Consider the following 280,048-nt stretch of genomic DNA (forward strand, 5'->3'; position numbering starts at 1 on the left):
AGATGTAAATCATAACTTTCACTATTTTTTAAATTATAAGACCTACAGTCAGTCAGTCACTGAGAAGATCACCTAAGCGACAGATCCATTTTACTGGTGTACAAGGAAGCAAGCAGCCGACCAAACAGAAAGATAAGCTGATCTACTGCCAGCGTGAAAGGAGTCAACTGCCTTTTAGTGAGGTTAGCTGCAACACTAATATTGGAACATTAGACAGGTGGAGTTTAGAAATACGCTAGATGATGTTAAAATAATGCTGCCTCCTCAAACTAAATCCCTTGGTATGCAGCCCTATGTAAGTCATCACTTAAAGTCAAAATAATGTCTAAATCCAAATTATCATGCAATACAATCGTGGGCTAGATCATACCGAGTATCACGACAAACGTCTCATTCTTCTGTGCCTGCAGAGTTGAACACAATAAAGTCACAATAAAATCATGTGTTGGACTGAGTTGCAGCAAAGGGCATCTCACAAAATGAAAAAGTCAAAGCTTGGTCTGAAAACGCTCTGTTGACTGGTGCATGTTTAAAGCTGCAGAAATAGGTCAACAGCAATGACTGAATGTTCCTGTCTATCGGAGTAACAGTGCTGGACTCTTCTCTGAGGGCCTGCCTAGAGCACATGGAGGAGAGGTAGCCCACTCCTTCCATCTCTCTGCTGCAGCGAGAGAGAGAGAGAGAGAGAGAGAGAGCTATGGATTTTCCGTCTGACGCGGAGACACTGGCTGCTTGCTTTCATGGGATGAGCTTTTAATAAGTCCTGCCAAATAGCGAGCTATAGAGGATGCATTATAATGTGGTTATGCTGTGTTATTATGGTGTGAGTGCATCATGTTGCCTATCATTTATCACTGAATTTCAGCTGCTCTTAAGTGCTAAGCCCAAATTTAAAGTAGACAGTTTGGGAACTCACCAGTTGAGCGGATCTTGGCTGGCTGTGACATATTTCCAGTATGAGATTAAAGTCTGTTCCTCCCCTGCTCCACGTGCCTGTAAAAAGCAGCAGCGCCGTGTCCTAGTACATCAGGATAGTGGCCTCTTAGGGAAAAGCTGCAGTCCTGTTCTGCCCACAACTGCAAAGGGGAGATTTCACTTGCTAATGAGCCAAGCACCTATCTTCCAGCCATTCGTCAGTGTGAGCTGCCTGTGTATGAAGTGGAGCCCGTCCTCGCAACCCATTAAGGTTTATTCACACCACTTAAGTTACGAGCCTCTAAGTTACCTCTCCTGGGCAAAGATTAACATCTGGTCAGCTGAATGCAAGATTTGTTCATAAAAGTCTTGTGCCTGCCAAATACTGGGGTTTCTTCAAAGACTCAAGTGTCGCCCGCAGTGATAAAGTTAAATGAAGTAACCCCTTTAAAACAAACAGCAATAAAGGCATTTATGTCTTTTTACTTGCAGTTTATTTTCACCCTTGGCAGCAAACGTTGACTCTTTAATTTCAGCGACAGATTACACCCAGCATCAAACTGTCCTCGCGCCTCATTAGTAATCCAACCACCATTACCAGGAACGAAATCCACGCTTTCCCTTGCAAGCCCCCTGCTGACAGTGCATTATTACAATCCTCCTCGGCCTAAAAACAGACAAATAACAATCCCACTAGTCATCAGGCAGACATTGTAACAGGTTTATTGAACGTTGAGACATGAAGCTCAGCTGAATCAGCTCAAATCTTTGTAATGTGGTGGAACTGAGCTGAGAATCTGCTCAAACCAAGAACTAAAACTTTAAAAGGCAGTATTTGTAAAACGCACTGTTCTTAACAATACCTCAGCAAAATAAAAAGGATGAATGGACTAAAAGACAAATTAGGAACAACTTAGTATTTCTGCAGCACAGTTAGACACAATAAAATACAATTCTATGCTGTTCCATGTAACTACTGTGAAGCAGATGTTGTTTGTTGAAGTGTTTTCTCACACACACTCAGTAGTGTTGCTGCAAATCAGGAGTTTCCATTTCCTTGTCTTCCTGTTCTATATTTAATGAATCCTACCCAACCAAAATAGCATCTTAAGCTTGAAAGGTTTCTACACATCTTAAACCCTTTTATCTTTTTACTATTCTGAGAAACTGGAGCTCTTATCCACAAAATATGTACAACAGGATCACACAAAATGCAAAACAGTAATAACATGATAGTTACAGACAAAGTCAAGATGAAGGGAATTCCGTGAAAAATGGAGCAATCGAATGGTTAGTCTCTGTAGATGCTCAGTTTGTGGCCCCGGCATTAGCTTGATCCTTTTCCCCTCTGACCTCCTGCGATTCATGTGCCATCTTTTTGAAGTAGCGTTCAGAACGCAGTTCCTCAAAGCAGAATTCAGTGGCCCCGCTGAGCAGCAGCTCTTTACAGTACATGCTCTGCTCCTGTGGCTTTCCCGTCTCTGCCTCTCTCCGCTGCTGATGGTGCTCCTGGAGCCTCTTTAGAGGAGTTTCTTCTTTGCACGGCTTACGTGCTGATAAAACCGTGTTCACCACTGGATTGATCTTACACGGAGTCCTAAAGGAGGGAAGGAATTATGCACTTAAATAAAGGAATTATCTCAGAAACAAGCCACAAAGAGGGCTTAATACATGTTCCCACTACTGAATAATGAATTTATTATTCTTTTAAAGATTTATATAATTTTTAAAAAGGCAAAAATGACAAATTCAAAGCAATAACTTTGTTTAAACATCTGCCCTAAAATATCAGATTTGTATTTAACAGAGGAAAGCAGCAAATCATAACAATTAAGAGATTGTAACAGGAAGTAGCAGACTTAATTATCAAAATTGTTGATTTATTAATTTCAGTGTTAGAAATCCATATATCTATAAGTTGCTTCAAAATATACCAATAATTACCTTTGAATATTCTTTCACACGCATCATTTAAATATCTATTTTCTAGCATAATGTCCACAAGAGGGCAAACTGATACAATGAGGTTTATTTACTTCAGCATAAACATGTACATATCTTCACATTATGGGTGTGAGATGAGACATGGCTGTTTCGAGCTCTGAACATGAGGCCATGATCACTTGGGTGGATATTTTTAAGATTACCCAAGTCTTAAGTGAGCAAGATTGTAATCTACTGAACAAAATCCAAAGATTGTCCTCCGTAGGATTTTGTATATTGATGGTTGCAAACCACTGTCTCCACATTTAAGTTGAGTTGTTGTGAACCTTCTGGTGTTCACCTTTAACTACGTTTCGGATTTTAATCAATGGAAGTGACTTCTGTCCGTCAGAAAGTATATTTAATACTGTGCCATTTTGATTATATAATCGATTTTGAATATTTGCTGTTGTGCTTAGAAAAATAACCTGCATTTGTGACCTTAAAAAAAGATATAAATCAAAATGTTAGACTCTGGTTGTCACTCACATTGTTGGAGGCTGGTCTGACTCCTCCACAAAGGGTTGGAAGGTGGGTTTGGGAGGCGGTGGAGCCATAAGAGTGTGTCCATATTTTGATTTCTGGGGCATCTATGGTAGATAAAAACATTAAAGTAGTAAAACTCACAGGGATGAATTATACTTCACTAAAATAAGTAATATAAAATGTGCTTGTCTCATACCTTGACATCACACCATCTTTCTGGTCTCTGCTCATTTTCCTTTGCCTTTGAAGCGGGAGGAGCCATCCAGGACTCGTGTCTAGGCTCTGATGGACCAGCACTTTGAGTCTTATTTTCATCAAAGACAACCATGCGGCTGTTTGAAACTTTGCCCAAAACTGGGGCGCCATGTGACCGCAAGCCTCCAGAAATATCTTAAAAAAAAACAAAAAACCCCATCAAAGACTGAAATCAAACATCTTATCTAATAATATTAAAAGGTATAATTTAGATAAGTAGTCACTTACTTCTGATTGCAGCCCCAGTTCTGTTGATGGGGGCAGTGGCTTTTTTCTTCCCTCTATGTTTGAGGTCGACCAGAGAAACTCTCTCAGGTTCTCTTGGCTCATCATCACTTTCCCCCTTCTCAACATCCATCATCACCTGTCGGGACACACGGGCCTGCAGAGCCCTTTGATAAAAAGACAGTAAATTGTGATGTGAACTCTCACGACAAGGAACAAAAGTAAAATTTCAGGCCTAGACCTTTATCTATTTCAAATTGTATTGTATTGATCCATACTTGTGAAACTGTAGAAGCTTATCATGCGGCTCAGCACATTTCTTGAATCCCTCCTGGTAGACCAGATCTGCTTTGAGACAATTCCCTTGATTCTCATACTCCTCAGACCAAGCAATGTAAAAGGATGGCTGAGTCACTCCTATTCCCTGCACCTGCATGTAACTGTAAGTCTCCAGGGGTTCTGTGCAGTTCTCTGCCTAAAGACACACAATACACAAAAACATTTATTACTGACGCATTCGTTTGTCAGGTATAAGTAGCTAAACTAGCCAAGGGTTAAATGTTACTTACAAATTTGATCCAGAGGTCAACATATCGAGGGTCATTGTGATATTTATTTTCATCTGTGAATTTGGTCACTGCCCGTTCCAACAGTGTGGCGAGGTTGCTCTCCTTTCCTCCCTGATGGAAGGTTTGCTCTGTCCACTTTATATACCTGTTAAAGACAGAACATCAGTATAACAAATAGAACCTCTCAGATTTAAGAGCAAATCGTATGACTGCACTCTACTGTTTCCATATTTCGCTTACCGATCGTAAACATCAAGCGGATCATCTCCTTCATACATCCGCAGTTCCGCCTCAAAGGCCCTAGAGAGACAAAAAGTCACAAAATCTCTATGGATATGTGCAAACTGTTGAGAAAGAAGTATTCAGAAGAGGTTATGATCACCCAACCCAGTTGCAATATATTAAAGCTAATCCATACTGTCTCTGTTGGTTGATGGCCAAGCTGAGTCCATCCTGTTGTTGACTCAGGGCTTGGTGTAAGGCTGATATGGCTCTGCCACGCCGCAGGGGCTGGATGTTTTCTTTGCTCAGCTCCCACTCCACATCTCCTTCTGCCATCGTGGAAATGAAAACAAGATCTCTACAAAAAAGAAAACAAGTGCAACAGTTACTTTTGATAAGTGCCTTTCATAATAGCTATAGCAATTTAAACGAGACAATACAATTCTTTGGTCCCTGTTACTCCAGTATGGAGATTTGCAGTTTTTATATGATTTAAACGAAGCATTATCTACATTTCTGTGGTGGAGGGACCCACGAAGACATTACATCAAGTCTCCTTTCTTCTATTCACTGTTACTTCACTTATTCTTTAATTTCCATTAACTTGAAGCCTCTTTTAAAATGTCTAACTATGTACTTTGCACTGTGATGCATTTTCATGAATGATAAAAACAGTCTACTATAGACTCATTAACAGAGTCATTATTGTTATTATTCTGGGTTTAAACTGGTGCACGAGTCTGCAAACTGGACAGAAAACGGGTTTGGATTCACGACATAACAGGCTATATAATACTATATATAACTTACAGGGGGATAACAATGACAGAATCAAAACGGGACTTTAAATTAAATCCCAAGAGGTAAAATCATATTCTCTTACATGTCATAACATGCAGCACAGAAACAAAACAGTGCAGTCACAACAGAGACTGAGGGGGATGCTAACGATAGTGAGGCCATGACTTGGGGAGCTAACACACAAGCTAGCTAACGTGCTCTTCGCTCGATGGGTTTCATTGACGTTCTTAACATCAGCGTGATTTACCAGTCGAGGGTAAATAAATAAAAACAATTGCAGCATTAAGTCATATCTTTTCATACCGTTTACAAGCCTCTGTTGTCTCTTTTCCGGGTTCGACCACACGTACAAAGCTGCAGCGCGACTCGCTTTTGAACGGTCAGATCTTCTGTTTTGAACGGGGACCGCCAGAGACTTTGGAGAAAGCTGATTGGTCGACGGGGAAACCGGAAAACGGATATTGACGTGTCGCGACGCATCTTCCGGTTCAATTCCGGGTTTGATCGCAGCGACACTGACAGGTTGGAAACAGTTAGCTAGCTGCTTAACGATCGTACGTAGAGTGTGAGTCGCATATTTACCCACGACAGTAGTTACGGAAACATTCAAACCGCCTGTCACATGAGTCTCTCCACGTGTCGACATGGACAACCGCTGTTTCTGTTGTGCATCAAAGTTCAGCCTGTTCAAGAAGGAGGTAAGGGGGTTAGCTTCCATCAGTCACACACAGTGAAACGCTATGCAAGGGATGACACAGTGTGATTTACCTTGTGCTGTTCACCCAGCTGGGCTGTAAGAACTGCGGCCGCTCCTTCTGCTCCGGCTGTTTGACGTTCAACGCTGTGGTCCCTCGCTGTGGCAACACCCAGCAGAAGGTGTGTAAACAGTGCCATGGCAATCTGACAAGGTAAAGGTGAAACCATGCAGGATGACATAAGACGAGTGTGGTTTTCTGATGCTTAAAGTTTCCCGCTTGTCCACCGTCTCCTCTTTATTTAGTGGGGAGTCTCAGAACAGTGCTGGAAGATGGTCTCCTCCTGAGAATTACAAAAAGTCAGTGCATGAGATTCTGTTTATTTTTAAGAGACACTTTGTCAACACAGCAGTCTTGTGATTTTTAAGGATCATATTTCTTCCGTAGACGTGTCGCAGCGCTGGAGAGCAAACAGCAGGGTCAGTCGTCGCAGCCTCTTGCACATGGAGGCAGCAGACTCGGCAAAGCAGGTCAAATACCAACCAAAGGCCTGAGTAAAGAAGATCAGGCTATTGCTGACAGACTTCAGAAGCTCAAAGAAGACACTGCACCCAGTAAGAAAATCTGATCTTTAGCAGCTACTATTTAAATTTGAACACACAGTTGTAGAAATAATAATTTACCTTTTTTGCAGAAGTAACTTTTTTGCCTTTTTATGTTTTCCTCAGAGTCTGTCCCCTCTGAGAAGGAGATTGAGTCTCGCCTCGCTGCTCTGAAAGCTTCCAGCCGGCCAGTGCCTTCTGCAGAGGAGATGGAGGATCGTGTGGCAGCTCTGAGGGGTCGTCCTCCACCATCTCAAGCCCCTCCACCAGTGAGATCAACCCCTCAATACTTGTTTGTAACTTCATAGGCCTTTTGCAGCAAGGCTCAGTGTTAAATGCTAAATATGGCGTTCCTGCTGGGTCATTATCTGAATTTTAGTTCTTAAAAATTCCTAAACACATTCAATTTTTTCTGACGAGGTCTTTAGTGTGTTCAGGTAGTTCTTAATTATTTAAATATTCATTTAATGCTACTTCTTTCATGCTTTGAAATATTTTATTAGGATAAATGTTTTGTAGACATACTTTAAATGTATCTGTGTATTGTGGTTCTTTCTCAATGATACAGATATGAGCATGCTGTAATAAAAACTACGAACAAGAAAAACATGGAACTGATAACCAATAGCCGACATACATTTAATTTATCATGCTCTTAAATATACTTCAATTTAACCTTCTAAAACCTGCATAAACCCTGTAAATGTTTTGAATCAACCGTACTTGTGGGCTCATCTGCTCAGGTGCACCAGCCTCCAGATGGCAGGACTCAGACTGAACAAGCCAATGATCTGCTCAGTCAGATGACAGAGGAAGTGGCCATTGATGACCAGAACTCAAATCCAGAGGGCAGTAAGATCTTCCTCTTGCCACTGTATTTACACATATTCAGTTAATCATTTTACAGGCCTTATGCAATGACCACATCAATTTGTAATAATTTTGCGTTGTCAGTTGGTTGAATCAGGAAACTAATGTGACACTTTGCTCAGCTGCTCTGTAGATCTTCCAAATAGGCTAAGACCTTTATTTGTCCCTGCAGATGTGGATGGGCGTATGAACGATCTCAACAAGGGGGAGGGGGGAATACTGGATGAGAATTTGGAGGAGAACCAGGATGCGCAGCAGGATGCGAACAAGCAGCTGGAGGCTGAGAAGGCCCGTCTGCTGGAGGAGGCCATGGCGGAGCTGAGGACGGAGCAGCATTCCCAGGATCAGATCCTCCACATGGCCAAGAGACTGGCCCAGCTGAAGGGGCAGGACCCAGAAAAAGGTACATACTGCTCTCTTTACCATATCTCTTATTAATAGTAACTCAGTATGAGAATATACCATAAGAGCTTTAATCATTGTTGCATTGATTATAGTGTTAATGTGCTTGTGTATCAGAAACCTGTCAATGTTTATTTCCCACGTCATTTGTAGTTACTATGGAGGACTTCCAGCTTCCAGACAGTGAGGAGGAGACTGAGGAAGAATCTGTGAAGAGAGTTTTGAAACAGGTGTGGGGCTTAAGGCTAAATGAACTTGATATTTTAACATGATGATAATGAAACTAGCGCATGAATGTGTGTTACTAAGTACATATCACACCTTTTAAATATCATGGACAGCAAACTCAAATCAACCAGGACGACCACAAGGGGCTGCTATTTTGCCATTTTAATTACTTGTAATGTGAACTATGCACAATACTGATTTTTCAGATTTTCTTTTCCAGCTCTCAGAAGAAGCTGCATTGGATGAAGCCAGTGGCTACAACATTCCGTTAGAACAGTGTGGACCAAAGAACACAGAAAAGAAGAAGACATCAAAGAAACAGGTACTGAACAACAGCAAATTTCAATATATTCATACTATTAGACAGAATAACATTTAATCCCTGGTTGTCCTGGTGTGTTTTAAAAACACAGGCTCCACAACCAAAGAGTAGGATTCCGGCAGCGGCTGGAGCACATCAGCCATCAGACAGCGATGAGGAGGAACTTCCATGGTGCTGCATCTGTAACCAAGATGCCACGCTTCGCTGTCACACCTGTGACGGAGACATTTACTGCAACCGATGCTTCAGGTAAACTGATAAAAAAAAGCTCTGCAAAAGCTCTGGTTTTCCACTCAGCTTTGTATGGAAATCTTAACCTTGATGCCAAAGAAAAGACGCCTGTGTTTTGAAATGTGTACCAAGACCCAGATACATTGTCGGCAGCCTGCTGCCATACTGTTAAGCAGCATGACCATGAAGTATTTATTGTGATGAATTATCAATCTACACTCCCATTATCTCCCCAGGGAAGGCCATGATAAATATGACAGGATGGAGCATCGCACCACTAACTACACTGCGCCAAAGAAGAAGAGAAAGACATGATAGTTGGACTGTGTTGCAGATATTTTTGCCTTATCAGGCTCTTGTCAGTCATCATCCTTAGAGCTGTGCTTTAGCCTTAAGTGACCTATTATTGTAAAAAAAAAAAGATAGAAACACTACATGTTATCTAAAGCAGTGCAGAATGGCAAATTTTAAACTCTTAACGTATCTCATCTTATCTGTCCAACATGGTATAAATACAGGAAAGCAGCATTTGTCTTCTGTAGTTGCAAGCACTGATCTAGATTAATTGAGTAGGTAAAGACACAATGGATATATATGTGATATAAGATATATAATAAGTGGAAGATAGCTCTTATTTTTCTGTAATGTATAAGAATAGAGGTAATTAACCTTACAGATGCTGGTAGACAGTGTTTGTATTTTAGAAAAAAAAACTATTCAGCTTCTGCACACAGAAAAGTTCTCACCCTGTCCAACTTAATAAGAAGCTTTAGGTTTTTTTTCTGTCACTTGTGCCACTTCTTAAAAGCAACAAAGGCTCATCTAAGTCTCTCTTTGCACATTTTATCATAATTTTTTTGTAATTGACATCACAGAGAGAGGAGGTAGACACGTCATGAGCTCATCTGGAATGATGGACTGTCCCAGACCTACTGTCAGCTCTAGACTGAAGACGCATAGAGGAGTCGGTATAATAGGATTACTGAGGGCTTTGTTATCTTTTTGGCAGGCACTGCAGTCAGTCTTGTAATCTATGTTTGGCTGTGAGTCTGACATGAGTATCGCCCTTCTTGTCCTTTGTTTGTAATTTCATTAGGAGGGAAACACAAGTGTAGAGCGCTGTCATGCCTCGGAGGGGAAGCAGTTTTATTTTTAACATTGAAGCATCTTTTTGGGGATTAAAGTTATCATTACAAGACAAAAGCGTCTCCGTCTGGCAGGTCTTGTCGGACGTGTAGCATATTACAGTATGGAGGTCAGAGAAGCAAAAGTGGAAATGGGGGTCGGACATAGCAAATTACTATAATGGAGCCACTCGGCCAAGAGACCCTCTGTGTGTGTCAGGGAGATGGCCAGAGTGCAGTTTCATCACTATGCATTACTGTCTAGCTGAGGAGAAACCATAATTACACTCTCCTCTGGGGGCTTGTCTCCATTAAGGTTTGCAGCGAGGCCGTTACTGTTTTTGCCTTTTTTTTTTTTCTGGCCTTGTCATGCACGCTCCACAGACAGGAAATGGATGAGGAGGATAATGGACCCATACTTAATGGACCCTCCTGCTGCTGATTGCACTGTGTTTACTCCTGGACTTGACATGTCAACGTCCCCTTTGTCTCCATCACCGCTGAAAGCACAACACACCCATGTTTTCTGGGAACACCGTCTGAAAGTCAGGACTGTACGACATTATCCTCCTCTAAAGTGTTTTAGAGCAGTAACAGTATATTTCAATGTTTTTTAAACTGCTTGATGTTATGGACATGTCAATATTTATTTGTATAAGGAGGATGAATAATTTCTGATACCTGTTGGCCAGTCATATGATCGCCTGTGCTTGTGGAATCACACTTAACCCTCTTGACAATTCATCAACAGCCTTGTCTTGAAAATGATCAATTTTTATTTTAACTTACAACACTGTCATCAGAACAAAAATATTTATGTACATAAATAGGCAAATGAAAATGTACAGTCTTAAACAAAAAAAGCCCAGTCTGTCTGAGTAATAGGCATAACAGCTTTTTATCTCATGTGCATTATTGGTTAATGGGAAACAAAATGTTTTAGCAGTCCATACATGAAGGTGAAATAATAATAATAAAGACAATCTATTCAAAACCCAACTGCTCTTGTGTCAGACTGATACCGACCCGGGAAGAGATCCCACAACGTGAACTGCACGTACTGGCGTCCCAACAGTTAACCTCCTCGGTCGATGGGAAGATAAAGAAGCCACGCACTGTCTCAATAATTTATTTGACCTAAAATTATTTCTTCAAGGGACCTGACATTTTACGTAGACCCTTTATCCTGTAGAGCAGGCCATTGATAAATTCCTGTGAAGAGGACAAAGAAAATATATTTCTTTAGTTCAGTTGAATGATTATTTTTATTTCATATAAGTCGTGCATGTTTTTGGTCTCACCTCTTTTGGCTTCCCGCATTCCTGCAACAGCTCCTAACAAAACAAAAAGAACAAGCTCACACACAATGCTGGATACTGCTTTTTTCACTGCAAACATTGAAACATGGGATTCCAGCAAGGGTCAAGTGTTACGCTATTACCCCACATAGTGAATAGTCGGGTGTTCACCTAAGTGTCACAGAGGAACATGATGTTTAAATGAGCAACTTCTTTGGCCAGAATGTTTGACTCCTGGGTCTCAGGCAGTGGCACATCTAGGTCTTCTCTACATAAGGGACCATTAAAATTTACACAGAGGGGCCAATTATTTATTTATTATTTGTAAGGTGCACATTTAAGTCATTCCTTGTATATTGTGCCACACACCACTGAATATATTTAGAAAATTGCTCCTTGTTGTTCCTCCCTTGTTTTCTTCAAAACAGCTTACAAAACAATTTTTTTTAAATTGTATTATTGTTAGACAGTGACTAGTTAATAAAAGCAAGACTACTGACAAGACAGTGGCAAATCAGATTTCAGCTAGGGCATCTGCCCCAGCCCTGGATCCGCCCCTGGACTATGTCAGTTGTTTGCTGTTTTGCCGCCCAGTTCCATTAAGTAGCCTCGGTAGTAAATAACTATATAATATAATATAATATACTAAATAATATATAAATATGTTAGGGCAACTTGCCCTTGCACAGTCTTACCTGCAGCCGGGTTCTCTGGCCTTCATCTGTCAGCTCCAGGAGCTCATCTATGTCGATCTCTAACTCCGGGATCTCCTCCTCCTGTGAGAGCAGAGGTAAATATAAGAGAGAAATAAGTTCAACAGAATATTCCTCCATAATCCTCTTTAACTTGAATGTTCATGCCTGCCTTTATGCATGCGTCAAAAGCTCTTGCAAATTAGGCTGTATTAAGTGGGCCTCTTGGCATCCATTCACCCATGGTGGTAAGACCTACTGAGCAGAGTCACTGAGAAGGAAAAGAAAGTGAAAGAAGTGATCCGGGATGGGATGTGACATGACAGGGATTTCTCTGCTGCACAGCGGCATATAACCATTTGGGATGTCACATTTAAAAAGGGTCAAATCCTTACTTTTATCACCTCAGTGTGTGTTATTACTGAAGGTTGTATTGCAGGAATAAATGCAGTTTTCTTCCAGAAGAATTGCAAATACCAATGATTTGATTGATGATGATGAGTCAAGCTGAAGAGCGCTGAGGCGCGAAGGCAAAAGGAGACCGTGTTTGCCACATGCCACCATCACATTACATGGATGGTTTATCCTGCTGGCATTTACACTGTAGCTTGTACATCAGAGACAGTGTATTTCCTTTTCAAACGTTTTACGAAGAATATTTTAATCACAGATTGGTCGGGAAATAAAAAACAAACTCATGGACAGCATTGACTGGGATATAGTGATCTGGGTTTCTGTCTCAAAGATTGTGTAACCTTGTGTAAAGATTGTTAAAAATAAGAGGGCTCAGAGTCCCAAGTTATAAAAAGCTAATATAGCAAAGTAATCACTTCATGTCGCTCGCTCTTATCCACACCTATAAACTACATTTTCAGAGGGAATGAGGAGTGCTCACTGTACAAATCCTGAAGATATCGGGAGTCAGCACAAGCACACTCATATTTGTCAAGCGGTGCCACTTTTTAAGAGGAATATTATCCGGTTGGGGAGTTTTCATGGCTGCTGGGGATGGAGCAGGTTTCTGGATGAGGAGAGAACTAATCAATGTTGGAGTGCTGAGTGGCGGAATAAGATGGACCCACCTTCAGAGTCCCCTGTGTCCTCTCTAACTGATACACGCTGCCAGAGTGGACCCCATGTGATTCTGCTGATGTCTGTGGGATGCATACAGGGCTCTTTGTTTCTTTTTTCACTCCATGCTGTGCATTTCTGCTCTGTGTGGGTTTTGCTTTACCACCTCCGATTTGTTGGGCTGTGGTGAGATACAGCGCTATACTTGTATGGTTTTGTGTGCTTGATAAAGTGCAGAATATTCTAATCTACCCGCCTTTTTGCCAGTTGCAGCTACGATGCATTGCCTATGTAACATTTTAGCAGTAATGCCGTGATTTCTTAGTATAGAACATGCAGCTTGATTCAAGATTTACTACTTTATTGCCATATCTCCTGATCTGATTGGAATGTGTCTTGGTGAGCTCAATGAAACAATGACAAGAGAAAACACACACAACAAACACACAAAATACATAATAATAGAGTAAGACACAAGAAGTGTGACAAAAAATAGGATAATAAATAGAATAGAATAGAATAATAGAGTAGAAGAGAGCAGAATATCCTGAAACCATTTTTTTAAAAATAAATTAAACAAACCTATAGATATCTGAAAGCTATATATAAGACATTAGCATTTGTAGGATGATAATTGGCAGCCATATATACTTAGTTGGAAAAAACGCAGATTTATTTACAAAATATGTATTTTCTTGGCAGTACATTATTGCTCTCATTTGATGCATATTGTGGTGGTGTTCATTTGCTTTTTGGCTGATATTCACACTTATATAGTGCTCCTTGTCTAGTAAGTAGGCCTTTAGAATAAATCCAATACTACATGAGCTCTAAGTGTAAAAAATTGATAAACTTCAAAATATACAAGCGGCGCCTTCATCTACTTTGCTCTTAAACCCACTCTGTGACTGCAGGTCCATGCAGAGCACCACTGAATATCAATGAGAGACGTTTCCACTAGCATGACCCTCCCAGTTACTGTTTCATAATGTATGCAGTCAGAATCCTTAGCTTGTTGAGATTTACCCTCATTGTCAGAGGAAAATAGCATTTTAATGAGGCCTCTGGGCAGAAGTGTCTCAGCAGCACTTTTTGAAGTTAAAACCAGCAGACTGAAGCTAAAATGAATGTTGGCACTAATATTGGAATCCATGAATATCAAAGTGGTTGTCAGAGCTTCTCTTTTTCAGAGAGCAGTGCAGATGCAGTCTAAATAATAAGCATTATGGCTTAGTCGAGATAAGATGACCTCTGCTGCAATTTATAATTCAGGAATACTTCCTTATTATCATGTGAGGAGTGATTATCTGCACTCCCAGTGGTAGTGTGATCATTTAAATGTATTTTCTACACAACTCCCTAACATTTTTCATTTATTCTACTTTGTCTTGTTGCACTGGAGAAACACTTTGTTTAGGGAACTCCATCGTTTACGAAAATTGCCCAAAGACAGATCAGTCAATCTGCCTTCTAGTGCTGCGAAACTGTTGAACTGAATATTTATATTTATGCCCCCCAGTGAATCATGTTAGTTTTTTTGGTCTGCCGTGTGTTAGACGTGTCACCACCACCCCCTCTAGCTCCCTATGAATTCTACAGGGAATCTCCTGCTGTTTTCTTGCATCAGCTCCCTCAGACTTTCTGCAAACTTTATACCAGGGAGGCCAGTAAGAGAATCTCTGCAGAAACTCCAGAAGCTCTCACTTGAACATTTGTGTTCACACATACAAATATTACTCCAGAGGATCCAGAGTTCAGTGCATGTCTCAACGCACCCTAAGCTTAATAGCTTTAGAGATATATTTTGATATAACCAGGCTAGCAGTTTCTCACCATTTACAGTGTTTACGCTAAGCTAAGGTAAACTAACTGGCTTAACAGATAAAAATAATCAAATTCACGCTATTTCCAGAAATGTGAAGCAATAAAAGCTTTGGTTTACAGATCTATTCTCTACGTATACACATTAATCCACTGACCTTTCATCAACAAAACATCAACATCACGTGCAGGTTGGACCTCTGTTATTTGTAATGTAAAGGAAGGAAGCCATGCCCAGGAAGTGTTGCTATTTTGAGAAGATGCCCGAGCTGTGTTTGACTTATCGTAGCCTTCCCTTTTCCTGCCTGAGGCACGAGCTGCTACAACATCATAATATTCATTATCTGTACACTATGACATGGGAAAGTTTCAACAGGCAAAAGAGGATTCAAACCGTCCATTCTAGAAAGCATTGGACAAATTCTAAAAACTCAAACTCAGAACAATGCTGCGGTTACACTATATAACTTGAGTTAATTTAATCGTATAAGTTTCTTCCAATTATTTCCATAAAATAGGTATTCACTGTAAATGTTGAGTATGGAAACACTGATCCAGACTCTGAGTTACTCCTCACACCAGTGTTGTGCAAGTTCACTACTCTCATGAACTAGTTCAAAGTTCAGTTCATACAAGTAAACATGAATAGTTCACGTTCATAGTTCACCATTTAAATTCTGAACTAGTTCATATTTCAGTTCATTTCATAGTTTTAAGGTGGAAAGTGAGAATGAAAGACTTAACTTGTTAAAGAAAACCTTATCCATCACTACCCCTTGCCTTTACTGTCGGAATGTTTATCAGACAGTGTGTAAAAATCCCTCAGATAATAATAAGGTGCATCGGATCTCGGATGTAGTTGCTGAGTCTGCGTCTCTGCTTTCTCTTGCCATCTGTGTATGAGACCGAGAGCTGTTGTGTGGCAGATATTGCCTGCCCCTTTAAGGAAAGTTTGTAGTGTGTGACGTAGTGCACCAGGGTATTGTGGGAAAATACGCTAAAAGTGTGTTTATAAAGAGAAGTGACGGAGGACCAAGCGAGTGTTGCTCCTGCTGTATATCCGAGAAATAAAGTGGCCGCATTCCAAGTAAAGAAACATCTCCTCCTCCTTGACGGAGCGGTCCGGACGGCTGGTTACCGGCCAGACAGCGAGCCAAGATAACCAGTGACAGGGGCGGCTCCTGGTACAGGCGACATAGGAGATTGATTTATCACGACGTGACACATGCAATGTAAAACAATACATTAACGTCACACCATCATCCTCTAACCCCGGGACGCACCGGAGGTAGAAGCGCTGTGAAAAGCGCTCCGCCTCCTTTCCTCGCCCATGTTAAATACTTTGGCTGTTCGCACCGGCAGCGTAATGCCGGGAAGAACCAGGAAGCGCCGCAGCCACACACACAAGCACATAATCTCCTGTGGGGGGGTGGCGGCTACAGGCTTGCGTAGGTCAGTCACCTGTGAAGACCAGCATCATTTACCCCTGAACCAGCGCGGCGAAATGATGATGAAATCTAATAAACAAATTTAAATATAAAATTAAATATAATTTTTTTTAATTAAATTAAATATATATATTTTTAAATTAAATTAAATATATATATTTTTAAATTAAATTAAATATATATATTTTTTAATTAAATTAAATGTGGAAAAAAAAAAAAAACCACGTGCGCACATCCTGCGCAGAAGCCCAATGCGCAGGAATTGCGCGCGCAGCTTTTTTTTTTTTTTTTTTTTTTAATTAAATTAAAGTTTTTCCTGTTTTTATATTTAATTAATTTAAATAAACATAGTGTAAGATACTTTGCAATTAATAGGAGAAGTCCTGCCAATTTTAAGTTTAACATATTGCCAGCTTGAAAATGGGAATGAATGGTATTCGAACCCTTGTCGCTAGACCGAAAGCTTTACCGACTAGGCCACTTCAGCTGATGGTTTCCACCCAGAACTAAGCACTCTAAGTGGATGGACAAATTATCGTGTGTGTGTTGGTGTCATTTTATGCTGCTTTTGATAAACACTTCAGAGAAAATATTTTCTACTTTACTACATATATTTGACAGCCGAGTTCGGGGGGAAATATTTTTTGAGAGAAGATTCCAGATTCATTCACTATACGGCTCAACAGAGGTTCATCTCTGATCCATGAAGCTTCCTTCTACCAAGTTGTGTGGTACGGAGCCGAGACACTGGCCAGAGAAGAAAACACTTGGAATACGTTGCTTGTTTGGTCTGCATATGTGTGCCATGAGTGATGGGTAACGTAGTGATAAGTCTAGTTAGTTGGTTTCGGTTAGGCTAAATCGCGGACATTTTACGGGCACTGAGCAACGACATGGTGAAAGCATTCGATTTAGACAGCGTCTCTCCAGAGGAGAAAGTATTGAAATGTCCCGAGGGTCAGTGAACAGGTAGGGGTGGGGCACGTGAAAGTTCTAGGCCAATGGCTGTAGGGTTTTGTGGGATGCCAGGCTCTCATTGGCTGATGAGTTGGCGTATCAAGGGTGAATGATGAAGGGGAGTGAAGAATACAGTGGTGGATGAGAGGAGTGTCAGAGCTACGAACAAGAAGCGTGTCGTGTTCGTTGGACTTTAATAAAGTTACACATAAAGAGAGAAGTTTCCTGTCGTCTATACGCGAGGACGCTACAATATCAACGTGTTCACCGTTCAAATTCATTATTTGTCATTGAGTTGCGTTCAGTTCATCGTTCTCATAAAAGTGAACGTGTTGATTGAACGCGTTCTTTTTGCGTTCGTTCATGCACAACACTGCCTCACACACAGGCCTAAATGTTGTAATATTGAGAACAGTTTTCCACACATTTCTCACATCGTGTGAAGTTTGCAAAGAGGACGGCCGCTCCAGACCGAGGCACTACTTGTATGAATTGGAGATGGGGTTTAATAATTCAGGCGGTGACACCGGGGACTGATAAATGCTTCCACGCGGAAGACACAGAGTATACTTGCCCTGAGCCGATGCAAAATTCATTACAGTGGCCAGTGCACATGGACAAGACTGATTCCACACAAGTGACTAATGCAAATGTCAATTATTGTAGATTGTACATGCACATTCACTTTATCTGCGCTGTGCATGTGCTGCACATTAATACTTATGTCAGAGTCAGAGCATGAAAGGCTACAAATGTGACCTAATCACACGTTTTTGGTTCAAGATCAAAAGAATAATCAGAAAAAGACATCAGATCCGCTTTTGTTATCTTCATGTACTGGTTTCCAATCATTTAATTTACTCATCCCTTCTCTTTCCGTCACAGGCATAAATTACAATTGTAAAAACAAAAAGTGTGCACAATATTTAAAAAAATCCCTTGAGCTATCACCACAGTCAGATGAATGTACATGCATGCCCTCTCTGCAGCATCAGCACACTATACACCATTTTGTCAAAAGGCACGTTGGCAGTGAAAGAGGGAACCAGACATTGTGGTGGCTGCAGACCATGAAACAGGTTCCTCTCCGTTTGGTTTGAGACACAACTGAGAGACACTCTGAACTCTTGTCGTCTCCGCCATGAACTGGAGGCGGCGCTGTCATCCGATCTGCCGCGTCATTAGGAAGCCCAGTGCTCCTCGGCAGACAAACCCCCAATTCCTCTGTGCGCACCGCCGCTGCCTCACGTGGGCGAGAGGACATCTGTTGCCATGGTTTCCCCTCAGAGAATGCCAAGCGAATCAATATGGAGCCTCTGACATAACTGGATTGGGTCCCGCTCTACAGAAGAGTTGAGCTGTGTGTGGGAGATGGCTTACGTCTCGCTGTAACCCCTTAAATATGTAACAAACCCAGCCATGTGTGTAATAAGGCCATTAAATAAGATGACTATAGTAATAATGAGCACGTTTCCATGTCATGACTCTTGTGTTCATACATGTACTGTGTTAATACAACACCCTATCGTAAAGCATATATGTTTATTTACAGTCAAGTTCTCTGATCATCACTATCATCAAAAACCATCCTCAATACATGGGACACTATCAAAGTATATTATTATGTGTATTTAGGTGTATATATTTTCAATTAAGTATAGTAACTTTTATGTCTGCAAACAGAGAAAGGACACACACACACACACACACACACACACACACACACACACACACACACACAATCTAACCTAAACCCTAATTCTAAGCCTAAACCTAAAAACAAGACTTAATGTTTAAATGTCATTGCTCTAATAGTTCTGAGCTCAAAATGGCCCTCACAAAGATGTACAAGTATACACACACACACACACACACACACACACACACACACACACACACACACACAGACACACACACACACACACACACACACACACACACACACACACTATTAAAACATTATAAAACTACATATAATGTGCATTCCAACATTAAATATCAGTTTTTCTAACACTTCTTTATTACGATATCACAAAGTTACAGTGAAAATGTCCTGGTGCTTGTTTCGTTTGTTACCGATCCTAGAATGTAAATATCATTTATTCACGCTGTGTAAAGCCATATTGCCACCCTGTGTATAAAGTGATGTAAGAGCTGAGTCATTAGGGTTGCAACAGGCTTTCAAATGAATGTAATTAGCCATCGTATCTTGGCAAGTCTTATCTCATCAGTGTGGGAAAACACCATCTGATGGGATGATGACACATGAGGGCTTCTGAGCCAAAGACTGCAGCCGCAACAGAGCAGCCACTCGCCTCCCACCCACTCCTCCTCTAGGTCGCTGTGATCTCTCACACATGATGGATGGCCCACCACAGGCATCTCTGAGCAGTTCACTGCCTCCCATGCACCCTGCACCTCACCTCCTCAGGCACCCATCACAGTGTACCACCCTACCTCGCAGTCAAACAGCAGGTGCAGCTGTCCGTCGATCCACTCCTCAATATCCAGCCGCCTCTGCAGGTCCTTGCGGTTGTACTTGACCGTCAGCTTGCCCAGCTTGCGATGAGCCGGCTCCTCTGTTTTGTCCTTTGCCTGGAACATCACCCTGGACTGGGCGCTGGCCTCTGATGCCATGGCTGCCACGGCCTCGGGAGAGCACACACGTGCGCACACACAAACACACACCCACTCACACACTTACAGTTCCTCAGGCTCTGACACGTATGTCTTGCACACCACCTCCTCTAGTCTGCCTCTATATCTCCTGTGCCTCTTCTTTTCCAGTGAGCTGCTGTTCCCATGCGGATCTCCTGTTGTGTTGCTGAGTGTTGTCCCTCTCTATAACGCTCGCTCTGGTTCTCTGCCTGTCCTCCTCCTCCTCCTTCTCTCTCTCTCACTCTCTCTCTCTCTCTCTCTCTCTCTCTCTCTCTCTCTCTCTCTCTCTCTCTCTTTCCCTCCTCCTCTTGCAACACCCACTGGCTGCACTATCAGGAGGATGGTAATGAGATATGGCTCTGTGCGAGACAGTTTTTGGATGCATGTGTGTTTGTGTGCACATACACTTTCAGGGTGTGTGCAGGCGTTGCTCTCTTCCTTATTGCAGGTGGGAGAGCGTAGGTCAATTGCAGCAATAAAAAGTGGTTAAAGGGTAGGAGGGTTCCCACTGCAATATAGATATGGTTATAACTCGGGCTGGAGATATGCCAGTATGCCCGAATAAAATCACAATGATTATAAGTGCATTAGTCCTTTTCTGCTTATCCCCCCAGTCATATGATCTGAAGACCTATCTATTATCAGAAACCTCTGCATACCAACACCCCAGCCATATATTTTTTACTCAGTTCAAATGTGTTCAGTTTTTATCTGCTGACAGACTCAACAGGGTTCGATATACTCAGGGCTCTTGTGTTCGCAAACACTTCCAACAATGGCTGGGTCCCCCTGACAGGTGAGCCAGGGTTCCTATCGTGCGATAGCCACTGCGTCCTTTCATAACAGCCATTATCAGGTGTACGTTTAATAAGCCTTGAAGACAAATTGGCGTCCTCCGTTACGCACCCATCCATAATGGATGACTAGGAGAGCACTGTTTATGGCTGTTTAAAAAGTAGATTTAACGTCTAGAAGCCGTTTGTGAAGTCAAACATCAACAGTGGCACTAACCCAAGGTCAGAAATTCATAGTTCTGCATCCAAGTGCCAAGTCTTTTTCACAGGTGAGACAGCGGAGACAACAGGCCGCAGAGTTTCCACAGATCCCATTACGATATGAATGATGGGGTTCAGCTTTTTTGTTTTGGCAGGGACTCAATCAATCAGCCGTAGCTGCGCATGTTCACCCACTGATGCACCGTCTGTTACAAACGCTGAATTATTGAGTGGCTCCTGCAGCTCACCTTTCCGGGCAAACAAATTCATTCATCTCGTCCGGGGGTTACTTTGTTCTGCAAACGCCGGCTTGTCTAAACCGTGGGACGTGGACTGGAGCCGTGCACTGGGCCTTCTCACCTCAGACCTGGCTGGGTGACTCATTCTAAGGACAGAGGAATGGAAACCACATGCCGAGGATGAGTTAGACGTCTGATGGTTTGTTTTCAGTGTTGAGTGAAGATTTCATTATCCGGTTACTTATCTCATTTCCCCCAAAAGACATCATAACCTGACTAAATTTGTCCGGAAATATGATTCACTCTGAATAAGATAAGCAAATTTTCACGATTTCATCAGAGCCACCACTTCCTGCCTCTCCCCAGGTTGGTCATCGGTACATGTGTGACGTCAAGATTGCGATGTGATTACTTAACAAACTCAGTACCACTTTCTTTCACAACACCATTGTGTTTTTTAGGATCTGAGTGACAATTTGTGTTAATGATCCTACAGCTTACCATACATATACTATACAACAAATACTTTCATTATGCGAAAGCATGAGTCAAACTTTGTTCACCCCGAGGATTCTTCCTTGCCTGTCGGTGGTATTATACTGCCACCTTCTGGATTAAAGATAGCAAATGATAAATAGTCGTTTAAACGAGCAAGATAAATGTACTTTTATGTGGGTATTTGTGCCTCATTAACACAACAGCAATACCTAACTTCCAATGTTGTCTGATTACAGGTAATTCGATTTCCCACCAGTATTTATGCTGCCCTTTTACCTTTACTTGGTTTTGCCTGTGTGTCAGAATTCTGTTCAAATAAGTATTTTTTTTACCTCATTATCATAGTGTTTCATATGCGCCATTGTCTTTTTAAAGAATGTTGGTGCTATTTGCTTGAAAGTAAGTAAATTAAAGATTTCTTATAAGGTAATAATTTGTACTTGGAATCTATCTGGAATACCAAAGTGATTATTTTGATTTTATTTACACTTGAGTACATAATTAAATCGTATTTATCAATCTTATTATGTTTTCCACTATTCACCTGGCTAAAAGCTTTGTATTATTCCCCAGTAGCTGTAAAAAAAAAAAATCTCATTATATTATTCTACATTGTGCTTATAGAATGTGTTACTTTTCATGACAGCTATAGGGGAAATATGATAAAGTAAATAGAGGACTTCCCCCATGACACTTCAGCCTGTCCGAACACATTGACGCTCACTCACAAAGCTGCGGACTGTGAAACCTCAGCCAGTCTCAGTGTAATCAGGGAGTGGCATGTCAGGAGTGGAATTTCACTTCCTGTATCTCTCAGGTGAGTCACCTGGGCCGATGTCGTGGGTGGTTTAGGGTTTTTGTCGACATCAAAGCGGCGGATCGTCCTGGCCCAGTTTCAGGGTCGTTGAGGATCAGCTCGTTGTGGACGGACTCTGCGAACAGCACTGATCACCTCGGGGTGCAGCTCAGGAAGTCGCTTTCACCTCAGACTTACTTGAAGGTTGTTAGTCGAGAGGAGGAAGATTGTTTTTTTCCCCCCCGTTTGCGGCCTAAACACTCCACGGAGAAGTTGATTAACATCAAGCGGTAGTGTTTTTTAAACCTCCCCTGACTCCACTGCTGTTCCAGGTGATCTTTGTGTGCGTGGTCAACATAGACAGGACTATTTCCACAATGGTTCCGGGGCCCACCGGACCCCTGGGGGCCTGCGCGCTCCTGCTCTCCGCGCTGCTGCTGCGCTTCGCCGGGGCGCAGCTGACCGGAGACGAGTGTTTGGCCAATTTCAAAGGTGGACGAGAGGATTTCGTCCTCGACACAGACGAGTCCGTGAAAACTGGAGCCACGTTCCTCTCGTCGCCGAAGCTGGACCGATACAGGGACTGTGTGGCCGCCTGCTGCAAGGAACCGAGGTGCAACGTCGCCTTCATGCAGCGGGCAGCCGAGGAAGGTAGGGTGAACTCCTGCTTTCTGTTTGACTGCCTCTACAAGAAGAATTACGCCTGCCGCTTCGTCAGGAAGAAGGGGTACACCAACTACATCCTGGAGACCTTGTATGACAGCTACCTGGAAGTGGATAATCCTCCAAGTAAGAATCCACACTGTTCCAGGCTACACTTCCAGACAGCTCCACATTGATGCATGTCACAGTTTGTCAGATGGGAGCCTTCTGAATCATTGTGGTTTCTATTATAATCATTCCTTTCAAAAGAAACGTGTTAAAGGTGAAGATTTGACACTGGATCTAGTCAGTTATCTATAAAGTTAAGTTAAAGTTTTGCTAAGGACCGTGTGGGCATAGCACTTAATTTAATCATATTGGCTCAGATCCTTTCTCCTTGTTGTCCATGTCTTCTAATAATCTGGTTCTCTGTCTTTCCATGGTCTTCGTTTAAGCATTTTGTTCCCCAGGCCACAGACTTAGGGAAACAGCCTTCATTTCAGCATGTTCACACACGCCAGGCCGCCATGGCCCCTGGTGTAGTGGTTCAGGTTTCTGTTTCCACCTCTGCCACTTCCTGTGTTGCTACCTTGTGTTCGCAAATAACTCCTCATTGTTTGTAAGTTATCGTAGAGGTTGTCTATATGCGATGTACGCTGATCCAATTTTGTCACCCCAGATGAATCCGACCGTCCACCAGTGGCCAACGGAGGCCTGGACCAAGTGGTGCAACCTCAGGACAGTGTGACACTGAATGGCATTCAGAGCAAAGATGACAACGGGATTGAGTCTTACAAATGGCAAATGCTGACTCCCTATCCTTTCGCAGTCTTTGAGGTGAGTGACGGGACCGCAGTGCAAGGCCAGACTTTCTACAGTCCGGTTTGGACAAGTTGTAATTCTGCATCACTGTCCTCTTTGATTCCTCGTAGCAAACCAGCTTTAATGACCAGATCATCGTGTCCAATCTGACATCTGGGGTTTACAAGTTCCAGCTGACCGTCACGGACACTACCGGCCAATCCGACTCGGTCAAGGTCACTGTTCTGGTCCTGACTCCTGAGCAGTCTGAGCGTGAGTATCTCGTCTGATAGAAATATCATCTGAACATAATCATTCGTCGGTTTTCCTCCATTTTTCGTTGAAAGCGTCCCCCTTGTTGACCAGGACATGAGTAATATGTCTCGAACTAACTCTGAACACGCATGCAAATCCCAGCGTGTAGATCAAATCCCATATCAGAGTTGGCTGCTGTAGTTTCTTTAGTCTCTCTGCAAATATAGACTCAAAATTAAGTATGTGACCGAAGAGTTTCACTATTAAACATGAGTCACCTCATGGTTAGTGTTGGGCCATGAGCAAAACATGATAATTCCATGTGGTTTAATATAAGAATTTCTGTGTTATTTCAAACTCTCTATCCATTACCTCAATATGATTTAGCTGGAAAGGAAACAAACCACATCAGTTTACCTGGAATTGTTTGGCGTTTTTGTCACATGAGCTGTTCCATAGAAGTTGTCTTCAAACCTGTCAAGGCACGTCCGCCTAATTCCTACTGCCTGAATGTCGCAACGGCAAAGGAAGATGATGGAGGGATAACAAACTGTTATATAAGAAAATTGAACCAGATCTGACTTTTGTTGACAGAAAAAAAAACGGCTGAGCTATAGAAAACTAAGTATGTCTTTTTCATAGAAGAGCGTTTTTTTTATTTCATACGTCCCAGTGGTTTCACTTCCCTTGCTCACACGTCCCACAAATCCGCGGCGAATGTGGGCACGTTTTATATTTGCAGTTTCTACAGAAAGCAAAGCCTGAGTCAACCGGTGGTGTTTTTTTTCTTTCTCTCTCTCTTCTCACTTCTACCCTGCTGCCGTCCCACTCTCTCCACCCCCGACCCCACAAAACCTGTTTGTCTGGTTTCAGCTTGAGTTACACAAACAAGAAAAAACTCCTGTCACTCGGGGATCCGCGTCAGTATTGATTAGACGTGATTGAAAGTCTTAAAGTTTCTTCCTTTTTGAAAGCACTTTCGTAAGCTCAAGTTTGTATCTGTTGGTTTCTGGTTGAGAGAGTAACAATGAAAGACCTCTAAGCTCTCTGTGTTTCAGTTACCGATTAACAGCCTTTGTCCTTATTGGAGTTAGGAATGTACTTCATGCGTGAGCACGGCTGTGAGCGGCGCTGCCACATTGACTCCACAATAATTACCGGTTTGAATAAACTCATTCATAAATGCCAGTCCGTGTGAGAACTTGGTGATGAAAAGAGCAGCTTCCAGTAGTTGTGTTGCCTTGTGATATGTGTAAAACATGAATCACCAGCCACATATACAGACAATCAACAGTACATATTGTACCTCTATAACCTCTGTGCTGAGTCGCCTATTGTTTGTTCTCAGTTGCATTTGTCTATACAGGAAAACCACATGGATAATGATGTGTCTGCTAACTCGTGAGACAGACACAAAGAATAGGAAGTTGAGACAAAATACTTTCTCAGTGAAGCTTGTGTCGGATATGAGACATATCTTAGACTGGAGTTTTGGATTTGTGGTGCATTGTTAAGTGTCCAGTGAGGATATCTGATGCATATTGCATTTGTATTATTAGTGCATTTCTGAGGAAAACTAGTTAGCTTACAACTTTTAGCGTAAGATTAACACCAGGGAGCAAATAGTTAGTGTTGGGACGATTTTACATTTCACTAGACTGAGTTTGTTTCAACAATAACTGAGCCATGGTCATGAAAACAATTAGACATGTTTACATGGATATCAATAGTCTAAATTAGAGAGACACCCTCGTAAAAGGATTACCTCACAGAGGCCCCTTATAAAACCACATTTAAATTATTTAGATCCAGCTTTTTTCATTTTGGATTTGTGCTTTGTACACACATTGCATACACTCATAACTATCACTCCCCTTAACGGGGCTTATTATTTTCCCTAGGATCTATTCTACAAGAATCAACTAAATGCTGCAAAACACCCTTTTTGTCACAATGTAAAAGAAAGTAAATAAAAAAATTACTGGATCTGCCATCTGAACCGATATCTGCTCCAAAATGTAATGGCTGCCTCCTTGAGTCATGCCCCACACCTCCAACAAATGCAATGGAAATCGGTTGAGCAGTTTTTGCATTGTTCTGCTGTGTCAACAAATATTTTTGCAGATTTCCAGGAAGCACAAGCAGCATTTCTGATCCTTTATTCTGTGTCTCACCAGTGCAATGTATGGCCCCAAAGAAGTTGGGACCATGCCGTGGTTCTTTCACCCGATGGCATTACAACGCCGCCTCGGAGAAGTGTGAGGCCTTTACCTTCGGAGGCTGCAGGGAGAATCTCAACAACTATTTGTCCATGGATGAGTGCAGCAAAGCCTGCCATGGCTCAGGTATCTATATCTTTTGTTATCTGGCTTTTGCTTGTTGCAATAGAATGGGATGATTGTGAAAATGGGAACAGGTGAAGTACTGCTTTCAGCCCATTTAGCTCTCTCGGGGAAGCAGTATGCAAAAGAAGAACGTCAGCTCCATCATGCATGTAAAATCAAATGTAATGTTACAACCATGAGATGGTTAGAGTAGCTTTAAGGTGGCGGATCTAGGGTTTTTCTAAATCAGGGGTCATTCTGGCGCCAATTATATGTCCAACGTCCTAGCACAACTCATGATTCGGTGAGGTGCACATAGCTTTGAGCAAAGTCACACATCATGGAATATATATTTAGAAAATTGTTCCTTGTTCAAGCACATTCAAAAAAGCTTAGGAAATGATAATCAACAAATTTTCTAATTTATTGTTAGTAAGCGACTTGTTTATTAAACCAAAAACAAAATCACCTGACAGGACAGGACCCCCAGATTAAGATGGAAACATGGGGGGGGGATGGAAAGCTAGTCTAGTTTTGTTAAAACAACAAAACAGCTTGGAATTGTATTATATTTTAATAATATATATATTAAAATTTAAATATACATTATTTTAATCTAAACTTGTATTCATATATATTTATTTTTAACAAAATGACAACTTAGCAGTATTTGTTTTTAAGGTGTCAACATGTCATTTTTTTTAAATCATTGAATTTTAATCTCATTTGTTTTTTTATCTTTCAGAGAAAAGTTCCAAAACTGGTAGAGGTTTACCAATTCCTGCACCTAAGGGTACGTGAGTTCAGATATTTGTCACTTCATCTTTTTTTAAACAAGAAGAAAGCAAATGTTGAAAATCTCTGTTGCTAATGATGCTTATCATCGGGTCTGTGATGGATATTTCACCTGCTGAGGCGTCTGAAAAATATAGATCTGGGAACTATAGTCTTTTAAGTATGCTTTGTTCCTTGAATGGAAGGTCCAACAATCATACAACATTTGAAGAGCATTCTGTAGAGGGAATGACAAAGAAACATGTGCAGGCATGCTCTTTAATGCAGTTTAAGTGAAGAGGTGAAATGTTGTTTAAATGCGCCTTGCTTTGATAAAAATATTGATTGTTGCCAGTCCAAAGGAACGGCTCTGGTGCGCGCCAGTGACATTTCCTGCTGTGTTTGTGTGCCACAGGAGAAACATGCGGTGTTCCCTGCTCCCCGGAGCAATTCACCTGTTCTAACGGCTGCTGCTTGGATCCAGGCCTCGAGTGTGACAAAACACCACAATGCAGCGACGGCTCAGACGAGCTGAAGTGCGAAGACTGTGAGCAGCGACTTTACATACTAGGCTTTATCTTAATACAGACTCGTGGAATTAGAAATGTAGAAGTAATAAGGGACTGATTTTAACTCTCAATGCGTCCTGTGTGCTTCTAGTGGACAGCAAGTTTCAGGTTCTGCTCCAGATTCCAGTGGATGAGCAAAAAGGTGATTTGAACTTTAGTAGATTTGTCCCTGGCACACACAACATTTCACGTTTTTAAGTTCTTTCTTAAAATGAGAAAAATAAATAAAGACGCTCTTGTGAGCTGTTAGCGCTTCATACCATCTCACCCTACCGGTTCATTTTATTGTCGTTGACAGTGCGCTGCACGGAGCCTCCCTCCACAGGCAGCTGCAGGGACAGTCTCACTAAGTGGTACTTTAACCCCATCCAGAAGGAATGCTTCCGCTTCAACTACGGCGGCTGCCAGGGGACTGAGAACAGATTTGACACTCAGGAAGCCTGCAAGAAAGTTTGCCGTGGTGTTACAGGTGGGTTGATGTTAAGGTATTTTACCCCCATATTGTATCCTGGTAAGTTAAAATCCTATTTCCACCAAGAGTTCACTCAATGGCTTATTTTTCCCGATCCTCTCCAACTGTCAAATTTCCCCTTGACTTTAAAAAAATGTTTTTTCCTTTCATTGATTCAAACATTTCCTACAACCTCAAGTTATTTCTCCAATAGTTTTATTGTTCAACAGTTTACGAGGAGTTCACTTAAGCCGTTTGAGACATGAACTAATAATAATGTCTGGGGGAGAAAAAAAATATTCAGACACAGAAACAAAACTGATATACAAAGTTTTTAAATGCATGGGGAAAAGCACGGGAAAAAGTAGTTTTATCTTTTGAGCCTGTGCAAATGCAGTGATTTATTAATACATAAAGCTGCTTTAATCCTTGTTTTTACAGGCCCTATTCATGATGGATCATATTAATACATGCAATGGGAATGGAGTTGCTTGTAGCTCTATTGAGATTATAGGAACCTGTTTAATTTTCATGACTCGCACCTTTGCTTCACTGTCACTGGTTTCATCACTGATGTTTTTTGGAACAACAAGACAAAGTTTACAACACACTGGTGAACTTTAAGCTCTTAGCTCACCCTGATATTCCCCTCACCAGTTGGTGGAGAACAAAAGGGAGCCAACGGGTGAATGCTGGACTTGATTTCAATCGAATATTGTCCATGAAATCTGCACCTGAACAAGTTAACCATATTGGCTTGTTTCTGTTGCTCCGAAGTGGCCCAAACAATTATACGTTATTGTCGATTGAATTTCCCTCCACAGCCGAGTGCAGTTGAATGAATTCTTTCAAACCTTTTTTTTTTTTTACATGTGGTGTTCTGCGAAAAAACCCTGAAAATATATTTTGTCCTTCTCTTTCAGAAACGGACGTATTCGCAAGAAAGGGGGCATTTGAAGAAAGGGTGTTTGAGAGCGATACAGGTATGGCACCTTCCTTTTTTTTTTATATTTTACACCTTTATTTTACCTTTGTAAGCTTTAATAGTTAAATGTAAGTCGACCGAAAATCGTTCTGCTCCACCAGGTGTTTGACTTCTAGTGGGTACAAGCTGTTCAATAATGTCATCCAAGTTTCATTCCAATTCCAGCGCAGTTTTCCAGTCCACGGAGTTGGTCATAGCAGAATTTGATGTAGTGATCTGCTTTGGTTTTACCCATTTCAAAGATGCACTCTCTTTCATTCCACAGCTGTCATTGCAATAGCTGCCGTCCTGGGTCTGGCTATCGTCATCCTTCTAGGCCTCCTGGTGTACTGCCTCATAAAGGGGAAGAAGAAGTCAGTACAGCACCACCGCGTGCCCGTCAACACCGCCCCGGTCACCTCAATAGACCGAGAGCGTCTGGTCTACAACTCCACCACCAAGCCCATCTGACCCTCAGCCCTCACTTTTGACCCTCGTCCCGGTTTATGAATGACACTCAGACTGACAGAGGAGACAACACGATTAGGTTTGAATACTGGAGGGGGTCTGTTTTTATTTAGTCCATATAATGGATGTTTTTTTTTTTTTTTAAGGGTGATGTACACCGGAGCCAGAGTGTCGTCAGTGATGAAATGTGACGTCTTATGATTTGTCTTTTAGCTTGTATTTAAGGCAGGGACATGTTGGAGTGAGTTGTGGGAAACTGTGTGTACTCAGGTTAAAGGGGAGGATTTTCATTAGTGTGGAGTTATATTATCATACAGTCCATCCATAGGTTCTGAGTTTAATGTTCTGTCGCTTCTATGATATGATCTGATAGTTGCCAGAAAAAAACCTCTTTTTAAAATAGTCAGTTTTCATGGCTGAACTGTCAGCAGGTCTGTGCTGGTCTGTTACTCTAAAGTAAAAGACCAGATTATTTAGCGTTTTTCTGAATTTATAATGTCAAATGATAATCCCTCCAATATACTGAGGTCCTGCCACCCCACCTTCTCAATTTTGCTGGATTCATACGTCACTGTTACACTGGATTACAAATACAGTTCATTCATAATGTTGTACATAATCGTAGAGTTTTGAGAAAGTGATATTTTACTTCAGAAGATTATTTTTGTCTGATTTCTCAATAGTGTTTTTTAGAATAAGCTGAACTCAAATAGGATACATTTATAAAGCAGCCTTCCTGTTGATTATTCAACATTTTATCAAATGTTTGTACATATGACCTGATTTGATTCTCTGCGACGTAAGCAGCATTGTGATGTTTATACTAATTAAAAATATAACTCAAAATGTACTGGAGGGTCATTTCTTCCTGGAGGTTTTAAGTTGTAATTCACCTAAGTGTGATTGATAACTTCCGCAGTTCTTCACACACTTTCAGCTTCATTTCTGTTGCTGCTATAGCTAAATAGATTTTTACCTGTTTTATCTCATTTAGGATATATTTTCATAAAAAAAAAAGCTTTTCTCATATGATTTCTATTGGATTTTATAATCTTTATAATTATTATTTTTACTCTGATGCTTTGTGAGTTTCATATTGTTGGTTGTAAGGCATTTTATTACTTGTATAGAAAAGTGCTATACAAATAAAGTACAATTCCCAGTCACACACACATACCTTTTCTATAGTACACTGTTGGCACAGCTGTCTGGAGCAATTTGGAGCTTCAGTATCTTGCCTAAGAGCACTTCAGTATGCAGACTGGAGGTGCCTGGGGTCTAACTACCACCATCTGGTTAGTGGCGACCCACTTATTACTTACCTATATAAGTCATACTCTTTGTTTTTGTGGCCTCACAAAGGTTTATCATGTATTTTAAGAAGTAATTAGTTTAAACAGTACTTAGTCTAGCTGTTTTCTTCTTAAGCTCAAACAAATTGCACTTATCTCCCAGAGAAATAAAAGACAGCCACTCTGATACCATCCACGCTCTTTCTCCTGTGACCTCTGGGATTCTAATATTTCTAACCAAAACACAAATATCCAGTCTGTAATTATGTGCACACAAACTTGTCACATGAACTGATCCGTGATTCTTTGCGCAGCATGTCTAGTTTCAAACCGCTGATGTTTTCACATTTTGTGTGAGGCCGAGACAGAGATAAGACAAAGCCTGTCTGGCAACGTTTTTTTTGCTCATCGTCAGCCTCCCTCAGAACACAGTTCCCTTTTTTATTTACAGTAACACACAGCTATTATCCAAGCTCCTCATAGACCACATAAGTACAGGTTGTTTTTTTGTTATTGGAAGGTACACCTCAGGAATTTCAAGTGTAGCTTTTCCAGCAGCCTATATACACCCACCCTCTCTCACTCAGGTAATCAGAAAATCCTCTAGTCTTGCACAAAAAGCTAACAAAAGGAACTAGCATCATTTATTAGCAAAATTAGCAACAAAACTACAAGTAACAATAGTAAAGTAGTTGGATTATTATGACTGCTTGCCTGTGGATGACCTCTACAGGAATCAGCAGCTGGATTTAGACTAAACTGCAGCTGCAGGTTCAACTGTGGCCTCTAACAACACAGTAACAAGGTCTGAGGGCCCATGTTGAGCTCATTCAAGGAAACAGCTAAAGTAACACATTTTAAACTTGAATTCACAGCCCTGGTGACCGTGTGATCAAGCAGCAGAAAAACATTGTCATCCTCATACCGACTTTTATCACCACTTCCCTATTAAAAGTGTTGACTGTACAGATACTGATATCTAATAATTTGTTTGAACATTTATTTATTTGCTTTTTAATCAATTAAAATGAATATATGTGTTTTCTTTTAACATTAGCGTTGGAGTTTCAGTGGCAAGAAGACGCCACCCACACACAGGGCACATGCATTACCATGTTTACACCAGAAGATGACGATATTGGTTCGTTAGATGTTCAAATCTTCTGCCTTAGCAGCCACTTCAAATTACCTTAAAATACTTTTACATTTCTTTCATTATAAAATCTTTGTCTTATTCATAATTTGTTGTTCTTTTAATCTTTTATTTAAATGTATATATATAATCACCTCGACACCTCATTTGCACATTTTACTGGAGCATGTTCAGTCCTATCTGCCTCAGAAGAACAATTAAATGTCCATTTCCACATTGTGGTCACTGACTGAAGTCATGCAGCACATTGCTTTTCTAAACACAGGCCTCATGGGGAGGATCTCCAGGAGGAGGGCAAAGACCCCCAAAGCAAAGGCGCCCCTCTCTCTCTAATCAGCCGCATATAAATTATCACCCACCAATTGATTCACTGAAGCCCACCATTGTGAGCTCCACCATTCTGCCGAGCTGACCCTCATAAATGTAATTGCCAGGGTGACAGTTTGTTACGTCCTTTCACAGGCCTGTCATTGGTTCGCACACACATGGAAAGATACTTTTATGGTGAAAAATAATCAGCTTCTCTCTGTTTGCTTGTGAAACTAAACTGGAGTAAAAGGCCAAGCGGTGTGATCCAGATGTGGGAACACATCTGTCTTTCCCTGAAATGACACTGGCCTGTCAAAAACAGGCGCTCCTTTGTTGCCTTCATTTACTCTTCGTAAAGTTGACTTTTTTTAAACTAGTGGACTACTACTCTGCTGATAATTTAATAAAAATAATAATCATAATAATCTTAATAATCATAATAATCATAATGAAATTATAAATGAAAATTAATACATCGTATACCAGAAACGATCATTATTTAACTGGTGTTATCATAAGACCGAAAGTAAAGTAATAAAAGAACCCAATAAAGATCTTTATCTATATTTAGTATTCTTTGTCATTTCCACTCCAGATGAGACACAACAGGGCTCAGCAATAAAACAATATAGATAATTAAGATTATTATTATTAAATAAGAAAAGACAAGACCAGACCAGACAAGATAAGATAAGACCTTATCAATCCCAAAGGAAATTCTCGTACCAGCTTACTCCAAGATAACAGTATCAACAATATAATACAGGGAATAAAAGAACCATTAATGAATTGTACGTTGTAGTATTATGTGTAAACGACATAAGTAAAATAAAAATACAAAAAGGGAAGCAAATAATAATAATAATAATAAGTAAAAATGTGGAATATGGCCAAAATGGTCACTAAATGCAAAATAGCAGGCTTCCTGTTGAGTTTTTCTGAGTTTTTTGTTTGTCTGGTCATGATACACATGTGTATCGATTTTTGTGAAGATCGGTCAATGTGAACATGATCCCTTACATGTTGGTAAGAATGATTTATAATATATAATAATAATAATAATCCTTACAATTTCAATAGGGCCTCGCTGTCTTTCAGTGCCTGTCAGTGCTCTGGCCCTAAAAATAACAATAAAAAAACATTCAGAAACCACACAGAATGTGTAGTTGGAGCAGAGTGCAATACACCAACATATTTTTATTTTCTGACTCAGAATCCCAGGCTTGTCGCTTTTCTTCCTGAGGCGTTCACTTGAAGTTCCCATATTTCCCAGGGGCGTGAACGCAGCAGCAGCAGCAGCGAGGACAAGCATCATCCTGGAGCAGCAGCGGAGTTTCAGTTCGAGCTGCTGACCTGACCTGTGTGTTTGTGTTTCTGTGTGTGTCTGTGTGTCTGAGCGGCTTCTACCATGTGAAATGAACAAAGTGACGGAGTAACGTGACGCTTCACACCAAGAAAACCCGCCGGGAAAACCTTTTTAATCCACCGAGGACCAGGGGGAAAGACGTCGGCGAATCTCGGTACGTGAAGTTCCTCTGGTGAGTTTCACCGAGAGTGAGCTGAGTGAGCGTTAGCGGGGAAAACAGGTAAATAACAGGTCCGAGCAGCTCTCTGGTACTGGAGCTACACACAGTGGATGTTCCTCTGTGTGTTCAGCTGCTTTTCATTAACTACAGGGAACAGGGGGTGAAGTTTACTATCGTCAAACTTCTCCATCCAGCCAAACAAACCAATGAAACCACCACACAGAACCTTTTTATTTTGTCCATTTTGGAGCAAATTCAAAGCCCTCAAACGCACCTTCAGGCATTGATGAGCCAGACAGCCTCATTGGATTCACTACACACGGATGTTAGGTGTATTTCTATGTAGTTTCAGACATGCGGGCTGCAGGTCCGTCAGAGAGAGAGAGAGAGAGAGAGCAGGAGTTTCAGTCAGATAACTTGTGTTTGTCTTTGCTCTCTCAGTTCACTGGACTTTGATCAGCTGCTGCAGTTTCTCTTTTCCTGTCTTTTTTTTTTTTTTAGGGGGATGAGACTTTTTTTTTCTCCACAAACAGAAAATCCATGCTGAGGCTGAATCATTTGGCCATTTCCTCTTTTCTCTCCACCAGCCCCCTATGGTGTCCATACTTGGCCCCCAGGAGCCCTTATTGTCTTTTTCTAATGAGCGCCCCAGTGAGACACGGTGAGGTTTTAAATGCAGGCTATTCATAGGTCAGTGACTTCGCCCCGTCCAGCTGCTGGGGAAGAATGGCAAGGGAAATCAATCAGTTACCAGTGAAAAGTTTCATTTTCTTCTCCCCTGACCTCACTTGACCCGTCAACACAATAACCTCTGAACTTCATTTTGAGGATAGATGTTGCTTCGACGCAAGGAACAACGCTCTCTTCCAGGTGGTCCAGACAGGAAGCAGCCTGAGTGTGTCTTGGATCACAGACTTGGCTCCTGGATTCTTCCTCCTGAGTCTTGGTATGCTGCAGCTGTGATTAAAATTACCAGAGCTGCAGAATCCGAGCGTCACTTTCTTTGTTGTGCAGCGGTTTAACACTGATTTTACGCCGCTTAGGAGATACCAGGATCTCAAGGGACCATGAAGTTCCAGCTTTCGCAAGTCACAGCTCAGATTTCACAGTGAGAGTTAAAGGTCAGCTTTAAACTCGACCCGTAGACACTGTGTGTTTGTGTTTGACAGTGGAGAGTGTGTGTGCCATGAGTGATTCAGCAGACGGCAGAGGGAGGTCAGAATGTTTACCTGCGCCAAGGAGGTTATGTTGTCACCCCTGTCCATTTGTTTGTTTCTCTGTTAGTAGGATTAAACAAAAAAGTACTGAACAGATATTTGAATCTGGTGGAAGCATGGGACTGGGCCAAGGAAGAACCCGTTAACATTTGGCGTGAATTAGGGACCTGGAGAAGGGATGGATCTGGTGATATTTATCAGTTTCATAACATTGCAGGATTTGTTTCCCAATTTCCCAGGGAATAAAGCATGGATCTTGATATTTGGGGGACTGTTTTCACTCAAGAAAATTGGCTTAGGACATTTGCCAGTTTGTCTTTAACACATAAAGAACACAGCAGGAGGAAAATGTCTGAAACATTCAGATGAGGGCTGGCGTCTGGGTTGAGCATGGAGGTGACAGGACATAGAAATCCCATGTTTTTTGTTTACAGCGCACCAAAGGCTTTCGAATCTTTCAGTCTTTCCAAGTTGACATCTTTGTAGGCATCCTCTACCTGTCTGGCTTCTTTTTTCTTCCTGAGAAATTGGAATTCTTTTGTCTTTTTAGTTTAGCATCAATCATGTGTTAGAAAAGTGACTAACACTACAACTTGCCTACTGTAAATCCTCCTGTGGATGCTTTACTAGGGGGCTTGCAGGAAAATTTCGGGAAAATGTCCTGCGCAATGGACTTTGACATTTGCGTTGCCCCTCTGGAAAATTTCAGGAAAATGTCCAGCCTTCAGTGGGTGTCTGAGTGTGTGCAATTTGGTGTGGCTTGATTGAATGTAAGTGGACTGTTGGGATTTCGGTGGAGGTATTCGTTCTACAGAGTGCCATTTAAATTGTTGTTGTTATGATGTTGAGGAGCTTTCACGGCGGCATGGAGGAGCTGTTTGCAGATGTGGTGTAATGCACCTTTAAATGGCCACACTGAAAGTTCTATTTCCATGCTCGGTGTCTGATTTCCCCCGTCAAACATTGCAGGACACCATGGAGGACCACGAACCCCCCGGTTGTTCAACACTAAAGATTTTTAAACTCTGGGAATGTTTTCATATCATCTCCCAAATAAGATGGCACTTGCCAACCTCACTTGCCAGGTAAGCATTCTGGTGGTCACTGGCGTGGAGGTGAAAATAGCTGTTTCCTTCTTTTCAGCACAGCGGGGAACAATTATTCTCCCATTAAGGGCTATTTTGGCCAGGGTGTCTACGTGCACCATATGGGTAAAATTCCTCACAGTGCCCTGCGGGTGTTCATGGGGTGAATCTGTTATTGTCCACTCTTAAAAAACGTGCTGAAAAATGCAGCGGACTAAAATAAGAGGTTCGTACTCTGCGCGTCTGTGGGAAGTCACGGGTTAGGGCAGCGCCTTTTGTTGGAGCTGTTGTATTTAATTGAGATGAAGAGAGACTGTCAGGGCTTTATTGTTTTCCCCAGTGAATGAAAAGCTGTAAGTCTCTCAAGGCTTGTGTGTCAGTGGACAATCTGCAGCAGTGTTGTGGGAAAGAGGGCACTCACAAAAAAAAATGTTTGTCAAGGGGTATTTTCTGTCAGGGTAGAGGGTAAGAGAGAGGTCATGCAAAAATAAACACGGCACCAGTGCTGAAATAATAAAGACTCTATTTCTTAGATAGCCCGTAGGACTCAGGACCTCAGCCTGCCAGGCTAGATTGGATTTGTATTGGTTCTAAACATAAACATCCGTCCAGACTGACGGTGTCCCTAAAGAAATGTGATCCACCGTGTCTGAGTAGAGACGTCCCAGAGGACTTATGTCATGCTCTCGGACTCCCGTGGGCCTTTTTGGGACAGGCAGTGAATGCGGCGTGATGCGGTAGGTCGCTTACTGTGACGGAGAAGCGCAGCAACAATTGTATGGATTATTTTTTGCCTCTCATCCCGTCAAATTGTTCTGCATGAGGAAAAGAAAAACATTTTGCCTTGTTAATTTCTGCACAAAGGGCTGATTCAGTTCATTTTTTGGAATCTGATTGTGGGTCCAAACTGTACGTCATCAGTTTTGCACATTAATCACTTTGCAATAGGTCAAACTGGACAGGTGTTTTTCTTTGGAGACTGTTGGAATAACACATCATGGTTTAAATGTAAATACATTCCATTATTTGCAGCAGTCTTCTTGGTTAAATATGATGTCACATCCTTTCCAACTTGTCTGTGTCAGTATATCCCTTCCTGGAGAGACAGAGAAAGTGACATGTCTGCCTGATAGCAGAAGTCATGTTTTTCTCTCGCTTCCTTTCTACACATTTTCAGTGGTTTCACTTCTTGCTATAACCTTGACAGTCTGTGGTGAAAAATACTGCAGATATTCATCACCCCCCGAGGACCTTTTCCCTTGAACGTGTCAGGCCTGAGATCTTGGTTCAAGGGATCTGTGTGTTTGTGCGTATTTTGTCTTTTAACAGGTTCATGGTGATGACTCAGTATAAATGTTCTCTTTATTAGCATGAGCGCAGTATCTCGGTCCGCATCTGTCCTCCCCTTAATCATCTGTTTGTTATGTTTTAAAGAAAGGAATTCAGGCTTCGACCGACTGGATCAGTGTAAAGCCACGGCGATTAGAGGAACAAGGAAGTTTATCTGCCCATCTGAAGAAGTGAGCCATTGCAGGTCTTTTAATAACCATCAGATTGGCTCTTGCAGCATCTGCCTTCAATTAAATGGGCAAGCTCCAGATTCCCATGTGGGAGGTTCATGCTGCGGGTAATGCAGTCATCAGCTGTGGGAACCAAATGCTCCCCCATTTGTGTGAAATGGCAGCTAGTTCAAGCACAGGTGGTGAGTTTGGTATGAATGTTGGTCTGTGCTTAGTGTTTTCTTTAGGATCTTAAATTTGTCCGTGCCCCCTCCCTAGGAAAACATGGATTTGGAATTATTGTATGTCAGCAAACAAGGAGGGGAAAGTTCTTGAGTTACGATTGTTGAATTCTGGCTAGAAGTGTTATGATTGTTGGTTTCACGGATTTAAAATGTCCTGTTAGACATTTTCAACATTTCATTATCGCCGACCAAACCACCTGCAACCTTCGATAAGACATTGGATAAACACATTTAAGGCCCAGACGTCTACAGTTCATCTAGGATTGAGCCCATTATTCCTAGTCTAGTCTCTCATTGACCAAAGTGAGATTAGCATAGCTTTGGTCTGGTCAGTAACCACGGTTGGCTCAGAGCTCATAGTGGGAAGGATTATCAGAGGATTTTATGAGTTCACTTTTCATTGAGACCATTTAAAAGCCTGCTCCTCAACATGAATACCACTTATCAAGGGTTTTCCCAAACTTACCCACCACTTGAAAATCAATTAACCAGGCTCGATCAAAGGTGCCTTGACAAATCTCCATATGTGAGAATACAGCAGAAAAAGTTTGAGTTTGTGTCGATGATGTTTCCAACATGTGACAAAAAACTGGAAAAAAAAAGAAGAAAACAAGTATCTCAGGAGGAAAAAGAGGCGTCATACAGGGAGAAGACTTCGACAAAGATGTCAACTTGGAATGAAGAGATTTGAAAGCTCAAGGGGATAATGACAGGCAGCAATGTCAATATGGTGCTAACAGAAACATGTGATTTCCAACGCCGAATTTATACATTATGTCCTGCGTCCTGCAGGATCTAGCCATGTGCCACTCGTTCCCTTGACCAAATGTTCCAGACACTTTCCTGTTGTTGTGAACGCGTCTGACTCAATCGGCTGCTCCAGTCTTCATATGTGAAAGAAAAATTGTCCAGACCCAATTTTCTGGATATTTTCCAGAGTTCATGTCTGAAAACGCTTGCAGTAATAGTCAAAGAGACTTTGCAAGCCAAAAATCATTTGTGGATGAGTAAAAAAAAAAAAAACTCATGTCACTGTGATACATTTGACAGATTTTTCCCTGACTCGCGTGCTTTGCCCTAAGCTGAAGAAAAAAATAGGTTTTGTGGCTGCAGAGATTCGTTTGTAGTAAACAAGTTTTACGTCAGTCCAGGCTGAAGCTGTGGGGACCAGTGGTCTTAATGTTCAGAACCAGCCCTGTGACTTTGATCCTGGCATGCCTGCACATCTTAATTGGCGAACCTCTTGGCAGCGGACTCTGCTTGGCCTGACTGTCAGTCTGGCACAGCGGCCAGCAAACGCACTAGGAACAATGTCCATCCTAATCCCCGAAGAATTCCTGCTCCTCTGATCTAGCTGGCCCAAGAATGTGATGTCTAAAAGGCCGGAGGCTCACCAGGAATCACACAGAGACGAGTTCTCATGTTAAGGAGTCAGAGAGGCAGTGATGTGAGAAAGTGGCTGCATAGCAGCTCTGAGGGGACATATCTCATCATTAATAGAACCACAGCCTGGCATGAGGGATCAGAAAAATACATGCCACCAGGCGTGAAACTGTTATCTCACTGGACAGTAACACTGATGATGAGAGACTTGTTTTGAAGTGGCATGGCAACATTTGCCAAACCAATGAAGGAGTATTTTCTTTCAGATTCTTCTTCACAAACAAACCATCAAACAAACGTACAGGAGTGAAAACATAACCTTCTTGGTGGAGGTCATTCGTTTTTGAATGGCTCAAATGTCAGAGGTTCCCAAATCCATTAATATTTATTTTGCAGCTGCTAAATCTCTTAAGTGCCCATTAAGGGCAAGTTGGACTCACTCTCACTCCTTCCCTTTTTTTCTACCGATTAGCATGAGCTTATATCACAGTCAGCCCCCTTCATATCTCAAACCTGCTTACACTATACATTACCAAGTGCTCGGCATGAGCTAATGCAGAGCAGCGACCAGGGGAATGAGTAGAATTTCCCTTTTATATAAGACCTTGTCTCTGCTCTCCACGAGCCAGGTCAGTCAAGCGAAACATGAGTAGAGAAACCAAAAGTGTCTTTTGAGGTCATCACAAATGAAAAGTATTTCAAAGCTGTCACTAGTAAGTCTGGACACAAATGGCTAGGGTTGTGTTTTAGCCTTTATGTTTTGTTTTTTTCAGCTCCAGAGGCCTGAGTGCCATGCCAGAGGGGTCCCACTCTGCTCTCCACCAGGGCCCAATGGGGGAAGGTAAGGTCAATGCCATTATAACCAGTGTAATCCATGCTTTGGTAATTGCTGCTTATGAGTTGACCAGTTTTATGACATGGGGATTTAATGAGCAGGAGTTCTACAATGACAGTGGGTTTGGTTGGAAGCAGGGACACTGTGCTAACATAGAAGAAACACAGAAAAAAAACACATTACAGTAGAGGTTGAATGGAAAAATCCCTGGAATTGAAGAATAGAGGAAATGTAGAGGCAGAGCTGAGAGAGCAATGAACTCCCCTCCTACAGTCCCAGCTGGCAGAGAGGCTCTTTGTGTGTCTGTGGAGCTTGGCCAACCCCCCCCCCCCGCCCCACACTCCTCATACAACTGAAACTCCTGAACACTCGCACATCCAACCAGAAGGTGTCAGTATCCCCGACAGCCAAGATGGTTAGTCTAGCCAGCGGTGCTGACCTTGTATGCTGGGGGCCACTCAAATTACATATTATTTTAGCGTTCATTATCTTCAGTCGTAGAGCCACTGCATTGACACAGGGACTCTTTGTATCTCTTTGCCTGCTCTGTCCCTCAACCCCCAAGCGCCCCTCACGCCTCCTCTCTCCACTGAACACATTTGGCACTGGGCTTCGACTTTGGCTGAAGAATACCAATGTGTCAATGGTTCCCTTTTTCCCCTACGCCTGTCCCTTTGGTTCAGCTTTGGCCGGGAGAAGCTTTTGGCTTACGGAGACGTGTGCCGCCCTCATGAACATTTGTTTGTCCATTTCCTCTAAAGGCCATTCTGCGCTGACATCACAGTCTCACAGCTCATTTTGCAACTCAGATGTGGAGCACAAAATCACCTTGGCTTGACGGAACACACTCTGCAGCTTTCAGTTTTGTTGTTTGTGGACCAGTTGGAGTTAATGTGTGACTGACCTCGCTCTCCTGCTTTGGACGGATGGGCGGTAATTAAGGGGCAGGGCTGCTGGTAGTGCGCTATCTACGTGGGATGATGATTGGAACCGGTTAACAGGCAGGAGGAATGCACATGGTGAAAGGAAGCCCCCTGTCTGGTCAAGGTAAACAATGACAAGGTTGTACTCCAGCTCAAATTTCTCTGAAGGGCCCAAGGATTTGAAAGTTAGGTTGCGCTGATTATTTTCACCACTAATCACTGAAAGGATTTGGGCGTCGCAAGGCATGATCAGTCAAAACCAGCATGAAGGATAATATTTGGGCTGTGCTCCATGATCTACCCAGGTGTTCTTCTCAGCGGCTGAAAGTGTTTTTTTCCATTGTTCTTTCAAAATACTTTTCCAGGCCAATCTGGAAGACAGGAGATTATGAGACCCATCATAATTTCCACCAAAGTTAAACTTTCATGACCATGGTGAAAATGTGAACCAGTGTGATTTATAATGATTGTGTTCCACATGTGAAATATATGAAAGTTACCAAAGCAAATGTACATTTAGGGCTACATCCATATGTTCTTGTTTGGAAACAGCATTTTAAAACCTGAACCATCTCTGTCCACAGAAGCCTTTTTGCTCTACGTCAGTTTTGATCCCCGTCCATACCAACACATATCCTGTAACCACCTAGGTACATATGCGTGTGCCAGTGTAAACAGGAATTGCTCGAAGAATAGATAATCTCCTATGCATGTAGGCAAATGCAGAATTTAACTGCACAACAGCCGGTAGCTAAAACAACAGGGTCAGCAACGCTTGTAACTGATTACCCATGTTGTGTTCTACACTGGTAGCTGAGGCTGATGCCGGTTGTTTTCCTCCTTCGGAAGTGGGTCATGTGACAGGGGCCTGACAATTAAGTGGAGGCTACGACTGGATTGCATAGACCCGATCAGCAAGCGGTTGTGAGTGTCTATGTCGTTGTTTCCACCATCTCCGTTTCTGCCTGTCGAGACAAAAATGCAGCCTGTGAGGACTAGCAGCAATTTCAAACTTTTAGCGGCTTGAACCCTCCAGAGTAGTGTGGACACTAGGCATATCCGTTTCGGAGTTGATGAGTTTCTAATTGGAACGTAGTGGTAGGTTGTCAATCCAGTGATAGGGACTTAAGTCATCAGTAGACCTGAGGCGGCCCTCTCAAGATAAGGGTTCCTGCTGACTTACTTAACCTCAGGCAGGAATGTAGCTGCGTGTGCAGATTGAACAGCTTTAAAGGGGTTCTGGGGGGAGGACTGAGGGATCATCTCCATTCACTGCAGCTTTTCCAGACCAGTGGACACAGGCTTGTGGACGCAGATAGATGATGGCAGGGATGGCCGCGTCTCTGAGTGGGCTTGTTAATGGAACTTCTTGACTGGAACTCTTTCTCTGCTTAATCGCCCATAGCATTAATTACCAGCAGCCTCAGGTGAGCCTGAATCCACTCCTGTTCAGGTTTCAAGTCATGCACTGACACTCAGCTGAAACTCCAGAGAGTCCCTCGTCCTCCATGTTTGCAGCGTCTTGCTCAAGTTGCACAGGTTTATGTAAGTCATTACATAACATGGCTGCAATTGTAATAGAATGTATACAGCTCCTACCTTCACTGTGCTTCATTTCATTGTCTAGCTCAGGGTCCCGTACCCGTCACAAAATAATTTATTTCAATGTAAATTATTTTACAGCTCCTACAATGGCATTCTTCCTTATAGAGCTCTTAAGGTGGATTACCCACATTAGTTACAGGCTCTCTGCTGCGGCTGTTCCTGTTCGATGACCTCTAAGGAACTCATTTGAATCTATAAAACTCTTTATCGTCTTCCTGAATAACCCCACAAAACATTCGGTTGAAGGTTTCGCAAGCAAGCAGCGCACTCAAAATATTTTCCTGCACACACAATGCCAAACACAATAATGGCTTCGTGATGGTGATTACATGTTTTTGCAGAAGAAGGTTTGTGTAATTAATGCTCTTGCGTGTAATTTATTATAGCAGGACGAAAAAATAACTGCTCTGTGCCAAAGCAAGTATAAAGTAAGTGTTAATAAGACCTAAACTAGAGGGAGAACAGCATCACACCCTTTATAACGCTGCATGTGATAAACGGCTAAATGTGAATTAAATGAAGTGCCCCCCCCCCCCCCCCCCCCCCCCCGACCTCCCTCCTCTTCACATGGCTGTCCCGCACCAGCCTGTGTGGACTCTGCAGAGAGGCGCTAACAGGAGCGCAGTTTGGTTGTAGACTGTTAAACTGGTGGTAAAGTTTACAATGGACTCGCACCTCCAAGCCCAGATGGTGTGGGTTGTCCAGAGGAAATGTGAGTTTTGAAGAGATCCTGAGCTGGCAGTGCTGCTACGGCCTGAAGGGTTCTTGGTGGTGTAGGTGGCTGTAGGGGGGGGGGGCTTGTTAACAGAGAAGTTTCTTAAGTGGATCATCACATGCCAATGCACTGAGGTCATTTGGCACGGCTGGATCCTTTAAGAGCCACGGTCCGGCACAGGGGAGGTTTACAGGATTAAAACGGAGCTTTATGTTTTGTCAATTGTAACATTGAGAATCCTGCCTATTTGAAAAATCTCGTTTTTTAAAGACATATTAAGTCACGTTTAAAAAAAAAATTCAAACCCCGACAAACCAATTTTATGAGAGGTAATGGGACGTTTCATTTTTGTCGCCTTTAATTGCATCATATCCTCTTAACTGTTGCTTTGTCTGTCTCTTATATAACTGCAGGTGCATGGGAATACAACCTAAATACTCATCTGTGAACATGATTTGCGCCTGGTTAGTCTAACCAGTGGGGTTATAGAGTCAGTCAGATTTTCATCAGCAATGGTTGCGAAGACATCTCACATGATCCCAGCTGCTTCACAATGTCATCAAACTAGTATTTGTTATTGTTTTGATTGAGAGACTCCTAGCGGCCAAAGTTACAGATTGTACGTTTAATTCTTGGGGGTTTTGTCCTTTGGTGTCTCTGTTGATGCGTAAATAATAAGGTCCATTGACAGAATAGTGTTTTTCCGAGAACCTGACGTGAGTACTCTGCAAGACTTGCCAAACTTTTTTGCTGCTATTTTGTCAGACTTGAGTTTTACACAAGCATTAAAAAAAACATTTATAAGAATTTCTGATATTTAATAACACACAGATGACTGAAATGTATTGACTCATCAGAATTCCCCCAAAACTTCCCAGCACAACAGTTTGACCTTGACTGTCAGTGTGGAATGCAGGCTCAATTTGTGGGTGTTTGTGTGTATGTGTGTGTCAGTCTTTGTTGTCCACTGTGATTTATTTACCGTCTCTCAGGCTAGTTATTAACACAGGATTGAAGGTTTGTTGTGAGGCTAAACGCAGGTAGAAATCAAATCATTCTGTACCAACAGTATCAAGGAACGTTCAAAGGAAACTCTTGAAGTGGCCCGAATTCTTTCCTTCATCAACGGATAAGAAGTAAATCCACGTTTCAGTGTCTAATCACCACTGTTCTGACTCATGCTGTTTGATAATGGTCTGTGAAGACTCGGGGCTTAATCCTCTGCGGCACCCTTATTGCTTGCGCCTCCTGCCCTCCTGGGGGGTCAGCCATTCAGCGATGCCAGGTGAGGAGGAGTTTTTCTCATGGGGATCAGCACAAGACTACCTCCCTCTCCCAAAATCCCCTGTGGGGGGAGGTGAGTGGCCTGAGGTTGTGGAGGGGTGCGGAAGAAGGAAGTTGGGAGTGAATGTTGAGTAGCGGAAGGCCTTTATGAAGATGTAGTGCAAACACGATTCTCTCTTTATCCCCCGAGGGAAACAGGGTCACACACTGTGCCCTTGGCTCTGAAAGGTAAGTTAGCGGATTAGCTATCAGCTGGAGAGACAGTTTGAAGTTGGGTTTTTTCTGTCTGCCAATTAGGAACAAGGAGTTTCCATCGTGTAACATGTCTTAATATGGGAGAGGAAATTTCTCTGGTCAGTGAATCCACAAATAGTAACTCTGTTCAAGCAATAGTGAAGAAAAACATGTGAGAAATCAGCAAGAATGTGCTTTAGACCTTGCCAAGTAAGATATAAGATATGTTGCAAGAAAAGGTTGCAAAATGTACTAAGCAGACTTCAACTTGTGTAGCTCTTTCCTAAATTAAGCACTTGTTAAAAGAAGAAAAAAAGAAGATGGCCCAAGGTGATGGAATTAATGGATGGAGCTGTCAAGACAGTGTCAGGCACCCAGGGAACAAGAAATGATTCATCATGATGAACCTTATCACTGAAGTTACCAATATTTTCTTTGTTTTATCGTTCCCGATCGTACATGTGGGATCCAGCCTGTGTCAGATATGATTCATGGTACAATGGGCTCATATTTATTTCCTTTTGATAGGTGAGTCAGGATGAATCCGGTAGGAAGGTAGGAGCGGCTGTGTAGGCTACTTAACTGAGCAGGTAGGGGCTTGTACTTTTTGTGGCATTTTCTGCCCACAGTGCTTACACTCCTACACTTATTGCTTGTTTTATATACTCAGGAAATTACTGAACACTGATGCAAGTGGCAGCATATATAATCTAATGTTCTTTAAAGCTAGAGTTGGCTGATATGGCCAGTGCCCCCCCCCCCCCCCTAAAAAAATCCCAATATTGATATATCAGCTGATATAAGAGCCAAAAGTGATATGTCTGTGAAAGTCTCAGGTCGGCCGATTTTTATAGGCAAACCAATCACTTGGTATTCAGAGGGGCTGCTGAGACTCTCTCTCTCTCTCTCTCTCTCTCTCTCTCTCTCTCTGATGCTAAGTGCATCTGCAGTTGTAGTAGAAGTATTTGCATGATGTTGTTCCTGTTTCTCTTCTGTTTTCTGGTTTGATCACGAAGGGTCAGCAGCCAGACACAACATCACATTGTAAGTCCTTGCGTCAGTTCTGTTAAAATACTCATGCAGGTGTGTCTCTTTGGCGAACAGCTTCTCTGGAACTGTGTATTGCACACTCATCATTCGTCACATTAAAGTCTGGTCACAGGAGGGATTGGAGAGGAGCTTGGACATTTTTTATTTGGAAATAATCCTGGACTTTCCTCACTGCTGGACTGACACATTAGACTGGGAAAGAGGTGATTTCTGAAACTCTTTGTATAATAGTCAACTTGATTGTAATCTGCCGTTGATAACAATTCTATTTATATTCTCTCTGTGTAGAGCTTGTGCTATAGTATATATTTTTTACTCCAATTTACTGCATACAAAGAACTGAATAGCTCCATCCTGTAAAGAGTATGAAACACAAGTTGGATAAACCAGGCACATGGCTTAGTTTGTGGTTTTGAATGTGAAAGAACAAAACTATAGCTTGTCCAGGTTAGAATTTGCATGGTTATCTGCATAGAAGCTGGTTTGCATGAATTGATGTGGTAATGCGAGTCAAGTACTCTCAAGGTCTTACAACGAACAACTTGCGTCACGGCTGCATGCTGGGGCTCATCATGTTCAAGAAGGTGGGGATATTCAGCTATAAAAAATGATGCATCAGTATTGTTTGCCAAATCATACACAGCATCTGTGGGGCTTACTGCAAGAAGACTGTTTCTTCAATGTGTCTGTTGTTAACCAAGCATGTAAAAAATTATTACACAAAGAATTCTTTATATCTCATACACAAAGTACTTCAGACAGACAGAGATCACCTCTGTCATACTCGTCACTGTGGCCTTTTTGGAAAAGTTAATAACCAGGTGCTGCGGTATCCATTTCTGAGTTTCTGTTCACCTCTGGCACCACCTTATTAGGCGCTGCATGTCATTCACGTAACAATGATGTCAGAGGCGGAGAAGTTTATGAACTGTCTGCATTGTCAACCATCTGATAAGCTCACACTGAAAAGGAAGCAAGTGTAGACTTTACATTATTAGTTCTAGACTGCTTAGTCATCGAGCCCCTCATGAGTGAACGTCCTGTCTGCTTTCGGCAGGGAAACAGATCCAGGTTTTTTCCATAAATCACCTGTCATACACTAGTCACACTCACTTGCTTCTCATCAAATGAAGTCATACACTCAGACTTGGATTGACAGTATTTTATTTGGACATTTTCTTCACATAAAATCACTCAACGTTATCTTTACAAACGCTGTATTGTCGTACAGCATCCCTGCCTCTGTCCAGGGGATTTGGATTCGGGGAGTCAACAAAAGGGAAGGGAAGGTCATGCTAGTAGCATTAACACACCTTTGTCTGTAAATGTTAACCACGGCTTAACAGACAGGAAACTGGAATTCAAAGAATTACAATGAGGTGTTGCAAGTTTTTTTTCCTGGAATTCCAACCATTTTTGTTTTAGCAACAACATTAATGATCCGTGCACGCACAGGAATGTGAGGTATTGCGATCCGGTAAGGATAAAATGGTCTCTACACTCTTAGGTAACACTCATGGTGAACATGAGGTTAAAAATTCATCTAACTGAGTCCAAATGCTACACTGTCTCTTCAGCCTTGACTTGGTTAATAGTTATATATGTGAGTTAACAACCGTATTGATGCAGTTGTGAAACAAAGAGAGTGTTGTGTTTTGTCAAGGCTGTGTACTTATGCTGTAAAATTGTGGTTTCTGACTCCGAAATGGAAATTTTGCACTGGACCATATATTTAACAGGACAAAGCCGTCTCCACAACTATTCTGTAAGGTATGATTTGACAGGTCTGTCCACTGAGCTGTGTGCAAAGACGGGCCACAAGAAGAAGTTTGTAAATTTAAGATCATACTTTAACAAAACAAGTAAATGTAAATGAATTCTCCCCTCACATGTGAGAATTGGGAACAGTTTGTAGCCTTCTCTTCTCTCGACCAACAGGGCAGATGTAGTGAGTACATGAAAAACATGAGTTCATAATTGACAGCCTCAGCCAATTGGGTCAATTGGTCGCTGTAAGGAAAACAAATGCTTTAACAGAGCTGTTCACTGCCACGGTAGTTTCATTTTATAGACCATTCACTACAGTTATGCCAAAACTTAAATTGTCATTTCGGTTTTAACGGATTAATCACAAGAACAAATTTTCCTTTCATTAACATTAATGTTAAAAGTAAACACAGTTTCAGTTGCATTAAAATACAAAACATAAAAAATTAACACAACTACTACATATTAAAAAAGATACCAGGTAAAATACACTCTACTCTGCTATAGTTAGGTGAAAACATGTACTTTATGTTTTTCAAAGGATGAATTTGATACCAGGCACTTACCAATGCGCTACTTTTAAGAACTGTGTGGCACAGTAATGGGAATGGCCTTACCACAGTAGTGTCAGATCCCTCAGAGATTGGTGATAAGTGTTTGCAGATGCTGAAGAAGCACTGAGCAAGACCAGACACTATGACATTTACACTGTCTGTATGATCAGGATTGGGTATTTAGTATTTTGAGAAAACAGCATATAAACGCATGAGTCACAAAGGATGCAGATCACAAGTCTTTGTCCGTTGTGACTGGCAGGATGGAAAAACTTTGCATTGCATGACACGGGACCGTGTTCTCGGCTTATCTCAGACTTGCATGTTGACCAGGTAATTTGCATTCCTCTGCACGCCGTGTTTCAACAAAGTTAGCGAGTGGTCCACCGTGGTGGTTTTTCCCTGAAACATGTGGTGTGGTATCGGCCACAGATAACGTCAGCCGTGGAGCCTGTATCTGAAGTGGTCAACAAAGCTGTGGAGCTAAGCTGGGACTGGAGTCAAGTGCATGTTCAAGTTTGACGTTGTCATTTCAGAGCAGCAAATGGTATCTTTTATTTCACCCCTTTGAGATATGCATAAGGAGATATAGATAATGATTCTATGCAATCAGGAGAGGTTATATTCTGAAAGTATGGAGTTGATTTTGTCCATAGCCCACATTGTGCTGTCTTCCCTCCCTTTTACTCGGCATGGAGTTCAGTCCGCAGCACAGCAGCGGTATTATGGAAAGATATGGTAGGGAGGAAGGAGGAAGGGAATTTCACATGCTAGACACAGGGGAAACTCAAAACCAAAAGTAAAGACAGAAGTGACAAAGGATATGGAAGCCTTATTCAAATTCGTAGTGGTGTAGTGAGGGTAATAGCTTCCCATTACACTCCCGATCAACCCTATGATTTGTCAGGGAGCGTAAACCGAGTTTTCTCAAGTGGTCAGCTCTTGGTTGCCGAATCATCCTTTACTCCCCGTGAGGTTGTGCATGGGAACTGTGTTGTTGGAGCAGCCCAGTTTGGGCCGTGGAACAAGTAGTGCAGCGAGAACAAGACTCTTGTGAGTTCAGCCCTGACTCATGGAAAGTTTGAGGATGCCAAGAGGTGTGTGTCTGTGTGTGTCTTAAAAAGGCAATTTGATTATTGATGTAAAACCCTTCAACTAGCTGAACATCACAATTTTCTCAAGAATTTATTAATCAGATTTTGCTTTTATTATGCCTTTATTCCTACGAGAGCTGTGAATGGTTGTACTGTATGTCCTGTATAAAACTGGATATATATGAGACACTGTACATCAATTATGTATGCTTATTAAAGCAGCACCATGTCACTTATACTGAGCAGCAGCAACGTCATGGCAATTACTTATTTGGCTCCATGTCTAAGCGATTAAGTGGTTTTCGTGTAGAGAAAACACAAAACCTATCAATGTTTTGAGCTGAACAACCGTTCAGGGTGCCGAGGGGGAATGAAAGCAGCACCAGTCTCTCTATTCTAAGTCGATGTACCCTCAAACTAATTTTTAAGCTGATGGTTCAGTCAGTAATCAATCAGTAGCCACTGATTGACAAAATATATTTTCACTACATCTTCAGGTTTTTATTATGAGCTGTGGACCCCTGACCGTTAACTCACATCTACATAGTTTAAAGAATGTCAAAACTGGTGGAATTCCGGCTTGTGACGTAATCTACATCTGTTGGCTATCTACACGAAATTATGCTCTTCATCTCCACTTAGCAGTAGCACTTAGTGGAAAGATGTAATTTAATATTTAGCTTAACGATGGCTTATACCTTTTTCATTTCTATTTATTAGTCTGAAGTTAAAATTCATCACAAAGCCCCATTTCTTTAGCTGGGTAAAATGGTTTTGAACCCTTTGCCCTGTAAATAGTAAAGGAAATGGAGCTCTCCGCTCGGTGGGCACTCAGTGCCCCATTCTCACACAGCGACATGGTTTCTTATATTTAGGAAACGTTTGTGGGGAAAATTCCCCATCTGGTCAGGAAGGAAGTGAAACTGAATATGGATTCCATTTCTCTTAAATTCAGACGGAGCTCAATGAAGGCATATAAACAAAGCTCTGGGTGCCTTTCTCCAATCTTTTTTTCTCCCAACTAGTTTTACCTCTCTGTTTTTCCAAGGCCCAGCCTTCAGCAGTCAAAAGAACAAGAGGAAGTGGCTGGGTTTTCCATAGAATATACTGCGTTGCAATTAGGCCATGTCAGTAATGATTTGAGCTGAGGCTTTTACTGCAAACCACTCCTCTGTGTCTCAGCCTGGGAGAATAAACACAAAGCGCACGGCTTTTATTGATTCATGGATAGAAGTCTGGTCAATGTAGCTAGAACGTTTGCAGAATTATATTCGTCTGGATTGGTGCCTCAGCAGTGTCTTAATGCAATCATGCCTTGCTGCTATGTGTGCACTTGCTGAGAGAAGACAACCATTAAGACAATTCACTAAAGTGTGTCTGGACAGTAACAGCATTGTAGAAAAATCTACATTAATGTTTACTGTAGCGTTCTATAAACAAATTATGTTTGCATCTGGTTCAGAAATATAAAATATAAAAAGTAAAATGAAGCAGCTTTGTTGGAGAACACCAATACATAACCCAAATTATTCTATTCTAGAGTGGTCATCCTTCAACCTAGAGGTCGGCAGTTCGATCTCCAGTCTGACCCCATCTGCATGCCGAAGTGTCCTTGGGCAAGAGGCTGAACCCCGAATGGCCCCCCCATAGAATAACTGTGTAAAAGTGCTGCGAATAGATGCACTGAATGAATGTGTGTGTGAATGTAGAACTGTACTGTAAAGCGCTTTGAGCGGTCATCAGGACTAGAAAAGCGCTATATAAATACAAAGCCATTTACCATTTATAACCCAGGAAACCGCAAGCTAGAGGAAACAACAAATATCACAATTTTTATTTCAAATTTAAATATTTAATGCAACAGTCGCTTCTTGGAAGACAGGTTACATGCCAAGTATGCATATGTGGCATTGATTGAAAAGAGCAGACATAGCAGGTTTTCTCCAGTAAAAGCTTTTGACTGGAGGTATTTTATGTATGAAGCACTTACCTTCTGCAATTAGCCATGAAGTTAGTAGATTAGATTGTCTCCAGAGAGATGGAGACAGATATCCATTTCTGTTTCACTGACTACAGTGTCTCTCAAATTCTGACCCCTCTATCTTTGTTCCTCTCTCCTGTCCCAGAATCTCCTCAGTTCTCCTCGCTTCTCCTCACCAGTAATCATGACCAGGCAAACATGGACTTGGGCCAAGACTGTTACAGCCGACTTTGTGCGGAGCCACTGGATGGAGAGGGTGAACGTCCAGTGAGCCTTGTGTCCACCCTGTCCTCAGACTCATCCCGCGACAGTCGCAGCCTCTTCGGAAGCACCATCGCAATACCTTCCTCCAACACCCCACCCGTACCGTGCGGGGAGGACATAGACTTGGAGCTGAGTCCGGCCAAAGGTAACGGCGAACAGGCTGGGGACCAGAGCCCCATCCTCACAAGCTCCAGGGGCCGCTGGCAGGAACGGCTGGAGCCCCGGGTGATCAGCCACCAGTGGAACAACAACAACGCGGCCTCCAACAGGAAGGTGATCGCTCAAATACCTCACATCACTGCCTCGCCTGTCGTCGCAAACGCCATGGCGCCCAACCCGAAGCTGACCTACGTGGACCGTGTGGTCATGGAGATCATTGAGACAGAACGCATGTACGTCAAGGACCTGCGCAGCATCGTGGAGGTGAGTGGAGGTCAGGGTTATGCTGACTGTACTCATATTGGATTTTCCTTTTGCCGTTTTCAGCCAAGTTCAATGTGAGCCACTGGTTGATATTGTAGAATGTAAATCATCAGCATTCAGTGCATTTGGAGCACGTGTTTGCCTTGGATTAATGGACAGCTGTGGCTCGGTGTCTGCAGAACTCTTTTGTACAGCCTGGAGCCAAAACAGGGGGAATTGGGCTCAGTGGCTGATGAGAGCAAATAATGTGTACTTGGTTTGTGGCCAAAAAATGAATCTGGGCGTTGTAAAATATCCAATACATTTTTGTTCTTTGTCCTTTTATAACCAGGATATATCCTGATTCCCTGCTTTCTTAACCAATTGGGCGGTTGACAACAATATATGTCTGACATCTGACATTGTGTTTTGTTTATATATTTCCAAGGCTGTGGAGTTTATGATCTGGTCGTAGTGATTTGTATAAAGCACTCTGTATATTTACAGTGCATTGAAAATTTACAGCCTGTAGCCCACAGAGCGTGCTCAAAGCTGGAGTTCAAACACAGTCAAAACTGGGACACAGTGCAGGTCTTTCATGGCAGGAAACCTGGGCTTTATGATCTTCGTCAGAGATAGAAGTAACCTCATCTCAGACATGTGACCCATGGAAAATGGGCCAGGAAAGATTTTACCCCTCAACAAACTTATCTCTTATACCCTGTTCTACCCTTTGCAGTCTGGAAACAAGTTCCAGACGAAGAAGCCTCCCCAGCTTTCAATCTTCCGTGTTGTTGCTCAGAAACAGGAGCACGCTGCTGTCAAGCAGTCTCTGCTGTTAATGTCTTTAACACGTGAAGCATTTCACAGGCTGACTCGCAGTAAACCAGCTCGCACCTCTCCTCACCTTGTCTCCGACTGCGCTGGCGTCTGGCAGTTGCAGGGGCGAGGGGGTGCCGGCTGGTCGCGGTTTGATTAATGACTTGCTTCGGACAAACACTTCCACTGCTTTAAACTATTTCAGCTGACGGGGGCAGCAGCCCCTGTCTGGTCTGGCCCCGCTCACTCAGACCCTGCAGCGAGCTCCGGCCCAGCCTGAGCTCTCAGGAGCTCCCAGCCAACACAAACACCTCCATCTTTGCAGCAAACGGAGAATAACACAAATGAAAGCGGAGCAATCGGTTTTTCCATAGACTACAGTGTGGGAATACTGTCCAGCACAGATGTGTCCTTTTATGATACAGTATTGCTTCAGTCAAATAGATTCCATGCAGCTCATTTTAATTTCACACTCAGCCTTGAATCTGACAGAGATGTGTGAAACCTGTTCCCTCATCTTGGAATTGTTATTTCAGCAAACTATTGTAATTCAAAGCTTCCCCTTGATATTGACACTGAAGGCTGAAACAGCTGCTGAAGATGTGTCCACCCTGCTGTCAAATCCAGTGAATCGCTGCCTCTGAAGTCTCTCACTCTTTACTGTCTATCCATAGAATAACATTTAGAGAACAGCTGTTTGACCCAGCTGGTCTCACATGTCTAAATACAACCTCAGCACTTGGTCCAGTCACACCCAGAGGAATTGTTCAAAAAGAATGTGAATCATGCTATTGGGTTTCAGAAAAAAGAGCCAGTCCAACATCACGCTCCTCTATTTTATTTTTTGCACTTTAGTCTGTGTTGCTTTATTCATATATACACATAAAGACAAAAAAAGAAGAAGAAAAAGTTTTTTTTTTTTGAAAACTCTACAGTGTAACTGTAGAGAGGGTTTACATTTTGCGGTTATGGTGTAATTTACCTTTATCAATATTTTTATCAAAACCAATCAATTGTTCAAATTCTCTGGTAAATATATCTCCTCTCACTCTTAAACAATAAATAATCGTTTCCATCTCCAATAGTTCCAGTACTCTATCTAAGCCTCGTTCAGGTCTCAGTGTGTTCCTATCAAGCGATTTCTTGGTAGCCCTCTCTCACAGCTGTGAGTAGAATTTTGACCAGACACTCACCTTCATCCTGCACCACATTAGTTATATTGCCCAAGTTTAAAATATAACACTTTGGTATACAATATGTCCAAGCATCTCTCGCTCAGAATTCACTCTGTACCAGAAAGGTTCTTTCAGCTCCAGGAGATATGAGTATGGTTTCCATCTTTATGGCCACATCGATATAGCTTTTTTAAAAGTTGTTTGCGAACAGTCGATTACATTTTCTCAATATTTGCAAGTTTATGATTGTCTCTAATGTTACCCACACATTGAGCCAATCCTCCGCTAAAATTCAAAATTGTTTATTCTTTTCCCCACTTAAACTGGTGCGGATAGATTCATCCACTCAACAGAAGGTTGGCGGTTTAATCCCAGTCCGATGCACTATGTAACTGTGTATGTGAATGGCTGACTGGCAAAAGTCTTCTGTAAAGCCTTTTGAGTGGTCTTCAACAATAGAGACGCGTTACATAGATACAAACCATTTACCATTTAAACTATCGATCTTATTTATTTTTAATTAGTTAGGCATTTTGATGTGACTTATTGGTCCCAGATTTACCCTGCGCAGGTAAAGCTGGGTTTCTGTTGCTTTAAGCTTGTCGCACTATAAGCTGGGAGACTCCACATATAGCATTTAATCTCTTGTGCTATGCTAAAGGTCACGTGTGTATGGTGTAACAACAGTGGTGAGCTATTCCATAGGAGACTATGAGGCGCCCTGCTGACTGCAAGTCAGCACTGCTCCAGCTGCAGTGAAATTCTCCATCCATGACCAGTTCATTCAGTCAGTGCGATGTGATGACTCTACTCTTAATCTGGGCTGCCTGGCATGTGTGTGTGTGTGTCTCTCTGTGTGTGTGTGTGTGTGTCTCTCTTTGTGTGCTTGTGTGTTTTTGCACCACATCGTCTGGGAGCATGGGGGTGTGTACAAGCTGTTTACTGGTAGATTCTTTATACAGTCGCTGAGTTTATACGGGTTTGTCGCTTGTCCTTTACTCCTGCACTTGTATGTCGTGGTTTGTGTGGCACATGAGTGCACAGGGGACCGAGAGACAGGGCAACCATCCAGATGTTGGAATATGTGTGGTTTTAGATATTTGTATCTGCTGAATAGGTCCGTGGGGAGCTGGGTCCTGGCAGGGGAACGGGCTGTGCTGATGTTTATGGTCAAGGTACAATGGGGCCTCCTCTAGACAGTCTAATTGCCCCCCCCCCAGTCACTGGAACAAATCCTTAAAAGGATCCTTTAAACATCACATAGCTGTGAATAAATCAACCTACATCTTTCACGTCAAAGCCTTATGACCATGACATCAGAACTAGAATGGTATAAACCCTCTGCACAAACCAACTGTTGTGTAAAAAGTGATCATTCATCCTAGAGGATTTCCTGTGTGATGGTTTTGAAGGAGAAAATTGTCTCTCTTTATGCATGCTCCCTCTGCAGGTAGGAATCTGCAAGTGCCTGAAGGATAGTAAACCATATGGAGTGATTCGAAATGAACTGTATTTTATGTTTTCCCAGGACTATTTGGCTCACATCATCGACATGAGCAACCTCCCCATACGGCCAGAGCAAGTGTGTGCCCTGTTTGGAAACATAGAGGACATATATGAGTTCAACAGGTAAGTCATCGCCCGGGTATACCCTCACCAACCAGCCTAACATCTAGATATGTTTTATTTTGTAGCTTATATCTTAAAAGGTACCTTCGACCTGATGAGACAATACCCAGAGCAGAGGGGGCTGTAGTCAGTCATCGGTGTACTTACTTCCTTGTACTTTGTTCCCATTCACTGCACTTTGATGTGTGTGTACTCTGCTATTCTCATATTTGAGATAATATGAGGAATGTGGAGAATTCATGACGTCTAACTCCTTTTCTTCCACTCGCTGCTTGTGATCCATTCAGGGAGTCAAAGCAGACGCAGGGAGGAGCCGTGGGGCAACACTCTCCACAGTAAACACGCTGGTGTAATGGTCATAGTTAGTCTTACATTTAATCATCTCACTTCAGCAAGTGCCCACTGCTGTCCGTGCCGCTTGATAAAACAACACATTAACATTCCTTGGGTAATGTCAAGGCTATTGTACAGCACATGTTTTTTTTAAATTGAAGTCAGCTGAAGAGAGATTTGGGATCCGAGGGGACACGCACTGTGGTTTACAGAGAGACAATGCTTTTCTTTTGTGTAACGTTGCACTGGGAGGCTTTGTCATCCTTCAGTTAGCAATTCAGACAGCGATACTAGCTTTTATTACAGTGCAGTTTCTGAGGAAAGGTGTCTGTCCTTGCCTGTGAAAAGGTACCACATGTTTATTTAATATACAGAGTTGTGCCTATTTGCAGGAGGCTTTCCGAATTTATGTTGCAATAGAGGTAAACATTTCTATAGTCCGTCAAAAAAATAAAAAACCCAGTCACCTCGTTTACTCACCATTGCAGGGATCATGTAAACCATCACCGTACTGCAGGTGTCTTACTAGCAGTGAAGTGTGTTACTTTGCTGTAATTCAAACCCCTTCTGCCCTAAAAGCACTTGATACTCAATAAACTCACATTTCTAAATGGATGTCATTGCTGGGAGGCCAGGATTTTACTCTTTGTGACCAGAGTAAATCTTGCAGTATGAACAAATATTGACTTTGTTTCCGAAACATACCTCAACACCAGTGCTTTTCTTTTATTGTATTATGAACATGTTTCCTTGTAATGGCTTTCAGATAAGGCACACAGTCTTTATCTTAAGGGATGGATTTCAGTGTGATGAAGCCTGTTTAATTATTTCGATTCCGAAGCCATGTTTGTTTTGTATTGTAATTTTCCAACAGGGACCCAGTCGTGCACATTTTGTTGAGGTGATGTCACACCAAGTAAATAATGAATCAACCGTACAACTTCCAGGTTTTTAGAGTACATCCTGTTTTTTATGGCACTGTCAGAGGGGAGAATTCCAGTGTTCTTTCTTGCCAAGACAAGGTTATTGTTTAACAGTGTATGCTGCCCTCTAGTGGCATTATTTCTTAATTCGTGTCAAATCTCACTGGGCGGGGAGAATAAATACTGTAGAAGAATATAAGCATTGATTTATTGACAACAGCCACTAATCATTATTTCTTCCTTCCTTTGTGGTTTCATCGTTTTTTCTACACATAGATATTATGTTAACGTGAACTCCCTGTTCTGTTCTGCTTTTCAGTGAACTGCTGCAGTCTCTGGATATGTGTGAGAACGACCCTGTGGCCATAGCTAGATGCTTTGTAGATAAGGTCAGTATATCTTCCTCATAACATTCTACTTAAAATAATATATTGTTAGTTATTCTATCTTACCTAATATCTTTAATTAATCAAAGTTATGATGGAAAGTACATGGACTGAAATTAATGTTATCAAAATTTCTGCTTTGTGTTTCCTCAGAGTGAATACTTTGAAATTTATACCCAGTATTGCACCAACTATCCCAAGTAAGTAGCTAGAAAATATTTTCTTGAAATAACCTTTTTCCTGTGATATCTGATGTAACGTATTTTATTAAACATACACATGTTATCATCTTCTGCTCTCTAGCTCTGTGGCAGCACTGACTGACTGCATGAGGAGTAACACCTTAGCCAAGTTCTTCAGGGATCGACAAGCTGCTCTGAAGCGCTCGCTCCCTTTGGGCTCCTTCCTGCTCAAGCCAGTTCAGAGGATCCTGAAATATCATCTGCTGCTGCAGGTACACAACATTCTCCTTGGTTACACTGCTTTAATATGACTTCTCTCAATATGTCACCTGCAGGCCTTAGACTTATGATACGGTAAGTGTTAGAGAAGTTTACAGCCCTGATGCTTAATGATAAAGTATTGTTATTATATTGTTTTATAACTGCACCTTGAAAAATGCCTGTGAGTGTTTAACAATACAGCCAAAGAGTGATAGTCTCCTTTTCCCCTTCTTTAATTTGATTAATATCTATGGGCCCAGAGGCGAAAAGCCATTTAGTATTTTCAAAGGTAAATAGCTCAATGGATTGATATGGATTCACATCTTTCTATGTTTGGGAAGAGATTCAATTAGTTCCCTGTGGCGTCACCCTCCTGTCAGAAGTTGTAACTGTCCCCGGTCTCTTCCAAAGGAAATTGCGAAGCACTTTGACCCAGACGAGGAGGGAAATGAGGTGGTTCAGGAGGCCATCGACACCATGACCGGAGTGGCCTGGTACATCAATGACATGAAGAGGAAACATGAACATGCTGTCAGGGTTCAGGTCAGAGCTCCACACTTGCATTCAAACAGCCATTTAAAAGGTGTATATACGTCATTGTCATGAATTGCTCTCACAATAGCACTACACAGTCAGTCAAGTTATTTTTCCTAGTAAATTATGAAATTATCCTTCTCTCTTTCTGAAACATTTTTATTTTGAAACATAATTTTTCCATTGATTTATTGCAATAGTTATATATCTTAACTCTACTTTTTTCAATCTCTTGCACATATACATATTCTAAAAATACGATTCTTCAGTCATATGTTCTCTAAAGCAAATCCACAAACCTTCCCAATTTGATATCAATGTATACATCTGCAGCTTTCACTTTTAGTGTTAGAGAGAGGATTACTGATTCTTAATGATATTCTTGGTGTGAGACGTTGATCAAGTGGCAGCTTCAGTTTTCTTTGTATCTTTGTATCACAGATAAAATCTGACGCTGTGATGGCATTTATACTCTTTCATGGTGAAGGAACATGGCTAAGAGTGTGTGTGTGTGTGTGTGTGTATTTTTCATCTGCAGGAGATACAGTCTCTTCTGATCAACTGGAAGGGTCCTGACCTGACCACCTATGGAGAGCTGGTGCTGGAGGGCACGTTTCATGTCTTAAGGGCGAAGAACACCCGCACACTCTTCCTCTTCGAAAAGATGCTCCTCTTTACCAAGAAACGAGGGGAACACTACGTCTATAAGACCCACATCTTGGTAGGGTTCATTTTCACTCATTAATGATTTAGTACTTTAAGAAATTTAAATAAAGGTAAATGGTGATTTAAAGATTGAACAGAAGGTCAAACAACATCATATTGTGTGTTCAACAACTTAAGATCGATAACATAAAGACATATTCTTTGAAGTAGCAAATTAAGTTGACTGAAGCCTCAGTTTCATCTCTACATTCATTGTGGTTGCAGTGCTCCACCCTAATGCTGCTTGACAGTGCCAAGGATCCCCTGCTCTTCAGTGTCATCCATTTCAAGCATCCCAAGCAGCCACATACAGTGCAGGTAAATGTGGATCACCAGTAACTGTCAACCTTTTCCCTTCTGCTGCACAGTTACACAACATGTACAACTGCAGTTTAATCATCTGGTCAGAATCATCAGAAAACAACCCGAGGCCTGATTAGTTTGATGTTTGCCATAATATCACCATTTGTAGTGTTAACCAAACCTTTTTTCGTAAACGCTTAAGAGTTTCCACTGTTATGTCAGTTCTGCATTCCTGTCAGCAGGATAACACAAAAATTACTACCCAACCGATAACAACGAAAGTTTGTGGAGGGAAATGAGAAAAGGAAGATGCCATTAGAATTATGGTGCAGATCCAGATCAGGGGGTTCTTAAACATTGTGGAATAGAACCTTTTTCAATATTTTTATTGTTTTCTCAGAGAGTAATTCATGGATCGCAAAAAAACAGACATTTTATGAGTATATTTGGATCTAGTGAATTTAAATGTGCTTTCATGAGGAGAATGTTGGGCCTCGGAGGAGATATACACTCAGTGCCAGTTTGTTTCTATTCTATTTGTTAATGTGAAGAACGACTTTCTAAATCACAAGTACTTGTTGTTTACAGGCCAAATCAGTAGAGGAGAAGCGTCTCTGGGCCCATCACATTAAGAGGCTCATTCTTGAGAACCACAACACAATCGTCCCCCAGAAGGTAAAAAAAAAATAGTCCCTCAAAACGATGTCCTTTCTCCTCAGAGAAAGCTAAAGGTCTGCCTCTCATCATTTCACACTTCCTTTTTCTTCAAAGGCAAAAGATGCCATCCTGGACAACTCAAACTGTAAGTGTCACAAATATGGAAACATTAGCCATGCACAAACCACTTTAACAGTATCCATGGCAACAGAAGATGCTGCTTGACACAAAAAAAAGGGTGGTTCATTTTCAGTGGTAAATATATATTGCTGTTTAATTTACCATTTACTACTGCCCAGATCTAGGAAAGTACCACTACAGTCCTGAGAGGCTGAATAAAGCAGAGTCCTGCCGCGGGGACGACTTCCATCAGGGAGGACGAAAGGGGCGAAGGAGATCAGGTAAACAGTTCTCACCCGATCTTGTATCCGTAAAGTCCTTCGTGTATCTGTTCAATATAGTTCTATAGTTATTTAGTTGATCATTAATTGTCCTTTTCAATTTCTCCCCTTTCAGAGCCTGCAAAAAGAATCATGAGGAGCACAAAAGGTTGGTACATGGTGAGGTTCAGTGGACGTTCATTCTCCGTTTTAGGAATTCCGGGGACAAACGGGCAGATTTTGGCTACATCCATATCACTCATTTGTTTGAAAACGCCATTTTATATATAGTCGTTACCAGTTGTCTATACCACTCTGTTTCTGATTGTCCAAACTCAAATTCAGCCCCATGTGCTTTTTTCATCTCTATTCCAGTTTCGCTTTGTTCTCCCACAAAGACACCTGGAGAACAGATCAAAAGACACACACACTCGCTCCGACCCCCCCACCCCCCTCCACTGGCCTCCCCCATAATGACGTTAATTATATTGCACATCGGCCCAAGGCTTTGTCATACACAAGCTCTTTTCAATAGTCCAACTCAGCCTCAGATCTGCGCGTCCTCCTGCTGTCATCTTCTATGATTGGCCATTATGAAAGAGAAAAACCTCTGTATTCCTTGTCCCCAGTTCTTCTCTGCTCCCAGACCAGATCAATTTTTGGAATCAGTGTAATGAAGAAACAATGTACACGTCAACCTTCCATATCGGTGAGGGAGTGGCTCATCACATCCTGGCTAATTGAATCATGTCCAGTCTAAGCCACTGAGAGGAAGATGTTTCTAATTGGTATTTATCTAATCACAAGACCTCCTTTAAGTCTGGGCCAGAGTAACAACCGCCTCACTCACTCCCTTCTTCTGGAGCTTATATAAGACTCATGTGGTATTCAGGTTATTCTGTCCTGCGATATTCTGACTTTTTTCATTTCGAATTATTGACATTCTTATTTGTTTATCTCTCCCCTCTTCTTTATCTTTGTTCTCCATGAAGCTGTGCTGAAGGTAAGCGTCTGAAATCCAAATGTTGTCTTTTATTAAACCCTGATAAGCTTTTTTTTTATTCTGTTGTAAGCACCACACTTTATTTCGGTGTGCTGTGGTGAGATATGGTTTATCCAATTTTGATTCAGAGGTTCAGGCTTTCCATTCTAATCCCAAAAGAAGTGTAACCAAAAAATTTGAAAGCAGAAAAAATCTAATCTGCACAGAACATACTTTGACCCGGCCTAAAGAAAGAAAAATCATATCTCACATCCCATTTTCAGCTCTTTGTAATCACAATCATGCTCCAGCACTGGCCTTGCGATAACAATCCACATGTCTTTGACTTCACGCTACAGCATGCAGGCAGTGAGGGTGCACTGCTGGGGGATAGGCGCACCCTTCAGCCAGCCGCTAGTGTCAGAACGCTGGACCCCGGCCTCGATGACCCTCAGGCTGAGAGGCCATGTGTGGACGATCTGATCCCGAGAAGGGACTCTCTGGAGCAGCTAAGTCCGACTGACACTGGCCCGAAACTGGGCTCTTCATGCAGTGAGGGGGGTCTGGAGCTGCAGAAGGAGGAGGATGAGGAGGAGGGGGAGAGTTACAAGGAAGATATACTAATGGGAGATGACCAGGTAGCCGACTTTGCCAACTCAGTGCTGGCAGCCATCTCCTGCTGGCACTTTAGAGCCAGGGCTTTGCTTTCTACTCACTTCACAACGGTGAGGGTTTCTGCCACCCACGGGTTTCCCATTTTTGTCCTCCATTCCGCCGGCTTACCAATACTCTCTGCCACTCTTTCTCCCACGCTCGCTCACGTCTCTCTCGCTTATTTTTACTTCACAAACAGAACCAACTAACACCTGCTACCATTTGCGCTGTGCACATTAATACCTCTCGTCAAATTGATGTTGAAGTGCATGGAATTTCCTAATCTGCTCTAAGAAGGAATGGTTGCAACTTAACTTGGTGCATGTCTCTGCTTGTGGAGCTGAAGATTGTCCCTCTGTTCATGCACTCTGCTCCTGTGTCTGTCCTCCTCATCTGTGTAGCTCCAGTAATTGTGTGCCGTGTTTCATAATTGTGTTTTTAGGACATGATTGATGTTGATGCTCATGCCGTTGAAACCATTGCCTGCATTTGCATTAAAACCAGTGGCGCCCTGTTGAATGTAATTTGACTTCAAAGGTTAATGTTGGCATCTGATTAAATGATTATTATTATGGCGAGCACTTTGCTCTTTGATAATCATATTTCCCCTTCCCCCCTTCTTTGTTGACGTCAATTATTATACCAGTATTTATTCTGATTATGCATTAATCCACGTCGGTTAAATTGAAACCCTTTCATTGTAGTGGCTGTTTCAAACATTAAACGTAAGTGTGTTTGTTGTGTTTCAATTTGTTTTTATGCTCTCAGGACGATCACGACAGATTTGTGACTGAAGTGAAAGCTGAGACAGAAACTGGGAGGCAGGAGGAGAATCACGTGGACGAGGCTATTCAAAAAGCCCTCACTACACAGGTAGTTAATAAAGCCGTCCACAATCAGGGTCCACACATCCATTCAGCATCATTTCCACACGTGTCCCTGAGGTCAGATGTGACACTAATGTGTTTTCACTGTGTTACATTATGCCAATATATCCTTATACCCTCGAGGGTTTAGACTATTGTCACAATAGTCTTTCAGTGTCTTTTCAGCTGTTATTTTCTATTTGGCCTATTTGAATTATGCCTGGAGTTTGTTTTTATGTAAATTAAAATTACCCACACACACGCACGTACAAACAGCTTTGTACTTCTATCTTGGTGAGGATATTCATTGGCATAATGGCGCCTTGATGTTAGGTGGTCTTAATCAGTTTGAATACTGCAAAAAAAATGTATTATTTATTATATTTATTGTTGCTGTGATTTATTGTTATTTATTGTCTTATTAACATATAAAATACTTATATGTACTTATCTAATGAGGGACTTTATAATTTTTTTTTTTTAACTATAGCTTTTTTCCCTTAATAAATGAAATCCTCATTTAAAAACTGCATTTTATATTTACTCGGGTTGTCTTTGTCTAATATAAAAATCGGTTTAATGATCTGAAACATCTAAGTGTGACAAATATGCAAAAACATAAGAAACCAGGAAGGGGGCAAATACTTTTTCACAGCACTGTAAGTGCACACACACACACACACACACACACACACACACACACACACACACACACACACACACACACACACACACACACACACACACACACACACACACACACACACACACACCGCTCTCTCTCTGGTAAACATTTCATTTGGAGGCCAGGTGTTGCTCTCATGATTCTCTGCACCTGAACAGAGTAAAGTTTGTAATTCCTTTCTAACCTTATCTACACCACACAGCCCCAAGCTGCACTTTTTAGAAATTGCAGGCACACCACACGGGCAGGCAACAACTGGAAACACATTTAGAATAATGGCCGACAAGGGCAACATCAGCACAGCGGGCAATGTCGGGGGCGCCAATATCACAGGCGCTGTTAGGGCCGCTGACATCATCGTACTCACCGTTAAACTCTCCAAGGGCGTCCTGAACTGTGCAGTGAGGAGGGGTTAGCAGCCAGAATGTAAATGCAGTCACAGTGTCATTGCAATTTTTACCACACGGACATTTTGTACATAGAAACAGGTCACTGTAATAAAGCTCCAGTGGGTCCCAGAGGATAAAACACATGCATCGTAAATTGTTGTGGCTGTGGATTAAACTGTCTGGTTGACTTTGAAAAGGTCCATTAGGTTTATGGAGATGGGAGAGTGCTTGCTGTCATTATGTCTATTTTGCTCATTACATGCTACTTTGTAAACACTCCATTGTGTTTCAGGTCAACGTGGAGGAGATTTGCCCTCTAGACTGCGTCCCTCCAGAGAAGAGGAGGGATCAACCGGAGGTGCAGCGCTCCCTGTGTCCCGAGTCTCCTGTGTCCCCCCCTCAAAAAGACGACGACACCCTAGAAACTGAGGATACTTCAAGAGAAACTGGAGAGGAGGAAGAAGAAGGAGGGAGCGATTCCTCTTGTCTCCAACCGGAGGAGGCGAGTGTACTGACAAACGGGGAGCTCTCAGAGGAGGAGGGGGAGGACGTGTTGGACCGTAAAAGCATCCTTCCCATGTCCGTGTTGGACCAGGCGAGCGTGATAGCCGAGCGATTCATCCGTAGCTTGTCCAGACGGAGCAGCCTAGTGTCAGAGGACCTGGGTTCCCTCGCCTGTCCCTCTCCTCCAGCAGAAAACGAAGTCCTCAAAAGCCCCTCGGCCTGCATGGACTTGGAGGAGCAGACCCAAATGTTCGAGAGTTCAACCCCGGAGCCTCAGACCACCCCAGAGGTCAATATGTCGGCGCCTGCACACAACCCTGCACTGGACGTCCTCATCGAAGGAGAACGGAGGTCGACACTTTCCAAACAAGATCGTCTTCTCATCCACAAGATCAGGAGTTACTACGAGGATGCCGAGCACCAGGATGCTAACTTCAGCATCAAGCGCCGGGAAAGTCTCTCCTACATCCCGGCAGGTCTGGTTCAACATTTGAGCCGACAGCTGAACAGCATTCCTCAGGAGCAGGCCGTCCCAGTGCACAGGAAGGGCCTCTCTTGGAACCGGCCCACTTCCTGGTCTGTGTTCGACCTTCCTGGATTAGAAAAGAGTCGAAACACTGAAACCGAACCGAAGAGAGCAGCGGAGGCCATGGCGAGACCTCAGTGCATCAGTGAAGCCTCAACCACTGAGGAAGAAGAGTTCAGAAGCTCAGAAGAAATGATCAAGGTTTGGCAAGACATGGAAATGGAGGAGGACGTCCTGCAGATAGAAGAGGAGAAAGTGAATGATTCGATATTGGAAGCACCACAGGACATGAGCTTCGATACTTCAGATGTTAAAAACAGCGAACAAACGCCTCAGATTTTAGAAGAGTCTGAAACATGCACTGCCTCAGATGGTTCCTTGGTCTCATCACCCAGCACAACCTCTCCACCGACAGAGGGCGGATCTACACTGAGTACAACTCCTCCGTCACAGGAGAAGAACCACTTGAACCACAACCAGCTGCCGAAGATCATCAGCTTTCGAGCGAGTCTGGATGAGGAACAGATCCTGCAAGACATGGGAAAGATGAAAAACAAGGTGTTCCAGCTGGCTCGTCAGTACAGCCAACGCATCAAGAACAACAGGCCTATGGTGTGGCAGAGGAACCGAGACGCGGCCAATCAGCAGGGCTTGAAGAGCCTGCCCGCTGTCCACGAGGAGAGGCTGCAGCTCAGGAAAAAGGGTAAACAGGAGGCAGTTGATTGCTTCCTCTGGCAGTAACTTATCACTTGTTCTCGTGTAGATAAAACTGATTCTCTGTGTGTGTTTTTTGTTTGTTTGTGTGTATACAGGTAAACACAGCCTGAGATTGCCTCTAATTGGTTCTGATCAGATGGTCATCCATGAAGTGCGTTCTCCGAGCCCAGTCCAGACCCCCAACTCTGATGCCATCTCCCAGAGCTCAGACACCTGCCCTCAAAGCTCCCAGACGGAGAGATTCCACTGGCCAGACGTGCAAGAACTTCGCTCCAAATACACCCACTCCTCCAAAGTAACAGGTAGCTGCACAATGGGGATGTTGGAGTGCTGCAGCAGCGTGTGTAACAGCTGCTCACACAAGTACAGCAGCTCCTCAGACCTTCACAAAGCTCTGACAGACCGGACACATTGTGAAGAAGGTCCAGCCGTAGAGGACTGGCCCCAGCCACGGCTTCAGCCCCTGCTGTGCAGGTGGAGCTCCTTGGACCACATCGGGTCTCTTCCCCTCCACGAAGTGCAGAACCTCCAGGATCCTGTGAGGAGCAGCTGCATAGCAGGAAAACTCCAAGAACCGGACCACCTCCCCCAGGAGGATCCTGACTGTGCAGAGAGGTCCTCCATTTTCAGTTCAGGGAAGATGTCAGAGAGTAATCTAGTGAAAAGCTTACGGGAGAAGTTCCAGAGTTTAAGCTGATGATCGCGTGAATCATGTTTATTTCTATTATCAGGAAACAGCTGCCAGTTATCTAACGCTTCTCAACATCCTCTTTTTCATCTTGTCCCCAAAAAGAATGCAGCTTACTGTCCGCACATTGTTTTAGTACAGGAGACATACAGTGATGAATTGTGTTTAACATGAAAGGGATATTATTGGTTATTTGTTGGGTTTATGAGGGGGATGTGTGATGTCTTTAAAAAATGGTGTATTGCATTATTTGTACACTGGGTATTTACCTGCACTGTACAATTTCAACTTTATGTAAAAAATGTGTAAATAGTTTCCTGTATCAGTTAAAGATTAGGTCCTACTTTATTATTATATGCACCCACTGTTGGTGATCCCTGCTATAGTCACTATAGCACTATTATCATGTGACCACGTAAACTGTAAGCTGGAGTGTCAGGAAGCGAAGTGGAGGTGGACAAACACAGACTGATCTTTTTTTTCAGCGTCCACACTGCCGTCTCACTGACGAGGATCTCTGACCGAACACCAAAGACAGTTTCCTTTTAACTTTTGTAGTCTTTGAACGCAAGCCATCACCGCAGTAACTGGCTTCCACGTTTTACTGTAGCTGCTTCTACAACTGTCCTCACATACTGTATCACAGGAGCTTTAATTTCTCAACGTGTTGTATATTTTCTTAGATATTATTTATGAAACTGTATATTTGGGAGAAGTGGCCTTGTGTAAATACTGAGCAGTAACAATTTTACTTTTTAAATTTCAGCTAAAGGAAAAAAATGATTGTTTCATACTTGAAGTTTTCCGTATTTTCAATAAAAACAGAAATGGTCAAGTGTCCGTGGATTGTCATTGTCCTCTTTAATCTTTCATCCATTTGTCCTGTGGTTATTAAACTGGTTAAAGGTTTCAGTACTTTTATAAACCGTATGAGAGGAGTGTTGCATTGCTGTGTTCCTGACATTACGTGGAGGAAATGCGTCCTGTTGATTCTCAAAAGGAAGACGCTTCATCAATCTTTACATACAGTTCATGGTTAAAATGTACAGTAATGCAAATTGTTAAACGAGCAAAGCCAGTTTGCTGTAAGACTTTGCACTTCAGTCCTTTTGATCTTAATAAAATACACTGAAAAATAAAAAATAAAATTGCTGAACTAACTTATACAGTTGGTTAGAATTAAAATTAACAAGGTACATTATCCGAATTGATAACTTACATATAAAATACATATATTTGAGTTGATGAAACCTTGTTGATGGCAATAGAGACAAATTGTGTATACGTGTGTGTGTCTGAATTGAATCAAATGCTGCATCAAGTCAACCAGAAACACATATGTGAATACCGGAAGTTGGGTAGGTTGCACTTCAAAATAAAAAAACCTGAGCCTGCTGCAAGTGGCTAATTGTAGAGGGTTTTTACTTTGAAAGAAATGACCCGATCTTACATCCTGTCTTTGTGTTTACTGACGTGACTTCACCGATCAGTGATACCCACCAGAGGAGCAGTCACAGACCCCAGTGGAGTCGCGCACTTCAACCAGACGCAACAACCTCGGGTTTCCTCTGGAACCAAATAACCAATCAGCCCTCCTCCTTTTCCTACCCGGATTGTGTCATTCTCCTCGTTGTTTATCTTTGTTTTTTCTTTATGAAGAATGGGCTGCGCGATTTCAGGTCTTGCAGCAAAAGCGGAGTTTGGGGAGAGAAGCCCAGAGGTGGAGGAGGAGGATGCTGCTGCTGCGCGTCCGCATCTCAGCGAGCGTCACATCCAGATGATCAAGGAGTCGTGGAAAGTTATCCGGGACGACATAGCCAAAGTTGGGATCATCATGTTCGTCAGGTGAGAAGCTCCACACCCACACTGCGTTGGTTTCACAACACAAACTGAAATACGCGAGGGAAGATATTTAGATAGATAGATAGATAGATAAGGGGGGGGGGGGGGGGGGTATATATGAACATATGAACAGGAAATAGAACGGGTTGAATCCATTTCTCTCTGACATATAGGTAGACAACATAAGTAGCAGAAGATCTAAGTACACAACATTGAAGTAACACACGATCTAGTCACACAACATGTAGGTAATACAACACATAAGTACGCAGTCAATAAGGCCCAGGTAGATAACATGTAAGTACTGAGGCGACATACAAGTACACAACATACAAGTCCCACAACATATAAGTACTCGGACGACATAAAAGTACACATCATATGAGTACACAACGTTATGCAGTCAAAAAGGTAGATGGATGGATGTAAAGTGTCAATGGAGGATGTGCAAATAGTCAATACCAATAGAAGTGGACAGTGCAAAATGATTTTTAGAGCAAGAAGAATAATACTTCACATAATATAAAATACTTAGCTGTTATATAAAGGATACTAAACTTATGTAGAGAAAACGTAACCTAAAACCAAAACACATTGTGCATTGGGCTAGTGTTACAAAGGGCCGAACATGAGTTGGTGAGCAGAGAGAAAACCTTGTTCCCAAAAATCCATTTCGCCCTCCATTACTGTGACTGGGTGCAAAAGTTGGGATGTGGCAGAAACTCAGGAAACAAAAATGGTCTTTTTGTTCTTTAAGAGACAGATTTTAAAAGGCTCCTTATCTTGATCTGCAGCAGAAGGAGCAAGAACACCGACTGCACAGTTTGACCTCAGAGCTTCGTCTGTGTGAAGCCTCTGGTCTCCTGGAGGTCTAAACAGATCCCCCAGCCCGATGCCTCGGAGCCTGACATTAACACACAAACCAGAGCCTGCTCCCATCCCTCCTTCCCCTCCATCCTCGACCTCCAACCCCCCCCCCCCCCCCCCCCCCCCCGCTCCGGCTCCTGACTCTCATCTTTCCACTGGAGGCTCGGGGGCACAATACCCCTCCCCCCCCCCCCCCCCCTCATCACTTCATATCTCGTCTTCACAACGTTACATAATAACCACACAGCTCCAGGTCTGCCGTTGTGTCATACAACTAAAGACATTATAGCCATCAGGAAAAGGCATTTTTATCAATTATGATGATGCTGACGATGCTGTTTGTGCATGTGGGTAAACATCTTTGGCCCTTTGGCACTGGACATAAAACAAACGAGAGAATCTAGTGATTAAAAAAAAAGGCCGGCAGACATTCAGGCTGCTGCTGAGTAAAGAGACCACCGGGCACATACTGTATCTTTGAGCCCAATTAATGCCATGTGTCCCCGAGCTGACCCCAAACGTTGACTGGGCATGACCTTAGTGTGTAAGCCTGGAAATCTATAGGCCTCTTGTGGGTCAGGGTCACTCCAAGCCCGCCAGGCTGTCGGGGCAACGTGTCCTCTGTAGAATCTACACAAGACGCTCTCCGTTCACGAGTGCCAAATCGAACGTCTGAACCCTGCCAATTAAAATTCCTCTTGAGCTATATAGGCTGCTAAATTGTCTGCACACAGTATGTCACGCATGCTTGCATGTGGGCCCATGTCGACAAGAGGCCCGCACACAGAGGAACATAACAGCCGAGCTCTGTGAGAGTGGTGGAGATGTGGATGAGACAAAAAAGGGAGAGAGAGCGAGAGCAGCCAATTTCCCCTCTGTCTCATCAATGGAGCCGGTGCCGAGCGAGGGGGATGATTAGTGAGAAAGCACATTTCACAGCTATTGTGCCGCAGAAGAAAAAGAAAGACACAGTCAACCTGAACAGATTTTGCACAGAGGTGCAAACGTGGTGAGGCCGCCTGTTGAGTTAGTCACATAATCTATCTATCTATCTATCTATCTATCTATCTATCTATCTATCTATCTATCTATCTATCTATCTATCTATCTATCTATCTGTCTATCTATCTATCTATCTATCCATCTATCTATCCATCTATCTCTCTATCTGTCTATCTCTCTATCTGTCTATCTCTCTATCTGTCCATCTATCTATCTATCTATCTATCTATCTATCTATCTATCTATCTATCTATCTATCTATCTATCTATCTATCTATCTATCTATCTATCTATCTATCTATCTATCTATATATATCTATCCATCTATCCATCTATCCATCTATCCATCTGTCTATCTATCCATCTATCGCTCTATCTCTATCCATCTATCCATCTAGCCATCTAGCCATCTGTCTATCCATCCATCTATCTCTCTATCCATCTATTCATCTATCTATCTATCCATCTATCTATCTAGCTACTGTATATATCCATCCACCCAATATAAGCCTCTGTATGAGCTGCATCCCCCTGGAGTATTTAAATCCTGATTTATTATGGATCAGTTCAGCTCAGTGCTACAGGTTGTATACCAGGCTCTGCAGGAAATAATCAATCAATCGATAAGTGCCGTCACCAGCAGCTCTCAGCTCAGGTTGAAATTATGAAGCTGCTCATGTTCTCACATCACAACCTTCGACACCTGTCATCCTGCTGAAAAACCAGGAGCCCTCAGCATCTCAGTGGGGGCAGGATGCAGCTCACGTCATCCACAGGAGGCGACTGCATCCCGGTGGCCCCGCTAATCACAGGTACCACAGCTGGAGACGCAGAGGCTCTCTGATTGGATGGCAGGAGAATGATTGTGTTTAGAATCAGAGCAGGAAAACGCAGTGGCTCCATCTCACCGGAGTTTCCATCCCGGCTCAGACAGGGCAAAGCTCCAGGATGTGTATTTCCTGACCCTCTCTCATGGAGACCCCCTGTGGTGATTGGCGGCCGCTGGGTGCAGAAGGAGGGCAGGGACGATAAGAAGAAACAGAATCAGATCAGGACGGCACAATCAGATCTTCCATTCAGAGTGTGGGGCTGTGCGAGAGAGGCCATCAGTCGCAGTGTTAATGAGCTGAAACGTGCACATCCACACTCAGGATGACAGTTGTGTGAGTGAAACTCTCGGGGTTGTGTGTGTGTCGTCTCGGCTGGGGAGGTTTGTTGTTCCGAGTGGGACTGATTGTGACAGGCCGCTCTCCCAGAGGCTCACGGATGGCTGCCTGACGTGCTGCTGTGTTGTCTTGGCAACAGGTTGTTTGAGACCCATCCCGAGTGCAAGGACGTCTTCTTCCTGTTCCGAGATGTGGAGGATCTGGAGAGGCTGCGGACCAGCCGGGAGCTGAGGGCGCACGGCCTACGGTCAGTCAGCGACTGCATCTCACAGCACATAATGAATCAGTGAAAACACAGCTCTGTGGGGAGCACAGGGCCGGAGAGCCTGTCAACACCCTCCACCCTGTGGTCCCGCTCACACTGCAAGGTCAAAGTGTCACAGTCAGTCATCGATGACCATCCAGCCGCTACGCACATTTTAAACTGCAATGCTTATGTTTTCTTTATTATTACCAAATCCTTTAAAACAACTTTGTTGTAGTTTCTCACTTTGTTTCTGAAAATCTTTAGAAGCAATTGTGTATTCTGTTAGTTTTAAACAAGGTTCAATAATTTCCCTCAACAACTGGGCTCTGTCGATTTTAACAGACATTATTAAAACTCGCCCATTAACATCATCACGTGTTCATTTGACTTGTCTGACTTGTCACTGTAAGTTATATATAAAACTGGGTTTTGTTACAATAGAGGACAATGATCCTGGAGTTGTTTGTACTCCGCCAATGTTTCATTTGTATTATTAGGACATGGAGTTGAAAATTTTAACCATTCTTTTTACGTGTTGCTTTGTTTATTTAAGTCGGGGGGCATCGGGGTGGGGGGGGGGGGGTGGGGTGGGGGACGTTTCCTCTGAAATACTGCATAGGCACACAACATGATGTTACATGAACTGTCCTTGGCAGGGGCGACCCACAGATGACACCAAGAGCCCCGGTGTGGCCCAGCAGTCAATCCAGGCTAGATGAACATTGATTTGATATCTGGAGTCACCTGGTCCAAACCCTAACCACAAATCAGAATGTCGCTCTGGACGATTTTTTCTTTTTTTTAATTTGTATAGCCAATATTCACAAATCACAATTTCTCTCCTAGGGCTTAACATCCTCTGTTCTTACCTCTCAACAAGAGTAAGGGAAGAAAAACTATTAGCAGGGTAAAGAAATGTAGAAACCTCAGAGAGAGCCACATGTGAGGGATCCCTCTCCCAGCGTGTAAATGAGAACATCAACAGCATTTACAGCAATGATGAGAAGAAACAGTTTGTAACATAATGAAAAGTGTGTCTATGTTTTAAGTATTTGTACATGAGAAAAGGTATGATAGAGATGCAGGGAGCAGCAATGACAAATTAATTGAGGGGGATATTGTCAGTAATGGTAGAGTAGGTGAGTTGGCATTTTATTGATCCAGTGTATTATCATAAAGAGGTCCCTTGAATGGCCCTCAATAGAGCGCAAACCTTCGCCATGGCACAACAGTCCACTTACGAAACCACAGTTTATTTGGATCTGCAACAAATTGCACACAAACAAAGTCTCTGTCCTCTAAACTAGACAGATTTCTCCCCATCAGAATCTAAGAATTTTTACCTGAGAAATCAAAGGAAATGTAGATAAACAATCTCACATTGTTACAAAACAAAAGCGAAAAAAAAGTCCTGGATCCTCACATTCCTTCTTTCGGGTGGAATTCAGTTGTTCAGAGCACCCACTGGCAGTAAAATGAATTTGCACCTGTGCACACTGGGATACCGGTAGAGCTTTTTGGGAATCACTATTGATACAGGCGAGTGCACACGGGATTAACTCTACTACTTTATAACGAACATAAAGTGATTTTCTCTTTTTGCTTTTTGTGGAGCTCTGTGGCACAAAAGAACGTCTGACTCTTCTCATGGAGTTTAGTGATCAGGCCTTTATCCAAGTGGAACAACAAACTATGATAAAACCACGTCGCACACGGTGGCAGACCAAACACCTCAGCTAATCATGTGATTCTGGTATTATTCACCACTCCGCTGCAGAGAGAGGTCGTAGCAGGTGTCACACGTACTTATCTGTTGTTTCCCAGGGTGCAAAGGGCCTCTCTGTGTTCCTCCACACACAAGGACAGAATAGTCAATTACTGCCCAGGACCTGAAGACACAGAGGCCTAGCGGCTCTTCAGCCACGATCAGATGGTGGAAGGGAGACACAGAGAAGAGGGAGATAAAAAAACTACTTTGTTCAATAATTCATCTTCTAAACTCTCACACACACGGCAGACGACGGAGACACCTGGGAACCAACAAAGGGAATTGATCCTGTTGTGTTTTGTGCAGAGAAAAATGTTTTCACAGGAGAATTATAGTGCAATCAGTTGGTTTTGCCTCAAGCGGGAGAATGACTTATAGATATACAATCAATTCTATTTCTTTTTCTTGGCATTTGAGTTTGTGAGGCTGCAAACAGAGAGTCCTGGTAGAAATTCTACTGCGCGCATATACTGACATCTATGGTAAACGCATCCAAAGCGTTTTTTTCAAAATAAACTGTTGACATGGAGCATATACAAATGCATAATTGAAAAGGAAATGGATTGGATTATATTCTCAAGAAGTATATATCGTCTCACGTTTCATTTTTATGAATAGCATTTTGACTGTATCAATTTAGAGATTTTAGAAAATAAAAGTCACACATTTTTAGCTTCAAGTAGCTAATTTCTGGATATTTCAAAGTACTGTAAAACACTTTGCTCAATAAGTTCAGAGAGAGACTCATATGCCTGTGTTCAGGACCTCTCTGACTACCTACTTACTGAATACCCATCATTTTTACTGTATAGATTTGGAGATTTTTCAAAGTAAAGTCCAACATTTTCACTGTGTACATCAAACCAGTACTAATACTAATCTATACAGTAAAAATATTTGATATTCAGTATGTAGATAGTCAGAGAGGTCCTGAACACAGGCATATCAGTCTCACTCTGAACTTATTGAGCAAAGTGTTTTTATAGAATGTTGAAGTATCCAGAAATGAACTGATTTGATTGTACACATATTGGACTTTACTTTGAAAAATCGTCAAATCTATACAGTAACATTTTTTAATATTCAGTTAGTAGGTAGTCAGAGAGGTCCTGAACACAGGCATATGAGTCTCTCTCTGAACTTATTGAGCAAAGTGTTTTTATAGAACTTTGAAATATCCAGAAATTACCTACCTCAAGCTAAAAATGTGTGATTTTAATTTAGTAAAATCTCATAATTGATACAGATAAGACAATATATACTTCTTCTGAATTTAATCAAAGAAATTATTTTTCAATCATGCTTTTGTATGTCAAAAGTTTATTTTTAAAAACTGGACGTTGACCTACATGTGTTCTTCCTCTAACTTCGGGTACTCCGTTTCCATCCCCTTTCTGGGCGGTTTGGATCAGGTTTGGATGCGTTTACCATAAGTGTTGGTATATGAGTGCAGTATAATTTCTGTGTCGGCTGGCTTGACCGCAGTTTTTCTTCCAGGGTGATGTCGTTCATCGAGAAAAGCGTGGCGAGACTGGACCAGCCGGAGCGACTGGAGGCTCTGGTTCTGGAGCTGGGGAAAAGCCATTATCACTACAACGCCCCTCCCAAGTACTACAGCGTAAGAAACCCAGTCCACTGAATGTTACCCTAGTAACCACGGCCCAAGCAATGTCATCAAGTGTCTCCGATGATTGTTTTCCAGTACGTCGGAGCAGAATTCATCTGCGCCGTGCAGCCCATCCTGAAGGACAGGTGGACAGCCGAGCTCGAGGAGGCGTGGAAGGTAAGAGGAGGCGTCACCACGCGTCTCCTTTACGCAGACACCTCAACAGGCACTTGTGGGTAAATGGGCTTGATGTGTGCAGCCGGCGCGTCAGCAGCGGCGGCCCGTGTCCGACATCAGCACCAGAGCCGTGCACGTGCCTGTAATGCGCCCTGTGACACGTCAATACGGGGAACCAGCGCAGCACCAGTTTGACTGAGCGGTTCCATCCCACCGAACCACAGATGAGCATGTGGAGGAAATGGAACAAGGCTCTGTCACATCACGTTACGTAGCTGCAGCGTCTCCTGTGTTATTAATACAGAGGCACTGGAATAACACTGCTGCTCCTCAGTGATGCCACACAACTATTAGACATGTACTTTTTCATTTACGACAATGGACAACCTGGAGGCACAACATCTTAGAGGATTTAGACATTATTTACATGTTGGAAACGCATATAAGAGTAAGGCTATACAATCTTTAATTGTCGTATAAGACCAGATTCATCAGAGAGACATCAACTGATCTTTACAGTCACTGTACAAGTACAATTGTGTGTGGAACAAGCGTGTGGATGTGAATTTGGAGACACACACACGAATTAAGACCACAAAGTAGAAATAAATAAATAAATACATGGAATCAAAAGTTAAACCTTAGACTAAGAGTCAAATCAGATTTTTATATATACAGTTTTAAAATAAAGTGAATGAGACTATATATATTTTTTTATTGTTTATCAGTTAGAAATAGTGCTTACATATATATTGTGTGTGTGTGTAACGGTTAGAATTAGGGTTACATTTCTGTATGTCCTGGTTCTTTGTTTCAATTAATACTGCTTCCTAGTGGTATAAAGTGGTATATAAGAAAAATACAAAAGCAGTTGTTTTGTTATTCACACATCTATATACTTTAAAATAGCATATTTATGGTAATATTTCTGAAAATAGCTTAAAGAAAATGATCTTGGTAAAAATATTTTAGCCAAAGCCCAAGTCTTCTTATGAAATTTCAGTAGATCTGGATTTTTATTTGGATCCAGATTTAAAGATGAACCTAAAACCTCATGCCTCCACAAAATTGAATATCAATTGCTTGAGTAATTTTTGCATAACCCTGCTAACTAACAAGCAAACACAGACAAAAACCTAACCTCCTGTGTGGAGGTCATCAACTTCAAGTCTAAATGTATTTTGAACATGTATGTAATTTCCGATTCAACTATCCATTGACCCACAAACTTATCTCACAAGTGTGGTTGAGACCCCCGGATGGAGAATCAATGTTCTTTACCATTCCTAGGGCCCAGTAGACAAATCAAGCCTACTCTCATATGGGGAGTTTTAGCATTAAAGGTAAAATACAAAATCTCAGCTGGTTAGAAGAAGAAATGTGCTCACAACTTTATACATCCTCAAATTCATCTTCAATGCTCATAATTTTGATTTAATCCACTTCACTTTTAATTAATCAAAAATAGGGCTCATCATAATCATAGCTTTAGAACATGGTTTTTTGTCAAGGATTTACATTTATCAGCCTAGTTTCTTTTATTTCAATTGATCATCACATATTGTATCTTTAAACACGTCTCGTATGGTTCCCACTAGATATCTCCTGACCATATACTAACCTATTTCTACTGTCCCTACTAATCGAGCAGAGGACACAGACAAGAGTGTCCAATAAAATCCATGTTCACTAAAGGAGCGTCTTTCACTTAATGTGAAGCCTGATCCAGTTGCATGTGTGTTGTTTGTGATCCAGACAATGTTCCAGTATGTGACCAGTCTGATGAAGCAGGGCTACCAGGAGGAGAGCAGCCGGCAGCGCCAGCTCACACTCTCCCCGCGGGACAGACCGGAGAGGAGCAACACAGCGCTATGAGCTTCTTCTTCTGCCTCCCTCAACGTCTCAGCACAGAAATGTGTCCCTGTACATACTGTATTTACTGTCTCGTTTTCTACGTCGCTCATGTTTACCGCAGTCACCATTTGCTGTTCGATCAAAAAACAATAATCACACGGTGAGTTTTTAACAATGCACTTTATTTCTGAAAACGCAACTTCTGCTGCGGTCCTCTTCCATGAGATCTGGACTCGGGAGCAGGGCGAGGCAACAGAGTGTCATGGCTGCGGCGCAACCTGCATTGTTAATTGTGATAAACTGAAATTATTATTAGATTTACAGCCAGTACTGTGTCTCTGTATTCATAACTCAAAAAGGACTACAATTATACTTACAAATAATAAGATTAACTGAAGCCATACTGTACGTTTTATTTCCCTCCAGTTTGAAAGCTTGGCATGACATGGTTCAAAAACAAGGGGGCCCATTATTACAAGTGAAATAAAAACATAAAATACTATTTCATCTCCCCTCAAACAAATCCAGCCAGATGTAATACATCGAAGTTTGTCAAAATAAAAACAAAACCTTATTAAATTTAGCTCTGTATCGCTGTGGACCCATGCTGAAATTTCAAAGCGTGAAAATCATAATCTAAATAATGTGAAAATCTAAAATCCTTCAAGAAATAGCCGAATTGATAGATGCCAAGGCAGCTCACAGGTGAGCTTGCAATACAACATAAATAGGGACGTTTAACAATTAAATAGTATGAAAGGCAGTTAATCATTAGGCTCCGTGGATTGGGCTCCAGAGGTGACACGGCTGCTGATGACCTGGTTTCTGAAGCTGGGCCGCGGAGATTCACTACGGTTGACCTGCTTCATCTTGCTATAAGTTTCGAGACATCCTCACGTATCCTGCTCCAGATCAGCGATGTCACTGAACCGCCAGGGATGAGACGTTACCATGCAAACAATGGCGTGTTATCAAAGCAGTCACCGGGTGGATGAACAGTGATTCTGAGGCCTTGGATGATCGTGTAGAATGAGGCTGTTCCCATTACCCCCCCACTGATCGTACAGGCCAGTGTAGGTTAACCAAGGTCATGTTTTAAAGAGTCTGTTGCTCATTGGGTGGCTTTGGTTTTCTTGCTTTTGCTTTTCTTGTCTTTCTTCTTAAGTCCATCCATGTGAGCTCTAAGGAGATTGGAGTACGCCTGGGGGGGAGAGAGATGATGATTTAGTCACACAAGTGGCTCATTCATCCGAGATAAACAATTACGAGACAAGAGACGATGATCAATACATTTCTCTATAACATCAGGAGAACAGAGTCACAGGGTAATAGCCTCTTAACAATGAAAACATGACAAGAGCTCAACCTACCATTTGAAACTTGATTACTTCTTTGGTGCTGACCTGAAATCACAAGAGAAGAACGTTCAGCATCAACACTTCGTGGAAACCATAAACTGAACGGATGAAGAGCGTTCACATTCAAACATGAGAAAAACATATAAACTCACCACTGTGCTAATTTTCTTCTTGCCCTCAGACGCTCGGATGAGACACTTGTTGTCTGCAGGTTCAAACGACTCCGTGTTTCCTTTCCTGGGCACTGGTTTGGTCCTGCCGTCATCTGGTCATAGTGGACAAGCATCACGCAACATTAGCTCGTCACACTTCCTTCCCCATATAACATGAATGATGGCTGACAACAGCCAGGAGGAGCACACTTACATTTCTTCAGTGTGATGACGACACTGCCGGATGTTCTGCACTTCTGGAAGAGTCGCGTGAGCTCTGTGAGGAACTGAGGAGCACAGGAAATAGGGCTGACCTTAATGTTCCAGTTTCATTTCAGAAATATAATATAGATATCACAAATTATGACAGGTACTGTGGCTGATCTCAGAACAAAGAGAGAACATGTTTAATCATCCACTACACGGTTGTTGTTTTTTTTACACCTGGTTAAAACTAATACAACAGCCCTGTGTTCAGTCTCTTTTCAAGGGGTTAAAAGTTGTTTTAATGATGGTTTATTAACAAGCTGTGTCACATAGTCAGCCATACAGGAAGGTATAAGTTTTAGATACAGTATTTAAGAAAGCTAATAAGAAAAGCACATCACAGCAGTTATTCTGTCAGCAACATATGCCTGAGATTGGCTGACGTGACGTCCCTGTGCCAACTCAAAGTTTCACTGACGGTGTCTACATGTATGTCCACGTATTAAACTGTAGCTTTAAACTAGACTCAGTAGTTGCTACTCAGATTTAAAACAGTCTCCCGCGTGAGACTATCAATAAACAAGGAAGCAAAGTAACTGAGCGACATTACAGATTCCAGCTCAAATCTAAAGCGGCGTTAGCCTCAACCTAACGTTAGCAACCTGGCTAATGAGTCGGTTTGACGACTAGCTCGTCTACCGTTGATGGGATTAGCCTGCGAGCTGCTAGGCAGCATACACAGACCGTGTATGTTAGGCCATCAGTCAACACAGTAGAATTCGACACAGAGAATTGATGATTCTTACCGAGTCGTTTTCAAGCAGCACCATGATTCTCACTTCAGCTGTAGCCTCGCTTAGCCGCAAGCTAACTGCTGGGAAGCACACGTACTACACAAGCCGGAGCCCCGCCCCGCGCCCTCACAGCGGGGGAGGGGGTTTATTCACAGCGCCACCTGCTGCCTGGGAGGAAGACCAGCAGGCACACGCCTCAATCATATTTCTGAGAGTGAATTCAACATCAAACAATATAGACACTTTTTAGGGCCCGAGCACTGACAGGCACTGACAGATAGTCAAATTAAAAATAGTGTAAGATATTGTGCAATGAATGGGTGGTTGAAGTCCTGCCAACACGACAGCCTGCCAAACTTTATCCATCACTACCCCTTGCCTTTACTGTCGGCATCTTTATCAGACAGTGTGTAAAAATCCCTCTCTGCTTTCTCTTGCCATCTGTATATGAGACCGAGAGCTGTTGTGTTGCAGGTATGGCCTGCCCCTTTAAGGAAAGTTTGCAGTGTGTGACGTAGTGCACCTGGGTATTTTGGGAAAGACGCTAAAAGTGTGTTTATAAGGAGAAGTGACGGACCACCTAGAGGTGATGCGAGTGTTGCTCTTGTTGTTTATCCGAGAAATAAAGTGGCCGCATTCCAAGTAAAGAAACATCTCCTCCTCCTTCTTGACGGAGCGGTCCTGACGGCTGGTTACCGGCCAGACAGCGAGCCAAGATAACCAGTGACAGGGGCGGCTCCTGGTACAGGCGACATAGGAGACTGATTTATCATGACGTGACACATGCAATGTAAAACAATACATTAACGGACAGGTGTATCATTACCAGAAAAACGAAAAAGGCTTTAGGTGCAATTGGAAAAAACGACTTTATCGTTAAATCAACAATTTGAAAATAAAATCACTAAATACATCAAATATATATGATTTAATGAAAATCAAATGTATTTATAGTTAGACCACCACATATCCATACTGTAATATAATTTATATAATTAATTTACAAATTGATTATATAAATTAAATCATTTTACATTGACTTCAGTGCCATGAACATGTCTTCTGATCTGATATTGACCTCAACCATAAATAAATTGAAATAAATGCGTATATGTACAGTAAATATATAAATGATAATGACTTGTGTGTGTGTGCGTGTGTGTGCGTGTCAGATGGGCGTGGTCAGTGTCATGGGTGGGCCCTCAGATGAGATGATAGTATTATTATTGTATTGTTGTCATAATTAATATATAGATTTGACCAAATGTAAAAAAGTTAAGAAACATTGTTTGTCTATGCTCTACTGTGTTTGTATGAATAGTAGCAAACTAAATGAATCACACTGATTTGTTTCACTCCAACACTGTGTTAATTGATCAATGAATCCTGTATCTATATTCAGAAAGACAGAGGTAGATGTTACTGTACTAGTTATTTTTATTCAAAAAGTTTAACATATTTACAACACATCATTAGATCTTTTCAAATATGTACAAAGGGGGACAGGGGAGGGGTTTGTTTTGAGGAGTAGAAAAAGGGTGAGGGCGGGGGCTTCTCCACCTCTTCTCTCTCCTCCAGCTCATCTCGGCCTCCTCCTTTCTGTAGCTCAGTCCCATAGTTGGAGTTGTCTCCTGCTGCAGTTTCGTCTCCTTTCGGCCCTGAAGCAAGCACCTTTTAGCTAAATCATCTGAACAATAATAACCCATAATATCACAATTCGGGATATTAAAACAAAATCAAAAACGTTTTCTACTTTGTTTTGGACATGTCTAAAAAATGTAGCCTAGCCAGCCCCAGGCCAACGTTACTTACCATGTCTGCCTAGCCTGGATGCCAGACGAACTTAGCCCTGCCCACAACAGATTTGGTCGGGCAGTTCGGTCTGGAGTTAGCCTGGATGCCAGAGTAATTTAGCCCCGCCCACAACAGATTTGGTCGGGCAGTTCGGTCTGGGGTCGCTCCATTGGGAAAAAATTATGGCCGGACCGGGCCAATCAGATTGTCAGGGCGGGCTTTATACGATGATTGACAGATGATCAACGGTAACGTAATCAACCACGTCATCACAGTGCCCTCGGGTTGAATTCGTTTTCAACAAACATGCCTGCTGCTGGCGAGCTGAGATGTGTAGATGCTGCCATTGAGTCTGTTTTAGAAGACATCGACAGCGCATTCATTTTGAAAGAGGAACACAGAACGTGGAGGCGACGCCAGAGCACCGCGCTAATCCCTATCGCCCAGGCGCTTGGCTGTTCACAACGGACACTGAAGCGACGCTGAACCGCCGGGCAGCGCTAATAAAATCACCCGTTGATCCAGTAGATCGCTGCACGGCTTTGTGCCGGTCACACCGGAGGCTGAAGCACCGCGCTGCGCCAAAGGCTGCCTCGCGGTGCTTCAGCCTCCGGTGTGACCGGCACAAAGTTTTAACATGGGAGTGGATGGGAGCCAGCTGTTATTTAAGGCTTGGCGCTGCGCTGAAGCGTCCGGTGTGAACCCGGCGTTAGTAAATAACTCACAATGCATTGCTTAGCATACGTCACATACTACGTTGCTCTGATTGGTTGTAGGTCTATCCAATTGAGCGAAGAGGAATTTTACTTCCTGGTCAGTTGAAACACGCCCCATAATTTTTTCCCAATGGAGCGACTCCAGACCGAACTTCCCGACCAAAAATGTTGTGGGCGGGGCTAATTTCGTCTGGCATCCAGGCTAATGTCTGCCTCCACTCGCTCATCATTGTCGAGTCCTCCTCGCTCGTCTCCCGGCGCACCTGCTGCTGCTGGGCTGGTGAACCCGGCACCAAATAGGTCCGTCAGTTTGGCACATGTAGCAGCCTCCACCTCCAGAGACTTCAGCTTTTTTTCCCGATGCTTCTCAGCGCCACCCGGGCGTTTTTAACTCTTATTATCCATTTTAAGTTTCTGTCTCCGCAGCAGCCCGTCCCGCGACTCCCCCCGCCAATGCCTTGAGGTCCCGCCCCACCCTGGTTTGTGTTGTGATTGACAGCACTGTCAGGGCTCTCTGAGCCTGTCAGCCCATGATTGATTGACAATGACAAACAATAGACCAATAATATGTGTCGATGCTAGCAACACACTGCTAGCCCTCTGTAGCCAATTGGCCGGCCCAATTGGAGGGAATTTAGAGAGGAAGAAGAGAAAAATACGATGCCCGGTGTGCCAGATGGCCAGTCCACCCCTGATTGTTGTGCATTTTAAAGAACAAAGTATTTTCATGTGAGAGAACAAGCATTTCAATGAAAACTAGGGCTGCGCAAAATGATCTAAATGTCATATCCTCTTGTAGAAGTCATTTCATATCCAGTTAGTCATATGTATTGTAATCGGTCATCCGTCTCCGTGATTCTTTAGGTTTTGTTTGAGCTCTGAGTTGTATTACTCTCATCCATAGACACCTATGAAGGTATTTTCTGCTGCAAAACACTTGTGCAATGGAATTTGTGGTTGTAGAAAATCGTCTTCTCTTAAATATTCTCCATACAGTGTGACATGAACCTCTTGGTAAAATAAATTTAAACTATTTAAGTCTGAATTTTGGTTGGAAATATCCTGGGTTGTATAATGTTCACATGTTCGTTTGTGATGAAATACTGCGGCTAAGAGTTACACGACGAAATGAACAATAGAGAATGAAATGAAACAAAATACATTTTCTACCATCACACAATGTGTATGTGTATGTATGTATACATGCATATGTATATGTATATAAACATATATGTAACTATATATTGTATATATATATATTTAATATATATATATATATATATATATATATATATATATATTAATACTAAGACAAGACAGGTGATAAGACAGGAGCCATTAAAAAATTTAAGATCAGATGCTGCAAGAATGACGCAATTAAAAGTCCACCAAAATGAAACAAATTTATTTACAGTTTGAGCTCTGAGTTGTATTACTCTCATCCATAGACACATATGAAGGTATTTTCTGCTGCAAAACACTTGTGCAATGGAATTTGTGGTTGTAGAAAATCGTCTTTTCTTAAATATTCTCCATACAGTGTGACATGAACCTCTTGGTAAAATAAATTTAAACTATTTAAGTCTGAATTTTGGTTGGAAATATCCTGGGTTGTATAATGTTCACATGTTCGTTTGTGATGAAATACTGCGGCTAAGAGTTACACGACGAAATGAACAATAGAGAATGAAATGAAACAAAATACATTTTCTACCATCACACAATGTGTATGTGTATGTATGTATACATGCATATGTATATGTATATAAACATATATGTAAGTATATATTGTATATATATATATTTAATATATATAATATATATATTAATACTAAGACAAGACAGGTGATAAGACAGGAGCCATTAAAAAATTTAAGATCAGATGCTGCAAGAATGATGCAATTAAAAGTCCACCAAAATGAAACAAATTTATTTAGATATAAATGATCGCAAAACTTCATCATCAGTAGGTGATTCTATCACCATAGCAACCAGATGCTAAGATTTGAAATAGAAGATTATTTTGATTGACAGGGACACTCTCTCAATACCTCCTTTGATGCTTTGATGAACAGCATCATAGTTGGTATTTTGATAGGAGACCTCTGATTGGCTGTTGATTGCTTTAAATACTGTTAAATTTTAAGACAGTTGCTATTGCACTCTGACCTTGACTGAGGTAAGTCATGTCTCACCCTCTCTCTGTATTTACCCAGCATGCTAACCAATACAATTCAGGCTCATTATTCAAGTTTGAAATTAAACCACTGTATAATATGAAGCTTCTGCTGTTACATGTTGATAATGTGCTGTTTTCTGTTGCTTTTATGACAAATGTGAAAATATTGTTGCTGGCTTCTTTTGTGTTTTCTGCTGCTTATCTTAATGGGTGATATGTGTTAACGTGATGCTAAGTAGCGTTAAGTCGCCGAGGCCAGGCAGAGCGAGGCATTGTGGACAAAACACCTGTAGCACCAGGAAATGTTCCCATTTCACATCTTATTCTACCAAACGATGTGTTTTGTAACATTGGGAAGATTAACCTTGGTGTTTAACTTTAGTATTTAAGATAAAGTAAAAAAACAACAGCTTCAATCACTGCCAATCAAATTCAGATTCAAGTTCAAATCGAAGGGGCTTGGTGCCATGGTGATTGATGAGGGAAGTTTTATTTCAAAAAAACATTTACTGGTGATTTTTTGGTTAATGTGTAGTTTGAATGTGTTGAAGGACAAGTTGACGGAAGCTTAAGTTAATGCTAGGAGCACATTACATGAGGTGTGTAGCTCCTTTAAGGAAAAAAACAATCCCTCTCCATTGGGTCTAATGTTATTTCAGAGAAAACTTTTCTGGAAGGTGCATCAACTTGCATAACTTGCTCACACGGTCCCATTTTTTTACTCTCACAAATTTCAAATATATCTGTGTGTCCGGAGAAGTCTTGGAATTCTCCCGATGTCTTTATTTTACAGATAGGACTTATAGTTTCTGAATTATAGTTGTTTGAGTGGTGCACTCAGAGTTTAGATTTCTCTCTTCCCAGTGAGGAGAGAGCAGTTGCATTCAGTTGAGTTTCCATGGCAACCAGATACACACGTAGCAGGAGGGGAGGGGAGTCTCTCTCTCTCTCTCTCTCTCTCTCTCTCTCTCTTAAACCAGCCAGTCTGTCTCTCTCTCTCTCTCTCTCTCTCTCTCATTCTCTCTGCGTGTGTCTCTCTATCTGTGTCAATTGTTTTATATTGAATGTTTGATAGATCAAATTCACCTAAATCTTACACACTATTTCATCCTGCCACCTGCAGACATAAAGCCTTTTGACTTCAAGTTCCAGACAAGAGCAGAAACTTCTTCGGAAAACAGTGCATCAACTCATCCAACAGCTTCTTCAAAAGATACATCTACTCTCTGTGGTGAACCATGGAGAAACCAGATATTCTGAAGATCCTCAATGACGAACTCCTCACAGCCTACAGGAAGATCAATGCTCTTAAGGAGGAGGTGTGGCAGCTGCAAGACCAGCTTCAAGACAGAGATGAGTTCATAAAGATGGCGTTGGAGAAGGAGAAGGAGAAGGAGAAGGAGAAAGAGAAGGAGAAAGAGAAGGAGAAGGAGAAGGAGAAGAGGAAGGAGATTGAGACCGAGACCGAGAAGGAGAATGAGATCCAGGCCCTGAAGGAGAAGGTGGAGCAGCTGGAAAACCAGCTGAAAGAGAAAGATGTTGTCATAGCGAAGGAGGTGAAGAAACGGCGCGCTCGCCTCAGGGCCTATCTGGACTGCCTTGCTGAGCTAACTGACTGTCAGGCCAAGGTTAAGCTGATGGAAGCAAGGCTGCACCAGGAGCCACCCCAGCCTGATACAGGATGTAGCAGTGAGGTGGAGGTGGAGGTGGAGAAGGAGAAGGAGAAGGAGAAAGAGAAAGAGAAGGAGAAAGAAAAAGAGAAAGAGAAAGAGAAGGAGAAAGAGAAAGAGAAGGAGAAAGAGAAAGAGAAAGAGAAGGAGAAGTACAAGGACAAGGAGAAGGACAAGGAGAAGGAGAAACTTGTGACGATCTACAATGTCGAAATCCTCCGAGCCAACAGGAACATTTTGATTCTTAAGGAGGAGGTGTGGCGGCTGGAAAACCATCTTAAAGACAGAGATGATATCATAAAGATGGCGGTGGAGAAGGAGAAGGAGGAGGAGAAGGAGAAGGAGACGGAGAAGGAGAAGGAGAAGGAGATTAAGATTGAGACTGAGACCGAGAGGGAGATGGAGACGCAGAAGGAGAATGAGATCCAGGCCCTGACGGAGAAGGTGGAGCAGCTGGAAAACCAGCTGAAAGACAAAGATGTTGTCATAACGAAGGAGGTAGAGAAAGGGCATGCTCGCCTCAGGGCCTATGTTGACTGCTTGGCCGAGCTCACTGACTGTCATGCCAAGGCAAAAATTCTGGAAGCAAGTCTGCACAAGTGAGCAGTGAGGTGGAGGTCAACATGGAGAAGGAGAACGAGAAGGTGCTTGCTTCAGGGCCGAAAGGAGACGAAACTGCAGCAGGAGAGAACTCCAACTATGGGACTGAGCTACAGAAAGGAGGAGGCCGAGATGAGCTGGAGGAGAGAGAAGAGGTGGAGAAGCCCCCGCCCTCACCCTTTTTCTACTCCTCAAAACAAACCCCTCCCCTGTCCCCCTTTGTACATATTTGAAATGATCTAATGATGTGTTGTAAATATGTTAAACTTTTTGAATAAAAATAACTAGTACAGTAACATCTACCTCTGTCTTTCTGAATATAGATACAGGATTCATTGATCAATTAACACAGTGTTGGAGTGAAACAAATCAGTGTGATTCATTTAGTTTGCTACTATTCATACGAACACAGCAGAGCATAGACAAACAATGTTTCTTAACTTTTTTACATTTGGTCAAATCTATATATTAATTATGACAACAATACAATAATAATACTATCATCTCATCTGAGGGCCCACCCATCACACTGACCACGCCCATCTGACACGCACACACTCACGCACACACACACATGCACACACACACACACACACACACATACACACACACGCATACACACACACACACACACAAGTCATTATCATTTATATATTTACTGTATATATACACATTTATTTCAATTTATTCATGGTTGAGGTCAATATCAGATCAGAAGACATGTTCATGGCACTGAAGTCAATTTAAAATGACATGTAGCATGTTAGAGTTATAAATAACTTGTCCATGTGTAAAACCATAGTTTAATTAAAAAAAAAAAAAAATCACAATAATTATTTTAGGGGGCTGAAGCAGGCCTAACGACGCCCCTGGACTGCAGCACTAAATTATAGTGTGTGTGTGTGTGTCTGTGTGTGTTTGTGTGTATGTGTGTGTGTGTGTGTGTCCTTCACCTTTAGAAAAACTGATTAAATTGATAAAGAAAAGTAGCAATTATAGCCGAGACATAAATTTAAAAGCTGAGTTCCTCCTGTGATACAAATCCACTTATTACCATATTATTTATCACCATCGTCATAATCATATTCCACAGCCTCAAACAATAGCTCTTCTCATTTCGGCTGCGATCAGGAATGAAATACGACCATGTCACAGTTTGTCCCAAACAAACAGGTGCGTTAAATAAATGAATAACATAAGTGTATTAATATCAGCTACAGCCAAAGACATGAGGGATGCTGTAATAAACAGACAAATTGACAAATGATTTACAAAACGTCAAACCAGATGTAGGAAGAAACTTTTAAGAGGAAAACTTTAAAACTATTTTAGCACAAGTTTTACCCGCTGGACCAGAATTTTTTTTAATGGTCTGTATATATATAGGCAGGTGTGGACTGGGACAAAAATTCAGCCCTGGCATTGTCTGTCCAGACCAGCCCACTACATTATCAGCGGACACCACATAGAAGTCCACAAATCTCGCGGCGTCTTCTCTCATGCATACTACTGTTACCACCTAGCTCAAAGATGGCAACAAGAAGGGAGGCCACACACAAACCTCTCAAGCCAAAAGTAAATTTATTTAACTCCAAATCAAGATAGCTTTAACTACGTAGTGGGATGTGTAAAATATGTTACGCGTCAGTGGTGTAAACAGTGTTTGGATGTGTGAAAATAAGGTGTGATGTATGTTGTAAGGTGCAGAAGCAAAGAAAAACAAAGGCTGAGGGCCCCATGCCCCTGGAAGCAGCCTTTAGATCTGCAGCTGAAGCCCAGCCCAAAAGGGCAGGCCCAGGGTGACGCCCCTGCCAGCTCTACCTTTGTCTGGAAAACAACTCCTCAGGCTCTCACATGTCAAGTGGTCAACCTGAGAAGGACATGGATACATTATAATGTCTCTAATCATCACAAATTAAGTATGATTTCATAAAACATAAAAAATGTTAAACTCACCAGACTAGAGGAGACTCAACAGACAAACTTTGGTACAGTGAAGGCAGAGAGTGGAGGCAGACAGAGAGCAAGTCCTCGAACATGGACAGAGGGGGAACAACTCCTCAGGCTCTCACATGTCAAGTGGTCAACCTGAGAAGGACATGGATACATTATAATGTCTGAAAAATAAAGAAAATGTTTTCCTCTGTCCTGCACCTAGAGTTGAGAACTTTTTGGATGTGTGTTTCTTTTAAAACCTTTTGAAAATTATTATAATTATGAAGTATGAATTTATACATTAAAAAATACATGATAAACTTACCAAATTCTAACAGTGGTCCCAAATGTCCACATATAAAACAGAGGGAGAACGACTCCTCAAATATATCACAACAACCTGTAATGGAGAATAATTGATCATTTAGTGTACATGATCACACCATTAAGGATCAACACATAAGCACATAAAACTTGTGTGATAATAACAATAATATTAAATATTTCTCACCTTATCAGTGGAACATTTACACACAAATTATACCTATTAAATAGTTATCACCTCAATAAACAATAAATTAATTAAAAGATTACAATAAATTCAATGGCAAATATTTCAAATTAAACTAATTATTCCTTATAGGTTTACTTGTATTCTGTTTTCAATACAGCTTGATTCTGCATCTCTATTTACAGCTCAGCTATGGCAACAGTAAACGACGTTAGCAGCTCTTAGCTAGCTTAGCTAAATCATCTGAACAATAATAACCCATAATAGCACAATTCGGCATTTTAAAAGAAAATCAAAAACGTTTTCTACTTTGTTTTGGACATGTCTAAAAAATGTAGCCTAGCCAGCCCCAGGCCAACGTTACTTACCATGTCTGCCTCCACTCGCTCATCATTGTCGAGTCCTCCTCGCTCGTCTCCCGGCGCACCTGCTGCTGCTGGGCTGGTGAACCCGGCACCAAACAGGTCCGTCAGTTTGGCACATGTAGCAGCCTCCACCTCCAGAGACTTCAGCTTTTTTTCCCGATGCTTCTCAGCGCCACCCGGGCGCTTTTTACTCTTATTATTCATTTTAAGTTTCTGTCTCAGCAGCAGCCCGACCCGCGACTCCCCCCGCCAATGCCATGAGGTCCCGCCCCACCCTGGTTTGTGTTGTGATTGACAGCACTGTCAGGGCTCTCTGAGCCTGTCAGCCCATGATTGATTGACAATGACAAACAATAGACCAATAATATGTGTCGATGCTGCCAACACACTGCTAGCCCTCTGTAGCCAATTGGCTGGCCCAATTGGAGGGAATTTAGAGAGGAAGAACAGAAAAAAAACAAAAAAAAACAAAACATAGCGGACCAGACCGGCCCACATTGGGTCAACGGCCCTACCGACTAGGCCACACCGCCTGGTGATCTCATTGAGGAATGAGAGTGAAGTGTACTAATATTGACATATCATCACTAAACCTTCAGAGAAAATATTTTCTACTTTACTACATATATTTGACAACCTTACTTAAAAGTTGCTTTTATAGTTTTGGCTTTTAGATACTGGATGATTTAACATAATTTAAAAACCTATTGTTAGTACTTTTCCAACCTTGTCTTCGGACTCCTTACAAGAATCATAGTCTGCTGTAATGTCCTGAGGCTGCCCCCTGCTGGCTGCTAGGTTCCTCTGCTGCTCTAGCTTGGTTTGTGCAGCTTGTGATTAACCAAAGTTGTCCATAAAAGAAAATGTTTAATATCCTTCAAGGGCAATTTGATGAACAACCAGCAATAATCAATTGATGCCAGAGAGAGTAATATTTATTCTTAAATAATGATGAATGAAGAAAAAATTGGGCTCCAGCAGAAGGGCACTTTTCTCATCCAGGGCAAAGGGGCCAGTGCTTGAGCACCACTAGGGGTCTATCTGTGCACGTGCCTGGGTTTCAATCAAAGTTGTGTCTGACACGTCTGACTGTGTGTCTTCTTTAAAGTCAATTAATCACATTTCAAGAGAGCACTAAAAAATGTGGCTTGTGCAGCGTAACCATAACCAATTAAAATATCCAAATAAAATAAATGAGTCAAATACCAGATCCTTATGATTTGTCTTCACTTTTGGATAGCTGTCATGTCATCCATCTTTATATTTCTTATTTTTTCCTTAGTATACATATATTATGTTTGGTTGCAACTTAACGAAGATAGTACAGAGGAAAAAGTTGTTTGATCAATTTGATGTAGCTGTTTTTACAGCATCAAAAGAAGCAAATATTAATCATATTGTGTTGAGATTGTGTGAGTAATTTTTGGTGATTCATTGGAGATTATCTTAAAATAAACTAGATTGACACTTAGTAGAGCACATACATCCACTGAGGCCCAGCAGTCAATCAAACTGCACCAAACTTCACACACTCCCAGATATCAGTTCCCTAAACATGCATGTTGTTTTCATTAAGAAGCAAAGCTGTGGATGTGTCAAAAAAACACCCTATTTCACAAAGTTAAAGAAAATGATCCCTCCCCTGACTTGGTTCTGTACCAAACATTTGTGCGTTCCTCCCTGACCTATACCACATATATCCAATAAGCTTTTGGTAAAAAAAACAACAAAAACACAACTAACAACTCTTTGAAAGTAACACTTTTAGTAGCACTTAAATGGCACTTACTTATAGCACTTTGTAGTTTTGTTTTATTTTGAAGAAATAGTACTTTCTTGATTCTTGTTGTCCTGGGTCTGTACCCTCGGGGTTGATGCACTTATTGTAAGTCGCTTTGGATAAAAGCGTCAGCTAAATGAAATGTAATGTAATCAATTCGGTTGTGTTTTTGCAATCTTGATTATTAACAAACAAACCAACGAATGAACAGGGGTGAAAACATAACCTACTCACTCGAGGTAATAAACTAAACCCAATTGTATTTTTTAAAACTAAACTTTAAAATTATAATTCTTGTGATTTTCTTTCCCTGGGAATTCTGTATGAGGACAATGCTAAATGAGTGTAACATAGTCTCTTTGTGTAACTAACAAAACCTGTAGTCTACACAGATGCCATGTTTTCTGCTTTATGCTGCAGCTGAGAACATCAGGTTCAAAACCCTGGTGTAACCGTCTGGTTTTAAAGTCCTGTTATGGTCAACATTACCATCCAGCCTCAGTCCCAGTGACAACCATAACATTACTGTTGTTTCAGCATTCAGCACACAGTGAGGTGCAGCCAGCCGCAAAAGGAGACTCATATATATTTTGTTTATTTGCAGAAATCACATATAGATATTTACAAATGTTAATAATTAAAAAGTATATTTAGTAATCACACATTGAACAATCAGTCAACACTGGAGGACTGCTGAATAAAACAAACAGTGCTAAGTGATTAAAACGTGTTAACAGTTATTAGTCTATCGATTTATGAAGTCATATAGTTGGATACATAGATGATATGACATCAAGTGAATGGTTCAAATACAACATTAATGATTGTATTGTGTTTTTTGTGGAGCTTCAGTCTTCTGTCATGTTAACAATGCACAGTCTGGGTGGTTCCCCAGGTCGTCGAGGTGCACAGCAAACGCAGAGAACCAGTCTCTCTCAAAAACCGCCCTGAGCTGCCCCTGCAGGGCCTTGGTCCTCCATACAGCGTGAGGGGCATGCTGGGAAATGACCAGCCCCACTCCAGCTGTGGTGAGAAAGTAGTCCCCTGACCAGTTGGACGTACCTGCGGCAGCAACACAACGTTATCTGGTCAATTATTAACTGATTCACATGCAAAGAAGTCAAAACTCAACTACTACAAGTGAATCTGTTACTCACCGATGTAGGCGACTTTATCTGTCACCATGTATTTGTTGTGGTTGACTCTGGCGTAGGGAATATCAGAATGGTTTCCCACAGGCAGTATGAACAATTTCTGGAAAGACACACAACCACATTCAAGAGAGATAGACAATAATTCAGCGGTGAGGATTTAGTGTTTCCCTCAGCATGTATGTCACGTTGTGTCTCACCACTTGAATGCTGATGCCATGAAGAGGGCTGTCCATTGACGCCAGGGACTGAAGGAAAGGCAGCATGGCCGGATCAGAGTTACGTCCGCAGCTGATCAGCATCCGGATCTTAACCCTCCTCTCGAATGCAGCCGTCCTGAGGGCCTCATCGATGAAGGGCCAGTATCTGTTTGAATCCGGAGGGACAAAATCAAGCAAAAGAGCTGCATGGAGAATAGATGTCTTCGTTATGTTTTACCTCACGGGCTTTGAAAAGCGTGTGGTGGGGGAGTACTCCATGACAGCTACATCTACATAGTGTTGGGCCTCTGTGATGATGGAGAGAACGGCCTCCAGGTCCTGTGTCCTCGAGGGAGGACAGAATGATGGTGGAGAACCCTGGAGGGGAAACAAAAACATGGAATAACACTTCCAGAAACATTTCCATTATTGAACTTTATTTCAGAGTGGAAACAGCTAGAGTCTCGGCTGTGGCCCTGGCTGAAAATGTAGCTGTGTGGTCATTTCAGTGTAAATAGTAACCTACCCTCAGATAAACAGTATCCAGGAATAAGGAAGGGAAACTCACTGAGAGGTAAATCCTGCTGGAGACATTGTCGGCTTCCACCAGGAGGGGGTGATATTTGTTAATGTCAGTGTCAAACTCTGAGGGCCAGGGTCTAGGCAGGGAGCTGTTGGACCCTCCCATCACCCAGTAAGACTGGAAGATCTTATACAGGTCCAGAGCTACACTGGAGCAGTTGTACATGACCGCTCCGAGCTCCTTCACCTGCAGAGTCAAACAGTAAACTGTCACTTTAAGGTTTCAGTGCTGACAAAGTACATTTACTCCATTACTGTACTCAAGTACTTTCTACTCCACTACAGTTTCACAATGCATTACATTTCATGATCACATTGTTTTTTATATGTTCAAAATATAACCAGCGAGAGCAAAGTGTTACTACAGCAGCAACATCACAGTGTCACAACGGTGAAAAGTCCACACTCTACTTCAAGTATATTCAAAAGAAAGTACTTTCTCACTATTGTTAATGTGGTACTTTTACTTAAGTGCATGTTTGTCTATTTATTCATACTTTTACTTCAGTAAATTGTTTCAGTACTTCCTCCATCACTGGTTTCAGAGTTTAGTCAGATAACTAACAGTTTTGTTGGCTTGTGGAGAGTGAGGTGTGTCACATTTGTCTTCTTCCGTTTCACCTGAGTGAGAGCCCTCCAGTCCATGTTGGCGCTGCCGATGAACACGTGTCTCCTGTCAATGATCCAGAACTTGCTGTGGAGGACGCCATTTGTCAGGCGGCCAAAGTTCACGCTCCGCACCTGAACCCCTACAGAGATCAACAAGTGGATGCCTTGTAACGCAAACACCTAACGCAATGAATGAAGAGGGGAAGAATAAGAAGGATCGGTTCCTAACCTTTCGCCTCTAAGACCTTTAAATCGGTGGAGTTGTTCCTGACTGAGGGAACACTGGTCACCACCCGGACAGACACGTTCCTGGAGGGCAACTCCTCAAGGTCCCTCAGGATGTTCTTTCCCTGCCGAGGACGAAGTGAGCGTATTAAAAACACACTCACCTGGGGGAAGGTTCCATGTTTTCACGTTTCTTGGCCTTTGTTTGATTACTCACCGGAATGTCGGAGGAGGAGTTAATGTTGATGTCCTCCCCAGTTAAAGTCCAGTAGAAGGAGACCACGAGAACCTCTTCCGTTGCCATGGAGATAAGATCTTTCCAGGCTTGCTCCAGAGGGATCCCACGCGTCACGTTGGATTTATATTCCACATGTTGGGGAATGCTCTCCACGAGGGCCATGCTGAGGGATATAAGACAAGGACGTGTGTGTGCGTGTGTGTTTGAATCCCCAGGAAATTGAATTGGAGAAGATTGTGGTGCAACTTAGAGAAACTAATCTTGACTCATGAAGTCAGCAGTCGGGCTGCAGCATGTTCAGTGGGTTCACTTGGAGATTTCTTTGCCCTGAACTTACTGGCTCAAAAAAGTGAAGAAACCTGAGACCTTTTTAAAGTCGTTTAATTTTATTTTATTAAAGATATTGCCAATTTTATCATAAATACCCTTTTTGTTTTCATTTATTTTTAACATGGATATCCTTACTGCAAGTAATTTGAACTCATCTATCCAATAACATTCATCCAGTATATATTATACAATTGCATTTATAGTATGAATGTAGTATAGCATTTATAATATGGAGTATTTCAATACTTAAATATTTCTACTTTTAAGAAGAATTTTTGTTCAAATGTATTTTTCCTTAGCTCTTCCTAGAACCAGCCCCTGGTGGCCGTTCTTGGTGCTCAACCATGTTTGCAGTGGCTGAGCAGCTTCACTAGGATCATTACCTGCACTGGTCTGTGGAGGTATTGCTCCAACCAGTGTCCTTAGGAAGTGTCTCGTGATCTTTAGGCGGCGAGGGTCTCTCCAGGACGGCTACGGCGATTAAAATCCCCAGGACGGACACACAGCCCAGGAGCACAACAAGTACCACACAGCTGGTCGACTTCTAACAGTTAAACAGAACAACACTTCTAAGTAAGAAAATAATCACATGAAACAATAAACAGTTCAGTGATGGTTTGATGGAGCCCTACCCCGTTGTCCTGAACACTTTCCTGAACATCACTGTCATCGAGTCTTCTGTACGTAGACATTCTTCTTTACATGCACTGCTCGTCTGTTAAAGATCGAAAGCAGGAAATTATCATGTCAGAGTGTAAATAAAAACCTTGAGATTTAAATATCATCTACCCGTTTAAATGGTTTTAAATCTCAGTGGAAGTTAAGTTTTTTTAAAGTATTTAAAGAAAAGACAACTTACTCAAAGCAGATGCTGAAAACAATAAGCTTATTCCCTCTTCAGCTTTCAGCCAACACTGAGCTGAAGTGATGCCTCTGCTGCTCGGCATATTGCTGCACAGTTCCTGTTTCATTTTCCTTTCTGGGTTTGAGACTTGCAAAGGCTCACGTATATAAAAAAAAAAAAAAGGTGTTGTGAGTAAATAGAAGAGATGTGAAAGAGTCGGAGAAAGCAGCTCTGCTCATCAAATTTATTTTCAAATAACAAAGAAACAAACCTGCAATCACCATCTAACAAATGACACAAATATCCAAACATAAATACCATTTAACTATAAATCATTCTGAGAGGAGGAGGACGAGGAGGAGGGGAAACAGAAAGTTACTATCAAAACATGAGACGCAGAGTTAATCTTTATCTCTTTGACTTTCTGGGGCTTAGATGTAGTTTAACAAAGTGGAAACACCATCCCACCGATGAAGAGCAGCATTACTTGGAGCGAGGAAGGACAAACATTCAGTTTCGCCGGAGCTTGTAAACAACCACTGTGTTGGGCTGCATGAAACGTCGTCCCCACACAGCTCTGTGGCACTTGTGGGTATATCCCAATTACAATCACACGTAGAGTTTGGACTGGGAAAGGGGAAGTTAAAAACGTGCTGGTGTACTGGGTCGCCATTCTCCCCCTCGCTTCAACCCCCACAGCACCAGATATTTACAATCTGTCACACGCAGGAGAGTTAAAGGCTTTGGCAGAACATCAGGTCCAGGGGATGATGCTGTTCTACATTAGTGCAAACGGCAAAAGACTGAGAGGTAATTTTGTCTGATCTACACAAATCTTCAGATATTTACATACAGAACGAAACTAATGATCGGATTTACACACAAGTTGTCATTACATTACTTTTGTCACAGGACCAATTAGATTGGATATTTCCTCGGTCTGGAGTCACGAGGTCACTTCTGATTGGTGTATGTAGCGTATGATGAGTTCGATTAAAGAAGATTGTTTTATGATTGTCAAAGGAAACTGTCCTCTTCAGTCACAGAAGACAACACAACAACACACACGTTTCAAGCCCCCCAATTGGGTTTTACACAATAAAAACAGACTTTTCAGAGGCACTTGAGGGCTTAGACACCGACTACTGGTGTTTTACAGCCACTCCAGTTTGTGGTTGCCAGGTGACTGAACCAGGGACTCAGCCACAGCCTCCACTCGGAAACACATTCCTGAGGGATTTCACCTCCAGCCGAGCAAACACCGATGATGCCAATGTACTGAAGATGTTTCAGGGAAATAACGGAATAAATACACAATAGATTGTCTGGTGTTAACGGTGTAGTGTAAGATGCGCTGGTCTACCAGCTCGCTCCCAAAATCATGTTGACTCGGTTACAAAATACCAGTGTGTCACAGAACACCCCTAATAAATACTTTACATTCTTCCACAAATCTGGTCTATAAAAGAGAAAACTGGCAAACATAGACAAAATCAATGGAGAAAATACATAAAGGAAATGCAATGGGTTTACGGAGTAAACAAACACAGTTCACTAACATCTGTGAAGATGATGTTCTATTTCCTCAAAATATCACTAAACACAAAATGTATGATTTGATAATAAGTTTCCCTGAGTTGATTTAGCTCAGGTCGGTTTTCAATTTGCACCAAGTAATAACATAGAGCTTTTAAAATCAGCCATGTTGGTCATATCATTGGTAAATAATGAGGAAGATCTCTAACAGAGAATCAAATCAATATTCAAGGACTTTCAGATGGGGGGGGCTATGATACTTCCTCAAATCATCACCGTATATGTCAGCCTGTAAATGAGCATATTTTAAGGGCTTTAGGCACCGTGGGTTACAGTGCTGTGTAGGTGTGAAGTGCTCATAGTGCAGTACTATGTATGTGTGCATGTGCAGGAAGGTACGGTTCCGTGAATCTAGTCTCACTTCCTCCCTGTTGTTTTCATTTTGAACACAATGGTCGGACACCTGCGTGTGCGAGGCCACAGCTGAAGTTCAGGGCCGTGTCGACCTCACACTAAATATCCCTGTCTGACATCGTCTGGTGTCACCGCTGCTCTCCTGACGCTCTCACTGGGCCTCGGGCCGCCGCCTCTTTTAGAGATGGAATGGACGGTTCTCCAGTCTCGCGATGAAGGAGTTCTGGAGAGGCGAACTCCAGACGAGGAGGAAGAAGCCTTCGATGCTTCCGGCTGCCCACCGGGCTCCATGACCGTGTTGATGACTGGACAGAGAAATGCAACAAAAGTATTATTATACAGAAGTTTTACACAGATAAAGATTAATTCCATCTTAAATTTATAGATATGTTATATGTAAACTTTCTATTATTGAATTTCTATTGGGTTTCTTCCCCTTTTCTCCACATTTTTAAAATGAAATACTGGAGGAAGTTTAACTGATTTGTAAATTAGTGGTGACCTTGGCATGAAACAGAAATACAAAATATGTGTATATTAGATGTACTGTTTATACATTTATGTTGTCTATGGTGTCACTCACCTTCAAGTTGTTGCTGAACTCTCCTGAGTTCTTTCAAGATTGATGTGATTTCCTAAAATACAAATGTCTGACTTAGCTCAAACACAATTATTCTTTAAAGTGCATTTCACTTGAAAATGTTCTATGGAAATCCCCCCGTAAAAATCACTGACCTTGTTGGAGGTTTTGACGACAGGGACGTCATTGTCAGAGTTCATCTTTGCCTCAATTTGCTCCCAGATATCCGCCCTGTCCTGGAACAGTACCCTGCGGGTACAATACCGGTTTTTAGGAAGCTGTTGCTTTACAGAGTTCTTAAAAAAATAAAATTGATTTCATTTAAGGAATACTGACGTACAAGACCTTCTAAGAGCATTTTAGTGGTGGGGACCTTAACACACAGTATATTTTTCTTCTTTGAAGTCTGGTTAATTTTTGATCAAATAAATCCTCGGTGAAAAAAACAGGGTACAGTTAACGATGGAAATTTTCTAAGACAAATGTTTATTCAGCGACTAATCTACTTAGAAGATTAAATCTCTGTTGTCTCTGTCCGTAAGACGGAGTCTGTATGTGGACTCACCGGGTTATACTAATTTAATAAGATTATTGGCTCAGTGCCATCTGGCTGTTAGACAAGGTCAATAAAGTTTTTCATCAAACCTGGACTAAGCATGGGAATGAAGGATGTTCATGTGTGTGATGTTTGTTTACATCTTACTTAATTTTATCAGCAAGCTGCTCAGTGTTTTCTCTGATGGCCACGATGATCTGAGTCACTGGGTTCAACATCAGATTGTCCACAACGAGCTAGAGGAAAAAACGTGAAAAAAAAAACTTAATAAAGAATGATCTGTCCATGCTCCCATCACAGTGGTGGTAGCAACGAGGAGGAGCAGCATGCTGTGTCAAACCTCGTCACTGCTCCGAGCTCGCTGCCTGCCGTTCTGCTCCCGGTCCCTGGAGCTCGGCTCAGGTTCCCTCGTCGAGGCAGAACTTGGTGGAACTCTCTGATAGTTCAGACCAGCCTCTGGAATATGCTGAACAAGCTGCAAAAACAATCAGGCATTAGTGTCACGAGGTAAGAGAGACAGACAAAGAGACAAACTACATGTCTGATGAATAAATAAAGCGATAAAAAAAGAGAGGAAACCATGAGGTACTGCTCTATACTAAGTGACTGATTAGTGAACATTTTGGGGAACAGTGTAGCAACAATTGGTAGCAATTTAGGAACCTGCATCTAAAGCAGTGAGAGAGACTTCCTCTTTGTAGTGTAGCTTGTGATAGAAAGAGAATCCTCCTCTGTCTGAGGTAATTAAAAAATAAGGATTTAATGCCTCTGTGCCATTAATCAGCAACTGCACCAAGTATAAGATATCCACTGTGATGCACCTGTTCGTGAGCAGTCACTGTGGACGTGGGCGCGCTGCTCTCTGCTCCAGCGCTCTGTGGTTCACCATCCCCCGCCACGTCATGGATCTCTCTGGCCAAGATAGCGAGGTCTTTAGCAAGGTCTTGACTCAACCTAGAAGGGAGGAAACATTTATTAGAAAGATGGCTGCCGGAAATAAGAACAGTTTCCACTGAATGTAAAACCTTTTCTTTCTTTACAAAGATGATCCATATCAGGAACAGAAGAAATTGTTAAACTGTTAAATTCTATTTCTGCCAATTTATTATATCAGTAAAAACTTTCCAGTAGTTAATCTATTTTCTACAGAGCATCATATTTGTGTTATATACTATTATAAAGTTAGTTTTATTTCATATTTGTTATATCTTATTTTGCATGTATGGGTCAAATCTTAAATTGACTCAAACATGAAGCTGTAAAGGCTGCAGGGGTGACATCATCTTTCATGTCACACTGATATAACCTTTAGAAAACATATTAGTATCCACAACAGAAAAAAGGTTTGTTATACTAAATTAAATCTATCTTGTGTCTTACCGTGCAATCTGAGCACTGTGTGTGGACCAGTTTTGGAGGGCGTCTCCCTCGTGGTTCTCCCCCTCAGAATCTTTTCCGCTGGCTTTCGGATGCAGGGCGACCAGCGGCTGGGGCCGAGGCTGATTGCGTGGACTGTGGGAAGCTGAGGAAGGTTGGGAGCGTTTGTGTTTAGGGGTGCTCTGGTTTGAGTCGTACTCCTCGTCGGAGGTAGAGGTACAGTCAGAGCCTTGCTGTCGCCTCCTGGAGCCTTGGCGTCGTGATTTGGTTTGAGTTACAGAGGAGGGCGGGTAAAGAAGAAAAAGAGGAAGAAAACAGACGAGAGTCAAAGAGTAAAGGCCAGAAAATCACCACCAGGTATTTCAGGTAGTCACCAAAAAACTTCCCAGAAGAGTCAGGTAAGGTGCTGTGGAAGTCCTCATCACTACAACTGTGACCAATTCAATGTTTCAAAAATAATTTAACAACTGAAATGAGCAGTTCACTTCCACAGTACTACAGCTGAGTACCAGACCACACAGTAATTCCTTTTGTGCAGGGCTGGTAGTAGTAGTGTAGTTTTCAACATGTCCACAATATCCCCATGGTATGACTGTAAATAAAGGTGAAGTCACATATTACCATAAACTGCATGAGAACAGTGTGGAGATAAAGGAAAATATTTAAGTTTATTTGAAAGTATTGTATTAATGTTAGTATTATTGTTATCAACAAGTCCAGAATCAATTCCCACTTTCCAAAATAGAAAGTATAGAAAATAGAAAGCCTAGGATATATTTCCTAAAATATAGATTATCAAGGATTTGTTTAAAACCCATTCACCACGGCCACAGCTTGACAGACCTTTAACCTCTTTTCTATGATGAGTTATACGGACATACAGTAGTTATGACAATCAAAATATTTGACTTTAAATAAGACAGGTATGTGTGAGGGTCTGTGTTATACTCACTTGCCGTGCTGGTGGCATATTTGGCACTGCTTGAACGTCCGCGGGTGATTGGAGTCTTGTTGAGCTCTGCTTTCTGCGGCCTTTCCCCTGACTTTACTCCCGGAATAGAAGCCCGTCGAACAGAGCTACCGCCAGACTCTGTGCTGCGGTTGGAGAATCCTGAGCTCCTGCCCATCCCATGTGGGACGGAGGACGACTCGGTGTCGCTGGTCGTGTTGAAAGAGCCCGTCCGCTTTCGAGGCATCGCCAGCATATCCAGCCTGGTGAGTTTCTTGGTTTCCTGCGGCTGCTTAGACTGGATGTTGGCCGCCTCCTGGGTCAGCCTGTCCGTCTCCGTGCCCTCGTTGTCTGAGGCCTCTCCCAAGCGAGCGCGACGCAGCATGGACGCCCTGGTGGGTCTCGGCGCCGACAAACTGTTGGCACGACTCAAGGGCTGAGACACTCTGGTGGGCTTTGTTTCCTCCTTCTGATGGGCCATGGTGTATTTTTTGCGGGCTTGGTAGTTGTTAGACTCCTGATCAGAGTAAGGTAAGCTCTGAGGGTCATCACTCAGGTCTGTGGAACCACGTTTCCCAACACTACGTCTCAGTCCAACTGGCCTCCTGAAAGACTCAGTCCTACTGCTGCTGTCAGCTCGCTGAGGACGACGCTTTTCTGACAACACGGACTGATGGTTTGAGTCCTGACTCGCTATACTGGCTGAAGACTTTTCCCTATGGAGGCCAATAACAGAGGGTTTTTTCATCAGTGTGTTTTGCTTGGTTGTATTGCTATGCTGGCTGACTGTGCTGGAGGTATCCACATCAGACTCCGCAGAGAGAGAGTCCATTACTGGAGAGGGAGTGCTTCCTGATTGTCCTGCTTTAAGTTTGGCCTCCAGAACAGCCAGAACATCCTCCGTCTCTTTCAGGTAAGAGTGAGTGTCCTGATTGCAGGCTCTCGGGAATAATTCAGAGTCGGGATCCTTCTGAGCAGACTGGCTAGAGATGTTAGGCAATCTGGGGTTGCTAGGGTGCTCCTTGGTGAAGCTCTCTTGTCTGATTAATGGAGATACTGTCCTGGCCTCTTTGTACTCTGGACTCTGAGCACTCTCGCTCAGGATAGGAGCCGATGCGCTGGGTTTGACTTTTCCAAAGTCCTGGTTACCTCTCTGTTTGGTCATGGTGACTGTTGAGTAAGTTTTGTTTACAAGTTTATTCTCAGCCTTAGGTGTGCCTGGTTTCAAGCCTCTATATTCAGGTTTGGACGGAGCTTCGTCTGACTCGATGTAGAATGATGTAGGTTTGGTTGAGAGTCTGGACTTCTCACCAAGTGTCTTCTCTTCTGTGTCCGACAGCTGTCTCCTCCTCTGCTCTATGATGGAACCATCACTGGACTTGCTGGCGTCACTCAGGCTGTCAGGCTCTACCTCGTCCTGCACTGACAACCTGTGAATGCCATCCTCTGAAGTGCGGCCCACTAGGCTATTCTCTTCTACATTGAATGTTGAATGGGGGTCATAATGAACATGAATGCTGGGAGTTGTAACGTCACTCTTCTCCCCCACTGGTACCTGGGGCAGGATGCGTCGAGCCCTTGAGTCTGTACTGTCATAGCTGCGGCTGAGAGAGGCCTTGCTGACGATTGTACCTTGTGCTGAAGTGGAAGAGTTTTAACGCAAATTAACCACATGTATTGAAACGGAATATCATTCATATTTATCAGGTTGTCTCATTATCATTTCAAATAGAATCGTATCTTATCAGACGCTTACCCCCTCCTGACAGCTCCATCTGGGAAGAAGCGTCAAAGAGGCCAGACGAGGGGCCAGACTCTGTGTAGCTGTCTGCCAAGCTGGCCCAGCAAGACATCCACTTAGGAGCCCCCTGTAACACTGCAGCTGCTTGCTGAACCTGCATGAGAAAACAGTCAACTTATTCAAGAGAAGAAACAACATTTTGAAGAAAGCACAGGTAAAACAATATGATTCCCTGAGTAGGAAACAATGTTAATATTAAGAGCAGAGAAGATATCAAACATCAGTCTGGGTCATTAGAAATTATGAGGGACAAGTGAAGTTTTTTTTTAAACTTGTATTTGGTTAGAGAGAAAAACCAAAGAGGGAACCCAGAAACTGCAAGAAATCACAAAATCATATCAGAGAAACCAAAAAGAACCGAAATTCCAAGAGGGTAAATCAAGACAGCAGTGCACGCTGATTTGTGCAACAGTTATGATTTATTGACCAAACGCATTGAGTCATTGTCTTTAGAGCTGACATTAATATAATTTATCAACAGATCCCACCCGGAGCAGGACTGTTTACCTTCACCAGACTCTGTCCCTGCTCTGGAGCTGGCCTCACCTGCCCACTGCTACTCAGACTATGCTGCTCCCTGCCCTGCCCAATAACAGGCCTAAATGCTGATGATGTTTCTGCTTCACTCTGGTTGGTTCGCTCTGGGCTCTCAACAACACCAAACACCTGTCAGGAACAAAGCATCGCAAGTGGATAAGTGTATGCACGGAGAAGTGGGACTTTCTCCATGAGACATTGGTGAATTGTAATACCAGCTTTTATTACCTTTAAGGAACATGATGCATTCTAAAAGCAACTTTGCTTTTAGAATGAACACAAAATAGATTGAAAGACTCACCTTGTCAATCTTGCTCCGTGCCTCTTCCAGCTCTTTATCTTGGAGATCTGCTTCGATGGTGTAAGTTCCTGCATCACTCAGACAGTCGTCCTCTTCGGCTCTGGGGCTGAGAAGGGGGCTCTTGACTTCCACAAGGTGAGACACTGGGGGCATCACAGGGGCCTTGAGGGGAATAGGCTTGTGGATCGGAGAGGAAGTCTGTGGCTGGTAGGTAGAATTAAGGGGAGGGGGACTGGCCTGTGATTTTAAAACTGCCTCTGGTTTTGCTGCTGGAGGGGAACTAGATGTAGTTTTCTCCCAATTGGAAGAAAGGACCTTTTTTGCCTGTTTGTGCAATTCAGCTGTGAATTCCTGGGCGAGTTTGGATCTCCGGCCCACACTGCTGAAGGGCTTTACCGGGACTGAAGGCGAAGACCGGGAGGAAAAGTTGGTGCTGATTCGGTCTTCTGTCTTCTCCCTTCGTAATGAGCCAGCTCTTTGGGGACCTGTGGAAGCGAGGCCCTTCAGGGGGACAGTGTATCGTTGGGTTGGTGGGGTGGTGGCGACTTGTCTCTCCGCAGATGGGCTTGAGCTCTTCCTTTCCTTCTCCTGCTGCACCCTGAGGCCTGAGGGCTCAGGCGGGGAAGAGTTATTGGTGAACGACTGGGAGCGCTTTTTTCTTGGATTCTCATCTAGGAATTCTATGACATAAGCCTGTTGTGGCTCAGTCTTGTCGAGACTGGAGAGGGACTGTGACTCTGGAGGTGAGGAGGACAAAGGCTCCTCAGAGTCAGGGGTGGTGAGCTGTTGTGGGATCGGGCTTCTCTTAGATTGTGGAGAAACCTGGGACACCGTTTGATGTTCTGATGGGAGAAGATTATTCCCATTGATTGTAGGATCCCCTGAATCACTGTGGGTGCCATCTTCATGGGGGTTTGCTGATGATGGAAAGACAACAAGTCAGTTCACCCGCTAAGAAACTACAGCAGTTGTTGGTAAACAGAAACACAAACTGTGGCTACATCCAAACTAGTACATCTTCGTTTTAAAACACATCACTATTGCTACGTTTATGCCTACCATCCACACTAGTTGAAGTAGAGTTTGAGAGCCTAAAACAAAGAAGTTAGGAAACGCTGCTGTTCCCGTTGAGTTTAAAAACTCCAGGGCTGCGTTGTCGTATGACAGAAAAAGAGATGTTTGGAAACAATGACACGGTCACCTGCATATGCTTCCTGCTTGGTTTTTCTCAGTCATGTCTCGACTACAAGTAGTGAAGGCATAACATTGCAAACACTTACAGTCAGTCACAGTGCCACCTCATCATTGGTCCCAAAAAATGAATCCCTTGTCTTACTTTTCACCGTTATTGTTTCTTGTTTGTAGTATTTGCTACTGTAAGGAAGCAACCAGCTGCAGAGTGGACAATTTGCGTCCCGTGTACACCAGCATGCACATTCCCAGTGTCAAGTGATCTGCGTTTTCAACCGATTCGTATGGATGGGGATTTTTACTGATGCAGAGCTAAAACACTCTTTTGGATGAAAATCTCTTTAGTTACAAAAGGCTGTTTTAAAATGAAAACTTATTAGTAAGGATGCAGCCTGTATAAGGGACTCACCCTTGGTGTTCTTCAGAAATGACGGGTCACTGATTGTGCTGTACATGTCCTCAGCCTGTGACCTCCTCCTCAACATGCTAGCATTGCTTTGGACCAGCCAATCAGCAACTTTGCTTTCTACTGACATCACCTCAGTGGGTGTGGTGACAACCTCCGTAGAGGGCAGCTTTCTCTGCTGGCGGAAAGAAAACTTTGTCACATGATCCTTGATCTTCATTTTACCTGGGGTGCATTCATCGAACTCGATGGTGAAGGAAGCATGGCTCTGGACCACGGGAGGTGTGGGGGTGGAAGGGACACACTGGGGGGGATCGGGGGTGTCCTTTGTGGGAACCTCGTGCACTTGCGACTCAGGCTTTTTGACAGGATGCTGCTGGAACTCCTTAGTAGGAATCTCAAAGTAGCTGGGCTCCCGGCGGTAGGAGAAGATGGACTTGGCGTGACCTTCGGACAGAGAACCGTTGATCTCATATTTTGTCAAATCTTTACCATGCTCTGTTGAAAAGAAACAGAAATATAAGACACACAGCAATCATTGGTGATGGCTCAACATAATCTACTTCTGCTAATTATAGAAATTACCCTTTAAGCTTTAATTAATAAGTGCAGACGTACAATAGTTGTTTTTGAGATCCTTTCCAAGCCAATATTTATAGCTACACAGAGCAAATCTCTGAATCCTCACAAACAAAATTTTAAAACTTGATTGGGATGACACTGTCACAAAATCAATGGAACGGTGAACCATAAATTAGACAATGTATCCAACTGTTAGACTGAAAAACAAATCTGCCAGTTGGTCTATGAGGCCAGATATCACTATGAGCTCAGAGTCCAGTGGAGGGGAGCAGGAATAATCTGTATCAACCAGGGCAGCATGAGACAAACACACACACACACACACACACTGACACAAGCAGACACACCCACACAGCAGCTTAGAGGTTCATAATCCATCATGAGGCAGACCAGCAATGCCCTGGCATGGTATTGCCTGGCTAGCCATCCACAACTGGCAGCCAGAAACCTGCCCTGGGCTTAACACCATCCATCTCTCAGTGACCCACAAAGGGCAGCAGATAGAAGCGCCATAGAAAAACATGTCCCTACAAATTAGAATCTAATTCCTAGACATGGCATATCCCGATACAATTAAAGAAAAATTACTCTGTAGCACAAGTTTTGATTTAAAGGTTGAAACACTTTATTATAGATGTCATAATTTAGTCATGGGCTTGTGCACATAACAGTAAAAATACAAGATACATTCTCTGACCTGGAGACTCCTGTTCTGGCGATTTACCACCTCTGCTTCGCTTTTTCTTGGCAGGGTCCTCATCCTCCCCCCACCACGATGGCTGGCCATACAGAGGAGTGGGCTTGGATATCGGAGAATCGGTGGTAGCTAACAGACAAACACAAAAAAACAGACACACACACATTAGGCAGAGGGACAAAAAGAAAGGAGGAACTGGATTGATACAGACTTCTGTGGGTAAATACATGCAAGTCACACGATAAAACATTGTTGTGTTAATGTTTTGTCTTACAAAAACATAAGACACATGAGCTCAAAAGTAAAGTGTTACACTATCAAAAGCCTTTGGCCTTTTTATAATTTCCACACATTCCCATGACACAGAGAGAGTAGTGAGGGACACACTGTATCACGCAAACCACCAAAACATAATCCTCCTTGTGTGGGTCGGGATGAAGCTAATCCTAATCTTTTAAGAAAAAAGATACGATACGGACAGTAGGATAACCAGGCAATCTAAGCAGACGATTTTTGTTGACAGTGATACTGTGGTTTGCGCATAGTTTGCGCACTGACCTCGGTATATACTCAACTTCCTGTACAGGTGCAACCTGGGTAATGAAGGCTCATTTCCCTGATAAGGTTTCTTAACTGGTGTCAAGCAACTCCACAATCCTAAGCATCAGCAGCACTGCACCACTGTTGCCTTGGACACACACAATAAGACATCAACAGAGTGACGGGGCGAGCAGCAGGGCACGTTACTAATTCCTTTCCCCTTACCCAAGCCTCTGCTTTTAGCTTAGGAAAACACGAGTGAGCGTCACAGGGCCAGTGGACTGAGGATTGCGCTTTATGTGGAGTTTATTGATTTGGTAATGAGCAAAGATGACCACAAGGACCCAAGATGGAACAAGATGAAATTACCATGAGCACTTTTTACTATGGGACATATTCCTCAACAAACCAGTTAACCAATATGTTATCTGTACTGAATACAATTCAACACTAGATATTTTTTGGGGTAAGCTTTGTACAGAAACTTGATATTATGAAAGTACAGTAGGTGACAACGTGAGCAATTCCTTTAAAAAAGGATTATGAATTTAGGATATTTTAAATCATATAGTCCTGATGTATGGAAAACTGGACCATACATTTAGCGCCTTTAGTAAACACTGAATAGGTCCTGGCAGAGTTCAATCCAGAGTACACAAAACATTTATGTCGAGGGTACAAGCCAAACAAATTCAGTCAAAGAGAATCCATTTTTTTACGAAGACACAGAGATATGAAGTCGTAAAAAAGGAAGACAGGGAGCAAAGGCTGCTGTTGTGAGGGACAGGGTCTATTTTTTGTTATCTGAAAAAAAGACGCAACACACCCGACTTATTGTAAGTGTGCAAACCAAGTCGTGCTTTATCTTCTCTCACATACTATGAAAACTGCCTTATCTTGTTGACACTGTTAATTTATCATCCGGGTAGTGTTGTCATCTCACACGTGGACTGGGTCAAAACAACACAGGGCAAAGCTGCAGTCACGCTGCAGCCGTGAATGTGCCCAGCAAAGAGTTTGCGGTCGCATGTTTAGTGGATCACTGTGGTTTATCTCTAAGCTGCAGGAGATACAATCATCCTAGTAGGAAACACATTACTAAAACAAGGCAAATGATTTAAACAGTTCAAAGACACATTTATAAGGCAGTCAGAGCCTAGTACAGTGAATGTCCTATTCTAGGCACAAGTTGTGGTTTTCCCTCCAAGCTCACAAGGGCGATTATGGAGAAGAAAACATGAGAATTGCTAAATCAACAGCAGCTGGAATGGGAACTGTGAATGAGCTCCAGTCACAAAGTGCTTCCCTCAGACTAACAATTCTCCGACTGTTCCCCTATACTGTAAAATTGGATTTACTCAGTAGAGCTCAGCGCAGAAAGAGTGTGAAAGAGCGACTGTAAACATAAACAGCAACAAATCCACCTCAGCCTACAAGGACAGAAGTGCCAAGTTGGCTCCCACCCCCCCCACACACCTTTCTAATCTCACACGACACGTGGTGGCCCAGTGTCAGCAGTACCCCACCTGAGGTCAGCAATCAGCAATGGTTGACAGAGATAAGACCTTTTGTCCTTAATTTCTCACCGCTCAGCCTGTCTGGCGAGCCCCGAGTCATGTGCAATCATCCTGCCAACTCTGGGATTTCAAGATCTATTTCTTTACTGACTCCATAGGCTTGTACCTTTGGCCTCTCCGCTCACATGGCGTCTTAATCTCACACCAGGGAAGCTCTTAATAAAAGAAGCCACAGGGGCCTTATCAAGAGATCTGCCGCCAAAGTCATGCAGGACACGAAGCCACAAAGACTTCCTCTTCCCAGTGTGTGAACAGGGAATTCAAATCCACTTAGGGTAAAGCAGTTCCTCCAAGGCTGCAAGAACAGTTAATGTATTTGTGCAAGCAGAAAACTGGCCATGATTGAGTCTGCGTGTGTATGAATGGAAGCTGTTTACCTGTGAGTGAGTGGGCTCTTCGCTCAGTCTTGTCCTGCAGTTTGACATTGAAAAGAGAGTGTTTACTCTTTTCTGAAGACTGGAGCAGATGTTTTTCTTTCGTCTTGGCCTCCAGGTCCTTAACACCGATCTGCAACTGGCTGGTGTACTTCTCATGCTGCACAAAGACACAGGAGGGAAGCAGGATGTGAGGGACCCTCTGACAACAATCACTACAGATAGAGCTGCCCTCAGACACACAATACACAGAACGAGGAAGACTTTTCAACAGTTACTTCTCAGTGAGCTGCCGGCAAAGAAACTCAACCAACTGAGGTCAACACACATTACATAACATGTCTATCAATCGATTATAATGGAAAATTAATCAAAAAAGCTTTTAACACGAAAATATTAAGTCCCCAGATTACCCGATGACGTTTTTAGAGCATGTGCTTGTTTTTGTTCATTCAAAGTGAGTTTAAAGGCCTCTGTGAATTTGTATCAGACAAAGAGAGAAAGATTTTAAAGAAAGATATTGTCGATGATGGGATGCATTTACTTATACTTTATCATTAAACGGCGATCCATAGAAAGCGTTTCTCGTAAAAGGCATTACGGCACTGCCAGCCTAGGGTAAAAGGAATAGACTGTCAGTGTTACTTACTTTAAGAGCTTCCTCTGGGACCTTGTGTTGACTCCTCTCCAGGATATATACATGAGCATGTGCAGGATGAGTTAAAGAACAAACAAAAATTCAAAAACAATGTGATAATGTGTCTATTTATATATTCACAGTTCATTGTATCTGGTTTAGAGAAGATTGTTGGCAAAGACACTTGTGAAGTTTGTTTTTCTTTTACTGAATCTGTGTTGATGTCTAGTCTACACCTTCTCTACCAAGGTGGTCAAGTGTTCTTTGAAAAAGATAACCAGTAAAAACCTGCTATACTTCAAATAAGCAGCACACTCCACTCCTTGACATGTGCACTATCACATGACATGACACGACCCGCATTTGTGTGTTCAGTTCTGATCACTGAACAGCTCTCCCCCTGTTATCCAACCTACATTTCACCATTCATTTTTTTTCTGCTTTCGGGGGGTCAAAGGGTGCAGGAGATTTTCTGTTCACAATTGACTATAATCTAAAACCCCTGACTGAAAACCCACAGGGGATTAACATGCCAATGGGCTGAAAGACCACAGAGGAGGAAAACAATGCAAAACATTTGAGAGAGAAACAGCTGCTGACGACTGGCTCATTCCAGCCTGGTCTGCTAATCACCAACTAAAAGGGTTTCAACCAAAGAGCAGAACGTCTGTTTCACATGAATCACACAGATAATTTCACAGTTAACCCAAATATGTGAATACAATTTAAATAATCATAAAATGTGAAGGATATCGTAACCAAATCGAATCACATCGGAGAGGTTCAAGGTGATGTACTTCTGGTCGGGGATTCTTAGGTCATTCACGAACGTCTGCAAGAGAAAGACAAGCAACATGAAGCCAAAATCATTTTCACTGTTTGTTAATGAAGTAAACGCATTGACTCACAGGTGAAAGGCTCTCTTAATTCCTTGTGGCACGCACTCATGTACTTTGGTATAAGGTGCTTTGCAATTGGCCCTTTCCCCATTGAAAGTTCATCCACACAACACATTAAATCTCTGATGAGATTAAGTTGTTATGTAATGGCTGTCTCAGCTGTTGTAGAATGCTTAATGGCCAGGTGTAAATAAACATGCAACGCTGCTGATCATCTTCTGCCTGAACTTGTATTTGGTAGGAGAGCCATTCTAGGTTTTATCTTCAGATCTGTAACCATCAAGAAAGACAAAGCTGAACGTTTGAAGAACAGACTTTGTGTACCCAGATTCAATGAAGATAATTGAGGAGAAAACACAGCCATGTTGGATTTCAGTTACAGGTCCGTGCACTGTTCTGCTCTGATTAATTTGGCTGCAGTGACCGAGGCCGAAAGAAACACTCTGTGAGAACAATGCACGGTTTCTCCCACTGCTCAACTCTGGATTTCGTTGGGATAATGGTGCAATGAGGTGGCAACAGAGGGGTGAAGGGAGGGATTGGGGGCTTCAGCATGGACCAGGAAGAATGTGAGGGAGAAAAAGAGAGAGAAAAAAGGAGGATCCAGTCTCCTGATTTCTACTGTTTGACCAACCGTTCTTGTCATTGGCACAAAGACTGGAGCCTTCAGGGAGCTCAGGAGCTTTTATCACTCTGGGCTGAAACTAGAGATGGACTCACTCACCCCATTCAAACTGCCCAGGTCCTTCACCATGTGCTCATCCGTTTTCGGTTCATAGTTGATCACAGCGTGCTGCTTGTCCACACTGCGAGACTAGAGAGAGAAGAGTAAAGCAAGTTAGTCAATTCATCTATTTGAGGATGGACAGAAAAATCAACAACCAATCAATTGGCTTCTCTTTGGATTTGTTTACAATAATGTTTCAAGACAAAACATCAAGCACTGTCTGTTTCTCCAGTGTAGGAACTAACTACTCTTCTCTGTTTGAGATCAATGTAAACTTCTGAACAAAGCAAGAGATGATGGTGAAGATGGTTCTAATCCACCAACACCCAAGCCATTAAATAGAGGAGAAATATGCTGACCTCCAATTTTCATCAGTTAAACCGAGTAAGTGATTTAGGCTGACTCACTCTCTCCTCTCTGCTCATTAGTGTGTCCTTGTCACACACAGATTCACAAAGAGTGAAGGTGACCTCCTAACTCACTCACTAAATTACAACCGTCTCTCTGTATGCACTGGTAATATAACAAGTCAATGTATAAAAGAATAGAACATTTTATATAAAAACAAAGAACAAATAGAAATAAAAAGCAAGAGAAACAAGCATAATGAATAATTGAGGATTAAAATACTGGACAATGACAGATGAGATGAAGGTCTCAAACTAGATTTGAAGGCCAGTAGGAAGAAGTGGGTCTTCAGCAATGGCTCAATGATTTTAGCAGTGGCCTGTTCAATGAGTGGACTTCCAAATAACTTCTTGAGAATATTGCCCGGGCTGAAGTGGTGAATTTATCAGTTTACTCAACTGATAAGGTCAACTGAGTGACAGCTTTTTAGAATTCCACATTCCTTACTCTACAGGCTTTGGCTGTGTTTTGCTTCCTTTATCAGAAAGAAAACACTGGCTCTTGTACTGGGAAAAAACAAATACACCACTGAACTACAGAATAGATATTGGTCATAGAGACACAGACACTTATCAGGCCCCACTTGCCATGGAAAGTCCAAACATTTAAGTAGAAGCCCACAGCTATGCCATTTGATATGACTCAACATAGACTCAATCTCTGCTTTTCAAGCCAAGCAGGATTCTCTTGTTACAGACATGAAACTGAGGTTTGAATGGACAAAAATGCACAGAGCTACAAACCAGAGAGAAACCTACAAATTAAAGGGTTAAAAACTATTTGGGATCGAAACCTAATAGTGTTCCAAGTCAGGAAGTTATCCTAAGCATTTGAGCAGAGCAACAGTGGATCAAGTCTGCATCATTTCAGACTGGAACAAGCTGAGGGTTTTTTCCTGAATCCGGCGACGCCTAAATGAGGACGTGAGCAACTTTTCAATCTGACCGACCGCTGTGGTTGGCAGGGCTTTTCTGAGCATAACACACGGAATGAGGAGAGCATAAACAACCGCTTCTGAGGCAGCATTCCTCTTCATCGGCCTAAATGCAGCATGGGGAGAAAATGGGAGGGAGAGTTTGATACAAATACCACAAAGAAATTGTGTTTAGAACTGACAAAGCATGGAAGGCAAAACACAAGAACAAGAATACTTTGGCAATGTTTTAGATCCCTGCTTGAAAGGCTGTCAGGAGCAACTTTGTGTGGAGGAGCTGTCACCAGGTTACACACTGAGAAATGCACACACACAAGGAATGCCATGAACCTCCCACTGGTGTTCCACCTATTTATGTGATGAGCTGTCCTGTCAGATACGAGTGAGGAGCAATGCTACACATCCATGGCATCTTTTCACACATTAAAGCGAATACCTGTTAGGGTTCATACGACAGCGTGCCGCTGTTTGCTGTGTAAACGCAGGCTTCAGGAAAGCTAGTGCACACATTCCCTCTACGCTCTCCCTTAAGGGTACAGATTCACACAAACCTGCAGCATTAGCTCGCAGTCATCCCGGCCGACAAAGATCATCTCTCGTGGCAGCCGGTGGCGTGTGCCAGAGCTGCTCACCAGGAACCATGACGTCACACTCATGTTGGGGCCACGAGTCAGGATCTTCTTAGCATCCTGGGAAAAGACAGTAATAATAATATTCAAAGACAAATTTAAAGAAGGGTGTGGTGGCCAGCACTGCACTTCGATTCAGCCGGAGTCATTCTCTGTGGAGTATGCATCTTCTCCCCGGGTCTAAGTGGGTTTTCTCTGGGTACCCTGGCTTCCTCCCGCAGTCCAAACACACAAAGAGTGGGAATAGTTTTGTTAAAGACTCTGAATTGTTCACATTTGTGAATTTGAGGGTGAATGGTTGTTTGGCTGTATATGTGTGTATATGCTCTGATACAATGTCCCGGGTGTACCCTGCCTCTTGCCCAGTGTCAGCAGGGATTGGCTCCAGCTCCCCATGCGACCCTCAAGAGGAGAGGCGATACAGATAATAGAGGGAAGGATGTCAAATTTTTAAAACCTGAATGAAAGGCTGGAAGTGAGGGCTAAAGATGAAATACAGATAAATGTTCACATATGTCGACATTCCTAAATATCACATTATTATTTCCTTTAAGTCAAAAAGAGGATTTTTTGCTCCTGAATGCATGTTGTGGTTTTAATCTATTGGATCACTTACTTGAGGTTCTCTTTGAGGTTTCGACATTTCTTTCCTGTATTAAAAGCTAGTTTTTCTCGATTATATTGAGGGTTAAGTGTAAAGGATGTCGCACCTTGTTAAATCCAGTGAAGGAAATTGTGATTTAGGAATATGGGCTGTACAAACACGATTTGATTGATTGACTGAAACTCTTCTTTATCAGCAGAGCAAATACACGTTTTAGAAACAGCGCAAACCTGAAGTAGATCACTTAAGTGTTACACGACCTCACTGTGTTTACACAATGCATAAGCAACATATGGATGGATATATGTAGCAGTAACCTCAATATGGTTTTAGTGACCAAAGTCCTCCACCTGTGTCCTCCCCCGTGCTACAATGCTGGGATTAGAGAGGGGAAGTGACCATGTAGCCCAGTTAAACCTGTTGATCCAACCAATTCAGTTCCTAATAACGTAATAGAACTAAACAACCACTCTGGAGATACGGTGTGTTTGTGATGGTGAGTCAGCCACGTTAGAGACAGACAGGTTTACATGTGTCAACAGGGACTAGCACACAACACCACATTAGCTTCCAACTTCCAACTTCCACAGGTTTTCACTTCCTGTAACCTTGGCCACCTACACATTACCTCCAGAGACACAGCAGCTGAGACAGAAACACTTCACGACTCGGGCTCAAAGCTACGTCCCGTCACGTGAAGGCAGCAGCAGCGTTGTTGTAAATGTCGGTGACAGTGACGTTGTTTCGCTGAACAAACAAAAAAAAGCCCAGACGCACCTTCGGATCCAGATCCCGCTCCGCTCTGCTCCGGACCGAAGCCACACTTCCACGTCTCACTGCCGGAGAAGGACACTCGACGAACGGCAGGTAGAGTCACGACAGACGGCTCCAGGTGCAACAGCGGACAGGTAAGCGCTTGCCACACCCATTCACACCCTCCTCCTCTTCATCTTCTTCATCACCTTCTTCTTCGTCTTCTGCTGCTGCTGCTTCTTCTTCTTCTTCTGTCAAACGGCCGTAACTCCGCCGTCGCCTCCTCCCGATACGATGACGTCACTTCGACATGTCCTGTCAGTCCGCTCACAGAGGTGGTAGAAGGGGAGGCGGGGCGAGAGGTCTCACTTTGACTGGTTTCCCGGTGCCTTTAAAAAATAAAACTCACTGTAAAATGAGTAGAAGAATTAAGTTTATTTTTTCGCATACAGTGAATCTGCTGTGTGTTTGTTTCACAGGTCACATATTAAGTGGGGAAATAATTATAAACGAAAGTGACATTTAAAAACGATGTCCTAAATATGTTATTTTACTTTTATCTATCCTCTTTTCTTTTTTTTTACCAGGAAGGTTCCATTGAGATTCACTAAACTAAACTAAAATATTTGAACACAACAGACATAGACAAACAAAGACAATACAGGGATCAAAAAATGGATCCCTGTATAAATTAATTATGGGAAATAAACAACACATTTTAAAAGCAAAGGCATTGTTCTATGAAAACTGAAGACAAAAATAGAAAGCTATAATGGGAAAACGATACAGCAAAAATATAAAATCATATAAATACAAAATATCTATTTATATATAGAGAGAGTAAACCTGTGAGGCGTGTGAAATATATAGATACACATCTTCTATAGCAGTTGGAATATATTAATATTCATGTTACTATTGGTATAAGAATTGGTTGCTCTGGTGGTTCATCTTCTCTATAGACTATCTTGGGTTGTATCCGCATTTCACGCGTCATGTTATCAGACAGAAACATGTGTACGTTCAAGTTAGAGAAATCGAATAAATACTCATCAAACTTTTACTTTGAATCACACCGGACAGTGGTTAGAGTGAGTTTGAGATTCAAATAGTGTTGACTTATTGTTGTTTGACCCCAGTTGTTACTTTAAATTAAAATATGTGTATATGTATATTAAAAATGCAGCTTGCACAAGGCCTTCTCAGTCTGTTTAATTCTCTGCTCCCATTTATATCCCAACAAAACCTCTACTGTCAGATGAGGGACGTTACATGAATCCACACAAGCATGATCACCGCTGGATGGCGCTCTAGTTCCGATCCACCCATCTGGATTTACCACGTTTATCTCCAGCACAAGTAACCTTTTTTAAAGTGAGGGCCATTTCAATTCAGCCACAGTGTCTTTTATATTAGGTTCCCATCTTCCCCATTCATCCCTCCACCCATCTAATTCATCAGCCTTAATGTTTTTCCTTTAGTAGTAAGCAGGCACGTGCACAGATAGACCCCTAGTGGTGCTCAAGCACTGGCTCCTTTGCCCTGGATGAGAAAAGTGCCCTTCTGCCAGTGTTGTGCAAGTTCACTACTCTCATGAACTACTTCAAAGTTCAGTTCATACAAGTAAACATGAATAGTTCACGTTCATAGTTCACCATTTAAATTCTGAACTAGTTCATAGTTCAGTTCATTTCATAGTTTTAAGGTGGACAGTGAGAATGAAAGACTTAACTTGTTAAAGAGTATGTGACGTAGTGCACCAGGGTATTGTGGGAAAATACGCTAAAAGTGTGTTTATAAAGAGAAGTGACGGAGCACCTAGCGAGTGTTGCTCCTGCTGTATATCCGAGAAATAAAGTGGCCGCATTCCAAGTAAAGAAACATCTCCTCCTCCTTCTTCACGGAGCGGTCCGGACGGCTGGTTACCGGCCAGACAGCGAGCCAAGATAACCAGTGACAGGGGCGGCTCCTGGTACAGGCGACATAGGAGACTGATTTATCACGACGTGACACATGCAATGTAAAACAATACATTAACGTCACACCATCATCCTCTAACCCCGGGACGCACCGGAGGTAGAAGCGCTGTGAAAAGCGGTCCGTCTCCTTTCCTCGCCCATGGTAAATACTTTGGCTGTTCGCACCGGCAGCGTAGTGCCGGGAAGAACCAGGAAGCGCCGCAGCCACACACACAAGCACATAATCTCCTGTGGGGGGGTGGCGGCTACAGGCTTGCGTAGATCAGTCACCTGTGAAGACCAGCATCATTTACCCCTGAACCAGCGCAATATGTTAGACTTAAAATTGGCAGGACTTCTCCTATTAATTGCAAAATATCTTACACTATGTTTATTTAATTAATTAAATATAAAAACAGGAAAAAATTTTATTTAATAAAAAAAAAAAAATCTGCCTGTATTTCCCCTTCGTGAAATGTAAATGCATTTTTCTTGCAGTCACAGAAAGGAAGTGCAGTGAGTGAGGATCAATCAAGCTGAAAAGTCCATGAGCACAGCTGTCTGCTTACAGCTGATCCTGCACTCTGACATCTGGGACAGAAGAGAACAAAGATGAATATTTCTCGATAATTTAAAGTACAAATATACAAGATAACAAGAGTATGAAATAGCATTGAGAGAGGGAAACAGAAGGGACGTGCTACTGATTTTGAATTGCAGGAATTTACATTATTAACACTGTATCTCATGTGTCTGTATCTCAAAAAATCCTTTTACATTCTATTGGGATTTCTTTAGATTCAAAAAACATATTTTAACAGGTGTACTAGTGCCTAACTTGTGTTATTCTCTGTATATTTAAATATAAATAACTCAATATTTTTATATAACGCTGTAACAGGAAATATTTATGCGTCTAGTGCAACAAAAAAAAAACGTGCTCTGGCTTGCATGCTGCTTGTGAGTGACACTTTCTCCACGCAGCACATCACTACATCACCCACGGGAGGCCGATGGCAGATCTGCAGCCCCAGCTCTGTGGTGAGTGTTGGCCAGTGCAGCTGGAGTCAGGTGAGGGATGGTTGTCAGGTGAGCCAAGAACCTCAGTCCCGCTGTGTGGCGCTGTGCGTTGCAGCTTGCCCCGTTACAGACTGGTGTCAACATCTGCTCAAGAGACTGTACCATCTGCCCGAGGGCCCAGGGGACACATCTCTCTCCGTCTCAGACCAGCTGCAGGGCCCCACACGTGGACCTGAGCACTCCTGCAGAGGCGGAGAGCAGGGCCAAGACACAGTCACAGCCTCTGAATGCTGGAACGAATCTCACACACGCTTTGCTGTGTTTTGTCTGCAGGGTGTGATCACAGTCTGGTTTAGAGAAACAAAGTTGACTCTCATATGAGCGTCAGAGTGGAAACGCCCAGGCTACATATGCAAAGTATTTTGCAATGACATGTTTAATAAAATATCAAGACAATAAATTTCAAATTATTGTTGCATAAAAAACACCCTGCAATTGTATGCCTCTCATATTGGGTCACCGTGACCTTTGACCACTATATTCTAATCACTTCATATTTGAGTGACTCTGGTCAAAATGTGGTGTGTGTTTTGTAAGGCGACTGTGACCTTGACCTTTGACCACCCAAACATAATCAGTTAATCCACCAGTCTCAGTGAACATTTGTACCATATGCATTCGCAAGCATTCACTATGCAAAAAAGAGATTTGTGAGGCCATCGTGACCTTTGGCCACCAAATTATAACCAGTTCATCTTTGAGGCCAAATAAATTAAAGAAATTCCCTCAAGGTGTTGTTGAGATGGCTCGTACTAACAAGGGGGAAAAAAAGAGGAATTGTGGAAGGAGGTGTTAATAGACGTTTGTGTGAAAAATGAAAACATCGCTGCACAAGTACAGTGGATATTATTATTAGTATTATTTCCCATCACCACGCACATCATCATCGCTGTATAATAAACTAATAAACATGTTTTTAAAGACTCTAATCAAAGTCTCACTCTGCTGCTCATTAAGCTCAATAATACTACAAAGTAAAATTGAAAAAGACACACACACAATTATTTGTCGATCTTCTTCCTGTGCTTAGTTTCTCATGGTAATAGACAGGTAATCCAATTCCAAATGTTAATATACGATTGGCCTAGTGGGTAGAGTGGTCGTTTTCCAACAAGCAAGAACTGGGCCAAATCCCACTCTTCCCCATCTCCATACCGAAGTGTCCTTGGCATAATACTGAACCCCTTAAATTGGCACTTCAACCACTTATTAATTGCATAATATCTTATTAAATTTAAAACATAAATGAATTAAATATCAAAAGCTTCTGCTCAGGAGGTGCTTTTTTAAATTCACCTAAAAATAAATAACAGGAAATAAATGAAAAGTAAATTATCACCACTTTCAAATTGCCCTGAAAAATAATAATAATAATCCTTACAATTTCCATAGAGCATCACTGTCTGTCGGTGCCTGTCAGTGCTCGGGCCCTAATTATTGGTGAGATAATTCTCAATGTGAACCCCACAGGCCCAGTCCCCCCCCCCCCCCCCCCTGTGACCCTGGTAGAGATAATGGTTTCATCTTTCAGAGTAAAAGATGAGTGGACACAGTGTATTGTTAAGACCATTTTATTTCCTCAATTTGAAAGAGACAAGTAAAAACAGTGTACAAAGTTTATATTATTTGTTTTACTAAAGCTGGTGTCCTCAGTCTCAGGAAAAACGGGAGGGCAGGTACAAAACAAAAAAAGTTGAAATAAAAAGTTTCCCTATTTTCAGAAGATGGCAGCAAAGGGTGAGTGTGCATAGGAATAAGTAACAATCAGATTGAAAAAAAACTGAACAGGATGTTTGCAAAATGATTGAAAGTGAACACAAAAATCGTAAAAACCATTACATTCAATAACGTATTATGCACTTTTGAAAAATGATTATCTGTCATCGTAAAAAATACTGAAGCACTTTTGGAAACCTCCTTGTACACTTTGAAATAATAATAATAAAAAAACCAAAACAGTTTCAGTTCCCGTGAGTCTCAGTTTAGCCTCGGCCGTCTGTAAAAAGGGGAGAATCATTCAAACAAATACGTTTTATTTGTTTGTTATCCACATTTGAATTGACATTATAAAAGAAACTAATTTAGTCTTTACCAACCATAAAGTACAAATAAAGAGTCCAAATACAATCATTTTAGGGCAGCAAAGTGCATATTATTGGCAAAGTAAAACTCATTTTAGTCGACGCTGGTCTCATATAAATAAACTCAGAAGCTCGTGAAGGGGGAGGCGATCCCCCTTCACCGAAAAAAAGCAACTCAAAAAGATGACCGTGTGTGTTTACCCAAGTAAAGCCCAGTTTTTGTACACAGTATTCCTAAAGAAGTGTATTTTGTTTAAGTGACCTCACTGAGGCTGCAGCGAATGCACTGGGTGGTGGAGAATAATAATAAAAACAAAAAACACCCAATACTGTTCTGTACATGGAGGAGAACCCAGAGGAGAAGAGTTTCTGAGCGATGGCCCCGTCTGCAGCAGAACGTCCAGATATGAAGGCATCAGGAACTATAAGCACTTAATTCAGGGAGGGAGGGGGAGGATTTATTTGATACGCTGACCAGGAAACTGTGAATGGGGGAGGTCTGTCTCTCAGGGACCCTGATGTTTGAACAGGTAACAACAGGCGTCCTGGGCAGGCCGGCTTTCTACCTTAATGATTAATCACTCTGCATTCTCTGCGTGTCTGTCGCTCCTCACGTCAGACTGTATTGCACAATTGATTGATCAGACCCATCGAGGTGCGGCGGGATGACGATACAACAGACCGGCCGACTGGTGGAAGAGTTTTGCATTAGATAAGTAGAAACGTAAAGAATAAACAGAAATTTCTCTCCTCCCTTTAGGACAATCAAACATGCAAGTGTGCAGAAAGGTTGACTTTATTTTGATACGGTACATTCATGTTAGAAACCAGAAATGTCTCGGTCTGTCTGAATGGTGTTTGAATTGGTCAGAAGTCGTAAAGAGGAAACTACCCACTCACACACAGACCCTCTGCTCACATGGTGGTTTTGGTCCACAGAATGCCTGTTTCTATTTAAAACTGTTCAATATGTTCGCTATAAAATGGCCCTTCTCAAAAAATTATAGCAGTGGCCTAATTTGTGCATAATGATATATTTCCCATGTCATTATGGTGTATGGACGCCTGCTCAGTAAAAAACAAAGCAACCAGGAAATGCAGGATAGTGTTAACCCTCTCTCTGGTATCGGTCTTCAGAGGCCGCGCACATTTACCACAGTAATATTGGTGTTTTTTTATCTGCTCTCCTCTGTAAATAACACAACTTTCAGACTGGGAGTGTTGCATCCAACGACGGCATCTGCAGACAAAACGTGGAGGGCCGGGCTGTGTTTGTGCCCCACCGGTGTGTTTTTCGAGAGTGCAGTCGGGCGGGTAGCTGGGCGAGGTTGAGTGGGGTGGGGGGGGGATTGGGCGACGGTGGGACCAGAGGAATGTTTTGAGAGGTGTTCAGGCCGTCCCGCTGGCAGAGTAGGAGAACTGGGGGAAGTGGGGTCTCTGCTCGCTGTCGAAGGACTCCATACTGTCCTCTGTACGGGACAGACAAGAAGAGCAGTTAGTAGAGCCTAGGGGCGGCTGACATGACAATGTAGAGCATGTGTTTACTTCTCTTTAATTCTCCCTTTAACATATCTGTGTATTAAACCACTGAAATGACCAGTGAGAGGTGGATGGACAGTTTTAATGCAAAATTTGGTTTTATATAATGTCATGAAGTGGTTTGTATAAATGGAACAGACATTCATTCATAACCAACTTCTCAATTAATTTTTGGGATAATTACAGTAAATATGGATTGAGTTGTCCCCCCCCCCCCCTTAAATGTATTTATATCAAAGTACTGCGATTAATTAACCTGTGGACTACAGGTACAGCTGACTCGAGACCTTATCAGAATGCAAATCAATATCAAAATTAGTGATATATGATTCTTTAATGCCTGGTGTTAATAATTATTAATATTATTATATATTTAACTGGTTTTGTCATCTTAGGTACACAGTTGTTCCTGGTCTCTCCCGTCAACCCAACCGGTCAAAGCAGATGGCCGCTCACACTGACTCTGGGTCTTTTGAATTCCTGCTACTATGTAAAGTGCTTTGAGATAACACATGTTGTGAGTGGTTTTATACAAATAAAACAAAATGTAATTTAATGCAAACTGAGATACTGGATTTACCTGGACAGGTTTTAACTATATATCCTAATCTGAGTTGAAGCACTTGTTAAATTCGATCATTCTAGACCCAGGAGACGCAATGTTTTGAACAAACTGTTGAATCAGCTAGAAACCACCGTAACAGCATGTTAAAGAGTTTTATTTTTATTCGATGACCATCTTAGTTGAGAATCAAAAAAGGAATGCTCGGTGTGCTTGGTTGTTATATCCGCATTGGTTAGTGTGACTTCTATAGCTTTCTAAGGATAACAAAATATTCATTCAAAATAAGACTTTTAACAATATCACATAGTCCCACTACTTTTAATATATTTTACTATGTCACTGTAACCATGTATTCTCCACAGGTAGTGGCTATCAAATGCATTTGGTTACATTGTGAGGTTTGTGGCGCTGGCTCTCCAGTAGAGGGCAGACTGCTCTCAGGGGAGCTACGTAAGCCCACAGAATGGTTTCTTTACTCACATGATAAAATCATTCAATGGAATATTTTTGTGCACAGGGAAAAACTCAAACTTCATGAGTTTTAATTGTTTCTCTCATGAACCTGACACTTGACATTTTAATGTAAAATTGAAATTAAAGGATATAATTTGGGGGTTTTAAAATCTAATTCAGTGACACTGACTTAAGTAAGCAATATTTCAAGGATCAGTGGTTGAGTATCAAAAGTAAAGTTTGCGTTCTGTCGGAGTGAACTGAAAGTGTAATCTCTCATTTTTAATAAAGCCTCATGGGGAGGAGGAGGGAAATGTATCATACAAGTTTGATGGCAATTCATCTTCAGTCCATTTAGCAACCTTCCAGTCACACGTTGCCATGAAGCACCACTTGATGGTTTGATATTCTGTTTGTCTGAGTGTGAAGTTCGGTCCTACCTTGTCCGGGTGGTGTGATAGTGATGGTCTGTGCTGTGAACTCCTCGTCAAAATATCGCGTGTCTGTTTCCGAGGTAACTTGGGGCTTAAATGGCGGAACCAGCTGTTGGAGAGGAGACAAGACAAACATATCAGCACATCTGCACATTCCCTGAGTTTCCCTAACAGTGTTCGGTCTGATGATAATCTGTATAGTCTCGCCTGTGGCTCTCTGAGTGACGTAACTTTATCGATCCCTTGAGGGATGGCGGCTATCTGAGTTTGGAGTCTGACAATCACAAGAGAATGAGTGAGAAACATGGCGACACGAAGATTTGAGAAACCGACCTTCTTCTCGTAAACGTCCTGCCATTCGATTGAAGCGAAGAACTTGTGCTGCATGATTTCCTTGGCATCGTCAGGCCCTCCACCTAACCTGGAAGACACGAAAGGAAAAATCTGTTTAACCACTGCACTGACTCTCAGGTTTGTGATCTGCTACATAAGAGGAACGTGGTGGATGTTCCTCACCTCTGCATGGGGTCTTTCTTGAGAAGGCCAGAGAGCAGCGAGCGCGCTTCGGGTCCAAGCGTCCGTGGGAAGCGGATGTCTTCCATGAGGATGAGCTCGAACAGCTTCTCGTGGTCCTGGTTGTAGAAAGGCAGCCGGCCGCACATCATCTCGTACATCACAACACCCAGACCCCACCAGTCCACAGCACGGCCGTAGTCGTTGTCTTCTAGCACCTAGGGGACGAGGAAGGGGGTGAACGTTTATTCAGTGCAGCAGTTGGCTTGCTCTTGAGCTATTCTAACTTCATGTTAAGGGGGAATAGAATGAAGGAGTTTGATTATTTATGTGCACTTCCCGTCCATTTATTAATTAAATATCTATAACTTTTGTCCTTTTGAGGGTTGAGGGGGCAGCTTGAGCTAATCCCAGCTGTCATTCCTGCGAGGGGCGGGGCCACCCTGGACAGGTCACTGGCGCATCGAAGGGCTGACATATAAACGTACAACCATTCACACCTACTAACAATTCAGAATCTCCCTTTAACCTCACTTCAAACTGCATGTCTTTCAACTGTGGGAAGGAGCCACAGTACCTGTAGAAAACCCACGCAGACACCAGGGGGGAACATGCAATCCCCACACAGACAGACCCAGGCTGAACCAGAATTTGAACCAGGAAACCTCTTGAGGCAACATTGTCAGTGCCGAAAATCTCTAACCCTGAGTGAGGTGAAGAAAAACATGATATGATTCAAGCAATACGCTTGTGTTTGGGCATTACAACGTTGTGCAGACAGCAGCTCTTTAGGCCGGACACACAAACCCTTAAGCAACTGGGTTGCCCCCATGACCCCACCCACCCAACATAATCACCTGCTCTCACCCACTGGTCTGGGCTTTTGAGGCAGCCACAGCCAGCACTGACTCACATCTCACATTAGGAGCTGGGATAGAGTTTCCCTTGGAGCCCTGCATATTTAATCACCGCAGGCCTCTCCACACATTCATAGACCCAGATCAACAAGCAGCAGAGGTGTGCGTCACTTCAATAAGCAACAGTGTGGCAACAAACACACACTGGGGTCTTGGAAACAAACAGCTTCATGAACACCACTTGAGTCAGAAAAATATTTTGTCTTATCATTTCCATAGGATGAATATTCTTGGCAGTTCTAACCGAGAAAAACTTATCCGGTGCTGTGCTCACTGAACAGTGCAACCTGTTGCATGACTAATGTGCTGCTGAGCAGAGTTGTCCCAAGGTCTCTGGGGACATGTACTGGATTCTACCTTGCCAAGCGGATGTTGAAGGTGAAATCAAGACAAGGAGAACAGTCTGTTCTCTCAAACCTCCAGCAGCGTGATGCTAAGCAATTTAGACCTAAAAATAGACGCTTAGGCAAAAAGACGTGGGCGGATTAATAGAATGAGATATGGACCCAACAGTGCAAAGGCTGAGAGAGGGTCCTGGAAAACAGATGGACGTGTCCGTAAAAGGTACAAAACTACTGTGTGTGCATGTGCACGCAGCTGTGCATGTGTCTGTGGGCACTTGTCCTGGCGCTGCGGTGAGTGGTGAGCATCAAGGAGGAGGACTAGGAGGGCAGGGGAAGTAACGTGAAGCCGGTGTGGGGCTAGGATTACTGGGCCGGCTCTATTTCCAGCGCTGCTGTCGTGTGATTCACACCGTGCGACAGCTGGGCCTGCAGCTGCCCCATATATGTAGAAGAGCGCCACAGCTGTGAAGCTGCCAGGAGCGCAGGAGCCAAGCTCATCCCTCATATACGTAACCAGGACTGCTTTCCTCCCTGCCTGCCTCCCTGTCTGCCTGGGCCCCAGCCCCAAATACTGTTACACTGCCCCAAAGGAGCACACACAGGGGGAGGAGAGAGGGAGGAGAGAAGAGAAGATAAAAGCACAAACACTTGCTGCTGCTCCGGAGCTGCACTCCGTACACTGCACTTTTTTGCTCACGCTGACAGCCATTAATCTTCAAAGCTTGTGAATCCAGATCAGTTTCGGTGCCTAGATTAAACCTGTATGCTTTTTTTTTAAAAACATATTCCCTAAAAGCCAATTCCCTCAACCAATAATGGTTTTCTTCTTGTAACTGCTTAATAAATGTGACAAAGTGAATTTGTCCCTCTCCTTCCTCCAGAGGGAAACTGGTCTGGCCTTTTTTCACAGATTGGGTTTCTCCTCCCTCTCCCTCTCTCTCCCCCCTGCTCTGGGTGGAATATTCCCAGACGTTACAGCATTCCTGTGCAGCACACACAACAAGGTCATTGTTTACTGCAGAACAACCTGTAACACTGCCTGGCCCGCACTCCATAGAGAAGCTCGCCAGCGACCCTGTTGCCATGGTAACGCCCCCTGATGTCTCCCTGCTCTCTGCTGTGGAGGCTGGAGGTGTCATCGACTGTGCTTCTCTGTGGAGGATCAAAGTGGGCTAGGGAGAGCGCGGCGTGGACAGGTGGAGGACTCGGGAATAAAAAAAAATGTAAGGTTTATACAAGTGTAGAGAATAAACTCCCTTTTTCTTTTTTTGTCCAGATGTGAGGAGATACATATTCACAAACTAGGCCAGCGTTAATGGCCTGGCGCTGATGACTGACTGATGAAAAGGACAGGTATGTGTTGTGAGGCAGTGGGACTGTGTGCTCTAGCTCTGCCCAGGTCAGGTGAAGCATCCGCTGGGCAGCAGTGGGAGCTGTGGCTCTCTTTGTGCCACACAACAGCTGTAAGCAATGTTTGTTTTCTTCTCCCCCCCACCAGGGGCAGAAGCTCACATTTCCTGAGGCGCTGCCAACCAATAACCCCTCCTCTCAGAAACAAAAAATTCCAATTGGAGGCTAAAAACAACGATGCGGCAACTGTGTCAACACGGACACCCTTCTCCCGGAAAACATTTTTATGGCAACAGGCAAAGGGGCTCGTACAAACACTCACACACACACCGACCATACTCACAATGAAATATTGTGTTACACGGCCCACTCCAGCACTTGTCATACCTGCACGCAACAGGGAGTCGCCACACCCATCCCCAAACAGCAAACACGAGAGCAGGCTGCCTTGCCCTCGGCACACGGCACACTCATTAACTCGACTTTAGATGGAGATTAGAAAGGCATTCTGGGACAGCTGCCTTTTCTTCCACATGCTTCTTATCCACTGTGGTCAGAGAACACATACTGAATGCTAGACAAGGTGCTGTGCAAATAGTGTTTAAATATAAAAGTGCTCAATCAATGTAGAACAAACACATGCCATATTAAATAAACTTCTTTAAAGCTGGGATAGTCACCAGCCTGAGCTATGCCCCCAGCTCATCCCCACCCGCCATCCAACTTTTTAGAAAATGTGGTTTTCTATGGGTGTTTATCTGCAAATCCTTTAATTCGATCTTAGCCTCTCCTCTGATTGGCTGACTGAACCGTTCTTGCCACAGCTCCGGAGAGAAGCACGAGGAACCTGTACCACATACGCAAATGTTCCAGTGGCAAACCTTTTCCTTCAATGACAATATGTGCAAGCAAAGGGGCAAATAAAACTTTAGTTTTTTGAGGAAACGCAGCATGGCTTCACTTGGAGTTCAACTAAGGTGAACTTAGACCCATGATATTCACTACACATTTGCACATGAGACATGTAAAGCAATATTCAAATGTTTTGGTATTAAAAGCCAAAATTAGGGAGAATTAGGGAGAAAAATATTTCTGATACATCGGCCGATATATATTCGATTTTTTCCTGTTATTTTTTAAATAACTAAAAATATACAAATATAGAAATTGAATTAAGATACATATTTTTTTACATAACATGTAACCATAGATTAAATCTATATATTTTCTGCATTGTTTATTTTGTAAAACAAAGGTTTTCATATCATTGCATTTTGGCAAACAAATGCCAAAAATGATATGTCTATTTTAATAGTCGAGGATATACATTTATCAGGCTCTAACAAAAACACCAGATAGTGTAGAACATGGGACCTTTAAGTTGTTCTGTTGGCTCAAGGTGGCAAATCACCTAGCTTGTTGGATTTTCCTTTGATTTGGCACTGATCTGTTCACACCTACAGAGAATTGACTTTGATTTAAGAGAGGAATATATAATTATATCTCATATAGAAAGAAATACTTCTATGGTTACCTCAGGTGCGAGGTACTCTGGAGTCCCACAGAACGTTTTCATGGTGGCACCATCTACGATCCCCTCCTTACACAGACCAAAGTCTGTGATCTTTATGTGTCCATCTTTGTCCAGCATGAGGTTTTCCAGCTGAAGAAAACAGGAAGAAGAATAAAATCAGATGAAGATGTAAAACAAGTCAGTGGCTAATGGGAATTAACAAGAAAATAATTGTGGAAGGTGAAGGGAATACACATTTGTTAATCTACAAAGAATCAGGCTTCAGCACTGTCTATAATAGGAATCATAATATCCTAAATAATAAAGCACGTGTAAAGTGAATGACACATTGTTGCTTCCCATCTGAGGACGAGTTTGAGTTTTCTCTCATGTTTGTATACTACAGTCCCTGACAAAAGTCTTGTCGCTTGGGTACAAGTTGACCTTAAGTGCCCCTCAAATATATTTGTAATCAATTTTGTTTTTTTTACAAGAAATGGCTAATTTCAATCCCAACAGCTTTTGAAATAATTTTTTGGTGCCAAATGAAACTGCTGAAAAGCATTCTAACGTTCACAGCTTGGTAAAACCCACTGAGTCAGTTTTTGCAAAGACAAAAGTCTTGTCGCCTTGTCATATGATGCACAAAATCCTAGATTACAGCCTCACCTGTGATCAATAATTGATCAATCAATTAGTGAGTGTGTATGAAAAAAAAAAACAGCACACCAGACCTTCACATCAACTGCCACTACCACTTTATGTACAAATATATATTTTTTAATTAGTAAATGGAAATTAGTGAACTTAAGTACAGGCAAAGTGACCTAATGGCCTAAAGGATGTGCATCATGCAGTGTCATGCCTTGAAGCTGCATGGCCTTTTAATATCAGCTTGCCCTCCCTCCCCCCTCTCTCAGTTAAAGTCACCTGGCAGCTGTAGCTCACACGTGGCCAGCAGCGCCCGGCTAGAGTCAGCACATCCTCCATTCCTGCTACCCTGGCATTTTCAGGAGAACCCAAGCAGGCTGGGAGCCTGCCTCGTAAACCCAAGGGACAGAGGGAGGGAGCGAGTGCTGTGCTGACCTGGCTGGTATAGTTTTATCAGCTGGAAGTAGGAGGCCCACAGATGCCACTGCAACACTGATAACCCCCTATATTCCTCATATTCCTCATGCCCTATCAGTCTGCAGCAGCCATCTTTGATATCATCTTGATGTGAGAATATAAATAGATTTATATTGAAAAGAAGCAGCTGAAACCTGGAAACCCTTTTATTCTCTGATGCTTAACAGATATATACATTTACTCCTTGTTAACTAACAGTGTTTAACTGCCAGCTTATAACATGACGTAATTCACAACCCCCCCCCCCCCCCCGTATGCGTCCTATAAAGGGAGGCCGTGGTGATCTGTTTCAATAGGACCGGTGGTTATTTCTGCCTAACTGCAGTTAGAGTTGACCGGGCCGAGCCTCCCTCCAGCTGCACTGAGGTCTGGAGACCGATCTGGGGGAGGCAGATCAATAAGACCTGGCCACTGCAACTGCTATGGATGGAGGCAAACCCTATTTATATCCTGCCAGGGGAGAAATGAAGGGAAGGGAGGGAAGGGTGTGTGTCTGTGAGTGTAATTGTGTGAGAGTGTGTGTGTGTGTGTGTGTGTGTGTGTGTGTGTGTGTGTGTGCGTGCGTGCGTGCGATGTTTGTTTGAGGTTGAATGTGTGTTGAGGGGTGCAGCAGCAAAAGAGGCTGACAGCGAGGATGAGAGAATGTCCCTTTTACCTTTAGATCTCGATAGACCACGTTTCTTTCAGAATGAAGGTAGTCCAGCGCCGACACTATCTCTGCACCGTAAAACCGTGCCCGCTCCTCCGAGAATACCCGGTCTCTTGACAGGTGGAAGAAAAGCTGAGGAGAGAGAAACAGGGGAGATTGACAATAACGATAAAGAGGACCAATGAAGAGAGAAAGACTTGTTCCAGACTATTTGCAGATGTGCAAATGTAGTAATGGTTAAAATGGTTTACCTCGCCACCATTTGCATACTCCATGACGAAGCACAGGCGGTCATGTGTCTGGAAGGAGTATTTCAGTCCCTGCCGACAGAAGCAAAAAAAAAGGTTCTAAGTGGAACAGTGTGATGTTTCCAGCCAAGTCAGGAGTAAGACGTCCTCTAAGGAACACCATAGGTAGATTTCTTACCTTGAAATAACAGTTTCAAAATCATTTGATGGTACACACATGTATAAGAGGGAGAATGGCATAAGTGTCTTTGTTAGAGCGCTCGATGGACAGCTGGAGCTGCACTATGTAACTCTGGTGTACCGTGCTGAAACAATACGACCTGCTTTACAGCATAATTCACACACCAGCTATCTATAACAAACCCTAGTTGCCATTCTCAGTGCGGACATCATGGCAGACCTCTGAGGGAACTGTCAGAGGAAATATAGAGGAGGAAAAGAGAAAGGGAGCGAGTAGGAAACTGAAAAAGAATTCATATCAGAGCTAATGGCAACTTTGGCTTGTTTGCTATGTTGTGCTGATCTGCTTGTTTAACGTTTGGCTGTGTAAGTCAAGTTGACGACTCGTTAGTGTATCATCAGAAGTCAAGTAATTCCATTTCAATAGAGGTTTAGCCAAATAAGTCCATGTGATTTGAGACACATCGTGCTCGGACACGGATAACTGCTTCGGCTACTTGCTTGCTGTGTTAGGCATTCCAGCTGTAGGGGGAGCTTGAGTATACCCGAGAGCAAATCTAGCATTGTGTTGCTTTAAACAGCGGAGTTAAATGTAACTTGGAACATTTCAATCCTTGTTTTGCACTTTCAGCTACAAATTCAACACAACCATCAAATGAAAAGCGAAACATGAAAACTTCATCACAGTGTGCCTAGTGTGCTGAGGCTTTTTAACAACTGCTGTGCTGCAAACACGGGTCCACTTCATTGCACTGAGCACATTGCATTAAGCGTTGCCTCCCCCCACCACTTGTAACTAACATTTTGGAGGAGCTTTTCAATTCAAGACTTAGAGTAAGGGTTAACAGATAGAAAAGAACGCCCAGAGTTGCAGAGTGCCTTTATAAGAACAGCTCTTCACAACATTCCTGGTGAAAAGGCCCTTTTTCTTCTTAAAGGATGCTGGATTTCTGTGAGTTAGAATAAGGTTTGGTTTAGGTATATGGATGAGCTCCTTACTGTCAAGAACGGATGCTTTGAATTCTGGAGGACTCTGTTCTCTGTGAGAGTGTGTGCCACTTCATCCTGGAAAAAAAAAGCCACACATTGTTAGTACAACTCCCACAATGGCTTAAGATTTAGCTATCAGTCACAGCACACACCACTGATGTCACCCTCCCAATAGTGTTTAACTTGCTCAATGGCCTCCACTCACTTTTGCTACGATCACTTCCTTCTTTAGGATCTTCATGGCGTAGTAGCGTCCTGTGGCCTTCTCCTTTACCAGGATAACTTTGCCAAAAGTGCCTTTTCCCAGGAGTTTGAGGTATTCAAAGTCGTGCATAGTCTGGAAGGCAAGAGGAAAGAAAGTGGCATCTGGTTACAAACAGAAGCATGAACAGACCTCATCCTTTAACTAGCCAGGAAACACAATCCGACTGACAACAACACAAAAGCGTTTAAGGCACTATTTCACCTACCATGCAATTTCCATTCCTCTAATGGTTTGGCCTATATGTGGTTGTGACTCAGTTAACCTCTGACCCTGGCACTCAGGAGAATGTTGAAAATGGTTGTGCGAGGGACATCCAATCCGGTGGCCTTGGACCTTTATGTCATGACACGTGTGGGGGTTGTGAAACAAGATGGACATGCTATCTGGTGCTAAGCCACCCACGGCTGATGTTGAGATAGTAGAAGGTAGTTGGTTGGCTGAGGTGGTTTAAATGCAAATAAAGCAGAGTAGGGTGGCGGAGAAGATAAATGCTCAACCTGGGGGAGAAGGACATACTCAGGGAGAGGAGTAATAAAGATGTTGGAGCTTGTCATTTATGGGAAACATAATTCTGACAGAAAAGCGTAATCTAATCTAATCTTGATGACAATTCTATCAGGCAACGAACATGAAACTGGAACAATTGCCAAATTTCAGGATGAACAGGAGAAATTCTGAGAGAATATTTTGAGGTTTTGCAGAGGAATTCATGAGCTCTGCCTCTTGCATGCTCTATCCGGGTGCCAACTCTCAGCCGACTGTTCCTATTGTTGTTAACGCATCTGTCATAAACAATCTCCTGCAACATTTTTCACATGTGAAAGACAACCTGTGGAAAAAGTCCAGACTCACTTTATGGACACATTTTTAGGAGTTTGTGTTTGAAAAACGCTTCAGTGTGAGGACAAATTAGAATACAACAGGAAAGCTGGTCCGTACCACTTTTAGTCTAGGTTTGGTAAGGTAGACCTCCATGTCCATGGGGTCTGGAGAGGAGTCCATCATCTCCTCCTCTTGTTTCTGCAGACCTTCAGCCACTGTCTGGATGGCTTTAGTCCATTCTTCCCTGAGGGAGACACGGGCAGCAGAAGAAAAAAATATTACATCAGCCCATTTGCCATCATGCGAGCCCCGCAGCCCAATCACATAATTGTCTTCTTATCAACAGGAAGGCAATTTCAAGTGTGTGAGTTCTGCCAATAGCCAGTAGACCTTGTGCGAGTGCATAACAATGATTAAATGTGTATGTTTGTGAGTGTAAACCCACATGTTAGGGAAAAAAACTGATAATCTCTTAAAATGATAAACTGTTTTGTAGCAACAGGAGAACGTGTAAATGATTTGTGTTTTTGCTGCTCTGTGAGCTGAGAGGTGTGTGCTCCTCGCTTGCCTCTCCTCAGGGGTCTCCACGTGGAAGGTGCGCTCGATGACAGTGGTCCACTGCAGGCAGCGGATGATAAATGTGTTGGGCTTGGGCCGTTCCGTCTTCATCAGCTGGCACTCTGACCACAGCAGGGGAGGGAGGGAGGGAGGGAGGGAGGGAGGGGGGGGGGACCAGTGTGAAGGGGAGCAGAGGGAGAGACAGACCCACAGTTATAGCCATTTATCTTTATTGCCACCCTAACAGACACTGTCGGCCAATTTGGAAAAGAACAGGTGCACTTTGGTGGAGGAAAACAACTCAGATCCTTAACTTGTCATCTTCTTAAAACATAAAATCTGTTAATATGGGTTTTTAATATAAAATCTGTCATGTTAAATAAATATAAAATATGCTTGAACACAATGTCTAAATAAAACTATATTTAAATAAATAAGTCAAGTTTGCTATATTTAGGTTATTGAAGTTTTGTTTTATTAAAACCCGGGTAAACTTGCAAAGCCTGCAAATTATTTAGGTCACACTTTTAACAAATGAGTAACAGTTTTTCTTTTCCTTATTGATTTCACATTTTTAAACCCTTTTTTATTATCTTTCTTTTCTCAGGAAGTAATTGTCTTGTAAGCAGTTTCGTGAAACAATTCCTCACAGCAGTCGAATAACGGAATTTAGAAAGCAGAGATTTCCATCTGCACCTCCTTCGCATTAACATCTGTTCCCAAATGAAACATGTCAGCAAATATGTCAGAACGTGACACAAAATGGCCTCTGTCTGATAGATGGAGGACAGGCAAGTGGACCACCACTGAGATCCAACATGGCTCCATTGTGGGTGAATATGTAATCCAGCTGCAGTGGCTCCGTCAGCGGCTGACGCGCCATGTGCGTCCTCTGTGGCGGGGTTGTAGTGGTGACAAGAACCCAAAGCCACTGCTGATGGAGGCAAAGAGGCTCAGAACGCAGCCCAGATGAATACTTGAAATGAGGCGGCTAATAACCACGATAACTCAAGAGTGTCGGGGAGGAAACGTTTTGTTAAACAAAACAGTATGCCGTCTAATTGCTGTGTTCAGTCATCTGCACAGCTTATCATAGCAACTTTGTCTGATGTGAAGACGGAGTTGGCACGGCTGCTCTGGGCAATTCTTCTGTCACAGTGCAGAAACAGAGAGTTTGGGGAAGACTAAAGCTGCTTCAGACCTGAACTGAACTTCGGATCAACTTCGGATAATCTCCAGACATTCTCAAGAGGTGCTCTAACGCAAATGTACAAGGCAAGTCCCTGGACATTCTCCTGAGTTCCTTCGGCCAGCCCCCTAGTAAAAAATCTGGACGATGTCCGAATGAGCCCATGTAAGAACAGAGCGAGTGGATATAAATAGAGCAAGTGGGCAAAAATAGATATATTATACAAATATCTCAAATTATCTCACAGGTGAAGATGTCAAGAGAGCTTTTGGTGATGTTCGATGTGACTTAGACAAAAAGAACTGATCTCCGCAGACTCATGAATAAGTCAAGTCCTGCGTCACCTCTCAACTGAACGCTTCTGAAATATCTGTTTAGTTGTGACACGTCTGAGCAGAGACTGCTCAGACTGCTCCGTTGTTCATGTGTTAAAGTAAAACTCCCGAAAAAGACTGCCTGGACCAAATCCTGCGGATATTATGTGGAATTATGGATTTCCACATAACGGCTATACTAAGAAGAATGACATTCAAGTGTATTAATGTCAGGACATTGACATTTTACATGCACAGAGCTTTGCCTTGGAGAGGTGCTAAAAGAAGCCCATAGTGAGGCTGCCGAGATAAAACTATAACTTAACGCTAATGTCGCTATTCATATTCCTTTATAATAAAATAGAATAATAGAGTGATTAAATAATATTATAGGTGATTCACATTCATTCTTTTACCTCAATAGCAGTTGGCATGACTTTTGTTTTTCCGTTAATACTGATGCAAGAGCCATACGAAATCAAAACAAGCAGGTGAACATGTTTGTTAACCACAATGCAGGTAAAAACCAGAACCAGAATCAAAACAAGAGTTAAACAAGATGCCAAGAAACAGGAGGAGAAGCGTTTCTTCAAAGCAGATACTCACGTGCTACGGAGAAGTTATTTAAGGGGGTTTCCAGCTGGTCAGGATCTTGCGGTCGCTCTTTGTAGCCAATGAACGTACCATCGCTCTTCAGGAGAAAATATCTTGGCCTCCAGGTCTTGATGTATTCTCCTGATATGAGAAAGAGATTGAGAAAGGACCACTGAGAAACAGGAGGCAAAATTAAACAACTCGTTACACAGTAATTGAGAGACCTCACACCGATGCACAACTGCTTTGTTTATATTGTGTTTTCATGATTAATGGCGAAGCGGTGTCGTTCCATTACTTTCGGTGTTAATTCCCAGGGCTGCAACCCATTTCCTGCAGTCTAATTACTATGCTGTACAGGGGCGCTCCTTAAAATGACCATCTTGTCACCGTCTCTCTGTTAGGTAGGTCAGCTGTACGACAAATGGTTGGTTGAGTTGAGTCGGGACCCTTTCTCTCTCCTGGTCTGTTCCCCTTCACTTGAAAGAGTAGACTCTCGGGTAACATTCAAACTCTCTGAAAACTTTCTCAGAACATATCCTTGAACTGGTGAATTCAAATTTAAGAACAAAGTTAATGAATGTTCCTAAGTCAAACAATATGCCAAATACAGTTTCTGTCATTTTAGGGAGTTCTCTAAATAGGGTGAACTGTCATGATAGACAAATGAGACTGGCTCAGGATTGGTCAAATGCACTTATTGGTGCGACCTCCATTCCATATCCTGAAAACACATTTTAAAAAGTCTTTTAAACTCACTTTTTCTAATTCCACACCTACAGATTTTTTTTACATTTTCAACTTTGTAATCTTCAGCCCAAAGCAATGCTGACTCAAGTGACACCACTTGAGACCAATTTGTCAGACTTCACACAGCTGGTGCTACAAAAACCTTTATAACACTAGTTTCCATTTAGGCAGGAGTATTTGGTTGAATTCCCCCTTTTAAAATAAAGATGCTAGAACTGTAAATGTACTTTTATCCACAACTGCTTCTCTGTCTCTTCCCTATCAATTATTTTGTACCACCACCATCATGTTTGCCAAAGTTGCATTGATTTTTTCCAATAAAACTTTCCCCATTTTCCAGACAACACCCATAACCTCAAGCCACGCATGTCCGTCCCGTTCATATACACAAACCAGCATCACACAAATAAAACTCTGCAAATCACGTGCAGACGAAACCCAATTTATTCCGGTGATGCTTCAGGAAATGTTGTGCCAGATGTTGTGCAGACTGGGGGAGAAAAAAATAGCTTACATACCATAACAAGGCAGTGGCACACAGCGGAGTGGGACTTGAATATTTATACAGGAAAAGTGTAATTTATTTTTAATCACGGAGCTGCATATTAACCCCATGCAGAGTCGTGGCAAGCTGTCCTTAATTGCCCCATTTCCTCCAACACAGAAGTGTGGTGTGTGTGTGTGTGTAGGGGAGAGGTGTCAATATGAGCTTCTGTTACCCTCCTTCAAATATTCACTTGTGACTGATGAAACTGATAACAGATCAGTCTGACCAAACAGCAGCTGAGTGTATGTTACTATAAAATATTTAAAGTGATGGCAAATGTTTTACATTGTCACTTTTCAATATTTGTCACTCCAGACTTGTCAGAATTATGAACTTCCCCTTCCTGTTCTCTAATGGGACATCCTCCATATGGCTTTTCTCAGTTGAGATAAAAAGGCAAGAAGAAAAGGAAAAGGATGCTTTAGAAAAGCACCCTCATTCTGGCAAACTTGACCACACACAGCAGCAGCATGAACAAGGCTGTTTGTACATCCCGTTGCAGCGGGGCGTCAAGCCATTAAACCAAACTCCAAAGGGTAAAAAATACCTGATTTACCGTGACTGGCAAGGTGCTTGCGACAATTGCCACAGTAGTAGGAAACATCTGGCCCAGAGCACAATATACTATACAGTCTTCAATCCACATGTCTGATGTATTATTATATATTTTTTATTATATTTTTCATCTTGGCATTGGAGTAGATTTTTCATCTACTTATCTGCAGACTACGTATTTTCACACACAAACATAGCTCATTTAGTAAGTAGCTCAACTTCCTCAGCCGTGGGAATACCACTCTCGCTACCTCCCAACAACTGGATGTACCTTCCTAATTGAAAAAAATACACACAGGCAGCAGTACGTTTGGTGCCTCACGCCTGTTTCAATGTAATTTAATTAATCATGATGAGTTGTTTGTCCGTTTAAAACTACGAGAATCACCAATAAACTTACACATCAATCATCCACACATGCACGCCGGTCTCCAGAGAATCAATATGCTTAGTGTTATTTATCCCAAACCTTCAAGAGAACCAGAATTCATCACTTCAGCAAAGTGGTAGCTTCCAGACATCATCGGTGTAAAAAACTAAAAAAATCAAAGTACAAAAGAGGTTCATTTTAAAAGTAGGATATGCAACTTTGGGCATTGGGGGGCCTCTCAATCAAAACAATAACAAAAGACCAAGTTGGATGATGGAAGCAGCCTGGGGACGTGGGAGTCTACCTTCACTGATGAGGTAACGGATTCAAGTTTTATCCATGTTTTGCAGCAAAAGTAAATGGATAATCGTGATCTATAACAAGTGACTAACACTGGGAGGGTAAAAACAGCTGACTGGCTCACTGGCTAACAGAGTGTGTTTTCCCTTTCTCCACTTTCCCCCGGAAGTTCAGGGAGAGACGGGCAAAGCCACGGGTAAAGCAGATATGACTAATTTTAAAGCCTTGAATAAAATTGGGGATTTCTCTGGGTTTGAACATTGTTAGAAACAGGTGGATAATGTAACTTCACAAGTCGATTCAATATATGTCATAGGTCATTTTAGAAATTTGAATGAAGACCTGTTACCTGTTGTATATTTAGGAGCAATTGCAGTCTTACAACATTAAGGTAGGAATTAAACCAACAGCCTGTTTGACACAATCACAAATTGCCTAAATCTTTCCGGGTGAAGCTAGAAAGTCTACAAACTGAGCCTTGTTCTCCTCAGCTGGGCCCCAGCTGGTGCCTCGCTCTGTGGTCAAGTTTAGGCTGACCCATGTCCCCCAGCTATAGTTCATGCCAGCACACACTAAAGGACAGTATGTGCACAATGCAGAGGCAGCATAATGAGGCCCCTACCTGACACCATGACACCACACAAAGGGCTCCAGCGTGCACTCTCATCGGTTGAGAGACGCAAAACTTCAGTTTGGTTTCAGCAGGAATGCAGCAAATCACTTCCAGACTGAGCAAAGACCTCATGTTCTTTATAGCAGATCCTGATCTCAAGAGATGTGTGTGCATGTATGTGCTTATGTGTCCATAAATGTGTGTGTGTGTGTGTGTGTGTGTGTGTGTGTGTGTGTGTGTGTGTGTGAGAATTAGGCACTGAGAGGTGTTTGTGTGTAAAACTGATTAAATCAACATCCAGTTTGGAAGTCGGTGAGCTTTGCCTGCCAGCTCCAGTGACGCACAGCACCCATCACAATTAGCATGGGTTTTCATTTGTGACGCAGCAGCGCATGGTGTGACGTGTACTGTGCTGGTAGACGTTCTCCAAACTGAGGCGGCCTCTGGCAAATGGATGCCAGGGGAGCTGACAATGATAGCTCACCACTCTCACACATGTAAGAACAACACAACCATGTGAACAAATCCGATGTCAGAAGTTGACGACATTTAAAACACCAACACAAGAGGTTGAAAACTCGTTCGCTAAGTGCAGACTGGAACTGTTAAACTAACAGTCAGGGGTCACGTGAAACCGGTAAGCATTTCATCCCCACTGTGATACAAACACACATGTGGTTGTAAAAAAGGCTAAATTGTTTGTGTGCCTTATCAACATGGTGACACACAATCTGAAAATAAATGACCACCACAGATATGTAAATCCACTTCTGCAACTTAAATTCTTAGCTAGTGCCTCCTCTTTCTAGACACTGCAACTTCCTCGTCTGCGACCACAAACTGGTCACATGACAACAGTGGAAGCAGCTATATCCGGTTGTCTGTCTGTGTGTATGTGTGTGTGTGTTTGTCTCCACCACTCTGAAGCTCAACCCCCCACACAAACAGTTTACCCTTAGAGAGTAAGCAACAAAGATGACCCTTGTCAGCTTCCCATTTACATCGAGTTCCCCTTCTCCTTTTATTCTGTTCTATTTTCCACGCTGTGTCTTTCATAAGAGCCAGCAAGACAAGAACCCACACCTGACAGATTTGCTCTGTCATTTTTTTTTGTAATGACTCGAACAGGAGATTAAATGTGAGCAAAGAATTTATTATTAAGGTAATAATGCACAAATAATAAAATCGTTCAATTCACTAAATATTTGTCAAAACTCCTTTCTTTATAGCAGCTCCAAGTAGATAGATAGGCAATATGACTTGACTTAGACGCTTTGAAGAATAGACTCCAATGCATCCTGTGTACAGTGAGAAACAGTGCAGACTGCTGACAGAAGACAATGGAGCCACAAAACAACAGAGGAGAGCCTTCTGCTTTTGAGTCAGTTCATCAACACTGTGTTCCAGTAAACTAAACTCTTTTGATGTCAACGTGTTCTCCAAAACAGGAAACTAGCCAACAGACAGACTGACCACAACCTAGATTAGATAAAACCTGCTTCAAGTGTCGGGTTCGACTGCAACAGAGTCGACTCACTCTGCCGCGAGGAAGCATCCACTAAATGTCCCTGAATCAAATGCTTTTCTAATACATGTAAAGTGTGACAGCGCACATGTGACTCATCTCAACCAAATTAGGGGAAGGACGGCGGAGCGGGAAGACTGATTTGACACCAGATGAGAGATGAGAGAACTCGAGGGGATGAGAAAGCTACACAGTGTGCAAAGAGTTGTGCTGAGTGGAGCGGTAGTGAGACAGATCACTACATATGTTCCCCACATATGTACGACTGCGCGTAGGGGGTGCGAGCGCAAGTGAAGTGTGTATGAGCAATGCATAATGTGTGTGCGTGCGTGTGTATGGGAGGAGCTGTCAGGGCCTGATAGAGTGTCTTTACATGACAAGCAGCTGCTGAGGTCTGGGATGCGCGCTGGGCAAAGTGGAAAATAATGAACGGAGAACCGCTGCCAAACACAACAGAATTCATCTTTATTTGCCAACTGCTGCATGGGCCCTATGTGTGGACAGCTCCAGCACGCCGCCGACGCGCCCTCTATATCCTTAACACACACGCTGAGAGAACAGGTTCAACCACAGCTGTACACGGTGGAGCATGTCTGTTTGCGTATGCATGAGCACTATCTGTAAAAATACTGGTGCGTGATCTGAAAGGGTAACCCCCAGAGTGGTTTGAATATTGGGAGATTTGTTTGTAGAACTGTATTTAAAAGGTTGGGTTTGTACGTGATTTCTTAAACACTATTTTTCTGTTTCGTTGAAATCCTCTTCATATTCTGATAGAGCTCGATAAAAAAGGTTGATGGAAGAAAGACAAGAATAAAAGCTGGTGTCTGGCCGTCATAGGACTGTAATAAACACAACCTATTATTTCATTCAAATTAAACGATCAGTTGGTTAACATGGCACAGACCGACCTGCGCTCTCACTGTGTATGACCGGAGTCTTCTGCTGCTTGCGGGACAAAGGCCGCTGAGGCAGAGATGATAGCCAGAAGTTAGCGAGCGAGTGTGGGATGTATCGGTTGCATATTTTCTAAATGTAACCTGCTCTTGAACGATTTTCCAGGATAACTAACTGTAGCTTTAGTGTAATCATTTTCTCTCTGGTTAGTGTCTTTAAGGTTTGTGAAACTACCTTAACCTATGAGTTTTACCTGATTAAAGAGAAAGTTAGCCAGGAAAATGTCCCTAACCCTAACCCTTTATATTCGGGCTTCCTTTTGACGCTGAAACCATTTGCAAGTCAACTTGGTTTAAGAGGCTTTAACAGTACAGGCTGGCGAGGCAGCCTCATTGAGGAGTCAATAAACAAAAGGGAGAACAACGTAGAATGCTTTAGACATCAGGGAGAGAGAGAGAGAGAGAAAGACGACAGAGAATGACAGAGGTTAATGGCCTTTTCCGAGAAGCGTTTTTTCGTTCTGTCCGTCTCTACATGACAACGTCTGGAATGCTGAGGTCCCAGCTGCTGTAGCATGTTGGATTTAATCCACACACATCATTCAACATTCATCATCACAGTGTCTTGTCAAACCAACAGCTCTGTTGCTTCCCCCCGTCCTGTCCCATCATCTTGTAGACTTTCAAAACATAGTATTGCACCATAGTCATCTTGCACTCACACACACACACACACACACACACACACACACACACACACACACACACACACACACACACACACACACACACACACACACACACACACACACACACACACACACACACACACACACACACACACACACAGTGAGAGGGTCAGACAAAACGCGTCTCTCAGTGCCTACACCCAGTGGTTGGACTTCCTGCGGGGGCTGCTGTTGGGTTTTGTCCCTGTCTGGCCATTCATAGCTTGGGGATGAGAGGAAGGGAGCCAGTGGTAACTGCGTGAACTTTGCATGTGAGTGGTGAGAATCGGATGAGAAGGGGGGGGGGGGGGGGGGTTAGACGGAGGTTGAGGATTAGGGAATCTGAACTCCAAAGCGAGGGAGGAGGAGAGTGGGGGGCTGCGCCTTTTGTTGGTTTTTCCTCAGCCTCCCCCGCCATCCCTTCGGCCCTTTTCTGCCGCGCTCTGCCTGTAGGCTGCAGCTGTGGCCTGCCACCCTGTGCCCTGCATCTCAATGAGCCACAGTCCGCCCGCTCCAGAGGAGAGGGGGCTCCCTGATGCAGGGGGTCACTGCTGAGCCCCAGCAACCACAGACTCCGCCCCACATCAAACCCCCTACTATGAGCCGCAAGAGCCCAGAGCTGGGCTTCCCGTGCATCCCGGGCCCCAAAACTACCCATTTGCCACATCTCGCTGTGACCATATAAGGCGACATCAGGCTGACATGCCATCCCTAAACTGTCTGGGACTTCGGCCTCCTTAATTTTTTACCAAGTCTCTTTATGTCTTGCAGCACCCTCCTCCCCTCCTGTCCAACCCTCTTTTGTTAGCCCCTCTCTCTTCCTTGCAGCTGGATGGGGGACGACATTGCCAGGGCTTTGGCAGTGGCATCAACAGGTTGCAGGGAAGGGCCACCCTCCAATGTAGCCCTCTCTGTCTCTTGCCCTTATCCCTCGCTCCTTTTCTCTGTCACTGCGGTTGTTGCTGCTACCCCAACAGGAAAAAAAAAGTAAGGGGGATGGGGGGGCACGGTTGAGGCTGCCCCTCTTTCTCACGCTCATAAGAAAGCCCTCACTTCTTCTCCGTGGTGAGTGACACCTGCTGATTACCATAGAGACACTGTGGGAAGTTCCCCCCTGCCACACTGGGGCTGAGATTTGCCCCCTCTCCCTGGGTAAACAAGCAGTCCATGGATTAGTTAACTGGGTTACTGCATGGCAAACAAATAAACACACATTATTTAGAGCAAATTAGTGCCAATGAACTCTCAATGACCAGTGTAAGATCTAACACTCTCGGACAAAAAAGAATAAATAAAGGATGCTGTTTATTTTTGTAGAGGAAGACAATCTCCAGCTGCTTAAAGATGTAAAGACCAACTTCCTCTTGAAAGCATGATGAAACTTTCTATATGACCTCTGAATAAAAAATGTTCAGTACCAGAGAAAGCTGATGTGGAGGATGTATATCACATAAATGAACCTACAGTCAGCTCTCAGTCTGCAGACTGAGCATCCCCTTCATCTCCATCTCCCCTGCCCGCCCTAAACCGGCAAGAGGTGCCAGTGATGTGATTGATGTCGGAGACTGGGAGCTTTTTGCTGGTCCATAGCTGCTTCCGCCGTGGGTTTTAGTTGTCAGCGGGGTCATTATCCTAGCAACAGGGTGGTTGGTGGGGAGCGTGCACTGGAAGTGGGGGAGGAAAGAAAGTGGGTGAGCTGTTGGGGGCAGGCAGGGAGGGACGGGGGGAGTTAATAGGGATGAGGAGAAGAGGAAGAATGTAGGAGTTAAGAATGGACAAGAACAAGAGGAAGGACAGAGATGAAACAGAGACAAAAAAAGGGGAGGACAGTGACCGAGACTGCACCACAGTTGTGGCGAACAGGCGGACTCTGCACAGCAAAGTAAGCACACAGCGGGCTTGCCGCGAGAGGAGGCGAGCGGTGAAGGTGCCACCTCCCTCAGCCTCCTGGTCCCATCGGCGCTGCCAGCCAGCCTGCCTGCCGACAGCTGCACCCCAGTAATTTACTTCTCTCCACCACATTTAGCAGGAAGACTGCTTTCCATTACCCAGAGCAGGGGGTCTGTGCTGACGGCCAGACACCCAGCCAGAGCGCTGGCGTCCCGGCGTGACACCCTCTGCTGCTGGACGCTGCCTACAGGGGCTCCATCACTGAAGCTGTCTAGCATTTCAGCCTCCACTGCTGTTTATCAGTTTGGTGTTAGATGAAATTTACCAGAAAATGTTGTGTTAACTGTTGAAAAGTTATCTTTTGTAAAAAGTAAAACATGCTTTGTCTGTTGGCTTTGGTCAAACTACTTTATTAACTTCAGTTTACTCAGGTTACTTTGCTACCAACATCTGATTTGTTATCCATAAACTTTTTAGGCTGGTTATTAAAAATAAAAATATAATTTACAGGAAGGTTTCACTTTTTACTTTTATGAAAATGATTACTAAATCCTAGTTTACCTGTTTACTTTATCTCTTTAAATTCTCTTTCTTAATCTCTGATGTATTCCCTGTACATGAAGATAAAAGAACATTAAATACCCTTCTTGTTCTTTAATTGTTTGATTTTACATATTTTAATAGTAGCTTATAAAGTGTTTTTAAATTGAGAATCGCTGAATAAATGATTGACTGCAGTAATATGCAAATGAATGACAGAACGTTGACTAAATGTAGTACTAAAGTTCTGTTATTTGTTACTTTTAAAAAGTTTGGCACAATGTATATAATATTTAGTGGCCATTTCAAGAAAGTGCAAAGTACAGAAATATTTCTTCTACAACTATATCCCTTCTATTAACATGGAGGAGACCAAATTTGTGTCTTGTACTGCAGCCAGCCACCAGGTGGCAATCAAGAGGCTGCAGTTTCGCTTTTTGGCAGTGGTCATGTCTTACATCTTTACATACAGTCCATGGTGTCACTACTTTGATGCAATTGAAACCTTGTGCATGTGTAATATAGGTATTAAGGGTTTTGAACTTTATTTGGGGATTAAGTCCAGTATAGAACTGGTTATGATTCTCTCCACATTAATTTACACAGTTCATGTTGGCCCGAAATAACCGCCTGGTGGTGTTGCCAAGATGGATGTCCAGAGTCTTGCCTATATGTACCAAAAACATAAATGACTAAAAATAAGTAATGACCTTTATTTATAATTATTCTAACATTTAGTTAAAAAATGTAGATGATAAATAACCAACATTTTTGTATTATATAAAAGGATTGTGTTATTTGAAGTGCCCTTAGGACTTGTTTGTGACCTTGAAGTTGAATATATCAGCAAAAGGGATGAGCTATTGCTCCACTTCCACAGTATATCATGTGTGTATGTGTGTCTGTGTATTGCAGCAGTGTGTGGCCCATGACAGCCATAATGAGGGGATGTGTAGGAGCCTGGGCGAGCCAAGCAGCAGAGCTGGCAGCCAGTCAAAGTGCTGAGATCCTGAGACCGTCAGCATTGCAGCATCATGAGACATTTTTAATCTGGTGGGTCCGTTAGTTTGAAACACGCAACGTATTCCCTTACTGAGACGTCCAACACAAAACTACACAAGGCACAAATATTCAAAAGCTGAAAGAAAAATTGTTTCCCCTACATCGACCACTGTGTCTGGTGTTTCAGACACCCCCCACCCTACTCTCTTGTTCCCGCTTTGCGTCTCATGCACTTGCTTGGAGGAGGAGAGCATGGGGTGTCCTTCAGTCGCATGACCAGCGAAGGAGCAAATCAGCTCATGCACTCCAAACCAAACCACGAGAGGGTCTGTGCAGCACGTCGCACACAGCATCCATCCGCTCTGCTGAGGCCGACTGGGTCACTGAGCAATGTTCTGGGAATATCACAAAGTCGCTGTTCAACTTCTGTCGCTCTGTGTCTGCCCCCCCACCGCCACCTCTATCTCCCCCTCGCTATCTCATACTGCTGTGTTCTCCGCTTTCCCTCCCTCTCTCACCGCACCCCTCCTCTCATGAGTCAGAGCCAGCTGAGCGTGCTACCCAAATCCAACAGTTGTTGTGGCCTTCGTTAGCCTAACGAGGGGGCCGGCTCTTTATACTTGTCAGGGAGCAAATGAGTCAAACAAACAAGGGCCAGGGAAGAGGGGAGGACAAGCGAGCGCTGTTCTGTTGAGCTTCACTGGGTTCTCCGCCGCAGCGCTTCCCTGGAAACTAGGGAACCCACAATCTGCCTCTTTGATGTCTGATGATGCTCGGGCTTTGATGGAAAAATTCACTAGCAAAAATAAATAACATGCTACTCGGCCTCTGTGGCCACTAGAGGCCGTAGGCACATTCAAAGCGTGTGGGTGCACTGTGACGGATCTAAAAGGGAAGTATCATTTGGGGACATATAACAACTGGTTGTGATAGTAACAACAGAGTTACAGTGTTTATGCAGGGCTGTACTTGCGATGTGGTCTGTGCATAAAAGGGCGCTGGGTAACGTCCTGCTGGCAGCGTAACGTCTGAATAAATATGCTTTGCACTTGTCAATACACTCACTTATTTGCATAAGCATTTCTAGACGTACACACACACACACAACTCCCGTCCTATTCAGCGACTTTGTCTTGCATTCCAAAAATTGTCCTTCCAAAACAGATAACCAAGATAACCGTCACAACAACACATCCCAGACAGTGTCCATGAGCCAGACACATTACTGCAGCACATAGGCTTAAAGAGAAACTATCAAGGTGTGTCCTTCAGAATGAGATCATTTCACTGAGTGCAGTCTGTCTGGAACAAATGTACGGAGCACTTGGAGGCCAAGAATCTGCAGCTCTAATGACAGAGTCGCTCCACTGGGGGGGCTAACAGGAATAACGAGGCACAACGGTTGCTACGGATTCTTTATCGAGCATTCTGAACATGATTAATCAGACAGGAATCAAAGAGCGAAAGTGAGAATGTGTGTGTGTGAGTGTGTACTTGTGTGTGTGTGTGTGTGTGTGGTATGGATGTGCTCAGCTGTGGCACCAGAGCTGCAGCCGGTGACAAGCTCACCATAAAACTATTAAACGAGGCATCACTAGAGGACGACGTAACACTTAAACTGTGCTCGCTTTTGTTAAGTCATGGTTTGGAGCGAGACCATCTCCATGGAGCGCACGTACAATGTTGATGGAAATATGGAGGGACATCCTTTTTAAAACGTTAAATTTGTGTTTTGAGTGCACACATGGGAGTAATGAGCATGCTGAACACACTTGGAAGTGGTATAAGCCATTTATTATTACGCCCACATGGTGATGTGAGTCACTTGGGTGGCGCCATCACAGACCAACACGCACGCACTTGCACGCACTCACACACGCACGCACACACACACACACACACAAAATTGAACGAAAAGTGCAACATGGGATGATAGCAGTTGAGCGGGGGCTGCCCGGCTGAGGTGATGGACACAGAGACAGGGCTACTTGCAGGTTCACCTTCTGTGCAGTGACTCTGGGGCAAAGACTGCATGACAGTGACGCGACACTAAAAGCCTTCCTGTCAAGGAGGCAGGCGGACGCCCTCCAATCAAAACACTGCGGCTCTGGGTGACATTTCACAGGGCACAGCTGCTGGGCTGCGACAGCATGCCAACTCACTATTCCTGAAGGGTTGTTTGTTTAGTGTGTGTATGTGTGTGTGTGACACAACTAGAAGGCTATCACTGCTAGCAGTTTGTGTGTGTGTGTGTATGTGCGTGTGTACGCACATTTACTGCCACACAGGCCAACAACTGTTTTTCTAACGGTCACTATTTGACTTCTGGTATAGTTACATTTAACACAGGCTCTCGATCAAAATTATTTTATCGACTGATAGAGGAAAAAAAGAAGTGCCAATTTTGTTGGTATAAATTAACAGACACAGAATGAATGACACTTGAGCCTTAACCTTCGACTGTAATGCAAAACTAATAAAATTTTACACGTTTCTTCCAAAAAAATGATGGTTCCCCTTCCAACACAACTAGAATGACACTCAGTAGAGTGCAAACCTCCACCAAGGCCCAACAGTCTCCTTATGAAACCTCATTTAAACTCAATAGATCCGGATTTTGATTGCACCAAATTTTACAGACTATTCTCTGAGAATACAAAGAAACTGTTGCAAAAACACATTATCTCACTATGTTAAAGGAAGTGAAAAACAAAATGTACTGTGTTCTTCCTAGAGTAATGCCCAACCCCTCCCCAACATTTTGCATGATCCTGTTGACTAACTAACGCAGACAAAAACATAACCTCCCCGGTGGATGTAGTCTGCCTCAGGTACAGAACACACATTTTGAGAGTTTTTCGCTCTAGTGGTAGATGCAGATGATTTATCATTAATCCAGGATTATTGATTTGATAAAGGTCTTAACAAGGTTTCTACCTTTTCATCATTGGTCAACACTAAATAGAACTTTTGCTGATAAGACACAAACAGCAACCAGTGCTTAGTCCGTAGGCTCAATGGAATGACCAGGGTGTGTCTGCCTACGACCGACTGAGTCGAACCAGGCTGACTGACCCTTTCCTAAAACAGCAGACTGTTATGCTCTTAGGCCAGGCCTCAAGGAGGGAGGGGGTGGGTGGCTAAAACACCACAGCAGAACTCTGTTCCCCCCATAGAGTCCCAAGGAACTCTTCTGGTGACCTGCTCCCATCATCGTATCCCCTCAGTCAGAGCCTCGGTTTCCCCTCTTCCAGTGAAAGCCTGGATCTCTGGCACTGGGCCTGGGCGCCTTTAGCGGTTTTGGAGAAATTCCTGATCCTATTTTGCCCCTGGTGGTGGTGGTGGTGTGGGGCTCCGTGAGGCAGTCGCAGTTCGAAAGGCAGAGTTAGTATGAACACATTAAGCTGCTCAAAGCCAGCAGGTATGTGAGGAATGCCTCTTCGTCCAAACAACAGGACTCACGCCCGACACAGAGCCACACCACGCCACACAAGCACTGTCAGAGCAGCTGAATGGGGCCCACTGGGGACTCCACAACTGGATTGCTCTTTAGATCTATGGCTGTTAAAATATGGTTCAACTAGTAATCAATCCCCTCAGACATATGTGATTGTGCTCAGGCCTTTCTGCATATTTTATTTTAATATAATACACACTACAGTAAACCGCTGCTTAATCCAAGAATGCCAGGAATGAAGATAAACTAGTGAAACATTTTAATCATTATACTGTACTCCAATTAATGCCCTAAAAGAGCTGTAGATAAAACCTTCAATGCATGTGTTGAAAACATTAACCAAGTAGAATTAGTTAAATGCATTAGTCAGACAGGTATTGACAAGGGATTAAAAAAAAACATTATTATTGTATTTTGGGGTCTTTCTTTGCCAGCCCGTAAGATGTCTGAGTTGTGGTTTCACGTGCACAGGGTGATTATGACTCTAAAACATCTTGATTGAATTGTAAAAAGCACAAAAGAACTTCAAATTATGAGGTGCATTCAGTTATTATCTGTTCAAGGTTCAAGTGCAGATGTCAAACTGCATCGCAAAAGATTTATCTATCTGTCTATTTACCTCTTTTATGGAGCCATCCCTCTTTGACGATCACCACATTGGTCATGATGGTGGGCAGGGTTGAGGATCCAGGTTTCCAACAGGAAGAGACACAGCTTCGCTTCCTTCACGCAGCCCTAGGCAGGAGCCTGGAGACGGGGTCCTGGGGTTTATAGCCGACTTCTCAATGGTGGTAACCTATTAGTTGAAGAGGAGTAAAAATTAGCCCCGTATTGAGGTAAAAGATTTCTTTCCACTTGTCTGAATATTAACCCTCGGGTCAACAGGCAGTGGAATTGAGAAGATCCTCATGCTTTATGGCCCAGTTAGGGGAGTACATGCTAAAACCACAGATGTGAAACCTGCACCACTGCAAGGTCAAATATCTGTGTAAGGCCGCGGTCCTTGGCATTTGCAATAACGTTTCCCGTATTGGAAAATTCCATGCTGTTCTCACAAAACACAACCATTTCTGAAAGACTGAGCCTTTTTTTCTACTCATGATGAGAACAGCAATGAGTTAGAAAAAAAAGTCATCCAATAATGTCAAAATGATTGAAGTTATTTTGCAGTTGCACAGCTTATGGTTGGATCCTATCCTAAAATCATATACAAATGCTGTCCATGTGGAATCTCTAACCAAATCCTTTTTCTTACGATTTTATCCTGTAGGTATAAATGTGGAACAGTTGGAAAAGTTTGATGAATGTGATGTCTCTGCTATAGGTATACGAGTTTCTAAAGGGGGGTGCAGCAGACTTTGTAGACTTTTGTTTTGGCTAAAACTCAAACGAGACTGGACCTCAGATGTAAAATGTCTGAACACAAAAGGATTTTCCATTCGCTCTTTTCCCTGATCAGAGCAACACTTAAGTGTTCCATGTTTTGATTAACTTCCCTATGTTCTTAATATATGACCATATTTAATCTTTATGATAGAGCTCAGCAGTCCCAAACATAAAATCAGATATATGTTATGATACAGATGTTTCTGTAATCATGAAATGGAGTTTCAAATTAAGCTATTTATAATACTTGACCACTAAAGTCATGTTAATTAAGATTTTGCATAACAATTACTCGATAATGAAACACATTATAGTTTACTAGAATGCTGCCGTCATATGTCTCTATGAACACTGGAAAATGTCCAGACAATCTCTGGAGTTTGCTTTTCAAATATGAAGAATGCAGCAGGTATTCTCTAATTAGACGGTTGACAACATTAGAGAAATCTCCGGGTGACGGGCGGCTCAGCGTGCCGGTTGCAGGACATAAATTATGCTGCAGAGATCACTCGTTTTTGTTTACAGCACATCACTGCAGGCGTCATTCAGCATTTGTCAATGACACCTCTTTCACATTCCGAAAGGTTTGTATTTCTGTCTTCTTTCAGTTTCACATCCATCATGTGTTAGAAAAAAACCACCATCAACACGCCTCTGAATTATCTCCTTCTGTATTCTCACATGGGTTTACTCAGACTCTCCAGAGTGACTACCAGGGCGCAGGCAGGAAAAACAGAACAGCAACTACATGGGCCTGAATGTGTGATTTTTTTTGTAATGATTTAAAGAAGTTGTGGGTAGAAAGTGCATTGTTTACTGCCCTTTTACACGCCGCAAACCCTGAGTGCTGGGGTTTTTCATTCACAGCTGCATGACCTGTGGTGGAAGTGGTTCGGAAGTTTGTGTCCAGAACAACAACTTGGCCTCATCTTCTCACACAAAACAGACATGAAAAAAGCTGCCGTCACATTATACCGACCATGTCAAAAGGTCTTCAGAGAGTCAAATGAAATCTACAGCCATCTCATCTGTATACCTGCTCACACTCTTGTTAGAGTGTATGATACTAGATGGGATAACACTGGACTGACAGTCATCTGGTAAACCAAACAGGGCTGAATTCTATCTGCAGAAGCAGCAGCACATATGAAGAAACCTGCAGGCTATTGTAACCAAAACACTCTACCTTTTCATTAATTCAGTGCTTCTTTAGGATATAAAACAGCTTTCAGAGCAGAAGGGAAGCAGGACAATGATCAATTGCCACGCTTGTTCACACAAATGTCACATACTGCACCAGGCAATATCTGAACATCAACTGAAATCAATTTGCCTGCCGTTGCTCCGTCAGAGTAAAGCCATCAAAAGGGAGCTCTGTTTGAGTGACCCCCATCCAGCCTACTGGTGGGGACAACAACAGGAAGTGGATGTGACTATTGACAGGCTGCGAGTCATATCAGTACAGCTCCAGGCTCGAATGAGTCTGTCTGCGAGTGTGCGATCAACACGTCTTTTTCTGAATCTGCCCGCTTCCATAAATGAGCAAAAGTGAGTTTAGGAGAGCAGGAGGTTTTTTTTTGCTCACTGTTTTTGCTAATTGCACTGGGGTTGTGGTGCTTGTGTTACACTTTCGATGTTGGAAGGATCCCGGAGCGAGGGATTTGAAAAAAGCAAGAGCAAACTGAATGCATTCAAACCAAGGTTCACAAAAACTGTTGGATCCGTTCGGCATCTTGGTGTGTACTCTGTGACACAGGCACGCACACATAATTTACACATTGGGACACATCACACAAACAAACCTAAGCATGCGCACCACAGCCAAAAAAGCAACACATGCACAAGATCGGCTCTGGAGCCACAACAGAGCGCTGCTGTTTTAATGGGAGCGACCTGTTGCTACTGCGGCCTGTGTGGAAAAGCTGGGCCGCTGCCAGCGCTGCAGCCAGAAGCCACTGAATGAACCCAATACCCTGACAGCGGGTCACATGGTCCTCAGGCCTTTGGGCTACCGCCTGCCTGCCCGCCTGCCTGCCCGCCCTGCTGTCAGTGCAGCTCTCAATCATTCATCTTTCTGGCTCCAGCTCCAGGGGCGAACCCCATTCAATGCAAATCAGTGTCATGCAGCAGAGATGCCACACACTGAGCCTGTCATTGGACCAGAGAAGACAGTCCCATTGAGTTTAGGGCAGGAAGCAGAAATTCAGGTCAACATCCCCACACTTCCTTCATTGCAGATCAATAAGATACAAGACTGGTTTTGCTCTATTTTCTGCAGGCGCTCTGCCATCCGACTACGTCAGCAGCTGGCTTGTGGCTACAAAGGGTAGAACATTACACTCCGATATTTAAGATTCGAGGAAACAGGAGCATCAAACCTGTCCACCTGTTGCTGTAAAACGGTTCCTGAAGCCACATTTGGTTTGTGTTGTAATGAGACAATGGAACCACTACTAGTCAGATCTACTACTCGCTGCCAAGTTCCTCTTTCAAGTTCCCTGAAAGCACATCACCAATGATAAGAATATTGTGGGTAGCGGCAGCTAAAAAACCAGATCACGGCTCTTGTAACCTTGAAAGCCAAGAGGGCTCACTGCTTTAATCCTGTGATGACATGAGCAGAAACCCAAACAAGAATCATGCCAATATTTGTTTCCAAGCTGGTCAGACAAGCTAGAGTCGGACTTATATGAATATAAACTAGTCGTAAGGACCTCCTCCTGCCTCCAGAGACTTTGAAGTCCTGCTCTGTTGCAAATGAAATCACTTGGTCGTTTAGCAGCGTGGAGCAACCAGTAAACAAGATGAAATCAAAGTATCTACTTCTCCTCAGTTTCGTGAGACAGGCCCGAGAACACAACTGTGATACGATGGTGACGCGGTGGGTTACAGTCATCGGAAGCGCATGCCTTTCAGTGACATTACATCTAAACTCCTGAGGCACACGCAGAGGGCTGGGGGGGTTTGTGGTGGTCACCATAAGTCTGCCTGTGTACAGGGACAAACTTTCAAACAACATTCCTCAGATTCTGCAAGCAACTGGTGGCACATTTGCGTCAATGGAGCTGCGAAGGGATTGGGTGGGAGGCGACTGGTATTTTCTAAATAGAACAGGGACAGCCAAACAGTCACTGGCTGCATCATTACGCCAGCCCTGTTGTGTCTTCCACGGGTCACATGGCAAGTCCCCCTGCATACACACACTGGACAGATGTAGTCTCATGACCGATAAACACAGTTTGACAGTAAAGGCATAACCGGTACAGCATGCCTGGGGACAATGTTCCCTTCCCCATACGGTACATGCAGATGCAATCTCTGAGGGATGGAGACAAACAGACAACAACATAAGTACTAACAGGGGGGTTTATCTCAACTGCCCTGTTGAGATGTCAGCTCTTTTTTTCTTACCACATGAATATCCTTTACGTAACAGACGCCCATTTCATAAGATTCCAGCGAAAAACGAAGCCCCTTTCTAAAGAACCACTGCAGCTAACCTGATTTAGCGCTTACATGCATAACTGTCACCACTGGAAGTGAGACGATCACAGTGAAGAGGGTGAACCGTATCACAAAAACTGGAAACCACATGATCGGTCCAGATGGACTCAAAATAGCACTATTGTGACCTTTTCTCCCCCCTTGTGACCTCCCTGTGCGTGAAAAGAGGTTTTTAAGGGAGAGATACAACAAGTCACAACAACAGATGTGTGTCACTGTGTGTGTTTGCGTGTGGGTGCAGCAGTGTTACAGCAACAGGCAGAGAAGCAGAGGCCTAAACTGAGTGACTGCCTCTCACATTTACTCACTCGGACCGGTAAACAAACGCTGAGGTAGATGACAACAATAATTGAAGTCGGGCTTGTTTGTTTGTTATCAAAAACAGCTAGCCTGGATTAAAGTAGCAGGACTGCAGATATTATGGCCTGGGGGGGCGGGGGGGGTCTGTGTTGCCCTAGAAGTGGTGGTGAAAGCCCCCCCCCCCCTCCCCTCAAAAACAATGATGGTTAGCTAATGACGGTTAGCATGTACATGTTTGTTTGTGTGTCGGAGGGGGGGGGAGAGAAACAAAAACAACGCGTTACGATAACTCACTACGAGGGACAGGCGCGCGCGCGTGTGTGTGTGTGCGAGAGCGAGAGAGTGAGCGAAAAGCAACAACTTCTTCTTGTCCTCCTTCTGCGGCGGAGCGAGGTGAGCGAAGCGCCTCGTTTCGGGCTCTAGCGACAGAGAAAAGGATATGGGGCCTAGCAGGGCAGCTCGGGTGAGAAGAACCGCATCCCATGTGAAGTACAATGGGGGACCTACCCCGTCTTAGCTGTCGGCCTCTCTCGTAGTGAACCATGCGAAGGAGAACGCGGACGTGTTTACCTGCGCGGGGGGTTCAACAGTGCGTCCGTCTCATTATAGGAGCGGTTGTGTCGGTGTTGAGAGTCGGTCGCTCCTTCAACAACCTGGACAAAAGTGCTCTCATTGACTCCGTTTCTCTCGCCTTTCTTCCACTACACCTCCCTAACGCTCCGGCTGCGATGCCTCTGTGGCGCCCGCGGCTCTCCCGGGTCCTAGCGCCCTGCCCGTTCACCACCGCTCGCTCTGGTGTAGTAGTGGAGGCTTTCATGAGGCCCCCATTGAAAAAAAAAAAGAACTGTTTTATCTGGAGCCACAATGGCGTCCGGGGAGCCACTCCTGTGTGGTTTCCAGGGGGATCCTCTCTACTTTATCTTTTTTCTTTTCTTAATCACATGAGGTCATAGACTTGTTTTAAAAAAGTCACTCCTGGAAGTGGAGAGATGCAACCACTGGTTGTTTTTACTAAGTTTCACAGTTCACTGTCTGGTTCTTGTTCTTAATTGTTTGGGTCCACTTCTATTAAAAAAATTGTCATAGTCTTTAAACATAAATATGAGACCCACTGGCTGTGTCTGAAATCAGCCACTCATCCAGCAACCCCTACTTTACCACATAGCACTGTCTTCTACGTAGACGACTATATGTGCAGTGTTCCATTAAAGAGATACTTCACACGAGAATGAAAATTCACTCATTATCTACTCACCACTATTGAATGGTTTGAGTCAACAAAACACTTTAGGAGTTTAAGGGGTAAACAGTGTTCCAGTCAAATCCAATACAATTCTAGTAACTGGGGATCACTTCTTCAAACAGAAACAAATTTTTTAAAAAATGCCTCGATTCTGCTCCTGTGGCGTCATCCAAGTGTCCGTAAGATCCCGGCATTTAGATTCAACCCGAAACAGCATCAGTTACTTGATGTTTTCAGCCTAAATGTGAGGATAACAGAGGACATTTAGGCATTTAATGTATTTTTCTGTTGCATTTTTTTGTTTTATTTTCCTGTTTGAAGAATCAGTCACCAGTTACTTCAATTGAATTGGATTTGGCTGCAACGCTGTTTACCCCTGAAACTCCAGAAGTGTTTTGTGGACTCAAACACTTTACCCACCCATCCATCAGCATAGTGGTGAGTAGATAATGAGTGCATTTTCATTTTTGTGGGAATCATCCCTTTAAGGGTTCGACTGGTTTACTTTACTTTATGATTCTAGTTCTTAATTGTTTAGATTTTATTTTAAAAAACATATGGTTTTTAAACATAATATCCTACGTGTCATGTGTCGAATGCATAGTACAGTCCAATTACTGTCTGATGAGACTTTACTACAGTGTTAGTATGTGCGAAATGCCATGTAGTGCGTATTATGAACGTTTTTTGCTAACAGTGGCTAGCTGGCTAATGACACATTGTTCCGGTGCAACTGGAACGCTGTCAACTCGGGTTACTCGGGTGTGACATCATTCCGAGGGTCGATCTGTAATGGAACGCGGCACTACTGAGCTCATCAGCAAAGGAAAATAATTTTTCTCTGCTACTTGGTATAAATACTTAAATAAGACATGTTGGATGACCATCTCTAAATGTAGACATAAACATCTCATTTTATGCTCTGATGGGTTAACCTGCTTGTATTTACACAAGTGTGACATGTTGGGCTGTTCCTGATGCCCTCTCTCACCTTATCTCTCTGCCACGGACACAATGCCTAATGGTATATATTGCCCGGTTAATGACCATTGATGCATTGTGGGAAACATGAGTGCGGCAATATATAAAAGTTTCACTAAAAATCCGTAGAGCACTTTCAAAATGGCAAATTCACATTATATTGGACTGTATAGTGACAGGTGAGTGATTTCTGACACAGACTCTCTCTTTTGCTTGCTCCACCTTTCTGAAAATGTGTGCTCAAATGAACCATTCAGATCGGGACGTCCTATGGGGCTCCTGTTGAGCTAGGATATTTTTGTTTTGCCCACAGTAGTTCCATCACAGTATCCGAGTGAAGCTACCTTGCAGCCATCATGATGAATTATCTCGCTATAGCAGCTCCTGTAAACCGAGAGGCCGCAGGTATGAGGAAACGCGCCTGAAGCTCTTTTGTAGGCTGCACAAACCAACACAGAAGTCTCCATGATGTCAGAAAATAGGAACAACTTCCTTAGTGCCCAAGTCCACTTGATATTTGAAAACCAACAATATCCACCTTCAAGGAGCTGGAACCAGTTACTATTAAATTAATGACCCTTACAAATTATATTATATCTAACACACTAGCAGAAGTTTTTAAATCATTGATAGTGACATATAGTTATATAAATTGTATCTGCAAATAATCTAGTAATAATTGCACATGAACAGTTAATGTTACAGAGTACTTGAGATAAAAAATATATATATATAAAGATTAAAACTGTAAGTAAAGAATAAAACATTGAAAACTACTAAAATAAAAAAGCACATGTTGGACTAAAGCATGAACCTTAAACTCATATCAAAGCTGCTCAGCTGTCAAGGAGCAAAGGTTTTCGTCTCGCACATTGAAAACAATGAAGTCACTACAGGACCTGGCATATAGCCCTGTATAGGCTGGTTAAATGGTATTCAAATGTATTTAAGAAACTGACAAGTAACCATTGTCAATGGTGCAGTCATGGATGTGATGCTGGATGTCGTTAGCACTGGGCCGCATGTTTCTGCTGCTTTGTTTGTGACACCTGACTGAAGAACATTACAAGGGTCGTTGACATTTCCAATGAAAACCAAGCAAACTACAAACCTTTAGATTTGTTCCTTTGTGGACGTTGGTAAACCTTTATAAATTTACCTTCACAATTCTTTGGCACTTAGGCACATCTGTTTTAGCTCAGTGGAGTGTTTTTTATCTACACACTGCCTTAATCAGGAGATGGAATCAAATCACTACAGCGATAACGGATCAATCACTGTGATAAGCCCCCAAAAATCTAAAGACAGTAGTAAGTGGACTTTGAGTAGACATTGTTTTGTCAAAGTATTGTTCCCAGGGTCAATAATTAATTTCCCTGCTTAACGTTAAAGGGTTCACGACAGTTGACGCAAGACGAAAATGCGGCAACACAAAGGTACAAAGAGCCAGGACAGATATTAAGAAAGTAGCTTGGGTCCTGATTAAACATGAAAAGGAAATGTAAAAGCATTAAGATTAATATCAGGTTATATCAGATTATAACTCTGCTGCTTATACCAGATTATTTTGAGATAAACAGTCAACTATAACCACAGACTTCCTGGCAGAAAGGCAGGATTAAACCAGTTTAGAACAGGTACAGACAGGCCGGCAGCATCAAATGAAGCCCTCAGATCATTAGGCCAATGTGTTAAAAAAAACAATTCTAACTGGGCGGTTCTTCACATTACAGGTTCCGGAAACCCTCATATATCCATATCACTGCTATCAACTTGCAAGATATGTCATGGTTTTCACGGTTGTAAATATTAGATAGTAGATAAGACTTCGGAATAAAATGACGTCTGTGAGCGTGACTGTCCAGTTCATCAGGTTAATCAGTGTTGTGCAGTGATCTGCAAACATGTGAAACATGACAAATGCAAGGCCATTGTGGTGAAAAGTTGCACAACAACAAAAGAATAATGTCGGGAGAACCGTAAGGCAGGAGGACAGCTGCAGCGCTCCCTCCGTGATGAAAAACATTTCGGCCCCTGCCCTCTGTCTCGCTCAGCCTCCTCTGCTGTTGTTTCCCCTCTTTGTCACTCACACTGTGACGTGTTCCCTCACTGCTACTATGCGTCAGCCTCGCCGAGCTGCTACTGTCATACAACCAGGGCTGAGTGAGGGATCCCTCCTTCTCCTCAACTGTCTCTGGTCTGGTGACGGGAACGCCTGCCCTGTTGTCTTTCAGGTTCAAAGCAAAAGTAACAGGCTCAAAGGGTCAACTTGAAAAGATAATGTCTTTCTTGTCATGCACTTATCTGATCTCTTTTCTTGTCTACTTGCAGCATCTGTCCAGAATATGACCAAGCCGAACAGGGGGATGTTGAAGGAGAGCAGATGACATGCAGTCGCAACGATTAGACACAGAGGGGCCATAATAGGGAAGAGGAGGCTGTGGTGGGGGGGGGGGCAACTGCGGTGCAAAAATGTTGATTGTATGTCACACTAATTCCCAGTATGTATTGTCCAGCTGTTCTGCAGCATCAGCACGGAAGATTCAAGACTCAGATGCACACAGAATGAGCATCTTCATTCAATTACATTCTTTTTGTCTCATACGTAGAGAACAAATACCTGAAAGTGGAGTAAAGATACTTTTTATAGATGTAGACAAAGTCAACAACAATTTGTGCAAAGTTCTACACCCTTTATTGGAAAAGCTCTGACAGGTGACACAACGTAAATAAATAGAGATCACTTGTTATTGAGAAAAATAAATATATATATATATATATATATATATGAATCCAGCTGCCAGTCTGTGTAGCTTAATAAGCCACGAAACAGTTAGCATTAAATTTCATTAATTAAGATGTTATTTCTTTTTTTTTTTTTATCTGCACAAAAGACAAGGTGTAAAAATAACAAGCTGTTTATTTCCCCTGTTTCCAGTCTTATTGCTAGGCTACGCAAATCATCTGCTGGGTCCATCTGCATATTCTCTGCTCAGATGTGAGTGTTATATATTTTTATTTTTTAATGAGTTGGTAGATGCGTGTATTTCTCCAAATCCAAACTATCGTGCGAAATAAAGGAATGTGACAGTGACATACAGCATCTTCAGATGTGTAAACGACAATATCTAATAAAGGAAAAACACATAGAGATGGTTTATTTGAACATCTGCTCTGGGTTACACTTGTGGAGGAGGATTCCTTTGATTTTTCAAGCATCAGGATGCTTGGCAAGTGTCCTCAGACAAAAGTCTAAGCCCGTCCCCATGATGAGACTTGGGTCCTGTTGGGGAGAGTGATGTGGTTCGACTGTGGTTGGATGGCTGGCCGGTTGGCCGGTCAGGCTACACTGGAATGCAGCCTCTTTTGTTTGTCTGAGAGAGGAGTGGGTCAGGGGGAGAATGCCATTGATGATTGCAGAGAGGAAGAATGAACCTCCAGGAAGTGTTCTCTCTCTCTCCCCGCTCCCCCACTCTCCCACTCTCATTCTCTCTCTGTCTCTCTCTCCGTCTCTCTCTTCCTCTATCTTTTTCTGCGTGTGAGAACCTTCACCGTGCCGAGCCTCTCTCTCTGAGGCCACAGTCCCCAGGCACAACCACTGCTTTGTCTTGCCCTGTGAACACACACCCCTCCTCTACTGGGCGCCTACGTTTGCCAGGGCCAGTGAAACACAGGGCCACTGCTCCTATTCTTATCCACATCGCTGCTCCTGCATGGATAGTGTATGTGTGTCAGTGCTGAATGGTAATATGCTTTTTTATTTGACACACACGTCAGACACTTATGTATTTATTTACCTTTACAGGAAGACACTAGGATCTCCTTGCATCCAGTGTTCAGACCAAATACAGAGAGTTTTTATTTTCAGAGCATGACCGCAAGTCGTGGTCATGATCATCTGGATATGACCAGGGTGCAGATATCCAACCTCTGTGAGAGTATAACAGCACCGGCCTAAAAATGGAATAAAGCAGTAAGTGGATAAGAATCTAGCCGGTGGCCCCTTCTGACCAGTGTCTGCCGCCTCCCGTCACATTGCTCATTCCCCTCTGTGTCAGAAGGCTGTGAGGAGCTGCAAATGGCCCTTTCAAAACACACGACAGCTGGAACACAGGGCAAAGGTGACCCAGGCAGTTGGGAGGGAAGGGGGGGGGGGGGGGGGGGGGTTTCGAAGGGGGACTGGGGAGGGTGAGAGGAGGGGGGGGCACGAGATGAGCAGCTGCAGCCCCGAGCCCCTGTTTCTACAACCGTGCCACCATCCCTGGCTTTAACAATCACAGAACAGACTCTGAGGGCCGCGTGTGTTTTTTCTTTCTTTTTTTTCAGATAAAGTCAAAAAAAATTGCAAAGTGTGTGCCCTTTTTTTTTTCCTGATCTCAGAAATCACCCTCCCTGTCTCAAGACAACAAAAAATTCCACAAAGGCACTGGGTGATTTGGTACAAGGGAATTCCACAACCCAAAGCAGGATTAGAGGCTTTAAAAAGTTACCAAGAGACGCCCAACTCCCAAAGCCTGATTTATGGTTCCTTTATCAGTCTGGATATACCAAAAGCCATTTTTAAGACAAAAAAAACCCTTGTTTCTTTCAACCAAAGCAAAACGAAAAAACTACATTTTTGAGAGGATTTTTAAAGTAATCGGACTTGGGTGTGGACTTTGAATATCCAATTATCTTCGAACAGTCCTGAGGAAAAGGGAAAGGGAAAGTCACACTTTCAATTTTAAATGTCTTTGTTGTAAAATCTATCAAATGATTTCAGACTTTATTTCAATAACACATTTCATGCAAAGTTCCAGTACAAGCTGTTTTAAAAATACTGCAATACAATGAGTAAAATGATAAATAAATAAAATAAAATGAAGGATAAGATTGACTCTACCCTGTTTATCATTGCTCCACATGTTATCCTCCCTTACTTTGCCACACTTCACTCCCTCCTCTCCCCCGATGGAGGGACAGGTGTTTTGAGAAGAGCCAATAGATGTTCCCAGTGATCCGCTGCTGTGTGAATTCACGGAGCGACACCACCACCACCGCCACCGAACTTTATTGTGGCCGCGCGTTATCGCGAGACTTGTGCCATTATCAACCTGCTTGACACACAGCAGCGCTGAGTGCAGCCTGCCTTGCCAGGGTTAGGACCGAAGCTTCAAGAAACGACAAGGAGCAGCGAAAACATCTGGACCGCACATCATGAGAGGAGACCGGGGCTTGTAGGTGGGGGAACAGCACGACGGATCGGGCGGACACACATGTGAGTACTGTGCGGCTTTTTGCGCTTTTAAAACGCAGGAAACGAAAGTTAAAGTGTAAGCCTCGTTCGCTTCGTTCGGCGCAGTTGGCTTGGCTGGGAGTTCCTCCGCTGCTTTTTTAGAAAAAGGATCCCAGCAATGCGTTCCCCCACCACGGACACGGAGCTCGGTTTACTGCGCCCTCGGACCCCTCCGTCCACCAACTTTCTTTTTTTGTTGTTCTTTTCAAAATAATCCAACTTCTGTGCGTAAAAATCGCCGCTCGGCAAACACGACCCGCGCCGTGAGTGTGCCATCAAACTTTTAATAATCACTAAAATCCACTATTTATTTGTATTCTCACTATCTGCCCTTTCTGTTTTGAATTAACCCCTTTTAAAGAAACACCCACAGCTGTGTGCGTGTGTCCGAGCGGTGCGTAAAAAGGCCCCGCGGCTCGATTTTTCCCCCATTCTCATCCGCGACCATCGAAGTGCAGCTTTTCTCAGCTGATAAATAAATGACCCGCTTGGATTATTATTATCTCTAAAGTTGTCGGTGTTATCACTCACAGATCTCGCTCCGTTTGGAGAGTTGTGTGTCTTTTTTTTGGGACTGCGCACGGCTCCGGAGTTTTAACATATGGCATAAAGGGGAGCACAGCTGGAGGTAGCGTTTCCATTGCGGTGATGTCAGAGCAGCTGACTCCACAGCTTGCAGTGTAATTAGCAAACAGAGCAGCAGTTTACTCACTCACTCTGCGCTGCTCTTATTTTTTCTTCCTCCTGATCTTCACGCCGGCTTCCCTTCCTCCTCCTCCCTCCCTCCCCCTGCGATGGACGAGTCGGATCATTCCCAGTCCCGCTTCTTGCTTGTTCTGTAAACACCGCTGTTTTGTGTGCGCTCGGAGACGCACCGGTGCGTCACTATCCGATCGCATTTTTCGGAGGCGCAGCGCAAGAAGTGTGGCTGACTACCTCCGCTGCCAATCCCGACTTGGATCAGCGGATCCGTCTGCAGCCGTGGGCCATGGGTGGGTGAGCGCAGCGCGGAGTGCCCCGCATCACTGTGGGGATACTCAAGTTGGATAAAGTTGTTGATGTAGACATTTCTCAAATGTGTTTTTTGATCAAGTTTTAAAAATTGTGAAGGTTTTTTTTCTGAAGTTGTATTTACTGTCTGTGTTTTCCGGTACTTTTTAAAATCACGCTTAATTTTGGAAGAAGTTCATTTCTCTTTTTTTTACACTTCGTGCTTGTTTTCGTGTCCGATGTACGAGCTCCTCCGATCGGCTCCATTTCCTTCATCCAGCATCCTGTTTTTCCTGTTTTTCACCAGGTTATGAAGGAAGAATGGAGTTCCCAGACCATAGCCGCCAGTTGCTGCAGTGTCTGAGTCAGCAGCGTCACCAAGGTTTCCTCTGTGACTGCACTGTTCTTGTCGGCGAGGCTCGATTCAGAGCGCACAGAGCCGTGCTGGCCTCCTGCAGCATGTACTTCCATCTCTTCTACAGGGACCAGCAAGACAAAAGAGACGTTGTGCATCTCAACAGTGACATTGTGACAGCCCCTGCTTTCAGTCTGCTCCTTGAATTTATGTATGAGGGGAAGTTGGAGTTCAACACTCTGCCAGTGGAGGATGTCCTGGCAGCAGCCAGCTACCTCCACATGTATGATATAGTGAAAGTGTGCAAAGGCAAGCTTAAGGATAAGGAACTTTCGTGCCTGGACGAGAAGATTGGCGAGGGTTTGGGACTCAGCTGCCTGGACAGGGAAAATTCCTCGGATGGCGAGCTGCACAGTAAGCAGCTACTCCGGCGACAGCTCCAGTCACAGTCTCTGGGGCTTCACAGGGCCCCCCCGGCAGAAGAGTTTGACATGGACAACAGCGAACTCAGGCTGGCTGTCACAGATTGTGATAGGTCTACACGGAGCAGGCAGAAGGCGAACGGTCACTCTGGCAGGTCCCCGGACCTTGTAAGTGTCAATTATGTGTCAGCAGAGGCCGAGCCCTGCGTCCAAACAGCTGGAAAAACAAAAGCTGATGTCAGTAGTTCCACCGTATTGCTGTCCCAGAGGTCCCGGGCTTCAGATGACATGGACTGTGCACTGGATTTGTCTTTCAAGCCTCTGTCTAGCAGAGATCCCTTACACCCCTCCTACGTCTCGGGACAGCTGGCCCTCGACAGCCAGCAGCAGGGCATTGAGCCACTTGTTAAAGACGAACACGACTTGCTGTCAGAGCAGGAGGACAGTGAGCCGATGAGCCCTGAGAGCCAGCGCTTTGGGAATAGTGCCAGGAGCTCGGTGGTGACAGGGTTCGCTGCCCTCTTCCCAGGCAACAACGGCTCTACAGCCGCCCTGCTCTCCCAGGAGGAGGACCTGATGGACGAGGAGGGGGAGGCCTGCAGAGGGAGGGAGGGCGCCCCAGGCAGGGCGTTGGAGGAGCGGAGGGTCAGGCTGCTGGGGGACAGCGAGGAGGAGGAGGAGGACGACTTGGCCTCTTCAGACATCTCCACCTCCAGCGGCGTGCTGCTGCCCCCGGGGCAACAGGTGTGTGTATGCCCCCTCTGCAGCAAAGTCTTCCCCAGCCCCCATGTGCTGCAACTGCACCTCAGCTCACACTTCCGCGAGAAGGAAGGCGCTCGCTCCAAACTGTCCCCGGACGGCTCGGTCCCCACCTGCATGCAGTGCAACAAGACCTTCTCCTGCATGTACACCCTCAAGCGCCACGAGCGCACACACTCTGGCGAGAAGCCATACACCTGTGGCCAGTGTGGCAAGAGCTTCCAGTACTCTCATAACTTGAGTCGGCATGCTGTAGTGCACACACGTGAGAAGCCTCACGCTTGCAAGTGGTGTGAGCGGCGCTTCACCCAGTCCGGGGACCTCTACCGCCACATCAGGAAGTTTCACTGTGGCCTTGTCAAGACTCTCGCCATCGGATAAAACACCTCTCACCCGTGCCATGGCATGAGACAGAAAATGTCTTTTCATACACTGAATACAATTACTGAACCATTCTCCTGTTAGTACACACCTGTTTGTGGCAGTCTGTCGGAGACATATCTTTTGGATTCTAACCCCATGTGGCATTTCTCAAGTCTAAAAAGATGTAGCAACTTCTGAGGCAGGAGCTGTTTACTGCGCCGACGCTGTTGAAGGTGCACAGGCTGCTCAGATCAACATGGGTGATGTGAAATTCAAGCTGGATCTGTGTGAGCCAAGATGAACAAATCAGACAATGCACTTGTTTGTTTCTGCCCTGTTCAAGTCAATCTGTTGAGTTTATTTAGTGAGAGAGAGAAAAAAAAAACATCCTATGTATTTACCCTCTGGGTAATGATGTCTAATGCTAACATATGTTAATACAATCTTTAGAGTAGGTGAGACTTTTGTGCACATGGGAGATCAGAACCGTCCGTGAGTAGCAATATATGATTTGTTTTTAAAGCTTCTACATTTATTATTATTATTATTACTATTTATTATTTGGGATTTGTCTAGTCCTCTAACAAGTAAACTATGATAAGGCAGCAAAACTAATGAAGTCTGACTACTGGAAGTATGATTAATATTATTGTTCACAGTTTGTGTTTGGTTGAAATGAAGTCAACGGCAGTTTTATGTTGTTTAGAACAAGAGGCCCAGACCATTACATCATCATGTATCTTTTTTTGCATTGGGGAGAGTTAGCAGCTCTTTTAGTTACTAATGTAAGCGAGCACATATCGATGACACGGCCTTGGAATTGCTACTTAAAAAGGAAAAGTTGTATAAGCGGCGGGGGGATGCAGAGCTAGTTGGGAGCTAATGCCTGTAACACTGGTGCCTACTGAAGTCCTCAATCTAGTGTACTTACTAAAAACAAGAATGATACATATACATTATCATGCCTTCAAATCTGGATCACACTCCCTATACCAGGTCACAACAAAGGTAATCGTCTGCACTGGAATGATCCAAGCGTGTCCTTAATTAAATCTTTTTTTCTTTACAAGAATGTAATAAAAGTAAATCAAGCTCCTGTCAGTTAAATGTTTATTGGCGTGTTGTGGTTAAAAGCAAATATTTGCCAGTAAATTACCTTGTTATTTCCTGGTATGGCATCTAAAGGGCACGCTGATCTGGTGTGTGAGGCCAACCCTCCGCAGGCAGGGAGGGGAAAGACGGAGACAGGTGGATGTTCGGTGCTTTCGTCAGATGTCGCCGCCGTCTGTTTGTCAAAGATGTGCCGTGTGGCCGAACCTACTGCCGTTTCTTTCTCCGAAATTAACTTTCTCCACATTAATTCTTACTGTACGTGTGTCTAAATTACTACTGATGAAGTTGGAGCCTTTAGCGACGCTCGTCCCCGAGAGAATCTTTTGGGCGGGAGGTGGATTTTCTTCTGTCCGGTCTCGAGAGGAGGAGTGGCGCTAAAAGTTCCTGATATTTGTCTATTCTGTCCTGAGAAGACTTGATCAGAATTTTTATTTATTAGTTTGGTTCAGGGTTTACTGTAGCTGTAGTTCTCGTTTCTATGAGCTTGAGAGACGCCACGTCTTGCCTATAGCGATCTTGGTACTCATTAACTGGTATTTGGGGGCTGTCTGTTTTTATTTTCTCTGTGCAAATCAAGTTACTGTAATTGTATTTTTAATACACCATGTAGAAACCTCTGTCGAGTGTTCGTGATGTGTCACATGGAACATAGAGAAGCACTTGTTTTTAGCATGCATATAGTTTCAACACTATTGTCTAGGCTGCTATTTCTTACTGTTTGTATATTTAATGTAAATATATATTCTATTTATCAGACTTTGTTTGTTTTTCCGTGCGACATCACGTGTCGAGGAGAGTCAGGTGTCTTATCGAGGCGACACGGCCTCTTAAAAGTGTCCCGTCTTCCAGAGGGGGTTTGGTTCCTTCTTTCTATTTCCGCCATTTTTTTTTTTAAAGACTTGATTGGACTCCGCCTCGCTACAAATCAGTGCAGTTAGTAAGCGCTCCGACTGCTGTTCTGCCACAGGAAACAGCGGTTCACAAGTACAGCCACATTGATACGGCATCGGCTACCTATAGAAACGAGACAATACAGGCATTGTCCCCCCCCCCCCCCCCCCACCTCCCTCCCTACCAAGTCCCAGGTAGTTCTCAAGGGATCATTGTGTATCTCTCTCTCTCTCTCTCTCTCTGAGCTGTGGGGAGAGAAGCCGGCGCGAGTCTCTCTTTGCACTTTTCTGTATTGAATGGAGCCCTCGGAATGTGAGAAATGTATTTGGCAAAGGGAGACCAAGGAGACTGTAAACAGGTGTATTGTTCGGAGGCATCAAAGAACAGCCCCCACCCCCCACCCCCACCCCACCCCGTCCCAGCACGTAGTAGATAAACGCCTCATTGTTCCCCCTACATGCAGAAGTACCACGGTGATTCGATTGCACACATCTATCAAGAGAATATCAGAGCGTTGTTTTCAAGAAAAAGTTGCGGAGACTGACGCGGGAATATCTGGTGGTGGAGGTCAGACGTAGGGGCTCTTAACCTGTCCATTTCAGCAGAGACACCCCGAGGTGTGTTGTTTTTCTTCAAGGTTTCTTTCAGGACACAAAAAGATAAATTCATATTCGGTTTCGGAGCCTTCGCAAAGGTTTCAAGCGGAGAAACCCAAGTCAAGAAGAAATCAGCCCCTTTTTTATTTATTTTTTTATTACAAGCAACCTCCCTGACTTGCCATCAACAACAGAGCTGAATGGGAGTTGCTTGTAATCTGTCTCTCCTCCGTTTACTTGCACAAACACTCCTGTTGTTCGCACGACACGTTTCTCACTTTGGTTATTCATCAGAACAACAGACTTGTGAGTCGCATACATAGATGCCGCATTAGTGTTAATAATGTATATTTCAATCCAATCGCAGGAATGTAGATTGTCACTGTTTCATTTCTTCTGAAGTGCAAGTTAAAAATCACCTGATTCTCTAATGTACATGTGTACAGAGGTAGCTGATCAGACAAACTAATGACACGTGAAAGGGTCTTTTCTTTCTTTTTGTTATTCTTTGCCGTCTTTATTTATACCTCCAGGATGATCACCACATGTGCCTTGTAGACACACGGATGGGTGTTGCATCTGGAGAAGGCCTTTTTCAATACTGTACATTTTTGCCCCTCGACGGCGGTGTCAACGTTCTCATCCCAGCTCCAGTGGCTCGCCCACTAATGTTCACAGCTGTTGTTCCTGTTTTTTCAATTCTATCATATCAAAAAAATGTAAATCCTGACAAACTGAAAGTTTGAAGTCCATTTATCTTTGCTGCTTTGAGAGAGATTACATCAACGTTTTGAGATTCATTTCACCTTTTTTTTTTTTGTCTGCGACTAAATCTGTTTTGGATTTTTGTTAAACTGAAGACAAGCATTTGTGTTTTGGCTCTTTAGAAGCCAGTGCTAGTGGGAACTCACAGTATGTTCCTCAGTTAATGTCACTGTTGAATGTGAAACACTGAGATTTTGATTGTTGACTTTTGTGGAGACGGTGCCTCTCTCGACTGAGGGCCGCGCTCTCCTAACTCATGCTGTATGATCTTTTTAAGTAAAAAAAAAAAAAACGACTTTACCGATACTGGAATTTTGTCCTCTGCAGGATACAACTGTGAAATTGTGTATAATCATGAGACATATTTATTATTGCATTTTGCTTCTTGTGCAACAATTGACTGTTTCCGTTTTAATTTGGTTTAAAAAAAAAGAAAAAGACAAAGCTTCTAAATGTCAAACGAAAAATCTTTTTAATAGAATTTGTAGAAGTTTCATTAGATTTTAATATAATTTTTTTAATAAGAAAGGTATATTTTATAGTAATCAATTGCTTCAGTGTTAGTGGTGTAGAGATTAGAGGACAATCTTTATGCAGAATTGACATTGCTTAGATATTGAGGCAATTTAATTAGATCTATAACTGTATGTGCATTTTCTTTGTTTGCGCTTTTGGAGTGTGTGTGTGTGTGTGTGTGTGTGTGTGCTGTGGAAATGTGACAATCTTGATTTAGGTCTTTATTAAGATTATGCATAGAATTAAATGGAACAACTTTCTTTCTTTGTGTGGACTCCATTCATTCATTTTCCAATCTCCTTTTCACACCTAATACTACACATGATGATCGGTATAACAGAAGCATGTTCTTACGCTCATAAATACTTGAGAAGAGGAGACTAGTCTGACACACAGCAGCAACAATCAGGCAGACTATGTGTGGGTGTGTGTGTGCGTGCAGCACAGCAATGTGTACAGAGACAACAGAATGTGATATTACTGCTGGTCTTGCAGGCCGTATCCCTCTGAAACCATAAACTGAGCTCAAGGACGGAGTGATTTCAAGATGAGCTCCCATTGTTCCATATCTGATGCCAGTAGTAAAGATAAACCTGGGATAACAGAGCTGCCTTTGTAATATAATTATTACTTAAACTCAACTTATAGCAACTAAACTATAGTTTTGTATTATCTGTGTGCGTAAAGAGACATGTTAGAAACGAACTGGTCTAATTGATGCCAATTCACTGGACATTTTCAATAGGGAGAAGTTTTAATTATTTCCCCGCTGCACCATGAAAGAAATCCAGCTGCTCCGCGACGTGATCCCAATGGGGATGTGCTCGGGTTCCCACCACCCTCCCCCCTAGGCCCAGCTCACCCATTCTGGGAACGCCATATAGACATGGGCCACATCCAACGGCCCCTGCCCCCATCCATCCTACCTCCACCCCCACAGCCCCCAAATCCATGGCCCCAAACCTCGGCCTCATCCCACCACTCCATTGTGTGCATGGGTAGTAGTTCAGCCAGGCTATTGTCTGGCGAGGCTCCCCAGCACGTACTTTATGCACAAACAGACGACACAGCGGCGCTGGCCAGGCAGCTCCAACATAAAGAAAACAATGTCCTCCCAAGATCATTCATAAAGACCCTGAGCAGCCCTGGCAACAGCTTCGCCCACGATAAATAAGGGCCACTCCGCCGTGCTGTGGACACCTCACACTGTACACATCCACAGCAACCTCTCACATCTGCCTTACAGGATCCAGGGGCCTGGTGTGTGTGTGTGTGTGTGTGTGTGTGTGTGTGTGTGTGTGTGTGTGTGTGTGTGTGTGTGTGTGTGTGTGTGTGTGTGTTAACTATGGACCAAAACGTTCACATGGAAAGTCTGGGCCATGTGATAGAGCTTAGCTGCAGGGTGACGAGCTGGGATATGTGCAGTGTAACTCGATGGTGTAATAAAACATTCCTTTTCTGAGGCTCAAAGCCGGGCTCCTTTGGCTTTGAGTGATTCTGTGTGTGTGCGTGTGCGTGTGAGTGTTCATGTGTGTATTTGTGTATGTGTGTAGGTGTGTGTGTGTGTGTGTGCGTTTAGAGGCACTCGAGAGAAGTTGAGAGGAAAGTTGTAAGTGTCCACCACCTCAACAGGGCCAGCGGTGGGAGCCCTTGACCTCTGAAGGGACGGACTGCCAGGGACAGCTGGTGTGGCCTGTGTTTATTTATTTATTTCTTAACAAAAGACAGGTGGTCACACTTGAAAAGGGCACACAAACACAATCACATGCGCCTGTGCACAGACGATTGGGCGTGCACACACACACACACTCACACACACACACACACAGGGGTAGTTGGTCTGTGTATTAACACATGCATACGTTATCATCCACTTAATTTTGCAGGAGCCATTCTTATGACTTTCAGAAAATCAGGCTGCTGCCCAGAACAAACAATAATAATTGGATTCTCAATGACTAAACTAATAGACTGGAGTAAAAATAAATCTCAGCCAGCGTCCACTACAGCCAGCTTTTACAAATCATTCACACGTAAAGCAGCTATACGCTCTTAATCCCAACCTGCAACCCACATCGGAACTGTGTGTGAATGTCCACATGTGCATAATTACATATCAACTGGTGCCCTCGTATACTGGGTTTTGCCTTTTTTGGAGCGGCTCGCCCTGACAGTGCCAAGACAATGTGTCCTTGGTCCACTGTACAGCTGTCCCTTACTCACACTCGTTGACGCATATTTATAGCAGCAGCATCACTGGGCCTGACGCTCGCCACGCTCAGACCACAGCTGGTCCCCAGAAGAATGGGGGGTAAGACAAAGCCACGTGCTCCCGCTGGCCGGCCGCAGTTGGTCCTGTCTGGAGCGCTGTGGGCGATTGTGTGGCCCCCTTCTCCTCGCAGACATGCGGGCCATGCATGCAGCAGGGCAAGGATGAGGAGGGCCCATTCATGGGGCGGGGGGTGAGAGAAAGCACACCATGACCTTTTTTTCTTTCTCTCTTCTTTGGGTGTCAGGGATGGGGATGTGGGGAAAAACCTTGGCAGCTGCAGCTGTCTTGTTTCTGAAGGTGCATAAACACATCACATCCTTATTAAGCGAGAGCAGAGGGGGAGGAGAGGCTGTGCATCAGCATCCTTTACTCTAATAAGTCCACAATTAATATAGTGAACATTTTGGATGACATACAGCAATGTCACCTGTGTAATGTCCTGCATCTAGAGTCTCATTTCAAACGTTTTGCTTTCAGAATGAGGAGAGGGTTAAGACAGTGGAGTCAAGCCACTGATATTCGCTGCTTTAATGCACTGGCCTTGATTGATTAAGTTGAAGGAAAAGAGGATGAATGGAAGAGTGATTCATGAGGTTGGGATCGGAGCAGGCTTTTCTCCATTGACGTTCTGTAAATGACTTTCCCAAAGATGTTAATGTGAGGTCTGATGCAACGGTGGGTCACAGGAAACTAGTTGAACGGTTAGACCGCTAAAAGCCAGATTCACAGTACGTGACTCAGACCATTACAACAAACAGTTTAAAAGCACTTGAAGGATTCTCCCTTTGACTCTGGTGCAGAGAATAGTGACGACTTGTTCCTTTCTGTTCAGATATGCACTCACACACACAACTTTTAACCGGTTTACGAGCCTAATTTGGTGAAACCGTTTTTTTTAAATGAGATCTGCTCATGTTTTACTTTCATTGTAAGGTGATTCTGGAATAATGGATTAGAATACTGAAACAAGACGAACAGGGACAGATCCAAGTGCAGAGCCAGGGGGGCACTGGCCTGAGCTGAAATGTAATTGGCCCCTGTATTGCCAGTGGTAGTAAATATATTTTTTTAAACAAACTAGTCACTCACTAACAATACTAACAATGAATATGATAACTTATTTGAAGTACGCAATGTGCTTGAATAAGAACATTTTTCAAATATATTCAATGGCGTGTGAACAAGGAAGGACTTAAATGTGCATGTTACTGAACGAGGATCTGAGCAGGGATGTTAGACATATAATTATCCCCTCTGTGTAAACAAAGGCCCCTGAAAAAAATCCTAGATCCACCACTGAAGACGGATTATCAGATATTTCCAATATTTCCTTGTAATTTCATCTTGTTAGTTTGGTTTATTAGTTAACAGGTGACATGCACAACACAAGGGCCAGATCTGGCAATGTAGTTAATCTGCATCTGCAAATCCTGGGCAGGATCAATTAAAAGCATATACAGTGTATCACATGAAATTATCATATGAAATATACTTGGCAAATAGGATAATAAGTAGCCTATAGGTAAACACTATGTTGGAAGTGTTGTGTGTTACTTGGAGGGCCACATAAATAAAGACACCTTTTTGTGAATCATCTAGTTTTATGGAACTTTTGTAATGGGGCTGCTTATATTTTATATTTTTACAACTATTGATATTCTTTACAACTACTGACAAGCCCTAGAAAAAAAAAGAAAAAAAAAAGACTCAAAATAAAAATGCATATTACAAGTTCTAAGAGCCCAGCATAACATCTCCAAATATCTTGTTTGGTATGATCCAACTGTTTAAAACCCAGAGATTTTTAGGTTACCATGATTTAACCCAAAAAGAACAATTGATTGTCTAAAAAAACAAATCTGCTCCAGATTAATATTCTGCGTGTTGGCTAATGATTTCAGCCAATAACTCCTATCCTTTAAGTTGATCCAAAGGGATAATTTGGCTCGCAATTTTAAAAGTGTCTTCTTTATAAGTGTTTAATGGTCACCTCCATGTTCCTTATCAAGAAATGTGCAGACAACTTGACGCCTCGCTTGCCAGCAGCTGTCTTGTTCGCTGAGCCAGAAATCAAGTGGTGCCCTCGGACACCAACTGCAGAGCTCCCCAAAGACCGACAGAGCCACAACTGGCCCGCTGAGCCGGGGCTGTGACTCAACAGCTCACAGGCGCATATGCAATAAGCTCCAGGAAGTGTACTCATCCATGCTAATATCTATAACAGCATGTCACGAGACGGCTTTCTATAGAGCAGACCGCTGAGGACATGTGCCACCGAGAACAATTACTCACAGTGTACAATACCTGACCCTGAAAGCAGTCATCATCAGTGACGAGCCACGGCCAAGACAAAGTGATGACTACACCCTCAAGGTCGTGTCCAGCGGGGATAATTGTAGCCAAATTGTCTGCTGCAAATGCCCCAGCACTGCTCAACCTCTGGGTCATCTTGTTTTAATAAATAAATTTGATAGCGGATTCTCAAGGTCAGCGCAAGACGGGCTGGGTTGGAATTTCATTATCATTGCCAAGCCGAGACAAAACTTTCACACTTTAAAGTAAAAGGTTGAAAAAGCACCTCCTTAGCATAGAGAGATTAATTTGTCCATCCACACACAAAGCAGGGTTCTGTGAATTAGCCTGACTGGGGTGCAGTCGGAGAGAGAGTGTGCTGCCATCTGCTGATCCATCCACACAGACAGACAACTTGGTCGTCTTTCAGGGGTTTAAGGAGTTTCGTAATATTAAGGAAATTAAGTTGTGCATATTTAATCATTCAGCTTATATAAAACGCATGAATTGATGACAAAACTGAGAATAAATGACATTCAACTGTGTACAAAATGGTTCAAGTTTATTTCAGTTAATTTTGAAAAGGGAATACATATACACATATACAATAAAGATTTGGATCATATCGTTAAAAAAAACATCACAGGTATAAAATGCAATCTTAGTAATATCTTATGCGAGTTAACTACATGTACATTAGATACATAGTCAAGCATAAACTCCTGATCAGTCCTTTATGTCGAGCAGCTGCAGCACAGTACTTCTTCATATTGTCCGCTGTAACTGTGGGGAAACATTTTTTAATTAATTATAGAGTATCATCATTGATCATTAACAGACAGAAAATGTTTTAGAGAAGTTGAACCATTACACTGTTCAAAAAAGACTTCACATTCACCTAGTTGGGGTTTCAGTGTTCCTCAGTCTCTAAGGGCCAGTGATTAGGATTCAGTGGCATCTAGTGGTTAAACTGAAAACCCTTCACTTCTCTCCCAAGCATGGAGGAGAGGCACTCGCTAGAGCCAGTAATTGGTTTGTCCTTTCTGGGCACGCGATACAGATCTAAAGGGTTTATTCCAAGATAACAAAGACATGATTCTTGGTTTAAGGCGATTATGTACTAACGAAATTATAAATATTATAATTTTGGCAATAACCTTGAATCCTACACACTGGATCTCAAAGGTGAAAAATATGATGCATAAAAACTGTAAATTGATCTAAACTTTGACGTCATGAACAGATCTTCAAAGTTAGTAACTCGGTCCAACCTGATGGTTTGAAAGATGGGAGGTACCTAGTCTTACTTAAGACAAACACGCAATTAAATAGTTTCTTGCTCCAATTGCTTTAACCTTCAAATTCACCTGTAGAGCTGTGCTTTCAACTTATTGCCGCTGCAGCCAAAGATGATAAGGAACCAAGGTGTAGAGAAATTAGTCATCTACATTTCAACAGAAAATATTGTACTTTCTACTCTACTATGTTTACTTTACAGCATGAAATACTATTTACTGTTGAGATGATTTTACACAATGGATAATATAATAATCTCTTAAAATGTAACATTCCTAAAGGTTTAATTATTTCAAAGAACAGATGAAAAACCGCCTGTGTTGTTTAAACACGTTGCGGCTTTGTCAAAGCAAGTTGTTTCCAGCTGACACCTTATTAACCTCAGTACCCCTGCACTGTCTCAGGTTAAAGGCATCTACTGATGCTTTGGCGTCTAGGAATAAAACCCTGCAGCTGGATTCTGTCTGGTGACATGATGTTTTATGGACAATATTTCTCAGCCTAGATTAGATGATTAGGAAAATCCTACCAATAAAATCGAGAAGTTTGGTGTGTTCTGTAGTTTTCTTGTCAACTGAAAGTTGGCAGTTATATTGATGTAGATAACATTTATTGAAATTCGACAATGTTGAGGTGCTTTGGGAAATGGGGTATCAAGGCAATCACAAGTGACTTACTCTATGATGGTACAGACAGAGCAGCAGGGGCTGGAGCAGCTCGAGCACTGTCGGGTACAGGAGGAACACACTGGACGGTCACATTGGGAGCACGGAGTCCTGGAGCCTTGGCTCTTCTGACAAACACAGCAGCCTGCAGGGACCACTGGTGCACCTAGACACAAGGTTCACAGCCACATGGCATAATGGTTTAGCATTTAGCAAAGCACCCCAGTTTAAAGCCCAACTTACCATCCTGTGCCAATGCTGACATCTGCTGGAAAAAACTAAAACCAAACACATTTTGTTTTTGGGTATGGAGAACACTGGCTTGTCACAATATAAAGAGCTTGCTGAGTAACAGCGCCCTCTGCAGACACACTGGCAACTAATTCAGGAATCGTTACAGCGACCAATAATCCGTCTGATGTGCATCTTGCAGTGAGAGTATTCTATTAATACACTTCAAAAAATGTGAAGATCCTTTAATTAATAGGATAAGTATATTGTAATGAGTAAATCAAAGAAAAGGCTTGTCATTGCTATCGGCTTGATATGATATTAACTACATCATAATAAGTTTGGGTATAATTAGGAATTTCTTGGTCCACCCTTTTCTGTTATCTATTACAGAAAAACTTGTGGTAGAATTGTTACGTCAGCTGTTTGAGGGCCATCGTAATCACAATCTTCACATGGGTCACAAAGTATTTCCACTGGGTTGCTCCCCGAGGACTGCTGAATACACTCATACTTTAGGTCCTGCTAGGAGAGTGTGACCCAGTTACTCTTAAGAATCTTCTTCCATTCTATGCGACTCCCAAGACTTCTTTTGACATGGAACACCTTGATTCTAGGATCAGTCCCTTCACTGCTCTCACATCTTTGTACTTTGTAAAGGAAGTGACATGTGCCAAGAAGGAGCCCAATACAATTTGCCATGGATGTTTAACAAAAGGCCTGGTCCAGGACTTAATATCACTTTCTTAAACATTGAAAGACTGTGAGCTGTCTATTTAGGAGACTTTGATCCATGAGCGTGATATTCTTTGCAGATCCAAATAAACTGTGGGGCCTTGTTGGAGGTATGCACATCACCGAGTGCCATTCTATTATATTTCTTATTGTGTAAATCCCACTGAAGCGTTTCTCTAGCTGTGCCTTAAAGGATGAGGCCTCTGGGAATGAGACTATGATAAAGTTCTTGTTTCACTCATCAGGACTTTTCTCTCACGCTGCTGTCCAGTGTTGCCGTGTCCAGATGAGTCCATGCATTTTGCTCAGACCGTGTAAATCCATTCCACCTGTCTCACTCTCACCTGCTGCAGCGTTGACTCTCGTCAGTTTCCCATCGTGTCCGATCAGTGTCTGTCCTCTCAGCAGGGTCTGGTTACATGAAGGTGTCTCCGCCGGTCCGGCTGTCTGCGGGTCGGTGGACTTCTTCTCTCCGGTCCAGAGTCCGCCCATCACGGCTTTGGCTCCCATGAAGAGCAAGTTCTTTGTTTTCTCTGGTGAAAGAAACGAGAAAAGCACACGTGACTCACCGCAGACTATATGCTCACTGCGTTGTGTTAGCTCAGAGGCCATTAGCCATGCAAACCTTGTCAAACGAATGGCCCGACACATGTTGTGTGACGAACAAACACATTAAAAGCCATCACTGTCAACACATAGAGGACATTTTGGAAGATGAACCAGAGCCCGCTGCACAACGGCGCGACGCAAACAAACATTTCACGGCGCTAGCTTGTACTCACCGTAGGTTTCCTGCCTGTATTTGTTCCCAAACACGCCGAGGTTGGTGAGGTCCTGTTCCCGTATGTGTACTTTGTACTGGGAGGAGAAGGTTTCGGGGAACGGACAGGCTCTTTTCGTCATTTTCGCAGTTAAAACAAAGTGGCGAGGTCCGTCACACTTCTACACTTTGTTTGTTGCGGGAAAAAGTGGAATGGATGCGGCGACGGGCCAATCGCACGCTTTCTTAATTGTCACGTGAAAGATATACGCCAATCGAATCGCTGCTCTGCTGTAAAGTGATATCTGGCTCAACATTAAGCTTCTCCCGCACTATGCTGCGTTCAAGGGCTGTGGGGAATTTTTTGTTGTCTGATTATAAAAACAATAATAGCAGATTAGTGGAAGACATGGAAGTAAAGGGCTCATTTTTTGGGACATATTTATTTAAATTAATACATTGTTATTATTATGATATATTCGTTTTTTTAAACTTATGATTAAATTGCCAAAAAAACATCAAAACATTACCAGTTTCTGAGAAAACCAGTGGTATTTGCATTGACTGACCTTGTTTATACACACGTACACACACACAAACCCACGCACACTATGATGAATGATCTACAGATTACCATGGACCAATTCATTTTTATTTGAAAATACTGGTGAAATCGCTCTTTATTGACACCTGTGGTATACCAACATCCACTAATAGTAATAATAAAAGAACAAGAGATTTTGGCTGTAACAAAAAAAAAACAACACTGCTTAAAGGCTAAATAGATGATTTGTTTATTAACTAATAAAGATAAAATAATTTTAAGGGGATGAAAAGATTCCACACGATCTGTTCTTCCATCAAGTGGAGGTGAACGTCTCCCTCTAGAACATCTGGATCATGCACTCTCTGGACTTCCCAACACCGACCCACTTAACTGGTGAGAGAGAAAGGAACAGAGAAAGATTAGACTAGTGAGAAAAAATGTAAAAGGCTATTTCTGGTATTTGAAACATTAGCGCCTAATGGATTTCGTCTAGTTTTATCATGAGTGTCTATCTTAGTTTTTAAGCTTTCAAGGAAAATACAAATATTTTCCAGCATTCTTTTCAAATTCATTGGTGTTTGATGCTTATTTTGTGTGAAACTCACTGGGAACTCCGATGTGGTTCTCGATGAAGCGGATGTAGTTTTGTGCCTTGGGGGGGAGGTCGTTCCACTTCCTGGCTGCAGACGTGTCCGTCTTCCAACCAGGGAAGGTCTCATACTCGACTTCCACTTTGTGCAAAACGTCCATGTTGGCTATTATTAAAAATAAAAAAATTATTAACAATCTTTAAATCAATGCTTGGTCTTAAGACCAACTCTTTCTCATATGTCATCAAGTAAGGCAGATGGATATGTGAGTTCAGGGGTCATTGTGAGATAGGGCTGTGATTTAAAATTTCATTTATTTCTCAGAGATTAATTCATTGATCTTCAGGCATGTTTAGGGGACTGCCATTTGAGTGTGCACAATTTGGTGCAGATCCAAATAAAAAATCAAGATGAAGTGACTTTAAATATTGTTTCATATGGAGACTGTTGGGCTTTTGCAGAGGCATATGCTCTTCTTTTATTTTTGCTAATAGTTTCTTCTGTTAAATCACCTGGAAAATGGGGAATTCTTTTTCCATTGAGTTTGTAAGCAACTCCAACTTTGATTTCATCCAGCACGTCCAGAATGTCAAGCTTTGTCAAGGCAATGCTGCAGGAAAAGTAACATGTCATTGGTCAACTGGTGTGAACAAGTTAATTTCTCATTTTATGATAAAAAAACATCCTTGTAGCATACATGTGCTTCAATATGAAAAAAACTGACAAAAGACCATATGATTCTCTTAAGGTTACTCACGCTGTGAAGCCATTGATCATATGAGCGTATCTGACGATGACTAGATCCAACCAGCCGCAACGGCGCTTCCTTCCTGTGGTAACGCCCACCTCACGACCCCTGGTCTGCAGCAGCTCTCCGTCTGCCTACAGTAAACCGGAAAAAACACCTCTTAACTTTATCATTCATCCACTTGAATAATGTCCCACAGGAGCCTAAAAATACATCTGATCTGGGGTTCTATAAACAGTTGAGTACAATAAAACATGACATGTGCTGAAGAGATAGTTTTCAGTTTTGACATCTTGACCCCATGTGTGTGACAAGTAACACAACCCCGGCACACACAGTAAATATATCTTGAACCCAGACTCTCGCCCTAAATTTATCCCCTGTGAACATGTGACCTGCATGAGAGATAAGAGTGTTTGAGCCTGTCTCGCACAAAATTTGACAGCTGCACTCGGCCGGCACACACGGATCCCTCCCTTCCAACCGGCCCTGCCGTCCGTGTGTCAGTCAATGAAGTTACATAACATGTCATGTGTTCCTCCTTAATACAATAAGAGGGCCAGTGAAAAGAATATGTCATGTGACAGCGTGTGGGATAGATGACTTAATAAGATCAGAACTATACATCCGGCCCTTACGTTGAGTTGTTCTGTGGGGAACGCTCCGATTCCCACTCTGGTGGTGTAGGCCTTTGCTACGCCGTACACGTCACCAATATTCAGAGGAGGGATCCCAAGACCAGTGCAGGCCCCGCCCACGGTGCAGTTTGATGATGTCACAAAAGGATAAGTACCTAAAAAGAATAATTCAATATGATATGCAGATACACATTTCACTGATGAATTAAAATCTATTTTATCGTTGCTGACTCTACCAAAGTCGATGTCAAGCAGAGCTGCATTGGCCCCTTCAACCAGAATTTTTTTGGGATGTCCATGAAGAGCTTCGTACATATAATAGACCCCGTCTCTCACCATCGGCCGCAATCTCTCACCGTACTCCTGCACGAAACACAAATAACAGAATGTTTTGTTGTGTCAGTGGGCAGTGTCGATAAATCATCAATTCATTGTTTCATTCATGTTTCCTTGATGCTCACTTTGAGCTGCTTCAGTTGGTCCTCAGTGTCAACTTCCAAGGAAGGATACATGGACTGATACTGCCGCACCAGGTTCTTGAATCTGGAAGGAAATGGAAATTGTGTATCATGGCACAGCCGTGTAGATTGGAGGAATCTTTATCACCATTTGTCCTCTCATGCCGACCTCATAGAGAAGTCCTTAAAGTCTCCCAGGAGGTCACACACACGCAGGCCAGTGCGAGAAGCTTTGCTGGAATATGCAGGTCCAATGCCCTTCTTGGTTGTTCCAATGCTGTCGTTACAATCACAGGAGAATAATTGCAGATTTGTGAAGAAACATTTGTGCAACGCTTATCTTTTGGCAAAACTGTCGCCAATCTCTAAATCAAAGGATCACTCTATTATATCCTTACTTCTTTCCTTCTTGTGCTTGTCGTTCACTTTCCTGTAAGCCATCGACCACCTGGTGGAAATCAAACACTACGAGAGATAACACACAAATCAATAAAACACACACAAACACACATTTGAAATAAGATATGTTGTTTATAGAGGCTAAACAGTACATACCGAGGTGAGCCCTGTCTGAGACAATAAGTCTCTTATCCCAGCCTTTCAGACCTGGTCAGAGAACAGAAATCACATTTATTTGAGGCGACAATCATTTAAATTTACATGAGTGCATTAGAGTGTTTTTCTTTCCGAACATACCTTTCTTGTCATTTTTATCACCTTCCTCAAACAGGCCGGGTAGATGTATGACCACTCCATTACCTATAAGAGTAAAAGGAGTTGACTTTGAGTAAAACCTCTAGTGACGCTCTCTCTTATATAAGGACTGAAGATCGAAGCCTTTACCAATGAGTGATGTGCTTTTGGGGTTGATGATTCCACTCGGGAGGAGGTGGAAGTCGTATTCCTTGCCATCCACCACTACTGTGTGTCCTGCATTGTTGCCTCCCTATAAATCAAAGCAGCATGTGGTAAGAGTCAGTGCTCTGATGACATTTCAATGAAATACAGCATGATGTTGCTATACCACCACAGGACAGATGACATTAAGACCTGTCCTTCTTATTTCCATTAGGTGCTGATAAGCCAACACTCTTCTCCCCCAATTCACTGCTATTTTAACAGACTTGGCTGGTCGCTGGTGGGTCCTCCACTCTGTGTCTCCCCCCCCCCCGCCCTCCTAAGGCCTGGCCTTCTCACATATCCATCCAGCCTGAGAATGTGACCTCGCTCCAGCATGGTGGGTGGGGCTCTCAAGCCTCCAGAACACAGGGTACTGGTCCTGTCAGTGGAGCAAGTAACAACACAGCAACTGTTGGCAGGGCACACTCTGTCCTGGTGCTGCAGTGACCTAAGATTTCTGACCGGGGGCTTATGTTACTCACTGCAAGTGGACAGAACCTGACCTGAATGAATTTGGGAATTTAATGCCAGACAAATCAAATCTTGCTTAATGTAATCTCATTGTGATCAAGCTGGTTTAGAGATGGGTACAATAATGAACAGAGGATTCAGGCTTGAATGTTGCACTTGTGCATAAATACTGGAAAGATAACGGCATTTGGCACGGTTTGGCCCCATTTTGCACAACTTGGCCAAATTTGGCACCTATTTGGCCAAATTTGGCACCTATTCCACCATCCATGTCCATGAGTAGCCTACATATCCATCTCAACGTGTCTCATGTAGTAGTTTGAAAGGTTACTCAGTTATTAACAAGTGTTTTCACTGAGCACCTGTTGCGCTCCACCAGCCAGCCGTTGACACGTTCCATTCAGACAAAAAGAAAATGGCATGCAGCAGCGATGATACAAAGACAAGAACCCCGGAGCTGAAGCCACGGATAACGAAACGTTTACCTGACATCTGCAGACAACGTCCGCCTCGACGGCCAACAAGTCGACGACCTTCCCTTTGCCCTCGTCTCCCCACTGCGCGCCGAGCACCACCGTCACCTTGTTCCCTGCGTCGTTACGCGCTCGCTTCTGCGGCCCGGTGGCGGTGGGCTGACTGGTGTTCTTGTGGTCTTTCGCTGACCAGGTGTGAGACATGACGGCGCTGTCTGTGGTCTGTCTGCCGCAAGAAGACTAACGCGTCTCCAAGAGGGGGCTTTGCCATATCTGTAACCTCAGAGGCGATGATGTCAGAGCCAGGCGCACAGATCTCTGGGCAGATCGTCTCCAAGGCTGCGGAGTCACCGGGGAAAACAGACTGAACGGGATGTAAAGTGTAGAAGTTTCACCGGCGAATGTTTGTGTCCCTGGCAGAAAAAAAAGCTGCAATGTAGTTCTTCTTTTTTATAAAAAATGTTGGTCCCAAATTAGTTATCTTAATTAGTTACGATATATCAGTCATATTATTTATAAAGATATTAACAATCTATACTTTAATTTGTTGTTTGTCAATATCAGTCTTATTATAAATAAATATGTAATCTAATGTTCCTGGAACACTGAACAGGTATTATTTGTATTATATAATACGTATTTACATACACATATATTCATATTTTTATTATATTAAAATGGCCATTTATGTACTTGGTCCCTTGGCCAGATTTTGGACATCCAACCCTGCTTGATTATGAACTTATCGTCCATCTTGATTAAATATATATATATGAAAGTCATATTTTTAGAAAAGAAAACTGCTCAGTTGTGGATACAATTAGTTGAAAGTAATTGATTGAAAGACTTCAGAGTAACAGTTGAAAGCTATTGTCATAAAAGAAATACATTGCATATATCTGTGTGAAATTCCATTATATATTTAGAAAACACAAGGCATGTTGATAATTTAGTTTGAAAACACCTTTATTGCGGTAAAAGGATTACATATGTGATTTCGATTGTTTATCACAGCCACTGTCAGGGGTCCAATGGAGAATAATAATAATATCAATGTATTTCTCTTAATATGCTGAGTTTCTAAAAGCTTAGCACGACTTTATTTATGTAGCATACATATTAGGGCTTATTAAACTCCATTTGTATTCTCACTACTGCCATCTGTGTGACCAGGCAAATAAAAACACACAACTCAATAGTAATTCAATTTATTAAAATATACTTCACATTAAAAGTTACAATCCATCATATGCTGTCCCCAGCATTACTGTTAAGAGTTCACCTGAACAATATATATATACAAAGAAATTATATTTTTTATGAGTTACAGTAAATATCTGGCACCAAACCATCGTTCTCTCTCAAGGTTCTGAAACGCAATTGGAGCTCATGATAGATTACAAAACATGCATATTACAACAACTTTACAAAACATACAAAGAATAGTCATATTTTTGGAATAGCTCTGAATCAAAAACACCCATTTTCACAAGAAAGAAAACTACAATTCATTTACATAAAGTGACATGATTACATCCACGCTGTGAAGAACCGAGCTGTAGATGTGTTTACTCTTCATGGTCTGGAAAGACAGATCACAAAAGAAAGACCTCTGCATCCTCTCTAAGGCAGTCGATTTTCATGAAGTCTCTCACGAAATAAAATATATATATCTTCATTTCCCAGTTCAGAACTCCACTGAGAAATTAACAATTTCTTTTTCCTCTCGATTTCCTTTTCCTGGAGTCACCTGAGGAAACAAGGGCTAAAATGAATAAACGGAATCAAAAATATACCAAAGTCAAATATTTTAATATCTTTAAAGTCATATTCAGACCTAGGGAGTTTGTTACAATTCTTTGGCGTGCAGAAATGACTACATTTCCTTAAATTTTTTTTAAGTTATAAAAACATTTTTTATGTATTTACAGCCCATATATAAACAGTATCTTCCATCACAATCAGATTTAAGAATACTTTACAGGAAGCCCACGACTTTGTAAGAAGATTAAAAGAATTTAAAAAAACAAAACAGTTCCAGCTGCTTAGTTTAGGAAATGGACAAGAAAATATGAGAAACAAGAAGTGAAAGGCTTTCATGAAACGAATCAAGTCCACGATGACTTCACGAGACGCCACAAACTGCGAGGCTGCTTGAGACCAGAGCACTGATGTAAGATCACATCATCATTGATTAAAGGAGATAAAATGTTATATACATGTAAAATGTTAATATTTCCCCCCAGGTTTAGTGGATATAAGAATCAACTGAAGACACCTGAATTCGATCGAACAAGGCCGGAGATAGATTAGCTTTTAGCTGCATGTGTCATGGCTGACTTGTGCATCCTGCATCCATTTGGTGTGTTGGTTGTGGACATCCTTGGAAATTAGCACTGTGTCAGCACAATGCAAGTATACACAAGAACAGTAGTGGCAGTATTTGACATCCGGTGTCGCCATGTTTTATTATTGGCAGAATCCAAATCCATAAGGTGTATTTAAACACACGATCTGAGTCTTGTACTGAGCCCTCTAGTGGACACTCCAGTAACATGCATACTACACAGCGAGTATGTGATTAATTGCACTAATTGCATTAATTGTTGCATGTTGTCATCTATGTGAACATGTGTCTGAATAGCAAGTAAATCTCCGGCCTTAAGCTTTGATAACCTCTGCGTTGGAAATGTTTTAGAGAGAAAGAGCAGGTGTTAAAAAGCTGGACAACACAGACAAATGAAATCTTGATTCCAGTTGAAGCCACAAAATGACGTGTTATTTGTGAAAAAAGCGTCGAAAGTGATCATTAGGATGATGGTCCTGCTTACAGTTTGCCATCCCATCGATTTTGACCTACCTCACTGCAACACACAGCCCTTTTTATGTTTAGTGTGTCCTTTCCCACTGTTGCCTTGTGTTTCAGAGAATCAAAACGGAGAGAGCATTCAAACAAAACTGACCACACATTGAAATCCATTGATGTAATCTGAAAGTCTGCCACAGAAAGAATCCATACCCTTTAATATAAAACTGAATGTAAATCATGCAAAAAAAAAAAAACCCACTCAGGAACATATATTAAAATAGCCCATGCATAAAATGTAAAATGCAAAATGCAGTAAAAACAAAACAAATATGGATTTCCTTTTAAGACACGTCAAGAGACTAGCATTCCAAAAGTGATGTTTATTGAAGTTAATGGAGGAGTTACCTTGGTTACTCTTCTTTTTGTTTCGTTTAAAGAAGCTCGGCTGTTTTTTTACGTCGGGCTTCAGGGATAGAGGCACCGCTTCAGAAACCTCTTCAGACACCGATGGCCGGTCTTGTGCTTCCACTCCATCTGGGACGTCACACCCCTCAATGAGCTCTTCGAAGGCGGTCGAATGGCTGTTAAGTTCAGTGATCTTGCGACCGACGGCCTGGTCTTGGCTGCACTTTATAACGACAATGGACTCCTGCTCCTCTCCACCGTTCTCCTTCCCGACAGTCTCTGTTAAATGGCTTGTTTTATTACTAGTTTCCCGATCTCCATTTTTATTGCTTTCACTCCTCTTTGTTAAATTGACATCTGTACTCGGTAAAGGAGATTCCTTGACCTGAATATTCGCAGTAATGTCCGCTGGTTGCCCGGGTGTCAGCTTCCCAGGTGCCAGGCTGGAAGCGCCATCTACAACAGCCTCCAGCAGGTCAGAGTCTGAGAGGGAGGACGGGCTGAGGACGCTGGTGTCAGTTGAATCCAATGAAAAGCCATTTGTTGAGGGATTTGGTTGATGTGCCCCCTCAACCCGAGCTAGAGGTTGTGTTGTAGCTTGGGAAGGCACTGAAGGCGTCTCCGGGTGCTGAGCCTTCTGCAGCGACGCAGGTCTTTCTGGGGGGGGCTGCGTGGTCACGGCTCGCTCTACTGGGGGTGTGTTGGGAGGTGGAGCTGCTCCGTCTGACGCGGCCCTCTGCGGGGCAGGTGGTGTCTCTTCTGACGGGCTGATGAAGCCGTTCACCTCGCCTGTGCTGACCTGGCGACCCTCTGTCCGAGATTTGCTGGGAGAGGAACTGGTGGCTATTTCTGCGGCTTTTCCGTCTGCAGGCTGGGCACTTGATCCTGAGGAGCGGGAGAAGGAGGGAGCATTGACGTACATTAAGACAACTTTTATTTTTGCAACTGGATTATAATAATAGCGGGGATGGAATGCATGATAGTAAGAAGTGCACTGCATAAACAAAAGCTAATATAGCTCAACAAAAGCAGCAGAGCGATGAGGCTAGCTTAGCGAGATGAGAGCAGCTTTTAAAGCAGAAACAAACATTCAAAAGGGTAGAAATAAAAAGCAAGACAAGGCAGTGTTGTGGCTCGCAGTTAAGTGGCTCGGGCGCGGAGCTGGGAACTGCAGATGGCGGCCACACTCTCTTGTCCTTACCAGGTGGGCAGGTATCCCTATGCTTTTCACTAGAAGGGAGGCTTTCCGAATCGCACCTTGGCCTGGTCTTTCTGAGGCTGAAACCTTTCCTGATATCCGCCAGGAGGTGGTCGATGATGCAGCCGTCGTCCTTTGGCACGAAGCCTTTCTTGACTGGAAACAGAGAGGTGAAAGTTCAAACTACATCGTCGTGGGAGAAGTGAGAGAAACGGAGGCTGTTTAGCAACTTACTGATTTTTCCGTTCTCTCCCTTCTGTCTCTTGGACTCTTCCTCTGCCAGTTGCTTCTTTCTCTTCTCAGCCTTGGCCGCCTGCTCTTTCCTGCCTTTGTTTTCCTGTCGTCACGAATAAAAAAAAAAAAGGTTGTCACTCACTGCAGAGTAGAATACTTACTCAGCAATTTGTCATCTTTTCATTTGGACAGTGAAATACAATCACTTTCCCAGTATAATTATACCTATGATCCGATGACAACACCGCCCCCGTACAGAAGAGTACGATTTGATGGCTGTAATAAATGTATCATCAGAATGACTGATACCAACAAAGCATCTTCCCTAACCTTTAATGCTTTGATGAAAAATTCCCGAAAACTCCTGAGGGTTCCAAAGAGTTCCTCTAGCGACAGCTGATTAGCGTCCTCACACAAGTAGACGGCCAGCTCACTCCTCTGCTTGTCGATGTCATTGAACCTTTCGTTCAAAGCTCGACATTCCGCCGCACTTTCCTGGAACAGAAGAAGAAGGCGGTGTTTGGAATGTAGCTCCGGCTGCCAAAAACATCATTGGGTCATGCATTTTGGCTCAATTTGTAGGGAAAAACCAGAGACCCGTCATCTTACTTCAAGAGCCTCTGCATACTGCTCCTTCACCTCCTCCATAGAGACGGAGACCTTCTTGACCGCCTCGTTCAGTCGTTTTAGTAAGGCGCTGGCTTCCGACTGAGCAGAGTCCAGATTCACACTGAGGACAAAGTGCAAGTGTTTGTCATGTGTCAGTTTCTGGATCACTGAGAATATGAGCTGCAGGGAAAGTGAGGGGTATCATTACCCTGCTGCTTTTTGACAGATCTCAATATCGTCTGGCAGTGCCAACAGCTCCGGATGGTTTGCCTCTGCCTCCTTTGGAAAAGAAGGGAGATAGAAGTGTAATTAAAACGATTCATGACTGATGTCAAAAACAGGTTATGGCTGCTGTGAGCAAATTTGGCCCTGTTCAGACCTGGGATCAACATCCGTCCTGAGAGATCTGATGGCAAGGGGACAGCATTGTCTGCTCACACACGTGAATCTCCTGTGACCCCTTGTGATAGGATCTCACTTCCCCCATTCTATATGCAAATACTCACGTACATCATTTGTGTTTGTGAAGATAAAATTTGGTTGATTCTAGATAACTTGAGTTAACAGATGTGTCCGATGACTACGTGTGTATTGTCACACGAGAGAGGAGTCAGGAGGGGCTGAGTGAATCAATGTGCTGGGCGCAGATCTGCTATGAACAAAGATTTTTACCAATTTAAGAAAGTATCAATCATTTTGTGGAGGTCAGTGTTGATATTGTGGCTACAAACAAATCAACCTATGGTCACTGAGAAGCTTTAAAATATGTGTTATTTATTGTAAAACTGAAGAGGGTCAGAAGACATCAGCTGAGTGGGAGGTCCACATGTGGCCCAGGACGCATTTTCAAAAAGGAGGAAGAAACATGACAAACAAAATGTGGTTCGGTGGAGGTTTCAGACCTGCACACAGCGCTGACCACTTGAGATCGAATCACTCAGGTCAGATGTTATCTCTAGGTCTGAACTGGGTCATTATCTACCTCCAGGATGTGATGAAGCAGCGTGATGCGGCTCTTGTTGGCCTTGGTCTCTGTGAGCTTGAGCAAGGAGCTGATCTTGAACCCCTCTGCGTTCCCTGTGTGACTCCCCTGGAAGCAGACAAGGATTTAAAAAAAATATATAATAAAGCAAGTTCACTTTAAATGTCAGCTTGATTAAAAAAATGAATGAGGAGAGAAGAGGCTCTTACATAGTTGAGAAAATTTCCCACGTCGAGGATGAGCCTGCAGAAGCTGGGTATGAGCGTGCTCGCTCGGAGAGCTGGGGAAATAGTTACAGCTGTTTAGATTTACTGTGAATGACTAATTCATGAATTAAACTAGAAGTACTGTGCTGTGGTTAAGTGCTTCCAGCCAGTGCTGGTTCAGTCCACACACATTTGAATCCAGACTCATGAGGGACACTGAGACCTTTACCGTTGACCAAATTTGTTAAATCAGAGAGTCGAAGTGGACAAGGCTTTGAAAGTGCCACATTCATGAGGCATAAAAGGGTTTTGCAAGGTCACCGTGATCTTTGACCATCAAATTTTTTTACCAATACAAATTTTACATCAAGATGTTATCGAGATATCTTTGGCATCTGGTTAATGTCGGTGCGGAGGCATACTAGAGCATAAGAAATGACATCTCACTTTAAGCACAGTTCTGGTTAAAAAAGTAAGTTCCGCATTAATTTTCAGACAATCCTTTTTTTTTTTTTGAAAGAGCTTGGTGTGTACATAATTATATTAAGAGGGAAGGAACCACCCAACCCATAAACCATTGCAGATGAACCCTTTAAAAACTTCCTCCAATTCTTCTTGAGCGTTTCCTTGTTGTAGTGATTTTCAACCCTTTGGACCTATCCCAGCTGAGGATTGTGGGTAGTGTAGTACTTATCTCAAATAATAGGAACACAGCTGATATCATACAGATTTGTGGCCACTACAGGAGCATATACGATGGTTGCATTTCCGCGATGCTTGTAGTTAGTTTACCTTGGATTGTGACAATATTATGGCTGAAAATGTTGATCTCTATTCAGAAAGTGAATAGGATCCTTACATCTGAAAACACACTGTGGATCTCTGTTAGTTAGGAGTGAAACACAGCTGAAGAGCTTTGCTTTACGTACACTGACAGGCCTCCTCCACCAGCTTGACTTTAGGTTTGAGCATGTCCAGCACCGACAAAGTCTCCTCGCACAGCAGCATGCACTCAATCCTCAACTGATAACTGCAGAGACAAGAGCGAGAGAGACAAGAAAGTACGGAGCCAAGTGTGGTGAAAGGCATTCGACTGAGAAACATCACATTTACAGCACGTACAGAATTATCAAACTAAGATTGGAGATGACAGTTACCATGGCACAGTGAGGAGGCAGGTGTAGAAGCGGTCAACATTCGCCAGCTTTTCCTTTTCTCCTTGGAAGGACTTCAAGTTTTCAATCTAGATTTTGAAAAGAAAAAAAAAGGCACCAGACAGTGACTCAGACAGGCAATGTCATTGTCAAGGGTGGATCGGTGAAGTCTTGCGAGAACACACCTCGTGCTTCTCCGGTATAAGCTTCAGAAGCTGCTTTAGCACCTCCACATCAAACTTAGTCCGGTCGCCACTCTGAATCATGGCCACAAAGTCTTCATTTTTACTGGAGAGAGAGAATCAAACACAGTGAGCTGTACATTTTTTTTTAAATATATTTACAAAAACAAAAAAATGATGTGATATCTCACCATCTGAACTGCTTCAGGAATATGTTCAAATTCAAGTTTTTCTTTGGATCAATGAATGAAATCTATAGACACGAGGCAGGGAGACATATTGATTATTCAGCTTTGATAATCAGGTGTGCTTGTTGTTCTGAGGAGCGGCGTTGTCGAGTGGTTCACCAAGCGCACCTCTTTAGCCTCCTTCTTGACAGGAGCAGCTGCCCCCTTGTCTTTGTGCTCGGTCACCGGGAGACAGAACAGCTGCTCGATACTGCTGTAGTTCGGCTCCGGAGGAGGAGGCTCTTTCTGAACTGAGGCCCACATGGAGGGACCATCTGCGTGTGTGGAGAGAGACAGTGAACCTGTGACCAGCTTGTGTGTGGCCATTTTTAAACAACACCCCATCATCAAATAACTACGGTGGCCCTGAAAGCTCAACGAACGGCAACTTAAGAAAACACATGCAAGTTGACAAAACACCTGCAAAAAGAGAAAAGCGCTGCAAATACCGGAACGAGCTGCAAATAGAGAAACGCGCAGCAAGAAGCCAAACGCGCAGCAAGAAGAGGCCACAACACAACGGAAGTGTTTCCAGGGGACAGCTAAAAGTGATGGACACTGCTGCCACAAAAACGTCCAATACACCATAGAAATTCGGTTCCACACAGGGTTCGGCCACCCGCGGCTCTTCGGCCCCTCTGCAGTGGCTGTACAGTACAATGTTGTGCATATGTTTAGCGAACGCTGAACTTAACGAATCAGTTTTCATATTATTAACGTGAACGTAACGATGAACGTCACGTACATTTTTTAAATCATCACCGTATCAGGCCATCATGAAATACCAGGAGCGGGCGAGTGTGTGTGTGTACGTGTGTCCCCCGGCGCTCCGACCCCGCCCACTCACTCGGCGAGAGCCACAGTGAGCTCTGATCACGGAAGATGATCCGATCTAGAGACATGTCGTCTTCTCCTGTTAAACAGCGCTAACAAGAAAGCCCCTGTTTGTGAGGCAATATATTGTCTATAGTGTGCAGGGGTACAAAACCTTTACTATCAAAAGAGCGAGTGGGCGGGGTCGGAGCCCCGGGACCTATATACAGTCTATGCCCGGGACCGGAGCCACACACACACACACACACACACACACACACACACACACACACACACACACACACACACACACACACACACACACACACACACACACACACACACACACACACACACACACACACACACACACACACACACACACACACACACACACACACACACGTTAATAATATGAAAACTGATTCGTTAAGTTCAGCGTTCGTTAAACATATGCACAACATTGTACTGTACAGCCACTGCAGAGGGGCCGAAGAGCCGCGGGTGGCCGAACCCTGTGTGGAACCGAATTTCTATGGTGTATTGGACGTTTTTGTGGCAGCAGTGTCCATCACTTTTAGCTGTCCCCTGGAAACACTTCCGTTGTGTTGTGGCCTCTTCTTGCTGCGCGTTTGGCTTCTTGCTGCGCGTTTGGCTTTTTGCAACGCGTTACGGTATTTGCAGCGCTTTTCTCTTTTTGCAGGTGTTTTGTCAACTTGCATGTGTTTTCTTAAGTTGCCGTTCGTTGAGCTTTCAGGGCCACCGTAAATAACACCTTATTATGAAAATGCTGGTCTGCTAAACTTTTAAAAGGTTCAGTGTGTAAGATTCAGGTGAAAAGGATCTATTGGAAGAAATTGAATAATGAAAATAATCCTAGTGACGTTTTCACTAGTGTGTTTCATTTGAAATTGTACGAACTGTTTTTTATAAACTATAATGGACCTTTATATTTACATTGGGAGTGGGTCCTCTCTATGGAAGCCGCCATGTTTTTTTTACATTTTGCAAACTGGACACACTAAACACCTTTGCATTTTTATGACAACTGAACTTTACCACGGGTTCTCTTTCATGTTTGGAAGGAGAGGTTGAAGTGAGGGGTATTCTGCTACATGCAACTTCACCACTAGATGTCACTAAATTCTAAAGACTGAACCTTTAAAAAGGTAGGGTTGCTATTTTGTTTGTGAAACACTTCCATCTTATTTGTTGAAATCCTTGTCATGTCCAGGTAGCCATCAATAAATAATATTGTATAGGAAAAAGACAGAGTCTGTGGCCCTCGGGTGTAATAAACACAAACCACATTAAATGATTGGCTTGCATACCAGTCGATCACTGACCTGCCTGCTTGAGAACACCCTGATTTAAAAAATGATATGAGCTCTCACAAGAATGTAACTCACCAGTCACAGTACGGAGTTTCTGCCAGTTGAGCTTTTTCATCCTGAGGGTGGGGCATCGGTACATCTTGGCAGGCGCCGTGCACCCCAGGGACTGAACGCTCTGGGCCACAATCATGCCTGGGGCGGGAGGAGGCGGAGGTGGCATGCCAGGTAAAGGAGGCGGTGGCGGTGGCCCGCTGCTTATTCCTGGTAGGAAGGGCGGTGGAGGAGGAGGAGGAGGTATGCCTGGGCCGCCTGGTGGAAGTGGCATGCCGGGTAAGGGAGGAGGTGGTGGAGGTCCACCAAACCCTCCAGGAAGCGGCGGTGGCGGAGGAGGCGGTGGACACTGGTTTGAAAGGTGGAGCAGGGGCCCAGTCAAGCCAAAGGGAAGAGGTGGTGGGGGAGGAGGGGGGGGAGGCAGAGGGGCGGCACAGAGTGGCTTCTGGGAGGACGCAGGGATCATGACTGGCTTCTCTTCATCCAGCCCCGTCTGCACACTCTTGTCCACTCCGACCTTCAGCCCGTCCAGTTCGTGATGACCCACTCTGCTCTTACCTTTGGAGAACAGGAGCCGCTGTGTGATCTTCTCACAGGACTCCATCTGGGCTGGAGCACAAATACACACACTAATAAGCCCCATCTGAAGAGACTTCTTCTACTAAAAACAAGCTTTCAGCCATCGCGTCACCAGCCTGGCACAGCAGTCTGTATTGTATCGCTATGATCTAATTTGCCAGAGGAGGCCATTAGCCTCTCCGAAGTATTATTGACCCTTATAGTAAATGTTTTGTTGTTTCGGTGCTGACTCACAGTCCTGGGCCAACAGCACAGCTCTGTTGGTAATAGCCTCCAGAGCCAGCCAGATATCGGAGCGGCCGGGCCCCAGCACCAACAGTGTCTGCAGGATGGAGAGCAGCTGCAGAGAGGCTGGAGAGCTGCTCACCTACGGGCACACACACACACATTAGTAATTCCTATTATAATATTGTTGGTCAGTTGCATAAAAACTTAGTCCAAGAAACGGCCTTAATTAGAAAATTAACATGAAGGCCACCTCATGTCAGGACAACTCAAAGTTTTAAAGATTATCTTGGAAACCCTAATTACCCAGTTTCAGATATCGCTTTAAATAATAGCTTTTAATGTGAACCTGTCAAATTTGACTTGTTAGCAAATACAGATGCTTTCATAATGAACTTGCATACATTTTAGATTAATATATCCCTGTCACACTATATATATATATATATATATATATATCAGTCAAGATGTTGCTCTGTACACAAAAATATGAAACATTATGTTTACAGCGTTCCAGGTTTTTTCCTCATTCCAACTTGCAAGCACATGAACACATGAGAAGTGGGAACCACGACTTCACAACTCAGGAAATGGGACCTTCAGAGGGGCACGAGAATGAACAGGTCGCCCCTTGTGATGAAGTCACCTCTCACCTTGTTGAAGAGCGTAGTGAAGACCTCCATGGGATCACTCATGTCGATGCCCCCGTACACCCGCAGCAGCTCCTCCTCATCTTCAGCCATTGCTTCTTCAAAAGCCTCACATTGAATCATCAAGTCTTCATCCTCCTGCTCCCTGCACAGCACACACACACACACACACACACACACACACACACACACACACACACACACACACACACACACACACACACACACACACACACACACACACACACACACACACACACACACACACACACACACACACACACACACACACACACATTACTGACCGTGCAGATCGACACATTTAAAAGCCATTTTCAAGAAGCAACCACGAGCACCTTCGCTCAAATGACTGAGAATTAATGGGACACAAATTGCAGACACCTTTTCCTGAAACCACAACTCTGCTAGCAGGCATTACATGTTCCAACTATTAAAATGAAAATGCCAAATTTCCTTTATTCTACAAAATCTGGTTTAAAACAAAACGTGAACAAACAGAGGTGAGGCTCACCTTAACTTCGGCAGGATATCAAGTAGCTGAAGCCCTGTGTGACAATGACAAAACACAGCTCTGAGTTCACTCAATTATCACTTTTTAGGATCATATATCTTTTAAAAAACGCCATCACACATCTCTGCCTAGTGACAAATGTTACTTCTTCACAGGTGAGCAATCACAGTGGGAGGAGTGGCCAATCAGGCGGGTGATTGGTCCAAGGTGGTGGAAGAATTGTTTATGAAAGTAAGAGGGTTTTATGAATGATTTGCCAAAATATCTCAGGGGCGGTAGGTTCTCAGGCAGGTGAACATCTTGGCCTGACAGGAAGAAGACCATGGGTTCAAGTGCACAATGCTCTCGACACTTCAGGTTTGTTTCCTTCTCTGGCTTTTTGTCAGAGTGAGAATGAGGTCATTAGACCTATTCTTAGACAGACCCAGAGGCAGACATATTTGTAATAGACCTCCGTCGGATTTCCCCTCTGCTTTTCCACTTCCAGGCCAGCGAGGGGGAAACACTTCTGTTGCGCCCACAATTTACCACTGTGTGACCTCGCACCAGACTAATGACTAATTGTGAAATAGAGCACCCACCGATAAACTCCTTTCTCATCTTATCTCTCTGCCTGAGGTCGTCTGTGCCGAAGATGATGGCGTTGATGACACTGAGGAGTGTGAACGTGTAGGGGACGTTATCTGTCGCCTGCAGCTCATTCATGATCACACTGAAGCGATACTGCTGCGTCTTCACGCCCTGAGGAGGGAATTCAAGGCCGGTGAGAGTTATCATCTAAGCATCATTGGGTGAGAACTGTGATTTTTGCAGGAATGATAATGTTTATGCACACAACCTGCCACCAGCTATTTGCCACACTGATGATATAAGGCCCTGTTCAGACCTGGTACTAACATTTTTCCTGAATGTGTCTCCTGTGACCACTTGTGGGTGGATCTCACTCCCCTGCTCTATATGCAATAATCATTTTTGTCATTTTTGTTTGCAGAGACCAAATATGCCGGTTTTATTCAGTCTGAGTTTACAGATGTGTCGGATGTGTGTGTGTGTGTGAGCGAGAAGAGTAATAATAATGATAATAATAATAAGAACTTTATTTTTATAACACTCCCTCATTAACTGGGAGAAACCTCTGGCAGAACCAGACTGAAGGTGGGCGGCCATCTGACTCGACCAGTTGGGGTGATCGGAGAAACCTGGGGAAGAGAGGAGGTGGGTGACAAAGAGAGAGTAGAAAAGAGAGAGAGATGGGGGGGTTGGGGGGGGGGGGACATCATACTTGAACTCTATAAGACTGAGTGTTGTAATGAAAATGATTACATGTCGCCTGTTAGAACCATTTTTTTCTGTTTTGAGCAGTGATTTGAAGATCGGTAGTTGGCGAGTCTAATCTCATCAGGCAGTGACTATGTTCAAGTCATTGTGAAACTGTAGCGGGTCCGAACGCCTCAGCTGAGTAGGCGGTTGTTGCGACGCTTTTGGATGTGTTCCAACCTGTACTTCACACCGATCGGATCACTTGAGATGGATTTTAAAAGCAGGTCTGAACAGGGTGTCCGATCAGGAGCAGTAAATCCCACTTTTCAAATAAAACCATTCTTTCACGGGTGTGTCCACTTGCCTTGTAATGGTCCAGGGCATCCAGAGCCAGGCGGTAGCCGTCTGCAGAGAACATGCTGAGGGCTGCGAGTAGCTCAAACACCTGCTTCTTCACCATGGTGTTGGAGGTATCCAGGGCTGTGGAGAATCATGATAACACACACGCATCAATACAGGCTGACACAAGCCTCTCTCCCTTCTCTTGCCTCCTTGTGTCTGGACTCAAGTAGGATGTGCTGACTTTCAGCAACTCATCCTGAACTCTGCCGTCAGCGGCGTTGTGCTGTCGATAAACATGCATTTCTGTGTCTGTTTTGGGGGAAATCAAATTTTCACAACAAACTGTGACGATACATTTTTATAGGATGATCTGAAGTGACCTTAAAATCAATTAACTCTGTGCGAGACAGGGGTGGCTCCAAGGTCAGGGCCAGGGGGGGCACTGACCCAAGCTGAAATTTACAAAATCCTTGTCGTCTTAATAGTCTTCAAAAATGAGTCAGTTACTTATAATACTAACTAAGAATGCAAAAAGTTAATAAATTGTCATTATTTGAGGTACATAATGTGCTTGAAAAAGGAAACATTTGTGTGGATAACTCAAAACTATAGAGCTAACAGTAAACAAGTTTGGACTGAGACAGGAATCATGCATGGATGTTGGACATATATAATTGGCCCCTTGGAGTAATCTGTGGCCCCTTTATGGCCCCTGATTTAATCCTTGATCGGTCATGTTCTCATCCTATACATGACGGAGAAATTCAGCTCTGCAGATCCTCCTATCACGCGACCAATTAATCATAATCCAAAAGTTAAATACTATGTGAGAGGCAACTGGTGACCCCGCCCTATAATTATGAAGTTGAATTCATAATTAAATATCTTGACCGAATTATCCCTTGTGCTGGAAAATTCATTTTCTGGTGTATCTCTGCCACATGTTATATGAGCTAATCTGAACCTAAACAACATTACCATGATATGCAGAAAAATTCAAAGCCCCATGCAAGTGTAGTTAACCTTGTGACAGCTTCCGAATGTATCCCTCATTGTCTATAATGAAGTGGATCCCTGTGGAGGAGTTCATGACCGCCCGCACGCAGTTGACACAGGTGAGCTGCAGCAGGGCGTCGGCGATGCGAGAGCATCCGCGCCCCGAGAGCCGGTCCAGGGCTTCCAGGAGCAGATCCAGTCCGCTGAGCTCCAGGAACTGGATCATCCATGTCTGGTCGCTGCCCTCCAGGCGACGCTTCAGCCCCGAGTAGTTGACCACAGTGGGAACTTGCAGCAGCCTGATGCACAGCTCTGGGTCGGCGCTCTCCAGGTTGGCCTCCTGTTGGGTGTCGGAGTCCTGCGACGAGCCCAGGCGATCCCTGACCGCCGCCCACTTCTTTTTTCCATCTAACTTTCCTGACATTGTGGCCGGTGGGACTGTGGAGGAAAGAGGAGAAAATATGTTGTTACGTTAGATTATATAACGTATATAATGATTTAGTCAAAGTTTCTGTCATTTTTGGTAGTTCTTATCACACCGAGTTTTTCTGTTAAGTTTGGTTATTTATTTAGTTATTTGATGCCATAGAAATGGGGTGAAATGTGATTAACAGCTGAGACTGCCTCGCAATTGGTAAAACTCGGGTATTGGCGGGACCTTGATACCCAGACCATGATGACTACTGTGCAGACTCATGCTCCACACAACGTCAAAGCACAAGATGGCCGCCCCCGTATCCGGGATAGTTGGGCTTTATTTTTGGGAGGGAGGAAATGGAGACTGGTCATGCATCTTCATATGAAATCTATGGTGCAGATGAAAATAGGCCTTTTTCAGCAGTCGTCATCAACAAAAATAAATTCTAATTGTTTGGTGCTGATGGCGTCTGTTTTCACTGATAACTGATAATTCGTTTTTGTCCAGTATACAACGTCGTGAGTGTTATCCGGAGCACAGGAAGCAGGCCAAAACCAGACCTTATCAGACAGGAAAACAGAATGGGAAATGATGGCCCTGCAGTTTGTAGATGAGCTAAATATGTGTCAGCAATCCAGTCATCATCAGCGCTGCCAAACATTCCTACTTAATCCAGTTTGAAAGACAAAAGAATCGCTGTTCGCTCTTCAAAAAGCCACAAAGCCGAGCTCAGTGTTGCCTGGACAGTGTGTGTCCTAATTCCCAATAAACATAAATGTATTTCAAAGTCATTACTTAAGCACAAATAAACACTGGTGCATACGTAGAAACCACTGAAGAGAAAAGGGAATATCATAACAAACATAACTGACGTTTTACATGAATGCGCTCATTGATCCCAGAAGTGTTTTTTTGGCGTTTCCCCAGAAGACATAATCCACTCTTGTAGCAACCTGTAAAACAATTCAGCCAACAAGTGTAAGCACATTCACACACTGTGTGACTTATAAAACCATCAAAGACGGAGACAACTTTCTCCAAAAATCTCTGAATGCTGCCTCTCTGTGCAGCGGTTGTGATGTTAGTTGGTCCTGCGGAGATGAACAGTGTGACTGGTTCCTCTCCTCTCTCCTGTTGTACATTGCTCTCCTGGCACAGATGAGATATACAGATGAGGCACTGAGTGATGAGTGCATGCAAACACGATGCTCTGAGGTCAGTCTCAGAGACAAACTGGAAGGATTTATAACTTTCATCATCCTAAGGCTCGGCTCAGCACCCTGCTTCATTACAACCTGTTTGCAAAACCATCCCTCTCTTTTCAAATATGAATTCTCGAGGAACCGAAGCAGCGACTTGTAAAAACCAAGACACAGTGGATTTCTATTCTCACTAAATGTAAAATCCTCAAATCTTCTGGCAAGACATTTGTCAGCTCAGGCTGCTGCATTTAATCCTGCTCCCAGTGTGAGTGTGTTACCGTGGCAGCAAGCAGACAGACAGACAATGCTGTCCTTTTCATTCTCTCTTTTACAATAGGCCGACTCAGTTCTCCTCAAAGAGCTGCGTTCACAAAATGGGGATGGGGCGCTCCCCCGGCTCCCTTCCGGCCTGGCGAGAGAGTTTCGCCATGACAATTGTTCCGACACCGTGTGGCTCGGGAGCACGTTGTGTTGTCATGTTCAGTGTGAGCAGGGAGCAGAAAGCTGCGAGTGGACGATTGTAATCTTGAGAAATTTCACAACATGATCAAACTGTTGAGAAGATTCTGGGGGTTTATTGGAAATGTAATGGGCGTACTTGTTAGAAGGATTCGACTTCCTGCAAAGTAACAGTTCTGACTAAGACACTTAAAGAGTGTGTGTGTGTGTGTGTGTGTGTGTGTGTGTACTTGTTAAAGGGAAGTGGTTTCCTGGGACAGGAAACTTGGCTCATGACAAACACGCTGGCGTGGCAGCTCCTGATCCTCTTTGGAAATTTCATTCCACAAGATTTGACTTCGCATGCCGAGCAACTTCAAAGACCTTTTTCATTTTTCTTTTGTTCATGCCTCAAATATGAACAACTTTCCCTTGCTCTCATCGGTGTCTGCCAGTGCTCCCACATGCACCGGTAATAGCAGGCTGATTCACTGCACACACAAACAGAGCCTACTCATCTGTCCTCTGGTCCATCCGCCCACACAGCGGCCCACTCCTACTGTACAGCATCAACACTTAGGAACGCGCACAAACATCTCCACCGATTTCTCCCTCTGAAATGCAAAACATATGCAATGAGGGGACAGTTCTTTGTCCCCATTTTGCAATATGTGCTGTGTATGTTATAAATGAGTAAATAAACGAATAGACCGAGTGTTTATTAAATCTCATGCAGTATATGTTTGTTTGTTTTCCACTGATTTTCAAGCAGATATGAGATGAGGATATGTATTACTGTGACATTAGCCATAAACCTCTCAGCACTGCAATTGTCACCTTAAACACATGTGAACGTCTGGATCATGTGTTGTTTTCTTGACTGGGTAATTAAAGACAGCTACTCAAGCTTTGTCCACACCATAAATCTTCATGCAGTATTTGCGGAATCAAAACATCTGGTTCTCATTTAACTCCAAACCCGACCGGTCCTCCCCTCGCTGCTGTGTAAGGGAGTGACCAAAGTCCACAAGCTAATTTTATTTTGGGGAGGAATCTACTGGAATGCTGTTAGTTCCCGTTATTTCCTTAAATCCATGCAGGTTTCTCCGGCTGCTCGCAGCACGTCTGCACCCTGGCAAAAACATAGGTGACATAGGTGCACGTGATCCAAACATGGCATTAAAAACTGCCATCATCAGTAGAAGTGGTGTTTTTGCTGCACAGTTTATTTCCATCCCAGTCTCCCCTTCATCCTGTCTCCAGTGAGGCAACAGTCGCTTTCCACCTCCAGATTGGACAAGACTGAGCCACAGGAACACTGCTGTCACTTTGCCAGGCTGCATTATGTGACAGCAACAACACAACCCGAACACAACAGCGACATAAACGTGGCAACATCGCTATTTTGCGCTGCGATTACTGTTTGGTTGCACACACCAGAGGACGTAACCGGACCAGTCACATCGCAATGGTGCGTAAAGAACCCACCAGTAATAAATAAAAACACAACGCGGATGATCAGCTCCACTACACATGACACGTCTCAACACACTGTCCCGCCGATACTGATCACACATAAGATGAGTGCGACCCCTTACCTGAGTTCATTCCATGAATCCACACGCGTCCTCTGCCGCGCGTCGGGGGGAGATGCGCTCTGCGGTCATCCACACGACCCCTCTCCCTCCAGAGGATGGACCGTGTGGGGGGGTTGAACCTCTGGCTGAGCTGCAGGCAGGATGGCTCCGCTTTCAAAATTTGTCACGGCCCCTGGGCTTCTCACTCATTTGGAGAGACTGACAAGGACAGGGCAGCGTCACTGAGCTCGGACGTCCGATGAGGGCTTTTCAGAATAAAACCCCTGCTTTACACGTTTAATGCAAAAGTATGATTACTCCTTTTCCGTCCTCAGTCGCAAAAGGGCAGGGTAAAAATAGAATTGTAAATTAAAGTCAAAATAAGTAAAGATACAATATAGACACAAGGAAAGACAAAAAAAAGTATATACTTACAAAGTGAGGAAGCTAAATATGTTTCTAAATGGTTTGGCATATTTATACCTTAGCGTAGGTTGTCGTTTTAAACTCTTCTTGATGAAGAGGATGACAAACACTTAATGAAACAGTAAAACATTATACAAATCTGCAGTAGATCAATTATGTGTTATACTGGTATTGCTTTATTGACCAGCCCCAGTATGGCATGTGACTGTTCCACATTACACAACATTAGAAGTTAGATCAAAGTCATATGAAGAAAACTGAATTCAGCAAAGTAGCTAAAGACAAATGATATCGTCAAAAATTCCCACAGCAATAACCACACTGCACTTTATAATGTTAACATAAAAACAGTCCACAATAAATAAAACAGCTACAAAGCTGAAAATAGAAGCTGGCAAACACATTAGCCTCTGTGTGGCTAAATTAGCACTGAGCTGATTACAGAAGGGATTATCAAACATGAAATCAAACAAAATATAAAATAAATGGGGTTTCAAAAGATCTTTATTTTGTAGGCAGTACGGGCTGATTTCCGGTCCTGGTGTACTTGCTGTTGAGTAGCTTGAATCTGGTTGTGATGCTGAATGTAAGCAGCCAGTGGTTGGGCCCATAGACTGTATGGAAAAAGGTTGGGCCCTCCTCACTCATCCCCATCCCATCAGCTGAATCTGAACTCAGGATGAACGTCTCTGCTGGAGGGAAATAAGTTTCCGGACTGAAGTCAGTAGACAACTCCTGAATTTACAAGATGTCACACAGTTACAGAGTATATATTCCTATTATACTCTTAAATGAATGTGGCTTCATCAGTTACAATGACGGAAGGGTGAGCATACAGTCTCAACTCCCCGAGCAGCCTTTTGGGGCCTTTTAACATACTTTTTAAGGCATCGTGTTATATATGAGTTCTCTAACAACAGATCTAAGTTTTACATAGCTTCAAAGATCTAGGAATGTGAACTCCACTCTCCTACACCACACCAACAGAGCACACAGTCATTTGTTTTTTCAAGATTATCCTGGACTTCAGGCACGTGCACAGATAGACCCCTAGTGGTGCTCAAGCACTGGCCCTTTTGCCCTGGATGAGAGAAGTGCCCTTCTGCTGGAGCCCATTTTTTTCTTCATTCATCAATATTTAAGAATACAAATTAATCTCTCTGTCATCAATTCCCCCCAAATGTGTTTTGATATCTGACGGGGCATTTATTTGAGTTCTCGTGAGAATTTCGCCCCGACATGCTCCGTGGCGCTCACAAGCTCAGACAAGTTCACTAGTTTAGTTTCATTTAAAATCGTTGTTATTGAAATGAAAGGTAGGTCTTAAGTTGAGCTACATGACAGTCTGGTGAGGTATATTGTGGTATATTATTAGTGTAATGCTGCTTATGCTTCAACTTTGTCAGAAAACAGTAAAAAAAAATTGTGTGTACTGTGTTGTCAGCTTTATAGAGATTATGTAAGTCACTCTTGATAATTATGCACAACATTGATTTATCTCATTTACAAAATTTGCAGCATAATGCCAAGGTGGTTTGAGCACCTGCCCCCCAAAATGTCTGTGCACGTGCCTGCTGGACTTGAGACTAAATGTTTCCTTGTGAAGCAGACGTTCCAGCAATGCGGAAAAAAAGTCCAAGTTCAAGAATTTCTTATCTTCATTCGGTTTGTTGGAACTTGTCCTCAAGGGCTGAGGAGATAAACAAGTTGTTATATAAACAACAGGAAAAGTGTGGTTCTTGTGGCTCTCCACTGTGATGGCCTTTTCTTTAACCTGCTCTCTAGATTGATTCTAAGTTTGATGTGAGCTCAAATTGTCAATAAACTTCAATGAAAACTCTTGTTTGAATCTGTAAATTTTTGTATGAACCTGCTCATCGTGCGACTTGGGGCTATGTAGTTTGGTATAGAGTTTCAGTGCCTCACACAAAGGTATACTACATGGCCCTTGTTGTTAAACTGCTTTAGCTCCCCTGGGGCATCCCCATAAAAGGTTTTGTTCCTGAAGTTAAAGAAAAACTGGGCTTCTAATGAATAACAGTGAGATTCTGCAGCATGGCCTCCTTGTGTTACAGCTCCAAAGGATATGCAGGGCAGCAGAGATAAGCAGCGCTTCGCATTTAAATAGTGGCCACACGAGAGACTGTATTGTTTAAACTGAGCAGTGAGACTGAGCAAACACTATGAACTCATCATGAGTAGTCCAGGCTCTAGCTGGGTGTGTCAAACAGGATCTTCCAACATATTGACTAGGATCAAACACTCAATATTAAAAGTCAGAGTAAACACCAATCTCTTAATTCCATTTATTGTTCTACTGTTCATACAGGCAGATGCAACACGGGGTTTGCAGGCATGATTTTAGCCAGAAACTGACCCTTAATCCACCAAACCCTCTACAAAGCCTCTACACTACAGGGTGTGGGCTGTGCAGTGTTCACAGGATTTAGCCCAACTGGGTTTGTCATGGGAGTCCTGATAGAAAAGAGAGATCATTACATGGGCCACTATGTACACACAGATTCCAAGGATGATGACCCGACAGGAGACAAATCTTTTTCAACACCTTTGATATCATTTCAAAAGAGTTTTGCATATATCGTGGACGGGTTTTCATTAGCTTTATTAGTCTGACTAGATTTTAGAAAAGGAGAGAAGACATGTCAGGGCATGTTCTCGTTTCAGGGTAACTGGGTCTCTTTATTTATTTATTTTATTAAATGTGATAGTGACAACCTTGACAGGGAAAAGATGCTCTGATTAGAACAGAGCTCTTTGTTTACATTTCATCATTGGCACAAATTCCACCGGTTTAATGAGGTAGAGCGAAAGTCTTGAACAAAGCTGAACCATGAGTCAGATGTAAACAAAGGTGGAGCCCTGCGGTCCGCAATGTAAAACCACAGGATGTCCTCTGCTGATTTTGGCTAATTACAAATGTATGAGTGTAGGTATCCAGGCTGGCCAAACTGCATGAATTAAATAACATAATACAACAATTATTTTAGAGTAAATGTGTCTGTTCCGATTATTATAAAAAAGAGGACTCTTGGTATTATGCTGTTGGATCATTATTTAAATACAAACTGACACAAAACTTGAATGTGTGGATTTGAGGGAGCCTTGGTAAACATATTTGACAGTGTGCATGGGTTTTGTGCAAACACAATGAAGGCAAGTGGCCACTCATGGGGAATACTGAGATATTCATAATACAATATATATAGTTTTCCACAGTCTTGAGTCACTTACTAACAATTCTAACAGAATGTCAAAAGTTAACAAATTGTCATTATTTGAAGTTCCCAATGTGCTTGAACAAGGAAAACATTTCAAAATACTGTATATTCAAAGATGTGGGGCTTTTCTCAAAGCTATAGAGCTAACAGTAAACAAGGAAGGCGTGAATCAGGAACAATGCATGGATGTTGGACACATAATTGGCCTCTCTTGGTGAACTGTGGCCCCTTTATGGCCCCTGATTAAATCCTTGACTCGCCACTGGTGTGATAAGATGAGTATATGACTGAGAAATTCAGCTCTGTAGATCCTCTAATCAAGTGACTTATTTAACATAATAAAAAAGTAGCCTCGGGTCCTTAAATATGAGATTGTTTCCTATATAAACCACATGTGATATAAGCTATTTTGACCTTAACCACATTATCATGATATGCAGAAATATATAAAGCTTCATGCAAGTGTAGTCAACCTTCTGACGGCTTCCGAATGTACCGTATGTATGGATGGGTTATCTGGAAACATAACAAAGGCCAGTGGCCACTCTTGGGGAATACTGAGATATTCCAAATACAATATATACAAACAGCAACAACAACAAAAACAACAAAACATTACCATGACATCACTGTGCGGCAGTTCCTCTTGTTGAGGGTGAAGAACAGATGATGTTGCACCTGTCCGTTTTCAACCTCTCCAAGCTGGGATTGAGATCTATATATATCGATGTTAAATGCTCTCTAATCTGTCCAGACTCCCTCATGCTACATCATTTCCGGTCACTCGGTTTCAGACGCAGAAACAAAAATTCTCTCACCAAACAACTTCAGAAGTCACAGTTGTTCTAATAAAAATATGATGTTCCATCATCATGTTACTACACAATAATTCACAGGTATCTGTCGCCTGCAAGTTGCTCTTGAAGCCATATGAGGCAAAATGTGATTTGTGAATATGAGCTATGCAAATGAAAAACAATTATGTGACTATACCATAAATGTGTATATGAATTTGAATTAAAATATGCTTCTGGAAACATACTGTACAATCAGAGTCATACCATTTAGAAGAAAAATCTCTAACGAGGGATGACAAGATGAATATAGAGTTTGAAATTGTAAAAAAAAAAAGATTCAGTCTTATATAAAAACACTCATTTAAAAGTAAATGTTGTGTTTTTAGTATATTTTGAAAACAAACCTGAGAAGCAGCCGAACACAGACTCCATTTCCCATAATGCAGTGCACACGCCAGTTCAAGACGTCAAACTCGTGCGTCCCTCCAACCACAACAACAGTAGAATTAGCCCCACGCTAACACAACGTGTACACCTGTTACTCTCCTGCCTGTGTCGGTACTGTACCTGTTCGGCCTCAGTCATGTCCGGGAAGGCCAAAGACATCCTGAAGATGGACCTGTATGGTTTACTCGGAATTGACATCAGCGCTACTACGAAAGAGGTACCCAAGTTAGCCGGTTAGCCGTGAAGCTAGTCAGATAACAAAGCGTACGTTAGTGTGGGGTTAGCCGCAGATGTCAGGGTAAACACTTCAGAGCCTGCACGAGGCTGTTCCCTGAGTTAAAGGTTTGAATGAAGTTGTGCGTGAGGAAATCTTGTCTCTGCAGGTAGGAGGCTATGCTAGCCTGCTACCACGGAGCCTCCAGGAGTGTGTGTTTGAATGGCGTGTTCCACAATGACGTGACGCACGGGTCTTTTTGTTAAGTTATCAGAAATGCAATGTGAGTAAACCAGGACCTGAAATGTTTAGTTCCACTGAGACTCCAGGGAGCGCAGGATAAGTCAGGCTAACTGGCTACCGGCTAAAACCACGTAATACATTCAAGTCACCACTAAGCGGCGTCAGTGCATCAGTCAAGTCCTTGGCATCAACACTCATCTGAAATGTCTGAAAAAAGGATGTTAACTTTACCTTTATTTCAAACACAAAGATCTATATCAGTATAAAGATAGAAATAGAATAAATGAAAAATACTGAACAATAAAATAGAAATCACTGTATATCTTCTGTTTTTACTGTATTTATTTATTTATAGTCTCTCTATATATTTATATGTACTTGCGTTTATATTACATGTTAATATACTGTTGTCCATAATTTTGACTGTTATCCTATCTTAAGTGTAAAGGGCTTAAATCAGAGATTTGTTCCAGTGTTTCCATAAACAAGATGAATAGTTAGGGCCCTTATGATCAACTTTTTTGAGTCAGTTAATCAACACATACATTTATACTTAAAATTCCTCAATACAGTTTACATTGCTGGCCACACATGTAGCGTGTACTTGTCCATATTGGCAGCCTGAATAAAATTCTCAATGAATCATATACAGTATGCAACCTGAAGCTGTTTGTATTACTATAGCTGCACCACATGTCTGCTATGTAATGTGGATCTCTAAGAAGTACATCATCTGTTTACATAGGAAATTTGCATGCCAACCTATTTGTCTGTGCATAAAGCTTTCAGCACTGATGCTGCACATGTCTTCATCACATTGTTTCTAATGCCCACAGCAATTTGTACTGAATATAAACTCCAAATATTATTGATGTAAAATTAATATTGAGCCTACCACCTCACTGTATAGTTAATAATTAGGTTAAATCCTTTGAAAAACAAATGCATACAAAGAATGAATTCCAAGAAACGTCAAGTTTCTATCTAGTTTGACTGTCATAACTGAATAATAACAAAACTAAATGTAGAAATACACTACAATTACTTCCTCTAGATAGCTGCTAAAGTGCAGCATCAGTTTGTAATAATAGAAACCCTTTTACATATTGCCAGCCCTCGAGACTGAAGTCCTGTATTCAATATATCACTGTTGACTTTTAAGTATGAAAAATTGTCAATTTGATGATATATTTAGCAAACTTTTCTTTTTTTGCTTCTCTTAAAAACAGTATACTATGTGAAACTAATATAATATAAAGACGAGTCAGTGTATTGGTAGATTTGTCTACTTGCTGATACCCGAGGTAGCCTGAATTACATTTTATGCCTACATAGATTTAAAATGTATGTAGAGGAGAGTCCAGGAGTCTTCCTGAGAATCTTCCTCTACATTTCACTTCCAAGCTCCAGAGCGGATCCTCATGATGTCCTGAAAATCAATCTTTTTCCCTACAACCACCTCTCACAGTTTCCAACATGCAGAATCCAAAGCCCTAAAGTGAAATTAAACTTGCTGCCAAAAACAAGGAAGGAAGTTAATTTCTTAATTGGATTTCAAAGTCCTGTCCTCCCCAGAGGATTATCCTGGAGGAAGTTAGCGGTTGTGGCTTGGGCAGAACCGAGGCACCAAAATGTAGGAGGCTGGTTCTGTGAGGTCTGGTGATGGTCGACAGAGATAGCAGGGTTTTATGTGTGTGAGTGTGTTTGTAGTGATTGAGCTCTGTGGTTGGGGCTCAAAAAACCAATCAAGTGTGAGAAGACGGTTGTCATCAGATTGGCTACTTATCCCAGTTGTTTGGCCCGCTGCTCCACCACCACTATCAAGCATCTTGTTCATCTCCGTGTAAGGGGAAGCACATCTCTGAGATTGTGTAACGCAGCTTGTAAAACATTGCCTTGACGTAGATGATTTGCGTTCTGAATCTCCTCCTGGTTCTGTTTATCATCTTCTTCTATTATCACTGCTGGTGATCTTCCTCTTGTCCGATAAATGGGAAATACTGGCTTGTCTGGGCCTATGATTTAATCCTGGGATTTGCCTTATCTTTGTAGTGCTGAGGAAGACTCTCATTGAAGGCTAGCCACCATGTAGAGAGCTGTGCCCATGCATATCAGCAGGGTTTGGGTCATAATTGCCGAGTGTGTTTTACCTACCACAGATTCTTGGTAAAATACTGTCAACAGCCAAGACCACACAACATTCCTTGTGGTTCCTTCAGCTCCTTAAATTGTAGTGTACCTGGTGTGCGACCGTCTATGCAGCAACTCGGTGTCTGGAAGATTTACTTCCTACTCTAACAGTGGATTGTGAACTCCTGTCTTTCACTGATGAGTTATTTCAGTGAGTGTCGGCTGAGCCACGGTCTCTAGACCATGATTGTCATTGCATCCCATGGTGCACTGGGGCAAAGCATCAGTGATGCAACCTAGGGTCATCAGATGTTTTAGGTCTTTAATCATTAGATGGTGTCACACATGTGGTTAATGTTGAATTCACTGAGCTGTGCCCCACAGTTATATCAGACAAATCTGATCCATGATGTAAAAAAACCTTATAAAGATAAATTGTGTGACATACAATATTTCTGACAGGCTCATATTATTGGTTTCCCCAGGTGCCTAAGCTCAAGTAAATCACAGCCTCTCTCTAATTCTCTTTAGTGCTTTAAGTTCACCTCAATATGTTCTTTACCTCCTTACCTCCATCCTTGCTCATCTCCTACCATCTCCCTGTTGGGCCTATTATTATTATAATTATTTTAATTATTATTATTATTTGATCTCCAGCTGATAATGTCCCACAAATAGCAGAGTGTTGTAATTAAGAAGGATGGGCCCATAGCATATCACGCAGTTAATTAGCCACACAGACTAGGGGCCCGATTTTGGCTGTGCTGCGGCTGCACCAGGACCAGTTTGTCAACTGTAATTGGCACCAAAGAGTAGTTTAATGAGGACAAGATGTAGGCGCGCAGCTAAGACTTTGGCAAGCAGTGATCAGGGCGACACAGAGAGTCTGTTTTGGGCCATGTTACTTATCATTAGTCTACTGTTGGCCTGCTAGTGCAATATGATAGTCTTTCCTTAATTTCTTTGGTTCCTCCTGCAAACTAAAGTGTGGGAAATAACTGAGATTTCTCCAATTCAGTTTGCTTTGCATAAGAGAAAAGAAAAATTGGCACTTGACAATGTAGAATTGTTTGATGTGCAAGAGAAATAAGACAGAGCAGAATTGTAGGCTCTTCTTTTAGCACAAGTCTTATATGGTTTTCTTCATCGAGAGCCAATTCTGAAAGGTCATGGTGAACTGCACAAATTGCCTCCCTGGATGAGTCCTGTAGAAAGATGCCACTCGATCTTAGAACTCTTATCCGCACATGTGCTAACCTCTTCAACAGTTGGCCCGCTCCAGCGTCTCGTCTGTACGACCAAAGGGCTTCAGGGTCTTCCAGCATCAATTAAGGCTTGCGTGTTACGGCATTGATGGGAGTAATCATGTATTATTTAACAAAACAGCACTGGAAGCAGAGTTGGGACAAGATATCGTGGAGGATGCTGGAGGGAGTGAAAAGGAAAGAGGAGCAGATAGAGAGAAAGAGCCTGACAGAAAGGGAGGAAAGAAAATCCAGTGAAATATAAAGACGGCATGTGTGTAAACTTCAGCTTCGACCGAACCCAATGAGACAAATATAATGAAGTGCAACATGGCCACAGCTCCGACGATGACAGGTCCCACTTGTCAAACATCTCAGCTGGCCAGACGTTTGCCCTGGAAAGGTTAAACATCTGCAGTGTGTACAGCAGATGTGATGACATGTTTATCTCGTCAGCTGGCTGCAGGTGATGAAGAACGTGAGAAGTGAAGTGAGCTCAGGACACAGTGCGTCCTCCTAAAAGACCATAGCACTGGTTTTATTTCCAATTATACATGATTATCTTCACAGCTGTGTACCACGATACTCTGCTCTGCTCTTCAGCAAGTCAACTTCTTTAAATTCATTTCTGCATGGTATAAACATTTCACACACTTCTGAATCGTGCTTGTGTAAGCATTGAGGTGCATACGGTTCTGTCAAATTACATTATTGTTGTGAGGTAATGCCTGCAGACTTAAAAAATAAAATAAAAGCCAGTCTGCACTTAAACTGCATTACCATGCAGAGACAGATTACAGCACTCAAGTTTTATGGATTTATTCATATTGATATTCAGAACAAATGGAAAAAAATGAAAACCAATACCTGCTTGCATTGGAAGGAAAAACCTAAATCTGTGTAGCATGCAATTCAGAAATAGTCGGTAAGATCAGTTTTGAAGCAGACTTGAAATCAGAAGTTGAGACCCTCATAGACTTCTGTAGAAACAGACTTCTTTTTTTGCAACCAGTGGAGTCGCCCTCTGTTGGTTATTAGAGAGAATAACATTTCCAGGCTCTCTTGCATTGGCTTCACTTTTCCGAACCAAAAGTCCTCATCCATTTTTATTAATGTCAATGGTTAAAATGCACATACGATTTTAGTTTAAGAACTTAACTTTGCAAACCCACAGTGTCCTTAAAACCATCCTTTTTCTATGTGCTGTCAAAGCACTGACTGGGTTGTATAAGACAGGAGTTTTCCAGCTGTTACCACCACCTGCCAGTTAAGTTGGCTTGCCTTTTCTTCACTATTCTGTCTATGGAAGAATGACGGTAAACGTGAACTTCAGTTTTAATTTCTCTGAACCATAGCAGAAATCTTTCTGGAGAAAACTATGATAGCGAGCCGAGCACACAGAATAAAGAACGAAACATGGAGGGCAAGTTTAAAATAAGGGGCAATAGAATAAAGGTTTACGCATGTGTTCAGTGGCAGCCCTTAGCCCTTCGTGTTAACTGTAGGAAGGCTCTGTGTGCCAAGCAGCAAGACCAAATATCCTTTCATGATGTCTATTCTCTCAAAGCCCTCTCGCTTTACAGTGGGAACTATAATGAGAAAGAAAGATCTGATGGTGAAGAGATAGAAGAATAGGACTTGTGACATTTAAGAGCTGTCTGAGCCATTATAATCTCTTGATATCTTTTACCTAATCATGTGGAGGCTCAGTTCCTTTACCTTGGACTATGGGCAACCAGCCTAATGGGTCTAAGTCTCGACTGTCATGGAGACTTGTCGGAGTTGCTGTCAAAAAGGCCTGGACACTGATGGATTACACCATCATGCAGTTCTCCGCTGTAAAGTCAGTTCTGTTTGTTTTGGCGTGCAGTCGTGGGATAGAATTGTGCACAACAACGCTCATGGGCGTCCAATGCAAATGCTTTCCAGGTTTGAAGAAGGGAGCTCGCAAATTCTATCGCCTGTAGCATGCTGGCAGGAGATTGATTTGCTCTAAGGGGGTTGTATTAAAAAAAATGCAGAACGTTGGCATGTCTGATTAAGACTGGTGAGAAAGTGTATATGTCAGTGCGTCTGCGTGTGTTTGTGTCTGAGCCTTGGATGTATAGGGGGATGTGTGTGCCAAATCCTTTGCATGCAATGCATACGTGTGTGTTTTTGAGGTTGTGTGCAGAAAGCTTCATCGCTGCACTCCGCTCCCCCCCTCTGGTCTCCAAAGAAAGTTTTCCTGCTTCCCCTCTTTCTCCTGAGGAGCGAAGATCTAATGAAAACCATCTTGTCATTAACTGGTCTCTAGAAGGACAAACGAATGTTTAACATTCTAAGCAGTGACCTGGAGTAAAAAAAAAAAAAAAAAACTCTATAACTACAACCTCATATGTCATTACAATACTCCAAAGTATTGCTTAGTTTTTCCATTTTGGTTCTGTGAACTTTCTCCAAACGTTTTGGGCTCCTGCCTAAGATATTGATTGTGTCCTTCTCAGTGTGTTGTTAACAATGGCACTCTGTTTGTGTATGTTACTGTAGCACTCTTTTTTAAGTTACAATAAAGATGGCTAATATGAAGCTGCAACTCAGGCCACATTTATCTTGCAAACTGGCGATGGGCCTGAGAATGGTTTTGGACTCTTGTGTGGTTTAATTCACAGTACATTGTGTGCCATTGTTGTTAAGGCTCCATTAACCACATGTCAAACGGACACGAAGCAGAGGATCAGCTCGGGTGTTGATTCGATCCAAACAACACAATCTCTAAAGCTGCAGACCACATTTCGCCCCCCAGGTTCCCTCATGTCAGACTCAAGCTACTATTTCAATGTGACCATCAATTATTTTATTCAGATTTTGGTTTTCTGGGCGATGGAGACGGGATCAAAATAATCTGTACTGAGAATAAGGATTTAATTTTCACATGAGCAAAATATGTGTGGATGTAAAGTGAATGATTTGTTCTCATCAACATTTTCCACACCACATAACCTTAGGGTGACTTCTGTTTCTCTCTCCTAGATCAAGAAAGCTTATCGACAAAAAGCCCTGACATGCCATCCAGACAAGAATCCAGACAACCCAAAAGCAGGTGAGTGAGACAGTTGATGCCTGTGTCTCTTCACCTTCTCTCCATTATGAGCCACAGAGGTCTGGAAGGCACCGAAGAGCTGGAAGAAGATCTATGATTTGTTTTTGCAATCTGCGTTATTTTCTAGAAAATTAGGGTTAATTATCTAACTTAAAAGGATCCTCTAGTGTAGCATTCTCAGCAACCCTGCAGAGAGCAAAGACACAGCACTTTGAGGGAAGTCTAACCAAGTCTCATGACACTTTCTAGCAAGACAGGACCAGTCAAACACCACCATCACCACCATGGTTTCCATCTGCTTTGCTTTGGGAGTCCTTCCATGGCCTGTTGCCAGCCGGCATGTCAATAATAGGGCCAGGAAATCTCAATGTAGCTTTTCTGTTGGAAGAGGGAAAAAAGGCACCTTGGACAAAAGGCTGGTCATGAGGCATGTTTTCAAGTGAGGTTTATGTGGTTACTGGATGGTTCAGACAATTCCTGATTATATCAGGAAAAAAAACTGGGAAATTGGTGGGGCTGAGGGGTTGAGAGGGATAATACAAAAGCAGGGGGTCGGCGGTTTCCCAGAAATGGAAAAGAAGTGGTTTGGAGGGCCTCAACAATTGAACCCGCGCATGTACAGACCCGGTCTGCATCGCACGAGAGCGGTGCAAGACTTGGGACTTGTGGCCCCTCAGGGGAAGGTTGCATGCATGTAAGAGGTGAGTTAGGGGTTATGCTTCCTCAGTGACTGAAGACACCCCCCTCAATATCCCTCATTTTCCTCAACCCCCTATGTTGTGACACTCTAAGCTGCCTATTGGGCATGGCAGGTCTCCCCCCAGTCGGATTTCATTCCAGCCCATTATATGTATGTAGGTAACGTGACCACCTCTGCTGGTAGCATGATCTCCAGAGCCTCCTGTTAGTGTGCACCTCCGCTCCCCCCAGGGAGTAACACTATCGGTTTGTTAGGCCTCCCATAAGTGAATGAATATGCCTGGCTAGTATAATGCAGTGGTGAGGCGGTTGTATGATGGGGAGAGGGATTGTGGTTGCCCCGTATGTGTACATTTGTGTGTGTGTGTTGGATGACAACTGGGGAGTCGGAGCTTTGCGTGATAGTTGTGATTGCGGTGATGGCCCCTCGAGGTGCTCTGATGTGGAGGATAGACGGAGAGGCGGAGGGTTTGTGTGTGTATGTGTGGTTGTTTCACTGGAGGAAGAAAGGTTTCGTGAGACTTACAGGACCTTTTAAAGAGTAAAATGTCCACGTTCATCTCAGACCTGTGTCCCATGAAGACATCATGCTGACTATTTTGACTCTTTACTCTTGTCACATTAACATCACCCTTCCTTTCAGCTTTTGGAAGCAAACAGATTTTTACAGAACAGATGCACATTTATGTTTACATTTTGTGTTAAAAAGGATATGTACTCTGTTTATATTTGTCTTTTCTCTTTTATTTATATAGTCTAAAGACGTATAACAACATCTTAGGAACAATTGCCAAACATTATTATACATAAATATTGCTTGAAAATGTTAATATTGCCATTGGCCATTAAATGGTTGGACTTAATTAGTTATTAATAATATACTATGTGTCATCATTGTTTTATACTATGTACTTATCCCTATACAAATATAGATTGAATACAATGAATAATACATTTATTTCTGAATTCTTAACAACAATATTTTTTTTAAAAGCTTGTTTTAAAGCTCATATTATACATTTAGTACTCTGCAGATGTCTAGGGTATACAGAAACCTACAATCCTCTTTTGTAATTTGTGATGAATTGTACATTTTGTAATCGTATGACTCTTCTCGTCTAACTTTGTTCCAGCTGATCTCTTCCACCAGTTGTCTCAGGCCCTCGAGGTGCTAACTGATGCTCCCGCCAAGGTAAGACCGTAGACACCTCTCAATCTTTCATAAAAGTGCTAACACACACACACTCACACTCTTACACACACACTCACACACACATGGCCACAATTCATCCTGGTGTCTAATGCGGTTTTCAGGCTGCCTATGACAAGATCTGCGCTGCCAAGAAACAAGCAGAAGAAAGAAACAACAAACTAGATGATAAGAGAAAGAAAATAAAGCTTGGTGAGTCCCTTTCCAAATCTTAGCTCATCTCTTGGCCTTGGTTTGCTGATTTTATTGTAAGTGGGTTTGTATTTGTAGTGTAATGGGTTATATTTAAATTAGATTTTTGTGTTGTCAGACGCATTCCAGGATTAACAAAACAAGGGCTGAGGTTTTTATAATGATAGGGACAGACAGGAATCGTCAAGAATGGAATAAAATACAAGCAGCTGTTAGAAAATAATCAAGTTATTTAGGCTGTTTTTGTCTGTTTCTGATAATGGAAAAGATATTCAGTGTGTGTGTGCATGCGTGTTTGTGTCTGTTATGACAGACTTGGAGGCCAGAGAGCGCAAAGCAGAAGCTCAGACCTACGAGTCGGTGCAAATCACGAGAACGCTAGAAGAAGAGGTAAGAGAATTTATAGAAACCATATGAGAGATTATATTTGCCACACTTTCCCCAGTGAGAAGATTCAAAATCATTTTTTTGCTTTTACTACCGGCCTTATCTGTGCACTGGGAGAAAGGTATTCCAGTGCATCCAGGAAATTCTGAAGCATACCCAGGTGCTTTTATTCTGTTCTTCATCAAATACTTTCTCCTGATTGAGCAGAAATCTACTAAAGACTTGGGTCGAGATCAGAGGCCCTGTCCGTGCAAGCCATTTTTTTCACTGCCATATCATAATTATCAGTAAACCCATTAGATGATATTGCATGACTTGATGCGCTTTGTTCAGGAAGCCAATGTTAAATAAAAATGGTGTGCGTGCCTCCTTGGAGAGTCATGGCACGTGCCTAATGTTCTAAATTCATGTAAATAATGTGGCCACGGGCCTTGGGAAGAGGGGGTAGCCAGTAGGTGGCACTATTCCATTTTCTGTCTCATCTCAAGGTGTTATTTACTTCCCTGATAAAATAAGGTTGTCTGCATACACTCTCCTGGTAGAGCATAAAGGGTGTCATTGACCATGCAGGTGACGAATGACACCGATGAAGAGTTAAGATGCAGATTTATTTTGTCACTTAAAACCTATATATCTGTTGGTGCACATTACTCTTTTGTGTTTTTCTTTTTCCGCAAGATCGCCCGTTTGAGGGAGGAGGGATCCAGACAGCTTGAGGAGGAGCAGAGGCTCGTCAGAGAGCAGATCCAGAGGGAGAAGGAAGCCCAGCAAACGGGAGAATACACTCAGAGAAGTATGCCCACCTCCAAGATTTAGCCCTGTTCATTCTGTTCTAGTTTAGCACAGCCCCGCGAGTTGTCCATCCGTCCCATTCATGTGAACGCAATATCTCAAGAGCTCCGTGAGGGAATTTCTTAAATTTTGGTACAAATATTCCAATGAACTCAAGGATGACTTTGATTTTGATAGTCAAAGGTCAAGGTCACTGTTACCTCACAAAACATATGTTTGGCCTCTTGAAGGTAATATCTTATAATTGGCTGGTGGGAATTCTTTCAGATTTGGCACAAACATTTCATTTGGACTCAAATGAACTTGATTTTTGTGCCTGGAGGTCATAGGTCAAGGTCAGTGGTCAAAGGAGATGAATGGATATGCATCAGGAAACAAAATTGTGGAAACTGCACTGGTTAGTGGAGGCATACAACCGTGGGTATTAGTAGTTTACGACCCTGAAACGTCACTTGAGTGAACCCCCGTGTTTCCCAACCATTACAGTGTCAGTACAACCGCAGCACCCACCAGGCACCCTGTGGTTGACCCAATATCATTTAAATAAAAAAACAATAACAGTGACTGATTGTATATTTGAATTTATGTTTTGCTTTAAAACCCTTTGAGGAGGTCTATTTTAGTGTCTTGGCACCAAAAACTTGGCACGGTAACATAGGAATGCAAAGCACCACTCGCGCACACACACACACACACACACACACACACACACACACACACACACACACACACACACACACACACACACACACACGCACTGTCCATCAAACTTTTAACCTCTCGATAATACTCTCGCATTAAATCCTTGACGTCTCCATTCTGGAGACATGAAATGAAATAGGGCTATGGAAGTGTGGGTATTTAAGGGAAATACTGAGTCTTAGCCCTTGATTGATCCCTTTTTGTGGCTTGACAATTACTCATGCATAGTCAGCACATTTTTTTGAGTCTCTTCCACTTGCACGCAGTCAGGCCTCCCAAGCCCTCTCCCGGGTCAGCGCTCTGTCTGAGAGGCACTCAGCGGATCAGGGCTGAAGCCGGAGCCATACATTTACCACGTGACAGCTAGTTTTATATTACTGTACATCTGCCTGAGACTCTCTGACTGCTGTCATGAGTGCCATATGTCTTTTCTTTTGCCAAACTATGATTCTTTGTCTTTTCACTTCAACGTCTCAGACCCAGGAGTGCAGAGATGTTCCATGAGCAGTGTGACCCCCAAATTGAAGGTAAGGCTTTCAGCTATGATGTTGTCAATCAGTGGATGAGGTTGGGGTGAGGGTTGCAGTTCTTGCAGTTTAATGCTGGAAGATTGGCAGTGGTGGTGGGGGTTATTCAGCAGGAACTGGTCCATCTGAGTGAAAGTGCATGCAAAGCTCTGCTGGGACTTTGATAGAACTGTAGACATTTGTAATTTATTATTTTGAGACCACATATGCTGCTTTCTCACCAGAGTGATCTTACACCCATTCCTCCAGAGTAGCCCCAGCGTCGTCAGGAGACCTGTAACCCTGTCAGGGGAGGGCTTATTACATTAACTCCTGGAAATAGCAGAGCCTGCGCATATTAACGTACACTGGGGGATGTTAGCTAATGTGTTTAGACATTCTAGACAAATCTGGTTTTAAAATTTGATAGCCATCTAGTGCAGCAGTGTATCAGCTGACGTTTGTGTGTTCACTTATAAAAACAAACAGCAGCCGTGAGACTGACAGTATCACAAGTCATGTCTATGTCAAACTATATGAAACAAAATTCCTCCATCAAATAACAACATCCAATTTTTCTTGAGAAATAACGTTTTACTGTTTATCTGGCCTCATGAAACCGTTTTTCTTTTTGTTTTCCCTGTTGAGTTTCCTGTCTTCTCCAGTAATTTAATTTAAAAGTTCCTTAAGAATACTGGGAATTTTAGATACAAAATCCTCAGCAAAATGATTAACTTCAAAACATGAAATCCAACATTCCTAGAATCAAGTTTCAGTCAATTTTTCACGAGACAGCTCATTGAGATTTTTTATTTTTATTACGTAGGTGACTATCAAATGCAGACAGAGCAGTTTGGTTTATGTCCACTAATGACTTTTTTGCCCATGTATTTATTTAAAGTAGCAGGAGAACACAGCGACGTGCCAGTGTTGCAGGCTCAAACCATAGACATCACATCATGCATATAACATCTTCCTCAAAGATTAATGGGTAGGATGTTTATCACTTGGTAGAGGAGACTGCTGCTGGAAGAAGAACGTACATTTTCAAGTGTAATTGTTGGTAAAGGGTGCTGCGTAGACGTGGATATTCCCAGAAATCCAGTTTCTCTGACAGTGAGCAGGATGCTGGAGCTGAATCAACATTTACTGCTTGTCATTTATCATCTTACTTTGAGCAGTTAGTGTGATGTTGGCGAAACTCTGCTGGGATTTTTAAATGGATTTGAGAACTTGCACAATCTCCCCTTTTTAGTAGTACGGGAACTCGTGTCCGGACTCCAAGCATGCAGAAAAAAAAAATAGGTTAAACTGTATTTTTTACAACAGCGTTTACATAGGGAAATATGGCAACAATCACAGAGACACTGTTACACCAGCAAATAGGTTAAACACAGTTCAGATTTAAACCCATTCCCCAGGAGGACTGCCTCTTCCTTTGCCCACCGCCGAGCACCTTGGGCATCGACCTGCTTCGGATTACTCGGCCATTATTGTGTCTGGTGTTGTGCTACGGTTAAGCAGGTGAGTCACCGCGGTCCAGGAGCCCATGTGTTAAGTTTCAACCTCTCTAGCGCTGCAGCTCCTCCTCAGTATGAATGGAAATTGACTACTGGTCTCGCAGGTGGTGCCGGGGTAGTTTTCCAACAGCTTAACAACGTCTCTCTCCCATAGCTCCAGTCGGCCTTGATGGTTTTGGTAATTGGTGTAATTGGGCATGTTTTTTCCGACTCATCCACTGAGTTTGATCAGTTGTACTCTCATATTTTATCATCATGTGCGTCTTCAGCTCTTGAGAGTTTTCAGGACTAATAACCTCTCCTTTCCCTCTCCTTTTCTCTCTCTTTCCAGTTGAAGTGGAAGTGTAAAAAAGACGACGAGACAAATGGAGGCTACTCTCAAGACATTATTATGAGACTTCTACAGAAGGTACAAATAAGAAGACTACTTTAAGTCTTACTGATCTTTATACGGCAAAAGCCCACTTACTTTCAAGACTCTGTTTTTTCCACACAAGAGACTTTCAGCAAGTTTTCATTTAGGGTCAGGCTTCATTATTAATATATATACCTTGAGACTAGTAGAGGTAGCTATTCCTTCAATATCTCTGAATTATTAGGACATTGCAGGACTTTGTGTCGTTTAATGAACAGGACCACTTCACAGGAATTTTGGATTTCCTGTAATTTTGTATTGAAAATACTATATGTGTAACAATATAATGTGTCAATGAACATTATTTATTGAAGGATATCGAGATGTTAAGAGGATTTCAACTAATAAGATAAAAAGTGCTTTAGAAACAATTTACCAACCCTACCTTTTAATTTACTGGATTAACAAAAGAATCTATAACCCTGTGGATATTAAATCTATGAATTCTATCTCATTTAAACTTTCCCTTTTCAATCCACTACATCAGGACAGGATAAATATAAAATGTAATGTTAGAATTCTATATCTCTTTATCCCCACTGTCCCAAACCAGAGCTCCACATTAACAAACCTTGCCTTCAGAGTCCGGCCACGTTCGAGGTCTGCATGACATCAGCGCTGGAGATTGTTTTATTCGTTCCTTTAAACAAGGCCCATTAACTTTTGTTGCAGTGAAAGTGCTGAGGGCAATGTTGTAGTGCCCTTTTAAAGCCATGCACGCCAGTGTTTGTGCCCCTCTTAACCAGGTGATTAAGCGGTGCCAAGGGAGGCATTAGGAAATGTGCTCTTCTCATGCAACCGAAGACCAGTTTATGCTACAACCCAGCACAAAGGGCTTTTGGTGGGGCATAGGTTTGCCTGCCATGAGGATAAGGGCAAGTGTCACTGACGTCAAGCTGTCCAGAAATAGGCGTTTTAATTTCTCCTCTGCACGCACTCAATCAATTCAGTGCAGGCGGTAGTGAAGACTGGAAAAGTGTTGTTCCTTGAAGCAAAGGGAACAAACTTTAGGAAAAAATGAAGTTTAAGATGTCAAGCTCCACTGACTGACAGTTAATGGTTTAAAAAGCCAGTGCTGTGTGGGAGTGGGAAAGCAAATATGGCATGTGTACACTTGTGCATGCGTACGTGTGCAGACTTGTGTATTTTGGCCCTCCAAAATAATACATCTTTGCTTCAGGGGGAAAAAAAAATATGTTAAGATATTTATATTTTAAGAAACACAGGCCTTTTGAGAGTCTCCTTTGTCACTGTTGGCTTGCTCCAAAGTGTCCTTAGTAAGCATGAGCTTTCCTGGACTTTCCACTTCCCAGAAAGCTCCAGTTTCACAGAACAAGACTGTCAAAGGTCTCGTACATCCTACTTTTTCTTCCCAAGCCTCTGCTTTGGGAGGAGAGAGATTAATGATAGAAGACAGTGGTTAAGGTGAAACCAAACCAAAGGAAATAAAAAACTCCCTTAGCTCTACTAATGACTGGCCTCAACAGTGATCAATTTCTTTGCCTCTCCTGCTTAGTCGTGTTTTTAGCCTTCATCCTCATCTCTGTTGGACAGAGGCAGAGCATATTAGGAGTTTAACAGAGGTCAGGGAATGGTGATGCTTTGCGTTCTGATTGGCCTGTTGGCCAACCTTTCCTCCCTGTTTCGATTTGTGGCCGGGAGCTGGATGAGAGGCATATCCACTTCCAACCTTGAGTGTTGTCAAAAGTGCAGGGAGTAGTTCAAATGATGATAAGCTGTTGCCTCTATAGCCTCTTTTCAAAAAGTTCAAGAGGTCTCAGCTTTGTGCCTGATGTTACATGAGTATTCTTTGCAGCTTTACTGTCTCAGTCCCAAACATACAAACCCACCAATTAGAGATTAGGTGTAATAACCAAACCCATATTGAATCCTAATGTTTTTTTGGTATTCACCAGTGTTTTGAGTTTTCTTGTCTGCATATGCTTTGTGTTTTCATGGTTATGGACTGTGCTGTGAAAGGAAATACTAATTAGATTTTTCTGCATCTCCTCCATGTGACGTTTCTTTTATCCTCCAATTCCTTACCTCCAGTATGGAGATGTTTTGAACGTGATTCTTTCGAGTAAGAAGACGGGAAGCGCTGTGGTCGAGTTTGCAACAGTAAGAGCCGCCGTAAGTACCAAACTTTTCCTCAGTCTCTGTCTTTATTCTCTTTCTTCACAATGAAAATCTTATCCAAACCAGATTTTTGCATAAAACATATTTGCTGACTGATCGCTTTCCTGAAGTCTCTGGTCACCTGCTGAGTCGGATTCGTCCTTAGAATGACACCTGTCAGAGACTTCCCAGCCTCAGGAGAAACTCTGAGACCTTAACTGATGTTTTAGTCGTTCTGAAGTGTTGAGAACTTCGTGATGATTCAAACCATCGCACGAAAGGACTTGAGCTGTCTCTTGTTCACCCCTGTCTGGATCCTCAGGGCCTTTGTCCTGACGGTGTACTTTTCTGTTGTGGTTTCCTCACCACAGTATGTGGTTTCCCTCAAGGAATCCTTTAATGCCAGTCTACCAAGACCTGGGTGCAGGGTCTGCGGTCTCTTCCTGTCCATCTCCAAGTTCTAGCTTTGCTCTGGGAGTTGGTCCAATTATAATTCAACTCTGTCTGCATGTGTTTTTCATATGTATGCTTTACCAACTGTCCCTGTACAAATACCCACTTGTAAGATTGGCACGATGCAGCCTTCACACATATCAGGAGAAAGAGAATGAATTTTTCTGGCCTAATATTATGCGATAAATCATTTCAAATTTAACTCACAGATTATTATATGTTTTTTAGGAGCTGGCTGTTAAAAATGAAAGCGGCCTGAGTGGAAACCCCTTGAAGATTTCGTGGCTTGAAGGACAGCCTGAGGTTATTGCTCCGGTATCTCAACCTGGACACTTCATGTCAACACAGGTACCAGTTTACACAGAAACTGCATTGGAGTATTTCTTGTCTCATAAAGCATGTTGACACTAAGTTATAAAATCTTACAACGTCCACCGATTCCAACACAAATACTATTGCCTAAAAAACTGTTCCACAAAGAGAGGTATGTAAACCGGAGGTTTTATTTTCACATCATTGCCGCAAATATTTCCCCGCCGCTTGCGCTCCCATCATCTATCCTAGAACAATGTGTTTGGTGGAATAGACCTCAATTTATTTAGTTTGGAGGGGTGAGGCGCTGGCCCGGCACTGGCCCACAGCCTCTGGTCGGCCGCTCATTAACGGGGCCTGACCTGGGAGAAGCCAGGAATGCTGCACTTCACATAGCAACGCAGGAGAAACAGAAAGCAGTAATGGTAGCCGGGCACGAGACTGAATAGTTCAAATCTCTGCACTGGGGCAGGTTAGTCCGCATGCTTATACTCCTAATGATAATAGAAAAATGAAGAAATTCAAATTTTTCATTTTGATCATTTATCATCTCTCAGAGTATTCCTTTGCCATTTGTCTGTGAACAAGTTTACACAAAAACTACAGAAGTGATTTTATTTCAACTTAGTGGAATTGTGGTTTATGGGCTAAGGAAGAATACAATAACTTTTGGAGCAGATTCAATTAAGGGGGGTGGATTTAGGATTCAAAAAATCACAGTGCGATATTGGATTAAATTGCGTTTTTCAACCTTTATGTGAATTTCTCAAGAAAGACATCTTTATGAAAGGAATACGGCCTAAGTACAGTGCTTGTTTCTGTGAATTTGGTGCAGATCAGTATAATGGATCTGGATTTTGTAAATTAAAATAAGTATTTGTAAGGGGGTTATTTCTGTTTGGTTACTCTACTGTAACAAACACTGGAAGGAACTGGCAACAATTTATTTACCCTTTGCGATTTGAAATTCAGTAAGGTACTAGCAGCTTTGATAATCTCTAATGGTCAAAGAGATACAGTATATCAAGAAGAATTATGAAGAAGATCCAAACCTAGTGATGGATCAAAGATTTGTTTCCCTCTTGGCAGAGGTATGTACTCTCTGAGTGCCCCTCTAGTTCAGAACATGTGATTGCGCCTTTTAAATCTGAAGGATTTACTTTTGGCAGACCAAATGTTTGCTGCACTTAAATACAAAGCCTTGAAAGGCTGAGGAACAACTACTTTAAAAACGTCCCCTCTCATGTGTTGCCTCTTGTGATTTAGAAATCACAATAGTCCACATCGCAGTCTTGACTTTCTGTGTGCCCAATATACTCACGCAACAACAAATAGAACCATCACTCCAATCCTCACAATTTAGTCTGATATCGGCTACGTGCAATGAAAATCTGCAGAGTTCTTCTTGCCATTAGATTAGTATGAGGGAATGTTTTGTTTCCACCATGTCCATTTGAACTTCTCCAATATTGTGATCTGTCTGTGTGGGGGATTGTCGATCAGAAGAATCCCTCCCACCACTTATATGTGTCTCCAGAGCTGCTGCTGAACTGGGTTTCACCCCTCAGATCCCCTTGTCCGGGTTAGTATGCGAGACTCGGCCCGCGCACTGGGACTTGTCACGCTAATCTCTTTAAATGTTATTATTGTAACCCGGGTTGCCTCGCAGATATCCAAAGTTGATTGTTTCATCTTGCACCTGAGAATGAAAACATTACTACGACTGTAATTTTCACATTAGCCCTCAGCAAGAATACTTCTCACTAAACTGGCCCCACGTGACATATTGGCTGAACCAGTGTAGACATTAGCATTAGAGAAAGAGAGAGATAGGGGTAATGAGAAGCCAGAGCCTTGGAGGTCCATGTGCTCGCTGTCTATCTGGACATAAAAATCAAATCCCTCTCCAGTTGTCTACCCCTCCATCACTCCCCCACGTCAGCCAGCTGCACTCACACAGGAACAGCTTGGCCGAGGACTTGCTTCTTTAACCCTGTCAATCCAAACAGAGAGCCAGGGTCTCACTAGAGGGAGCTCAGAGATGCACACGAGTGACTTCAGCTTCGGCTTCAGTTCCAGCTTACTAAATGAATCTGGGGCCAATGCGAGGGGCCTAGTGGAGCGAGGGCCAGATGTCGGGGTCCATAGACCTTGAGTGTTACTAACTACGCTGTGATGGGTTTCGACCGCTCTCACGGAGACACAGAGGAACACAGCTGGCTGTCTTCTTATTCTGCTTGTCTAGTTGTGCACTTAGTTTTGTCTCACCATGGATATTAAACATTTCAAAATAGGTTAGGGGGCACATCTTCCACACCGTGCAGGATTGCTCCCCTTCCTCTTTTTTGGGAAATTATCGAGTTTCATCTGCAGGCTGATGACCAGGACATGGACAGGCTTTTTTAAAGAAGTGCAAACAGTTTTTTATCATTGTCAAACCTCAGTGAATCTGAATGAGTCAAGGTGAAAGTTTTTTTTTAACGTTTATTGTAGCTCGGATACTACATGTTGGTGCCCTGTTTTTGCTTAGCACTCCGAAAAATTGTTGCATCAAAATAGGATTTCATATGTGGCCAACTGTATGGATTCCACAGAGTCTGACTAATAATTTATATTGCATTTCCAAGGCTGTCTCAGACCTGGAACCATCAAACCATCTTCTTTCTCTTGCCAGACATCATGTTTGCGTCCCCCCGGAGATCTGATCATTAATCACTGTGTCTTGATTCAAGGGTTATTGCGTAGTTTAGCATAGACTGTATTATTTAAAGTGAATCTATCATAATGGATTAACATTTGAGCTTTCTACGTCTGCTTCCTCCATCCAAAGCCAAAGAGTCATCGTGAGCTTGTCACGACACAGACCAGATGCCGCAGATCAGCCATTCTGGGATTGTTTTTCCAGTCCGCCAGTTTGCTGGTGCTCGAAAAAGTGCACTCTCACCTAAAATAGCCCCCGATTCTGGAAGAGATGCACTGTATGTGGCCATGCTGTTGCCATATTCAACCCTGGCCTGACCCCCAGACAGGAGACCAGTAGGCTTCGGTATTTAACTATGACCAGAAGCAAAGGGAGGAATTATTTTCATCATTGTTATTGTTATGTACCTAATACTAATTAAGAAATAAGCAGCTAGGAGAATCCTTGTTCGTCAGAGTTTCTCACACACTGGATCCAAACCTTAAACTACGAAACCCCTTTTGAATATCAATTATATACAGTCCATTACTACCAAACATTTCCTCCTCCAGAAAAGATCATTTCCTCCAAGTCTGTGTGTTTTTTTAAAATTTTTGAATAAAATGTGGCTTACACAATCCTTTCAGAGTCCTGATGATAATGATAACAATAATATTGTTGTACTGGTAATCCAAACTTTATTCTTGTAAAATTGTAACTTCATTATTATAAAAGCACAACTTGTTTTTCATAATATTACAACTGTAATCTCCAATATTTGTTTCTCTTTAAGTGGCCCTCATACTCCTTGGTAGAAGATAGCTTGACATACACAGATTTGTGTTTTTCACTTTCTCATTAGATGCAGAATGAAATGCCTGCTGTGATGAGTGTGTGGTTGGAATTCCACAATAATGTGTGACATAAATAAACCCAGTTCATTATACGTCTGGTGTGGGTGGTCGGCTCTGCCCTCACCATCTACAGCGTGATGAATTGTTCTGACAGGATACATGGAGCAGAAACATTGTTTTCTCAAAACCTCCTTTTTTGAGAACCCATTTGAATTACAGCCGAAGACACATCTCTTATTTACCAAAACAATAATTTGAGTTTTTAAGTTAAGACAAAATAAATAACTTGCTTCTCTTCAGTGAGATGACAGGGCTTCTTGGTATTCTTTATGACAGCAAGTTTAGATTTTTTGAAGACAGCGAAGCGGTAACAGATGGGATTGGGATACTTCACAGCTCAACCAGTTTGTGTAGTGGAGACAAGATAATTTGTTCTCAATTACAGGCTCGTTCTTCTCACATCAGTCATGCATTATATGTCTATAAGATTCTTCACACCAAGGGCTTGTGTGTCGACGACAATCTCACGGCAGCCAAGGACTCTTTGTCTGAAGAAAGGCAAAAGCAATTCATGTACAATTGTGGAGGGTATTATATAAAAGGTTTTCTTATTGTATTCTTTTTGAAGTAGATAAAATATCAAAACCTTTAAATCACATATATGTTTTTTAAAGTTGAAGGCTTTTTTTTTTTTTACCCTTATGTAAGGCTCTGTTTTAATCTGCGTTTATTTAACGTTAGCAGGATTGCACAACTTTCCAAGAAAACTTGCGGAGGGGTTGGACATGACCAAAGGAAGAACCCATCAAAGTTCTGATGCAGTTCCAGATCAGGGGGCAGATTCAGGATGTTTTTCTCTTTAACATTGTGAAGATGTTTTTCAATTATTTCCTTGGTTGCTCAGAGAATAATTAATCTTGATGAATTATATCTGGCACATTTAAGGGACTAATATTTACGAGTGTGTGCAACTTGGTGCTGAACCAAATGAATTGTGAATTTTATTGTGCTTTTATTAGGGGACTCTTGAGGCTTAGAAGATGCATTTGCTATCTGAGAGCCGTTCTAGTTCTTTTTTTCCTGTGCATGAATGAGGCTTTGTTCATTAAGGGCCTTTGTAGCTGGCGGGGAACTGAGCCATATAACGTCTGTGAACACCTCTTTATGCTTATCTGTACAGAAAAGTCCACACAAGTTGCCGACACACCCTGGTTAGCCATTGAGTCTCACTTCTTTGAGCTTCAGTGCACTAAATGTTGTGTCAGAGTCTGGTTTACTGAACCAATGCGACTCTATGAAATCCTGCTTGACGTGCCTGTCTGATTTAGGCCTATGTGTTTCCTCACTTTGAAATAATATTGTGTTGCTTGTAGTGTCGGATAGTCTGAGGCTATAATTTCTCCAGAAACTGTTAGTTATTAGTGACAGACAAGGCTTATATCGTCCACAGTGGCTTGTTGTGGTTAAAAAGCCAAATAAATTCGGTCCACCAGGGTGTGTAAACAATCTCATACGAGTTCTTAAAATGTTAACACAAGCACTTCAATCCACAAAACCACCAATCTTGCAATTTAAAAGATATTTTTCTTTACTTTCCCAAAATACAAAACAGTCAAAAAAAATTCACAATGTGTTATTGTCACAACATATACAAGGAACAGGGGCAATGATATCCACTTAAAAATAGAAAATGCCAAAACAGATATACAGTGCAGATGTACCCACAAACATTGCTGTCTCTGTTGGGACAGAGATAGATTTCTGAATCTATTGCTAGAACCGGGACAACTGTGGTTTTGTATATATTTTCCGGCGCGATCCATTGGGCGCTTAGGAATTTGACTGGTTCTGGGTTTGCCCCACAGCCTTCCCTGGCAACCTCCTACCAAAACACAGACTCTCTTCTGTCCAGAAGAAAAGAAGAAAAATGGACATGGATTGTCTGCACAAATCCCCGCTTGACCACACGTTCGTACACGTTTACATGTGCGCTGCTCGTCACTCCTGTGTCAGTGTATGTGAGATGCAAGCATGTCTTTTTCACGTGTGAGGGGTGTGTTTGGTCAGAAGGTAGTGTTTAAACCCTCATCAGGACTTGTGCTGCAGTAATGGATGTCTCTGGTCCTCCTCCCTCGACACCCCCTGCATATGTGGAAGTATCACATATCCCTTTACCACTTTCCTTCTCGTGTGCCACTCACCAGAGCAGCGGACTCCGATTTGCAGCTAAGAAAACAGTTTGCCCCAGCTTTTTTTGTATTCTGAGGTCTTGGACCTGTGGCCTGGCTTGGTCCGTAGCCCAACCTGCCACCACTGCCTGGCTTTTTATTGGAAGCAGAGCTAAGTGTTTGTTTTCACTGCATTGTTGGGAATGAGAGATGGGGGGTACCTTGGTCTACCTTTGAGTGGGGCCTCTGGGATGCGTGCGGAGGAGAAATTGCGCTGCGCACACAATAGATTGGCAAGCACGCCAAGAGCCAAGACATCACAGCTCGAGGACCTTGGATTGTAGCCGCAGCTTTTCTTTTCTTAAACACAACACTCTTTAAGTCTTAACAGCCGTTTTCAGCACAGTGCTGTGTGGTTAAGGGGATTACACAAAGTCAAAGGAAGGAGTGAAGTAAAAGAAGGTCAAAATGTCCAACTTGGAGTTGGACATTTTCATCTGACAGGGATTAATTATTAACTTAACTATCGTGTCTAACTCTGCAAGAGGTGAAACTAAGGAGAACATTAACTTAGTGCTGTTAACTTATTCTTTTCTTTAGTTTAACCTTTTGTTTCGAATGATGCTTACTTTTGAAAAAACCCTGTGGACCGCAGCGGATGCACACATATCTGGTTCCTTTGACAGATTGTCCATATTAACTTTGCTGTGATGATCTTATCCACAGTTAACATGTTTTAATAAAATGCTGAAAGAAGGCAGAATTCCTTATCCTGTCCATCAGTGTTTCCAGTGTGTTAGTTTATCCATCAGAACACTGCTGTTGTCAGTTCTCTCCACAGCTTATTTATCGTTCCTCAGTATAATGAAATCAGAAATACATCTCCAAGTGAATGTGAACAATAACATCTCTTTAGGATATTGCATTGTCCATAAATTCCGAGGCGTGTACCCCAGAACCAGTTGAGTTGGATCTCCTCTTTATATTCCATTCATGTCGTTAAACCCTCCTGTGATGCTTGGTGACAGTGGTTTCTAATTGTGCTGCTTGTCCATCACCTGTAACACGTCATCCAGGATTGACGGGCCCAAGTCGAGGCTGAAAGAAAAGCCACTGTCCTCCTCCTTTTGTTTTCCAGCAGTTTTCTCACAGATATCTGTGGCGTATACATCCTTGTCGGAATTAACCCTACCCCGACCTGGTCCGCAAGCGACATTTGTCCCTCTTTGGCACCTCTCTGCTATGTCTACTTGGACTTCATCATTGTCCAGCAGCGGCATAGAGCTGCATTTCTTCCTCCTCTGGGAGGAGCTGAGGTGGTGACCAGCAGAAAAGTTAGGGCTCTCCGAACCGTCTGTCCCGTCCAGGTTGAGACGAGGGGGCTTTGGTGGAGGAGAGCAGGCCAGGAAGATGTTCTGTTCACTCTGGGAGCTTTGAAGAAGCAGGTTGTGGCCCATCTTTAGGAAGGACAGGTCCCCAAAGCTGTCTGTGTGTGCATCGTTGCCAATATGTGTGATATGGCGGAAATCACCCAGCGGTAGGCTGATCATGTTGACAGACAGCACCTCACGGCGCTTGGTGTTCCTGCCAGGCCAACGAGCAGAGGATTGCTTTCTGTAAAATGATGTTCTCAGCGGCATTGTGGGAGATCTGGTTAAGAGAGACTTAAATAATTAAATGTATCCGTTTTTATAGGTCCCGAAAAGTCTTTGTATCCTTTTGTAATTCCTCCTTTGATCAACAATAAATCTTTAGGAAGTTGTGAAGCTTAAGAGCATACTGCCATCTGGAACAAAACAAAAAGAGGAGAAATTATAATTGAACATATGTGAGTCTGAAAACGAAACGTTTTCTGTGAGGGTAATTAATATAACGCTAGAGAATAAATAAACCTTTGATAATCCAGGTTTCCCTCATATCATGCTAGAATCTGCAGCAGGTCTGTGCTTGTCACGTTATGCTGCACCAGATGTAAGCATTGGACTGTATCATTATGATGAGAATCGGCAGCCATTGTTTAGAGATTGCACTTGCTCCACTTGATTTTGGTTTAATGGAAGTTCACCATTATTTGGCAGCGGATGGATGTTCCAACAATGCTTTGAAGCTTTCCTCTCTAAATATTTACTTTTCACAGTTTTCCCATAAATGCAGGTGTGGTCTGCCGCATATCCTGCAAAGGAAGTCCATTAGCTTGCCTAAGACTTCCAGTAACAAAAGTTGCTGATTTGCAAATGGTAATTGTGTCTCTTCATTTAGTTCTGGGAGGTTGAGGCTTTACTGTAATTTCTGTCAAAAATCACGATGATAACTTTACTTATGAACACATGTTTGTGATTTTCTGAGAAGTACAAATAGCTAGGATGCAGTGAGTTTACTTTGCTGTGGTGTGAGAGTTATGCAGTGACTCTGGATGTGGAAGTCAGAAAAAATGAATATTATCACGCTACAGCCACTATGTTTAAAAAAAAATCTCATGTTTGTAACGTAGTTTGGGGATTGTATGTTGTTAAAATTTCACTTCTGCCAAAAAGACTGTGGTAAAAATGAAACAATACAATAACCTTCGAAATTCAAGTCAAACTTCCATACAAAAAAAACAAAAAACTTTTTGCATTTCGTGACCTGTAATCATTTTATTGAGTAAAACAGAACTCAGTTCATCAGCGCTGGCATGCCGATTAGATAATCTGCTCAGTGTCTGTGATTTTATGGTCTCAAACAGCTTGGCCCACATTAGGTCTGCGTTCATGCCTTGAAACATGCACTCTGTAAATTTGTAAGTCACTACAGCAAACAGGTTTTGTTAGCTTGTAAAGGTTTTATCGGCACTTTAGTAGCAGCAGGAGATTGGAGAGCGTGGACACAACAGCATTCCTTTTCCAACATGTCAGTTTGGCCAAGGAGGGGTCTCAGGGTTTGAGCCATGAGTATCACGCTCAGGAAACGCTCCGTGGCCAAGTAAAAAATTAAAGAAGTCCATTAAAATAGATTGGCCAAGAAACACCTTTTAAATGATCTTTCCCAACGCTGCCATAAAGGGTTCATCTTTGACACTGATGAGGAATCCGTCTCGAGATGAAGTAGTTCTCTGTTCATGCAGTATTCTAGTAGGATAAATAACATGAGAATATATAAAGAACGATGAGCTGATTCTTACCTGTCCTGCTGAGCAAATACAGGATATTTGAATCCCACTCACTCACACTCGTCTCTGTCAGGAAACTAGGATGCGTCTACCTGTACACCCTGACAAACTTGTCCTTGACATGAAGGGACTTGTTGAGCTGTTACAGGGAAGCCTTCGTTGAGCAGCCTTGAAACAGAGAAACAACATTTCTGAAAATGACCTTTCCCTCAGGGACACGGCAGTCGTCATTCCCATTAACTTGATTCACTCCATAGTAACTGCAAAGAGGCTGTTTCTTACCTGTGTTCATACTGCTGCCTGGGTGTGTGTCATTGGACACTTGATCCTTTTTTTTCCTAATCCTTCCTGTTGTCAAACCACCGCTTGCATTGCAGAGCCCTCCAGGTGTGTCGCTTGGCAAAAGTCTTCTTTGCCTTAGAGATAAGGCAGGTGGGGTCAGAGTACAAGAGCATTCAGGCACCCGGTCGGAAGCATTTCTTCAGTTCAGGTCTAAATGCGCTGTCATCTCCACTTCAGACTGGTTGCCTGCCGTCAGATGACATCATTCAGGTTGCGGTGTGAGCTGGCCGTTTAGTCACAAAGGATAATGCAATCTCTGCTGGCTGCACCCATTACCTGTGGGAAGCACAGGAGCTGCTGATTGAACTCCTTTGAACCATATACCAGAAATGTGCACAGCTCATTTTCTCAAAAGCGGACTGGTTCGTCAGTGCACTTACAACAGGTTGTGTTCGTGCCTGTGTGGTGTAGATGTGTACCAAAAAAAAAGGAAGTGATAGTCAGCGAGCAAACAGGACGGTCGTCCAGGGGGAGGAGGTTAACTGATCTCTAATCTCCATGTCATTGTCCCTCTGCTCTGCTGCTTTCCTGGTTTCCTGCCGACTGTCTGCCTGTCTAAAGCCGCTGAGTCCGCCCCACTCCATAGGCCCTTCTGCCTGACTGGAGCCCTATAGCTGCTCTATGTAACCAAAGCGCACAATCCCACATAGACATGTATGGACAGGAACACTGGTTGCACAAGAACGATAACTTGTTGCATTTTCCAATTCGCATGCCTCCAGCGTGATGTCTTTGCCTTTGGAATTCTATAGTAATACAGCAATGGAAATTGTTTCGCAACAGCAAACGTTTTTTTCATGTCTATGGAATTTGTTTGTGTTTAAAATAAGAGGGTTGGAGCACTTTGTTGTGCTTTCCCTGGAAGTAAGTGCCACTTACATTGAAAATGCCCTTATTGGTATTATGTAGAAAGATGCTTTTTGAAAATGCAGCTGTGTTCCTATTGGGGGTCCGTCTCCCTCAGAGGACTCGGTCCACGCAGCCCATGAAGGAGGCCGTTTTAGTGGACTGAAGGAGCTGTGAAGGTCAAACCGAAATGAGACGGTCTGCTCCACATGAGAGGATTCCTTGATTGGTGTCACCATGTGTAGCGTTAGCTGTTCGGTTGAGCTGAAGTGTAAAACTCAAGCATCGGATGTCTCATCGCTTGTCGGTGCCATTATCCCTTTGAAAAATTGGAGGATCCTGTGATTGGTTGGCCTAATAAGCATCCACCCGTCGGATTCTTCATTTCACAGGGATGGAAGGGAGCATTTGAAGGAGCCTCTGAAGGATGCAGCCCCTGAAGTGACACACAGCTTATGCAATCTTCAACAACCCTGTATATGTAAAGACAGTAAAATAAAATGCCGTCGCACTGGGATATCTCACAATAAACACTGTGTTCCAGGAAAAAGGAGGACACGGCTGGGGTTCCCTTTGTCTACAGTCCCAAAGCTTCCCCTTGTTTGCTCGGCTTAGAAAATACAGGGTGTGAAGGAAATGGACAAATAATGTCTTTCACTGCTCCTCCAGTCCTTTCAAATTGATCCAATAAACAACATACTGATCCGTTCCCTCTCACTCTGCACTTTAGTGCCAAAACAGTCTGCAAGACCAGACACAATTACTCACGCAAATGAAATTATCATAACATTTACTCAATCCTGCAACAGATCATTTTGAACATCGGTCTTCGGAGAAAAAAAATTATCAACCTACGACCACAAAACGGCTTTCATGCTAGGAGACAATTAGGGTGAAGAGCTCATGTTATCTGCGGTATTTGGGAATGACCTCACAGGACCTGCCATCTCACCGAGGCTGGGCTTACTCTGTTAGTTGTGTTGTCATGCTATGTAGCCTCCGAGCTGATGCATTTAGCCCTCGATGGATTTCTGTGTAAGCGTCTTTTCTAAGGTCTGACCATAGCGGGCAGTGTGGTTTGATGCAGCTATGCTGGGCCTGAAATCTGGGATGCTGCATGTTTTTGTTATTGCAGGATAAAAAGTGTTTCCAGATATTGCTTTGACTGGTGCTAGAAGCCCAAACTGAGGCTTTGGTGGATATTCTTCTGTCTCTTTGTTGTGTGTTCTCCAGCTTCCGCTCTATCGAGGCCCTTAGACAGCCAGCATTTAGACAAGATTTACACTGTCTTATTCTTTTATATGAAAAACATTGTTCAGTGACGACAAACACAGGACATTCTGTACTCAGCAGATTCTGCCTCGAATTGCAAAGAGAATGAAAAGCATGAGGCCAGACAATTTCATTTAGTTCACTGTTCAACTGTTCTTATCTGTATCTGTCTCTAAAGACAGTTTCTAGTAGCTTCTCTTTGTATCAATTCTGCTGAGAACATCCAAGTCAGAGGTTTTCATCATCGTAACCGTTGTCTCCAAACTTATGACTCAGTGTTGGGCTTTTTGAACACGCTCCAAACGAAACCTGGCAGCCTGGCTGTAAAGAGGAAGAGTAGAAACTCAGCTGCATGACAGGCACATGACAGAGATGGCACACCAGACAAAGTCCAGGTGTGATGTTACAGGAAATCAAGTGCGAACTCGTCCACACATGACGAAAGACACAGCAGCCTCTAATCAAAACGAAAAGGTCACATTAAGCCAACACAGGATGGAGGAAAAGAGACTGGATAATTCATGGAGAGATGTAACTAAAATGTCTTGCTTTTTTCCTGCAAGCAGTTTTTTATTGTTGATAATTGGTACTTAAAGTATAATATAATATATAATGTAATATCACATAGTGTTTGTGGAGGGCTACGGGTGTGAAACCTTAGAAATTTTACTTTCTTCCACTCTCTTTTGTCATTTTCATCCATCAAATGTCAAATAAAGGTAAAACAATATCCATTTATTTATTCAATAATTACAGGGCATTACAAAGAACAGCAACCCCACCCATGCCCTCCCACACCTGTCTTGTTACAGGTTGTGGGAGGGGAATGAAGAAAATAGTGACTAAAATAATAATAAAGAAAATGATACAGATCATAAAAGACCCAAGTATTATGAGGACCATTCCATGCTAAAGCTAGTGATAAAGTGAGCCCTAATTGTAACCATAAGCACGCAGTTAAACCTATTACAACACTGTCAGTCATGTAATGATTCACAAATGCACAACCAAAATCAGATGGCATGAGTTACCGATGAGGAAATAAAGTAACGTAAATACGTGAGTGATTGAACAACATCGTCGGTGGCAGGGAACACTCCCAGGTTACAGCTCGGCCTCTGAAGGGAGCCTCTGCAGGGAATGGAACAATGTAAACGTTTGCAATTTAGAAACCTAATTCATCATTCGGACCCCGTTAGAAAGTACTTCTTCTCGAGTGTGAGAAAGCACATCTGTAAGCCAGGTAGAGATGGAGGGAGGCCGTGCAGACTTTGCGACGTGCCAGCAAGGTTGTGAAAGAAATGATTTCTGCTTGTTTCAAATTTATGAGGACAGATCAAATAACAGTTTTGTGCTGTTATACAGAGAAATCTTGAAATTGTTTTGATATCTTTGTTAAACACATTAAATATAAATTACTGGAACTATTGCTCTCTATGCAGCAGAAGTGAAGTACAAAATACGCAGCAGTCTCACTCGCTGTTTGTTCTGCGCATTAAGCGCCGTAGATATGGATGCCTGTTAATATGGGAACACATATGTATATACTCAAAGAGAACAGACCTTTTTTTGTGTTTGGAACCTTGATTCTATTCTCATTTTTTCTTTCCTCTCATAATGCCTGAGTTATTTTTGACATCTCCAAGGTTCAGGCTGCATTCTTACCAGTCCCGTGGCCCCTTTTTGTTTTAATGGGAAATCTCTTGCAATCAGAGGGCTTTTCCCGGAAGGCTCGGACGTGAAAGACATAATTTTGCCTTTACAACGGCGTATTATTGGATATTAAAGAGGCTGAACTCCCACACCTCCCCTATTCCAGGATCCCAGAGCTCATCCGTCAAAAAGAGAAATGCCAGGGCACCAGGAGTTCAGGTCCTTGCTGCCATTTCTCTTTTCCCTGTTTATTTCCTTTACTTAAAAAGTTTCCAAAGGCACTCCATCCCTGTCCAATAGGCTTTCTCTCCGGCCAATACCATGACCACGTACAACCACATGCATACACTTCCATACATAGACTCACATCTACTCACTCGCTGCCTTTTTCTTCTCCTACACTTCACCTTTATATGTTACTCTGCTGAATCTGCAGTCCACACACATAGTATATTGTCTTCTTTCAGGGTTTTGTTTTGCTGACATGGGTTTTAGCTCAAGGTTGTTGTCACTGCTCCACAAAAATGTTGATATTCAGTTTGTGAAAATAGGGAAATATGCAGTGTCTCTTTTTTCTCTTGCAGCTGGATTTGTAATTTATATTTTTATGATAGATTTATTATTTAAATGCACTAAACATCCTGCCTGGTGTAGTTTCAAGGATACCTTTAAATTCTGCCGCTTCCATTAAAAATAATCGACCTGTGTAATTGTGGTCGTCACAATCAGTGATCTGTGAATGTATTCACCAAGACTATTTCTGCAGAGTTTTTCCTGTTCAAGGATTTTGCTGTCAAATAAAAAGGAGGTCTCGTCCAGTCTCCATTCAGAAACCAGATGTTGGCAGGACACGTGCTTGTAAAGGGTTAAATACAGGAAGTAGATTTGGGCCTTAATCTCAGTGTAGTTTTTGTTCTCCACTAACAAAAACAGTGTAATAGTCCAGCAGACCTTTGGGGGTAGTCAGAGTAATCGTGACCTCTGTATGATCCCAGTTAACTAAGAGCTTTGAATGAGCAAAGGCAGATGGGAGTTTAGCTTTAATTCATTTATTAATGGTTGTTTCCAGTGAAGGTTCAGCGATCAATCTTCAAATGTACTGAATGGAGATGCAGGGATGAAGACTGGAAGGGTTTGAGGATTAGGTAAATGATCATAAACAGAAAGAAAGGTATTCATCCCTCAAGCTGAGCACCAGATATCTATAAAAATAATACCAGGAAGCACTGACGCTGCTCAGTGTTCCGTCACAAGCGCTCACGTGCTTACACACTCACACTAAGTCTCACACAACAGCGCATAAAAAAAGTTGTAATACGCAGCTGATGGGACAAGTTGTGCTGAGGGAGCGCAGTGGCCACCTGCACTCTGTGTGTGTGTGTGTGTGTGTGTGTGTGTGTGTGTGCGTGTGCGTGTGTGTGTGTGTGTGTGTGTGTTGTTGACTGACTCACAGCACTGCTGGTATTCATGATGTCATTTCTGGCCTGGGGTCAGACTGGGATGTGCTGTTTAGAGCCCTAGACATGTGCTGATGTCACATTGCTAATCCTGAGTTTGTGTGCGTGCCTGTGTGTGTTTTACTACTATTCCACCTCTGTGGTGGCCTTGTACCCTCCGCTCTTGGCTTTGTACGGGGGCCCATTGTTTGTGTTTTGCGGTTTCCATCTTAGTCTGGGCCCCAGTGTTACTGCAACACACACGCACGCACGCATGCATACACACAGCGAGTGTTTAGTTACAGAGTGATGCATTGGCTAAACATGTACATTGTAAGTTAACACCCCGGGCAAGGAAACATCCCTCATCCTGCCCATAAAGCACCTGCTAATGCTCAGAGCTCCCCCACATCACTGGCCAGTCCACCCGTGACCACACCGGGTGGAGAATGGGTCAGACCAATTAGTGAGTTTTCAGGTGCATTTCTCTGCAGTGACCAATAGAGGGCAGGGCAGCGTGGAGATGCGGTACTTTCTGAGGAGATGGGGGCATTTTCACCAGCTTAGATGTGTACTTGCTTGTGTTCTGTTTAATTCGAAGATGCGAGAATCATTTATTTACCTAATGACGCTCGCGTGATATTCCATAGTTATGTGTTAGCCGAGGGCTTGAGCTCACATTACTGGAATGATAATAGCCGCTTTCCTCAATCCAGAGTTGGGTGATGGAGGGATGGAGGGAGGGTGGGAGGGTAACTTCCCCTTGGCCGACCCTCTCCTCTCCACTCTTCTTCCTCCATGCTTACCCTCTCTCTCTCAGCACATGGACGCTGGAGTCCCCGTGATGTTTTCCAGATGCCTTAGCTCAGCGAGTGGACTGACAAAAACCCACCTCTCCTCCTCAAATCGCCCCCTCTCTCTCCCTCAGAGTCCGTCATGCACACACTCACTCCGTCTCTCCTGCAGCTCACTGTCTTATTAAAGAGACACTTCCTTGGCCCGGCAGACTTCCTGGATATAATCCTATAAAACAGTGGCGTACTCTGTGGACACAACCCCCCCGCCCCCACCCTTCAAATTGGCACAATGGTCGCTGCTAGTGTGTTTTTAATATGTGTCAGTATTCAGACGTAAGCATTCGTTTGCTTGCATGTTTTAAAAATTGTCTCTTCACTTCTTGAGAATCCCTCTGCTCGTGCGTGGTTGTGTATCCTGGCCTGTGTGTGGCATTCGTGACCGCACAGATTGAGATTTTTTATGGGTGTGTGTGTGTGTGAGAGACGTCTGGCCTGTGTTCCACCCTGCTTGATTAGCCATTAGCCAGTGGCTTCCCTCTGCGAATCCCACCACACACAGACACAAACACAGACACACACTGTAAGAAATATATCTCGCCATCCTCATGCAAGCTCAAGCCTCTTGTAGAAATCACACACGCACACATATAAACACACACAGTGAGAAGCCGGGAGACTGCCAGGCCTAATCCCAGCCCCCATTTTGGGGTTTAATGACCTCAGGCAGAGGAATTACCCTGTCACAGTTGCTCTGCAGGCCGCTGTCTCATGCACGTTCACCCCAGCCGATGCGTCTATGGTAAATGAGACAAGATCGTCCGTCAGAGTTTGCCTCCCTCCCCTCCGATCCGTCGTGAAAACAAACACACGGTTGACGGTGACAGTGGTGTCATTTGCTCCGTGTCGCCGCTGTGATGATAATGAACACAGTCATTTAACTTTTGTGTGACCCGCTGCTTGTGCAAGAGTTCGTTAGACATTTTCTTTGAAGTTTGATGTAGGGCCACTCCACTGCCTTAAGGGTTATCTCATCTTGGGTTTGGAGACTAATGGAAAGCCCGTCTGCGTTAGAAAGTGAAGGGCTTCGGTCTAAAAGACACGGACATGGAATGGAAAAATGCAAAAAAATGGGTGTTTTGTCTGACCAACTCTCCAAAACTCAGTCACTCAATACTTTTGCTTGAATTGCTCCATATCAAACTTTTAAGAATGTTTTTATAATCTTTAGAAAATCTTGATCTCAAATATTTATCAATATCCTAATTTTCTCTTAGAAATATCACAAAGATTGTATGTGCTTTAAATCGCATGCATTGGTTTGAACATGTTCCATGTTTTAATGACCCTTCTGTGTTACCTTGTCTCCTCTGCAGGCCGCCCTGACAAATGAGCGCGACTACGAGAGTGTGGTGATGATGAGGATGAGGCAGGCCGCGGAGCGACAGAAACTCATAGAAAAAATGCAAAGAGAGGATGAGGATGACGAGGGTGTCCGGTCGTAGCACAGCACGACCCAGCCGGGTACCAGCCTGAATAAAATGACCCGTTTCATGAAGCTGCTCCATGTGTTCTGTTATTAGTTTTTGTATGTACACACCGTGGCAAAATAAATATTTTTTAATTACTAATTTTGTTACCACTTTGTGGTTTTTATCACAAGTCGACCAATTCATCAGTTCCGTAGATGGCTGTGCTGCTGAGGACGTTCAGCACATCACCACTTTGCTTTCAGGCTCCAGTTATGAAGTCAAGGTAATGTCAGTGTTCACAGGAGGTAATTCACATTTAAATGAAATACAATGTTACACAAGACATGCTTTATAAGCTTCATTGGTAAATCAATAGTATAATGAAGTCGTTGGTTAATGTACGACATTAATAATTGGGTTGGACTCAAGATAACTGCTGTTCCGCGGGGGGCAGGCTTTCTCTGTTGGGCTGAAAAACACTGTCAGGAATGAGTGTTCAGCCGTGTGGTCCCAGAATAACAGGTTCCATCACTCAGCTTGCCCGGTGGAATCAGGACTGCTCAGTATTTTCTGACACACTTTGTGATATATATTGTACCAGTATTCTGTATGCATGCAAAATTCATAGTTCAGAGTATGCACTGTGGTGTCTTCACTCCGTTTATTACAATTCAGAAGAAAGCTCTGAAGTAATACCTTATGGCCCATGCAGCATCATGCCATATAACATGGTTACATCAACTGCAGTGTTGCTGATTAGTAATGAGTTTGTGAGTATGTGATAATAAGACCTTCAGAGATTTAAGGCATCAGAGAGTGTTTAGTCTTTGTTCACTGTGTTGTAAAAGAGCCAGAGGAGATTGGCCCTGCAGCACTACGCAGTATCAAAGCGGTCCAATGACGTAATGTGCATCTGTCAGCCATCGCCTGGTTAACTGTGACAACTCATTACCTCATCACTGCAGCCAACCAAGTGCAATGTAACAATAATGATTTTCCGTTGTCTGGATTTTTATTTCAACTTCATTTCAGATTTGAGGGTTGTAGTAATCTAAGCCCCATGTTAACCTGTTAAACAGGCCTCAATTGGAGCAGCAGGTCGACTTGAATGGAAGTTATTGTGGTCCCATGTGATGAAACGTGAACGTACTCTGGAGACAAGGCCCCTCATTATAGATCTGGTGGTTTAGGGGATTGTTCCCTGGTCTTTGTACACAGTGCATCTGAAGCTCTGCCCCAGACGGAAGAGCCCTTTGGACTGGACAGTTCCATGGCTGCATAGTGTTTATTATACAGTGCCTTGCATAAGTATTCACCCCCTTTGGATTTTTCTACATTTTGTCATGGTATAACCACAGATTAAAATTTATTTCATCGTGAGTTTATGTAATGGACCAACACAAAATAGTGCATCATTTGGAAGTGGGAGGAAATATTACATGGATTTCACAATTATTTACAAATAAAAATCTGAAAAGTGTTGAGTGCATATGTATTCACCCCCTTTACTGTGAAACCCCTAACAAAGATCTGGTGCGACCAATTGCATTCACAAGTCACATTTGCAAGTCACATAATTAGTAAATAGGGTCCACCTGTCTGCAATTTAATCTCAGTATAAATACACCTGTTCTGTGACGGACTCAGAGTTTGTTGGAGATCATTACTGAACAAACAGCATCATGAAGACCAAGGAGCTCACCAAACAGGTCAGGGATAAAGTTGTGGAGAAATATGAAGCAGGGTTAGGTTATAAAAAAATATCCAGAGCTTTGAACATCTCTCTGAGCACCATAAAATCCATCATAAGAAAATGGAAAGAATATGGCACAACCGCAAACCTACCAAGAGGAGGCCGTCCACCCAAACTGAAGAGTCGGACAAGGAGAAAATTAATCAGAGAAGCAACCAGGAGGCCCATGGTTACTCTGGAGGAGTTGCAGAGATCCACAGCTGAGGTGGGAGAATCTGTCCACAGGACAACTATTAGTCGTCTACTCCACAAATCTGGCCTTTATGGAAGAGTGGCAAGAAGAAAGCCATTGTTGAAAGGGATCCATAAAAAATCCCGTTTGGAGTTTGCCAGAAGCCATGTGGGAGACACAGCAAACATGTGGAAGAAGGTGCTCTGGTCAGATGAGACCAAAATTGAACTTTTTGGCCTCAATGCAAAACGCTATGTGTGGCGAAAACCCAACACTGCCCATCACCCTGAGCACACCATCCCAACAGTGAAACATGGTGGTGGTAGCATCATGCTGTGGGGATGCTTCTCTTCAGCAGGTACAGGGAAACTGGTCAGAATAGAGGGAAAGATGGATGGAGCCAAATACAGGGAAATCCTTGAAGAAAATCTGATGCAGTCTGCAAAAGACTTGAGACTGGGGCGGAGGTTCATCTTCCAGCAGGACAATGACCCTAAACATACAGCCAGAGCTACAAAGGAATGGTTTGGATTAAAGAATGTTAATGTCTTAAAATGGCCCAGTCAAAGCCCAGACCTCAATCCAATAGAGAATCTATGGCAAGACTTGAAGATTGCGGTTCACAGACGGTCTCCATCCAATCTGACTGAGCTTCATCTTTTTTTGCCAAGAAGAATGGACAAACCTTTCCATCTCTAGATGTGCAAAGCTGGTAGAGACATACCCCAAAAGACTTGCAGCTGTAATTGCAGCGAAAGGGGGTTCTACCAAGTATTGACACAGGGGGGTGAATACTTATGCACCCAACAGATGTCGACTTTTTTGTTCTCATTATTGTTTGTGTCACAATAAAATTTATTTTGCACCTCCAAAGTACTATGCATGTTTTGTTGATCAAACGGGAAAAAGTTTATTTAAGTCTATTTGAATTCCAGTTAGTAACAGTACATAATGGGAAAAAGTCCAAGGGGGGTGAATACTTATGCAAGGCACTGTATTTGCATGTCACCAATGAGCAGCCAATGATGAGTATCAGGGGTTCCCCATCTGGGGATCAAGACCTTCCAATGGGGCCCCAGGGGGGTCACAAGGTTATTTTAATTTTCTTAGCTTCCTTTTTCTGTGAGATACCTCTTTTGTGACCCTAAAAACCCTTCAACTTAAACAATCCACAAAGGATCAGTCCCTGAGGTACACCATCTGTGCTATAACCAGATCCAGAAAAAAAGGCCTTATTGGTAACAAGGTTTTGTTGCTTGTAACTTTTTTAAACTGGAAACCCAAAGAAACTAAATCCACCAACCAGTATCTTTAAAGCTCATTCATTGGCACATTATATATAGTTCGTTGAATCTGATTAACAACCAACGTTATAAAAAGTTGAGATCTGACGGCAGGTTGGGTGCTGAGCTGTTCACTGGCAGGGACGAGATGACTTTCTGGAGTTTCGTCTTCACCGTGACTTTGCCAGGCAACCGGCGGAGAATCTGGGAAAATCACTGCTCTCAGCCAAGAAGCAGTCTGGCACAAGCGTCCCCCTCCTTACAGCTGCATGTGGCTCCATCTTAAGATTGAATGGACAGACATTTCAAGTCTTATCGATCTTTTCTTCTAACTCTCATTGAGAAAGAATATTGGCATTTTCCCATGCAAAATCAAGAACTACTGCTTCATCACCAACTGAAGAATGTTGATGCAAGAAGCCCTTGAATAATGAATGTATAGCTTATACCTTGCGATAGGATTTATCTCAGTAATACTTGAATATTTGCCCTCATGCATCATATTGAATGTATTGATAAAATTTAGATTCTTCACAGATGAGTTTACTTGTTTTGAGACCTTTCATTGTTTCTACTTTAACTGAAGAACATGCCACCTGCTTCAAAACCATCTGTCCTATGTCCTATGATACGGACCTCAACAAATTACCTCTTAGTTCCTGTTTCAAGCTCTTTCACAATAAGCTTATGTAACCGATACATAGAAGATTTGCCTTATTCCTGTTTATGCTCTCCGAAGTGACAAGCTACCGCTCTGTGACCCACATTAGGTCAGACGTTACAGTGCCAGACTGTTGTGGTCGCCCTGGGCTTTGTAACAAGGTCCTCTGCCTGTGGAACATCTATTCATCCAAAGTCTAATTTTCCTTTTCCTTGGGGGACTATGGCGTAATGGTGTGTCTGTGTCTTTTGGGCTTGCGTGGCAGCGCTTTCTCTTGTCATTGTGTTATCTAGGAGACGCATGGCAGCTTTGCAACATCCAAGCCAGCCATCCATCTCCCTACCACCCCTTCCTCTGCCTCGCCGTGGCTCTGTTACACAATGTCCAGCTGTGGAGTGGTGTGCTGGGAGACATCTGCTCCTCTCCTCTTGCAAAATCCCCTCATCACATGGACTGGTTTATGCGTGGCCCTTTTTCATATCCCGGCAATGTGGGGGGAAAAAAAGCCCAGAAACACACAAACTCTATCCAAATGACAACAGAGGAAATACAATTACAGGAAACACATTTACCACCAACCCTGCCCTGAGCCCACTGTGGCTTGTGCTGCATGCAAACCAGGATGCTCTGCCCTATCATCAACTGCAGCACAGTTTCCTAGAAACTTCATATGATCCTCCTCCACGATTTCCGTACATTGTCCCAATCAAAGCAGCCATATCAGTGTAGTCAAAGAATAAATGGAATCCCTGTGGCCACAGAGCTGGGAAGCACCCCACTGCCTTTTTGATCTTAAGTGCGGAGCTGGAAGCTAAGTCATGTGTGAGGCTGCAGATCTCAGGTTTGGTTGTGAGCTCACTGGCAAGGTTACTGGTTTTGGTGATCCGGGGTTTGCCCCAGACATGTGCTGGCAGAGCTGCGGCTGCAACCAAACCACCCAGCGATTGTTGGCTCTCAGAGGCCGACTCCTGCACTGTGTGTGCCTGCAGGGCCTCATGTTGGATCATGCAACATCCCTGTCAGGTGCAAGGGCTCACAATAATAAAGACAAATAAATATTTACAGTGTTATCTGTGAATATTGGAAGGATTCATTATTTTATTCATTATTTGTTTTAATTACACAAGCAAACCACATCATCATATCATTAAATAATAAGCGAATGACAAACTTACAAAATCAACCTTGCACAGTTCTGTCAGTACAAACCTATCTATTAATCTTTTATGTACTTCTAAGAAAGGAAGAAATGGGTGAGGCCTTTTCATGACTCTACAGCCATTCCTTTAATTAAGTTCTAATACTGCCCCCTTAGTCCGTAAACTTAAACTCAGTCGTCAGGAGTAAACACAACATGGACAAATAGCCTCCTTCAATCTGTGGAATGTAGTCCGGTGTTCCCCCTGACGTGTCCACTATCCAACGTGATCTGAAACCTTGCGTCTGGGATAATCTCAAATTTAAGATCTTTTGTCTGACTTGGCTCAGTAGGTTCCTGTCAGTGGGACACACATGGAGCAGAGTAGCAAAGTTAGCACAAACAAAAAGAAGAGGCTGTTTCCCGCACAAGTCGTCCATGCATTCAAATGGACACGGCCTCCCTGTGCAGGCACCACACCAGCGTCTGTCCCACCCCGGTCATCGTCAGCACGCGGAAGCCGATCTTCTCCAGCTTGTCCAACACGAGACGTGGCGGGTCGTCCACATGGTACTCGGAGCTAAATGAGCATAAACACAGTGTAACTCCTCTTTCCACAGATGTGGTATTTCTCGGGTCTGTCAGTAAACATTGCTCGGAGAGTAGAACACTGTAAGTTGTCCGGCCGCTTGTTCACTTCCTCCCACACCTTGGTTCATTTCCCAGCAACAGTTGAATCCGATTGCCAATGACAACACTTCCCTGATCTGTGTTCTATCAGCTTGAGTGGTTTATGCTAAACCTGCAAACCAGGTTTTTTTCCCCCCCTTCGCTCCATGTGACTTGATCTCAGCTGTCGTCAATATGTACACGTTTACTGCCAAAAGAGAGAGAATCGCCAGCGTTAAGTGCCTAAATATGGAAATGGGGCTCGCTGAGAGCACATTTACTGTGCACCTGGGAGTTGATTCTCTGCGTGTGGACGTCCGTTTTGGAAAAGTGTTGTTATGGTTTACTATTTCCATGTTGGGGGATGGTGGTGGGAGTGATGCTTTGCAAAAATGAATCAGATAAAGATAGAAACTCTTCATCGTTTGATAGACATTTAAGTTAAAATGATTTGTGGATGAAACTCTGAGCTGAAGGATGGATATAAATCATTAGTCTGTATAAAAAAATGGACGATATCCCAGCTCTCCAAAAGTGAAGCCAAAGCCTCTCAATCACCGCCCCTCGTGGCTGAGTGCAGTATAGCTCATGAATCTAGGATTTTGCATCACAAAAAGTCAAAATACACGTTGAATAAGTTCTTCTCAAAGATGGTTTCTGTCATTTTAGGTAGTTCTTATCACATTGATTTTTGTTCAAGCTGAAATTTGATCAGTAAGTTTGGTTTTAAATAGTTATTTGATGCTACAAAAACATGGTGATATGTCATGATTGACAGTAAAGGGCAGTTGGAGCCACAATAATCCGTCTGAACCCGACCAAGGCCGGGACAAAACTCACCAAACCTCTTGGGCATTCTGTGTTTTGTATCAGACCCTGACCAGAGCTCAATGTTTCCCAGATTAAAAGCATGTGAAGTGTAAAAAAAACCTAGCCCTAACCCCTAACCCTAACAATTACCCAAGCCAACATGACCAAACCAATTCAAACCCGGATATCATTTCAAACCAAGCCCGTCCAATTGGGTCTGATAGCCACATTCGAACCGACAGCTGTGACTGAATCACAAATGTTGGAGGAAGTGTATGGTGACCTTTCCAGATGACGTTTGGACGGCAGCGTTCACATCCAGGAGGTTATGGCCTCATTTCTGGATAGTTGGGGGGAAGTGGAGACACGTCGTCCATCTTTAAGTACAGATATGAATATCTATTCGCCCTCATTTGAGCAGCTACCTGCCCAGTTACTTTGTGTACACCCACTACAATTGCTGACTGGCGATACTCACAAATTGTTTCCCAGCACGATTGTTTTCCTGGCTCCCAGGTAATTCATGACATCTGGATCTGAGAACTCATCCCCCACATTTGTCGGGCCAGTCTCCTTGAAAGACAGATATTAAACACATTAACCACACAGCTCATAGTGTAAAACAATCTGTCTCCTGTTATTGGTCCAGCATTTTTCTGAGTGTACACCTGCAGCTCTGTGGCAGAACATAATCTCTACTATCTGGACGGACTATAAATAGATGATCCATTACTCAGAGGCTCTAGAATTAGGCGGCTCCATGTGCAGGCTGCAGAATGAACGTGCAGCAGCAAGAGGCCGACAACTGGGCAACATGTGTTTTTGATTTAGGGCACCATAGAAAAACACTCACACAACCATACGCACGCAGCTTGCACCGCTTGTAGCCTTAACTGTTTGTTGTTTTTACTTTGCAGAACATTGCACATCTACAATCTGCAGTGATCCACTCTGGTTATTAGTAGGAGCAATAAATAAATCCCCGAATCTCCGGCCCGAGCGCGCGTCCTCTTCCTCCGGAGAGCGTGTGGCACGGACGCGCGGTTTACGCACCAGTCGGATCTGCGTGCTGATCAGGATGTAGGGCATCGCGTCTCCTCTGGTGTCTGCAGCGTGGATCCCCCGGGAGAGACTGACTGAGGAGCTTTCTCCACAGACGCGAAAGGTCCGCTTCACCCCGCGTCTTCGAACTCGCAGCTTCTGCTGACAGCTCGGCGCGGAATGCGGAAACACCCACCGCGACAGACCAATCACACGCTCCCCTCCTCAGCATCTGTCAACAGGCTGCGCTGCACCGTGTTGCACAACTGGGATCAGGGGTTTGTTGACATGTGAAATGTTGGAGTTCAGTCATGTGCCAAGTCTTTCTTACTTAATTTTTTTCAGAATAATACATCCTCAGTGCCTGTGTCCTTTGTAAATCCACATTACTCTGTGGCTAGGAAAGTAAATAATAAAAACAATAATAAGATTAATAATAATAATTACACAAAAAATAACCATACTGCTACTTATAATATTAATTATTATAATGGTAATAATAATGTTAATGATATAGATAATAAAATTATAATCGTACGATGATAATAATAATGTTAATGAAAAGAACATATATCTTTAATGACAAAGCACTTCTCAAAACAAAGTTACAAAGTGCTTCATGAATATAAAACACACAATACATAAAAAACAAATAAATAAAATACCAATTTCAGTTTCTCGTGTTTTCACAAATTCACACTCATTAATTGTTTATTACATGTATTGCTAAAATAAAGTCAATACATGCACGTAGGTGTATCACATTGTACCTACACTGTCTGGAACTCCAATTTCCTCCCCAGACATTTATTAATTTCCTCCTTGCTGCAGTTATAATCATTTTTGGATCAGTCTTATGACGCCGGGAAATGAAAGGCAAAGAGCAAAGGCCAACAACAATGGCGGCGACTCTGATAAAAATCAGCAATATGAAAATAATGTCCCATGCACTGATGCCAGAAGGAGCCCGGCGGCCCTTCAGTTAGAGTCTTTGCATGTCATGCTCGGTGGGGAGGGTAATTTAAAAGCCTGATGGCAGCTTCGTGTTATGATAGTAGGCAGCCGTGAGTATGAGCAAAGCAGATCTCATTCAGAAATGTCCTTCACCGCAATCCTAACTTTTCCCACTAATAAAATGGTTGTGGTTTTGCTGTAGACATTATGCTGCTACATTTGATACAGCTCTGTACGGTGAGATGACATGGATGCTGTTTGTTTACTGGCAGATGGGTCGGCCATGATTCTGCAATCTGTGCCTGACTGCAGGTGCTCGCTGAGGATTGCTGAGAAGATTGCCACCTACTGGCTCACAAGATCAATGTCACCCCCAGCCAGGGGTGGACTGGGACAAAAATTCAGCCCTGGCATTGTCTGTCCAGACCAGCCCACTACATTATCAGCGGACACCACATAGAAGTCCACAAATCTCGCGGCGTCTTCTCTCATGCATACTACTGTTACCACCTAGCTCAAAGATGGCAACAAGAAGGGAGGCCACACACAAACCTCTCAAGCCAAAAGTAAATGTATTTAACTCCAAATCAAGATAGCTCTAACTACGTAGTGGGATGTGTAAAATAAGTTACGCGTCAGTGGTGTAAACAGTGTTTGGATGTGTGAAAATAAGGTGTGATGTATGTTGTAAGGTGCAGAAGCAAAGAAAACAAAGGCTGAGGGCCCCATGCCCCTGGAAGCAGCCTTTAGATCTGCAGCTGAAGCCCAGCCCAAAAGGGCAGGCCCAGGGTGACGCCCCTGTTAGCTCTACCTGTGTCTGGAAAACAACTCCTCAGGCTCTCACATGTCAAGTGGTCGACCTGAGAAGGACATGGATACATTATAATGTCTCTAATCATCACAAATTAAGTATGATTTCATAAAACATAAAAAATGATAAACTCACCAGACTAGAGGAGACTCAACAGACAAACTTTGGTACAGTGAAGGCAGAGAGTGGAGGCAGACAGAGAGCAAGTCCTCGAACATGGACAGAGGGGGAACAACTCCTCAGGCTCTCACATGTCAAGTGGTCAACCGGAGAAGGACATGGATACATTATAATGTCTGAAAAATAAAGAAAATGTTTTCCTCTGTCCTGCACCTAGAGTTGAGAACTTTTTGGATGTGTGTTTCTTTTAAAACCTTTTGAAAATTATTATAATAATGAAGTATGAATTTATACATTAAAAAAGACATGATAAACTTACCAAATTGTAACAGTGGTCCCAAATGTCCACATATAAAACAGAGGGAGAACGACTCCTCAAATATATCACAACAACCTGTAATAATTGATCATTTAGTGTACATGATCACATCATTAAGGAACACATAAGCACAATAAAACTTGTGTTATAATAACAATAATATTAAATATTTCTCACCTTATCAGTGGAACATTTACACACAAATTATACCTATTAAATAGTTATCACCTCAGTAAACAATAAATGAATTGAAAGATTACAATAAATTCAATGGCAAATATTTCAAATTATTAATTATTCCCTATAGGTTTACTTGTATTCTGTTTTCAATACAGCTTGATTCTGCATCTCTATTTACAGCTCAGCTATGGCAACAGTAAACGACGTTAGCAGCTCTTAGCTAGCTTAGCTAAATCATCTGAACAATAATAACCCATAATATCACAATTCGGCATATTAAAACCAAATCAAAAACGTTTTCTACTCTGTTTTGGACATGTCTCAAAAATGTAGCCTAGCCAGCCCCAGGCCAACGTTCCTTACCATGTCTGCCTCCACTCGCTCATCATTGTCGAGTCCTCCTCGCTCGTCTCCCGGCGCACCTGCTGTTGCTGGGCTGGTGAACCCGGCACCAAATAGGTCCGTCAGTTTGGCACATGTAGCAGCCTCCACCTCCAGAGACTTCAGCTTTTTTCCCTGATGCTTCTCAGCGCCACCCGGGCGTTTTTAACTCTTATTATCCATTTTAAGTTTCTGTCTCAGCAGCAGCCCGTCCCGCGACTGCCATGAGGTCCCGCCCCACCCTGGTTTGTGTTGTGATTGACAGCACTGTCAGGGCTCTCTGAGCCTGTCAGCCCATGATTGATTGACAATGACAAACAATAGGCCAATCATATGTGTCGATACTGGCAACACACTGCTAGCCCTCTGTAGCCAATTGGCCGGCCCAATTGGAGGGAATTTAGAGAGGAAGAAGAGAAAAAAAACAAAACAAAAAAAACCAGTGCGGACCAGACCGGCCCACATTGGGTCAACGGCCCACCGGGACGATGCCCGGTATGCCAGATGGCCAGTCCACCCCTGGATGCGTCACGCATCCCATAATGAGCGTGTGTGTGTGTGTGTGTGTGTGTGTGTGTGTGTGCATGTGTGTGTGTGCGTGAGTGTGTGTGTGCGTGTCAGATGGGCGTGGTCAGTGTGATGGGTGGGCCCTCAGATGAGATGATAGTATTATTATTGTATTGTTGTCATAATTAATATATAGATTTGACCAAATGTAAAAAGTTAAGAAACATTGTTTGTCTATGCTCTGCTGTGTTCATATGAATAGTAGCAAACTAAATGAATCACACTGATTTGTTTCACTCCAACACTGTGTTAATTGATCAATGAATCCTGTGTGTATATTCAGAAAGACAGAGGTAGATGTTACTATACTAGTTATTTTTATTCAAAAAGTTTAACATATTGTAGCGACCCAGCAGGACTATGGGGGGGATTGATGGGGAGTTTGTGGGGGGAAGGAGTTGCCCTAGTTCAGCCTGATAGGCCAGTTGGGAGAGGGGGCGGAAACAGCCGTGTTTCGTGTTCGCTATGTTGCAGAGGGGGACTCCAAAAACCCCGTGAGTGAGTTGTACGGAAAGGTGAATAAAGCCTGGTTCTCCAGTTAAACACCAGCCACTCTGTGTCCTCCTCATTCCGCTAGTTAGCCCCGCTGTGTCGGACCGCAAACGCTACACTGGTGTCAGAAGTGGGATTTCCAAGCCTCCATTCCCCTCACACGCGCGGGCTACCACCGCTAGCTGCTACCACCGCTAGCTGCTACCACCGCTAGCTGCTACCACCGCTAGCTGCTACCACCGCTAGCTGCTACCACCGCTAGCTGCTACCGTAGGACCGAGATGGCTGAAGGAGGAATCGGAGGGTCCGACATCTTTAACCTATACACTCCGCCGGACACACCAATGAGAAAACCAACTGATGCAAGCCAAGCTGTAAGGAGGAAGGAAGAAAGGTCTAACTCACCACTCGCCACTTTGCTGACTGAAGTCCCCGATTTTGTGAGGAAAAGCCCGTTCCGTGTTGCCGCGACGGCCGGGCCACGCGCCGTTGAGGAAAAGGTAAACAAACATGCGAGCAGACCGGACTTCAACCAAACAGACGACGATGACGTCACCGCCCCGGAAGATCGTCAAGGTAAATTGGGTGGCCAACCAAGGTCTATCCCAGAGTTACAAAAAGACATTACAGCTCAAATAGAAGATGACTTCATGCAAAGAATGAGCATGGCAATGGAGCGTGCTTTTGGACATTTCCTTAATAGCTCTAGAGGCAGCATAATGTCCATGATGGGGGAATCACAAGGCTGTGTTATTAAACCACATGAAGCAGGGAACCATGCTGATGCTAATCAAGCTAACAATGCTTATGCAACAGTTGCTCTTGACAGAAATGCTAAGGTTCCCCTCGACGTACCATATTCCAAGTCTAACCCCCAGTCCGGCGAAGGTACGGAGGCAGCTACTTTCCCTAGGGGGAGGCTTGACGGGTGTAGCCCCCCCATCGTAGCCCCTGTTAGTTCCATGGCTGTTGCTAACCCACTAGCTGACCTGGTTCCGGCTCTGACTACTGCACTTACTGCTGCCTTGGGTACTCTCCAAAAACCAGGCCCAAACCCCGTCCCCAGGGGCAGCCGCATAAAATTGGGACGTTATGACGGCCTCACATCTTGGGAAACATACTGCGCCCAGTTTGAGCTGCTAGCGACAGCCAATGAATGGTCCCCGGCTGAAAAGGCTGTTCAGTTAGTCTCAGCATTGGAAGGGGAGGCAAGAAGAGTACTGTTGGATGTGACCACAGCCGATCTAGGAAATCCACAAGTTATATTTAGGGCCTTAAAGAGCCGTTTTGGGAACACCACTCCTGCAGTTGTGATGAGGCAGAGGTTCAACGAACGAGTGCGGGAATCCGGAGAAAAATTAGGAGTGTTTGCGGCTGAGCTGCGTTACCTCGCACAAAGGGGATTTCCTGATTTTGATGACGCAACGTGCTTGGTGTTAACTAAGGAAGCCTTCATCCGCGGCCTCTTACCCCTCCCATTGCGCCAGCAAGTCCGACTCGCTGACCCACAGACCTTGGAGGCAGCACTAGAGAAAGCATTGGCAGTCGAAGACATACTCACAGAAGGCTTGGACTACCAACCCAGACAGGTCTCTGTACGGCCTAAGACCCAAGCCATTCAGCCTCCTGGACCTACCTCGTACCCAACGGGCTACGAACGCAAAGCGATGTCGCCGGACGACCGACAGAACCAAGTCTGCTGGAAATGCCACCAAAGAGGTCACCCATGGCGCCTTTGTACAGTGCCTGATTCTGCCCTGCAGGAGCCGGGAAACGCTCAGGGCTCGGTGTAAAGGGGAGCGACCCGAGCCACCCTTCGCTCCCCAAAGACAATGACACACGACCTGTTGCGAAAGTGCCTCACCACCCTGTCAACCATGCTCTTCTTCCCCATAACGCACTCACCGCCGACTGCTGTAGAGTGCCTGTGTTGGTTAATGGCCAATGGACCAAAGCCCTACTGGATACAGGATCAACTGCGTCGCTCCTACACCCAGACCTCGTGCCTGCCGGAACCCAAACGCAAGCAACCGATGTTCAACTCACCACAGTTACCGGGGGAAAGGCTCCCATGCTGGGGAGGTGGGAGGCTCTGATCGAAATAGAGACCTACTCAGCCTGCCAACCAGTCTGGGTCGCTGAAATAAAAGAGGACTGTTTGCTGGGAATGGACTTTCTGTGTGCGGCAGGGATTTCACTAGACTTCGGAGCACGTACCGTAACGTTCAAAGACGGGACGTCCATTCCCTTCCTGAATGATCTCCACACTCCCGAAATGGCCAACAAGGATAGTGAGAGCGGGGATGCAGAGGGGGACCCACCATGTCCTCCACAATGGGAGGCCCCTTTTGCAGAAAGCCCTCTTACAATGTCTGACAACCTCATACCCCCAGAACCAGACGCATGTGCCCAGTCACACCCCCATGCTGTCATACGGATTGCAAGTGTGGTCCCCATCTCTGGGGAAGAGTCATCAGCCGGTAAAACTGTCAGAGGCATCTGGGAGAACAGTCGGGAAGGCCTAAACTCTGAGCAACAGGATAGGTTATGGAATCTCCTGTATGAGTATCGACACAGTTTTGCCACTGGCCCCAACGACGTTGGCCAAACACATTTGGTCCAACACTTTATTAAAACAGGGGATGCCCAGCCAATCCGCCAGCGGCCTAGACGATTGCCCAAAGCCCGCCAAGGTGCTGCTGAGCAGATGATACAAGAGATGAGGGACGCTGGCATTATTGAGCCATCAGAGAGTCCGTGGGTGTCACCAGTCGTAATGGTTCCTAAGAAGGACGGAGGCTCAAGGTTTTGCGTCGACTACCGACCACTGAATGACAGAACTGTGAAGGACTCCTACCCACTGCCGCGGATAGACGAGTCCCTCGATCACGTGGCTGGTTCGGCATGGTTCTCCTCATTGGACCTCCAGAGTGGGTATTGGCAGGTGGCCATGGCCCCAGAGGACAAAGCCAAGACCGCCTTCACCACGGGACGTGGCTTGTGGCAGTTCACCACCATGCCATTTGGGCTATGCAACGCCCCAGCCACATTTGAAAGGCTGATGGAAAAGGTCCTGGTGGATATGCCCCCTGAACGCTGCCTTGTCTACCTGGATGATGTCCTTGTCCATGGACCATGTTTTGACTCGGCATTGGGGAGTCTGATGGAGGCACTGGAGCGGATTAAGCGTGCAGGACTGAAGCTTCATCCGGGGAAGTGCAGATTCCTACGGCAAGAGGTCTCCTTCTTGGGCCACAGGATCAGTGGGGCTGGCATCATGACGGAGCCTGATAAGGTAGCAGCCGTCAGGGATTGGCCTACCCCTACTGACATCCACCAGCTGAGATCGTTCTTAGGACTCGCATCCTATTACAGGCGCTTTGTGGCTGGGTTCTCTACTGTAGCTGCCCCCATGTTCGTCTTAACGCGCAAAGACACACCGTACGAATGGGGGCCACAACAGAATGCAGCCTTTCACAAGCTGAAGCAGGCCTTATGTAAGGATCCAGTGCTGGTTGCACCAAACACAGAGTTGCCATTTATCCTTGATACAGATGCTAGTAACACCGGCCTTGGCGCTGTACTCTCGCAGCTGACCCCTGACGGAGAGCGGGTTGTTGCTTACCACAGTCGTACCTTGGATAAGTCGGAGAGGAACTATTGTGTCACGCGCAAAGAACTGTTGGCAGTGATTGATGCAGTAAACCATTTCAAGCACATCCTCTGTGGTCTTCCATTCACCATTCGCACTGATCATGCTGCTTTGAAGTGGCTCATGTCCTTTAAAGAGCCTGAAGGACAAGTCGCCAGATGGATCGAACAACTCCAGGCCTTTCAGTTCACCATACAACACAGAGCCGGTGAGAGTCACACAAATGCAGACAGCCTCTCACGCCGACCGTGTGCCCCAGACTGTCACCACTGTGACCGCGAAGAAGAACGGGAGGCAGCTAACCTACAGACGGGGGAGGTGATCTGTCGAGCCCTATTACCCGAGGATGTTAGGGGTTGGGCTGGACTGCAAACCGTGGATCCTGACCATAAAACAGTCATGGGGTGGCTGGAAACAGACAACCGGCCGCCCTGGGAAGATGTCGTGGCCCAGTCGGCCACAGTCAGAGGCCTGTGGTCCCAATGGCCTGGGGTAAAGCTGCAGGAAGGAGTTCTGAAGAGGTGCTGGCGTGAGCCAGCCACTGGGGAGCCACGCTGGCAGGTGGTCGTGCCAAAGGACCTCCGGGACAAAGTGCTGGAGGCACATCACGGATCCCCCGGAGTAGGTCACTTTGGGGTGACAAAGACATTGAGACGACTACGGCAGGCATTCTATTGGGGCCAGAGCAGGAGAGATGTTGAGGACTACTGTCGCCGCTGCGACTCCTGTACCGCCCGTAAAGGGCCCCAAGGTCAGTCCCGTGCACCTCTACAGCAGCACCGTGTCGGGGCACCGATGGACAGGGTGGCAGTCGATGTGTTGGGCCCACTTCCCCGTACCAGCAGAGGGAACCGGTACGTGCTGGTCGCCATCGACTACTTCACAAAGTGGATGGAAGCATACCCCCTACCTGACCAAGAAGCCACAACCGTGGCCGAAGCCTTGGTGCAAGGAATGTTCTGCCGCTTTGGAACACCCTCGGAGCTCCACTCTGATCAAGGGCGGAATTTTGAATCACATGTATTCACCGCCATGTGTAGCCAACTTGGCATCCGGAAGACCAGAACCACCCCACTTCACCCTCAAAGTGACGGGTTGGTGGAGCGCTTCATGCGGACCTTAGGCGCCCAATTAGCCCTCACCACCGCTCCGGATCAGAGTGATTGGGACCTGCAACTACCCCTCATCCTTATGGCGTGCCGCAGTGCAGTCCAAGAGTCCACTGGCTGTACTCCTGCATTGTTGATGTTGGGCAGGGAGCTCAGAACACCGCCAGAGCTGGCCTACGGACGACCGCCCGATGCACCGGATGCCATGGCTGGCCCGGAGTATGCCAGGCAGTTACAGGACCGCCTGGAAACGGCCCACGGATTCGCCAGACACCAGGCCCAGCAGGCAGGGGTTCGTCAGAAGCGTTGCTATGACATGCACGGTAAGGGGCAGGACTTCCAGGCTGGGGACCTCGCCTGGGTGTATGGGCCTAAGAGGGTAAGAGGCCGTTGCCCCAAGCTGGACAGCAAGTGGATTGGGCCCTGCTATGTGGCTGAGAGAGTTGGCGAGGTTGTGTATAGAGTCAGACTGGCTCCCAGAGGCCGCACAGTCGTGCTGCACAGGGATAGGATGGCACCATACCGGGGGACTCAGCAGCCCGCCTTCCCTGTGACGACTCCCAGGGCGCGGGTCAGGTCACCTCGCCACAGGAGGACACCACCGAGGCGGCAACAGAATATGCCTCAAGGGGAGGAAGTGACGCCGCTTGGAGCTGTGGTGCCGAGGAACACGGCTGCAACGACGGGAACTCCTCTGCTGGATGGTGGAGTAAGGAGGTCGCAGAGGGAACGGCGACTTCCGGGTCGCTTTCAAGACTATAATCTTCCTCAGGGACGAGGAATTAGAGGGGGGGGGCCGTGTAGCGACCCAGCAGGACTATGGGGGGGATTGATGGGGAGTTTGTGGGGGGAAGGAGTTGCCCTAGTTCAGCCTGATAGGCCAGTTGGGAGAGGGGGCGGAAACAGCCGTGTTTCGTGTTCGCTATGTTGCAGAGGGGGACTCCAAAAACCCCGTGAGTGAGTTGTACGGAAAGGTGAATAAAGCCTGGTTCTCCAGTTAAACACCAGCCACTCTGTGTCCTCCTCATTCCGCTAGTTAGCCCCGCTGTGTCGGACCGCAAACGCTACAATATTTACAACACATCATTAGATCATTTCAAATATGTACAAAGGGGGACAGGGGAGGGGTTTGTTTTGAGGAGTAGAAAAAGGGTGAGGGCGGGGGCTTCTCCACCTCTTCTCTCTCCTCCAGCTCATCTCGGCCTCCTCCTTTCTGTAGCTCAGTCCCATAGTTGGAGTTTTCTCCTGCTGCAGTTTCGTATCCTTTCGGCCCTGAAGCAAGCACCTTCTCGTTCTCCTTCTCCATGTTGACCTCCACCTCACTGCTCACTTGTGCAGACTTGCTTCCAGAATTTTTGCCTTGGCCTGACAGTCAGTGAGCTCGGCCAAGCAGTCAACATAGGCCCTGAGGCGAGCATGCCCTTTCTCTACCTCCTTCGTTATGACAACATCTTTGTCTTTCAGCTGGTTTTCCAGCTGCTCCACCTTCTCCGTCAGGGCCTGGATCTCATTCTCCTTCTCCGTCTCCATCTCCCTCTCGGTCTCAGTCTCAATCTTAATCTCCCTCTCCTTCTCCTCCTCCTTCTCCTTCTCCACCGCCATCTTTATGATATCATCTCTGTCTTGAAGATGGTTTTCCAGCCGCCACACCTCCTCCTTAAGAATCAAAATGTTCCTGTTGGCTCGGAGGATTTCGACATTGTAGATCGTCACAAGTTTCTCCTTCTCCTTGTCCTTCTCCTTGTCCTTGTACTTCTCCTTCTCTTTCTCCTTCTCTTTCTCTTTCTCCTTCTCTTTCTCTTTCTCCTTCTCTTTCTCCTTCTCCTTCTCTTTCTCCTTCTCCTTCTCTTTCTCCTTCTCTTTCTCCTTCTCCTCTTTCTCTTTCTCTTTCTCTTTCTCCTTCTCCTTCTCTTTCTCCTTCTCTTTCTCTTTCTCCTTCTCTTTCTCCTTCTCCTTCTCCGCCTCCACCTCCACCTCCACCTCACTGCTACATCCTGTATCAGGCTGGGGTGGCTCCTGGTGCAGCCTTGCTTCCATCATCTTCATCTTGGCCTGACAGTCAGTTAGCTCAGCAAGGCAGTCCAGATAGGCCCTGAGGCGAGCGCGCCGTTTCTTCACCTCCTTCGCTATGACAACATCTTTCTCTTTCAGCTGGTTTTCCAGCTGCTCCACCTTCTCCGTCAGGGCCTGGATCTCATTCTCCTTCTCGGTCTCAATCTCCTTCCTCTTCTCCTTCTCCTTCTCTTTCTCCTTCCCTTTCTCCTTCTCTTTCTCCTTCTCTTTCTCCTTCTCCTTCTCCTTCTCCACCGCCATCTTTATGAACTCATCTCTGTCTTGAAGCTGGTCTTGCAGCTGCCACACCTCCTCCTTAAGAGCATTAATCCTCCCGTAGGCTGTCAGGAGTTCGTCATTGAGGATCTTCAGAATATCTGGTTTCTCCATGGTTCACCACAGAGAGTAGATGTATCTTTTGAAGAAGCTGTTGGATGAGTTGATGCACTGTTTTCCGAAGAAGTTTCTGCTCTTGTCTGGAACTTGAAGTCAAAAGGCTTTATGTCTGCAGGTGACAGGATGAAATAGTGTGTAAGATTTAGGTGAATTTGATCTATCAAACATTCAATATAAAACAATTGACACAGATAGAGAGACACACGCAGAGAGAATGAGAGAGAGAGAGAGAGAGACAGACTGGCTGGTTTAAGCGAGAGATTGAGAGAGAGAGAGAGAGAGAGAGAGAGAGAGAGAGTGAGAGAGAGAGAGAGAGAGAGAGAGAGAGAGAGAGAGAGAGACTCCCCTCCCCTCCTGCTACGTGTGTATCTGGTTGCCATGGAAACTCAACTGAATGCAACTGCTCTCTCCTCACTGGGAAGAGAGAAATCTAAACTCTGAGTGCACCACTCAAACAACTATAATTCAGAAACTATAAGTCCTATCTGTGAAATAAAGACATCGGGAGAATTCCAAGACTTTGCCGGACACAGAGATATATTTGAAATTTGTGAGAGTAAAAAAATGGGACCGTGTGAGCAAGTTATGCAAGTTGATGCTCCTTCCAGAAAAGTTTTCTCTGAAATAACATTAGACCCAATAGAGAGGGATTGTTTTTTTCCTTAAAGCAGCTACACACCTCATGTAATGTGCTCCTAGCATTAACTTAAGCTTCCGTCAACTTGTCCTTCAACACATTCAAACTACACATTAACCAAAAAATCACCAGTAAATTTTTTGGGGAAATAAAACTTCCCTCATCAATCACCATGGCACCAAGCCCCTTTGATTTGAATTTGAATCTGAATTTGATTGGCAGTGATGGAAGCTGTTGTTTTTTTACTTTATCTTAAATACTAAAGTTAAACACCAAGGTTAATCTTCCCAATGTTACAAAACACATCGTTTGGTAGAATAAGATGTGAAATGGGAACATTTCCTGGCGCTACAGGTGTTTTGTCCACAATGCCTCGCTCTACCTGGCCTCGGCGACCTAACGCTAATTAGCATCACGTTAACACATATCACTCATTAAGATAAGCAGCAGAAAACACAAAAGAAGCCAGCAACAATATTTTCACATTTGTCATAAAAGCAACAGAAAACCGCACATTATCAACATGTAACAGCAGAAGCTTCATATTATACAGTGGTTTAATTTCAAACTTGAATAATGAGCCTGAATTGTATTGGTTAGCATGCTGGGTAAATACAGAGAGAGGGTGAGACATGACTTACCTCAGTCAAGGTCAGAGTGCAATAGCAGCTGTCTTAAAATGTAACAGTATTTAAAGCAATCAACAGCCAATCAGAGGTCTCCTATCAAAATACCAACTTTGATGCTGTTCATCAAAGCATCAAAGGAGGTATTGAGAGAATGTCCCTGTCAATCAAAATAATATTTCAAATCTTAGCATCTGGTTGTTATGGTGATATAACCACCTACTGATGAGGAAGTTTTGCGATCATTTATTTCTGTAAATAAAAACAGGACGTTTCATTTTGGTGGACTTTTAATTGCGTCATTCTTGCAGCATCTGATCTTTAATTTTTTTAATGGCTCCTGTCTTATCACCTTCTTGTCTTAGTATTTATATATATATATATACATATTATATATATATATATATATATATATACAATATATATTTACATATATGTTTATATACATTAACATATGCATGTAATAAATGAAACAAAATACATTGTTCATTTCGTCGTGTAACTCTTAGCCGCAGTATTTCATCACAAACGAACATGTGAACATTATACAACCCAGGATATTTCCAAACAAAATTCAGACTTAAATAGTTTAAATTTATTTTACCAAGAGGTTCATGTCACACTGTATGGAGAATATTTAAGATAAGACGATTTTCTACAACCACAAATTCCATTGCACAAGTGTTTTGCAGCAGAAAATACCTTCATAGGTGTCTATGGATGAGAGTAATTCAACTCAGAGCTCAAACAAAACCTAAAGAATCACGGAGACGGATGACCAATTACAATACATATGATTAACTGGATATGAAATGACTTCTACAAGAGGATATGACATTTTGATCATTTTGCGCAGCCCTAGTTTTCATTGAAATGCTTGTTCTCTCACATGAAAATACTTTGTTCTTTAAAATGCACAACAATGTTTGTCAGTAGGACTTCCTGATATCTTCCTCAACGATGAATGGACACACATTCTGTTCATCCACCGACTGCCCTACCTTACACATGGCATGACAGTATGATTTTGAAGGTCAGATTTCAAAAACATCTCAGAGTTAATTTTTACTGTTTTAGATTCTTAGTACTGGAGATTCTTAACATCTTTCTGTCTAAAGTTGATTTTAGGTCTATTTAAGAAGACGTGTACTGTTTGTAGTGATCTATTAATGCAAAATGCAACAAATTTGTAGCTAACATGGTCTATCAATGAGGCCTAACTGGTTTGACCGCTATAGAGGCTGTTGGAATATATGAACTTCATTTGTTTGGTTAATCTTTATAGTTATTTTTATTTTATTGGTAGTTGTTTGTTCTGCCTTAAAAGATATAAAACAAGCACAACGATTTCCATGACTTTTATAACTTCAGACGACAAGAAATAGCAAATAACGATTCAAAGGGAGCAAACAACATGGAACCTCGAACAAACACAGGAGAAATGATACATGTAAAATGATTTAGAACAGTCAATTATATTAATGATTAGATAATAAGATATAACAAATACGATTCTTAGTTTCAAAATGTACTCAAAGGAGAGACGTTTAAATGTGCAAGAGTATTGACATTGACAAATGTGACAACTGAAACAATAACATTTGTATTGGAAGCTGTCAAATCTGCACCATCAGCAAATGTAGTCATCCTTATAAATCCTAAACATCTCATTTAATTCAATTCAAAAATATATCAGGTAGCACTATTTTGACATGTGACCATAAAATACTACAAATTGCAGCACTGACTGAGCTTTCTCATAGGTTTGACCCAATAGTTAAGTCTCTGGGCTTCAGAAGAGAGTTTCCCTTTAAGTGCCACAATAAGAATCCTTTTCCAACAGGTTGGACATCTCCATCCACGACAGGTCCCACTGCACCTCTGTCACATCCAACTTGGTGGCAGGAAGCACCCCTGCTGGAACTTCCTGTTTGGAAACAGGCCAGCAGCTCCAAGTGCAGAACTTCTGGTAACTTCAAGAAAATACAACAGGCAGTGAATCATTTACTTCACCACCTGTTGGGCTTGTCGTTCATGCAGTAGAAAGTAGGAAGTCAAGACGGATGAAAATTTTATAAATACTAACCTGTAGTGACAAACGAGCCAAACAGTCAAAGGAATGACGATCAGAAGTAGAACCCCACATGAAGCAATGATCCATTTCCAGGAACCTGATCAAGACGACATAATACTTGTTTAAATAAATAAAACTGTTATAATAACAACAACAATTGGATTTCCAATCAACTTGGCAGACAGATGTAGTAAGTGTCAGGAAAGGGCCCACTGTATTTTGGTATTAAGCCGATCCAGTCATTTTTTAACTCTTTCTTTAACATTGTGCTTTTAAAACGTTTTCCTAGGGAATAATTCTTGGACCTTAATGAAAAAAGTCTGCCGTATGTAGAGGACTGATATCTATGAGTGTGTGAAATTTGGTGCAGCTTGATTGTATTTAAGGGGACAGCTTGGCCTTGGTGAATATGCGCTCTACTGAGTCCCATTGTAGTTTCTTTCATCTCATTAGATCCTGAGGGATCTTCCTGATGAAATTAGACCTTGATGAAAAGACAGAGCAGGAGGAGAACCAGACAACCAAAAGGCTTCACTCAATAATGGAAAATGTGTTGATTTATATTGAGTATTTCCTCCAAAACAAGTAGATGTATATGAATAAGAAAAATACCAGTGGAGGCTGGAGTCTCCTCTGATGTGAAGTTTCCTAAAAGAAACAACAGTTGATATGTGACACTGATCCACTTCTATAGAACACACAGCAGAGTGATGATGTTCAGCTGACCTCTGTCCGGTCTCACTGATAACCAGCTCTCTGGACTCTGCAGCTGTCTGACGCACACCTGTAGAAGCCTTCATCTTTCCGTGTCACATTCTTAAGAGTCATCTTTATGACTCGGTCTGAACCGGACAAACTGTTAGAGTCAATCAATGCTCCGTTTTTAAAGAAGCTGGTTTGTTTGTGTTTGCCGCTCTGATGCTGATAACACAAGGTGACATCGTCATCCGTAAACACAGGGGAGGCTTGGGTCTTCAGAATGATGTCGCCATCTGTGGAAGAAAAATAGAAGGCAAGATTGAACTCCTACTTCTTTTAGTCCCTAAGGATGCTGAATTTTTGCGGGCGCAAACATTCAGCATCCTTAGGGGCTAAGCCCCCCCTTTCTTTCAACCCTAGAAACGCCCCTGGTCCCACCCTCACTAAACTCTCGCAATTAACCCAGACAGGCAGAGCCTCGATTAGCAGAGGACACGGGGGACGAGTCCCATCGCTCAGCGGGGCCACGTCACCCCACATGCACCGTCACAGGCCGGTAGAGGGAGAAGAGCTCTGCAGGTTGGTTCTGTAGGTAAAGTTTCGCACCAAGAATATTTAAGGTTGCATTTTTAGGTCAGTATCAGAATAGTTCTTACACAAGCAGTGGATGTTCTCAACCTGCCTGTTTGGAAGGGGCTGTTTGGGCCGGTGCTGATGCTGGTTGCACGTTATCTTGCTGAAATTGAGAAAGAAAGAATGACCCTCAGGAATTGAGCTGTGGCAAGAAAAGTCCGACGAACACAAAGAGCAGTTCACCTGTTTACTCAACGTTCAGTGAATCTCAAACTGGAGTATCAGTTTTCATAAAGTAACAAACACAATCTTCAGACACAAGTTTTCAAAATAAAAGCTCTGTAATTCAGCTCGATATAAAGTATTTTAGCAACAAAATTAAGAATGTGCTTTTATTTTGTGGACAAATTGCTTAAGATAATGATTCTGTGAATGGTGTCGCCATGAGGGAGATCAGCATCTGCGACACACACGAACGCTCAGGTCAGTTTGATGTTGTTAAATAAAAAAAATTCATAATTATCAAAAGGATCTGGCAGAGCAGAAGATAAGTTCATCTCGGTCCACAGACTGAGGCACGCTGCCCAAGCCCCTCTGACCGCAAGGCGCTGTTTATACTGTTTATACTGAACCTACTGTGTGTGCTAATCACATCAAATTCAAAACTGCACATGTCAAGTGTGAAGCCTAAGACACGTGTTCCAAATACACACAGACTTCTGGAATCATCAGCTGAATACAATTGGAGTCGAAATTATATATTTATATATCAGCTCTGGAAATCCAGAACAGAAAAGTTGAACCTCTGCACTAAAAAAAATACCCAGGGCTGTTTCAGCAGATACTGAGAATCACCGCCCCAGGTTGTATTAGCTGCTGTTTGCCTCCCACACTGAGCAGCATTCAGTTGTGGTGTACTTTATAGACAGGGCATGCGAGTGCAATAGACAAAGGTCAAGCTATTTCATTAAAAACATCTCCTCCTCCTCCACAGGCCACTGGGAGCGCTGCCAAGAGCGAGCGAGTGGAATCCCTCCGACACAATCAGGGCAGGAGGGACAGCGGAGTTACAGCGTCCATATGCATGGCCACATTCATACGTCAGGGGCTGCATTATGACTGATGGACAAAGAAATGCGCTGAAGGCAGGGGTGGACTGGGACAAAAATTCAGCCCTGGCCAGCCCACTACATTATCAGCGGACACCACATAGAAGTCCACAAATCTCGCGGCGTCTTCTCTCATGCATACTACTGCTACCACCTATCTCAAAGATGGCAACAAGAAGGGAGGCCACACACAAACCTCTCATGCCAAAAGTAAATGTATTTAACTCCAAATCAAGATAGCTCTAACTACGTAGTGGGATGTGTCAAATATGTTACGCGTCAGTGGTGTTAACAGTGTTTGGATGTGTGAAAATAAGGTGTGATGTATGTTGTAAGGTGCAGAAGCAAAGAAAAACAAAGGCTGAGGGCCCCATGCCCCTGGAAGCAGCCATTAGATCTGCAGCTGAAGCCCAGCCCAAAAGGGCAGGCCCAGGGTGACGCCCCTGTTAGCTCTACCTGTGTCTGGAAAACAACTCCTCAGGCTCTCACATGTCAAGTGGTCAACCTGAGAAGGACATGGATACATTATAATGTCTCTAATCATCACAAATTAAGTATGATTTCATAAAACATAAAAAATGATAAACTCACCAGACTAGAGGAGACTCAACAGACAAACTTTGGTACAGTGAAGGCAGAGAGTGGAGGCAGACAGAGAGCAAGTCCTCGAACATGGACAGAGGGGGAACAACTCCTCAGGCTCTCACATGTCAAGTGGTCAACCTGAGAAGGACATGGATACATTATAATGTCTGGAAAATAAAGAAAATGTTTTCCTCTGTCCTGCACCTAGAGTTGAGAACTTTTTGGATGTGTGTTTCTTTTAAAACCTTTTGAAAATTATTATAATAATGAAGTATGAATTTATACATTAAAAAAGACATGATAAACTTACAATTCTAACAGTGGTCCCAAATGTCCACATATAAAACAGAGGGAGAACGACTCCTCAAATATATCACTACAACCTGTAATAATTGATAATTTAGTGTACATGATCACACCATTAAGGATCAACACATAAGCACTCTCATCTCTATTTACAGCTCAGACAGTTTACTGATGCTATGGCAACAGTAAACGACGTTAGCAGCTCTTAGCTAGCTTAGCTAAATCATCTGAACAATAATAACCCATAATATCACAATTCGGCATATTAAAACCAAATCAAAAACGTTTTCTACTCTGTTTTGGACATGTCTAAAAAATGTAGCCTAGCCAGCGCCAGGCCAACGTTACTTAACATGTCTGCCTCCACTCGCTCATCATTGTCGAGTCCTCCTCTCGTCTCCCGGCGCACCTGCTGCTGCTGGGCTGGTGAACCCGGCACCAAATAGGTCCGTCAGTTTGGCACATGTAGCAGCCTCCACCTCCAGAGACTTCAGCTTTTTTTCCCGATGCTTCTCAGCGCCACCCGGGCGTTTTTTACTCTTATTATCCATTTTAAGTTTCTGTCTCAGCAGCAGCCCGTCCCGCGACCCCCCCCCCAAAATGGAATGAGGTCCCGCCCCACCCTGGTTTGTGTTGTGATTGACAGCACTGTCAGGGCTCTCTGAGCCTGTCAGCCCATGACTGATTGACAATGACAAACAATAGACCAATAATATGTGTCGATACTGGCAACACACTGCTAGCCCTCTGTAGCCAATTGGCCGGCCCAATTGGAGGGAATTTAGAGAGGAAGAAGAGAAAAAAAAAAAAAACATAGCGGACCAGACCGGCCCAGATTGGGTCAACGGCCCACCGGGACGATGCCCGGTATGCCAGATGGCCAGTCCACCCCTGCCCCCAGCTTGTGGGTCATTTCTTTGATCTGTGCGCCACGTCTCCAACACAGATTCAAAATATGTTACATTTAAATCGATAAGATCTGTCTTCTTGCGTTGACTTTGGAAAACTGCCACTCGCTGACTGACAAGCTAATATTTTGGCATCCTTAGACATAAAGAGGATTTGAGGTTTTGGACAAATGAAAGGGATTTCCAGAGAAACGTCTCTTCTCTCATGTTTTATCTGTCCCCATTAACCTGAGACCTCCTTCAGGAAAGAAAACAGGAAAGCAGCGGGGCTGTTGCGGAGGCCCTGAAAACAAACCATAGAGCGACCCGTCAGCCACCCACCCACCTCGCCGCAGAAAAAACATTTCTCTCCAAACATTTCTCTCCAAACATAGTTCCCTCTGTGGTCTTTTGCTGTGCTCCTGCAGTGTCTTCCTGCGCCGGCTCATCTGCTGCTGGTTATTGGAGTCCAGGGTCACCTCCTCTGTGACCTGCTGGTGACAGTGGAGCACGTCCCAGGCGCTTGTGCAGGAAGCAGTTGGATCTTTTGATGATGCCTTTGCCTTGGCATCCTCAGCCAAAGTGTGACGCCCCGTTGCTTCTACGCTTTTGTCAAACAATCAAGCAGTACCATAAAAGACTCATGTGCTTGGTAATCCGTGCAGTAGCTTTTCTGCGTATTCTTCAAATCAACAAACAAATAGACATGGGTAAAAACATAACCTTCTCTGCAGAGCTAAAAAAAAGGGACTTAATTACAGGATTTATTTGGCATCAAGTTCAGCAGTGGGAAAAAAAAACACAATCCTTGAATCACCTTTAAAAATCAACATTTCTGCTAATAAAAAGGAAACGCAGTCGATTATTTGCTTGTATTGAATGTAGGGCAACCTCTTTAACATGTGGTGCTCTGCATAAAAACAGTTATTCCTAGAATATAAACTCTGTGTCATGTCCTGTTCCCGATGCCTCAGACGTCCCACACGCAACACGGAGCTCCCTGTGATAAATACGTCTGGCTGATTTACCTGCTGTGAATATGTGTGGGTGAAGGCCTGTGGTGGGATAGCTGCCCTGCTAAAGCAATCACCTTAGATCCCTGAGTGAGGATTGAATGGGGAATGAATTATATCTGTGTGTGTGTGTGTGTGTGTGTGTGTGTGTGTGTGTGTGTGTGTGTGTGTGTGTGTGTGTGCGTGTGTGTGTGTGTGTGCGTGCGTGTGTGTGTGTGTGTGTGTGTGTGTGTGTGTGTGTGTGTGTGCGTTTATAGGAAGATTTACTGTAGGTGTATGTCGGAGTGATATTCCAATATTCTGCAGCGGGATTTAAACTGTGGGAGAGCAGGGACCAGAGGCAGCTCGTGGATAGATTGGGTGTCAGGGTTACACCTCATATATATATATATATATATATATATATATATACATCCGCTTAATTGCGATGAATCAGGATATTGTTGAGACTTTCAAACTTCTGAATTTAAACCTGTGTGTGTGTCTGTCTGTCTGCCTGTGCGGTACGACAAGCTACACTCAGTCCCTCCTGCAGGAAGATACATCGCTGTCCTCCTTTCCTCTGCTGTTTTCCAGATTACACCCTGCATCTTACATAATGTGTCTCCGAGCTGCACCGATATTACCCAGCAGCTTCGGCAAGGTTCAGGTCTCCTCCTCCTCCTCCTCCTCTTCCTCCTCTTCCTCCACCACCTCCTGTGTTTGCCTCTTCTCCTCACCTCACCTCGCCTCACCCATTCGCCTCCTTCTTTGTCATGCCGCACTCCCTGAGAGATGATACCGCCGGCCTCAGGAATTTTACAACGTATAATGGCGGCGGTGCACATCGCTGTCACCAGGTTAACCATTTGTTGAGAAACACCAGGATGCAGTTTCGGTGGTTTGTGGGTATGTACCGGAGGGATTTGTTTTTTAGGTGGACGCTCTCTTCCTGTGATTAAGAATAATGTCATCTGAGTTATGGATCTATGTGTCCTCCCACGCTGCATCTTCTCTCTCATCACCTTGAATCAGAGCTTGATTTCTGGGGATTCATTAGACTGTAAGTAACAGGAAACAACACGATGCGTAATGAACACAGAGGAACAGAGGAAAGCTTGAACGTATCCAGCTATAAATCCTGGGATGTTGTTGATGTTTGCCTGTGTTGTGTCCCAGTGAGTCTGACCACAGTAATGTGCATTTGCTTGGACTAATTATCACTACTAAGGTATACTGCAGCCGACTCGGATGCTTTAGAGACAGAACATTTATCCTCTTTGTTCAAGTTATATTCATCTGGGAGTCATCAGAAGAAGTTCCAGGAACAGCTGTTTATTTATGACCAAATCAGCCTCTATGAACTTACAACACAGAAATCTGCTGCCCCGCTCGGCATTCACTTTCTCCCCGAATGATTGATCACATCTTGGTGTAAATGTTTTTGTTCACACATTAATTATTCAGCCCAACTTCCGCTTTTCTCCCCTCGTGATTTTAAAGTTTTTCGATGAACTGAAAAGACTCTCAGTTCTTGTGAAATTAGGCAAGGCTTCTCAAACATCTCCAGCCTGACCATCGCTTGTCAGCTTATTCATTAAGCTATATTTATTTTCTCTGCTACAAAAGTGTTTATTCCCACGTTTTGGCCCCCAAAGTTAAACATCCGTCTGAATGTCCCAAGGAAAACTAATAATGATATCGATAAACTTAAATGCACACCCTTTAAGTGTTATTGAAAGTTAGGGGAATGCTTTCTGGCTTCTTTCTATCTCTTTAAACCAATCACACTGTTTTAAGCAGCACTAAGCCAAGGATGCAGTGACAGTGCCATTGCCCAATAGTATCGGAGGGTGGGGATGGTTTTGATGGAACACTGGCAGCAGCGGTTGGGGGGGGGGGGGGGGGGGGGCAGCATTATTCTAAATCAAATGTCTCATTCCCCGAGACGGAAACACAACAAAAGAATATGAAAAAGCTTATGTGGACTGTGTGTTTGAACGATTCAAACCTTTGTTAAAACCTTATATTCTCAGTTTGAAGGTCACCAGTTTGTTGTTGTTTTGCGTACAGAGGGGAAAAGCTCTGAACACAACGTCCAGCTCACAAACAAAAGAAATGACCGGATATTGTATTGTATATTGTAACTGTTTGAGGATTACTCACTAATGCCAAATAACAATTCTCAGTAAACATATATAAAATCTTATATAATGGAAAATGACTATAAATGTCAAATTAATTTCATCACAATTCCAAACGTACATCTGGAGAAGAATAGAAGTATGAAGTAGCATCCAGTGAAAAATAATAATTCACTCTTCACTCAATGTACCATTATCACATCTCTACAGGAAATAGCACATTAAGATGGAATGGTTAACTGAACAGAACAATGACAACATGGAAGTGCGCCGCCAGGACTGAGTCAGATCACAGTTCCCATCAGTCCTTGTGGTTATTATCATGTTTTGCATTATATGTTGCCGCATGTGGTTGCTGTTTGTGAACGAGTCCTGGAGAGGTGATCCGCTCAGAGTATCGCCGCAGCCTCACTACACGAGGAATGGCTGCTGCTGGAAAAACAGCTATGAGATGACAATTATTGACTTTATTGAATGCACAACAACAAAACAACAACAAAAACAACAACAACAACAGCAGCAGCAGCAGCACACTGATAGCGCACAAGTTTCACTGGTTGTTGTAACACAATGTGTGTGATGATGAAGAGAATAAAATAATATCTTCTCCTGATGACTTAATTTGATCATTTGTTGCCATGGTTACTTACTATTGGATGCTAAGCTTCACAGCATGAAAGGCAGAAGTGCTCTGGATTCATGAGGACTGTTGACAAGTGTGTGTGTGTCAGCTATAGGAGCAGACGTTACATCCCATGATTTTCCATTAATAAATTGAAATGAAGAATCCGACTGTCTGCAACGTATCCGTTTCAACAAGAACAGAATCTCCAGAGACACAGTCTTTAACATCGCAGTGCACACTCAGCACTATCATCACGTGAAAGGGGGCGACTTCAATAACCGTGGCCTTCGTTTGTCCTGACAACAAAGCAGGAAAGAGAGTAGTCGACGATGAGAGTCGATTATGTGACAATGATGTCATGGCACAGGTCGCTCTGATCGAGGCCATGTGTTGACGGGGCTCCCTCCGATGCTTCGGAATGGATTTCCTGACGGAGAGTGATTGGAAGTTTAAGTGACGCACGCACGCAGCGCTACAAACCTCAGACATATCAGTACACAAGTTATAGATCACCAGAAAGACTGCGAAGCTTCACTTCAGCGCAGCAGGACGATAAATTACGTGTGATTTTACTGTCTCGCTGCGACACATAACCAGTAAACTACCATCACGCATCCGGAATCTGACCATTTAACACGTTTTGGGGGTTTTGAGGTACATGACGACTGCTCCGACTAACGTCAGCAACTCCGTGGAAACTCTTGGGCGCACACACAAACACACATGTGCTCACACACATGGGCCGTTATGGTTTCACAAGATGATAGATGAATCTGGGGGCAGAAAGTCACATTCTTAGATGTAGTGTGGTCGTGATGGTTTCTCTGTTCCCAGACCAATGGCTCACTGACACTTATCTAATTCATAATTTGCTGCTTTATTACAAGCCTCAGCTGAAGCACGAGGTCATGTGGGAAACATGGATACCCACACGGCTACACACGCACATGCAGAACTACATGCTCTGTGCTTTTGACGTTTGCATTTTCACTCCATTTCTCAGCCTTGTACTTTATTAAACCGAGTGGGAGTTTGAGTAATGAGGCTTAACATGTAATCCAGGCCTCCCTTTTTTATCTGTGCTGGTTCTCTTCTTCGCTTTTCACCCACATCCTTTTTCTCTTTCCCCTGCAGCTCTAACCACTTCTGGAGGAGCCTTGGTTATCTTCAACACGTGTTGATGTTCCATTTAGACCACATTGCATTCCACATTAATCAGACCCTCCTATCTCCTATCATCACTGATGTTCGTGGGTCACTCCAGGATGTTGACACGTCCCAGATGGAAGTCGGCCTTGAGTCCGGGCCCCTCGTGACCTCATCCACAGTTGATGAGAATTTTCAGTTGTAAGTTTGATGCTTTTGCCAAATAATTACCAGTTATTATTAGTAAAAGGGATATAAGAACAAATCTTAAAGGTTCAGTGTGTAGAATGTAGTGACATCTAGTGGTGAAGTTGCATGTTGCAGCTGAATACCCCTCACCTCCCCCTCCCCTACCAAACCTGAAAGAGAAGCTGTGATAACCTTCAGTTGTCATAAAAACTCAAAGGGTGTTTGGTGTGTCCAGTCTGGGCTACTGTAGAAAATACGGTGGCCTTTACATTCCTGTACAATTATGAATTTATTTACTTTAACTCACTGATAAGCACATTTCCCCACTGTGGGACGAATAAAGGATTACCTTATCTTTTCTTATCTTATCTTAACTGAGTTTACTGTTGGGACATCTGGAGTTATGGCTGGTTTATTGATTTGACTGTAAAATGACCCTGTGCTTCAGAGAACTGGGACAGACATCCCGCTCCATAGAAAACGACATTGAAACATCATTCTGAATCTGATCAATAACCACAGTGTCATTGACAGGTTGTCACATGGACATAATAAGACAGAGAATTTCATAGCAAGACTGAATGATGCAAAACGCGGTGGGAAATAAATATTAACTCTGGTTTGATTTAAAAAAACAAAAGACACATCCTCCACGAGCACATCAATCTTGATATTTCTTTGTACCCCAGTGGTTTTAAACTTTTGAAACACATTTTCCGGTTACATTTGTGGTTTAATAATGAAAAGTATGTGTGCTCATAAGTTGGCTATTCATCAAATTAGATGTGAAACTGCAGCTGTTCAACAACACATGGGTGTTTCTCCTACACCCGAACACTGGGGATGACAGAGGTACGAGGTCAGAAAACTCAACGGGGAACGTCCGATGTTCGACGGTAAACGGAATGCAATATGATGACAGGGAGTCTAATTAGTAATGTCATGTTGACAGTCCGAGCCATGGATTTTTCTTACGTTTCAATATGAATTCCTAGATATCGTGAAAGCACCAAAAATGCAACTCTCACACATCACACACAGTCTAAAGTAAAACCAGCTGATCAGCCTGATAGATTAGTGTTAAAGCGATCAAACGAGGGTGAAAACTGAAAAGAAAAGCTACTAAAGTGATGTGTCAGTCAGTGGCTGCATTTCTGGTTTGGGTTTCCTGATTTAAATACGAATCCGACCACATTGTACTCGTCGTCTGAACTGCGTTGGGTTGGCAAAAGTTTCCCTGAAGGCTGCAGCACTGGGACAGGATACTGCAGGATACTACAATTGACAAAGATGTGTTCAAGATGACCTTTGAAAGATAAGTACTTTGCATTATTCTCTTTCGTGCTGAGTGGCCCTGTGGTGTTCCAGGAAAGACAATCTTGTCTGGGAGCTGTTGTACTGTTGACTCAAAGCCACAGAGGCTCCCCTTTCCCCCTTCTCCGTTCCTCCATCTCCTGCCGCTCTGCCTCCCATCCCTCTGCCTGCCTGCATCCCCCCCCCCCCCTCCCATCACAGCCTTCATGGGCTGCTTCCCATCTTCCCCTTCGTCTTGGTGCTCGCTCCAAATCCCCCAGCCCGGGGTGAGTGGCTGCTTCTTATTCCATGTCAGCCCGATCCGAACTGGGCCGCGGCCTAATGTATAATTTCCTCCAAGATACGGTGAGAAAATCACTTTCAGAGTTTGGAGCGGGCAATCGATGCAGCGTGACGCGCATATGCCCTCGCCTCTCTCTTCTCCTCCTACTCCCCCCCCCCCCCCCCCCCCCCCCCCCGCTCTGTGGAGCAAGGCACAGTTTGTATACACATGTGCATGCAACCGGTCACACACGCACACAAACCAACACAGAGAGCGCCGCTGACGTTGTGTGTCTCTTGTTGTATTCTTTATTTTACCGGCTCGCTACTCAGGCCCTATGAAGCCGCAAACGTGGTCAAAATGGTTTTAGCCATGTGGATATCAGATGTCGCGTCCTTTTCCTTCCATAGAAACAAACATGGGCACGTATGTAATTGCCCAACCACACTGCCACTTATCAGAATGTATACCTTCATGCAAGCTCACTGAGGGTTTTTGGAGAGTATCCACTCCGGCTCCTCCAACTCGACACACAATGGGATGGAGCCTGCTCTCTGTCACGTACCATCTCCCGCTGGGCTTCTGGACCTCCCTGCAGCTCAAGCTGTGTGACTTGGCAGAACATACCGTTGTGCAGAAAACACAGCACCCAGGAGGACATCAAGTGTGTGTGTGTGTGTGTGTATGTGTGTGTGTGTGTGTGTGTGTGTGTGTGTGTGTGTGTGTGTGTGTGTGTGTGTGTGTGTGTGTGTGCGTGCGTGAGAAAAAAAAGGAAAGGCAGAGGTAGAGATACCGCAACTCACATTAGGGCAGGCTATTTCGCGTGTGCAGCATGTTTGAGTTTGTGCACGTTAAGCACCATTAAACAGGTGGCTCCATATTGCTGTGCAAATAGACCCTGATCCCCTCCTCAGAGGAAACACTCATACAACTCTCTACAGGCTTCTCAATTTTTTTTTCCTGCGCTGTAATGGCATTTGTCTCGCCTTGTCCCGTCCACCCTCCATATATATGTTATTTGAACTCCCCTCTTCCTGGCTGCGGCTTCCCCTTTACCCCCTCGGGCTGTTTGGCTTGGCCGCTCACCCAGATTAGTGCACATTCTGTCCCCCAGTAATCACAGTCATTTGGGAGGACTGTTTTCCTTCATGCATGTTCAGCGTTTCACCCCCCCAAAAAAGTGTCTCCATTTACTCCCCCTTGTCTGCTCTGTACCACTCCATTAAGCAGAGGTCTCTGGCAGCGAGGCAGAGGCCTGAGCCAGAAAAGAACATGCCACATGGAAGGCTTTTATCTGTCTTCTCCCAACACTTATCTTAAAGAGATGTCCCAAGTTTATCCGGACAATTGGGCAGCAGTTGCTTCTCGCAGGTCAGCGAGACCTAAACGCATCTACGTGAAGATATGTCTGCGTTTTGTTACGCCTCTAAATACCCTACGAGACTCGAGCGACTGCCAGATAATCACACACAATATTTTCATCACGAGTTATTTGACCGCATTAGATGACATGCAGCGGCTATGAGTGCGATCCAGGGGATTTCGAATTTCAGTCCAAATGCAAATAAAATGTCAGCAAATGCCTCGTTGGCCTCGTTGCCAGACTCTTGAAAACCTCTCCCGCTGCTTCTCCGTTCTTGTATTACCAAGGTGAGGACCTGCCAAAGTGAAATATGCCTCAAGATTTTTTTCTATTTCCTTTTCAAGTGAGTTACTTCCTTGTCCTGTTCCTCAAATCCCCGCCCATTCAATCAGCACTTTTGGCTGCACGGACTTTTTCGCCCTTGGCATCAGACCGTTCTCATGTTTAGCCGTTTCTACATCCAGTGATAAATGTCCTTGGCCTTTGTGGAATTCCATCGGTCCAGCTTTGGCTCTTTCCTCACTGTGAGTGCATCGTTACACATGTGTGTTGTGGTTGGCATGCTGAGGAACAAGGTCTGCTTACGTCTAATTTTCACTCTAACAAATTAGCGCTCCTTGTGCTAAACAAATGTCTTCCTTCTTTTCCAATTCTGGAATGAGAGGGATTCCAGGAAATGTGGTGAACCAAGAGTCGTGTTGGCTTTCTGTATCCTTCTCCTCTCTTTTCTAGGTTCACTTATTTTTGTTTTCATTATTTAAAAAGAAATATACTTATATTTGGCTTTCTTTTTTTTCTTTTTATTAAATCATTCCTTTCAGGTGTATTCACCAGATGGAAACAACCTCACAAAGACTGCCTCATCCAAACTCACTGGATCAAGCTGTGGAAGATGTCAGATGTCAAATTCAGGAGTCCCACATTAAGAAAGCCAGACTGCTCAGCACCTTGTAATTTCACCGTAGAAACTTTCAAACCATTTGAAGTAGCATAACCTCAAATGTATCTGTCAGACTTATTGATCGCCATTTGTGTAGGCTGAGCACAAAAATGTTCCATGCCCGGATTACCTCCTCTGTCAGAACAGAGCTGGAGGATTCAATGAGTCCCGGCTCATGCTTTCGCTCTTTCTCCAGCTCTTCTGTACTGTATCAATCCCATCTATTCCCCAATCCGGTCTGAATAGGCTGAATTGACACAAGCCTAATTATTGCAATGTGACAAGAATAAACAATCTGTGAAAATATGAACCTTGGCAACAGTGGCGCTATTTTCTTAAATAATTGCATTTGCTATATTGTCTGTAGTACTTTTGTTCAATGTTTTTACAATGTCTGGAGAGACCTTAAAGAAAGTTATCAAACTTTGTTGTTAATTAGCCTGTTCTCATCGGCAGACGATGATTTGATAAGCGTTTCGTAAAAACTCAAAAATCATCATATCATATGTTTTTTAATAAGGCCACCGGATAATGGTTAACATTTCAGTCACGCTATTTAACCACTGTGTGACCACACCAGCTTTATGAGCAGGGACATGGTCATCCACAAGTTCCATGAGCTGTTAGAAAACAGATGCATGGAGGATAAAAGCTAAGGACCAAGATTAGTAGTGATTATCATATGTGGTTCTCTTACAATATGTTGTTTCAGTTCAATGATTTATGTCTGAGCCTCTGCGTTAAATTAATCTGTAATTTTCCCCCTTTGTACATTAATGGATCTCAAGTGTTCATTGCAACTAAGAATAATGTCAGTATCAATAGTGTGATCCCATTCCTACGTAATGTATAACCGTGACAGGAGGTAGATATAGTTACTGAATTACTGAAGCTACAGCTATTTTCATCAGGGCTCATTCAAACTCTTCGTTTCAGCTCTATCAAAACTTTTCTCCAGCTACAGACATTTGTCCTCTCTTGCTGTGTGGGGAAATAATTTATATGTGGTAATTCTGAAAACGTCTTTGACCACAGCTTTGTGATAAATTGTGTCCAACTGCACGTCCAATAAATTGTTTTTACACTTTTGCTAAAAGATGTATTTTTCGTCAGTGAATATTCCACACAGTCCCGATCGTTTTGGTTTTATATTCTTTTTTATTATAGGTTGCCGTGATATTCAAGGCCCATAGCTAATACATTTTACAATTTGTCGTGATCCTATAACTTTTCATCTAAAATATCCTTTTGTCAGAGACTTTGGTTTATGACCATATATCTGGAAAACTCATATATGATAATGACATTCCCATGAGCCTCAGCTGTACTTTCTTCAAATAGAGCCTGCTGTTAATGCCATTTTACTGAAATTGGCTTCAATGCACGTAGAGCGCAGTCACGAGGTAAATACAAAATTAGGATTGAAATAAAAGAAAACCACTAATGTCCATTTGTTCTTCTTACAAGGAGGGTAATCTGCCCCTAGCATGCTGATGGGTCAGCTGAGGATTCATAGCTGATTGTGAAGGGACACTCTTCCTCGTTGAAGTTTAAGGAAAGTGAATGAAGTAGCATGAGCCTCTGAGCGAGCACCAGGAGAATCTTTTGCCTGATAGCCAAATGTTAGTCTGGTTATTATAACAGCTGCTCACTGGTCATGGTGCTGTTAGTAACTATAGTCCACACTCGGATGTTGGTGGATGTTATGGTATAGTATCTTGTGGTAAATGACGAACTAAATTCTTACATAAAAGGAAAATAGAGTAAAAAGGGCCAAATCTAGTCTAATGCCACTACTGCACTATTTAAATGTCACTGTTTTTCGATATAACTTGTAGAAAAAACCATTATGTTTTAGAGCTAGAGCTCCATAGGCCTCCATTCATTCTGGACTACCTATGACTCAACACAATTACTGCCCTTTTAGCTCAGTTGTTTTTTTGTTCCACCAACACCTGAGGGAAATATCTGAGTTGTTAGCAGCTAAATGCTCTACTATGTACAATGACTGGTTGCTAAATGTGTCGGGGGCAGTTAGCCTACATTGAGTTTATCTGAGCTTCCTACTAGAGAGAATAGTGAGAGTGAAAACCAAATCAATAAGTCGAAAAGATCAAAAACTATACATTAAAGCTGAGGGGAAGCGTAGAGATGGCAGACAATTATCTGTGTGAGAGATCCCTTACAGATCACAATCCTTGGACCCTTTGTTGATGTAAAACTATTCAGTTGTACAGCTTTAATAATTTGTTTGCCAGGCAACCCCCTCCCCAGCTTGAGAATAGAAGTTATTCAGGGAAAATAGATCCCTGACTTTCTCCTCTTATGTGTTGCTGAGTTTTGATAAAACCCGTCTTGGCTGTACTCTAACACATCACAGTGCATTTACCCAAGTCAATCATTTCACTTGATGGAATTGGATATGACTGAACTGCGGTAATAAAGCACACTTTTCTCCTGCAAAAATCTCTTGACGACCTTGTATTTCTCACTCAAAAGCCTACATGCTACATCAGGATCAGTACCAACTTTTACGACTCAACATAAATCAGCCGGTGATGTACTGCACATTAAACTCTTCCCTCGCAGTATGTTATGAAATGAGGAGTAGGTGTGATGTCAGATCCAGGCCAAAGCAAATGACTACCATGGGATGTGACTGAAGGAATTCAGTTTTTATGTTGTGGAGTAAAGCTGCCAGGAGTGTTTTCTCAGCTGGGCCAGTCAGGAGGACGCAGGCGGCCGTGCTTTTTGCACTCCAGTGTCCACATGTTCACACTGGCCCTGAAAATGCAGATGTATCCATTACGTCAGCGGACCTTCACACTTCAATACGTTCAAGTTGGTCTGCCCCACAATTGCTGACCTATAAGTACAAGGACAGATGTCAGACACCGCAATACGCCAATTTGCTTTATAGATTGTCCGTGCTGCATGGATGTTGTCAAATATATAAGTGCCTTCTGATCTTTTTTTAGAAACGTACTCGCTGGATGTAAAAGTCTGTAAAATTTGCAGACATTAAACGACTTGATGCCATTCTAATTATAGGTCAGAGCTGGTCATTAAGATCATTTAAAGGCAAAAAGATTCGGTGGCATGACATCCGGATTTCTCCACTTGCTGTAGGCTAAAATTAAGTTTTTCTTCTTTTTAAATGTGTGAGATGATCAAAGAAAAGAGAAAATAAGCACAAGATTCAATTACACTTCTGTAAGAGATAAGATAAGATAAAACTTTATCCACACACCAAGGAAATTCACCTAACCCTAACCCACTATTCAGTCACTTGAAATTACTATCTACAACTGTGGAACTCTGATTAATAATTTTATTAATAAGTATATCCAAAATTGCCACATCAGTAGTTAGCAAAGTTGAAAAATGTACGTTTGTGTGTGTGTGTGTGTTCTCATTTTTGTCACCTGTTTCAGACCTATCACAGTATATAACTGACCTTGTCAGGACCAGTAGACGTCATGGGGACCAAAGCCTAAAGAGGCATTTCTAAGGTCTTGGGTAAAGTTAGGAGTTAGGTTTTGTTAAGGCTGTTCAAAGAAGTCAATGCAAAGTCCAAATAAGGACAGCTTATCTGTTCGCCTCCTGTTATTGAATGTTATTGAATGTTATTGCACTTTGTATTGGTTTTTAGTACTTATGGTCAATTTGTATTGTTATATTGTATTATTTGCCTTTTATTGTCATTGTACAGCACTTTGGTCAGTTATGCTGTATTTAAATGTGCTCTATAAATAAATTTTACTTACTTACTTACTTACTTACAGCTGCCCAAACCTGTGTGTGTGTGTGTCCATCTCTTCATCCTCATGCCAATACTCGTTTTTGTTCTTCCAATATTTTTGCACGGTGCTAAAGATAGTTGGCCGAACTTTTTAATGTGCAATCTTGAACTGTTTCTGTTGTTTTTTTAAACGTTGCCCAGTCCCGATGCTCTGTAGCCCATGTAATTCCCAATCTCTGACATATAACAACAACAAACGCAACAAGTGGTCTGCTCCAGTGTGTACATAGCAACCTATTTCAAAGAACACACGTTGCCGCTCAACCTGGATCTACATGGATTTTCTTTGCGCAAAGTATATTATTCTCAGAATCAGAGGGGAAAAAGGGGGCAAAGTCGAGTGTAGCTGTTGGCTGCTCTCTGACCACTGTGATGTGGGGAGACATGTTGTATTGTGAGACAAGGATGTGGGGGGGGGGGGGGGGGGGGGGGAAGAGAGAGAGAGAGCAGAATGTCTTATTTTTGCTGGCAGAGGAAAGAAGTGCTACCTTGGAGGCAGCTCTCTGCAGAGGCCCATACATCTTAGTTCCTGGCAGCCGAGCCGTTGGGGGGGTGGGAGGGTGGGAGTGCTCGTGGGAGGAGTAAAAAAGAAGAGAGAAGGGTGGCTGTCGGAGGGGAGGGGGGTATGATGAGGGGGCCAATGCTGCTGGGGAGTCAGCCAAAGTCCAGGACTTGCTTAATGGGTTCTCCTCTGCTATGTGATCCTAGTTTGGAGAATTGGAGCAGACACCCCGACTCCTGACTCCCCTGATCTGCTTACTGCCTACTGGAGCTTGGCTTGTGCATGATGGTTGGTTTAGTGGGGCCGGACAGGGAGGTGGTGGATGCTCCTCTCATTGCTGGTGTCTCCTCATCTCAGGGAAAGACACTGGCTGACCAAACCAAAGCCACCTGTGTGAGTGCGCAGCAATCTGAGTCATACCAGAGCTCCCTCTTCCTCTGAGTCATCAAATGGCACTTGACTGATTTCAGCGATGCACCTCCCAAAGGTGAAACTGCACTCGCAACTTGATGGGAGCATATTTCCTCTTCAAGTGCAGATAGACATTTATTAAAGCACACCCTGTTTTCTTGGGATAGGATATGCAATCATACACTGTATCTCAGGATGTCCTACACGATGGCTCCCAAAAAGTGAAAGCCTCTCGATTGCCCCCTGGTGGCTCGCTATAGTATAGACCTTAAATTCAACCTCCTCAGTATTACTGGATGGGACATTAAAGTACACATCAAAGACATTGTTCTCACAGATAATTGCTGTCATTTTACACAGTTCATGTCACAATGTGGCTGAGGGTTGTTTGTTTCTGATAAGATGGTTTGAAATAGTTATTTGATGACTTGATGGCTGAGACTGACTTGTGATTGGTGTGCTCTCTCTCCTCTCGTCGCTCCACCGCGTGAGCAATGCATGATGGTAGATATTGCTTGGTTAGTGACCATTGATTGAACACTATTTTTCATGATTCAAAACGGGAAGCAATGAGTGCACTATATAGGGATTTGAAAGTTGACTAAACATTGGTGAAAAAATGGCGAATTCATATATGGTGGACTATATAGTGATTAGTGAGTAATTTAGGACACGGCCCCTGGCTCCAAATGCACAAGATGGCAGCTTTTGTATAGCGGGAGGAAGTGGAGACGTGTCCTCCATCTTTATTTATTGTCCAATTTCCCAACCACGATGTTTATTGAATATTTAGAAGCACGAATTTGACAAAATTGTTTTGATCATACATTTCTGATCAATTATTTCCACTCTCTGATTCCTGTCTAAACGTACATACGTTTCTCACTGTCTCCAGATTCCTAACTTTATTTAAACAAAAACGGTTCCTTCTCTACTTCATACTCTGCACCCATGCACAATGGTAATGAGAGGAAAACGAGACCTTATTGTGATTCTCAATGAAGTAATTTATCTTCATTTGAGGACGTCAGGATTGAATATTTTTCCAAGTGATCTTATTGGGTATGGGTTTGGACACAATGCGTATAATTTGCACGAATGTGTAATTGTATTTGAAAGCCGAGCATGTGAAACGTCCCACAGCCGGCACGGTGGTTCAGACTGAGGTTGCTCACTTTAGATGTGTTAACTCCTTCTTTGCCTAAACTGAATTATGTAATCGCCCACTGCCAGTGAACTCACACAGGATATTTTCATGGTTCAAGCTTTTTGAGTTCATAATTATGCTTTATTGTAAACATGAAAGCTATAACTATTCCAAAAACATTTTTACTATCCACCATCTTTTAATGGCCTGGCTTAGGATTGTTATTGGAGTAAACAGACTCAAACTATTTCCAAGTAAGGCAGGCAGAGAGGAGAGCTGCGTGCTCATAGCTGAATGCACCTGAATATCTCCTCTGCACTCTGTTAGTGTCTGGCACAAGCCCTGCTGTCTTACATAATGCCGTGATCCCACACCAAAGATCTAATAATGTAACACGTACTAGTTATCACCAGTCGCATTGCATGGCCTCACACTCCAGTAAACCTGACAGTTTTCTCCCAGTATCAAGTCAAGCGAGTCAGAGGTTATGTTCTGGTATGCAGAACCCCTTCCCCAAATCTAAAATACTGCTTACCCATGACTTTGACACCTCAGATACATTTCTCTCTGGAATACTAAAGCTGATTTGGTGCCGCTGCATAAACAGTCAGAACATGCCCGGCTTCTGTGTCCTCTCACTTTTTCCCTCAGTGGGACCAAGCTCGGCACCTCGCGCTGGGAGGAGGAGGAGGAGGAGGAGGAGGAGGAAGGAGGAAGAAGGAGGAGGAAGAGAGGAACCAGCGGCCAACTGCTCTAATGCTGGCAGGCTGAGTAAACGGTGTCTCCGGAACCTTGTTTTAGCCCCAGCATTTCCATAAGCACCCTTCATCCCCGATGTGTTATTCTTTATGATCTGCACCTCCGCTCCGGCTCAAGCCGTCTTCCGGGACCTCTGGTTCTGTCCTCAGCGGCCCCCCTGCCCCCCCCACTCTCAGATGCCTCTTAACTGCGTGGATTCGCCCTCACAAAGAGTCCAGCTGATTGTTTGATGAAAACTCAAGACACAAACGCCCACACGTTGACATCCGGCTCACATCTGATTTCTAGGAAAGTTCGTATTTCTGTCTAAGTGAATATTAGTGTGTGTCTCGGAGGAACAGGCTACGGAAGTTCTATTATATTATTGGACTCTGTTGGGCCCTGATCAAAATGTCATGCTTCGTTTCCAGTGTTAGTTATTGCGGGGTCAAACGTTTGTGTAATCTCTGGCACATCGTCATCGACGTCTCACGTGACCAAAAGGGGGCTGGAGCCAATCCCAGCTGACATTTGGCGAGAGGCAGGGTACACGCGAGCAGGTCACTAACGTATTGCAGGACTAACTTAATGAGACAAACAACCATTCATGCTCACTATTGTCAATTTAGAGTAGATTAGAGGATGCATAACTTGGAGAACATGGGAGAACATGAACACCCCACACAGAAAGAACCAGGTTTTGAACCAGGAACCTGCTTGCTAGAGGGCAACGCTGCACTGCACAGCTCCACCATGCTGCCCTCTAAATGTCTCACATAATAAACGTCAGCGAGACATTGACCTCTGTAGGTGCATGTGAGATGCTTGTGTCCCTGTGCCCTGTGTGCTGTCATGAAGCTAATGAGTGCTGAATAAAGCATAGGGTGCAGACTGTCTATACAGTATGTGTGTCCATGTGAGAGCAATTAAACTAGCGTCAGCTGCATCATCTATTTGTGATGATGATGGGAACCAAAAAGTACCAGACTTCTGAGAATATTCACCAACAAATTAACTTCCCTGTAAAATCTAAGTACAATTTATATTTTTATGGTGAACATGATTGACTTCAAAACAAGCCCAACACGCAGACTGTACGTGCAGTTCTTGCACTACAGTAATATAAAATCTCACACTGTCAACAAACACGAGCTCCAAGAGCGGACAGCTCCAAGTATTAAAGTGAGGCGTTTTCAGGAGAGAGAGTCTAAACCCGTCTTCTCTCGAGAGAGTTGGGAAATTCTGACTGCAATCAGGGCCCACTACAAAAGGAGAATGCAAAAACAACTGAAAACGAATCCCCGCGAACGCAAATAGCTTATTGCAAAATTGTTTTGGTCTGGGGTAAAGCGTTGCCAAGAAGAGGGCTTGGAGCGGAATGGCGTGAAAGCGAGGGATGGAAGGAGGAGAAGGGTTCTGCTGCAGCGGAGAGCTGAATTATGGGTAGCTTCTTTGACACGGGAGCTTGTGACTATTGTTTCTCGTTTCTTGGAGATTTGGTTAGAAGATATTACATACCTCAGTTTATCAACTGGAATTTCATATAGACTCTGTACAATTCCAGCAAGCTATTACAGGATACAGGGTCATGACCCAATTTCTCTATTATATATATATATGAGACAGTTGATATCAGAGGCCACATCTCGATTGACCCTGGTGTCTCTGGTGATAATATGTTGCTCTCTGATTCTCAAGATAAGACAATGTTATATATTCACTGTGGATTCAGATGATTACTCTGGCTGCACATCTGCCACTGTTTTAGACCGTAGACACAGACTGTTCAGACTGAGAGTAACTGTTTATCGTCCATTATATAATACATTGCCAAAAGTACACTTTTTCCAAATTTTCTAACTTGATTTATTCTTCTGTGTTTGGGCTATTGTTTGAATTATGCCCCATAGTTCAAATTAAGGGATATTTGAATGCTATGGAGTGTATAATGATGATTTAGAGGGGAAAAGCCTCCAACTTGGCAACAGTTTGGTAAAGACCTTTTCCCTGTTTCAGTGTGACAGAGGTCCTGTGAACATGAACTTAACCCCTTTGAAATATACTGGAACACCAACTCAAGGTCAGTCCCAAATGCTCTTGGAGAAAGTTTCCACAGACGTGTTCCAAAATGTTGTAGAAAGAGAGGAGGCTTTTGTTCATAAAATATAGTGCAACATATCCATTTAAGGGGATTTCTAAATTTTCTCGAAAAAAAACGTGGTTAGCACCAACAACAAGGGTATTGATGGTTCGAATGCCAACTTGCAGTTTGCATGTTCTCCTGTCTGTTTGGGTACGGTGGCCCTGAGAGCTCAACGAACAGCAACTTAAGAAAACACATGCAAGTTGACAAAACACAAGCAAAGTAAGAAAACATCTTCATCAATTTCACAACACAACACAAACCATTACAGAAATGCGCAGCAAATACAAAAAGTGCGCACAGCACCGCGCACAGCACCGCGCTGCAAATAGAGAAACGTGCCGTAAATAAAGGAGAAACGACAACGGAAGTGTTTCCAGAGGACAGCTAAAAGTGATGGACACTGCTGCCACAGGACACACAAAAACGTCCAATACATCATACAAATTTGGTTCCACACAGGGGCTCTTCAGCCCCTCTGTGTGTGTGTGTGTATGTGAGAGACCCCCTCAGATTTTTGAC

General features: G+C 43.2%; 17 protein-coding genes and 3 long non-coding RNA genes across 41 annotated transcripts; 7 read left to right on the forward strand and 13 right to left on the reverse strand.

Moving 5' to 3' along the window:
• Nucleotides 1-1,622: 1,622 nt before the first annotated feature.
• Nucleotides 1,623-6,317, reverse strand: bub1bb (BUB1 mitotic checkpoint serine/threonine kinase Bb). The gene is made up of 10 exons (XM_053433964.1): nucleotides 6,225-6,317; nucleotides 5,760-6,139; nucleotides 4,852-5,013; nucleotides 4,674-4,733; nucleotides 4,434-4,578; nucleotides 4,143-4,339; nucleotides 3,868-4,031; nucleotides 3,581-3,774; nucleotides 3,388-3,488; nucleotides 1,623-2,512 (listed from the first exon to the last, which is right to left on the reverse strand). Exons 3-10 carry the CDS (start codon nucleotides 4,989-4,991, stop codon nucleotides 2,224-2,226), a joined length of 1,290 nt encoding a protein of 429 aa, XP_053289939.1. The 5' UTR covers nucleotides 4,992-5,013; nucleotides 5,760-6,139; nucleotides 6,225-6,317; the 3' UTR covers nucleotides 1,623-2,223.
• Nucleotides 5,923-10,929, forward strand: zfyve19 (zinc finger, FYVE domain containing 19). Of its 2 annotated transcripts, none has more exons than XM_053433962.1 (11): nucleotides 5,923-6,154; nucleotides 6,243-6,364; nucleotides 6,457-6,510; nucleotides 6,599-6,765; nucleotides 6,880-7,022; nucleotides 7,497-7,605; nucleotides 7,796-8,026; nucleotides 8,179-8,255; nucleotides 8,474-8,575; nucleotides 8,667-8,824; nucleotides 9,043-10,929. In XM_053433962.1, exons 1-11 carry the CDS (start codon nucleotides 6,101-6,103, stop codon nucleotides 9,119-9,121), a joined length of 1,296 nt encoding a protein of 431 aa, XP_053289937.1. In that variant the 5' UTR covers nucleotides 5,923-6,100; the 3' UTR covers nucleotides 9,122-10,929. The 2 variants fall into 2 exon arrangements, with proteins under 2 accessions (XP_053289937.1, XP_053289938.1); XM_053433963.1 differs by having other exon boundaries at nucleotides 7,497-7,602.
• ppp1r14d (protein phosphatase 1 regulatory inhibitor subunit 14D) lies at nucleotides 9,985-20,117 on the reverse strand. The gene is made up of 4 exons (XM_053433965.1): nucleotides 19,675-20,117; nucleotides 11,924-12,004; nucleotides 11,232-11,264; nucleotides 9,985-11,142 (listed from the first exon to the last, which is right to left on the reverse strand). Exons 1-4 carry the CDS (start codon nucleotides 19,852-19,854, stop codon nucleotides 11,074-11,076), a joined length of 363 nt encoding a protein of 120 aa, XP_053289940.1. The 5' UTR covers nucleotides 19,855-20,117; the 3' UTR covers nucleotides 9,985-11,073.
• Nucleotides 20,118-22,313: 2,196 nt separating this feature from the next.
• On the forward strand, nucleotides 22,314-30,501 carry spint1a (serine peptidase inhibitor, Kunitz type 1 a). The gene is made up of 10 exons (XM_053433961.1): nucleotides 22,314-23,192; nucleotides 23,725-23,882; nucleotides 23,978-24,119; nucleotides 26,279-26,446; nucleotides 27,171-27,218; nucleotides 27,615-27,746; nucleotides 27,860-27,910; nucleotides 28,067-28,237; nucleotides 29,143-29,202; nucleotides 29,470-30,501. The coding sequence occupies exons 1-10, from the start codon at nucleotides 22,781-22,783 to the stop codon at nucleotides 29,652-29,654; spliced, it is 1,527 nt and encodes a 508-aa protein (XP_053289936.1). The 5' UTR covers nucleotides 22,314-22,780; the 3' UTR covers nucleotides 29,655-30,501.
• Nucleotides 30,502-33,687: 3,186 nt separating this feature from the next.
• On the forward strand, nucleotides 33,688-67,206 carry LOC128450725 (pleckstrin homology domain-containing family G member 3). Of its 8 annotated transcripts, none has more exons than XM_053434355.1 (19): nucleotides 33,688-33,991; nucleotides 40,134-40,201; nucleotides 51,548-52,089; nucleotides 55,591-55,691; nucleotides 57,267-57,336; nucleotides 57,487-57,533; nucleotides 57,637-57,787; nucleotides 58,188-58,319; nucleotides 58,849-59,031; nucleotides 59,241-59,333; nucleotides 59,907-59,993; nucleotides 60,090-60,120; nucleotides 60,275-60,376; nucleotides 60,492-60,524; nucleotides 61,348-61,358; nucleotides 61,697-62,062; nucleotides 62,760-62,864; nucleotides 64,224-65,664; nucleotides 65,774-67,206. In XM_053434355.1, the coding sequence occupies exons 2-19, from the start codon at nucleotides 40,153-40,155 to the stop codon at nucleotides 66,373-66,375; spliced, it is 4,146 nt and encodes a 1,381-aa protein (XP_053290330.1). In that variant the 5' UTR covers nucleotides 33,688-33,991; nucleotides 40,134-40,152; the 3' UTR covers nucleotides 66,376-67,206. The 8 variants fall into 8 exon arrangements, with proteins under 8 accessions (XP_053290330.1, XP_053290328.1, XP_053290329.1 ...); XM_053434353.1 differs by having other exon boundaries at nucleotides 33,688-33,943; XM_053434354.1 differs by having other exon boundaries at nucleotides 33,688-33,925.
• A 781-nt stretch (nucleotides 67,207-67,987) lies between these two features.
• xgb (x globin) lies at nucleotides 67,988-76,916 on the forward strand. Its single transcript, XM_053434214.1, has 5 exons — nucleotides 67,988-68,211; nucleotides 71,383-71,490; nucleotides 74,756-74,876; nucleotides 74,961-75,041; nucleotides 76,797-76,916. Exons 1-5 carry the CDS (start codon nucleotides 68,027-68,029, stop codon nucleotides 76,914-76,916), a joined length of 615 nt encoding a protein of 204 aa, XP_053290189.1. The 5' UTR covers nucleotides 67,988-68,026.
• A 140-nt stretch (nucleotides 76,917-77,056) lies between these two features.
• srp14 (signal recognition particle 14) lies at nucleotides 77,057-79,553 on the reverse strand. Its single transcript, XM_053434215.1, has 5 exons — nucleotides 79,419-79,553; nucleotides 78,620-78,692; nucleotides 78,406-78,518; nucleotides 78,266-78,298; nucleotides 77,057-78,096 (listed from the first exon to the last, which is right to left on the reverse strand). The coding sequence occupies exons 1-5, from the start codon at nucleotides 79,440-79,442 to the stop codon at nucleotides 78,007-78,009; spliced, it is 333 nt and encodes a 110-aa protein (XP_053290190.1). The 5' UTR covers nucleotides 79,443-79,553; the 3' UTR covers nucleotides 77,057-78,006.
• An 8,461-nt stretch (nucleotides 79,554-88,014) lies between these two features.
• Nucleotides 88,015-89,368, reverse strand: LOC128451383 (uncharacterized). 2 transcript variants are annotated; one of them, XR_008340098.1, is made up of 4 exons: nucleotides 89,180-89,368; nucleotides 88,626-88,700; nucleotides 88,322-88,453; nucleotides 88,015-88,235 (listed from the first exon to the last, which is right to left on the reverse strand). It is a non-coding gene; the product is annotated as an uncharacterized LOC128451383 (long non-coding RNA). The 2 variants fall into 2 exon arrangements; XR_008340099.1 differs by having other exon boundaries at nucleotides 88,322-88,482.
• A 2,167-nt stretch (nucleotides 89,369-91,535) lies between these two features.
• LOC128451473 (5'-3' exonuclease PLD4) lies at nucleotides 91,536-95,296 on the reverse strand. Its single transcript, XM_053435321.1, has 11 exons — nucleotides 95,151-95,296; nucleotides 94,924-95,006; nucleotides 94,675-94,835; nucleotides 93,941-94,124; nucleotides 93,728-93,848; nucleotides 93,511-93,638; nucleotides 92,876-93,076; nucleotides 92,546-92,685; nucleotides 92,308-92,473; nucleotides 92,114-92,210; nucleotides 91,536-92,018 (listed from the first exon to the last, which is right to left on the reverse strand). The coding sequence occupies exons 2-11, from the start codon at nucleotides 94,981-94,983 to the stop codon at nucleotides 91,816-91,818; spliced, it is 1,461 nt and encodes a 486-aa protein (XP_053291296.1). The 5' UTR covers nucleotides 94,984-95,006; nucleotides 95,151-95,296; the 3' UTR covers nucleotides 91,536-91,815.
• Nucleotides 95,297-95,361: 65 nt separating this feature from the next.
• cep170ba (centrosomal protein 170Ba) lies at nucleotides 95,362-114,437 on the reverse strand. Of its 3 annotated transcripts, none has more exons than XM_053435318.1 (19): nucleotides 114,169-114,437; nucleotides 112,710-112,847; nucleotides 110,814-110,903; nucleotides 109,942-110,022; nucleotides 109,203-109,259; nucleotides 108,557-108,713; nucleotides 106,063-106,191; nucleotides 104,787-105,281; nucleotides 103,187-104,103; nucleotides 102,895-103,014; nucleotides 102,304-102,442; nucleotides 100,551-102,185; nucleotides 99,602-99,743; nucleotides 99,043-99,175; nucleotides 98,562-98,696; nucleotides 98,369-98,457; nucleotides 97,821-97,914; nucleotides 97,669-97,720; nucleotides 95,362-97,390 (listed from the first exon to the last, which is right to left on the reverse strand). In XM_053435318.1, exons 2-19 carry the CDS (start codon nucleotides 112,812-112,814, stop codon nucleotides 97,179-97,181), a joined length of 4,782 nt encoding a protein of 1,593 aa, XP_053291293.1. In that variant the 5' UTR covers nucleotides 112,815-112,847; nucleotides 114,169-114,437; the 3' UTR covers nucleotides 95,362-97,178. The 3 variants fall into 3 exon arrangements, with proteins under 3 accessions (XP_053291293.1, XP_053291292.1, XP_053291294.1); XM_053435317.1 differs by having other exon boundaries at nucleotides 99,602-99,848; XM_053435319.1 differs by lacking the exon at nucleotides 102,895-103,014 and having other exon boundaries at nucleotides 99,602-99,848.
• A 4,300-nt stretch (nucleotides 114,438-118,737) lies between these two features.
• On the reverse strand, nucleotides 118,738-152,929 carry akt1 (v-akt murine thymoma viral oncogene homolog 1). 3 transcript variants are annotated; one of them, XM_053435323.1, is made up of 14 exons: nucleotides 152,762-152,929; nucleotides 147,621-147,797; nucleotides 133,841-133,969; nucleotides 131,742-131,853; nucleotides 131,291-131,417; nucleotides 130,292-130,423; nucleotides 130,096-130,161; nucleotides 128,920-128,988; nucleotides 128,675-128,800; nucleotides 126,913-127,041; nucleotides 122,771-122,985; nucleotides 122,588-122,675; nucleotides 122,261-122,363; nucleotides 118,738-120,732 (listed from the first exon to the last, which is right to left on the reverse strand). In XM_053435323.1, the coding sequence occupies exons 2-14, from the start codon at nucleotides 147,664-147,666 to the stop codon at nucleotides 120,653-120,655; spliced, it is 1,422 nt and encodes a 473-aa protein (XP_053291298.1). In that variant the 5' UTR covers nucleotides 147,667-147,797; nucleotides 152,762-152,929; the 3' UTR covers nucleotides 118,738-120,652. The 3 variants fall into 3 exon arrangements, with proteins under 3 accessions (XP_053291298.1, XP_053291297.1, XP_053291299.1); XM_053435322.1 differs by having other exon boundaries at nucleotides 152,699-152,929; XM_053435324.1 differs by lacking the exons at nucleotides 118,738-120,732; nucleotides 122,261-122,363; nucleotides 122,588-122,675 and having other exon boundaries at nucleotides 122,767-122,985; nucleotides 152,699-152,929.
• Nucleotides 152,577-156,847, forward strand: LOC128451475 (uncharacterized). Its single transcript, XR_008340109.1, has 3 exons — nucleotides 152,577-152,654; nucleotides 153,756-153,872; nucleotides 156,747-156,847. It is a non-coding gene; the product is annotated as an uncharacterized LOC128451475 (long non-coding RNA).
• Nucleotides 156,848-159,501: 2,654 nt separating this feature from the next.
• On the forward strand, nucleotides 159,502-164,446 carry zbtb42 (zinc finger and BTB domain containing 42). 2 transcript variants are annotated; one of them, XM_053435150.1, is made up of 2 exons: nucleotides 159,502-159,672; nucleotides 160,988-164,446. In XM_053435150.1, exon 2 carries the CDS (start codon nucleotides 161,002-161,004, stop codon nucleotides 162,595-162,597), a length of 1,596 nt encoding a protein of 531 aa, XP_053291125.1. In that variant the 5' UTR covers nucleotides 159,502-159,672; nucleotides 160,988-161,001; the 3' UTR covers nucleotides 162,598-164,446. The 2 variants fall into 2 exon arrangements, with proteins under 2 accessions (XP_053291125.1, XP_053291124.1); XM_053435149.1 differs by lacking the exon at nucleotides 159,502-159,672 and adding an exon at nucleotides 160,543-160,682.
• Nucleotides 164,447-171,569: 7,123 nt separating this feature from the next.
• siva1 (SIVA1, apoptosis-inducing factor) lies at nucleotides 171,570-174,965 on the reverse strand. Its single transcript, XM_053434413.1, has 4 exons — nucleotides 174,734-174,965; nucleotides 174,296-174,484; nucleotides 172,998-173,151; nucleotides 171,570-171,807 (listed from the first exon to the last, which is right to left on the reverse strand). The coding sequence occupies exons 1-4, from the start codon at nucleotides 174,852-174,854 to the stop codon at nucleotides 171,759-171,761; spliced, it is 513 nt and encodes a 170-aa protein (XP_053290388.1). The 5' UTR covers nucleotides 174,855-174,965; the 3' UTR covers nucleotides 171,570-171,758.
• Nucleotides 174,966-175,135: 170 nt separating this feature from the next.
• Nucleotides 175,136-179,800, reverse strand: adss1 (adenylosuccinate synthase 1). Its single transcript, XM_053434473.1, has 13 exons — nucleotides 179,549-179,800; nucleotides 178,536-178,638; nucleotides 178,389-178,451; nucleotides 178,248-178,298; nucleotides 178,091-178,157; nucleotides 177,862-177,969; nucleotides 177,696-177,777; nucleotides 177,471-177,597; nucleotides 177,235-177,389; nucleotides 176,606-176,730; nucleotides 176,361-176,458; nucleotides 175,864-176,013; nucleotides 175,136-175,648 (listed from the first exon to the last, which is right to left on the reverse strand). The coding sequence occupies exons 1-13, from the start codon at nucleotides 179,738-179,740 to the stop codon at nucleotides 175,596-175,598; spliced, it is 1,374 nt and encodes a 457-aa protein (XP_053290448.1). The 5' UTR covers nucleotides 179,741-179,800; the 3' UTR covers nucleotides 175,136-175,595.
• Nucleotides 179,801-180,728: 928 nt separating this feature from the next.
• inf2 (inverted formin 2) lies at nucleotides 180,729-198,180 on the reverse strand. Of its 4 annotated transcripts, XM_053434459.1 has the most exons (24): nucleotides 197,981-198,171; nucleotides 195,615-195,695; nucleotides 194,352-194,762; nucleotides 193,351-193,466; nucleotides 192,308-192,467; nucleotides 191,727-191,760; nucleotides 191,198-191,339; nucleotides 190,554-190,686; nucleotides 189,765-190,349; nucleotides 187,672-187,817; nucleotides 187,507-187,568; nucleotides 187,319-187,421; nucleotides 187,137-187,222; nucleotides 186,909-187,009; nucleotides 185,983-186,053; nucleotides 185,774-185,881; nucleotides 185,000-185,070; nucleotides 184,792-184,912; nucleotides 184,513-184,677; nucleotides 184,183-184,285; nucleotides 183,952-184,104; nucleotides 182,751-183,635; nucleotides 182,397-182,450; nucleotides 180,729-181,286 (listed from the first exon to the last, which is right to left on the reverse strand). In XM_053434459.1, exons 1-23 carry the CDS (start codon nucleotides 197,988-197,990, stop codon nucleotides 182,398-182,400), a joined length of 3,900 nt encoding a protein of 1,299 aa, XP_053290434.1. In that variant the 5' UTR covers nucleotides 197,991-198,171; the 3' UTR covers nucleotides 180,729-181,286; nucleotide 182,397. The 4 variants fall into 4 exon arrangements, with proteins under 4 accessions (XP_053290434.1, XP_053290435.1, XP_053290436.1 ...); XM_053434460.1 differs by lacking the exon at nucleotides 182,397-182,450; XM_053434461.1 differs by lacking the exon at nucleotides 195,615-195,695 and having other exon boundaries at nucleotides 197,981-198,170.
• A 4,699-nt stretch (nucleotides 198,181-202,879) lies between these two features.
• Nucleotides 202,880-235,911, forward strand: dnajc17 (DnaJ (Hsp40) homolog, subfamily C, member 17). Its single transcript, XM_053434996.1, has 11 exons — nucleotides 202,880-203,085; nucleotides 209,712-209,781; nucleotides 211,614-211,672; nucleotides 211,795-211,882; nucleotides 212,196-212,272; nucleotides 212,948-213,062; nucleotides 214,241-214,290; nucleotides 216,121-216,198; nucleotides 218,257-218,337; nucleotides 219,004-219,123; nucleotides 235,657-235,911. The coding sequence occupies exons 1-11, from the start codon at nucleotides 203,005-203,007 to the stop codon at nucleotides 235,783-235,785; spliced, it is 948 nt and encodes a 315-aa protein (XP_053290971.1). The 5' UTR covers nucleotides 202,880-203,004; the 3' UTR covers nucleotides 235,786-235,911.
• On the reverse strand, nucleotides 224,186-228,857 carry LOC128451204 (cdc42 effector protein 3). 4 transcript variants are annotated; one of them, XM_053434998.1, is made up of 4 exons: nucleotides 228,660-228,855; nucleotides 228,220-228,555; nucleotides 227,950-228,105; nucleotides 224,186-226,575 (listed from the first exon to the last, which is right to left on the reverse strand). In XM_053434998.1, the coding sequence occupies exon 4, from the start codon at nucleotides 226,427-226,429 to the stop codon at nucleotides 225,824-225,826; it is 606 nt and encodes a 201-aa protein (XP_053290973.1). In that variant the 5' UTR covers nucleotides 226,430-226,575; nucleotides 227,950-228,105; nucleotides 228,220-228,555; nucleotides 228,660-228,855; the 3' UTR covers nucleotides 224,186-225,823. The 4 variants fall into 4 exon arrangements, with proteins under 4 accessions (XP_053290973.1, XP_053290975.1, XP_053290976.1 ...); XM_053435000.1 differs by lacking the exon at nucleotides 228,660-228,855 and adding an exon at nucleotides 228,556-228,573 and having other exon boundaries at nucleotides 228,220-228,465; XM_053435001.1 differs by having other exon boundaries at nucleotides 224,186-226,439; nucleotides 228,220-228,857.
• A 4,777-nt stretch (nucleotides 235,912-240,688) lies between the features above and the next one.
• On the reverse strand, nucleotides 240,689-243,488 carry gchfr (GTP cyclohydrolase I feedback regulator). The gene is made up of 3 exons (XM_053434398.1): nucleotides 243,292-243,488; nucleotides 242,717-242,811; nucleotides 240,689-241,339 (listed from the first exon to the last, which is right to left on the reverse strand). The coding sequence occupies exons 1-3, from the start codon at nucleotides 243,325-243,327 to the stop codon at nucleotides 241,204-241,206; spliced, it is 267 nt and encodes an 88-aa protein (XP_053290373.1). The 5' UTR covers nucleotides 243,328-243,488; the 3' UTR covers nucleotides 240,689-241,203.
• A 13,430-nt stretch (nucleotides 243,489-256,918) lies between these two features.
• LOC128451181 (uncharacterized) lies at nucleotides 256,919-258,466 on the reverse strand. Of its 2 annotated transcripts, XR_008340081.1 has the most exons (4): nucleotides 258,376-258,444; nucleotides 258,262-258,297; nucleotides 257,662-257,746; nucleotides 256,919-257,548 (listed from the first exon to the last, which is right to left on the reverse strand). It is a non-coding gene; the product is annotated as an uncharacterized LOC128451181 (long non-coding RNA). The 2 variants fall into 2 exon arrangements; XR_008340080.1 differs by having other exon boundaries at nucleotides 258,262-258,466.
• Between the last annotated feature and the right edge of the window lie 21,582 nt (nucleotides 258,467-280,048).

The sequence above is a fragment of the Pleuronectes platessa genome, chromosome 11, assembly GCF_947347685.1.
Source record: "Pleuronectes platessa chromosome 11, fPlePla1.1, whole genome shotgun sequence".
Classification (NCBI taxonomy): domain Eukaryota; kingdom Metazoa; phylum Chordata; class Actinopteri; order Pleuronectiformes; family Pleuronectidae; genus Pleuronectes; species Pleuronectes platessa.

What these genes read in the sequence shown, in the direction of transcription:
- bub1bb (XM_053433964.1), bottom strand. Translation starts at nt 4,991, where the DNA reads ATGGCAGAAGGAGATGTGGAGTGGGAGCTGAGCAAAGAAAACATCCAG. An exon ending in AACTGGGGCTGCAATCAGAA is followed by an intron (nt 3,775 to 3,867) that starts GTAAGTGACTAC and finishes TTTTTTTTTAAG; the next exon opens with ATATTTCTGGAGGCTTGCGG. An exon ending in TCAGACCAGCCTCCAACAAT is followed by an intron (nt 2,513 to 3,387) that starts GTGAGTGACAAC and finishes TCCCTCCTTTAG; the next exon opens with GACTCCGTGTAAGATCAATC.
- zfyve19 (XM_053433962.1), top strand. Translation starts at nt 6,101, where the DNA reads ATGGACAACCGCTGTTTCTGTTGTGCATCAAAGTTCAGCCTGTTCAAG. An exon ending in GAACTCAAATCCAGAGGGCA is followed by an intron (nt 7,606 to 7,795) that starts GTAAGATCTTCC and finishes TTGTCCCTGCAG; the next exon opens with ATGTGGATGGGCGTATGAAC. An exon ending in AGAAGACATCAAAGAAACAG is followed by an intron (nt 8,576 to 8,666) that starts GTACTGAACAAC and finishes TTAAAAACACAG; the next exon opens with GCTCCACAACCAAAGAGTAG.
- ppp1r14d (XM_053433965.1), bottom strand. Translation starts at nt 19,854, where the DNA reads ATGGCATCAGAGGCCAGCGCCCAGTCCAGGGTGATGTTCCAGGCAAAG. An exon ending in GCCAGAGAACCCGGCTGCAG is followed by an intron (nt 11,265 to 11,923) that starts GTAAGACTGTGC and finishes TTGTTTTGTTAG; the next exon opens with GAGCTGTTGCAGGAATGCGG. An exon ending in AATGCGGGAAGCCAAAAGAG is followed by an intron (nt 11,143 to 11,231) that starts GTGAGACCAAAA and finishes TCCTCTTCACAG; the next exon opens with GAATTTATCAATGGCCTGCT.
- spint1a (XM_053433961.1), top strand. Translation starts at nt 22,781, where the DNA reads ATGGTTCCGGGGCCCACCGGACCCCTGGGGGCCTGCGCGCTCCTGCTC. An exon ending in ACCAATTCCTGCACCTAAGG is followed by an intron (nt 27,219 to 27,614) that starts GTACGTGAGTTC and finishes TGTGTGCCACAG; the next exon opens with GAGAAACATGCGGTGTTCCC. An exon ending in GGTGTTTGAGAGCGATACAG is followed by an intron (nt 29,203 to 29,469) that starts GTATGGCACCTT and finishes TTCATTCCACAG; the next exon opens with CTGTCATTGCAATAGCTGCC.
- LOC128450725 (XM_053434352.1), top strand. Translation starts at nt 34,765, where the DNA reads ATGTTGCTTCGACGCAAGGAACAACGCTCTCTTCCAGGTGGTCCAGAC. An exon ending in GACATATATGAGTTCAACAG is followed by an intron (nt 55,692 to 57,266) that starts GTAAGTCATCGC and finishes TCTGCTTTTCAG; the next exon opens with TGAACTGCTGCAGTCTCTGG. An exon ending in CATCCTGGACAACTCAAACT is followed by an intron (nt 60,121 to 60,274) that starts GTAAGTGTCACA and finishes ACTACTGCCCAG; the next exon opens with ATCTAGGAAAGTACCACTAC.
- xgb (XM_053434214.1), top strand. Translation starts at nt 68,027, where the DNA reads ATGGGCTGCGCGATTTCAGGTCTTGCAGCAAAAGCGGAGTTTGGGGAG. An exon ending in CCCCTCCCAAGTACTACAGC is followed by an intron (nt 74,877 to 74,960) that starts GTAAGAAACCCA and finishes ATTGTTTTCCAG; the next exon opens with TACGTCGGAGCAGAATTCAT. An exon ending in AGCTCGAGGAGGCGTGGAAG is followed by an intron (nt 75,042 to 76,796) that starts GTAAGAGGAGGC and finishes TTTGTGATCCAG; the next exon opens with ACAATGTTCCAGTATGTGAC.
- srp14 (XM_053434215.1), bottom strand. Translation starts at nt 79,442, where the DNA reads ATGGTGCTGCTTGAAAACGACTCG. An exon ending in TGCTGCTTGAAAACGACTCG is followed by an intron (nt 78,693 to 79,418) that starts GTAAGAATCATC and finishes TGTGCTCCTCAG; the next exon opens with TTCCTCACAGAGCTCACGCG. An exon ending in CGTCATCACACTGAAGAAAT is followed by an intron (nt 78,519 to 78,619) that starts GTAAGTGTGCTC and finishes CACTATGACCAG; the next exon opens with ATGACGGCAGGACCAAACCA.
- LOC128451473 (XM_053435321.1), bottom strand. Translation starts at nt 94,983, where the DNA reads ATGTCTACGTACAGAAGACTCGATGACAGTGATGTTCAGGAAAGTGTT. An exon ending in CCAGCAGGATTTACCTCTCA is followed by an intron (nt 92,686 to 92,875) that starts GTGAGTTTCCCT and finishes TTTCCCCTCCAG; the next exon opens with GGTTCTCCACCATCATTCTG. An exon ending in AGATAAAGTCGCCTACATCG is followed by an intron (nt 92,019 to 92,113) that starts GTGAGTAACAGA and finishes TTGCTGCCGCAG; the next exon opens with GTACGTCCAACTGGTCAGGG.
- cep170ba (XM_053435317.1), bottom strand. Translation starts at nt 112,814, where the DNA reads ATGAGTGTGACGTCATGGTTCCTGGTGAGCAGCTCTGGCACACGCCAC. An exon ending in CACGGAGCAAGATTGACAAG is followed by an intron (nt 103,015 to 103,186) that starts GTGAGTCTTTCA and finishes TGTTCCTGACAG; the next exon opens with GTGTTTGGTGTTGTTGAGAG. An exon ending in CACAGTGCTCAGATTGCACG is followed by an intron (nt 99,176 to 99,601) that starts GTAAGACACAAG and finishes CCTCCCTTCTAG; the next exon opens with GTTGAGTCAAGACCTTGCTA.
- akt1 (XM_053435323.1), bottom strand. Translation starts at nt 147,666, where the DNA reads ATGACCAATGTGGTGATCGTCAAAGAGGGATGGCTCCATAAAAGAG. An exon ending in CCAAACCTAGACTAAAAGTG is followed by an intron (nt 130,424 to 131,290) that starts GTACGGACCAGC and finishes CTTGCCTTCCAG; the next exon opens with ACTATGCACGACTTTGAATA. An exon ending in CAAAGCATCCGTTCTTGACA is followed by an intron (nt 128,989 to 130,095) that starts GTAAGGAGCTCA and finishes TTCTGTCGGCAG; the next exon opens with GGACTGAAATACTCCTTCCA.
- siva1 (XM_053434413.1), bottom strand. Translation starts at nt 174,854, where the DNA reads ATGACGAAAAGAGCCTGTCCGTTCCCCGAAACCTTCTCCTCCCAGTAC. An exon ending in ATACAGGCAGGAAACCTACG is followed by an intron (nt 174,485 to 174,733) that starts GTGAGTACAAGC and finishes TTCTTTCACCAG; the next exon opens with AGAAAACAAAGAACTTGCTC. An exon ending in GAGAGTCAACGCTGCAGCAG is followed by an intron (nt 173,152 to 174,295) that starts GTGAGAGTGAGA and finishes CCTTGTGTCTAG; the next exon opens with GTGCACCAGTGGTCCCTGCA.
- adss1 (XM_053434473.1), bottom strand. Translation starts at nt 179,740, where the DNA reads ATGTCTCACACCTGGTCAGCGAAAGACCACAAGAACACCAGTCAGCCC. An exon ending in CAAAAGCACATCACTCATTG is followed by an intron (nt 178,452 to 178,535) that starts GTAAAGGCTTCG and finishes TTACTCTTATAG; the next exon opens with GTAATGGAGTGGTCATACAT. An exon ending in ATGATCAATGGCTTCACAGC is followed by an intron (nt 176,459 to 176,605) that starts GTGAGTAACCTT and finishes CTTTTCCTGCAG; the next exon opens with CATTGCCTTGACAAAGCTTG.
- inf2 (XM_053434459.1), bottom strand. An exon ending in GATATCCTGCCGAAGTTAAG is followed by an intron (nt 191,340 to 191,726) that starts GTGAGCCTCACC and finishes TGTGCTGTGCAG; the next exon opens with GGAGCAGGAGGATGAAGACT. An exon ending in GAAACTCCGTACTGTGACTG is followed by an intron (nt 187,818 to 189,764) that starts GTGAGTTACATT and finishes CCACACACGCAG; the next exon opens with ATGGTCCCTCCATGTGGGCC.
- dnajc17 (XM_053434996.1), top strand. Translation starts at nt 203,005, where the DNA reads ATGTCCGGGAAGGCCAAAGACATCCTGAAGATGGACCTGTATGGTTTA. An exon ending in GAGAAAGAAAATAAAGCTTG is followed by an intron (nt 211,883 to 212,195) that starts GTGAGTCCCTTT and finishes CTGTTATGACAG; the next exon opens with ACTTGGAGGCCAGAGAGCGC. An exon ending in GTGTGACCCCCAAATTGAAG is followed by an intron (nt 214,291 to 216,120) that starts GTAAGGCTTTCA and finishes CTCTCTTTCCAG; the next exon opens with TTGAAGTGGAAGTGTAAAAA.
- LOC128451204 (XM_053435001.1), bottom strand. Translation starts at nt 226,429, where the DNA reads ATGCCGCTGAGAACATCATTTTACAGAAAGCAATCCTCTGCTCGTTGG.
- gchfr (XM_053434398.1), bottom strand. Translation starts at nt 243,327, where the DNA reads ATGCCCTACATCCTGATCAGCACGCAGATCCGACTG. An exon ending in TCAGCACGCAGATCCGACTG is followed by an intron (nt 242,812 to 243,291) that starts GTGCGTAAACCG and finishes CTGTCTTTCAAG; the next exon opens with GAGACTGGCCCGACAAATGT. An exon ending in ATCGTGCTGGGAAACAATTT is followed by an intron (nt 241,340 to 242,716) that starts GTGAGTATCGCC and finishes ATGCTCATTTAG; the next exon opens with CTCCGAGTACCATGTGGACG.